Here is a 285,709-nt window from a genome sequence, read left to right on the forward strand (position 1 = left end):
TGCTCCAAGGCTGCGGGGCCCTGGCGCCGGGGCTCCGGGGGGCTCCGGGGCGCCGAAGGGGGTCTGGGGCAGCCTCCAGGCGTAAACACCCAGCAACGTGACCGGAACTGGCGAAGGAGCCGTACGGGGGAGCTGAGGGGGCGGGAAAGATAAGGGGGGAGGGGAGGGACCTGGGACTGGCGGGGAGGGGCCGTGGGCGGGGCGGGGGGGGAAGGGAGGCTGCTGGCGCGCGGTCGGGGGAGGGGAGAGGGAACCCCAGGAGCCCGGGGAGCCGGGTCTAAGGACCCTCGCTGCCAACCGAAACTCCCCGAGCTGGCTTTGGCTGGGAGCTGGAAGGGAAACCTGGGGAACCCGCCAGCCGGTTGGCGAGCAGGGGCGCGGCGTGTGGGTCAGCACCGCGGACAGCGCCCAGGCCGTCAGGCCGCGATCTGCGCGGCTCCTCGGCCAGTCCCTGGCGTAGGAACCACAGACGGTGCCCACATTGGTCAGGGGACAGTTGGGTGGGGGTGAGCTGACCAGGGATCGGGAAGCCTGCCATGTGCCTATTTGGCAGCAAAGCTGCCCCAGACCGCTCACTAGCCGTATGACCTTGGGTGAATCTCATTACCTCTCTGGGCCCCAGTTGATAAGACACCTTTCCCTCTAAGTCAAGGTCTCAAGAGCCAAGAGATGATTCTTTAAAAACTCCAAAGTCCAGATCATTGGTGTCAATCTTTTTTCACTGCACATGGAAGGCTTCTGATGCCAGGCTGTTTGGTTTCTAATCTTGACTCTATCAATACTTTCCTTCTTTCTGGGCCTCAGTCTCCTTATCCATAAAATGGGATAATGATGGTTTATGCAACATAAGATCTTTATGTTCTTTTGAGGATTAAATAAATTTATATCTGTAAAGTGCTTGAAACAGTACCGAGTTGTCATTAGGCATTTATGCTCATGATGGCAAGGGACCAGGTGACATCGTGTGAGTGGCTGGTGGCTCACAGCTCCCTCTGGGTAAGTCCTTTCCACCCCACCTTCCAGGGAAAGCACCATCCACTCCGTGGACAGGATCTCTGTGAGAGTGTCAGGAAGTCAGAATGAAAGGATTTCATACAGGGCATTTGAATGGGGTTGTTATGACCAAGCCCTGTATGTTGTTTTCCTTGATCTGTTATCAAGATGGGTTCTGGAGCTCTGGCTTTTCACCAGCTGATGCAAAGAATTCCAGGTGCCTGTCTGAGGGGTGGCCCTGCCTATTCCTGGTGGGGTCAGCTTTGTCCCACAAAGTGCTTCCGGTCGGAACGAATGGCCTGGCCTCCAGGGCTGTCTTCAGGACTCTTGCAATGTCTTTGGCTGAAAAATACTCACAGGTGAAAGGATACAAGATGTGCACAAAGCGCCATTGAACAACTGAGGCACCTAGAGATTTAAGTGATGAGTTGGCAGAGCTGAGAGACAGCCAGGTGAAGGCAGAGCTGGGGAAGGAACTTGGGGGTCAGGGAACTAAAGGGCACATCCTTGGTGGAGTTGACAGTCAGTCAGTCAATACAAGGAGCAATACCAAACAAGGCTGGTTGCATGGAACTCTTCCTGGAGTTGTGGGGAGACCCGGGGACACATTGTAAAGGACAGAGATGATGATGATAGTGATTAGCCTTTATGATATACTTTCTATGTACCAGGCACCTACTAACTACTGTTTAAAAGTCATTTTTCTGTTTTCATCATTAAACTTGTAACAAAGCCAATGCAAACGAAAGTGTGTAAAAAGTACATGAGTACATCTCGCCTCAGACATAACCATTGTTTTGAGTTGAGCACTTTACCCACTTAATCTCATTGAAACGTCAGAGGAATCCTATTGGAAATTTAACACCACCCAGTTTGTAAGTAGTGGGGCCAGAATTCAAATTCCAGTCCAGCCAAAGCCAGAGGCAACCTTCCTCCTGTCCCTCAGTGAAGAGATGGACCCACTTGTGCAGAAAGCTTTAGGGAAGGTAAGAGCCTTGAATGCCAGTTGAAAGGGAGAGTTTGGGTGACAGGGAAGGCCTGCAGGCTCCCTCCATCTCTTCATGACAGCTCGGAATACTGACTTTTTGAGTTCTGTTTGGGTAACAACTCTGCATGGGTCAGTGTGCTGGCAGGGAACAGATGGTACATTTGAAATGGACCATTTGTTTAAAAAAATGAAGAAAACTAAAAAAAGGATCATTTGTGGGGCAGAGTTTAAGGACATGGATAGGCAGAGCTGTTATCAACCCTAGGCCTGGAGGGACGAGAGAAGAAGTAGTAGTTATTGGTCCTCAGAGAGGATAGATTTTGGGGGAGGGCTGTGGTTTTCCCTCAGGGAAGTAACTGATCCACAGGGAGCTGTCAGGCAGGGAGCTGAGGAATCAATAACCAGACCTTGCTGGCCTCCTGTCTCCCAATTTGCTACAGGTGCCTCCTCCAGTCAATCTCTGTCAAACCAGAAGTGATGGGAGCCCGTTGACATTGTATAGGTTGATTTCCCAGGACATGACCGAATGGACCAAGGTGAAGTTTCTGGAAAGTGTCAGGAGGAATGAGGTATCCGGTACAACCTTCCTTGCCTGCTTGGGCTCAACTTGCTGCTCTCCCCCGGACTGCTGCACACTGAGTGCTCCAGCATTGGTGGCCACCAAGGCCCCTTCTCAATGCAGGAAAGAGGCAGGTGACAGTGTTACAGTGGTAGCCTCTTTTGTCAAAGATTCTGGTCATGCTGTCCTGGCCTCTCAGTCCAGCTTGGGTCCCCAGGAGACCACCCAGTCTTAGTTCCTTGGGGTTCTGTGGCTAGAGGGATGGTGTGTTGGGGACTCTGGGACTGGAGAGCCAACCAGAGGTCACTGTGGATAAGCTTTGGATAAGCTTCTTAGCCAGTATACTTTCTGTGTCTGATTTAGACAAAATGGCCCCTAAAATCTCAGCTCTGACTTTCAGAGTTTCTGATTACTCTTAGACCACTGGCATGGCAACAGGAATGAGCTGTTGTGTGGAGTGTGTGTGTGTGTGTGTGTGTGTCGGGTCACAGTTTGACCTTAGACACATCCCCTCTGCCTCAACCTTGCTCACATCCTCCTCCATCTACCCATCTAGAGGGCAGAGCTCAGGGGCTCACCTGACAGGCATCATTGAAGGCACCACTGCCTGTGCCCTAAATCCCTCCATGTCAGATCACTGTCCATGGTCTTGGGCAATCAACTCCCACAACCTTTGGTGATCTGCTACAACTGCGGCCCCATTTTTTCTTTTATTTTCCCCTTAGCTTTGCCAGATATGATGCTCCACATTTTACCTTAAATGTACCACTTCCTATAGCCAGTTCTTGTTAACATTATGTTTCATTAGAGAAGTATTAGAATTGCTCTTTGGTAAGGTTGAGAAATGCAATAAAAGAAGATATATCTATAACCCTACTGCCCTAATGCAACTAGTATTATTTCTGTGAATTGTTTTCTAACTCATGATGATTTACATAGTTGTTTCTATGGCAAAACTCTCTGATTTGGTTCACCCACATTGTATCATAACTTTTTAATGTTTCTATATAGTTTTCACCATTTTTGCCATCTCCTAAAGATGATTGGCTATTTGTGATCGGTTTTTGTCTTTTATTATTTGAAATACATTATTATTTTAAATAATGTGAAAATTTTCTAATGAAGAGTCTACAATCTCACCATCCAGGTAATATAGATTTATATACATTATTATCCAGGGAATTCCTTAAAACACTTTATAAAGTAGTACATGCTGATGCTTAAAAGTTAAACCCTACTCATCCTCCATCCTCAACTTTTCTGCCCAGTTTTCGGCCATGAACAAATTCTATGCACACGTGCACACACACAGTTGTTCATTACTGAGGCACTGGCAGGACCGCGCAGCACCACACCCTGCCCTGCCTTGTGCTTTTCCTGCTTGTATCTTGGAGACACTCCTAAAGATCATTTTATGTTTTCACTTGCTAATCAATACCTATGTCTTAAACATTATTTTTCTCCTTATTTAGTGTAGAAAAACCAGGAATTCTAGACAAGTAAAGATAGGAAAACGAAATTGCCCATTTATACCTCCCAGTCATAACAACCCCTGACGTTTTGCAAAGAGCCCCTTTTCCTTGTCCACGTACTGTCATGCATGGTTTACACATCTTACTTTGCTGTTCTCCTTTTAACTGGCAGCGCAGGTGGAGCATTCGTCTCCTGTGCACGGTGCCGTCCCACCGCGTGGGCGAACTCCAGTGCGCCAAGCCTGTCTGTCCCCTGTTGTTTAAATGCCCAGTCATTTCTGCATTTTAGTGTTATAAATAGTGACATGATCACCCTGGGAGCTGAATTATTAAAAAAGCAACCTTTATTGCATTTTTTCTTAGTGCACATGTCACATGTTTATTTAGAAAAAGTAGATTATATATGTAAGAAAAAATAAAATAGAAATTACTGTAACTTTATCCACCCAGAGATAAATCACTTTTTATAATTCCTGTAGTTCTTCCAGATTTTTCTTTTTTTGAATTTGTTTATTTTTTATTATTTTTTAATTGTAATTATTGTTCAAGTACAGTTTTCTGTCTTTTCTTCCAGATTTTTCAATGAATATAATAATATGCTAGTTCTGTTTGGTAACTTTTTTTTACTTTGAAATATATCTTTTTAAAAAAAGTTGAGATACAGTTTCCATATAACATTGTATTTGTTTCAAGTGTATATCATAATGACTCAATATATTTATACATTGTGAAATGACCACTGCAGTAAGTCTAGTGAACATCCATTGCCACACATAATTATAATTTTTCTTGTGATCTACTCTCTTAACAACTTTCAAGTGTATCATATGGTATTATTAACTGGTGTCACCATGCACAAGGACTGGGCCAATTTGTACTTCAGACTCAGTCAAGGTCAGGAATGTCCACTTTCCTTCTCTATACAAACCCTGTGTGGCATAATTAAAAACCAATCAACAGTTCCAAATTTGACAAGTAAAAAAAAATGATATCACATTTAGCCCTGGCTGGTGTAGCTCAGTGGATTGAGCACAGGCCTGCAAACCAGACGATCACAGTTCGATTCCCAGTCAGGGCATATTCCTGGATTGCAGACCGGTTCCCTGCAGGCCAGTTCCCAGCAGGGGATGCACGAAAGGCAACCATACATTGATGTTTCTCTCCCTCTCTCCTTCCCCTCTAAAGATAAATAAATAAAATCTTTAAAAAATGATATCACATTTAACTTTTCGAGTGCTTAATTTCTAACAAGATTGAATTTATAAAGTGTGTGTATTTGCCATTTATATTTCTTTTGCAAATTGTTCATCTACTCATTTTTCTACTGGAGTGTTCATCATTTTTCATTCCTTTACAAGAAAACTTTCAATATTTATAGTCAAATATACATGTCATAAAATTTACTGTTTTTACTATTTTAAAAAGAAATTTATTGGTGAGAGAGAGAGAGAGAAACATTGGTTTATTATTCCACTTAGATATTCATTCATGGGTTGCTTCTTATATGTGCCCCGACTGGGGATCAGACCCACAACCTTGGTGTATTGGAACAATGCCTTTTTTCAGACGTTGGTAACCACCATTCTACTTTCTGTCTCTATGAATTTGACCACCGTAGATACCTTATATAAGTGGGATCATACATTATCCTTTTGTGTAAGGCTTCTCTCACTTAGCATAATGCCCTGAAGGTTCATCCGTGTTGTAGCATGAGCCAGGACTTCCCTGCTTTTTAAGGCAGAACAATATTCCACTGTATGTATATAGCAGCTTTTCTTTATTCATTCATCTGCCTGTGGACACTTCGGTGGCTTTCTCCTCAGCTATTGTGAACAATGCTGCTGTGAACATGGGTATATAAACATAGACACACATTGTCAAAAACTAGTTTCACGTTTGCTTTTTAATTTTGCTTATTGTGTTTTTGTGATGTACTAAGGTTAAATATTTTTATTTTAGTCAAATCCATTAATTTCTTCTTTATGGCTTCTGCCTTTGATGTCAAGCTTAAAAAAAATCTATCTCCACTTTAATATAATGTCAATGCTTACCTATATATTTTTCTAGTTTTTAATATATGTCTGCATGCACTTATATTTATAATTCCTCTGAAATGTATTTTGTGGTGTGAAATAGAGACCTTGCTTCCTCCCATAAATAGTTAACTGATTGTCCCATTACCATTTCCCCCACTAACTGGGAACACATGACACACACACTGACCTTGGGGGACGATTTTGGAACTTTTATTCTGTTTTCTTGGTCTCCATGTTAACTATGTGGGGGAAGCTTAAAGCAAAGATGCTAAAAAAAAAAAAAAAAAGAGGCTCAAAGGCAGTTGCTAGCCTCCCGCCAGACACTGCACTCGGAGGTCGAGGGCAAGCCGACAACCTCCCTCCTCCCATCCCCTTCCCGGCTTTCTTTGACAGAATGCCTTTGTGTGGGTCACAGTCTTCACGAGCCTGTTGTGTTCTGTCACTTCTTTAGTTGGGACATAGTGGCAAACACAGGTGAGGATTCTTAGGATTTATGCACTTTGGATTTTTGTTGAACAGTGGGGAAGGCACCTATGGATATAATGACAAACGTCATTTCGATTCCTCTGCACACTTCTCTGGTGCTCCTGGCGGGGACCCCCAGCCCCCAGGTGGAAGGTACCCAGCCCCCCCGGGTCTTCATGTTGGAGCCAGGTTCTTCTCCTCTCAGCATAAGTTTCCCCGTTGCAAAGGACGTGTGTTGTCCTTTTAATGGAAGCAGGTGAATTGGAAGGGCAATGTGCGGACAGACTTTTATACTTCCCAACATTTCTGAAACTCGGCTCCTTCAAACCAGGCTTGCCATGCATGGTCCCACGGCGCTACGGGCCAGGCTGGTCTCTGCTGAGCTGCAGAAGTGAGCGGATTCCTGGGGTGAAGTGGGCTGAAGTCTTGGGAGGAGCTGGTCCTAGGGCTGGGCAGCGTGCCCCGCCAATGCCTTTCTGTTTTAATTGTAGCCTTAGAATATCTTTAATGACCCGTTGAGCACATTAGCATTTCTTTTAAGCATTTAGAGTTTATCTTTTAGTGCATAACTTTCTTGGTAGGTAGAACAGGTGCCACAGGGAGAGAGGCACAGATGGATCAATCAGATCGCCTCTGGTCGCGGAGCAAATCAGGTTCCCCTCCCAGGGGAACTTGGAGAACTTGACTCCTCGCCCAGTGCTCCGAAGGCACCGACTCCTGTGCACCGCTCAGAGAGCGGGTGAGGGAAGAAGGCGGTGAGGGGATAGGGTGTGGTCTTTCCGGCAGCAGCTGAGCAGTGCGGGGACCGGCCGAGGCCCGCTGCAGGGACAGGGCGCGCGGCCCTCTGGCGCAGTGAGGAGTAGAGCGTGGCTGGGACGCTCTGCCCCGGCTCCCAGCGCAGCGCCTCGCGCCTCCAGCCCGGCCCGGCCCGCCCCGCCCCGGACTGCGAGCGCGCCCTCGGCTCTGGCCTGCGGCAGCGGAATCGCCTCCGCGGCGGCAGGGACAGGGCGGCCGGCCCGCGAGGCATGGCGGGCCGCGGGGCGCCGGGGGAGAAGCGCTGGGAGCTGGTGCGCTGGTGAGTGGGCACCGGGGGTCGGGGGCTTGGACGGGTGCCGAAAGGAGCGGGGCCATTGGCCCAAAGTTTCTTTTCGAGCTGAGGCTTCGGGGCTGGGTTTAAGGAGAGGCGGCGGGCTGCCTGTTCGCCACCGCCCCGCATCCCCGCGCCCGCTCTTTGTGGCTCTCCAGGGAGACAGGCGCTGGCACCCAGGACCCAGTCCTTGACTTCAAGCTTTGGAGGGACTCGGGTGCTCCTTCTACAGGCTAGTCGGCAGGGCTTCCCTCCTTACCCCCCCCCCCCAATCTTCTCTATTTTTGCAATGGGGGTCCCCAGCCTACCTCCATTCCTTCTGCTGCTCGGGGTCGGGCCAAGGACTCGGGCCTGGAGAAGGCACAGCCGCAGCCCTCAGCCCTGCTGTTGAAGGAGACGCCCTCGTCCTCCTAAGCAGGAGAACCCCTGCGGTGGGCACTTTGGGGATGGGGGCTTGGAGAAGGAGGCGCAGTTTCACTGTGGGGGTCGGGGCGACCGTGGGGGCTGTTTGCCCCGACCCCCACCGCAGCCTGGCCGGGCTGGGAAATCAGAGTCTGCCGGTGTCAGGTTGCGGGACTGCTGGCCGGGAGGTTTCGGACGCAGCACATAGCCCCGTCACCTGGTCCGGCTCCTGTCCCTGGGGTCCGAACGTCCAGGCGGCATCAGCCAGGGACCCGATCTCTGTGGGGCGGGGCCTAGAATGCTGGACACCCTGCTCCGCTCCCCGCGGCCCTGGGAGGCCCCCGGGAGTCCGAGGAGCAAATCTGGCCGGGACCTCTCCGCAGCCCACATCGTCCCACCCACACCAGGGCCAGGGGCATCTCTGAAGTAGCACATCAGGCACACGTCCCCAGGTACGTCTGTAGCCTAAATACAAGTAACAACAGCAACATTATCATCAATAATGGTTAACAGGGCTTCCTGAGCACTTCCTACTGGTTCCACCATAATCGGGGTCCAGGCATCCACTCAGTTACTCTTCACAGTGAGACTCAGAGGAAGAAGGTATAGCATCTCTATTTTACAAAAAGGGAAACTGAGGCTCAGAGAAGGAAACCGGTTAGTCAAGGTCACCCAGCAAGCGAGTGGCAGAGTCGGGGGTTGAACCCTGGTCTTGCATAAGTGATCCTCTGTTCTGCTTTGCCCAATGCAGCCTGGCCACACATTCAAGTTGCTAATTGGAAAACCCCAGCATGTCAGAGCAGGAGGTGTCACGGGGGGTTCGGAGCCTGCCCACCTACCCCACCCTGGGAGGATTCCAAGAATCAAAGTCCAGATAGTCAAAATTATTATTTAGCAGTTGAACCACTCTCCAAATGAAGCCCCAGATGCACAAGTCAGATAAAGGCAGAGATAATCTCTTGAAGGAGCTGGCAGGGAGCTGGTGGTTACTTAGTGTCCTCTCCCCATACAGGAAGTGTTACCCCAGGACCCCAGGACCCCAGGACTTCCCAGATTAAAGGCAGTTTGCTTAGTTTAATTCCCTCCCTCACTTCTCTGAGGAGGACGCAGGCAGTTTTAAAGGGGCAGAGCCCAGGTTTCTGCTCTGACTCCCTCTCTCTGCCCTGGTGCTGACTGGCTGGGCTGGGTCTTGGGGCGGACCTGTTGACGCATGAATCATTGTTAGTGCCTCTAATTAGGTTTTGGGTCGCCTTTCACCCCCAGATTAAAGCCCATTGCTTTGGGAAGGCCCTGAAGACGTGACTTGAGTTGTGAGGCAGCCTGTCGGGGAGCTCTCCTGAGGGCAGGGGACCCTCTGAACCCCATGGTGTGCTCCCAACAGGGCCAGCCTTGGCCCCTTGTTTCAGGATTTCAGATCGAGTCAGTTTGTTCAACTCAAACTGGCTTAAGAGAAAAAGGGAATTTACTGGTTTATAGAACTGAAAACTCCAGTTCTCTCCGTGTTTCAGGCACCGCTGCATTCAGGTGCTCAGATAATGACACCAGACAATAGTCTACTCTCTCTGTCCCTCTGCTTCCTTCTGTTCCTCTTTTGTTTCCTTGTGGAGGCAGGGTGGCTGTCAGCTGTTGGCAGCTCTCGAGAGCAGCGACCATCCTGGAAAGAGAGCTTTTCTTCCTCAGTGGTTCCAGCCCAAGTCTCGGCATGCATTTCATTGGCATAATTTGGGTCACATGAACATCCCTGAGCCAATCACTGTGGTCAGGGAGATGGACTGCTCAGACCGGCCAAGCTCATGTGCCCACCCATGGAGCTGGGCTGGGGTCAGCTCCATCCAAAGCCATAGATCTTGCAAGTGGGAGTGAGGGTGATGAACAGTGACTTGTGGGGAAACAAAAACAAGTCATGCAAACCTTCAATAAAGTTAAAAGATAACAGTATTTCCATGTAGTAGGTTAAATGTTAATATGCCAAATATAAGAAGCACTCTTATAAGTAAATTTTAAAAAGTACCTTAGACTGGGGGGCTTAAACAACAGAAATTTATCTTCTCATGGTTCTGGAGGCTCAGGGTGCCAAGACCAGGGTGTCAGCGTGGTTGGGTTCTGGTGAGAACCAGAGGCAAGTTGCAGTTTTCTCTGGGGTTTTGGAGAATTCAAAAGCAAGCTATTAAGCCTTATAATAATAGACTTTGAGAGGGAGAGAGCATTCAGGCAATTAATTAGAAAAAAAGAGATGACTAGATTCACACCATAAGCTGTTGGTAGGGCATACTAGTTTCACAGGAAATGAATTCATGTGCATAGCTGTTAGGCTCCTTGGTATTAAAAGTTCTTTAGCTGTTCAGATTGGCTAACCTTTTTATATATTCATGGTGCATAAGAGCATAGGCACACCTAAGTAGCCACAGAATATGGGGAAAGACTTCAGTGGTTTTCTCACAAAAGAAAATGCTTCACATGCTTTTTAAAAGGGAAAACCCAAGGCAGAACCTTTGCTTAAGGTCTAAGTATGGTAAATTAGCATGTTTGAATTTGTGGGAGAATTGGGATCTTTTAAAAGACATATCAACAATCTGTTGAACTGTTTGCTTTTTAAAAAAGTAGTGGTTTAAAATAACAGTGAGATACTGCTGCATGCCCGTTGGGATGACCAAGTTCTGGAGAACTGATGACACCAGGCACTGGCAAGAATGTGGGGCGACAGGAGCTCTCCAACATTGTTGGGGGGAACGCAATATGGTGCTGTCCCTTCGGAAGACAGGCTGATGGTTTCTTACAAAACTAAATATACTCTGACCATATGACCCCACAATTAATTACCCAAGGGAGTTGAAAACTTATATCGACACACAAAAAACAGTGCATGGATGTTAACAGAATCTTAATTCATAATTGCCCAGACTTGGAAGCAACCAAGGCATCCTTCAGTAGGTGAATGGACAAATAAATTAGTGTGTCCAAACAATGTAATATTATTCAGCACTAAAAAGAAATGAGGACTTCTGGCCAAGATGGAGGAATAGGTGGGAATACTGTGCCTCCTCGCACAATCAATATTAAGGACAACGAAGATTTAGGAACAAAAACAAAACCAGAACAGACGGAAAATTGAACTGTACGGAAGTCTGACAACCATTCGTCCAGACTGGTAAGAGGGGCAGATTTGGCGGCTGGCAGAGAAGGGTCTTGGCAGGAAAAAGCAGTGGTTGGCAGACCTGGGTACACAAGCAGTGCAGGTCTGACCTCAGTCACACATTTGCATGCAGATAAACTAGGTAAAAACAGGCAGCGAGACAGACCACGTAACCCAGGGCCCCAGCAACAGGAAATAAAGCCTAAAAGCACTGATTGAAAACACTTGTGGGGGTTGAGGTGCCAGGAGAGACTCCCAGCCTCATAGGAGAGTTCGTTGGAGGGGACCCACAGGGTCCTAGAATGTACACAAGCCCACCCACATGGGAATCAGGACCAGAAGGGCCCAGTTTGCTTGTGGAAAGTGGCAGAGGGGACCAAATTCTGAGAGAGCAGAACAAATGCCATTGTTCCCTCTCTGACCCTGCCCCCACATACAGTGTCAGAGCCCAGCCACTGGGTTGCCCTGCCCTTGTGAACACCTAAGTCTCTGCCCCTCATTATATATGAGGTGCAAACAGAACAACAACAAAAGGCCCAAATGGAAGAACAAATCAAAGCCCCAGAGTCAATGCTTTTTAAGCGACCAAGAGATATCCAACCTATCAGATGCACAGTTCAAAGCACTGGTGATCAGGATGCTCACAGAACTGGCTGATTTTGGTCGCAAATTAGATGAACAAATGAAGGCTACACAAAGTGAAATGAAGTAAATGCACAGGGAACCAATAGTGATAGAACAAAAACTGGGACTCAAATCAAGGGAGTGGACCAGAAGGAAGAAAATTGACCAAACAGAAAAGGATGAAGAAACAAGAATTTTTTTAAATGAGGAGAGGCTTAGGAACCTCCAGGACATCTCTAAACGCTCCAACATCCGAATTATAGGGGTACCAGAATGGGGAAGAGGAACAGCCACAAGTGGAAAACTCACAATAATAAAACTCCCTTATTATTATTTGAACAAATAATAAAGGAGAACTTCCCCAATCTGGCAAAGGAAATAGACTTCCAGGAAGTCCAGGAAACTCAGAGAGTCCCAAAGAAGATGGACCCAAGAAGGAACACATCAAGGCACATCATAATTACATTACCCAAAATTAAAATGAAGGAGAGAATCCTAGAAGCAGCAAGAGATAAGGGGACAGTCACCTACAAAGGACTTCCTACCAGACTGTCAGCTGATGTCTCAAAAGAGACCTTACAGGCAAGAAGGGGCTGGAAAGAAGTATTCCAAGTCATGAAATCCAAAGACCTACATCCAAGACTGCTCTATCCAGCAAATCTTTCAATTAGAATGGAAGGACAGATAAAGAGCTTCCCAGATAAGGTCAAATTCAAAGAGTTCATTATCACCAAGCCCTTATTATATGAAATGTTAAAGGGACTTACTTAAGAAAAAGAAGATAAAAAAGATGAACAGTGAAAGGACAGCACACTCACAGTTATTAAGAACCGCACCTAAAACAAAAGGAAACTAAGAGGATAGCTAGATCAGGAGCAGAACCATAGAAATGAAGGTCACATGGAGGGTTAGCAACAGGGGAGTGGGAGAAGGAGAAGAGGGGAGAAGGTAGAGAAAATAAGTAGCATAGACGGTAGGTAGAAAATAGGGGGAGGGCAAGAATAGTATGGGAAATATAGAATCTAAAGAACTTGAGACACATGGTCATAAACTAAAGGGGGGAATGGCAGGGGTGGGGGTGCAGGGTGGAGGGGAATGAAGGGGGGAAATAGAACAACCGTAATGGCATAATCAATAAGATATATTTAAAAAAAGAAAAAAAATGAGCCATTAAGCTGTAAAAAACATGGAGGACCTTAATTGTGTATCACTAAGTGAAAAAATGCCAATCTGGAAAAGCTATGTGCTGTATGATTGCAACTATATGACATTCTGGAAAAGGCAAAACTAAGAAGACTAAAAAGACCAGGGGTTGCCAGGCTTGAGTGTGTGTGTGGGGGGCAGTGTGAGGGGACAGATGAACAGACAGACCACAGAGGACTTTTAGGGCAGTGAAAATAAGCAATTATAATGATGGACACATTAAAAAAAAACCTACAAACAAACAGCAACTCATGTCCACTTGTTTTTCCAGAATAGCCCTCTTCCTTCAGACTCTCCTTCTCTGAAACATAAAGTACCAAAAATTAAATTAGAATTTTATCGGGTTCATCAGTTCAAGATATTAAATTGTATGGTTTTCAGCATTCTTACTGTCCCTGAGGCCTGTGCTGAGCCCTGCCTAATTTCTGATGGTTGGCCATAGAGTCTGGGACAGGGAGCTGACAGAGACTAGGAGCCAAGGCTGTGTGAGTGGTTCAAACACGGTACAGAGCCCTGGCTGGTGGCTCAGTTGGTTAGAGCATCGTCCCATACGCCAAGGTCGTGGGTTTGATTCCCGGCCAGGGCACATACAAAAAGCAACCAATGAATGCATAAATAAGTGGAACAGCATATTGATCTTTCTCTTTAATAATAATAATAGTAATAGTAATAATAATAATAATAACAGTGCAGAGTGTTTTGGCAGTGTTTTTTTTATTGGCTGCATAGTATTCTATTGTGAGTTGGACGGTGATTTCTTCTCCTAGCCTCTATTGATGACCTTTTAGGGTTTTGAATATTTCGATACCACGAACAATGCTGCAGTGAACATCTCTGAACCTGTTGCATGCAAACATGCAGAGAGAGAATGGTTGGATATGGTCTTCAAAGTGAAACAGCAGAGAAAAGGCATGAGCACATTGTAAAAGATGCTGCCAACCTGACGTCCAAAGAAACTGTACCATTTTCTGTTATCTCCAATGACCCGTGAGGTGCCACTCCTCCCCCCCCCCCCGTTTGCTCACACTGGGAATTAACAAACTTCACTCTTGGCCAGTCTCACCAGTGAAAAATGGCCTCTCATTGTGTTTTAATTTTCATTTTGTTACTTAAAGTTGCATTTTTTAAAATTTTACTTAGTTATTTTTCAAGTACAGTTTTTTGTCTATTTCTCCCATCCCAGCCCCCTAAAGTTGCATTTTTAAAATACTTATTGGTGTTTTCTGCTTCTATTTTTGTAAACTATGCACTAATTTCCTTTACTCTTATTTCTTTGTTGGTTTGCTTATTACATATTTTTTCATATTCATTTGTGAAAGCTCTTTGCTTATAATGGGACTCAGTCTTTCTCATTTTTATTTTTTTAATTATTATTTTTTAACCCTCACCTGAAGATATGTTTATTGATTTTGGAGAGAGAGAAAGGGAGAGAGGAAAGAGAGAGAGAGAGAAACTTCATTGTGAGAGAGAGACATCGATGGGCCACCTCCCATCTGTGCTCCCACCACCCCGGCCCCGCCTCCAATTGGGGACCAAACCCACAACCATTCGGTGCACCAACCAACTGAGCCACCTCACCAGGACAGTCTTAAATTTTTTTTAGTAAGTTTTATATTTCAGAACAGTTTTAGATTTACAGAAAAATGAGATGATAGTACGGAGAGTCCCCTATGCCCCATCCCAGTGTCCCCCTCATTAGTGCCCTACAGAGAATGGTGCACGTGTTGCACTCACGAGCCCACAGTGGCATGTTATTATTAGCTGAAATCCACAGCGTATTTAGATTTCCTTAGTTGTCCCCTAATGTCTTTTTTGTTGTTGTTGTTCTGGGGTCCTATCCAGATTCTGCATCCCATTAAGTTGTCATGCCTCCTGAGGCTCCTCTCAGCGGTGATAGGTTCTCAGACTTTCCTTGTTTTTGACGACCTTGCCAGTTTTGAGGAGCACTGGCTCTCTTTTGTAGAATGTCCCTTACATGGAGTGTTTTTCTCATAGTTAGTCTGGAACTAGGAGTTTGGGGAGGAGGACCACAGGGAGACGGTGCCACTTCCATCACATCGCATCAAAAGGACATGCTGTCAATCCGACTTGTCGCCTCGGCTGAGGTGACACTTTGTCATGTGGACCTTGGTCACCTGACTGAGGTTGTGTTTGTCAGGCGCCTGCACTGTGCACGGTCCCCCCTGCCCATTCCCACAGTGTGCTCTTTGGAAGGAGGCGGCTATGTGAAGCCCCCATTTAAGGGGAGTGGGGCTGGGAGCTGCCCCCTCGAGGGTGCAGAAGTCACAGATACAGTTTGGAATCCTTCTGGTGAGAGGTTTGTCCCTTCTCCACCATTCATATGTTTTTCAGTCATTTATTTCAGTACGTGCTATGGATATTGATTTATATTTTATAACAACTTTATTTACTTTTTTTAATTTATATTTTTTAATTGATTATGCTGTTACAGTTCAATTCCCCCCTTCATTCCCCTCCACCCTACCCCCCATCCCCACCATTACCCCCCTTTAGTTTATGACCATGTGTCTCCAGTCCTTTAGATTCTATATTTCCCATACTATTCTTGCCCCCCCATCTATTTTCTTTCTACTGTCTATGCTACTTATTTTCTGTACCTTCTCCCCCCATCTCCTCCTCCCACTCCCCTGTTGCTAACCCTCCTTGAGATCTTCATTTCTATGTCTCCACTCCTGATCTAGCTGTCCTTTTAGTTTGCTTTCATTTTAGGTGTGGTTGTTAATAACTGTGAGTTTGCTGTCCTTTCACTGTTCATGTTTCTTTAACTTCTTTTTCTTCGATAAGTCCCTTTAACATTTCATATAATAAGGGCTTGGTGATGATGAACTCCTTGAATTTGATCTTATCTGAGAAGCACCTTATCTGTCCTTCCATTCTAAATGAAAGTTTTGCTGGATAGAGCAATCTTGGTTGTAGGTCTTTGGATTTCATGACTTGGAATACCTCTTTCCAGCCCCTTCTTGCCTGTAAGGTCTGTTTTGAGAAATCCGCTGACAGTCTGATGGGGACTCCTTTGTAGGTGACTGTCCCTTTAGCTCTTGCTGCTTCTAGGATTCTCTCCTTCATTTTAATCTTGGCTAATGTAATTATGATGTGCCTTGGTGTGTTCCTTCTTGGGTCCAACTTCTTTGGTACTCTCTGAGCTTCCTGGATTTCCTGGAAGTCTATTTCCTTTGCCAAACTGGGGAAATTTTTCTTTATTATTTGTGCAAATAAGTTTTCCACTGGTGGCTGTGCCTTTCCCCTTTCTGGTACCCCTATAATTAGGATATTGGAGCGTTTAAAGATGTCCTGGAGGTTCCTAAGACTCTCTTCATTTCTTTGAATTCTTGCTTCTTGACTCTTTTCTGTTTGGCCATTATTTGCTTTCTTCTGGTCCACTCCATTGATTTGAGTCCCAGTTTCCTTTTCATCGCTATTGGTTTCCTGTGCAATTCCGTTCATTTCAATTAGTTTCGCCTTCATATGTTTCTCTAATTTGTGGCTATAATTGACCAGTTCTGTGAGGATCCTGACGACCAGTGTTTTAAACTGTGCGTCTGAGAGTTTTGCTATTTCTTCATCGCTTAGGTCTATGGCCTCAGGGACTGTGAGAATTTGTGACATTTTTGGTCTGTTCTGGCCCTTTAAGTGTGAGAAGCGGCGCCTTGGACTCCCAGGTCGCTGGGTTGTGAAGCTGTATGTGGGGGCGTGGTCAGAGTGGGGAAATGGCAGCGCCCTCTACTGCAGCTTGCCGGGGGGGACACCGGGCCCCGGTCCAACCGCCCACTCCCTCGCCTGTCCGCTCTCGCACAAATAGGCGACCCCAGTCAACACGCAGCACTGCTTCCCCGCTGTCTCCTCCCCGGTCGCTCGCCTGGTCACTCTCTCGGTTGCTCACTAGGTCCAACCCTGCGCCTGGATTCCGTGCGTCTGGATTCCGCGCCTGAGCCCGTCTGACCGAGTCCTCCTGTGCAATCCTGCTCCACCACCCACTGGTTTCGCCCCTTACCGGTCAGGCTGCAGAATTTGTTGTTAACGGACTTCCGAAAAGTTCAATTTTCCGTGTTCTGGCTGTGTTTTGTGTTGCTAATATTTAGTTGTCCCTAAACTTGGTTGTGTGAGAAGGCACGGCACGTCCACCTATACCTCCATCTTGGCGGAAGTCTATTTACTTTTTATAACAGCATATATCACACAACTCACGGATTTAAAGTGCAAAAATTAAGTGGTTCATGGTACATCTGCTGAATTGTGCAACCATCACCATAATCAATTTTAGAACATTTCATTGGCCTCCGAAGAAACCCCATGACCTTTAGCAGTCCTGCTTCTCCACTGCCTCCCAAACCCCTCTCCCCCCAGGCTGAAGCAACCACTAATCCACTTTCTGTCTCTATGGATCTGCCAATCCTGGACATTTTGTATAAATGGAATCATAGAGTGTGTGGTCTTCTGTGACTGGCGTCTTCCACTTAGCATCATGTTGTCAAGGTTCAGGTTTCAGTGACTGCCTGATCTCTCCAGTGTTCAGCCTGAAAAACAGGTGCAGCCTCTGAAGGGCCAGACCCTTCTCTCCGTGGTGACGGGTGGCATACTCCTGGGGTGTCACCCAGCCCTATACCTGGGACCTGTCTATGAGCAGCTCCTGCCCTTCCTCTTCTCTGCTCATTCCCTTTAGCGTGTTCCTGCCAATGCCCAGGTCCCTGCACTTCTCCTCCCCCAAGGAGAATCTGAGAAGCTGGTTTTTGCTAAAGTTTTAGTAGCTGATACTGGTTTCCAAGGCTAACCCTCTACTGTATTTAATCTTCAACGTACTGATCAACAGAATTTCAGGGATGTGGCAGGTTAACAAGAGACATATTTTGGGATGGGAGGTGTTCTATTTTTCCTCATATTCAATGTGGTCCAATTCAGCAAATACAATCGGACTCATTAATGGAGATAACTCGAGCTTCCTGAGGGTGTTGTGAGTCGATGACCACTCATCGACTGTTGTGATTTCTACTGAAGGCTGGCTCAGTTGGCCAGAGAGCTGCGTGGGTTTTCAGAGATAGTCAGACATCGTCTCGCACTCCAGCAGGGAGACAGGCTCATAAATAACTCACAGGCGAGCAGAGAGCAACATTGTGAACAAGGTTGAGCAAAGCATCTTGGGAACCTTGGAGCCAGCTTGGATTCTGGCCGGGGTTTGGGCTTAGTGGCTGTGTGGGTTGAGCCACTGGGGCAGGGTGGGCAGGTCCGGGGCAGAGACGGAAGATGAGCAGTTTAGGTCAGAGCACAGGCTGAGTAAAAGCTCCAAGATAAGAAAAGGCAGAGCATGTTTCAAGAAGGGCAGGCAGCCGGGGATAGAGGGATTGGTACATGTAAATGTGGAGGGAGTGAGGTGTAATGGCGGGAAAGGCTGGAAGGGAGCAAAGTGGGGAAGGATGTCTCAGGTGAGCGGTTTGGATGATACTTGGTATGCAGTGGAAAGACACTAACCCTCTGGGTCAGGGGAGGAGCTGGACAAGACGGTTGGGGACAGGGGCTGGTGCGGAGGAAGGAGAGGATGTGTATTTGGAGCAGACCCATTAGAAAGAAACTGGATACCACGGGCAAAAGGTGCAAGAAAGGCCGGCTTCTGCTGCTTCCTGTGTGAGTGACCTTGGATGAATTCATTTTCTTCCCCCGAGCCTCTTCTACCTCATCTCCAAAATGGGACCGGCACGTCCCGAGGAGTGTGATATGAGGCTTATGGGAAAGAATTTAGGGAGTGGGTTTGTCTGTCATTGGTGAAGCATGTAAGGCCTGTGGACTAGTGAAGGGCCAGGGAGGATGGTGAGGAGGGAAGGTGACAATGATGACCATGTAGCAAAGAGCATCCCCTTATATTATCTCATTTAATCCTTGCAACAACCCTTCAAAGTGGGCGTTATTATTACTCCCATTTGACAGATGAGGAATCTGGGGCTCACAATGGAAAAAGCACTCACCTATAGCTAATACTAGTAAGTGGAACCAGGTCAGGGTGTCTGCAAATAGTGAAGGACAGTCCCTTCCTCCTGTCTCTGGGAGAGGGGTGGGGAAGGGTGGCTGGTTGTTGGCTGGGGCAAGGAGATAGAGGTGGTGCTTGTGTCTGAGGCTGTTTGCACTCCCCTGTCAGTGGGGGTGTGGACAGGGTTTGGGTGGGGATGTTTCCTGAGTGGGCCTATTCCTCTTTCAGCCTAGATACCTGTGGGGGCCTCGTGGGGTCAAGGTGTATCAGCCCGCGAGTGAGGAAATACCACTGTTTGGTCTTGGCTCTTGCTTGTTTGTCCTCATCTGTAAAATAAAGCTGTTGGACCCATAAGTGACCTGTTTTTTTTTTTTTCCTAATGACCTAAGACTTCATAATCAGCAGAGTTCTCAAATGAAAAAGACATTGAAAACATATTATATTCCCATGGTTCAAATTCAAAAAGCATTAAAGCAGTTTCAGTGCTCACCAGCCACTCAGTCCTCTACTTCGGAGGCAGTCGGGGTTATTAGTTGCTCCCACGGAGACGGCCAGAGTGAGTCATTCAAGGCTGAGTCCTGTGAGCCCAAGGACAGGAAAAGGCGTGGCAACCTCATCAGATAGGATGGCATTAATCAGGGTGGGCTTCCTGGAGGAGCCTAGTTTTGAGCCGGGTTTTACAAGAGGAGTGTCACCTTGGGGCAAGGAACAGGCCACAGAGGAGAGTCAATTCTCAAATTAAAATCAAGACGCTTCCCCAAACCTGTCCTAGCCCAGCCACCTGCACGAACCAGGAACTTGGGAACAACTTTGTGCCTGTCCCCTCCTCACCTGTGTCCAGCCCACTGCCGGGTCTCGCCCGCACCGCCTCCTTAGCTCGCTTGAGAGTCCTCCCTGACAGGCTTCCCTCCATCTCCAGCACTGTCCGCCTTCACAAGCCACCGCTGTCCCACCTGGACACCTACAGCAGCATCTAACCTGGCTGCCTTGCTCTTTCCACCCAGCAGCCCGGATGATCTCCCCCAAATGCCTAGCAGATCATGTGAAGGAGAGTGAAGGGAAACAGGTGGGCCCACTGCTCTGAGACCGGAGGCCTGGGGACCCTGGGGAGCAAGGAAAGCCCTCTCTTCTCCGGCAAGTCTGCCCCCTGGGGACCTCCCACTCCAGCAAGTAGGCTGAGCCCACGGGGCAGGGGCAGGGCAGCTGCGAAAGTCTTTTTCATAGCAATGTATGCAGTTTGCAAACACACACACACACACACACACACACACACACAGAGTAAACATTTGGGATAGGTAATACCTCTCCTGTGTGAAAAGATTCATTGTCAAAAAGTCACTCTCCTACACCCCCAGTCACCCAGTCCCCCGCTTCTCCCCACCCAAATAACTACATTACCTCTTGTGTCTCCAGAATTTTTGCATATAAAGATAAGAAAATACGAATTCGTACTTTATTCCTTCCCCTTTTGACATAAATTACACATACTGCTCTTCCTGCATCTGATTTTTTAAAATCTTAAGAATGTGTCTTGGAGATCCCTGCATGCAGCACACAGAGAAGACTCTCACTGGAAGCACTTGTAAACCAATGGCCGCGCACCGGCTTACTCCACGGGTGCACCGTCACTTACGTTCTGCAGCCGGCCCCTGCTGACCAGCGCTTGGGTGATGTTCCAGCCTTTTGTTGTTGTAAACAGCGCCACAGGTCACCTTGTCCACGTGCTGGAGTCTGTAGATTAATTCTCCAAACGGGGGTTGTCAGGCTACTGGGAAGTGTAATCGTAACTTAGACACATTGTCCGGTTGTCCTGCAGAAGGGTTGTACCGCTGACACCCCCACTGGTAACGTAGAAAGGGGCTCCTTTGTACTGATATGCTTGTTCTTGTTGTTCCCACAAAACTGTAAACTCCAGGAGAGCAGGGATTAAGTCTCTGGTTTATCATCATAGGCACCCAGTTAAATGTTGAGTTAATTAGTGGAGGCACAATTCTGCCAGGAGAAGGTGGCCAGTGGGAGAGAGCCTTCTGTGTTCACCTTGGGCAGCCCAGCTTCCCCCATCCCTGCTGCAGGCGGACTGTCTGTCTGGAAGGTGGTTGGGACCCTTGACCTGCTGAAGACCTAAGCCTGATGTTTGACCCATGACTCACCCCGCCTTGTCCTGCCGTAAAACCAGGAAGTCCAGTGTCTCATTACTGTAGGGGGCTTGGAGAATGGACCCTTATCTGGTGCTTCAATGCCCCTGCCTACCCTCTGCTTACATACCCCCAGTGACAAAGGACTCACTCCTTCCAAGTGCTTCCTTTCAACTTCAAACGATCAACTTTTAAAACGCTTTTCCGTTGACTGAAACCTGCTTCCTGTCATGGCCTCCTCTTCAGGGAATTTTCACTGTGGCCCCTGGAAACAAGGCTCTCCGGCAGATAAGCGAGGGGGTGGTATTTGGGACAGGTACCTCACATCCATGTTTTGGCAGCAAGCCAGGCCATTTCCCCAGAAGAGCTCTGCGGCGCCCTGCCTGCCTCCCTCCTCACTGTCTCCTGTCCCGCAGGTACGTACAGGAAGGGCGTTTCCGCATCGAGGAGAGGACGCTGACAGCCTTCCAGTGGCTCTACAGCCCACAGCACCATCGCATCCTCAGCCGTGCTGACCTTGAGTCTCCTTCCAGGTAAACTGATCTACGGCTCTAAATTTCACTTTTCGGCCAGACTCCAGGCCCCCACAGGTGGCATTTATGTAGCCACATTGGTCCCTAAAACTGCATCGGGGAACACTTGCCCTCATTCGTGGAGAGGCCTCATGGGTTCTGGAAAGAGTTTGTCCAGCCTAGAATGCACTGAATGATTAGAGGCAGCTCGCTGCCTCTGCTTTCCCCTCTGTAAAATGGGCATGACCATAGTCTTCTGTCTATGAGGAAGATCGTGAGTCTGGAGTGAAGGGCTGCCTGCAGAGAGTCCCAAAGCCAGGAAATCCACTGGTTCCTCTTCAAGTGGGAAAATAGCAGCCAGATTTGCTGGGCAGCCCCTGCTTTGACCTGGGTGGAGGCAGCCCAGCCTTTCTTGTGATGAGCTGGGAGATGACGGCTTTTCCTGGCCTAGATTCCTGTTCCCAGGCTCCTGCCCAGTTTTTAAAAAATCCTTACCTGAGGATATGTTTTTTGATTTTATAGAGAGGAAGGGAGAGAGAGAAATATTGATTGGTTGCTTCCCATAGGTGCCCAGACCAGGAATCAAACCCCCAACCTTTTGGCATAAGGAGTGATGTTCCGACCAGCTGAGCCCCCCGGCCAGGGCCCTGCCCACTTTTTGCTCATAGTGTACACAGGTGTGACCAGTGTTACTGGCCTCTACAGAGATCTCCCGGGTGGCTCTGCTGCCGCCACATCCCTTCCCAAGGCTTTGGCCAGACCGAACCCTGGATCTTCCTTATCACTTTCCCCATCAAAACTTCTTTGTATCATATTTTAAATGAGCAGAACTCTTGACACCAAGGACGAACAGGTCTCTCCTCCAGGGGTGGTTGAAGGGAAGAGGATGGACGTGATGTCAATGGGTGGTGCATCATGGCGCCGTGGGCAGCCGGAGAGCAGGATGGTGCCTGTGCCACAGCTTCCCACACTCGCTGCGGGGATGCAGTGTAGATGTGACGGAAGGCTTCACCTCACCAGACAGCTGCCCGGAACCTCAGTTGCCTGAGAGCAGTGCATCTGCTCCCTGTGACCTCACTGATGATTTCAGAAGGTCCAGGAAGCAGGGAGATGAGTGGTACTCTGGATCCAACTCTGCCCAAAGAGGAAAAAATCATTAGATGGTGATGTGGAGATGACAGGAACCTTGGGAAAGGTGACTCAGGCCGCCTGAGAACACTTGGTGTTGAGGGAATGGGTGCCCTGGATTCCAGAGGTGGATTTCAAAGAATGTAGAGAAAAGATGGGTATTGGAGTAGGAGTTGTGAGTTCCAGCGATAAATGGTTCTTTTCTTCCCACAAAGCCTTGCAGGTGACACAGGAACATGAGCTGGGAGATGACACGGACAGGGAGGTTGACCAGTGAGCTGCCACTGGCTGAGTCCTGCTCAGCATGTCTGTGAGTGGTGTGGTGCGGAAGGATGTGGAGAGCATGCTGGTGCCTTTGCTGATGGCAGGAACTTGGCACCATCACAACAGCTGAGATGTCAGAACTGGGACCCACACTGCCCTGGGGGCTGGATTCCAGGTCCTGCCAGGTGTAGGAGGTACCATTTAGCAGGGACGGGGGAGAAGTCTGTTTTGGCCTCCAATCCTGTCTGCACCTGGGCAGCAGGGCGAGGGATCAGAGCTGCCCGAGGGGTCCAGTGGACCAGACGCTTGGGTATGGCCCCATGACTTAGGTTTTAAGAAAATGCTCGCATGCGGAGCTGCAAGAGCTCAGGGCAGAGTGCAGAGCGAGGGCGGGAAGGACCTGCTGCTCTGCTCTGAGTCTCTGACTTTCAGTGGAATGTTCCTTTGATTTCCGTTCATTTATTGGTGGATGGGAATTGCACACATTTCCTCTGCCAATACTGTGCCAGATGTTACCCTTGAACGGCTGAGCAGATTGCCTTTCGGGGCGATGGACCAGACTGCTGAAGGGACTCAGACTGTGGGCTGGCCACCCCACCTCCTTTCTTCCTTCCACCTGCTGCAGGTCGGGCCCTGGGGTTATAGTGCCTTTTGTTTCCAGGCAGACAAGGACCTGCCTCCACGGGGCACACTTTCTAGTGGGAGGGACAGACTGTAGCCGCAGGGACAAGGACATTTCAGAGTGAACTTTTCAGAGCGAGGAAGAAACTAAAACAGGGCACCAAGATAAAGAATGACCAGTGGGCATGTGGAGCTTCGGGAGAGGTGGAAGTTCTCTCTGAGAAAGTGACGTGCAAGCTGAGTCCTGAAGGACACAGCGGGGTGGCCACGTGGAAAAGGTGCTGGTTGAATGGATGGTGGGGAAAGGGCTCAGGAAATGGGGTGGAAGAGGATCCCTGCGGGAGGAACAGCTAGTACAAGGCCCTAGAAGCAGAACTCAGTTGTGGCCAGAGTGAGGCCTGGCCGGCAGACAGAAGCAGGGCCGACTTGCGGTGGTGAAAGGCAGGGCTTTCTAGCTCGGAGCGCTGCCTGAGGTCAGGTAGGTAGCCCCCTGAGGGAGTGAGTGTCCCATCACTGGGGCGCGCACCCCATATTCAGAGGCTGCCCTCCCGGAGGTTACGGAGGAAGAGACTTGGGCAACCCAAAGGCTGCCTAGAAGATTCTTCGTCCCTTCAGCCCCTTCAAATTCATGAGTATGCCTTGGTTTGGACGAAGCTGAGGAGATTTGTGTGGAGTGAGTGAATGAAAGCTCCAGGCTGCCAGGTCCAAGGCAGGGGCAGTTTCAGAGTTCTGGCATCCTTGACTCTTCCCACTTCCAAGTGCAGACAGCACCGTCCCCCCTCCCAGGTCCCACCCTTCTGAGAGCTGGGGATGGCCCTAGAACGTCTTCAATAGACCAGGAACCCATGGATCCGCCTGCGCCTCGGTTGCCCACTGTCCTGCCTCGGGGTTCCGTCCTCCGGGAACTTCTCTGGGCAGGTGGGCCATTCCCGCCGTTCTCCCTTGGGTCCCTCGGTCGCGCCGGCCCCGGCCGCGCCTTTGTTCCCGAGGAGCCGCCTTGGGCAGTCCGGATGGTGTTCGCTGCGCTCAGGATCCGCGGTATCCCCCCCTCCCATCCCCGGTGTCCTCGTCTGCCCCGGCGTCCGCCCTCCCACTCCCTCTCCGGCAGCTGCGCGGCGGCCGGCCCGGGCGGCGGTGTCTCGGGGACCGGAGAGCGAGGTGGGCGCGGCCCGCAGTCAGCCGGCGGCGGCTGGAGCGACTCAGCTGGCGGCCGGGCACAAACTGGCGGGCGGCGGGCCCCCCAGGTGCGCCGCAGCTGCAGGCGAGAGCTGCTTGGGGCGTGCGGAGCCGCAGCGGGCTGTGCGCGTGTGCGCGCCGCGGTGACGGGGCACGCGCGGGGCGGGCGGCGAGAGCGGCCCGCCGCGGGGGAGGAGGAGGGGGCCTGGGTCCGGATGGAGACCGCGGACGTCGCTGTGGCGGGCGCACAGGCGGAGACAACCGCCGCGACTGGCTGTTGACATTCGGTCCGCATCTCGGAGTGAACCTGGGCGGCGGCGTCACAGAAGGTCAGTAGGTCCAGGGCTGGGCGTGAATCCCATAGTCAGCCTGGAGCAGGACGCGAGTCCTGGGTGTGACTGAACGTGGGGTTGGGGTGTATGTTGTGAGTGTAAATGCGTGTGTTTGCAAAGAGAAACCCAGTCCATATCGGCGTGTGGGAGCTCCGTGCTGCGACTCGACACAGCGCTTTGGCGTAACAGGCTGTGTCTGGGAGGTGGGGTGGCTGTCCTCAGAACGCACGCCGGCGGGGCACTGCGCACGCACACCGGGGAGAGGGCTGAGCGTGCCTGCCTGAATGTCGCTCAGCGCCTGTCAAAGTCTCTGGCCAGAGAAGCTGCCTGAGGCGGACGTCAGAGGTGGGTGTTCACAGGTGGTGGTAGAAGGAAAAAGCCAGGGACCTCAGGAGGACCCTGTGGCTGGGCTGGGTTGTTTTGTTCCCCTCCCTTCCCCGCCCAAAGGTCACAAATGCCACCCCATCTTTTTTCCAACTTGTGCCTGTCACAGGGAGGGGAGTCAGGATGGTGGGGTGCTGACCGAGAGGCCTTCGTGGACCCTTGGGGCAGGGCCAGCCTCCAGTAGATGCTCAGCCCTAGGGAGAGACCCGGTGGTGGGTGTGGGGGAGCCAGCTGGGCTCGGTCCGGGGCAGATGTGTTCAGGGGATCTCGGAACTGGGTAGAATCAACTTGTCTTTGCCACCGCCAGACGTGAGCGTCTGTCTGGACCTGCAGCGGGGACATCCTGCTTTCCCCTGTTTCTATAGCTCCCTCTACACCCTTCCTAACAAGCTGAAGGGCATTGACACGCAAGCGGGGTTTGGGCTCCAAATTAAGGCTCTGCCTCTGAGCGGCCTCTGTCAGAGCGGCTTCACAGGGAATAATGGGGTTGTCCTGGGCTGGGCACCAGGACTCGCTAGTTTTTTCCCTGCTTTGTGACCCTGGGGCTGCCCCTTTAGCCCCACCGGCCTCAGTTTCCCATTGAGGGGGGAAGGCCCCCTCCCCCCAATTTTCCTGGGGCCGTGAGGTATAAACAGAAAGCTCACCCAGCTGGGGCTGGGAGGTCGAAAGACATCATCTCCCCCAGCAAAGTCCCATCTCTGCAACTTGGGCAGGAGTCCAGGGAGGCTCTGCCCTCCCCTCCACGCCTGCCCTGAGTTTTCTGAGTCCAAAGGTGGGTCAAGGTGGGTGGCTGCTAGATCTGGCCACTCAGGCTTTAAAAATCTACCTCAAGTCCCCCCTCTCTTCCAAGATGTTGGGGGCGGGGTGGGGTGGTGTCTGGGGGGCTTGGTTGGGCCTGGGATGGGGACTGCAGGTGAAGAGCTACAGAAGTTTCTGGGCAGAGGCAGATGCTAAACTTGGGTAGAGCCGGGCTCCATGTAGCTGGGACTGCTGCTCAGCCCAGGGTGGTGAGACAGTTTGGCGGGAGGTGGCCTCAGTTCCAGAGAAGAGGACTCTTCTGCTGCGGGCACCCCCACACCTTCACCTCCCTCTTTCCCTCAACCCTGTCTGGATGAAATGTGGCTGAACTCCAGTGGTTCAGAATGACTTGAACTTGAGGGGAAGGGACCCTAGTCAGATGGTGGTGGCAATGGCACAGCGCAGTGGTTGAGCATAATGGCTGTTGTCACTCAGACCTGGGTCCACATCCCAGCGTGCCACCCCCCCCCCCCATTCCCACGCTCCCTGCTGTAATTCACCTGTGTTCTGCCAAAGCAGAACCCAAGAAGTAGACTTGGGAAGTGGTCCTAGGGGATTAGGTGGGGCGAGAGGTACGGAGGAGAGACAGGGAAAGCAGCATGGGGACGCATTTGTTTTATTATCGCCACCGCCCTGCCCCGAGCTGCCCTCTCAAGGAGCCTGTGGAATGCGTTTCCTGTCGGAGAGAAAAACAGGGGAGCGGTCATCCACTAGCTCAGTCCCTCAGTGGACAAGGATACCCCCATGGACATGAACTCCTGTGAGATTCCAGACACTCGGGTGTGAGGCCCCACACTGCGGCTTCGGAGAAGGCCCGCGTGGCCCTGAATGAAGCTTTGCTATGTGGCAGCGGAGGCTGTGGCTGGAAGCCAGCGGGGAACTCAGCGGTGGTTGCCGAAGAGGCTGGAGTGAGAGCTGGGGCCCAGAGGGTTTGAAGTGGCACACTGAGGTGTCCAGCACACTGCGTGACCTTGGGCAAATCACCTAATTTCTCTGAACCTCTGTTTCCATATTTGGGGGTTGTGAGCATTAAAATAAGATATTTGTTAAATTTTGAACATGATGATGGGTCCCTAGCAAGAGCTCCATGAACGGAGCCTTTCTGTGTATTTGGGAAGACAACGTGTTATGGGTGGTGGCTCAGGTACCGGTTTGTTCAAGTGGCAGAGGAGGCTGGCTGAGGTGACCACTGAAGGCCTTGCTCCTGCTCGTGAAATCTGGGGCTCCAGCCCCAGACAGCCGACCTGGTCAGTTCCTCCTGGGGCTGTGGCCTTGTCTCCCAGGCCCCCTGGAAGGGTCTGTTTAACAGTCTGTGAATGGGAGCTAGCAGTGCCCCGCCCCTGGGCAGGCTCCTCGACATGCCTCTTGCCAGGGTCTGTCCCCGGAGGACGTGGGGCCCAGGAGCAGGCAGAGGGGACCAGCAGGCTGCTCAGCAGCAGGTGCTTGAGGGAGGCGTGGAGGGAGAATGGATGCTGGCGTTTGGAGCTGGCAGATGGCCGTGGGCACCCGTCTGGGCCACAGTCAGTGGGAGGTAGGGCAGGGGTATGGGACAGAGGGCGAGAAAAGATGGGAGGCAGGAGGGGAGGGGAGAAAGGACCGGCAGCGGGTGGCCGAGAACGATGGAGGAAACAGCACTGTGGGGTGAGCTGGGCAGCCTTGGTGCAAGGACTAGGGGTGTCTGGGACGGTGGGGTCAGGCTGGGCCTGCGGGGGAGTGATGATGGGGTGGCATGAAGGAGGGGAGGCAGTGGCTGAGAATTAGTTGGGGGGTTGCTCGGGCATAAGCCAGAGAGAGTAGGCTTCATATTTCAGGGTACGGTACCTGTAAGCCTCCTCGTTCTCCTCCCCGAGGTGTCTGCCTGTCCCTCCCAGGCCACCATCCTCTTTGGCAGGGGAAGTGCTGTCTGCAAACACTTAGGTTCTGTTGTGAGAGGTGATTGGAGAAGGCGTGGACGAGTCTCTGCCAAGGCCTGTTGCCATGGTACCATGGTGGCCCTTGTCTCCCTACCCTCTCCCATCTCTGAGCAACGTGCCACCCCCTCGGGGAGAGGCTGAGCAGTGGGAGGGTGTCCAGCTGCCTCTCGCTCATGCACAGGCGGCTCAGGCTGGCACACAAAGGCCACTGCGTCCATCCTTGGCCTACAGGCAAGATCGCACCTGGGCTAGAAAGTGCAGCAGCCACTGTCTTTATTGTCATTTAAAGACTCCTCTTGACCCCTGCAATTTGGGCCTCATTTCATTTTTAGTAAAAAACAAAAACAGCAATCTACCCATCCACCTTCTCCTCTTTTCAAGAGGGCATCTTCGTGGAGCCAGATGGCATGCTCTTCTTGCTCACACCTTCCTCAAAGCTTTGGTGTTTCTCTAGTGGGAAGTTCTGCCTCGAGTCTGACCTCAGCCTGCCATGCTTCACTTTTTCCCCTGAGGTTTGCCACAACCCACTGGGGCTTTCGAATAGTCATAAGGGGATTCCTCTTCATCTGCTCAGGATGTGAGGCAGTGCCCTGGTCAGGTGGCTCAGTTGGTTGGAGAGTTTTCCCAGACACCAAAATGTGGCTGGTTCAATTCCTGGTCAGGGCACACACCTAGGTTGCAGGTTTGATCCCTGGTCTGAACATGTCGATGTTTTTCTCACATCAATGTCTCTCTCTCTCTCTCCCCTTCCCTCTCTGTAAAATCAATAAAAACATATTCTTTTTTTAAAAATTAATTTTATTTAGTTATTTTTCAAGTACAGTTTTTTGTCTATTTTTCCCATCCCAGCCTCCCCCGCCCCTTGCTCCCCACCTCCCTCCCATTTCCACCCCCCTTAGTTCTCGTCCCTGTGTCCTTCCTATTTGTTCCTTCAAATCCCTCCCCCTTCTTCCCCTTAACTTCCCTTCCTTCTCCCCTCTGGTCACTGTCCCCTTGTTCTCTATTTCAGTGTCTTTGTTTTTGTTTTTGTTTTCCTGCTTGCTTGTTTGTTTTGTTGTTTAGCTTCCTGTTAAAGGTGAGATCATATGGTATTTGTCTTTCAGCACCTGGCCTATTTCACTCAGCATAATGCTTTCCAGTTCCATCCATGTTGTTGCAAAAGGTAGTAGCTCCTTCTTTCTCTCTGCAGCATAGAATTCCATTGTGTATATGTACCACAATTTTTTGATCCATTCATTTACTGATGGGCACCTAGGTTGCTTCCAACTCTTGGCTATTGTAAATTGTGCTGCTATGAACATTGTGGTGCATAGGTTCTTTGATATTGATGTTTTAGGATTCTTAGGATATAATCCTAGCAGTGGAATTGCTGGGTCAAAAGGTAGGTCAATTTTTATTTTTCTGAGAAAATTCCATACTGTTTTCCATAATGGTGGTACCAGTCTGCAATCCCACCAACAGTGGACTAAGGACCCCTTTTCCCCACAACCTCTCCAACAATAAAAACATATTCTTGAGCGAGGATTAAAATAATTAAAAACAAAGATGTGCCAGTTGTAGGGGCTTCCCGAGGTGAGTGGGTTGCTGAGGCAAGGCCCATGCTCTGGGGGACCTGGCCCTAGACAAGGCTGTTCTGAGCTCTCCCCACCCCCAACCTTGCCCACTCGTGGGTTCTGGACTTGCACCTTGCTCTCAGGGCTGGCTGGTGTCCCACCCTCTTCCTAGTTCAAGTCCAAGGCTGTCAGACTTCTTCCTGGACCCTGCTGGGCATGCTGGCTGGGCCCTGCCAGGTCTGGGTTAACAGATGGCATCAGGTACAGGCACTGGGGGGCCTGCCGATCAGATGACTGGTAGTGAGCAATAGCAGAAGGGAGGACAGGCTGTCAGGCACAGTGAGGTGTGCCTGTGTGTGCACAGCTGTGCACCTGTGTCCCTGCAGGCCCTGCTGCTGGGTGGCTGTGTGTGCCTCTGTGTGGGTCCTCGAGCATGTCTCCATGTGCACTGTTGGGTGCTCCGGCTTGTTCTTGTTTTCTCTGGGTGTGTGTGTGGCACCAGGCTCTCTCCAGAGTCCTTGAGGGTGTGCCTGTTTGATGGCAGGTGATACTTTAACCCAGAGGGATTTTCTGGCCCCCCCCACCCCGACACCCTGGGTCCTATGCCCTGCCTGGTTCTGCCCTCTCTCCAGGCTTCCTGTCCCTGTCCCTGCCTCTGCCTTAAGGAAGCTGCTTCTCCCCCATGGGTGCCCACTGCTGTTGGGGCAGGGCATGGAAGGGACAGCCAGTCCAACCTCCAGCTGCATCCTTGGAGCTCGGAGCTAAGGGGGCGGGTGGGTGAGCCCTGGGTTGAGGAGATGAGTCAGGATGGCTGCAGGGGTGGGTGGAAGCTAGGCTGTGTGTCAGCATGCTCCAGGACACGTGCACCCTCCCCCTGCAACCCTCTCTCAGAAGCTCGGGCACCAGTGTAGCAGTGTGAAGGCTCTCCCAGCCCTGCTGTCCATGGCCTCTGCCCTGTGGCTGGGGGAGTGTCTGGCGGGGGCAGAGTGGTCTCTGGGTGTCCCCCTGGGGGCCGGGCCTCCACATACTCCTTGTTGCTATAGTCGTGGGCATTTATGGGGCTCTTCCTGTGCCCGGCCCTGGACCGCACAGTGCACGTGTATTAGCTCACTGGCTCCTCACAACAATCCTGCGAGGTGGGTTCTGGAAGCATCTCCATCCTATGGGAAGTGGAGGCTCAGAGACGCTGGGTTACTTCTACGAGGTCACACAGCTAGTGAGTGAACCCAGGTTTATTCTTGACACTCACTGCTGTTTCCTCCACTCTCTCTCTTTTTAAGTCCTCACTGGAGGATATGTTGGTTGATTTTTAGAAAGAGAGGAAGGGGTGGGGGAAGAGAGAGATTGATGGCAGAGAGAAACATCGATGTGAGAGGGAAACGTTGATCGGTTGGCCCCCATCCTGGCCCTGACCTTTCTGTGTATAGGGCGATGCTCCGACCGACTGAGCCGCCCAACCAGGGATCTTCCCCCCACTCCACAAAGTCGGATCCATCTCATCCTTTCATTCTCTCCTTCAGAGAGGCTGTCCCAGCTCCTCTCTGTAAACAGGGCTCCTCACCGCCGGTCCCTTTTGATAATGTCACCGTATGGTAAACACCTGTGTAGCGTTGGCCCTCTTTCGTTTTCCACCTGCCCACCCCCTAAGTCCTCCAGGGCAGGGAACTGTCCATCTGGTTGACCGAAATAGCCTCTGCCTCAGTAGAGAGCCTGGAAGGCAGGAGGGATACAACAGACAATTGATGAAAGAATGAATGAACACGGGAAGGTACGTCTGACGCCCTCCCCTCCACTGTCCCTCGCACAGGAGGGGCCACCGCAGAGTGGCAGGGAGCACAGGCCCTGCAGCCAGGCAATTGGATTTACGTGTCGACTCTTCCACTGTTCTGGTATCTCATGCTGCATAGTAACCACCCAGAAGGTTTTGGTCTAGAATGATGGTGGCATTTATTCAGCCCAGGAACCCACAATTTGGGCAGGGCTAGGTGGGTACACGTGTTTCTTCTCGGCCACTGTCATCAGGGTGGCTTGAAGTCTAGGGGCTGCAGTCGTCTGCAGGCTCAGTCACTCTCGTGTCTGGCGTTTGATCCTGGCTGCTGGCTTGAGGCCTCAGTTCGCTGCCACACAGGCGTCTCCCTGGGTTCTGTCTGGGATTTCTCACGGCACAGTGGCTGGTTAAAGAGCAAGAATCCCAAGAAAGAGCCGGGCGGAAGCTATTTCACCTTTTCTTTCCTGGTCGTAGGAATGAGGCGGCACCACTTCTGCTGGGTCCACACAGATCCACACTGCACCTCTTTTTTAAAATCTTCACCTGAGGATATGTTTTATTGGTTTTAGAGAGGATGGGGTGGGGGGAGGGAGAGAGAAGGAGGAAGTAGGTGGAGGGAGAGGGAGAGAGAGAGACAGAGAGAGAGAGAAACATCCATGTGAGAAAGTAACAGTGGGTGCTTCCTGTATACGCCCCAACCGGGGAATCAAACCCACAGCCTAGGTATGTGCCTCGACCAGGGATCCAACCCACAGCTTTTTGTTGTATGTGATGATGCTCCAGCCAACTGAGCCACCTGGCCAGGGCAATCCCCCACCTCTTAACGGAGGGGTATCAATGTCACATGATGGGAAGAGCACGTGATATGGGGGACATATTGTGGGATGGTGTGGCCACTTGGGGAAATGCAACCCACCACAGCTGCTTACTAGGAGTGTGACCTTGAACAAATTACTTAGTCTCTTTGTTCCCCAATTTCCCCATCTCTGAAGTGGGGGACACCATCAGTATGTACCGTGAGGGTATTCCTTTAGTAGTGCTCTCACTCCCACCCACGGATGCCTTGGCACAGGTGAGGTCTAGGTTCGGATTTTCACCAAAGGACAGGGTCCAGCCCCAGTTCCCCACCCTCTCTCATGTCATACAGGAGGTGCCTTATTGTGCAGAGCCCTTCTGGGGGGTAGTAATGGGGAGAAACAAGGGCACCGTGAGTACAAAAGACCTTTTCTGTCTCAATTTACTGTGTCATTTGGAGTCAGCCCTTCTGAGGGACAAGTTTGATAGAGACACCATGATGCTGGGGCCCCAGCAGGATTTCTCTGGGCCTGGGGGGGTTTGGGGGAGACCCTGCTAGAATCCCCATCTTTATCCAGGAAAATTTGGATAAATGAATCATGAACATGCTGTGTTTGAGCTGCAGGCCTTTTACAAAACCGTGTCTAAGGGATCTCCCTGCCTTTCCTGTGTCCCCCCCACCTGCCTCCACCTGAGTCACCGCTCATCTGCCAGAAGTATGACTCCCCATCCCAGGCTGCACACGTGGGGGAGGGATCTCAGGGTTTGCTCATCCTGGCCCAGGTTGGGGCTGCCCCTCAGCTGGGCGTTGGCAGGAGGCCCAGGAAGAATCACGGGGTTTGCGCCAGCCCAGCCTGGTGTTGCCTCACGTCTAGCACTGCCCTCTTCGAAGCCTGCTCTGCACTGAGCCTCCCCTGTGAGAATGCAATGTGGCTGGAGGCAGGGCTTCTGGGTTTCAGTTCTGTTGCCACCACCTACCAGCTCTGTGACACTGGGTGGGTTTCAGCCTCTCTGAGGCTTTATTTTCTCTCCAGGAAGAAGGACATGGTTGAGGTAAGGACTAAAAGAAATAAAAATTATAGTATATCTGGGTAATGGGAGATTCTCCTGAAATGATCAGTTATTCTTTACAGATGAAACAAGTGAGGCGGAGGGAGTTTAAGTGGTTTCCCTACAACTACATTAAGCGTCAGACCCAGAGCTGGAACGCAGGTGTTCTGATACCAAGTGGTTGTTACTCATCTCCTGCAACACAGAGAATTACCCCCATCCCTCAATCCCTTTTGCCAGAGGGCAATGTGGCTGCCATCCTAAGAAATACCAGCAGGAGGACTCACTCCCCCTTTACCTCTTTGCACTACCAAACTTACCTGTAGAGGGCGCCGATGTCCACCTTCTGGCCCATCCTGATGCTGAAAGTATGCAGGTGAGAGTCTGCAGTGATAGGGGAGGGTTGGAGCCATCCAATTGGATGGAGGGAGAGCGAAGAGTTGGCTTTGTGGTCGCTTTTAGTAAGGATCCCCTTTAGATAGCAGCTAGTGCCCAAGACTTCCTACAGAAGACTCTAGGGCTACCAGTGATAGTGGCAGTATTGTAGTAGACTTCATTCCAGTATTTCTCCCTGGATCAGAATCATCTGGGGAGTTTGTTAAAGACACAGATTTCCTGGCCCCACCCCAGGGCGATGGAATCAGAACTGGAGCAGCCGCACTAGGTAACACGACTACAGGTCTGAGCCAGGCCCAGCTCTGAAGGCTTAACATGTGTTAACTCACTGTCCCCTCCAGCCCTATGAGGTCGGTACTGTCAACATCCCCATCTGTAGATGGGGAGTCTGGTCTGAGGCACAGAGACATTAAGTAACTTGCCTAAAGTCACACTGTTGGCACGCAGCAGGGCTGGGTTGGACCCCATGCTATGTAAGACCCAGGTGGTTCTCATGCCCAGTGCATTTAGAACCACACATTTTTTTCTTTTAATCCTCATCTGAGGACATGCTTATTGATTTTAGAGAGAGGGGAAGGTAGAGAAAGAGGGAAAGAAACATTAATGTGAGAGAGAAACATCAGTTGGTTGCTTCTCACACATGCCCTGACCGGCTGCACAGGCATGTGCCTTGATCAAGGATCAAGCCCCTGACCTTTTGGTTTATGGGGCAACAGGCCAACCTTTGGAGCCGCACCCACCAGGGTAGAACCGCTATTTTAGAACTCCAGGCCCTCCCCTTTTTTATCTCTTTTTGTTTCCTTTTATTTGTCATTTTAAATGGTGTCTGTGGCCTTTTTTTTTTTTAAAGAAAACTTATAAAATTCAGAAAAGCAGAAAGAAGAAAAAAAGTCATGATCCTTAATGTTGTGCCCTGAACAGTATGGCCCTGAGCACATTAGCCAGCCTGTTTCATTTCATTCTGAGATTTTCTGTAAGTCTTTCCCCATTACCTGAGCTTCCACACCCACTTTGTACTGGCTGAGAGGTGGTTGGGTGATGCTGTCTTTCTTTAACCTGCCCCCTCCTGTTGCGTACGTGGGTGGTCCCCAGTGTTTCATAATTATCACAATAATGTGGTAGAGACGCTTGAAAGTACAGCTTGGCTCACATCTGTGAGTTTTTTCCTGTGGGATGGTGTGGAATTGGAAATGGAGTTGCCAGGTCAAAAGGCATGCATATTAAAATAACCCTTTCAAAGCATACTATCCATACAGAGAAGGGCACAGATTGTGAGCATTCAGGTTGATGAATTCCCACAAACTTGACACACACGTGTAACACCAACACTCACATCCAGAAATGGGCCAAGATCTGTATTCTAGGAGCCCGGCTGGCATGCATGTAAGGATTCTATTTTGTATTGCCAAATTTCCTCCAGCAAACTTGTATATTGCTCTCGTTTGAGGTTTTTTTAAGATTGAAGCACAAGCTTTGTTTCAAAAGCAGAGTGGATGGCAACACCATTTGGAGTCAGGCCGTGAGGAAGAGATGCTGGTCCTCCCTTTCCGGCATAAGAAGAGGTGGTCCCAGGACTGGGATCAGGGGTCAGTTTGAGCTCCAAATAGGTTTTAAAGAAGCTTTTTAAAGAAATGAGCCTTTGTAGCTTTTCCCCCTCTTTTCCCCCTCCTTTCAGAGCAAACCATCCATATAATTAACTCTTTTAAAAAATATTTTCATTTATTTATTAATTTAATTTTAGAGAGAGAAAAAAAAGGAGGGAGAGAAACATCGACGTGTGGTTGCCTCTTGTGCGCCCCACACTGGGGGCCTGGCCTGAAACCCCCAGGCATGTGTCCTGACTGGGAATCAAACTGGTGACTGTTTGGTTCACAGGCCGGCGCTCAATTCACTGAGCCACACTAGCCAGGGCATAATTAACACTTTTTAATCTCTAAATTATAACATGTTCATGGTAAAAAACAAGTAGCACAGAAGGACATAGAGTAAAAAGTCCCTCCCCTGAGATTTCCAGTTCCAGCCCCATCTTCAGAGGTGACCTGCAATCTCAGACCATCGCTTGCATTTCCTTCTGGAAATTGTCTAGGCAAGTATGAGAATTTAGATATTCATCTAAACTCATGGGATTCTACTCTGTGAGCTGTTCTACATCTCGTTTTCAAGAGTCTTTAGGGCATCGCTATGTAATAGCATATATGAATTCTACCTCCCTCTTTCCAGTGGCCACGTAGAGTTCTACTGAGCTCATACGCTTGTTCCACGGCGGGGGTGGGGGAGTGTTACATGGCAGTCTCTCAGGTTACTTTTTTGTATTCTGCTGTTACAAACAGTGATATGATCAACACTCGTGTGCAGAGATCTTATCACCTTGTACGAGTTTACCTGTGGAATAAGTTTCTAAAAACAAAAACATTGGCATGAGGCGTATGCGCACTGAAATTTTTGAAAGATGTTGCCAAATGTCAGCGAACGAGTGGCAGCCGCACCGGTTTCCTGACATCTTCATGCCATTAGCACTTTTTTTTAACCTTTACTATCTGATGGGCAAAAGCGATACCTTATTATTGCATAACATTTACAGAATTACGGTACATTTTGTAGCTTCTCTTGTCCGCCGCCATGCATTGCTAGTAGCCCTCCGGCAGGCCGGCACTGTCGGATGGAGCGGAATGGGTTGTGCGACCCCGTGTTGGGTCCTGCTCCGGGAACCCAGTTTCCACAAGCACTTGTCCTGCAGGGTTTTTTTTTCTTCTTTTTTGGTCAGCATCTTGCATTTTAGAACTTGCACAGTAGGAAAGTCAGCCTAGTCATTGAGATAGTGAGCCTGGGGGAGCAATCTGTCATTTTATCTCCATCCCGAGGTGTGAATTCCTAATTTTTGTGGGTTTGCTGGCTCTAAGTGCCACTGCGCCCTGTTTTTCTGGTGATCAGAGTGTCCTTCTCTGCCACTGTCCCGAGTCCTCACCTGGCTTGTAAAGGAAGCAGAGGCTAATCTAGCCTCTTCTTTGAGGAAAGCTCAGCTGAAACCCTCCAAAGAGTACAGGACCTGCTCAAGGTGATTCAGTGGTCGAGCTGTGAGCAGAGCCGAGCCCCATCTGGGTGGCACTGGTGCCAACTGATGCTGCCCGGAGTGGAGAGGACCTAGGCCAGATGATAGAGCGCCTGCCTCTCTCGGGGCATCTGTTTCCTGAGTTCCAGTAACTGCCTCAGCCCCCCGCCTGGGAAGGGAGCTTGTCTGTCTCATCTTTCAGCTCCCTGGGGTGGCTGTGAGGACAGAGCTGCCCCAGCAGAGGAAACCACACTGTCTCCCCCTTCCCTCCTGCCCTCAAAGGCCCACAGACACGATGGAGGGGCTCCTGGCAGGGGCCTGGCTGCCTTGCCTCCTCTGATCCCAGCCAGCTTTCTCGGCTCCACATTCCTCTAGAGCCCAGAGAGCCAGGTGGGTCTCCTGGAGCTCTGCCCTGGGGTTGGGACTCTGGCTGAGACTTACCCCTTCAAGTGGCACTAGGAATACCCACAGGCCTCCACCAGAGAAGCTAGAGCCTTGTGACTTGTGTTTCAGAGTAGGTTCTGCGGAAGCGTTGAGGAGCAACCTTGGGAGGGAAGGAGCCTGTCTGGCCAGGTGTTGGGAGGACTTGGCACCGGCTCTTTGCCATTTCATCCTTGTTCTCTTCCAGTGGCTGAGCTGAACTTTACCCTTTCAGGGCCTCAGTTCTTCCATCTGTGCACGGGCACTGCCTCCGCTGTGCATTTCTGTAGGTTTCAGAGTCAGTGGCACCTGCTGACGCTGCTCATCGTACAGAGCAGTGGCTGAGAACCCGGGCTCTGGTGTCAGACCTAGCTGTGTCACCATTGTGCCCGCTAAATTTTGTGAAGGTCCTCTCTGAGCAACACCGTCCCCCTTTGTAAAGTGGGATAACAGTGCTAGCATCTCAGAGGGCTTGGGAGATTGTAAAGAGTAGGCTATTAGCTTGGGGCTGGTCCACAGTAAACTCCCAGAGACAGGCATTGGCCCTGGCTCCCCTGTTCCCACAGCTTGTCCTCACGTCCGCTCTGCCCTCCGGCCTCGCTGAGTCAGCGGAGGTCTGGGAGGAAGCTGGGCTGTGCTTGACGGGAGCCGGAGGGCCTGGCTCAGAGTGCTTCTCTTTTCTCTTGGCTCACAGTCTCTCCCAGAGAGCCCGTGGACCCCCTGCTACCCACCCCACACAGAGGCGGGGTCAGAGCAAGGGTGGCAGGGAGCTGAGCAGGGAGGGGCCGGGACTGTAACAGATAGTAATTGTAACGGCTCCCATAACAGTGTGGGAGCCCTGCGAGAAGTGTTTACGTTCATTTATGATCTTGTGAGGTTCACGGCAGCCACCCACGTCATGCAGGAGATGGTGAGGGAACTGCTGGAGGTCACGCGGCTCTGAAACTTGGGGGCCTCACCCCCTCCAGAACTTACAGAATAAAACTGAAAAGCCCTTTGGGGCTCTCCCTTCTCTCCAGGCCCTAACTCTGGGGAGCAAGGAGGGAATGGTCCCTCCTGGGCTCTCTAAAGTTTCCAAATCGCAGTGGCCTCAGGGAAGTCCAAGGCACTGTGAATTCTGTGCCCTTCCCTGCCAACGCAGCCAGGCCACTGCTGCTCCTCAGCCAGGTGTCTGAGTCTCATGGCTCAGTGTCTTTTGTGGCTGCTGTGCCAGGGACCAGAGCCCCCGGCCGAGAATCTGGCCTCGGTAGCAGCAGCTGAAGCCTTGCTCCTCCTCTCCCTGCCTGGTCGCTCCCTGGGCCCGGGCCTGCATCATTCCCGGTGTGTGCGCACGGGATCTCTGTAGGCTGGGAGGGCTTCTACAAGAGCATCTCTCAATTGTGTCTTCCCCTAGAACACACGTGATGGACACTGGGCATGCACGGTCACATGTGTGTAGAGATAAGATGGAAGTCCAGAAAACCCACCTCTTTCTCTCATGTGAAAGCACATCAAAATACATTCCAATATTGGGCTTGCTGTGAATGCTCTCTAACTGATAAAAAGGAAGGTGATTTGCAAAAGGAACTTTGTTATTAGTAACCCATGGGGCCCCTGGGTGGAGACTGAGTGTTGTGTCTGGCTCACCCTGGTGCCTGGGCGCAGGGTGCAGTGTTTGGCCAGGGGTCAGTGTCGGCCTTCCCGAGGGGGCTCAGCCTCCAGCTGCTGCTGGGCTGCTCGTTCTCGCCCCAGTTCTTTCACGAGTCAAGCTTCTTATCTTAGTCAGGACTTCCTCAATGGAGAGGGAGAGAAATCCACCTCCTGCTGGTGTTAGGAGCAGAGGGACCCAGGGTTCCGCCCTGCCTCTCAGCACAGCTGGATCCTGCAGCTCAGATGCTGTCCTCAAACCCTGACCTTTGTCACGTTCCTGTCTGCGTCAGTCCTCCCCCCACCCCTGCCTCCTCTGTGCTCTCCACCCTGTGGTTTAGCAGCCCTAGGGGCGAGAGTGGGGGGAATGTGTTGGGAGTGAGTCCTGCTGGGTCTGCCTAGGTCTCCTGCCCACTCCTGAACCAGGCTCTGGGGCCAGGAGGGCGGATGTCCTGGTTGGCCAGGGCTGGCCAGGTGCCCCTGCCCCCAGGGCGGATGGAGCACAGAGCTGTTTTGCTCATGGAGAGGCCAAGTGGCTGCAGGGCAGTCAGGACCCAAGGTATCCAGGGTGCCGGGGTGTGGGCGGCAGTGGGGGTGAGAGGTCTGGGTGTGGAGTGGACATCCAGCAGGGAGCTGGGGGTCTGATGCAAACCCGGAGGGTGAGCCACATGATCCTTTCCTTCCAGGTGGGTGGGGTTGGAGGGTGTGGCCTGAGCTGAGAACCACTGGGCTCCTGCTAAGAGGCCCGCTGTCTTGGAGGAAAGGACCCCACACTTACCCCCCACAGCCCTGACCTGGGTCAGGACCTCGAAGCTGCTCCCATAGCCCACAGAGCTCCCCACCGCAGAGGAGTCAAGAAAATAGAAATGTCTGTGCCATTTGTCCACAACCTGGGGTGGCCCTCTGGCACCACCGCAAGGATCTGACTCCCCGAGTGGCAGCGGGCCCCAAACAGGAAACTGCAGGGAGGGTGGGCCTGGGAGAGAGGCCGATGTGGTAGCCACAGCGGCTTCATTTCCTTTTCCCACTGAGAGGGTGCGAGAGGGGCCTGGCACTCCCATGGGTCCGCCTGCCCTAGTCTGCCTCGGCGTGTGCGCCACAGCCCTCTCTGGGCTGTTTCGGTGAGTGCCTACTGTGCGCCTGGGGTGGCCAGCACCGGTGCACGCAGAGGCGCCAGTGCAAGGACAAACACACACATACGCAGGCGCCACCTCCCACACTGCTGGCATGAAGTGTCACTGCTGACTTCTGTCTAGATCTTGGGGGTGGTCTGGGCAGTGCAATCCGTGCCCGTGTCTGGTACACGAGAATGTACCTTGTAGACATGCGTGTAGCCTGAGTGCGTGCCTGAGTTGTACATGTATGTTGATGTGCACACATGCAGGCACATGCGTCTGCATCCACGTGTGAGCCTGTGTCTGATGGGGAGTTGCATGTGTACATGGTATGTATGTGCAGGTGTCTCAGGTGTCTGGTAATGTCTGTATGAACCTGAATGCGAGCACACAGTACCTGTGCATGTGCGTAGCTAATGACACACACATGTGAGTATGCACACACCTATGTGTACCTGCAAAACCTGCACACAGGTGTGTGCACACACATGTGCCCCTGTGCCACACATGTGCAGGCGTCACTGCACTAGTGGGGCTGGTTTTTCTGGTGTGTGCTGAGCCATGTGGAGCAGGAAGGCAGTGGGTGTGAGGGGCCCAGTCTGCAGGACTCCCTGCGCCTCCCAGCCAGGCCCAGTGCAGGGATCCTCAGCCCTCCTCTGGGTTCTGTTTGGGGCTGAGCTGCCAACTTGGGCTGTGGTGTAATCTGCTGGCAGATCCCCTTCCGGAGCTGTGGGTTCCTCTGGGCGTGGGGAAGCTGTCCTCTTCAACGTCCCCTGCCTGTCTTGGTGCCTCCCGGAACGTAGGACACACCTCCTAGCCCTGTGGCCTCATGCACAGGAAGTATAGGTTGAGGGGGCAGGCCTTGGAGGAGGTGCTGTGCTGGGCACCCCGCCCTACATCGGTGGCCCGCTGACCCCGCTGCTGCTGCTGCACTGAGGCCACTTTGCCAACAGCCCCAGGGACATTGCTGGGACCTGGGGCCCTGTGGCCACAACCATGTTTGGCAGGAAGCGCAGCGTGTCTTTTGGGGGCTTCGGATGGTGGGTGACAGGTCGGGGGGCGGTGGTTGCAGGGGTGGGGGCTACTTAGGTGTGCAGTCTCACTGAGCACTGCCAATACCTTGGGAAGAGGGAGCTCAGGTTGTCCCCGAACCCCGGGTCAGCAGGGGCACTTTCAGATGCCCAGCTGATGGAGAGGGAGGGTCTTGGGAGGGGCATCAGACACTGTGAGCCCCTGAGGGGCTGTCCGCTGGGTGCAGCCTTCTAGGGAATTCAGAAGGTCAGAGCTGAAGCGGTGTGAGTGTGGCGGTGGGTGGCGGGTTGAGTGTGTGTGTCTGTCATGTGCTCCCATACATGTGTAGGTGACTCTGTGATGACGGTGCGTGTGTGTGTCCAAGATTGTGTGGTGTGCATGCCTGCAGCTACTGGTCTGTGGGTCCACAGGTGAGGTGTGTGCCTGGCTGGGTGGGCGTTTCTCTGCGTGTGACCATGTGTGCACACTCTGTTTCTGAGCAGGTGCCAGTCTCTACCCCTGGTCGTCTGTCCCCGTGTGTGCTCTTCTCTGTGCAGGTGTGTTGTGCTGCTCCCGTCTGTACCATCTTTGTGACTTGGTGGCAGGAGGAGTCTGTGGCCTGAGGACCTTTGGAGCTGCCTCCTCTCTGCAAGGGGTGAGCTGTGAGAGGAGGGGGCAGGCCTGTCCCTAGAGGCCCCTCCCCTCTGGCCCCCCACCCAGGGCAGTCAGCCCTGGCTCTGTCCCAGCCTGAGCTGCAGGGTCTGGGCTACAGTCTCTTGCCTGGCCCTCTGGACCACCTTTTGCCACTAAGCTACTGTCTGGGACGAGGAACAAATGTTTCCTTCACGAGGGGGCCAGAACACTGAGGTCAGAGCTTGTCTCTGGTTACCAGCTGCTGACAGCTTCTCCTCAGCTGGGGAACAGGGTCTAGTGGTTTTCATTATCGGTTTCCTTTCAGCTTCTGGGCCTGGGGCGTTGTCAAACACAGGTTCACACTTTTGCAGAGAGGGTGGCTGGGGGCTGTGCTGGTGTAGGCGCTGGTGGGCTAATGGGCAGCACGAGAAGCCAGGGAGACGGGGAAGGAGGCACGGGGGGGGGGGGCTGGGAAGAGGCGGGCTCTGTGCCTGAGGCTGAGTCCTCCATCCCGTGTGTGTGCAGCTTTTCGTTTCCCCTTTTCTCCTCTCCGAAAGCACTTTGCCACCATCCTCTGGTAGGCAGGGCCTCTGGGTGCTCCACATCTGGCAGAGGAGGACAGAGAGGGTGAGACAATGCCAGGGGTGGCACCGTGTGGCCTTGTGTGTGCTCATAGGCGCTTCCCGATGATCAGGCCAAGGGGCTGCTGCCCTGAGGGTGGGGGTTTGGATTTGAATCACCTAGTTTGCTTCCTGGTTGGGGACAGTATGTGAGGCTGGGCTTGGATGTGTGTAGGGCAGGGCCCACGCTGTGACATGGTGTCCTTAGAGGCCCACCCTTCTGTGAGGGGTGTGGAGCCGAAAAAGGGAGGCTGTGCTTGGCACATTGCATGTGCTCAGTAGGTGCTTATGGAATGACTGAGGTGTTTTGTCCACGGCAGGGATGAAGGTGGGGGCTCAGTGAGCTCAAGGGAATGGCAGGGCTTCCTAGAAGGGTCGGAAGGTTAGGATGGGGGTCATCTGGGGATGGCTGTCAGCTGGCATGGCATATCAGTTGCTTGGGGACTAAATTATGGCTTTCTGGAGCCCTGGTCCACTGCAGGCAGTGAGCAGAATCTTGTGAATGGTTATTTTAAATCCCCATTGGAGGCCAGGGAGACACAAGCTGACGGGGTGGGGAGGGGAGGAAAAGGAGGAGAGGAGGTGCCAGGGAGAACCTGGGGTCTTTGGAACACAGAAAGGGAAAGGTTCAGTGTCACAGCCACTGCCCTATCTTCTGTCCTCAGCCCTGCCCAGGCCATAGGCCCCGCCCTCCCAGGGCCACACCCCCACCTGTAAACCCTGCTTGTGAAGGACTGCGGGGCAGCTGTGGATGTGAGGGACGTGAGCACTGGGGTGGGTTGCTGTGGCCCAGAGTGCTGGGGAGCGGCGTGGGGGCGGGGTCAGGAGGGGGCCACACCAGGAGCCTGGGTTCCAGTGCTGACTCCACCCTGACTCACTGAGGAACTCAGATGGGACACTTCCCCTCTCTGGGTCTCAGTTTCTCCAAGTGTAAGTGGGGGGTTTCTGCCTTGCTTACAACACAGGATGCTGTAAGAATTAAAACAGATCCTTTGAGAAAATTTAAAATGTAAGGGCTTATAGTTTGGGGTTATAATTAGGTTGCTCTGGGTTATAAATATTACAGCAGAATGTGAGGCTCTGACTCTTGGGTCCAACCTACCTTCATAGGGTGTGTTAACTGGGAGAGGAGGAGGGTCTGCATTGCAGAGGGGTTTGGGGGCCAGCGAGACCCTTTGGGACCAGGTGTGGAAGCCCCAAGGATGGGATCCAGGAGGCAGGAGAAGATGCTGGGAGGGCCCCGGACTGGGAGCCTTGGGTGTGGGTTGTTTTGCTGTTGGGAACTGATATCTGAAGGTGCTAGAAAAACAGATCTTTTGAGGTATTCAGGGGTCCTTACAGAACACCCCAAAGTTATTCTCAGGTCAAGACTCGAATTTATCATTTAAATTTTGGGAAGTTTGTCAAACTGTAACAAGAGGTTTGGACATTTGACTAAAGAGGATCATAAGTCAGTATGAAGCAATACTTAATTATCCATTTAACCAAAGTGGCAATGAAAGATTTCAAAGAAAATACAGAAGTTTATATAATTGTTAGCAAAACGTAGTTCTTATTATTGAGATTCTGTTTTCTTAAATAATCAAGTACCTGATTAAGACATCAAAAAACTAACTATTTTAATAAAACATTTTTTTTTTTGCTCTTTGGGCAGAAGACTTTTCCACAAAATCAGTAGCAGACCATTAGTCCTTTCAGCAGAGAGAGAAAACCAAACTCTCATTTTGCTTTGGCTTACTTCTTTTTTTCTTTAATATATTTTATTGATTATGCTATTACGGTTGTTCTATTTCCCCCTTCATTCCCCTCCACCCTGCACACCCCCTCCCCCACATTCCCCCCCTTTAGTTTATGACCATGTGTCTCAAGTTCTTTAGATTCTATATTTCCCCTACCATTCTTGCCCTCCCCCTGTCTATTTTCTACCTGCCATCTATGCTACTTATTTTCTGTACCTTCTCCCCCCTTCTCCTCCTCCCACTCCCCTGTTATTAGTCCTCCATGTGATCTCCATTTCTGTGGTTCAGCTAGACCACTCCTGATCTAGCTGTCCTCTTAGTTTGCTTTTGTTTTAGGTGTGGTTGTTAATAACTGTGAGTTTACTGTCCTTTCACTGTTCATATTTCTTATCTTTTTTTCTTAGATAAGTCCCTTTAACATTTCATATAATAAGGGCTTGGTGATGATGAACTCCTTGAATTTGATCTTATCTGAGAAGCACTTTATCTGTCCTTCCATTCTAAATGAAAGCTTTGCTGGATAGAGCAATCTTGGCTGTAGGTCTTTGGATTTCATGACTTGGAATACCTCTTTCCAGCCCCTTCTTGCCTGTAAGGTCTCTTTTGAGAAATCAGCTGACAGTCTGATAGGAAGTCCTTTGTAGGTGACTGTCCCCTTATCTCTTGCTGCTTCTAGGATTCTCTCCTTCATTTTAATCTTGGCTAATGTAATTATGATGTGCCTTGGTATGTTCCTCCTTGGGTCCACCTTCTTTGGGACTCTCTGAGTTTCCTGGATTTCCTGGAAGTCTATTTCCTTTGCCAGTTTGGGGAAGTTCTCCTTTATTATTTGTTCAAATAAGTTTTCCACTGGTGGCTGTTCCTCTTCCCCATTCTGGTACCCCTATAATTCGGATGTTGGAGCGTTTAGAGATGTCCTGGAGGTTCCTAAGCCTCTCCTCATTTTTGAATTCTTGTTTCTTCATATTTTTCTGTTTGGTCATTTTTTTCTTCCTTTTGGTCCCAGTTTCTTGATTTGAGTTCCAGTTTCCTTTCCATCACTATTGGTTTCCTGTGCATTTCCCTTCATTTCTATTAGTTTAGCCTTCATTTGTTCCTCTAATTTGTGACTAAAATGAACCAGTTCTGCGAGCATCCTGATCACCAGTGTTTTGAGCTGTGCATCTGAAAGGTTGGCTATTTCTTGGTCGCTTAGAGTTATCGGTTCTGGGGTTTTGAGTTCTTCTTGAGCTATGTTTTGGTTTGTTTGCTCCTGTTATGCATAGGAGGGGGAACCTTAGGTGTTCACCAGGGCGGGGCCACCCAGATTGCTGGGTTGTGACACTGTATGTGGGGGTGGGGTCAGAGAGGGGCAATAGCAATCCCCTCTGCTGCTTCCCGCCGCTGGGACCTGTGCGGTCTGTCTCATTGCTCACTCCTTTGCTGGTTTATCTCTGCGTAAATGTGTGAGCAAGGTCACCCTGCCACCTTGCGCCCTCACTGGGTCTACCCGTTGCTACCCCACGCCTGGGATCCGCCAACCACTGCCCGCACCTGGGTCGGGGGATCTTTCTGGCCGACCCTGCTCTGCTGCTGGCTTTGCCCCTCTTACTGGTCTGGCTGAGTGGTTCGTTGTCGGACTTCCGTATAGTTCAATTTTCTGTGTTTTGGCTGCGTTTTGTTGCTAAAACTTTGTTGTTTTTAAACTTGCTTGTGTGAGAAGGCACAGTGTTTCCACCCACACCTCCATCTTGGCGGAAGTCCCCTGATTCAGCTTACTTCTGATGCCTCGCTAACCTCGGTTTGCAGTGTTCTTTTCAGGTAAAGAACAAAGAGCACTCACTGGGAAATGCAAAGAGAGAACCTCAGGGTATATTGGGGTCCTTGAGGAGGGAGGAATTAACTCCAGCTCTGTAGTTGTTGCAGGCAAAGTCTTACGGCAAGTACGCAGCTCGGTTCCTTAGCCTCAAGAGGACTTTAAGTTTCCATCTGAAGATTCCTCACGAAAAATTCCAACAAAGCAGATTTTAAAGAGCCTATGGGGTTGACTATTCTTGCTGGACTTATAGGAATAATCAGGCCAAGTTTATTGAAACTAGAGTTATTTTGCAAATAACTTAGTCTTTATATGGCTATCTTTGATAAAAATGAGCGTCATTTTAGAGAGAAGGTTGTTTCAGTAGAAGTTATAATACTCCTTTGTGCGTATTAGTTTCTAGTGCTGTTCATTGTCGTTTTGGTTAAATTTTTTCTGCCTATAAACTGGACTAGAGCCTGAATTTTTCTAGTTGGCTAAACTATTGTGTTCAGCTATGGCCCTCCAAACGGATACTTTCACCTTCCCATCCATTGACTTGGAATCACTGGGGACTAAGACTGCCTGTTTCTGAAGGCCGTGCAGGCTAAAGTGGGACGACTTGACGTAGACTTCGGAGAAATCGCCACAACAGCTCCTCTGTGGTCAGTCTGTTCCTGCTGCAGAAAGATCGCCGGGGACATTCCAACCGTAGACGGGGAGAATCTGTCAGACTGCCGCTGCCGGCCTTCACTCCACGTGGAGATGAGTAGGGACGGACATCTCGAAGTCTTGACCGCCTGTCTTCAGAGCGCGGGAACTGAGATCACAGTCTGCTCCTGTCCTTTGTTTTTTTGTTCCCATAGAAATGCCTCTTACTAAATACCTGATCACTTGGGGGGAGAAAAGTTGCTGGGAGTTTACTCAGAGTGGACTGCGTGGACTCAGAGTGGGAGAGGATCCCACTCTGCTGGGGCTGACTTGTAACTGCTGGAGCGGCTCCACATGGTCACCACGTGCCTCCTGGTCCCACTCCCGACCCCTGATGGCCCCGGCAGTCAGGTGTAAGGGAGAGGAGCTGGATGGACAAAGGTGGCTGAAAGAACTTTTCATGGTTTCAAGCATCCTGGAGGTGGTAGTGATTCTGGTGGCACTGATGGTGATGCAGACAAAGGGATGGTGGTGACACTGATGGTGACGGTGGCACTGATGGTGACAGTGACATTGATGGGTGGTAACACTTGTGATAGTGACACTGGTGGTGATGGTGACGTGAGACTGTGGTGACACTGACAACAGTGCTGACACTGGTGGTAATTATGACACTGGTGGTGATGGTCACAATGGTAGTAGTAGTGATACTGATGGTAATGGTGACACTGGTGGTGACACTGGCGATCGTGACCCCTAAACAAGAGGAGACACCAATGGTGGGAAGGTTGCCTACCTTTCTGTCTCTGGGGAGAGAAAGGCGCCTCTTTTGCCAGCCACAAGGGCTGACATGTGCAGAGAGTAAAAATAGAAGCTTGGCAGAGCTGCTTTGTCTTCCAGTGAGGTGCAGGCTGGGGTGGAGGAGCTGGCTGCTGGGACAGTCTGCCGCAGACGTGATCTCCCCTGTGCTGAGCTCCTGGGCCTGACGGGCCCCACCCGCCTGGGAACCCCAGAGCCTGCTGTCAGGTGCTATCCCAGGAGTGAGGTCTGCCTCCTTGGCTAGAATGCCAGCTCACAGAATGGGGATGTCTTTGGTGCTGGGAGTGCTGGCATCTTTTCAGAGCAGAATCTCGGGAAGTGTCGCTGTGTTGAATGTCCAGCTGCCAGTGACTGAGGAATCTGGGTTTCCCAGTCTTCTTGTGGAATGGGGGTAACGAAGGGAGAGGCTACCCACAAAGTGCTTAAGATCCCTGGGTGTGGAGTCAGATACCCAGATTCAGACTGGGCCAGTGATTTCACCCTTCTGAACCTCAGTTTCCTCACTTCTAAAACGTGAAGAATCCCCCTGACCAGTGTGGCTCAGTTGGTAGGGTGTTGTTCTGCAAAGCAAAAGGCCACCACCAGTTCAATTCCCGGTCAGGGCACATGCCTTGGTTGCCGGTTAGTCCCCAGCTGGAGTGTGAACAAGAGGCAATTGATCGATTTTTCTCTCTCACATCAATGTTTCTGTCTCTCTCTTTCTCCTCCTTTCCCCTCTCTCTGAAAATAAATAAATAAAATCTTAAGAAATAAATTTAAATTAAAAAAGGGGGAGAATAACTGTACCCGCCTCAGGGTTAGCTGTGGCTCCAGACCTCCCAGAGCTCACTGCCCTCCCTTCCTGGGCTGGAGGAGAACTCCCCGAGCAGCAGCTGCCCCTGCAGCCCCCGGTCGGTCTGGTGGTCTGGACTGGCCCAGGGACCTCTCCCCTGCAGGTGCTGGTTGGGTGCCTTCAGCCCTGGCTCTGACCATAGCCCTTGCTTTTCTCTTGGCAGGATCGACAAGACCATGCTGGCAAGCCTGAAGGTCAAGTGAGTAGCCACTTCCTGTTATGTAGAGGTCAGAGATGATGGCAGACTGACTAAAGCTCTTTGCCGCACCCCACTCCCCCATTTCCCTTGAAGTTCTGGGAAACATGGGTGGGGCTGTTGCATTTGTCATTCTCAATCTGGGGGGCTTCGGGATTGGAGGAGGCTGGATCAGGCTCTTGATTCCTGGAGTCTTTGGGGAAAGCAGGTGCTGGACGGAAGCAGCAGGAGCCAGAATGGTGGGAAAACGGCGTGACTTTTAGGCTGCATCTTAGGGGTGTAAGAAAGATACATGCATTTTCTACCTCCTACATTTTTATATGGAGCCCTAGTCCCATGGGCTGTCTTTCTGACACTCTCACTTACCTAAACATTGTGCTATATAATTCTAGGACATTACAAAACACTCCAGTATGTGTGTGTGATCAGTAGGTTATTGAGTCGTCTGTTACCAGACATACGTCTTGCTGGTCGGCCTGGCCCTGGGGCTCTTGGAGACTTCCAACAGCAGATTCAGGGACTGGGAATTATGTGCTCGGTTTACCATGTGTCTTCTTGTTTGTCTGGGAAGCCCTGAGCAGACACACCTCTCTCCTAGAACCTTTCCTCTCCCCTCTATATTTCTGGCCATACAGTCGTGTCTGCATCCTGATGCCCTTTCCCTCTTGAACTTAACAAAAGTCAACTTCCATCTGCACCCCTCCTTTAGGCAATGAGTACTGGCCAATCATCTATGCCAATGGAGTGAATTGAAAATGAGGGAAGTTCTGGGAGAAAAAAATAGCATAGGTCACTAGCTCAAAACATTATCCTGCCACATATTAATTAGCTCGTGCATGGAAAATTCCTCCTTCAGAGTTGGCTTCTTCTGCCTCTAACTTCCCCATCTCAGCCGAGAGGCTTTCCAGGTCATTCTCTCTCTGCCACACCACTCAGTTGCCAGCACTGAATGAATTTCCCCCGGGTACAGGTTGCTGGGCAAAACACAGCCAGTCTTGAGAGTTGGCATGTAAGGTGGTCAAAATAAGAGCCTCCCCACTCTGGTTTGTTTTACCCAGAAGGGTGAGGGTGGGCAGTCGGCGGGGCAGGGATGCGTGGCAAACTGTTCCTGCTCTCAGAGCTTTTATTTTAGTTTATTCATAGAGTCAACGTCAGAGGTGCCGTGGGGGCAGTAACTGATAGAAGGAGGTGGCTTCTAAAGCAACTCTTAGAGACAAGGTGGGACAATGGGCCCACCTGAGTCTGTACATGGGGTGCGCATCCGCACAGCCCAGTGTCATGGGGAGTCACTATCGGGCACGGCACTTCACTTCTGTGCGCTTCAGTTTCTGCGTCTTTGTCCAGCGTGCACGGCAGTGTTTGGCCTAGAGCTTCTTATCTGCATGCTGAGTGAGGCATGGAGCAGAGATGCCAAGGGGTGTGGAGGGGTGCGAGTCTGCATGTGGTGCTGTCTTGGGACATCTGGTTCAGTTTAATGTAACAAGGGCCTGTTAGTTTGCACTGGTAGAGAGGGCATATGTAACCTGGAAAGGGAGTAGGTACAAAACACAGTGAGGGCTGGGGTCATGGGGTGACGGCGTGGCTGGGACTGCGGTGGGGTCTTCGGGTGCTCGGGGGACGGTCTGATGGCATAGGTCCTGGGAAGATGGCGTTGAGGTGGTTGTTTGAGACACTCTGTAGGACCATGTTTCTACGCTATTTGGTTAGGATTCTTTTGATTGCAAGAAACAAAACCCAGTTTAATATGTTAAACAAAAGACAGAGTTTATGGGAAAAATCCCACGCTGCCCCAGGAAACCCAAGGGGAAGAAGAGGCAGAGCAGAGCTCAGGAAGCGGGAACAGGAACCGGAAACCCACCCCCATTAAAACCTCAGCTGGCTTCTCTGCAGAAGCTGATAAACTGATCCTAAAATTCATAGGGAAATTCAAGGACAATCTTGAAAAAGAATGTGATTTCAAAATTTGCTGCAAAGCTACAGTAAACAGGACAGTTTGGTACTGGCATAAGAATAGACATACAGATCAATGGAATAGGATTCCAAGTCCAGAAATAAACCCTCACATTCGTGGCCCATTGATTTTCATGAGTGTGTCATGACATTCAGTGGAGAAAAATAGTCTCTCGACAAGGGTGGTGGGGTAACTGACAGCACATGCAGTCGTATGGAATCTAACCCCTCTCTCACACCATACGCAGAAATTAACTCAAATGTAGGAGCTAGCACCAGAAGCTCTTAGAAGACACATGGATAGTAATCTCTGTGATCTGAGATAAGGCAGAGGTTTTTCAGGTGTGACATCTGAAGCTCAGAACTTCTCAAAATAAAAGAACCACTTGTGTTACAAAGGACACCATGAAGAAAGTGAAAAGACAACCTACAGATGGAGAGAAAATATTTGCATATAACATACAGGAACTCATATCTAAAAATATAAAGAACACATAACTCAATAACACAAAGATACAACACAATTAAAAGATGGGCACAGGATCTGAGTAGACATTGTTCCAAAGAAGATGCACAAATAGACAATAAGCACATGGAAAGATGTTCAACCTCATTAGCCATCAGGGACAGGCCCGTCAAAGCTACAGGGAGATACCACTTCACTCCCTCTCAAATGACTATAATCAAGGAGGCATAATTACAAGTGTTGGTGAGGAAGTGGGGAAATTGGAACCCTCATACATTCATTGCTGGTGGGGATATAAAATGGTACAGCTGTTCTGGAAAACAAGAAGACAGTTTCTCAAAAGGTTAAATGTAGAAGTGTCACAAGACCAGCAATTTCATTTTTAAATATTTATCGAAGAGAAATGAAAGAGGATGTTCATGTAGAAACTTGTACATGAATGCTCATGGCAGCATTCTTAATGGCCTGAAGTGAAAAGAGCCCGAATGTGTATCAGCAGGTGAACGGATGAACATAACCATATCTGTACAGTTATCTGGCATGTTATCTGGCCATAAACAGGAATGAGTTACTTGTAATATTAGAACATAGAGGAACCTTGAAGATATTATGCTGAATGAAGGTCAGTCACAGAAAAACACCTGTTTGATTCCATTTACATAAAATGTCTGGAATAAGCAAACCCATAGTGACAGAGAATAGATTAGTGGTTTCCTGGGGCTGGGGCAGTTGTTGGGGACGCAAGGGGAGTGGATGCTAAGGGTTAGAGCTTTCTTCTGGGGGTGAGGAGAATGTGCTGGCACTACATAGCGGGACAGTGTCTGCACAGCCTTACGACTGTACTCAAAACCGTTAAAATGGTGTGATTTGTATGGTATAAGCAACAAAGCTGTTCAAAGAAAGAGAATCTGATTGCCTCCGCCTGGGTGAGTTGTGTACCACTGGGCCAACCAGCTTAGCTGGACAGATGGAGTTTTGTGGCTGTTGAGGCCACCTCTGTATGTGGGAAGGGTTAGTTCACAGAGAGGAAAGGTGGATTGCGGGCTGGGCAGATACTGTGGGAGGTTTTATTCAGCCGTCTCCACTATCCTTGGGACAGAAAGGAGGATCCGTGCCAGCTCCCCCTCCCTCCCCTCCCCCACTGGCAGTACCTAATGTGGAATTCTCTCCTGGTGCCCAGGACAGGTCTCTGCTCACTGACAGGTCCACGCAGTGGCCAACTGCTCGTGTTAGGGCTCTGCCCGGCACTGCGGTGCCTCCTGCTTTCTGCCTCTGCCAGGTGAGACACCTTCCTCTTTAGTGATGCCCCACTGACTACTCCACTGAGCACCAGATAGCCCTGGGCTGTGGCCCGTGCTTCCAGTGGACTCAGCTCCTTCTGCAGGGCCCTGGTGTCCTCGACGTGAAGTCAGCCGAGCAGCTCCTGGAGGTGTCGCTGAGCCACACACCTCTGAAGAAGGGGGTTCCAGCCCCGCTGCTACTGAGCGCTTGCTATGTGCTAAGTTTTCATTGCACAGTTCCCCTGAGGTTTCACAACCACCTCATGAAGCAGCTGCCACTGCTCCCCACAGCTTATAGACGAGAAAGTGGAGGCTCAGAGGGCTCAGAAAACTTGATCACGGTCATCAGCGAGCCAGTCATGGGGTTAGGGTTGGAATCCAGGTGTGTTTTTCACGGCTGGTTCAGTCCAGGCTGGAGCTGAGTAGTTCTCAGTACCTACCCTGCCCTCCTTTCCGACCTTTTTGTGCCCGTTGTTTATGGAGACTCTGTGTGACTTGGTCACAGAATGCACCTGCCCCCACAATGTTGTGGGCGAGAGGACCCGTCCCTCTGCAGGAGGCCTGAGTTCAGAGGGTCTTTGGTGCCTGAATGACAGCACCCTCAGAGGCAGGGGTGCAGGGGGGTGGAGCCACGCAGGAACACTGAAGAGCCTGGTGGCAGCACAGTCCAGTACATGCAGGAGAAAGAGCTGGGAGGGTCAGGTCAAACCCCCAGGCTAACAAATGGCCAGCTCATCCCCATCTGTAAAATGGGAGGGTTGGACTAGTGTCTAACCTGCTGTCTTCTAGCTCTGACGTTCTGGAAGTTGACCTTGATGACTTGGGTCCTTTTGCATTTCTCTCAGGACCTTGAGGATGGCAGGTGCTCACTGTTGAGTAAGTGAGTGCACGCATGCACAAATGTCTTTGAGAACAGGGACTCTGCACACCTCATCACTGGCTCCCAGGGATCTAACATCATGGCACGTAGCAGGCTCTCGGTCTGTATTTGCTGAGTGAATCACGGGTCATGTAGTTAGCCCATTACATGCAGGTGGAGGGATGGAAAGAAAGAGGCAGGGTCAGCAGGTGGGGCTCCCCCTTCTCCAGCCTGCTCTGGGGCCAGCTTAGGACAAGGTCCCTGTCTGCAGCAGTTGAGCTGTAGTCAAACTAGATGCCCCCAGGTGAGGGCCCAGCTTGGCAAGACCAGGTGTCTGGGGTTTGCTCAGGAAGCCGCATCCAGAAGGTGAGGACCTGAGCTGGGAGCTTCAGGTACTTCCCTCCATCGCTTTTTGCTGCCCCCGGCTTCTTTGCTGAAGAAAGAAATATGTGGGTGTCTGTCCATTTACTGCAATGGCCGGTAAGCCGTGCCCCCACCGACCGAGATGACCATCACCCAGGGACTAGCCATTGTGGGGCAGGGTGAGCATGGGGTCGGTTCAGTGCAGCCTGTCCCCGCTGCTGGGGGCACAGCGTCATGCACACCCCCCAACAGTGGGAAGTCTAGAACCTATGGCCTTGTAGAAAAAAGAATCCAACTTTCAGTCATTAGAAATGACATCTCTGAATAGAGGGAGAGCTTGTGATGGAGCCTGGAGGAGACTGTGTCCTCTTACTCCTTCCTCAGGAGAGGGATGAGGGGGCCTGGAGGAGCCGTCTGCCCAGCAGCCTGGCTGGGCAGCATTCAGCTGTCCTGTGGTTTGGCCAGAAGACACCACACAGTCACCCCTCCTCTAGGTTTCAGATTTCGCCAGCTAAGAATTTAAAATCCTGTTAGAAGTGAGGTGACTACACAGGCAGGAGCAGACACAGCGTGTCTCAGCTTAGCCTCCCTTGGCCCCTGGGGTCCCTGATGGCAGCTGCTGGGGCCACTGCCTGTGCGGGATTGGCACGGGGCCTTGTTGCATCTCGAAGGATCTAATTTCCTGCCCCTTTACACCCAGGGCTTTCATTCCCATTCTGTGAGAATCATGCACAGATTCTGGATGATCACCCTTAGGAACGTCTGCTTCCCTGACTCTCTCGCTCATCTCGGCGGGATGGGCCCAGGTGTCGGTGCACTGCGTCTCTGCATCCAGTTTTCCAGCCTTCCTTCCAGAAAGCCCGCCCTCCACAGTCCACCCCTTGATTCTGACTTAATGGCTTTTTTCGTGTGTTGCTCTCGGGCCACAATCGCCGGTCCACTCACTCGGCTTCCACCAGGTCTTTGTTTATTGTGGATTACAAGAATCCTTGTGGCACCACCAAGGCATTGTAGAACTTTCTTTGGCTGCTTCATTTTACTCAACTCCTCTTTCACACACCTGGGACATCTGCTGAAAGTTTGCTGGGGTTGTTAAGAATGGGGAAACTTGATTTTCTTTGCGGGGGGCTGTGAGAAGGTTGAATCAGTTCAGTTCCCATTTACCGGGCACTTACATTCCAAGCCCAGTGGTAGATCCCAGGGGTTGCGGGGAAGCAAAGATGAGGAAGACCATCTGCTCTGAAAGCTCGCAGCTCCACGGGGAGACAGACATGCAGACAATCGCAATGAGATGCGACAGGTGCTAACAGATGTTTCAGAGGAGGGAGGAGGGCGTCCTGGAGCGTCGGTGACGCCTGAGCCATCTACAAGGGTGAGTGAGGTCAGGCTGTACTTGGGCAGCAGCGGTGCACACAGGCAGGGGCAGGGCGGGACTCGGGTGTGGTTGTTATCACCAGGCAGAAAACCAGTCCCAGCACTGGCCGGGCTATGTCTAGGAGTGTAGGGGGCTGCGTGGAGGGCTGGGCTGGCTTCTCTGGGTGACTGGGGGCGGTCGAAGGGGTTTGCACTGGAGAATCATGTGGCCGGGTTGGAGTCTCAGGGCTGCCTGAGCTCCCTCCACAGACTCATTGGAGTGGTTGGAGGCCGGGGTAGGGGCCTCGGGGTTGGGGAGAGCGGATTGCCGAGGGGCTACTGAGGTGGTGGACTCCCCGGCCTAGAGCTGATTTGGATCTAGGAGGTGAGGGCAGGGGAGGGGTCAAGGTGAAAACTGCCAGGTTTCCAGGTGAGCCCTTGGCCCCATCTGTGGAGACTGAATATATGAGCTCTGCCCGCTTTGTGCCACTGTCTCCTCCTGTGTGGCTGGCTTAGATCCTCACCCTTGTACCTACCTCCTCGCCACCTGCCCCACCAAAGAGGGGTACGGCAGAGGGGAGCAGCAGTTCGAGGGCTGCAAGAGTGGCTCTGTGGCCAGGGATCAGGCCAGGCAGTGCTCTCTCCCTGGCCTGGCAGGCAGAGCTGCGGGGGTCCTGGGCTCTGGCCCCCACTCTGCTTAGCTCCTCAAGTGCCTTTGGCAGGTGAGCTCCAGGTACATAGTGGTTTTCCTTGAAGTGACAGCTGGCCAGGCTGGGTGCTCAGGACCCACTTTCAGACACATTCCAGGTGGGGCCAAGGGGAAAGTCACTGTTTCTGTCTCAAGTAGCAGGTCCCGGTTCATTGATTTTCTAGGATGGGCCTTGAGCCCGAGAGCAGCGTCGGTGTGTGTAGGCCTGTGGCGTGCTTGCTTGTGCAGGTGGACATGAGCTCTGAGGGCCCATGTGGGTGACTGTGTGGTGCCTTTTTTTGGCTTTAGTGAGTTCCTATGGTAACCACGAACATGTCTGTTTTGGGATCTGGAGTCTCGGGGTGTGAGTGGCTACAGGGAGAAGCAAAGCGGGTGGGTGCTTAGGTGGCAATTGGGCTGTGGCCTGATTTCATTGCCAGGCACCCGGGGGTACCATTGCCAGGCAGCAAGCCCCAAACTCCAGGGACTTGTGTGCTGCTGGCTTGCTCCCAGCCAGTCCCCGACATGCCCAGGAAGCCCTGGTGAGTCCCCGTTCTGATTTCTTAATGGACAACAGCTCCCTGGGTCTTGACCAGGTCTGGTGGGTATCTGCTGGTGGGCAGGCAGGGAGCCAGCTGGCAGCGTGGTCATCAGGTGCTGGGGCATCGGGGCTCTTGGGAGACGGGTGTGGGAATGCGGGCGGGAGGGGCTCTGTTTGTCCTGCGGTCCCGTGGGAGTGCCTCCATGTGGCCGGCGCTTTGAATGGCACTCGTTGACCCCTGGGGACAGGGCTGGCTGTGTTACTGTGGGAAATGAAGGTGAGCGGAATGCAGATGGGGCAGCCTGTGGCCTGCCAGCCAAGAGTCAACTACCCCTCACCTCCTTCAGCTCTGCATGAACGAACCCCAGGTCCCTGGCCATGCAATCCCATTCTTCACAGGTCTCCCTAGGCCCAGGGGCCTGCCGGCCTTCTTGTGTGGGAAGACGCAGGGTCGGTCCCAGGGAGAAGAGGCTAGCGGGCCCAGCCTAGCTCACGGGAGCTGGATTTGGCCAGGGCTGGGAAGGAGCGCTCCCGCTGGGCTGAGGCGCTGGCTCCCCACACCTGCATCCCTTGTGTTCCTGTTCGCACAGTGCAGACTGCAGGGTGTGTCAGGACCCCCAGCCCTTTGGGGGAGGTTCGTGATGGACAGGAGCCCAGGCAGCACTCAGAGGTGTCTGGGAGTGTGTGGGGGGTGGTGCTGGCTTTTATTCCCCTTTTCCTGCTGGGTCCTCTGGGGCTCTGAGCAGGGAGTGGGGCGGGGAGTGTCAGGAGGGAATGTAGATAACGCCCCCCCACCCCACCTCTGCCCAGGAGTGAGCTGCTCCATCTGCCTCTGGGGCCCTGGGAGAGGCTGTGCTGGGACCAGCGTTGGAGGGGGGGTGGTGCTGGGGGGACAGAGAGGGACAGCATGGCTTACTGGGTCTGGCAAGCCCAGTGGACATGAGGATGGGCAGCTAGAGGTCATGGGCCTCAACCTCCTTGTTTGCAGCTCAGTCCACGGGGAGCCCAGGCGGGGACTTGCCAACTTGAGGTGGTGCAGTGCGCAGGTGCTGGATGTGGGGTCGGGATGTGAGAGGTTGGTGGTCAGTCTCGGTGCCGCGCCAGGCCCCGTCCTGCTCCTCCATTAAGCCTTCCATCTTCCCAGCTTTCGGGCTGCGGACCTCATTTCTTCTTCTGAGGATGGGCCTGATGTCTGCAGGGGTCTGTCAGGCCAGGGTGCCACTGCAGTGAGGGGCCTGGGGGCTCGGGTGAGCTGCATCTGCGCTCTGCCAGGACGTTGCCCGTCTCACCAGATCCTCCATTTATAAGAGAAGTGGAAAATTTGGGGCGCCAGGCCACATCTTGACAACTAACTCAAGAATTAAAAAACAAGACCATCTGTGTCCTGTCCTGTAGGCCAGATTCAGTCCATGGGGTCACCAGCGTGCCACCTTGGCTCTGGTGTGTCATGACTTTCGGTCTCAAGTCCTGTCTACCCCAGGGATACCCCTTCCCACAGCAGCTGGCTGGTCCTTGCCTGCCCTGCCCCCAGATCTGACTCGCTCTCAGTTAACCTGTTCTCTCTTCCACCCTAGCTCTTCCCCTGTCACCGTGGTGATGGGGTTGGGGGGGGGGCCTCTCCCGCCCTCCTCCTGCTTCAGGCCCATTATCTCCTGCCCAGACGGTGACAAAGGCTGTCTAATTAACCTCCTCCTCCGGGCTCTGCCAGCCCAGACTAATCCATCATCCCCAAAGCCAGCTCTGGCTCTGATCCTCCCTGCTCTGAGGAGGCTGGGGCGGCTGCGCAGGTGGCAGACCTCGTTAGGGCTGATACCGCACAGGCTTCTCCCGCAGGCCCTGGAGGGCCGATGGCCCACTCCCGGGGGGTGGGGCTGGGCAGTCTTCGGTGGTGTTGAATCCCTGCTGACTCCTCTTTCTGGCATTAGCACCCACTCACTGTCTTTGATCCACACCGGGCAGTGTGAACCTCTCGCTCTTCCCCAAGCAGCGCTTTCCAAACCTTTCTGCACCCGCTATCACTGGGAGGCTTTAAAAGTTCTGATGTCCAGATCGCACCCAGTTCCAGGACTGGAAAGCAGACTTTCTGGGGTAGGGCCCAGCGTCAGTACTGTTCAAAGATCCCCTCTGCCCACGAGATGAGCAACCTCCCCACAGTGGTGATCATCAAAACTGCCTCCAGACACCGCTGAGTTCCCTGGGGCAAGTGTAAAGCTTCCCCACCCGGCTGAGAACTGCTGCTGCAAGCCCAGCGGGTCCACCCTGACAGTGTTCTCAAACACGCACGGGAGAAAAGTCTACCCACTGTGAACCCTGTCTTAGCAGTCAGTTCATGGGCTTTGGAGTCAGGCAGCCTATGTTTGAATCCTGACTTTACCCGCTGGGTGACCTTGGGCAAGTTGCTTGACCTCTCTGTGCCTCTGTCCATCTCTCACCTTTTCTCTCTCTTTTTTTCAAGGCTTTATTTATTTATTTTTAGAGAGAGGGGAAGGGAGGGAGAAAAGAAGCGAGGGAAACATTGGTGCAAGAGATAAACACCGATCAGCTGGCCCCCTGGGGGGGTGACCCACTGAGCCACACCGCCCAGGACTCTCTCTCTCTTTTTCTTATAAGTGTATCCCCTCTTAACCTCCAGCTCTAGCTAGATGAGGGGACTGCTTTCTGGTACTTTTCAGTCTGGAAGTCTTTGCTTATGCTGTCCCCCGGCATGGAACGCCTTGACTTCTTCCTCCTCCGCTGGCACCGTCGTGCCGGTCCTTCCGGCGCCGGGCTTAGAAGCTGCCTCCCTGTGAACAAACACCTCCTTTCTGTGTGAACAAAGAGCTTTCTCCCTCCTGCTCCTGGAGCAGCTCCAACCTCAGGGGTCCTAACAGCTCTTCCTGCCATGTGGTGGTCCGTGGTTTCTGCTCGTGACCTCCTCCCCTTGAGGTCAGAGGGTGGGTGGGAGCCTGTCGGTGCCCAGTCCAGGCTGCAGCTCTGGGTTGTCGTCCTGGGGAGGTGGCTGACCACTCCCTGCCTTGGGCTGCGCTGTGCACTGGCAGGTTACCGCAGTGTCACCTTCACCCCACACCCAGCTCCTGCTGAGAGGGCGGAGGGGCGGAAATCCGCGCCCTGCAGGCCACAAAGCCACACAACTGACGTTTGGAGCCCTGCCCTAGATTGGGGGGGGGGCAGTGTGACACAGCAGCCATCGCCACTTTCTTTGTTGTCTTGCCACTAGCAGGTGCCATCTGGAATTGAGGACCTTGGGGCTCTAGACTTTGCAGGACCATTTCTGGGCCCAGGAACAGGACTCCTGGGGACAGCCCCTGTGCACACCCCGACACACCCTGCCAGCCAGCTCACTCTAGGCTGGCCCAGTGACTGACCAGCCGCCTGCCGTGCGGACCCAGGCTGGGGACTCGGCTTCCTGAGGCCTGGGTGGGGCCAGGAAGCCTGTGTGTTACCAGGGCAGAGGTGGTACCTGCGAGGCAGCTGGGCTTGCCGCTGTTTGGAAAGCAGTGACATTTAAAGCTCTCACTCCCCACAGTAGAGGTTCAGTGGTTAGGTTTATGTGGTTTGGGTGACCTTGGGCATGTTACACAACCTCTCCGTGCCTTCGTGTTTCTGTCTGAGGGTAACAATAGCACCTGCACGTAGACTGTGTGAGGTTTAACCGAGGGAATCCGGGTGAAGCGTGGGGTGCAGTGTCAGGTACGTAGCGCTGGGTGGATGTCCCCTGCTTTAATGTCTCTGATACTAGCAGTGATGGTCTTGGGCTGTGTGGACACAAGTAACCAGGTGACATGGCCACTGGCACACAGGAGCGAAGTGCACCCAGACCCAGGCCTGCTCCTGAGGACAGACCTGTGCAGGTGGTGGTCACATCCTAGGCACACCTGTGAACACACGGTCACTCCAGAAATGTATCAGCGGGGCAGGTGTGTGTGTGTGTACAAGAAGCCTGGATGACAGGGGCTTTTATTTAATTCACACTCTTGACATCATTATTCCTGGAGTTAGCAGCACCTGGGCTGAGCTCTGGGAGCCCAAGATGCCCCTTGTTTCTATAGCAACCACAATGCGGTAAAAATAGGAGGCAGAGGGAGGAGATGGAAACGGCCTGGGCCGGGAGGGGCGCCCTGCCTGCCGCGGGCCCTGTTGCTGCATCCTTGGCTGCATCCTTGGCTGCCCGGGCTCTCCTTCTGTTTGGCTTTTACAGTGAATGACACAGCAAACCCCTGAGCCCTGATGAGTCAGAACTGAAGGCTGTTAACATTCAGCTGCACTTTCGTCAAACCTTTTTAAAAATTGTAAAATATGCATAACTCAAAACTTTCTTTTTTAACCATTTTTCATAACGCTCACCATTTAGTGGCATTAAGTGTGTTCATGATGTTGCACAAGAGTTACCGCTGTTTGTTTTTAGAACTTCTTTACTCCCGAGTCCGTCCCCATTACATGCCAGCCCCCACGCCCCCCACCCCGTCCCCTGGCAGCCGGTGTTCCGTCTCCTGTTCTGTGACGGCGACTCCAGGAACCTCCGATAAGTGGGGTCTGCCCTCTCGTGGCCGACTTCTTTCACTTGGCATTGTGTCAAGGTTCATCTGTGCTGTAGCCTGTGTCAGAACGCCCCTCCTTTTTCTTTGTTTTATTTTTAAATACTTGAGCATATGCTTATTGATTTTAGGGAAAGACAGAGAAATGTCCATCTATTGTCTCCCATATGTGCCCGACCAGGGATTGAACCCACAACCAAGGCATGTGCCCGGCCTGGGATCAGTCCCGCAACCTTTTGGTGCACGGGACGATGCTCCGACCCACTGAGTGGAGTGCTCTTTCTTCTTAAGGCCGACTGCTGTTCCACTGCATGGACGTGCCGCATTTTGTTTGCCCACTGTTCGGCGGACACTCCATCTGCTTCCGCTTGGCTGCTGTGAACACGAGTGCACAGGGGCCTGTTCCAGTCCCTGCCCTCGGTCCTTTGAGGTGTCTACTCAGAAGCCGAATTACTGGGTCATAAGGGAATTCTAGATTTAACTTTTTGAGCTTTGTTTTTAAATAAAAGAGAAATAAAACATCATAAATTTAAGTTCCTGCAGTCACTCCTTTTTGGCACCATTACCCTGTTACCTCTGTCCATGGAGGTGCAGAGGAACTTGGTGTGTTTTCTCTGTCCGTGTTCTTAGTGCTTTCTCATCTCCAGCGGTGTCTGGAAACACTACCAGCTTTGGGGGTGTTTTTAAAATCCACATGCTGCCCTGGCCAGGTGGCTCTGATGGTTGGGCGTCATCCTGTGCACCAAAAGTTTGTGGGTTTGATCCCTGGTCAGGGCGGCTATGGGAAGCAACTGATCAATGTTTCTCTCTCTCTCTCTCCCTTCCCCTGTCTCTAAAATCAATAAATAGCCGTGGCTGGAGTAGCTCAGTGGGCTGAGCATCGGCCGAGAACTGAAAGGCCTCTGGTTCGATTCCCAGTCAGGGCACCTGCCTGGGTTGTGGGCCAGGTGCCCAGTTGGGGGCGTGTGAGAGGCAACCAGTCAGTGTTTCTCTCACACACCGATGTTTCTCTCCCTCCCTCCCTCCCCTCTCTCTAAAAATAAATAAATAAAATCTTTAAAATCAATAAACATACCCTCAGGAGAGGATTAAACCCCCACGTGCACAATGCCCTGTTGAGTCTGTGAGTGAGTGCTGTTCTGGCATCAGCCTGCCAGGGCTTAGGCCTGGGTTCTTCCCCTCGCCAGCCATGAGGCCTCGGGCAGGTCACTTAATTTCTCTGTGCCTCAATTTAGTCATCTGTAAAGTGGGGATACTAGTGAAACCTGAAGCCTTCTCGCGGGGTTACTTTGGGGCTCATGTAAGCTTGTGAACGTCAGGGGTTCGGAACAGGGCGGAGTAGAGAGTGTACCGGCTGTGATGGTCGATGCCCTCACAGCTTGGCGTTGGTGCCCCGCTGCTTGGACCTCGGAATCCATCCTCAGTGTTGAGTTCCTACTTTTTAATTGCCATGTAGTATTTATTTATACAAACACATCACATTTTGTCACATTTTTTCCTGTTATTCTGTCTCCTGTTGACGGAATCTTAGGTGGTTCCCATTTTCTTAAATGTCACCCAGTGCTGTAGTGAGTGCCCTCTCCTGTGGCCCTCAGCGCATTTGCCTGAGAGGTCAGCTGGGGAGGGACCAGGACGGGGTGGGGGGGCTCTTGGGTGGCAGCTCTGCCAGATGTAGCCAGATTGCCCACAAGAGACATTTGACCATTTTCAGTCCACCCGGGGGTGTGTCGGGTTCTGCTGGAGTCCTCATCCTCATGTCTTCACTGGTACCGTTTTTACGCTGATTTGACTGACCACAGCACACGCTGTCTTATTTTTTACTCTCATCATTAATGTAACTCTGAGTAAGCGAATGCAAATCCTCGTGACCCTTGGGAGTCTCTCGCCCTAGGCCCAGGGGATGCGCCTGTTCTCCTTTTCTCTGTGAGTATCATATGTGGTTCCCCATATTGGTGCAGTCTTTTCCCTCCTTTTAAATAACAGCTTTTTTTTTCCTGATTATAAAAACAGTGCATGGCCTCTGTGGAAGAGTTAGAAAATATGTACAAATATTGAGATGAAAAATAAAAAACCATGACTCACCACCCAAACTATCATCATTTTGATGTGTTTCTTTATAACTCTTATTGCGCTTTTTAGTTTCTTCTTAAAATTTATTATATAATTGACATGTTCAACACCATTCAATATTCTTTAAAAATGCGATTAAAAATATTGCACACCATCTTATCATTACGATGTTCCATAATTTGTTTGCCCATTGCTTTTAAAAAATATTAAGGTTGTTTTCACTTTTAAACTATTAATAAATAATGCTGCAATATAAACATCCTTGAATATAAATTGTTGTATGCATCTTTGATTATTCCCTTTAGCTGCCACCAAAGATAAAATGCTTTCACACATTTATTTTTACGTATTTTGGGGAAAATATTTCTTAATGACTCACCTTAATGACTCATTCCTGTTGGGATGTTCATATTTTTCTTTTTGATTCATTAAGACTCTGAATCAAAGCTGTGACCCCTTTGTCATTTATCTTTTTATTTCCAAGTAATCTTTTTTCTTTATCCTTTGCCAATAAATTTGACTCTTTTTTTTCAGTGTAAAAGTTTTAAGTTGTTTTCTTTTTTATTGATTGTGCAATTACAGTTGTCCTATTCCCCCCTTCATTCCCCTCCACCCTGCACACCCCTCCCCCACCATTTCCCCCCTTTCGTTTATGTCCACGTGTCACAAGTTCTTTAGATTCTATATTTCCCATACTATTCTTGCCCTCCCCCTGTCTATTTTCTACCTACCATCTATGCTACTTATTTTCTGTATCTTCTCCCCCCTTCTCCTCCTCCCACTCCCCTGTTGCTAACCCTCCATGTGATCTCCATTTCTATAGTTCTCCTGATCTAGCTGTCCTCTTAGTTTGCTTTTGTTTTAGGTGTGGTTGTTAATAACTGAGTTTGCTGTCCTTTCACTGTTCATATTTCTTATCTTTTTTTCTTAGATAAGTCCCTTTAACATTTCATATAATAAGGGCTTGGTGATGATGAACTCCTTGAGTTTGACCTTATCTGAAAAGCACTTTATCTGTCCTTCCATTCTAAATGAAAGCTTTGCTAGATAGAGCAATCTTGGATGTAGGTCCTTGCATTTCATGACTTGGAACACTTCTTTCCAGCCCCTTCTGGACTGGAAGGTCTCTTTTGAGAAATCCGCTGACAGTCTGACGGGAAGTCCTTTGTAGGTGACTGTCCCCTTATCTCTTGCTGCTTCTAGGATTCTCTCCTTCATTTTAATCTTGGCTAATGTAATTATGACGTGCCTTGGTGTGTTCCTCCTTGGGTCCACCTTCTTTGGGACTCTCTGAGTTTCCTGGATTTCCTGGAAGTCTATTTCCTTTGCCAGTTTGGGGAAGTTCTCCTTTATTATTTGTTCAAATAAGTTTTCCACTTGTGGCTGTTCCCCTTCCCCTTCTGGTACTCCTATAATTTGGATGTTGGAATGTTTAAAGATGTCCTGGAGGATCCTAAGCCTTTGCTCACTTTTTTTTTATTCTTGTTTCTCCATTCTTTTCTGCTTGGTCATTTTTTTCTTCCTTCTGGTCCACTCCCTTGATTTGAGTCCGAGTTTCCTTTCCATCATCATTGGTTTCCTGTGCCTTTCCCTTCATTTCAATTAGTTTAGCCTTCATTTGTTCCTCTAATTTGTGACTAAAATTCACCAGTTCTGTGAGCATCCTGATCACCAGTGTTTTGAACTGTGCACCTGAAAGTTTGGCTATCTCTTTGTCACTCAGAATTATTGGCTCTGGGGCTTTGAGCTGTTCTTGAGCCATAATGTTTTGATGTGTTCAGCCCTGTTTGTATGAGGAGTGGAGGCTTAGGTGTTTACCAGGGCAAGGCTACCCAGGTCGCTGGGTTGTGACGTTGTATGTGGGGGTGGGGTCAGAGAGGGGTAATGGCATTTGTTCTGCTCTCTCTCAGATTTCTGTCCCCTCTGCTGCTTCCTACAAGCAAATTGGGTCATTCTGGTGCTGGTTCCCAGGTGGGTGAGCTTGTGTACCATCCAGGACCCTGTGGGTCTCTCCAATGAACTCTCCAGGCACCTCGACCCTGAAAGTCTTTCCAGTTGGTGCTTTCAGGCTCTAATTCCTGTCACCCGGGCCCTGGCCTAAGAGGTCTGTCTCACTGCTTGCTCCTTTGCTTGGCTTATCTGCGCTTGAATGTGTGACTTCGGTCAGCCAGCCACCCTGCACCCTCACTGGGTCTACCCGTTGCCACCCCACACCTGGGATTTGCTAACCGCCCTTGCCCCTGGGTTGTCAGGCCAATCTTTCCTGTCTTACCCCACTCTGCCGCTGAGTCTGCCCCTCTTACTGGTCTGGCTGAACGGTTCATTGTTGTCAGACTTCCATACAGTTCAATTTTATGTGTTTTGGCTGTGTTTTTGATATTAAAACTTTGTTGTCTTTAAACTTGGTTGTGTAAGGACGCACAATGTTTCCACCTACACCTCCATCTTGGCCTGAAGTTCAAAATTTTAAGTTTTAAGATAGTAAAATTTGTCAGTGTTTTCTTTGTGACTTTTGTTACTTTTATGCTTAGGAAAGTCCTTTTCTGTCCAGAAAGTTGGTGGTTTCCTACATATTCTTTTATGTATTTTTTAACATTTTTTCATTTCCTTTTCACATTTAACTGTTTAATCCATTTGGAATTTTTGGTTTGGAGTAAGATGAGAGATGAAATTATAATTAAAAAAAGGTTTTATTCATTTATTTTTAGAGAGAGAGGAAGGGAGGGAGAGAGGGAGAGAAACATTGATGTGCAAGAGAAACACTGATTGGTCGCCTCTCATGCGCCCCCTACTGGGGGCCTGGCCCACAAAACAGGCACGTGCCTTGACTGGGAATTGAACTGGCAACCTTTTGGTTCACAAGCTGGCACTTAATCCACTGTGCAGAATGCTCTTATATACATTACCTTGATCCCCACCTAGTCCCGGTGAGATATGCACTCTGAGTCCTATTTCATAGCTGTGGAAAATTAGCCTCAGAGAGTCGAGGCAGTTGGCCATCTGGGAACTGCCCCAGTTTATCTGTCTCTAAACCCATGCTTGTGTCTGCAGGACAGAGACGCAGGAAGGCCCTGGATAGCTCTTCAGTAACGTGGCACCCCAGCTCCTCCAGATTTGGGGTGTGCAGCATCCTATAAGTGTGCCCGGGACCCCTTAGCAACTCCAGGGTCCTGGAGTCTCTCATCTGCAGCAGCAGGTGTGCCTTTACTTCCTAGCGCCTCCTCTGAGTTTTGTGTTCAGTTGCCCTAGAAGGGGATCCGATGAGCCAGTTGGTCATCATCTGATAGGGCTCTGTGGAAGTGGCCAGGACCCAGGTCAAACCAGCGGGCCTAAAAAGTGTCTTGGTTCTTTAACTGACAGGCCCAGAGAGTTGGTCTGTGTGGCTGAGGCACGGCTGGATCCCAGGACTCAAACAGTTCTTCACACCAGTGCTGTTCAATATGCTCACATGTATCAATTTAAATTAAGTACAACTTAAAATTCCGTTCCCCATTTGCATTAGCCACATTTCAAGTGCTTCATAGTCATGTGTGGCTAGTGGCTACTGTATTGGATAGCATAGATACAGAACATTTTCATCACCAGAGGAAATTCTGGTGGACAGTGCTGGTCAAGATCTAGTGCCAGACACTCACTCCTGGCTATCTTCTAAGGGCTGAATAAGCCAAGAGATTCTTCCTAGTCTGACAAGCTGCAGAAACCTTCCAGGTCAGATGATGTCTGAGCTGCACAAATCTGGTGCCACTAGGTGGCGCTGAGGAGGCAGCCACGAGCGGTATCTGGCAGCGGGCTCTCACAGCAACCTGGGCCTGTGAACAGAGGCAGAGAGAACTGGTGGACATCCGGTTTAAGTGTACAAAGTCGTGGGCTTCTCCTAATGGGAAATAGTGTGTTTGGTCACAAGTTGTTGACTGAGCAAAAGTAAGGGGGCTTGGCTATGAAGAACAAAAGGAGGTGGGGGGAGATGCCTGTGGCCATTCTGAAAGGAACACCTGAAATCTGTGAAGGATGCCTCTGCCCAGTGTCCAGTTTCACCTAAAAACTTGTCATGCCCTGCTCCATTTATTTGTTTATTTATTATCCTCACCTGAAGACATTTTTCATGGCTTCCAGAGGTGGGGGCAGGGGTGGGGAGAGAGACAAATAGAGAGAGGGAGACAGAGAGAGAGAGAGAGAGAGAGAGAACGCGAGCACCACCAATATGACAGGGAAACATCCATGTGAGAGAGAAACATCGATCGGTTGCCTTCTTGTAAGTTACCCAACCAGGGATCAAACTCTAACCTGGGTGTGTGCCCTGATCTGGAATCAAACCCGAGACCTTTCTGCCTACGGGATGACACTCCAACCAACTGTGCCTCACTGGTTGGGGTGCCCCAACCCTTTTAAACATAGGTTTATCACTAGTGTTTCACCTCTCGGAACAGGGCCATCTTGAACTCACAGTTGGGACGGGAGGGAGAGGAAGAGAGAAGACACTTTGCAGATATAACTGGGTTGGAACTGGAACAGAGAAAGCAAGGACACAGGATGTTCATCTCTTTGAGCTCCGATGCAAGAGAAATGAAGGTGTTTGTTTAACTAATGAATATTCATTTGGCACCAGCGTTTGCCAGGCACTGACTGTTGTAGGTGTTGGGGATCCTGGCTCTGCCACACACTACTGTTTCTTGGACAAACCCCCGAACCTCTCTGAGCTTCTGTTCTACCATCTGGAAAGTGAAGATGATGTGAATCCTCACCTTGTAGGGGTGTTTGGGGGTTAAATGAGCTCACGCACAAAACACACTCGGCGCAGTCCTCAGTGCTCACCACGGTAGCTGTTACTGCAGATGCTGAGGGTCGGTAGGTGACTCAGGGCCTGATTCCTGCGCCCAGAGAACTGAGTCTCTGGAGGAGACAGACATTTCATAGACAATTCCAGTAGAGATATGGGGTGAGCCATGAATTCTTCCTGTTGCAATCAGGGAAGGCTTCCTGAAAGAGGCCTTTGAAGGCTGAAAAGAAATCCCCTAGGAGGGGAGGGCTGTAGGTGGCATTTCAGCCTGAGGAAATGGCAGGGGCAAAGGCACGGTAAGAAAAAGGCAAAGGTAAGAAAACGTATGGAGCTGTTTAAGGAACAGTGAGTCAGGTATTAAGGCAAGCGTGGGTCTGGTCAGGGAGTCTCGAATGTGGTGCTGAGGAGGCGAGGGGTGCCTTGGGAGGGTGGGGTGGGAACCCTCTGTCTCCAGGGCACTTTGGGAGTTCTGGGGTGGATTAGGGAGATGAAGACGCTGTTGCTGCCGAGGAACCTGAAGGTGGGCACGGGCCAGGGCTATGTGGGGTTGGAATCCTCAGATGTGGTGTCTGATCCACAGGGGGAGCTTGAAAGGAGCCCTGTAGAAACTGGTCTTTGTGCCCAGAGGGTGTGAAAAGTTGTCACGTGGGTCACTGGGGGGTTTGGGAGGAAGACAGTCTGCAGGGGAAGATAATGACTCTGGCCTCGAACAAGGTGAGTTTGAAGGGCTTGCGGGTTGTACCTGTGGAGTCTGAAGTTGTATTCTTGAGCTCAGAAGAGCTCAACTGAATGCATGTGGAACAATTTATTCAATGGTGCTCATTGCCAACGCCTGTTCTGAGTTTGAAGGGCTTGCAGGTTGTACCTGTGGAGTCTGAAGTTGGATTCTTGAGCTCAGAAGAGCTCAACTGAATGCATGTGGAACAATTTATTCAATGGTGCTCATTGCCAACGCCTGTTCTGAGTGGACCACTTAGGCCCGGTAGGGCCTTTTGGTTCTTTCTAATGGGGGAGGTGGACAGGAATGGAATGAAGAACCCAGATGATCTCAGATAATGCCCACTCCTATGATGGAAACAGACCAGTGAGGTGATGGGGGCAGGGTACTGGGGGCGCTTTAGTTGGGTGATCAAGAACAGCTTCTCCATAGAGGTGACATTTGAAAGAAGACATTTGAAAGGAAGAGAAGGAGCCAACCATGAGGCTACAAAAGCCTAGAGGCAGGAGCACACTTGGCAGGTGTGAAGTTGAGGAAGACATAATGGCAGGAGATGGGATGGAAAATTAGTAATGGCAAGATGGGAACATGGACAGTTCTCCCCTTGGCCAGAAGGTGGCGCTCTTAGCCCAGAGTTGCGTGCTCTGGGGCTCTGGGGGTTTCAGGATGTGGTCAGGTAGGTGGTGGAGAGTAGTTGCCTTGACTTCAGGTTTGTTAAGGAGGGGATGTGTTCTACTGCCCTCTGGGGAGATGGGATCAGTGCACGTGGGATCCCTGGCCAGGGCCAGAAGACAAGGTGGCTTCCTCTGCTGTGTCGTTTTGAGTTTCTTTGCTCATCCGACCTCTAGCGGTGATTCTTCCCTCCCCCGTTACCGGGTATATGCATCGTTCCCCTCTGCTGCTCTGCCTTGGTCTGTCTCAGTCTCCCCCCTTCCCTCTCCTTTTGCTCCCTGGTGCAGCTGCTTCCTGTCTCAAAGATTAATTACTCGCTTTCCTGATGAAGCTCAGATGGAAGGCAGGGTGAGTTAGGGTCAGGAAGATACTGTTTCTTATCTCTCTTGCCTACTCCTCCTTCCTGGGGTTCCTGTCTGAAAGGCCCGTGTTCTCACAGTGACCCCAGTCAGCAGCGGATACTGCTGGGCACCCCTCACTCCCTGGCCCCGTGGGTCTGCCTCCCAGTGCCACACCTTGCTCACCTCCAGCCCCTCCTGGCTTCCTGTCATCCCTGACAGCAGTGACTCGGGCTTTAACTGTGAGGGGAGAGCTGGGCAGCAATGCACGTGGCAGGAAACAGCAGAAGCGTTCACTGTAGGGAAAGTTATGGAAGGGTCATTTTTGTGTCATAGAGGAAGACGCATCTACCCCACCCCACGTGTAGGACATGCCTTTGAGTGATTTCTCAGTGGAGACCGAGCTGGCCGCAGCCTGGCGTCGACCCCCAGCTGTCACCTGTCGGGGGAAGGCTGTCGGTTGAGCACACTGGTTAGGAGCTTGGTCTCTTAAATCCTCCTGCCGGGTGGGAAGTCTCCTGTTGCCAGCCATGCTTCTCGTCCTCCCCAGAGTGACCACTATGTAGTCTTTGGTACATATTTTTCAAGATATTTAAAAAATATTTTTACATGCATCCTAAGTAACCAGCGATGTCCACACATATAGACTCGCTCATTCCTTCCAACCATTGTATAGTATCTAGCTTACGAATGTATCCCTTCTGCTTATGTTTCCCCTCTAAATGTTTGTGTCTGATATTTTTTTACTCTTGCAGAAAGTGCCTCTGTGAATATCCACGTACTTATCTCTACACATATGCATGCGTCTTTCTAGACTTGAGTAAATCTTAGAAGTGATATTGCTGGGTGTTAGGGTAGGTGACTTTTTATTTTGATGGTACTGCGAAATTGCCCTCTGGTCTCTACACCCACCGCTGGCGCCGCAGGCACTTTGCCTTTGTTGGGGGAAACATCCTGTCTCTTTGCTGTGATTTCGCCTCCCTGGTTTCTCAGCTTCTGGGTTTCTGCGGCTGCTCCCTGGCTGCACAGCCTCTGCCCATGCCGGTGCAGTCCCTGATGTCAGCGGCCTGCTGCTCCCTGAAGTTCTGCACTTGCCTGGGACCTCGGCAGGATGTCTTTTCCTGAGAACATCTTCCACCTCTCCCTTTGCAGGAGCCCCAGGAGTCCAGAGAGCTTTACTGACTAGAGGGCTGGCCAGTGAGTTGATTATGAGACAGAACGCACTGATTTCTCCAGCCAAGTTCAGAGTGGCTGACCTTGGCTTTTCATCCTTTCACAGTTACTAAGTCACAGTCTCTGCCCCGAGAGTTCCTTGGGGAAGCCACAGCTTAGAGCCTAGATGCGTTTCATTTGCTGATTGAATGGGGAGGCTGATTCTCATTGGTCTAATCCAGGAGTGCTGCCTTCCAGTTTCAAACCCAAGGTCAACTTCTAAGGCACAGGTGGCAAACACAAGGCCTGTGGGCCAAATCTGGCCCTCCACCTTGTTTTATCTGGCCCGGCATCTCGTTTCTACCTGGTGGCAGTGCCAAGCTCTCACTTAACTGTTAAGGAGTAGTTACATTTATACAGTCCTAAAATTACATTCGGCCCTTTGAAGACAACCTTGAGGCTGCTGTGGCCCCCAATGAAAATGAGTTTGACACCCCGGTTCTAAGGACTTGGTTCCCTGAGAGGCTTAGAACTGGGCAGTTAGGTAGGTAAGGAGTGATCCTGGAGACAGTTTCTGTCACTTAAACCCAGCTCCTCAGAAAGGACCTTAAGATAGAAAGGACCGTGTCTTCTAAGCTGCTGCCCTCAGTTCCTAACCCCTTCACTGTACTGTTCCAGCCACCTAAATGCCCACAGTGCACCTCATGGTGCAAGTAGATGCTTCAGCCCTCATTTCACAGCCAAGGAAGCAGACTTGGGAAGGGGCGTACAGGTAGAGGACAGATCTGCTCCTGGGCTGGTTCTTCTGACACTGGCCCAGTGCTGTTTGTACACCAGTCACTGGGGCGCAGAATGCACGCATGCATGCAGGTACACACATGCTCACCACACACATGCACGCATGCTCACTGCACGCACACTCACTGCACACACACGTACTGCACACACACACACTCACTGCACATGCACACACTCACTGCATGGGTACACACATGCTCACTGCACACACTGTACACACACTGCACACGCACACACTCACTGCACAGATACACACATGCTCACCACACACATGCACACATGCTCACTGTACACACACTGCACACGCACATACATGTTCACTGCACACCATACAATGCACAGGTACGCACCTGCTCACTACGCACATGCTCACTGCACAGGCACACACACGCTCACTGCACACCCACACACTACACAGACACATACATGTGCTCACCTCACAGGTATACATGTTCACTGCATACATGTACTCATATGTGCAGAATTAAGAATGGGTATAGCCAAGGGTGATGTGTTCTTTTCTTTTCAATTTTTTGTTTTGAAAATTACAAATCTATGCAAAAATGAGAAGAATAGTACAATGAACATCTCTATTCACCCAGATTCTCCACTTAGGAAGATTTGCCACAGTCATTCTTGCTGTTTGTATACTGATAGTAAAATAGAGAAGGTACATTGCAGACATTGTGACACTTCATACCTAAGTACTTCAGCAGGTTCCTGTCAAAATATTTATTTATTTATTTTTAGTGAGAGGGGAAGTGAGGGAGAAAGAGCGGGAGAGAAACACCAATGTGTGGTTGCCTCTCACACACCCCCTACTGGGGACCTGGCCTGCAACCCAGGCCTGTGCCCGGGCTGGGAGTTGAACCAGTGGCTCTTTGGTTCACAGGTAGGTCTCAATCCATTGAGCCACACCAGCCAGGATTCTTTAGTCTCTTTTTATGTAAGATGTTATTTATTTTCTTTTTAGAGAAAGGAGAGGATAGGGAGAAAGGGAGGCAGAGAAACATGAATGTGTGGAAAACATTGGTTGGTTGCCTCTCGCACGTGCCCCAGCCGGAGACCAGGCCTGCAACCCAGGCATGTTCCCTGACTGGGAATCTAAGGGGCAACCTTTTGGTTTGCGGGATGGCCACCAATCAACTGAGCCAAGTCGGCCAGGGCTCTTTAGTCTCTTAAAATACAGAACAGCAGAGCTGGCAAAACTGTTCTGTAGAACGCCCCACATTTGGGGTTGTCTGAATGTTCCTTTTCTTTTCAGCATTTTTCTTGAATAGCCCTTGATTTTACCGAAGGACAATGAAATGAGTGACCCACATGCTGCAGCAGAGAGGAAGGGAGAAATTCCTGGTCTCTCTGCAGGGCCGTTCTGCCACCCTGCCTGCCCTGGAGCAGGGTCGAGAGGATGGCTCCCGGCCGCTCACGGGGTGGGCTGATGCAGCTGAGTCTTTTCAGTGTTGGGGAAGTGGCTCCAGGCACTCTTCCTGGGGAGCCTTCTCCCAGTCCCCTTCAGAGGCCCCTCGGCTGAAGGAGTGAGCGGTGTGGCCTTTTGACGTGCCTCAAGTTGCTATTTTGTTCTTTCACGTGTTTTCTTGCCCACTGGGTAGAAATCTGGTGTGTTCATTAACTGGACTATTTGTGACAGAAATCTAACTCAAAAGGCTTAAGAAAAATAAAAGACCCCACAAGAAAAAACAAGTCCAAGAAAACACTGATACATTTAAGAAAGTGGCTTCAGGAATGGCTGGATCGAGGTGGTTCAGAAAATATCAGCAGACACTGTCCTGACGTTTTGGCTCTGCTTTCCTCTGTGTTCACTTCATTCCCAGGCAGCTCTCCTCTCATAAGACGGCCACTGACTGTGGAAACACGAGGGAGGAAGCTTCTTTCAGCAGTGCCAACAAAAATTCAGGCGTTCATTCTCTTTCGACTAACTAGGTGCATGCACCCATCCCTGAAGCAATCACTGTAACCCGCCCCCCCCAAGCTCGAATGGGTAGGCTGAGAGAGGGACAGTCCCACCTGAACCACAAAACCCAGCAGTGGTATCAGGGTATTCCCCAAGGGAGAATCGAGCTCTGTCAGCCAGAAGAAGGGGCCCGAGTACTGAGAAAAGTAGACTCCACCTCATCCGGTGACAGGCACAGTGAGCCTCTGATTGGGTGAGTCATCTCCGAATCCCCCGGGGTCTCCAGCCCTCTTCATTTTGGATTTTGTAGGAGTTGCGTGTCTGGGTCCTGGCTCTGCTTCTTGGTAGCTGTGTGATCCTTGGGAGAAGAGTTAACTTTCTTGTGTCTCAGTTTACTCATCTAGCAAATGGGATTGCTATTTACATTCCTTCCTTACAGAGCTGTGAGTTTCCAGTGGAGTAATAGGTGTGAAGGTGCTTGCAACTGTAAAAATGTCGTACCAGGGGTGGTTCTTATTACCCTGTGAGCGGTTCTTCTGCCCTCGGAGCTGCTCCTTCAACAGGTGAGATGGTGACCCGCACCAGGCATTGGACTCCTCAGAAAGGGGATGTTGGTTCCTCCACGGGTGACCATTGACTGGGGCAGAGCACTCCCACAAGGGGACCGTCTGAGCCCTTGCTCATTCTCTGGGCTTCAGATGAGGAAGGGAAGAAGGTGGAAGAACATGGGCTGGCACAGTCATCCCCATATCGGAACTGGGAAGGTGACATTACAAGGGCACCACATTGCCTGACACTGATCACCAGAGAAAAAGGCATTCATTCCCTTCTCAGTTCTCTTTCAATGCTCCTCGCAACCTCAGGGAGCCCGTCCCAGTTAGGGGTTACTGTGTCTTCATTACCTCTGGAACAGTGGCTAAGAGTCCTTAGTAATAGAGAGAGGGTCCCAGGCTCTGGGCCTCGGGCAGGCAAGTGTCTAGATAGCTGGGATATAATATCATTGTTTCATTTTCATTGTATTTACTTTTATTTATTTTTAGACAGAGAGGAATGGAGGGAGAAAGAGAGGGAGAGAAACACGGGTGTGTGGTTGCCTCTCAGGCGCCCCCTACTGGGGACCTGGCCTGCAACCCAGGCATGTGCCCTGACTGGGAATGGAGCCGGCAACCCTTCAGTTCGCAGGCCAGCCCTCAACCCATTGAGCCACACCAGCCAGGGCTCATTATATTTACTTTTTACAAAGTAGACAGTTGTTTAGGGATGGTTTTAGACCTGCAGAAGAATTGAGACGATAGTAACAGGAAGTTCCCATATAACTCAGTTTTCCTTATTAGCAACATCTTGGATTAGTGTGGTGCATTGGCTGTAACTGATGAGCCAATATTGATATTATTAACTACAGTTTGTGTTTTTTCAGGTTTTAGTTTCCCCCCTAATGTCCTTTTTCTGTCCTAGGATCCCTCCTGGACACCACACATTTAGTTTTCACATCTCCTTAGGTTCTTCTCAGCCCCGGTAGTTGCTCAGACTTGGCTCGATCTTGGTGACAGTGGCAGTTTTGGGGTGTGCTGGTCGGGCGATGGGAGGATGCTTCTCAAGGGGGCTTTGTCTGAGGTTCCCTTCACAAGTGGACCATGGTTACGGGGTTTGGGGAAGAAGGCCACAGAGGTGAAGTGCCATTGTCATCACGCAGCTTCAACAGCACACGCCGTCCGTATGACCTACCACTGTCCGTGTTGGTCTTGACCGCCTGGCTGGGGCAGCGCTGGCCGAGTTCTCCACTGTATAGCCACTTTATCCCCCTGGTTCATGCTGTGCCCGTGGGAAGGAAGCCGTGGTACCTGGCCCACACCTGGGGAGTAGGGCATTCGTTATGTTTAGCTTTATAGTCTCCTTATTTTGGGGAAACAATGACATCCATTTATGGTATTAATACAAAGTATTTTAAAAAGTGAGTTGATTTATAGAAAAATATTAAGTAGCTAAAGGTTAGTACTATTCAGTAGATAAGTAAATTAGGTACATAGATAAAGCAGACATTCCCTTTGCCCTGGCTGGTGTGATGCGGTGGGTTGGAGCACCGCCCCACAATTGAGAGGTTGCACCGTCCCTGGTCCTGGCACGTACGATCCCCTGTCCGGGCAAGTGGGGCAGGCGGCCAGGTGATGCTTCTCTCTCACATCGTGTTTCTCCATCTCCCTCTCTCTCTGAAAGCTATGAAAACATGTCTTCAGGTGAAGTTAAAAAAATAAAAAATAGACATTTCAAAAATCAGGAAAGCCATCCTTGAATGGTAGATGTTAGAGAAACTCTGGAGGTAGTCGGTATTGAGAATATGGGCTGGGAAAACGCAGAGTCCCCAGGCCCACTTCTGGCTTGTCCCTGAAGTCCCCCAAAGACAGAGAACAGGCAGCAGGTGTGTATTCGTAGGCAGCGGACAGATGTGGCCCCTGGGGAGTTCCAAACAGCCTGGAAGAGCTGCAGCCACCCAGGGCTGGGCCTGATTGTTACCGAACAGAGGTCCAAGGGGGGCAATATTCAGCCCACTCAGGGATGCCAAAAACTGCTACAGAACAACAGGGCCCCCACCAAGGACAGTTTACTAATACCATCTGGACCACCTACTGGGCTTGTCTGTCCACCACCAGAAGAAAGACATCTCTCAATGCCAGAGACTTGTGAAAAGGAAAGGAAAGGTTTATTTAAAGCTATACAGACTTAAAGTAGTGACCCAATGTCCCCCATTAAAATATCAAAGTCCTTTAGGATAACTACAGACACACACAGTGCTTCCTTCTCCTCCTGCCCTAGTTCAGGAAAAGAAGCACACGTCCATGTTTCAGGCCACTGGCACCATCAGCTGTGTCGCCGTCCAGGCAGGATCTCTAATTACTCCAAAGCCATGTGGCACCTTCTCATGGCCTACTGGCAAGAATTCTTTCACCCTTCTTCCAGGCAAAGTTTTTTCTTTCCTTCACCAGAGCTGCAGAGAGGGTAGGGTCGCCACCCTGGCAAAACTGCATGTTTTTTCCTTCATGTGGCTGCAGGGGTCCCCACTCTGCCAGAAGCATGTGGCTTTCTCTCTGCACTGCCACAGCTCTGTGGTTCCCTCTCCTTCTCGCATGGCTGCGGGAGTCCCCACTCTGGCAAAGCCACGTGGTTCTCCACCAATGGCTGCCCTGTCTGGGTTTAAATCCCTGCACCAGTCCTCCTTTGCAGCCCCATTTCTGCCTCCTCCCACAATCAGTTATACCTGCCAGTATTCCTGTATTATTCCAAGTTTACTGGGCTGCCACTGTGAGGCTGGGCAGGTGTGCCCCATGTCCTGGAGCCAATCATCTCCAAGCTCTCACTCAGGTGCTGTAACTCAGGGGATCTGCCCCCAGTCTTGGGTGGAAGTCACTTCCATCCCCCCTGGCTCAGAGCATGGCCACAGCTATTTAACGTATCTATGCAGCCAGTTAAAGGTTATAAATATGTTAAATGACCATGCCAGAGGTTAGCTGCAAAGCCTTTGCTGTACAAAACAGCTCTCAATGGCTGCTCCATTTGTCCCTTCCCCCCCCTCCCCACTCACACCTGTGGGGGGGAGGGGTGAGGACATCTTCATATTTCCTGGACCCCTTGAGTTCTGGACCCCATTCCAAATCCCTTTTTGGGGTCCCCTCTTGGCTGCACCCTGTTACATGATGACTCCCCAGGCGTGACCTTTCCTCTCCCCACCCCTGGCCTTCCCAGTCCCTGAGCATTTCTAACGGGCCCGCTTGGGGACCCGGGGGGCCTGTGGCAGTGCCCTGTGCAGATGGCCTCTGGAGAACAGGTCCAGGTCTCCAACCTCTCTACACGCTCAAGGTCCTTCACGACTGTTTACCCCACAGCCCAGGGGGTCTTAGTGTCCTTGTCCTCTTTACAGGTGGGGGTGGGGACCTGTCTGGGCCAGTCGCCGGTCAGACCCAGCCTGACTCTGGCGTCCACGCTTGAGGAACAGGTAGGGATTGCCCACCCACCCCTGGGAGCAAAATAAGTTATACTCCTTCATTTTTCTCAAAATAGTTTAAAAACTTCCTCTAGGGTTGGCAGGAAATATAGTCATTTTGGAGGCTACTCTCCCTAGGGCTGTCTCATAGCTGGGGGTACTTCCAGGGGTCCTGGGAGAGACCTTTGGAGCTGGAGATGTTGTTTCGAAGTTTCTCCTGGCCCGGCTCATAGGGCTGTGCCAGCTTGGTGTGGGGCTTCCTTCAGCCACCTCGTCTGGGTGCTGGCCCTGTGGGAGGGTGGGTTTCCGTCTCTGGGGCAGTGATGCCCCCTGGCCAACCCAATTCTGTCCAGGCAAGAGCCCAGCCAGGATTTCCTGGAGCCAAGTAAGCTCAGACTCCAGCACATATGACCCTCCAGGGGACAGGGGGTACCCGTCCTTACGTCCTTCTCTCTCTGTCCTGGCATTGATCCTCACTTCCAGCAATATATACTGAGGGCTAGACTGTGTCAGATGCCACTGTGGTACTCCTCCCTGCCCCCTGTAGTGTGTGTGTGTGGGGCGGGGACTTCTGAGACACACATGGTGTCTGCCCCCAGGAGGTTTACATTCTCCTGGGACAAAGAGACCACAAAGCCCAAGCAAACACAGATCAATAACCAACCAACCAACCCTCCTCACCCTGCCCTCCAGACTAGAATAATTGTCACGAAGGAGGCAAACCACGGGCCAGGTATGGAATAGCCAAGGGGAGATGCTCTAGGTGAGTGGTCAAGGAAGGCCTCTCTGGGAGGGGACCTTCTTCAGGAACAGGTCAGCCGCTGAGAAAGTAGGTCAGCTAATTTCCCCATTGGACATTGGTTCCCTGTCTGTTTGTACTTCTGTCCAGCATTCCACTGCCCGTTGGGGCGGGTGGGCCCAGCACAGTAAGAGAAAGCATTCTCGTAACTGACACACGGCTGCTCCAAGGTCGCTGCTGGCTGGCCTTGCCTGGCTGGAGACAGTCTCATGACACCTCCACAGTGCTATGACAGGCTTGATGGGTGGTCACACACAGTCGGCTGCTGAGCCCAGCTCTCCATAATCTTGAAACTGCCCTCATGTATTAAGAAGAAGGAAATAATTGGGAAACTCCAGTCCTCTGGTTATTGGCCGCGACTCATGCTGCTTGTATCCTGCTCTGTGGCTGTGAGTGAGGGAAGCGGGGGCAGGACAGTCTGGGTGGAAGCAAAGCGTTTGGAGCCTTAGGCAGTTTCTGAAGCTGTTTTGGGACTTGGGGTTCTGAGTTGCTCGCCCAAAGAGAGCTTAGATTACAGCAAGAGTGATGCAGGCTAGATAGCTGGAAGAAGTTTTCCCCATTGAAGGGGTGGAAAGGCCCCAGAAAGCAGACCTGGTGAAAAGCTTGCAAATTGCAGACACACAGCTGCTCAGAAGGAGGCTCAGAGCTGGGAGCCTGGTGTCCACACGGTAGATGAGCTTTGTGTTTGCCTTGGAGTCTGAAGGACTTAATGTCAGGGTGGGAAAGAGCCATTAATACATCAGTGAATTGAGTCCATAGTGAAGGAAACTCCTTGTGGCTAAGCAGAAAGGCTTTGATTCCACCCACCAATGGGAGCAATTTCCTCTGGAAAGGAGTATCGGGCCCAGAGTTCTTCAGGGACCCAGAGAAGCAAGAGATCAGTTCCTAACAAGGTGGGGGTGGGCTGGGGAGAGAATGATCAGGAATCAGGTAGATAGGGCTCTAGGTTTTGAATATTCTGGTTGAGTAGGCTTATGAGTGATGTGCTTTGCTTGTTTACTCTCTCTCTCTCTCTCTCACACACACACACACACACACACACACACACACACACACACACGCACCTGAGTGTGCTGGGAACAAGACTGAGATGCACTGGCCACCAAAACCTGAGATCACACCGTGGGTGTCGGGGTGTCAGTAAACAATTCATGCACAGCAGGCCCTCAGTCTTTCTCAAAACTCTTTAAAAAACTTTTTAAGGAGAATGTGGAATGTATTAGATATAGGATACAAAATAAAACCCAGCCAGAGCTCCGTTTATCCTACAGGTTTTCCCACCCCAAACCTCCTAGAATCATTTCACATCACAAAATGGCTGGCAAAGAAGACAAAGATGCCAGCTCCCAAAGTGATGGATGCTCAGCTTGAGGGTGATGACAGGGTCAGCAGAGCCTGCTTCCGGAGGAGCCTGCTGTTTGTTACCAGGGCCAGTCAGCGCTACAGCCTTCTGGACAGGAGGCTGACCGCAGGGGCCCCGAGCACGTGATTGGCGGGAGCTGCTGGGGGGCAGACCACTTACTGCTTCTCTCCATCCTTCACGCGCTTCTCTCCCAGGTCCTGCTTCTGCTCCGCTAGCTCCTGAAAGAACCGACAGGGCGCCTTTTAGGCGGGGGGGGGGGTGTTATCGGAAAAGGCGGCGCCAGGCATGTTCCTTACACGTGTAGGACTTGTCTGCCCAGGAGATGAAGCAGCAGCTCCTCTTCAGTTGTGCGTGGGTCCAGGTACTTTCACGCCGACCCAGACTCAGTGGCCGGAGCCACGACTGGGAAAAGGATCTTCAGTGCCTCCTACTTGCAGTGATGGACCCGTGAACTGCCTGCTCAGAGCTCTTGTGTGCAGCACACGGAGGCAAGTCAGAAGGAATGATGGAGCGCCAAAGGGTGGCTCTGAAGTTGCGGTCAGAAAGCCCCTGAGCTGCTCTGTATTTTGTCAAACTCCGTTATTTGGTTCCCAGGGAACTGTCACTGTGAGCAAGGACTCCAAACAGCACAGCGAGAAAGGCCACGAAAAGGGGACCTGCCAGGTGTCTTCACGGGCATTCTCATTTACTTAATGACAGTGTCCACCTTTTTACTTGTTTATAAAGTTAATGGGTAGTCCTTACAAATTTGTAAATGGCAGAAAAACACAAAGAACAATAGAAATTGTAATTCCAGAGGAAATCCCTATGGACTTTCCCCCACTGTGAACATTTTCCTTCACCGTTCGTTCTGGGAAATGTCCAGCATGCACAAAACAAATGGAACAGCATAATGACCCCCTCCCCACCCCCTGCAATGACCAACATTCCGTTTCTTATTTCCTCTGTGCCCACTCACATCCCATTCTATTATCATTACTATTAGTAATTCCAGATGTTTTTTGAGGAAAAATTTACATATGTTGAAATGCACAAATCTTAATTATACATTTTGGACAAATAGATGGCACCGCCCTGTCCTGATGTGGAACATTTCCACCCACTTCTCCAGAAAGTCCAGCACCCCCAGAGACTACCGTCGTTCTCACTTTTTGTACCTTAGATGGTCTGCTTTATTTTTTTATTTTTTATTTTAAAGATTTTATTTATTTATCTTTGGAGGGGAAGGGAAGGAGAAAGGGAGAGAAACATCAATGTATGGTTGCCTTTCGCGCATCCCCTGCAGGGAACCTGCCTGCAACCCCAGTATGTGCCCTGACTGGGATCGAACTGCGATTGTCTGGTTCGCAGGCCCGCGCTCAATCCACTGAGCTACACCAGCCAGCGCTTAGATGGTCTGCTTTAGAACTTGGTGTAAGTAGAATCATACAGTGAGTATATTTTGCATCCGGCTTCTTTCATTAGGCATACTGTTTTTGAACTTTAGCCGTGTTGTTGCAAGTGTCAGTATTTTGTCCCTTTTTATGGCAGAGTGGCAGTACCCGGTGTGGGTAGACCCCTGTTTGCCGATGGGCTGTCTCTTGGATACATCTATGAACATTTTCCTACAAGTCTTTGCGTGGCCCACGCATGCTCACTCAATCCTTGCAAGAACCCTGGAAAGGTGGCACTGTTGTCACCCCTGTTTCGTAGATGACAAAACTGAGGCTCAGAGAGGTTACATTTCTAGCCCAAGACCACACAGGCAGGAAAAGCCGGAGATGGAGTTCTCACCCAGGTGTGTCCGACTGCAGGGCCTTTTAGCTTTTATTCTCTCACCGGCATCTTTGTGCCACAGCTGATGGAGGCCATTCCATTGTGACAGGGACAAATGGGTCCTCACCTTAATGGCCTGTTAGTGCATAACTGGGTTTTAGCTCACTCAGTACAGTAGATGGTATTGGTAATAATGGCTCGGAATCACGAGGAACAGGTTACATTAAACCTGTCTTTATAAAGGACAGAAATATAGAAGGCATTTTAGAGAAACATGTAGCCAAGGTCATCGCAATAAAAGCAAGCAAACAAGCAGAAGTTGGCCACTTAACGCTCTGTCGTCTGGAACTGTTGCTTAGCTGTGGCACGTCATCCTTCCAGGAAGCCAGGTGTGCAGGCGCAGAAGGCGTTACTGGGCATATAGTGTATCAATAGTACATGTATGAGAAACCACTCTGTGTTTTTGGTAGAGCCAAACAGAGTGGATTTGGGGAGAGTCTGCTGGTTCTTGCTTTGAAAGTTGTTGCTAAGCAATGTTGCTAATATTATGGAAAGACAGTTTCCCTCCCCACTTTTCCAGCCAGCCCCAGAAACCCTAGAGCTGGAAGCGGCTTCGGTGGCGGCAGTAGCTGGGGCGGTTTGGGACTCAGTGCGGTGGGGGCCCGGGGACCCTGGGTACGAGAGGCCTGCTTGTGGTCACCCAGCCCCGTGCCTCCTGATTCCCTGCAGTGACCCCTGGGAAGCCTCCATGCAAAACTCACTTCTTCGTGTTCATCAGAAATTTCACACCTGGAAAAATGCTTTTGAATATTCCTCCTATGGTAAAAATTATAGTCATGCTGCTTAGATTCATGAATTCAACATGCCATCAATTAACCAAAAAGAAATACTTTAAATACCTTCAGTAACCCGAGAAATAGACAACGAACTCCCTTCTTCCTCCCTCAGCCTCCTGTTTGTAACCCTGCTTCGGCCTGACGTGCGTTGCAGGCTCAGGGTACTCAGGGTACCAAAGCAAACGCAGTCGACAGGCTGGATGCCTGCCATCGAGTGGGATCTGTGGGTTTCCTCGGGGCAGGGCTTCCTTTCCCCGGAGCTCGGAAATGCCACGCAAGTCACCGAGATCTGTTTCCAAAATCTGAGCCAGTTTCTCGCCAGGATTTACTGGTGTGATGTGTGTGACTCCAGGAAAGCACAGTTGAACTGTGGTTCCTGAGCTTGGCTGTCAGGCCTCTCAGCCCGGCCTGGCCATGGCCTGTTGTCGTCATTGAAGGACCCAGTTACAATGGGATGCACCCCTTGGTGGGTGGTCATGGGCTCTGAGAGAAGGTTAGGAGCTGGGAGGAGAGTCAACATGTTGGCAAAGACTCCTGTCTCTCTCTCCTTCCAAAATAGAAACTGCTTCCCTACCTCAAATGACCTTCTCAGTCTTTCCTTTACCCACCCCCTTCCTGTCTCTCTCTGTCCCTCCCTCCTTTCTCTCTCTGCCCTCCCTCTCCCCTTTCCCTCTTATGGTGGTACTCTAGAAGTGCAACTGTAATGTGGCCCGGCAGGGGGCGCTGATGTACCAGCCAAGCCTGAAGGGCAGTCCTAGCAGCACAGGTGTGAGTGCTCTGCAGGAGTAAGAGGTGAGGGCGACTTCTCAGTGATTTCTCCCAGTTGGTGTGTGTATGGGTGGGCCTCCAAAGGCATAAGAGAGCTGGGGTGGCAGCCTGTCCTGAGCAGGTCTAATGTGTGTTTATAACTCTTGAATTGCTCCAAAGTTTGAGTGATTTATGGATGGCTGCAGGCTTTCTCCCTGCAGAAGGGAAGGAGGAAGGCATCTGAAGATACCTGGTTTCCTAAAAGGCCTGCCCCATGGCTCCAAAGCCCCTTTGGCCCCACCTGTCCTCCCAAGTCATTTTGTGGGGTGGTAGAGGCCCTGGGAGTCAGAGGTGGTGTGGGGCAGGGAGGGAGCACTGGCCCCAGCTCTGTCTGAGACTTAGGCTTCAGCACCGGGGCTGATTCTGGGTTTCACACAAATGTGTCTCCTGGAGCTGGCTCCCAGGCACAGAAGGCCCTTTTCTTCAGGCCCGAGCATGCGTGTCTGCCTGCCTCACCCCACCGGCCCCTGAGGATGAGGCTATGCAGCTGGGCCCAGTGTTCATGATGAACTTCCCCGGCCCCTCCACCTCCCCTCCCAACCCAGGCGCCCTGAGCCTTTGGGTTTCCCAGATCGGGGCAGAGACCCAGGCTGGCAGCAGCCTGGCACTTTGTTCTCAGGGCCTGTGGGCCTGGGGGAGGAGGGCTCGCTCGGGCCTTTGAGGTCCTGTGATCTGGACAGTGCTGGGGACCAGCTGTGCCGGGTGGGTTGGGATCTGAGAGAAGACCTCTTCTCAGACTACTGCAGCCCTCACTGCCCCGCTCCCCGTGGACTGCGTGTGCCCAGCCTTCTCGGTCCACCCCGAAGTGACCCTTGGACAGTGTTTTGTTTCTGTTTGGTGGCAAGTGTGTGGCTAACACCGAACACTTGGCTATTTTTCTGTTTTAACGAAGGTACTTCAGGCTCAGAGCCTTCAGTACTGAGCTAAAGTTTAAGATATTTGCATTTGTTTTCATGGCGGGAATAACAAGTGATAATGGAGTTTTCATTTAGGGTAATAACAATGTTTTCTTTGAAAACTAAGTAAAGAATGCATTGATTTAATTAAATAAAAAGAATGAGTGTGCCCTGGCTGGTGTGGCTCCATGGGTTGAGCACTGGGTTTGATTCCCGGTCAGGGCACAGGCCAGGGTTGCAGGCCAGGTCCCCGTTTGGGGGTGTGAGAGAGGCAACCGATTGATGTTTCTCTGGTACATTGATGTTTCTCTCCCTCCCTTCCCCTCTCTCTAGAAATGAATAAATAAAATCCTAAAAAAGGGTGATTAAATAACCAAGTTGTACGGTGGGAAGGTGGTATGTGAATGGCCTAGATCTGGGGCACAGTGGTCGGGTCACAACGCACAGGCAAGTGGGAGTGGGATGGTTTGTGGTTCTGTGTGTCGGGCCCTGTTTGTTCTGGGCAAGGGTGGTCTTCCATTTCTCTCGTACCCTGGTCTCTTGCGCAAAGCGGGACGCATCCTGATTGTTTAATGAACGCTGGTGGAATGGTGTTCCATTTAGCACAGACGGCCACTGCATCTGCTGCTGTACACGGGCTCCCTCATGCTGTGGGGTGTGGGCAGAAGGAAGGGCTCCCCCACCCCCTTGACACCTCTCAGGGATCAGATCAGGTTATGGTTTTGGGGGGACAACCTTGTGTTTTTAGCCTCACTAGGGCTGGAAACAGTTGTGGTTGTTGAGGAATTTGAGGGGGCCTGGGACCCCAGAACCACAATGAATCGAGTTACTTGCTTGGTGGAAAATTTTTTCACTTTCATCCCACGACCCTGTTGTCCACTGATGCACTTGACCTAAAATATCTCCCAGACAGTGGGGGATGGGAAGGGCTACCCACACGCACCCACCTGGGAGGGAGTTAGGCCCTGCCCTGAGACAACAGCCTACCCCTGTGTGTGAAGAAAATACACCACGGGCTGGGGCTAGACCTGTGGCCAGTGCCCCCAGCATCCTCCCTGCTGTCTGACTGAGGCGGCCCATCACTATCCTGTCAGTTCTGTATATCGCTGGAGGCAGGACAAGCCCTGGGCTTCCTGTGCTGGGCTCTGCCCTCTTCCCCACTGAGGACATTCATTTCCCCATTCTTTTTTCTAGACAGATTCTCAGGTCGCTGCTGGTGTAGTCCTGGCAGCTAGTCTAGCTGCAGTCCCAGGGGTGGGGCCTGGGTCACTCACACTCTGGCTATAAATAGATGCCCCTGGCAATATCGGTGACCCCCACCATCCAGGCAGGTTTGGAGAACTGAGGCCACTGTTAATGGCTGCTTCATAAATAAACCAGGCACATCTGGGCACCAGCCTGGTGCCTACTCTCCTCCACTCCCACTGCCATGCCAGCAAGAAGCTGTGCCCACAGGAGAGGTGGGGTTGAGGCCTTGGCCCTTGGATTTTTCTGTGGTCCTGGTCTGGATTTTCAGTGCTTGCTTGAACACCAGACTATTTAAAAAAGGAGGCAAATTGCCTCAGGGACCTCTTTGGCCCCAGCCGGGCTGTTGTGAAAGATGGACCAGTTGGCTTGTTTTAATTCCCTCCAGCCCTCTTGCTGATGGTCTTTCCTAGGGGCTGGAGGGAGAAGCCCTCAGGGTGGTGGGTGGTGAGAGGGCGTTAGACTTCCCGGCAGGAACTGGAAGTGGCGCTTAGGAGCACCCTGCGCCCACCGCAGGGACCAGGCCGGGGCCCCTTTCCCCACGAGCTGGCATGCCTTTTGTGAAGATGACGCTTGCACGCGTGGTGCGGGGGAGGGGGGGCAGGAGAAAACCGTGCGGAGTGTGCGGTGGTCAGCGCTGGAGCCGGGATGCCGGTGGGGTGGGATGTTTCCCTGTCCCACCCCCTGCATCTCCCTGGCAACCTGGGATGCCAGGCCAAATTGTAGTTGCGGAGAAAAGGACCGTTGACCTTAGGTTGTGCCTAACTTCTGGGTCCAGGAAAATAGATGTTAACCGGGGCACTGACCTCAGCCCACTCAGGCGCCCACGCTGGAGTGAACCGCCCTCACTCCACACCACAATCCTTTCCTGGACTTGGGGACAGGGGAGAGGTAGCCTCCGATTGAGTCCAAACGCCAGGGAGCCTCCGGTGGGGAGGGCGGGCGCTTGGCGCCCTGTGCCCCTCTCACACCACCGGGCAGTGCGGGTCTTGGGTGGGGAGGCCCGCTGCCCGCTGGCAAAGGCAGTTTCACTTGGACTGAGGGCGCGCGTTTCTGTGCACGGTTTTTCTCCCTGTTTTTAAAGACAGTGACAGCATCGGAGAAGTATCCCGGAGGGCCGGGCTGCGAAGACGCGTCAGCCGCCTTTGCCTGGGGAGGGAGCCCTGCCGGCCAGCGGGGGCGGAGGACGTGGGGGGGGGGTGCAGAGGCGGGACCAAGAGGGAGAAGCGAGAGAAGGGCAGGAGCGGGGCACGCGGGGCAGTGGGCGAACGCGGGCAGCGAGACCCTCGAGAGCGCCGAGCGCGAGCGGACCGCCCATCTCCCCGTGCAGGCGGCGGGCTGCGGGATCGGCTCGGTGCCCGGGCGCCCCGGGCCAAGCACGGGGGGCGGGGCCCGGGCGGGCGCGTCTGAGCAGGAGCCCCACAGCCGCCCCACCGGGCCGCGCCCGAGCGAACCTTAGAAATGCCCGCACTGGGGGAGCCCGCGCCTGCTGCTCCGCGGGCCAGGAGGAGACGCTGAAGGTCGCCGGGAAGTGAGCGCCCAGTCACCTGACCCCCGGGGCGCACCTAGGCGGGGCAGGATCCATGCGAGGCTGGAGGCTGGCGGCCCGGGGCCGGGAGCAGGAGGCGCGGAGCGCGCGGAGCCGGGCCGGCGGGGGCGCGCGGCGGACGGGCGAGGGCGCGGCCGGGCACCCGCGGCAGCCTCGCCATGTCCCAGCCGGCGGGGAGGATGCATTGCCGAAAGGCGGGGATCCGCGCCGCTGTGGTGCTCATCGGACTCCTGCACAAATCCCGAAAACAGAATAAAGAGAAAAGGTAAAGCCTGACATTGCTACCTCCCCTTTCCCTCCGCTCTCATGCCAAAATCCTATTTTCTTTGGGACTGACTTTTCCAAAAGGGCATTAGGCTCTGAGTTGGTTGGGAAATGCCTTTACTCCAGGCGCCGTCGGGGGAGCGAGTTTGGAGCTTGGCCCCAGAGACTAGCTGTGAGGAGAAAGCCCAGGCAGGGCATTGGCTGGTCGGCAGGCACCTGGAAGGCCCCTTAGGGCTTCATCTTCAACAGACCAGCACCAAGTGCACCAAGTGCACTAAGTGCACCAAGTCCTAAGCCCCCAGTCCCGACATTTGCGGATCTCGGCGCCCTTGCTGAACCCTGCAGGGCGGGTAGCATTGATCCGACCCAGGTAACAGAGTCTCCGGCTGTGCCCAAGTGACTCAATGCGCTGGGGATGCCATTTGCTTCTCTGCAACTTGGCTGAACCGGCGAGGCGCCCGCCAGTCCACGATCTGCTTGCTTTGAGTTCAGTTTCTGCAGCCAAGGGGCAAGTTTAGAGGTTACTTCAACCCCTCTCTCCCCACAACCCTCCCACCCCCCACCCCATGCCTTTTGTTTTTTGGTTTCTCTGGCTTTAATGCTTCACTTTTCTTGGGGTTACTCTCCTAATTGTTTGTTCCTGGGTATTAAAAAAGTCGTGTTCCCAGCTTATTTTAGAGATATAGCTGGATGACCTATGGGATGAGGTGTGGGTTTCTGGTGGGCATAGGAGCTTCTGGGGGCAGCTTCCTGGGTTCCTGCCCCCCCCCCCTTGCAGGCTTGATGTTCACCCCATGGAGCTGCCCACAGGCTGGCACAGCCTCCTCCCCCTGCTAGGGTACAGCAACCAAAGGGCATGGGAGCTGGCTGTGCACAGATATGTTTTGTGGAGTCGAAGCGACCTCCCGTGGCCTTGCTGGATCCTAACTAACAGAGTTTTGGAGTGCTCTGATCTGCATTAGACAAGGGCTAAGACAAGGACAGAGGACTCAGAGACACTTGGGTGGTGACCGGTGGCCCTTGGACTTGCCCAGAAGCTGTGTGTGCCTGGGGAAGGTCGCAGGCAGTGGGCCGGAGTCCTGAGAGAACCGGGCGCCGGTGGCCCTGTGGTTGTCTCCTGTCCCTCCCCAATGGATCCCTCCTATGTGTGGTCTCATGCAATGTATCCGACAGGACAGGATGGCTCTCCAGTGAAACCACTTCAGGTGATTAAGCAGGAAATAACATTGAGTCACGTAGTGAGAAAGTTCTTCCCTTTCCAGTTCTCTATGAATCCTTGTGATTTCTTCAAGGGGAAAGCTTCTAGTTGGTGCTAGTCTTGGCTTTAACACTTTTAAACACTTGCTTATCTCCCTTTTATAACAAAGAGCAGACCTCTGGCTCAGGGCCTTTACATGGGGAACAGTGCCTCCCTACAACACAGGCTGTGCTCGCACTATTTATTGTTAGGGTTTTCCCCTAGTTATGCTGGGGATGCTGATTTTCCCCTTTGTGGTGGTGATAGAAAGCATCAACCTAAGTTGAATGCGTAAGTCAAAAGAATGAGTTTTTTTCATAGAACTAGTAGTAATAGTCTGAATGGAACAGAAAATGGCAGAAATCCTGCAGGTGACCCAGGAATGGCTGATGTTGGGGACACACATGGCAAGCAGAAAAAGCTGCCGGCAAGACTCTGGAGTCCAGTGTTCCAGGCCTAGAACCCATTCTTCCCTAGACTTTGATTCTTTTCTATTCCTTACCCTTCGGCTTTTTATCTGCAGAGGTGGGGTGAGCCAGCCAACCCTCTGAAGTCAGGAGGGCATGGGATGGCTTGCTCTGAGGAGTGAGGAGGAGGATATACTTTACAGAAGGCAGATGCACCGGACCACCACCTGCCTCTGAGTATAGGATGTATGGTTGGGGGCAGAGGGATGGGGGGGGGGCGTCCCTGAACTGGGAGCTACAGGTGCTAGTCCCGTGATGTGATGGATAGACTTCATCTTCCTGAGCCTGAGTTCCTGCATCCACACAATGGGCTTTACAGGCTCAGGTGGGAAAATGGGGTGGGGGGTACATGCAGCTGAAAGGTGGGAAGTGCTGTGTGAGGGTGGGGGGTTCTGTCAAAGCTGTTCCCATTCTCCTCTCCCTGGGCCTGGGCCTTAGAAGCCACATTAGGATGCCTGATGGGGGCAGCCCCACTAGTAGCCACGACCAACCAGCCGTGGCCCTGGGAGGCAGCCGGGCGGGCACGGCCCCGGTGGGGAGGGCAGTGAGGCACTGGGAAGGGCCTGGACAGGAAGGGACTGGGCTGAGCAAGGATGCACCAGGCTCATGGCATGTTGTCCTCCTGGATGCACTGGGCTCTTTCCTGCAATGCAGCAGATGTTGGTGACCCTCCCAGCCCCTGCCTTCATCCCGTTCCGCTGCTGCTTCTGTCAGTCTGACAGCTTTGGCCATGGACTTAACCTACCCAAGGAGAGAATGATTGATTGCATGTTGTTGTTAAATGACCTTTGCTTCCCTCACTGTAATCTGCAGTTTCTGTTTCTTAAGCACCTGGAATCAGTTCGGTGCCCACTAGGGACCCTTCCACTGCCGGCGCTGGCCATGGGGGGCCTGGAGCAGGCTGCAGCTGCCAGCCTCTCTGAAGCACTCCCCATACTGCAGGCTGGGTGTGAAATTTGCTGAGTTCCTCCTTCTCCTCCTGTCCTTGCAGGGTCAGGTCAGACTCAGGCCCCTTCTTCATTTTTCCCAGCAGGCTTCATCATCCATCGATCTTCACAGCACCTCTGATTGACAGGCTTGTGCAGATAACGCTGTGGGCCAGAAGGCATGGCTTGCAGTGATGGCCCCCAGTCCTTGCCATCTTCCTGCTCTCCCCAGGCTGCCTAAAAACATTGCATAGTAGAGCAGGTAGCAGTGCCTGGGGGGACGGTAATGACACAGGTATCCCATATGGGCCCAGAACCAGGGTGCTCCCAGGCACCGTTGGTCCACGGGTCTGGAGAACGGTGCTCCGGGCTGCAGCCTCAGTTGGCCTCCTGGAGAAACCGGTGTCGTGTGCATCAGCCTTGGCACAACGACTCTGTACGGGCTTGGAGGCTCTGCTTCTTTCTGTTCTCCAGGGATGCCGTCACCTGGGACACTGCCAAAGCAGTGGTGTGTCTGAGACGGCACTGGGTTTGAGCCTGGTTCTGAGGAGGCGCTCACCTGTGCAGAGAGCACCTTTGGAGCTTTGCTTTCCAGAGTGTGCTTTCCTGTGGACAGGGCGGATCAGGCCACAGCCCCACGTGAGGAATGACAGAAGTGGGTGCTGGGGTGCATGGTGCCCTCTGCGGGGGAGGCGGGCACTCGTGTCAGGAAGGACCGAGGTGGGAACACGGGGAAATGTGTGTGTTCTGAGAGGTGTGGATCAGGTCAGTGTGGCCTCGAGTGTGGCATTCTGGACTGGGGAGAGGTCAGTTAGCATAAATGGAAGAGAGCTCTGGTTCTTACTGGGGGTAGTTATTTGGAACAACTGCCACCATGGGGTTTATGAGGAGGGAAGGATGAATTCACCGATCAGTCAGCAGATCACTAAAGCTCTGAAGGGCAGAGCAGTGCGTCCGGTGAATCTGATTCCTCTGTTGTGGGGTATCATGTCCGGCGGGGTTTTCCTGGGTAGGTCATCAGGAAAAGCCCATTCCTAGATTAAAGAAAAAAAAAACAAACCAAACTTTTATTGCAGAAGTTTTCAAGTGCACAGGGAAGAGGGCATAGTGTAATACAATCCCCAGTTTGAAGTGAATCCCAGACATTATATCATTTTATTCTGAAATATTTCAGTATGCATTTCAAAGATAAAGTCCTTCTAAAAAATATAACACAGCCCTTGCCATACACCCTAAACTAACCCTGACTTCTTACCGTCATGTTTACTGTTCCGATTTCCCCAGCTGTGTCACAGAAGTTTGATTGGCTCTCTTTCTCTCTAAGTTTGCTCCCCTAACTCTTTTTCTTCTTTTCCTTACAGTTGTTGAAGCAACTGAGTTGTTTGTCTTAGGGAGTTTCCCACAGTCAGGATTTTGCGGATGGTGTCTCCGGTATCGTTTCGCATGCTCTGCCGTCCTTGAAGTGACCTTAAATTGGTGTTCAGTTTAGAGGGTCTGTGAGATCCATCCCTCCCTGTCACACCCGTGTTGCTGGAGGTGGTCTAGTTGCCTGTTTTTGTGATGTTGGCAGCCGTTGCTTGTTTTGTCCTTAGGGTTGGAAGGCTTGTGTCTGGGAGGATACTGTGCTCTCCCACTGGGAGAGCCGGAGACAGCCCCGAGAGCTGGCTGCAGAGGGGGTCTGAGCCGGCTGGGTGTCCAGGAGCTCTGGCCTTGTGGTCCTAGAGTCTCGGGGCTGGAAGGGGCACAAGGCGGGAGCTGCTCCACTCTCTGGCCCCAGAACAGATGGCCACTTGTTCTGTTCCTAGGAGGAGGCTGGGCCCTGCCCTGTGTGGAAGGGCCTGTCACTCACCCTCTTTTGTGTGCTATTTGAATGCCACCTGGTTGGCTGTCGTTGCTTTAAAGAACAAACATCTTACTTTGACCAGCTTCCCATTTTTGACCTCACAGAGTGTCTGAGGAGGTAGACTCTTAGAGTTGAGGGACAGAGTTTATTTGACTCCCCTTGAGCTGTTTGGTGTCTTTGCTTTTTGTCCCCCTTATCTATTTTCCTTATGGCGGCCAGAGTGGAGTTTTAAAAATTCGAGTCAGATCCAGTCTCTCTGCCGCACAAAGTTCTGCACAGGCTTTCCATCGTCCTGACCCCCCTGCTGGTCCCCCCCCCCAACCTTGCCTCCCAGCAGGTGTCCTCTCACTCACCGTGACCTCTGTACTCCTGAAGCTGCAAAGGCCTGCTTTCTGTTTCTGGAACACTGCAACCTTGTTCCTGCCCCAGGCCCTTTACACATGCTATTTACAGTGACTTAACTGACTGCTTCCTCCTCATTGAGCTTTCAAGTCAAATATCATCTCCTCCAAGAGGGCTGCTCTGACTGTCCAACCCGAGCAGTTCTCTCCAGCCCTTATTACCTCCCCCTGATTTCCTTCCAACATGGCACTTATTAACTGGTGTTATCTAGCTTACATAATAAACAATGTATTGACTGTTCTGTCCCCTAGAATGTGAGCTTTCTGAGAGCAGGGACTTTGCCTTTTCACTTCTGGGTCCCTGTTGCCCAGGATGGGAAATGCTCAGTAAATATTTGCTGGATGCATGGATGGGTGCTCATGAGACTCGCTGGCTCCCCCGGCGAGTTGTGCCTGTTGCCTGTTACCCTGAGGCAATCCTTTTAATAGTGCAGTGTCCTCTGACACCGGATTCAAGGTGCTCTTTTCTTGTCTGAGATGGGAGAGATTTTCCCTTCCCTCTCCTTCCTTTCTGGAAGATATTTTGCAAAGAAATGCAACTGACCACTTGCACATATGTCGTCCCATTGTTATTCATCTAGCTCCTTCCCTGCCTCCCTGTGGTTTGGGGACCCATAGGTGTGAGGGTTTGGGCTCAGCCCTACCCATCCTGGAGCAGGGGCTGGGCACCTGACTCTGGGTTCCTGGGTCTCGGCTCCTTGGGCTGCTATCAAACAGGCAGAGGTAGAGTGCCATCTTTCTGTCAAACAGGGACCAGTGGGGGTCTGCATTAGTGAGCAGTTGCCATTAGTGAATAAATATATATATATCTTTTTTATAATAATTTTTTTAGATTTATTTATTTTTAGAGAGGGGGAAGAGAGGGAGAAAAAGAGGGAGAGAAACATCCCTGTGTGAGAGAGACATCGATCAGTTGCCTCTCTCATGCCCCCAGCTGGGGACCAGGGCTGTCTACTTTTCTGAATGCAGCCTTGTCTTTCCCTGGCTGGTGTGGCTCGGTGAACTGAGTGCTGGTCTGTGAACCAAATGGTCTGTGGTTCAATTCCAGATCTGGGTCGCGGACCAGATCCCCGGTTAGGAGCGTGTAAGAGGCAACCGATCGATGTTTCTCTTCCTCTCCTACTTTCTCCCTTCCCCTCTTTCTAAAAATAAATAAATAAAATCTAAAAAAGAAATAAATGCAGTTTTATCTCCGTGGAGCCCGCATGGTGCACAGATGGCTGGTTACCAGGACGTTGCCAAAAAGAGGGCTTGCCAGGCCTGCTTGGTTCACCTCTGTGCAAACAGGCCTGCTGAAGGGGCACAGGAAGTTTCTTCGTCACTGTGGGCAGACGATGCCCCACCCCACACACGGAGTTTCATTGCCTCCCAAATCCATAAAACGAGTCAGGCAAGATGCTTTCAGGTGGATAAGTGCTTTTTATTTTAATAGCTATTTTAAAAAAACGAATCCTGGCAAGTGATACTGATTTCCCATATATGACAGTTACATAACATTTTTAAAAAGTAAATTTGTTGAAGGCAAAGATTGCGAGTCAATTTAAAGAAAAGTGTTAAGAAAAGTAATAGGTGGTACATGGATTTGGGGAAAACTGGGAAGACTGTGTGGAGATGCTTGTGGTTTAGGGACCTTGGTTGGAACCAAGGGGGTGCATTTCTCACCTGTGCAGATGGACCCGGTAACACAAATGCCTAGAGTTGTTGATGAACGGTTGTAACGAGCTAACAGCTTTTGAGGCTTACTCTTTGCTGGGCCCTGTGCTAAGGGCTTGCATGCACATGTGTCTTAATTCTGCCAGTTGTTATCTTTGTTTTTCAGCTGAGGGACAGAGGCTGGAAGGCCAAGGAGTGGGCTGGGGGCAGAATCAGAAGTGGAAGACCAGGTATTTTTAACCTGCTCTGTTGAGCTCCAGAGGTCATGCCCCGAACTGTTATATTATTTGGATATGCAGTGCCTGGCTTCTGAGAAGTGCTTGACACATGCTGCTGCTTCTGTTTTTATGAATGTATTAAAGTGCGACTTACATAGAGTTAAGTTTGCAAGGAAGGGGACAGCTAGTGCATTTCTACACACACATCATCCACCTGGTAGACACCACCCAGCTCAAGAGAGAACGATGCAGGGCCCGGCCGGCTCCCTCATGCCTGCCCACAGACTGGCTGTAATCACAGTGGAGTTCAGTCCATCGCCTTGTATCAGTCTATCACCGGGTGGCACCTGGCCCCTGACACCTGTGATAAAGGGAAGAGTATGCCTGGGATTTCTGAGTGGGACGTTCGGTTCAGCCCCAAGAGGCTGGTGTCAAAGAGTCCACGCCGATTTCTAGCTCAGTTTCACCTTCCCTTCTCCTTCCAGACATGCTCAGTGGGAACTTGGAGCCGACGCTGTGTTTATTCACTGCCCTTGGAGCAAGGGTGGGTTGAAAAATTGTCACTTGCTTTTAAGCTTATCAGTTCTGAACACTGTTTTCGTGCAGGCTGGAACTCCAGCCAAGCCCTTCTCAGAGCCTTCTGGGGGTGGGCCGACCCTGCCGGGTCTCCCTGTTAGTCTGCTGCTCCAGAGGCGGGAGTGAGTGGGCCCATTGATTAGAGCTGCCCCTCACTGTCCTTCCCTTCTCCCCCTTTTTCTGTTTCTTTCCTGTGGAGATTTTTACCACCACACTGAATCACTGAATGTGAGTGGCAGAATAAGGGCGTTGTGATTGTCCTAAGTGCTTACAACTCATAGACTCATAACAGGGCCCTCCCTCTCCACCCTCCCACCCAGCAAAGCACGGCTTGCACCTGGTTTACAGGACAGACCCCTAGCAGGGGTGGAGGTGGAACCCCCATCCCCATTTGTCACCGTCATGTGTACAATGTCACACTGTCCTGTCTACAGAGAGTGGGCACAGCAGCACCCTGGCACCTGGGAGTTTGCAGTCGGAAATGGACCCCTGCAGATTCTTCAGATCTTTCTGAAGCCTCTGCTCTGTGCCCGACACCGGTCTAGGCCCTGGGGATACAGCAGGGAACAGCCCAGAAGCCAAGCCCTGCCCACCCTCCGGGGCTCTGCTAGATCCACGAACAGTGTTTTCCTGTTACACTGATACTTTAAAACGAAAAGGTTCCATGTTATAAATACGTATTTCAGTCTTCTGTTGAGAAGTCAGAAGCTGTGGCAACACTGACTGGGCTTGCCTTACGGCAGGAGACTGGTGCCCACCTGCCCACCTCAGCATCCATACCTGGCCACACCTGTGCCACCTGCCCTGCCCCTGAGGCATTGGATGTACAGTGTGAGAGGCAGGAGTCTTGGGGCTGGGGAGCTGTAGGTGTAACTCGCTGAACAGGGAGGCTGGAGGTCAGGCCCCAGCCCCGCGTGCCCTTTGGGTTTCCTTGGTTGGGGGCAGGTCCACTGTGGTGGGGAACAGGGACTCAGGGCCATCTGCCTGGGGTCTCTGCAGGATCCGGGCTGCAGAAGGGCCACTGTTAATTTGCCTTTATTTATTTTTTTTTTAAAAAAAATTTATTTATTTTTTTGGAGAGGGGGAAGGGAGTAGAAAAGAGAGGGAGAGAAACATAGACATGCAGGAGATATATCCATTGGTTGCCTCTCACATGCCCCCCCAACCAGGGACCTGACCTCACACCCAGGCATGTGCCCTGACTGGGAATTGAGCTGGTGACCTTTTGGTTCGCAGGCTGGCACTCAATCCGCTGAGCCACACCAGTTAGGGCTAATTTGTCTTTAGATGTTCCTCCTTCTACATTCTCCTTAATTACCTGCAAATAACAGAAATTATGGGAGGCTGGATATTACGATACGAAAACTCAGGAATCCCAAATGAAGGGGCAGGGATGGGACTTGCACTGAGCTCCACTCTGGCACCGCACTGGGCTGGCACTTAAGCCTCACTTATCTCATTTCATTCTCTGCATGAGGCTTGTTATTGTCCTCTTCATCTTTCACAGAGGAGAAAGCTGAGATTCAAAAGGGGTGGCATATCAGTGTCACTCAGCTGGTACAGCCGAGCGGGGGTTCAAACCCAAATCTCTCTCTTCTTGTCTGTCTTGATGCCCGATTTCACGTCTTTTCTCCTGTTGCCCATCACATGGGGACCCTGGCTGAGTTACTTGACCCCTCTGCCCTTGACGTTCAGTACCTGTGAAGTGGGCTGTCGTGCAGGTCTGGAGCATGAAATCCATACCAGATGTATGAATAGCTTCAAAACATTAAGAACTGTGGCATCTTGGCATATTCTCATTATTTTTTAAAGAAGGGACTGGATGGGTCCCTTGGGTTCCTTTGAACACTAGGCCTGAACTGCAGGGTTGCGTGGAGACGGGGGAGCCTGGATGGGGTGGGGTGGGGGGAAGGGTCTGCCCTACCAGGCCGCACGTGAGCTGAAAGGCCTCCTGGCTGCAGCACTCACTAATTAGAACAGAGATTCCCGCTTCTCAATGAGAATGGGGAGCTCTGGGCCGGAGTTACCGTGCCATCTGTATTTTAATAGAGCATTTATTTTAATAAGATATCTCGTCTGAGATGCACAGGCAGAAACTGTGTGTAAATCAAGAGGTCACGGAAACAGGCCGTGTGAAAACTAGATCCACAAATGTGCCAGGAAGGACTTTTGCGTGTGGCAGCAGGAGAGGCTAGTTGCTGAGAGCTGGGAAGGTCCCCCAAGGGCACAGCTGCTGATGCAGGCGCTGGCTCCAGTAATGGGAGCAGGGACACCTGGCTTCCACATCTTGGTTCCTCTCCCCTCCCCACCCCCCAGTTTCTGGAAGCGGCAGCCCCTCTGCCCCCAGCACGTGCCCTCTCTTTCTCCTCTATAAATGCAAATGCAGGCAGCAGTTGTGTTCCAAATGCTCATTCGTGCTGTTTCAATTCGATCCCATCAGTGTTCGTGGAGTGCCAGATGTGTACCGGGCACCCGGTGGCAGGGTCCGGGAGGAAAACACGTGCTCTCTGCCCCATGCAGCCTGTGCTCCAGCAGGGGCGACGAGACAGAGAACAGTGGGTACTGGAGGAGAGGGGCCAGGGGCCCCAGATACCAAAGGGAGGGGGGACCACTCAAAGGTCCCCTTTTCCTGAGTCCATCCTGAAGGTTGAGGCAGTCAGACAGGTGACTTTGCTGGGCTTCATCTGGGGGGACAGGCTGGCCTTGCTCAGGATTGGCCCTCAGCCCTGGGGCTGGAGGATGCTTCCCCAACCGCTTCTATGGATGCTCAGGGGGCCCAGTTGCCAGTAACCCTGAAAGTCTGGATTTCTTACTACAGGTTACTGGAGTAAGTAATCTTACTCAGCAATTTCACTCCCAGGAATGTATCCCAAAGAACTGAAAGCAGGGACTTGAACAGGTATCTGAACACCCATGTCCATAGCAGCACGGTTCCCAACAGCCCAAAGTGGAAGCAACCCAAGTGTTCCTGGGCAGATGAATGGATAAACAAAATGTGGTGTGCGTACAATGGGATACTACTCAGCCATAAAATGGAACAGAATTCTGATACAACAAGGACAAGCCTTGGAAACATTGTGCTATGTGAATTGAGCTGGACGTGAAGGACAGATACTGTACGATTCCAGGTAAATTAAGGTGCTAAAATATGTAAAGTAGATAAGAGAGTTTTTCTCTGGTTGAGCATGGGATGGGCAGGCGGGGATGACTCTAGTCTGGTCCCCGTGAAAAAACGAGGTGTTTTTGAAGCCATAGTGCCTTGGGATGCCAGGGAAGCACATGTCCTCCCTAACAGCCCATGTGCTGAAGTTGAAGGTCCCCAAGGCCCCAGTCCTGCCCAAATTCACTTCCCCCTTCGAGTGTCCTGTGCTGCTGATGAGGTCAGCCTAGGTAGCAGGTGTTGGAGGATGGGGCCACCTCAGGTGAGCTCACCTTTTATGCTGACATTTTCCTTTCCTGCAGTGTGCCAAGGCCTAACGGGGCTCTTCTAGGAGGCCCAGGGGACTGCTGGTGGGGGAAGACTTTGGTGGGAGGAGGTTCCATGTGGGCTCCAGTTGGTTCCGGGAGGAGTGTGCAAGGACGCCTTGGCTCTGTGCCCATCCGGGGACACAGACGGGAGCCCGTGGCCACGTGACAGGGGCTTGCATTTCTTGCATATAGTGTGGATGTGCCAGTGACCTGCCCACTGTCCCTGGGATGAGCGCAGCCACCCCAGGGTGTGTGGACCGTGCAGAGCGGGTTTCAGGGGCAGGCATCTCCGTGGTCCTTGACCATGGCCTGGGCTCTGAACCTTCCTCTGAGCATTCTCTGGGCTGCTTCTCACCAATCTGATTTTTAAGAGACATGTTTGTTATATTAAAAAAATCTATGTTCCTTGCAGAAAATTTGGAAAACACAGAAAAGTACAAAGACTAAAATAAAAATCATCTGCAATCCCAGATGGGGATTGCAGAGATAATCACTATTAACATTTAATATATTTTCTTCTGGCTTTTTTTCCTACTCAAATACATACTTTCCCATACAATATATTTACATCTGTTTCTCATAACAAAATTGGGATTATTATATATATATATATAAAATAATATTGTATATATATATTGTATACACACATACGCAGTGTATTAGTCAGGACTCTTGGGGACAAGTGACAGAAGCCCAGGTGAATTAGCCAAATGAAACGGGGGGAGGGGGGACCTGTTCACTGGCTGGCACAACACATCTGCGGGGAGGGCCAGGCCTCAGGCACGCCCGCTCCAGACCACCAGCAGTCCTCTTCCTCCCTGTCTGCTCGTCTGCCTCTATTCCTATTGTGTTCATCCCCTTGGGTCATCTCTCACCATGATGTTGCAATCCTGGTTGTAACATTTTAACCCCTTTTCCTCCAGAGAGGGTGAAAAAAGCTCCTTTCCACCAGCTCTAGTTAGAGCCTAAGGAGGAGTTCTGACGGGCCTGGATCACACGCTCATTGCTGCATGAAGCCCTGTGTGTGGGGGCGGCCGGGAACTGGATTGGCCCAGCCTGAGTCAGGGGTCTATTCTGGTGGCCACTGTAGCTATGGCGGGGGAGTATTATTACCAGAGGAAGGGGTGAAAGTGAGTTGGGCAGGAAAAAACCACAGACAAAAGCTGCTTTGGCATTGTGTCCAGCCATGGGTGGCTAGCACAGAGTGTCGGGTGGGCACGTGGGTCCTCATTCTTGTACCAATTTAATGGGAGATCAGTTGGTACCATCCCATAAACAGTACAATCTGGCAACACCTGTCACCATTATGCACGTCGCCTTTGACCCAGTGAACCACTTTAGGGATTATCCAGCATGTATATATATTTCTACACGCGTGGAATGGTGTAGGTCAAGGTCATTCACTGCAATATTATTTGAAATAGCAAAACATTGGAGATGACCAAATGCCTATCAACAGAGAACTGGGCACCTACATTATTTAACATGCCTGCTCTGGACTGTGAACTGTGTTACTAAAGGAAGGACGGTGAACGTTCTAAGTACTGAAAGAAAGTTCTCCCAAGATATTTTGGGTAAAGAAAGCTAGGTACAGAACAGAATGTAAAATATACTACCTTTTGTGATAAAAACGGGAAAAAAGGACTCCATCTTTGTATTGGCTTATATTTGCATAAAGGAGGTGCAGAAGGATATGTAGAAACCATTACATGGCCAGCTGGGAACTGAACAGGTTGGGACAAGGATAGGACGAAGCCTGTCACTGTATACCTTCTGATAACTTTTGGCTTTTGGAATACAAGTATTACTCATTAAAAAGCCAACTGATCCGTTTTTTTGGGGGGTGATGAAAAAGTTCTGGGATTAGAACTTTGGTGGTGGTTGTACAACATTAAAAAAATCTGTTTTTCAACGAGTTCACATTCGGTATGTTGTACCAGTTTCAGGTGTACGTTGTAGTGGTTAGATAGTCATGTACTTTACAAAGTGTTTCCCGTGGTATTTCTAATACCCACCTAGTGCCATGCAGAGTTATTACAGTGTCCCTGACTGTATTCCCTATGCTGTACTTTACTTCCCCATGATTATCCTGTAACTACCAATTTGTACTTCTTAATCCCGTCACCTTTTTAAAAGTATATTTTATTGATTATGCTATTACAGTTGTCCTAATTTTTTCCCTTTGTCCCCCTCTGCTCAGTACCCCCTCCTACCAGCAGTTGCCTCCCTTGGTTCATGTCCATGGGTTGTGCATGCAGGTCCTTTGCCTTCTCCTTTTCCTCCACTGTTCCTACCATCCCCGTCTGTTCTGTCCCTACCAATTAAGCTTCTTAATTCCTGTACCTTCCCCCCTTTTCTGCCTTCCCCCACCCCACTGATAACCCTCTAAATGAACTCCATACCTATGATTCTGTTCCTGTTCTGGTTGTTTGCTTGGTTTGTTTTTGTGTTTTAGGTTCAGTTGTTTAAAATTATGAGTTCGTTGTCATTTTAATGCTCAGAGTTTTGATCTTCTTTTTCTTAAATAAGTCCCTTTTACATTTCATATAATAAGGGCTTGGTGGTGATGAACTCCTTTAGCTTTACCTTGTCTGGGAAGACACTTTATCTGCCCTCACATTCGAAATGAAAGCTTTGTTCAATAGAGTAATCACGGTTGTAGGTCCTTGTCTTTCATGACTTTGAACACTTCTTGCTAGTCCCTTCTTGCCTGCAGATTCTTTTGAGAAATCAGCTGACAGTTTTATGTGAACTGCTTTGTAGGTAACTCTCTGCTTTTCTTGTACTGCTTTTAAGATTCTCTCTTTATTTTTAACTTTTGGCATTTTAATTATGATGGGTCTTGGTGTGGCTCTCTTTGGGTCCAACTTGTTTGGGACTCTCTGTGCTTCTTGGATTTGTATGTCTATTTCCTTTGCCAAATTAGGAAAGTTTCTTTCATTAGTTTTTCAAATAAGCTTTCAATTTCTTGCTCTTCCTCTTCTCCTTCTGGTATCCCTGTGATGTGGATGTTGGCACTTTTGGAGATGTCCCAGAGTCTTCTTATTCTCTCTCTCTCTCTTTTTTTTTTGAATTCTTATTTCTTCATTCTGTTCTGGTTGATTGTTTATTCCCTCCTTTTGTTTCAGATCGTTGATTTGAACTCTGGTTTCCTTAGCTTCACTGTTGATTCCCTGTGGATTTTTCTTTATTTCACTTAGTGTAACCTTCGTTTCTTCCCTTATGCTTTACGCTATATTCAGTGAGTTCTCTGAGCATCCTGATCACCAGTGTTTTGAACTCTGCATCTGATAAGTTGGCTATCTCTATTTCACTTAGTGCTTTTTCTGGGGTTTTGTTCTGTTCTTTAATTTTTGTCTTCTTGATTTGGCAGCCTCCCTGTGTTTATTTCTGTGTATTAGGTACAGCTGCTTTGACTTCCTGTCTTGGTGTACCTGTTAATTTGTATGGGGCAGAGCCTTAGGTGTTTGCCAGGGTGGGGCTACCCACTTCACAGCTTTGTGGTCTATATGTGGGGGAGGGTTTGGAGAGGGGACAATGCCCCTGAGGCTTGCTCAGCACTTGCTCCATTTCCAGTCACTTCAGTGCCTTCCCATATGTGACTGGAACCCCTCTAGCTGCTGCACCAGTGGTGGTTCCCAGGGTGGGTGCATTTGCATTTGTTCTAGGACCTTGTGGGCCCTTTAAATGGCCTCTCTCAAGAGACTGGAAGTTTTTTCTCCTGTCCCAACCCCCACTGGTTTTTACAGTCAGAAGTTATGAGTCTTCATTTTTTTGCATTGGAACCCCTGGGTTGTGTTGTCTGGCCTGGGGCTGGGATTGCTTCTTCCCAAGGTATCTGTCCTGATTTTTATCTACCACACATGATTGTGGGGCTGTCCATTCAGCCAGCTGGTTGCCACTGCTGCCTCACAGCCCTATACTGTGTCCTTTCTGCCCCAGCTCCCCGTCTCTCCTCCTCCTACCCATCTGGATGAAAAGCTCTTCTTTAAATTCTTGGTTGTCAGACTTCCATACAGTTCTGGGTAGTTTTTGTTTTGAATTTAACTGTGATCTTTCTTATGGTTGTGCAAGGAGGCAGAGCATGTCTACCTATGCCTTTGTCTTGACCAGAAGTCCTCAAATAGGTTTTTAATCCTTTGCTCTCTCTCTTCTACTTCTTCTGGTAACCCTATGATGCAGATGTTGTTATGCTTGATGTTGTCTCAGAGGCCCCTTAACTTATCCCCATTTTTAAAATACTTTTTTCTTTTTGTTGCTCTGATTGGCTATTTTTTGCTACCTTGTATTCCAAATTATTGATTTGATTCTCTGCTTTAGCCCACTGTTGATTTCTTCTAGTGTGTTCTTCATTTCAGATACTATATTCTTCATCTGACTATTTTGTTTTTATGGTTTCTGTGTCCTTTCTATGCTCACTGTCTCTTTAAGTTCTCATTGAGTTCATCCTTTCTTCCTCTAGCTTCCTTATAACCATTATTAAGACATTTTTTAAATCCTTATCTAAGGATATGTTCCTTAATTGATTTTAGAGAGAGAGAAAGGGAGGGAGAGAGAGGCATTGATGTCTGAGAGAAACTGATTGGTTGCCTCCTATATGTACCTCGACTGGGGATTGAACCTACAACCTAAGTATGTGTCCTGGTGGGGAATTGAACCCATAACCTTTTAGGTTCAGTGCAATGCTCCAACCAACTGAGCCACCTGGCCAGGGCTATAACCATCGTTTTGAACTCTGTATCCGGTAGACTACTTGCCTTCCTTTCATTTAGTTTTTTTTTTTCCTGGGGATTTCTCCTGTTCTTTCATTTGGGGGCACATTCCTTTGTCTTCCTATTTGGCTGCCTCTCTGTATTTGCTTCTGTGTATTAGGAAGATCTGCTATGTCTCTTAGTGTTGATAGAGTCTCTTTATTTAGGAGGTGTCCTGTGAGGCTCAGTTGGTGTAGTCTCTCTGATCAGCTGAGCTAGGTGCTCCCTGAAAGCTCTTGTGTGGGCTATGTGAGCCCTCCTGTTGTAGTTGAGTCTTGATTGCTCTTGGCCCATCCGTAGGTGGGGTTGACTCCAGGCTGGCTGGCTGTGAGGACTGACCCGACCACAGTGTACAAGCTGCTGTGTAGGGGCTGATCCCACGAAATGGTATTTGCCTCAGAAGGGTCTGGTGCCTACTGAGATCTCCTTTTGGGTATGTGGCTTGTGGAGCTAATTAGGTTGTGTTCTGTTGTGGTCTGAAACCTGCCACCAGGTATGTTGGTTTTGGGGCTCTTGGGAGGGACTCAGGTGCAGATCAATGTCAGACACTGCCTATGACCAGCCCTGCGGTACCTGTTTGGAGCTAGAAAGTGATCCACAGTTCGGCTGCCTCTGTTGGGGCCGGGTGTGTGTGGGAGGGGCCAAGCTGCAACCAAGAGTGTCTTCCCTCAGCACTGAGCCTAAGGCAGGTCAGCAAAAGGCCCAAGGTACCCTTGCCTGTCTGTTGCCTGTTAGGCTCAGTCTCTGAAAGAGCCTCTGGCAGTATATGCAAGTTCCTTGAGGTAGGTTCTCAGTGAGTCCCCAGGCTGGCATGAGTAGTGTTCACCAGGTTGATACAGATTCAAACTTGACTCCAGTGCTGGGTCTGAGGCCCAGCAAAAGCCTTAGGATACACTAAATCCAGCTGCCATCTGCTGGGTGCTTGCAATCCTTTGTGGTGGGGCGGGGTCTCGGGGAATCATTAGGGTGAGGCCAGCAGATTTATCAGGCCTGAACAGACTGAGATTTGGCCATGCAAAGTGAGGGCTCTGCGTAGGAATGATGGCTCTGGTTGGGCGTGCGAGAGAAAAATGGCACCTGCCCAGAGCCTTACCACTCAGTCTCTCTGTGAGTCTGTTTGGACCTCCTTGAGAGCCTTCCAAGAAAGTCTGCACTGCGGGCCCAGGCTGATGGTGGCCTGCTGACTCCTCTGCAGGGTGTGAGCTCAGCAGGATGGGGCAACAGGGAGTTGGGGCAGGTTGCTGGTGCAGTCCCCCAGGCCGCACTATGCTTTATGGAGGGGACTTTCCAACCCACGAAATATGGCATATGAGGGTAGTGTGGGAGAGGGACTCAGCAGAGGGACCCTGGTGGCTCTCCCTTCATCTCTCTCCCTAGAGCCACACAACTCAGCCTTTCCTTGCATGACCCCAATCTGCTCCGAGCTGCCCTCCCTCAGGGGGAGCCCAGGGTGAGTGAGTGGTCATGACTGAGATTTTGTTTACTGGCCCTTTAAGAGGACACCTTGGTTTCTAGCAGACTCCTTTCTCTCCCTGGTGGACAGCATCACTGCTGATTTTCACAGTCAGATGTTATGTGGGCTCTTTTTACTGGCTGTGGTGCTCTGGTCTTGGGGAGCTCAGCGTGGACTTGAGACCCCCACACCCCTCATGGGGGACTTTTGCAGCTGAGATATCCCCTCAGATTCTCAACCACTGCACGTGGGTGCAGAGTCAGCCCCTTTTGCATCTCTGTTCTTCCTACCAGTCTCATCAGTGTGGCTTCTATAAACCCCTGGCTATGACACTTCTGTTCAGCCAGCCTGCAGTTGGTTATCCAGGCTGATGTTTCTGTGTTTTAGTTGTAACTCCGCTTTGGTTTTGGGAGGAGGTGAGTGTAGGTTCCACCCACTCCTCCACTGTCTTGGGCCCTTGTACGACATTTTGAATGTACTTAGAAGCATTGATGTTTACACCTTAAAATGGTCAAGATGGTAAATTTTGTTGTGTATATTTACCACAATTTTTAAAAAGTGAAAAAGTTAATAGGCCCCTCCAAAAAAGTGAAAGAACCTGAAACAGACACAGCGTGTGAGCCCCGGAGTCAGACGGCCTGGTTTCAGGTCCCGGTGCTGCCGCATTCTAGCTCTAGGACTGTGGATAAGTTACTTAATTTCTTGAACAATCAGTTTAGTTAAAGTACAGATAATAAAACAACCGTGTTTTGAAGACCGAATGGGAAGTAAAGGGTTCAGCTTGGAGTCTGGGGTGCAGTGGGCCTCCCTGTGGGTCAGCCATGGAGGAAGATTACGAGATGAGGATTATCAATCTGTCGTCTGCCTCTGTGAGTTTTTTGTTCATTTTTTAAAATATTCAATATATGAGTGAAATTGTATGGTATTTCTCTCTTTCCATTTGACTTATTTCATTTAGCACAATACCCTCAAGTTCCATCCATGTTCTTGCAAATGGCAGGATTCCACCTATCGGACGGCCGAGTAGCATTCCATTATATGCTATATATGCCACATCTTCTTTATCAAATCTTACCCCCATGGACTCTTTCCACATCTTGGCTATCATAAATAATGCTGCAGTGAACATAGGTGTGCATCTGTCTTTATTATTTATTTATTTCTAGAGAGAGGGGAAGGGAGGGGGAGAGAGGGACAGAGACATCAATGTGAGAGAGAAACATCTATTGGTTGCCTCTCATACACCTGCTTTCTAGAGATGGAACCCAAACCTAGGCATGTGCCCTGACCGGAAATTGGACCAGTGACCTTTCTCTTTGTGGGACGATGCCCAACTGAACCACGTCGGTCAGGGCTGGTGTGCGTGCATGGTTTCCAGCTAGTATTTTTGTGTTTTTTGGGTATCAGTGGTTACCAGAGAGGAAGGGGGTGGAGGGAGGGCAAAACAGTTAAATTTATCGGGGTGACATTGATTAATAAGATTTCATTGTGTTGATGGATAGAAACTAGACTTGGTGGTAAGCATGCTATAGTGTATACAAATGTCGAATTACTTCATAATGTTATAAACCAATGTTTTCTCAATTTAAAAAAAATGAGGGTTACCAAGGCTGCCCAAGTCAGGCTCTCTCTCCTCTGGCTGGCTGGGGCATTTGCATTTTAATGGAAAGTCTTGAAGACTAAAAACATTGAAGACTCAAAGGAGGAATGGTTGGAATTTCAGAAAAATGTGTAGCTCCACCTGGGGAAAATGAGGTCTTGACTTTTCTTGGGGAGAGTTAAACTTTTACCTTGTCTTCACCTGTGGCTCTAGATGGTTGTGTTGCAAGCATAAGAGATGGGGTGGACTAGGAGGAGGGAGGGGTCCTCATCTGAAGGTTTCGGTCTAGAGAAAATGAGTCAGCCTTTGAAAACAAACAAGCTATTGACCAGCCAAGAAATGACCTGACCCACCTACCCCTGCTTCCCTCAACCTCATGTCCACCTCCAGCCACTGCTCTTTCTGCCCTCCTTTACAGTGGAACTTCTAGAAGACTGCCCCAGCTTTGCTCCCCTCCATGCCACGGTGGCTGCCTGGTTACCAAATCTAGTGGTTACCTTTTCTGCCCACAGCTTAGTGTCCTTTGACACAGCTTAATACTCCCTTCTTCCTAAAGCACTTTTTTGTTTTGCTCATGAAGGCTCATCATCGCACCAGCTTTTCCTCCATCTCCTGGCTAGTCTGCCCCCCTCTTACCACCTTCTCTGATTTTGGTGAATTGTGTCTGGTTGCTTCCTCTTCTCTATCTCCCTCAGTGAACTCTGCTTCTGAGGTGGAATTCTTGGGCTCTATCCCTCTCCCCTTCACAGTCCCCAGACTCATCCCTCCTGTAGTTTTTCCCATCTCAGTTGCTTAGGTCTAAGTTCTTAGGATCATCCCTGACTTCTCTATTTCTTACTGACTGCATCCAATCTGTCAGCAAAGTCTGTTGGCTCTACCTTCATACTGCATCTGGAGTTGGACCACTTCTCACCATCCCCACAACTGTCAATCAAGTCCATTCCATCTTTAACTCTCATCTGGGTCATTGAGGTTGTAACCTTTTAAATAGCCTCCCTGCTGCCACTCTTTGCCTGCTTACAATCTGTCCTCAATATTGCAGCCAGAACCATCCCCTGAATCCATAATCACATCTGTGCTCTGCTTACAATCTTTCCTGCTGTGGCTTCCCCTTTCCTGCAGGAAAAGACAATGTTCTTACCATCACCCTAGACTCTACATGATCTGCCCCCTCCCTGTGGTTTCTCTGCCTTCAGCTCTGATTCTGTACCGTTTGCTCACTCTGCACCAGCCACACCTTTGCCATTTGTTGCCCAGCTGAGCTGTGCTCCTACGTCAGGACCTTGACACTTGCTGTTCCTTCTGCCTGGAATGCTTTTCCCCCCAGAAACCCCCATCACTTGCTTCTTTGCTACGTTCAGTTCTTCCTTCAAATGCCACTTTCTCATTGAGGTCTTTTCAGATGAATTTTTTTTAAATTGCAACTTTTTTCCCACTTTATTTTTCTTCAGAGCATTTGTTACTGCTTGATACACCTTTAAATATACCAAGTTTTAATGTTATTTTTACAATTATTTAAAGCTTTTTATGTAAATTTTTAATATTATCAGGTGTTAACTATCTCTCTTCCCCATTGGAATACTCCTTGAGGATAGGGGTTTGTTTGTTTCATTCCCCTTCACCCCTGTGGTCCAGAACAGTGCCTGGCAGGGAGACACTGCTTAGTAAACTGTCCTGAATGAACGCGTGAAATTCAGTCTTTATAGTGAAGGCGACGGGAGGTCACTGCAGGGCCTTATGTAGGGGGCTCGTTTGGTCAGATCTGCATTTCGAAGGGTCACTTTAGCTCCTGGGGGAGAAGGTACTGGAGTGGGACAAGAGTGGGATTATGGCAATTGGTTAGGAAGATGTTGGAGGGGGATGGAAGGGGGTGGGGATACCTGAGAGAAATGTAGCAGGTGTGTGTAGGGGGAAGCATTGCTGATTATTAGAGCTGTGCTTCTCACACTTGGCTGTGTGCACTGGTCACCTGGGCATCTTGTCCAAAGGCAGGGTGCCATGGGCGGGTCTGGGGCGGGCTGAGAATTGCATCTTAAGTGAGCTTCCAGGTGACACCCCTGCTGCTGGGCCATGGACACACCTTGGGGCTGGCTGTCAAGCATAAGGCAGAAAGAAGGGCCAGGAGAGCTTGATGCCTTTAACCGAGAGGCAGGATCTGGGAGGAGGAACAGGGTGGAGGGAACGATGAGGTTACTTTTGGGCATGCTGAGTTTGAGGTGTGGCCTAAGCCCAAGTGGCGATGTCTGGTTGGCAGGGGAGTCTGAGGCTCAGAGGAGAGGCCCGAGCTGAAGAGAGAAACTGGGGAACCCTCATGGGATGGCAAGGGCAGCTCTGGCATGGGGGAGCTGAGTGGGGAGAAGGCATATCACTCCCCGGGGAGGGAGGCCCTGGCTGTGAGGGCCACCTGTCCCTCTGGAAGCTGCATTACTGCCATGACAGAGCCACTGCCAGGGAGGGATGTTTGTTCATCCTCAGCAGCACGTGGGGCAGGTTTTTTCCTCACCAGGCTCATTCAGTGTGGCTATGGCCTTACTGCTTTGAACAGCCTTGGAGAGTAGATGGAGGGGAGCAGTGAATGGCTGTGGGTTGGGACAGTGGCACCATTGGCCAGGTGAGAGGGTGGGGTGACACTCGAAGTGGGGTGGAGAGAACAGAATCCTTTGGGAGGAGGTGAGGACTCCATGATGCACTGGAGGCCTGTGTGAGGGAGCGGGGGTTTGGGCAGCACTTATCCCCAGCAGATCCCTAGCAGCTGGCCTTGTGTGGGGACCTAGTGGGTGCTTTATGAGTGCTCACTGGCTGATGTCAGGTCCCTGCTGAGGGGAAGAGTAGGCTGTGCAGCTCTTTAGGTTCTACCTGTGACTGCTTTCTAATAGTGCCCTTGGTCTGGGAGGGGTGGGGTAAGGAGAGGCCTTGGGCAGTCCCGCTTCTGAGGGAGGCTGCAGGTTACTCAGTGGGGATATGGAAAGGTGGGGGTCTGCTGCTCTGGACCACCTCCATTCTCTCCATTTCAAGGTCACCATGTGGATGGGACTAGGGAGTTGGGGAGAATGGCATTTTGGATGAGGATCTGAACCCGGGTTGAGAGGGGGAGCGGGAGGGGGAAAGTCAGGACCTCAGGCCTGGGGTGAAAGCACTTTCTGTCTCAGCATTGTGCTGGCAAGCCTCTAGGGGACCCCCAGGGAGCACTCAGAGGTTTCCTCCACTCTGGACAATTCAGAAGGACCAGAAAGACCTGGCTCAGCCCTTTGTGTGATCCCACTGCTGTTCCTGCCCCGGGCCTTGGCTGGGGCTTCTTCGGCTCATTAACCTTTTAACTGATGGATTTTGGCTTTGATGGGGAGCAAATTGTCTTCGATCTAAAAGCTCCCAAAAGCTTTCATTTTCTCTCTTCTTCTTCTCTCCTCTCCACCCCGTCTGCCGTTCCTGACTTTTCTCTTTCCCTTTTCCTCCTCTGCCCCTCTGCCCGTTTTCTCCTCTGTCCCTTCCTTTCTGTAAATCTATAAAACAAACATATTAAAAATATTATTTATCTATTCCATCTGCAGACAGGATAAAGTGGCTGTCTCCCCTGGGAGCTGGCTTTGAGCTTTGGGCTTCAGTCAGCCCTGTTTCCCTCGGCAAGTGGCCGAGAGTCCCGCGGCACTGCCGTGTGGCCTGGGGCCTCGTCAGCCTGGCCTCAGAGGCTCTGGCCCAGATAGGCAGGTGGTAGCTCTTGTTCTCTGCTCTGGCTCACCTTTTCATCTGGGGAGGGACTGGAAAGGACAGGCAGGAGACTTGCCCGGTCTTTGAGTGATAGCAAAGCTAGACAGGCCATTGAAGTCATCTCTGTCTGTGTGGGCTTCAGGGCACACTCGACCTCTGCCTGCTCCCCTCTCCCCAGGGAGAGAGCAGGGACTGCAGGGAAGATTTGCTGGAGGCCACATCTGCTCTCAGGCTTGTGTTCCTGGGCTAAGCAAGGTGAGCCGTGCAGCACCATGAGGTGCTACACCAGCAAGATCGCCTCTGTGTCTTTTGCTCAGCCAGACAGGAATTTATTGCTCAGCGCTGCTGGAGGTGTGGGGTGGGGGATATAAGGAACACGGGCAGTGGTCCTGGAAAGCTTGGAGTTTGCACTGTAAGTGAGAACCATCCTCATGTGGCAGGATCCTGATTGCACTTAGGAAAACTAAGTGCAGTGAACTCCATGCTTCGTGTGGGGTGGAGGGAATGTGTGTTGTGGGAAGGCAGGGTGGGCGAGATCGAGGGCTGCAGCCATCCTTTCATTCATTCTTTCCTTCCTTTGTCTACTCCTTCCTCCATTCATGAACAGGAGGGCTTGGACCAAAGATCTTGTGTTCACAATTCTCAGGTTTGAGTTCTAGTTCCTCCAGCCCTGCTGCCTTTGGCAAATCATTCAGCCTTCCCCAAGCCTCCACTCGCTCACCTACATGTAAGATAAAAGCATCACCTCTGGACCTGCTCATCTTTGCAAAGCTGTGGTTGGCAGTGAAGTTGACAATAAACGTTTTTAGTGCAGATTGTTATACAATATAAAGTCTCAGCCTTGACGGACGGTTTGGAGGGCCTGTGGTGTGTGCATGCCGCCCTGGGCCCCGAGCGGCAGGGAGATGGCTGAGGCAGCCCCTGCTTCAGAGTGCTCGCAGCCTGGCCTGTGCATAGACACCTTTCTTTGAGAATCTGTCTGGAAGGTTTTCATCGTGCTTTCTCTTGGGGCACTGGCCCACTATAGCCACTAGCCTCTTCAATTCATTCAACAAATAGTAACCTAGTGCCCACAGGAGCCTGGCTATGTGTGGGGGCCACTTGGAGGCCAGCGGAGGGCCCAGGTACCCCACTGAGTTGTGACGCTGTGCTTGGCTCCCCTTGCAGAAAGGCTTTGTGTCCACTCGTCCCACCACATCCACTGAGTTCTGAGGCCAGGGCCTCCAGCAGTGCCTATTGATTGGCTGATTTTCTGGCTGGCCTAGGAGTGGCCTCTTCCTGACTCTTTGGTCTGGCCAGCTGGGTCAGGAAGTGGATATAGGAGGGGATGACAGAAGTCCGGGCAGGGACCCTTAATTCTTTGTGGCCCCAGCTGCCTGCAGAGACTGACTTCCTCATGCCTCCTGGGGAGAGTAATGCAGTGTCCATGGACAGACCCTTCTAGCGTTACTGACATTGATGCATCATCTTGTCACTTAGCTGACCAGGGCAGCTGGAAATGATTCAGCAAGAAGGCCAAAACAGCAGCCTTTTCTAAGCCCTGGTTCCCTCTGGCAGGTGCTGCGCCTGCTCCCTTGGGCCTTGTGTGCTCTGTTTTGATGGGTTGCATCAGAAGAGCAGAAAGCAGATGTGGCAGGGCACCCGCCCCCCTCCCTGTACCAGTGCACTCGACTAGATGCCTCTGGGTTCTCTGTATTTTTTAACTACTGAGTATGCATTAATATTTACAATGAAAATGTAAAAACCAGAAATCAAATGATGGTATCTTACTCAGTGTATCTTTTGAAACAATCCAGAATGGGTTATTTGTATTTAAAAGGATATTATGTAGGCATTTATCAAATGGAAAAAACTTTATCTAAAAAAAAAACCAGACCACAAACAACAACAATAACAAAAAACTTACCTTAGGCTCTTTCCCAAGCAGCATTGCTTTTGGGCCTCAGGTTGGTCTAGGAGGGCACCCCCAGGCCTTTGAACTTCACTTTTTCCAAAATAAGACTTAATAAATGATGCCCGTGACTCAGCTACCAGCTCTCAGAGACCAGGCCCACTGGGGGCTGGAGGTGGGGAGTGGGGCCGATGCTGAGGCCCCAAAGCAGGAGTGCAACAGAGAGGAGCCATCCAGAATCTCCCCTCCATTGCTCCCTAGAGTCCCAGCTTTGAGACTTACCTGCTGTGGGACCTTCCACAAGTCATGTAACCTCTCTGAGCCTCAGTTTCTTCATCTGTAAAATGGGAGAATAATTCTGTATTATAGGGTTGTTGAGAAGATTAAATGAAATAATGCATGTGAAGAGGTTCACATAGTGCTAAATAAGGATTAGCTGGTACAGTGATGATAATGATGAAAGACCATTCTTTTATCTCTACTGTCCAAGTCCAGAGGAGTAGTGCAGGGTCAAGAACAGAATCAGTTACCAGGGAATGACATGAGTTGAGTAACAGATCAAACTGCTGCAGAATGGGTTAACTCTGTCTCAGACACTTGAGCAGGGAGTTGAGGTCATTCAGAGCCAACAACTGAGAATAGACCAAATTGCCATGGTGTTAAGGGCCTGCCCCATACTGCTCTAACTTAGACCCCTAGCTTTGGGGGTTTATGAGCTCCTTGTCTGCTTGTTCATTCTTCAGTCCATTCAGTGTCAGCCACTGTGCTGGGAGCTGGGCCTGTGGGCAGGGGGCCCATTAGGGACTAGCTCATCAAGGCACTCTGTTCTCACTGAGTCAGGACATGGGCCTGGCCAGGGGAGTTGGTTTCCACTCATCACTTGGAGATCTTGGTTATCCAGGGGTGTTCCAGGCTGCTGAGCCCTTTTCCTGAACTTTCCAGCCATAGAATATACTGCAAGGTCATGCTTACATTCCAGTGTGTCCCTGGAAGCTCTCACAGTTATCCTGTGTTCCTTTTCCTAATGTCCCCAAGAAAGTAGCTGGTGCTGGGAGGAGGCAAGAGGTTTGATGTCACTGGGTTTGATTCATTTCGGTTCTATAGGCTGTGTTAGAGTGCACTGTTGGTAAGACAAGATTGCAGCCCCGGTTCTTGGGGGCTGAGTCAGCTACCGTTGGACACCCATGCCTGGACATTTCTCTCCCAGCGATGCAAGAATGAAGGTGGGCCCTGTGCCCTGTCTCAATACTGGAGAGCAGCTCCAAGTATTCGTCTCTCTAAGGACTGAAACAGATAGGGAATAGCATTATTACTTGAATAGCCCAGACACTATTAATTGAAAAGACCAGACATATTTGCCCTGAAATGCTATGGTCTGAGTCCACAGAGAATGTCATTTAGTTTGAACTAATGATGAAAATCTCTAATATGGTATGTCAGCAAATAATAAGTTATTCAGAAGAGTTAAGAGGCAGAGTCTTGGAGTAGAGGGGAGTGACAGCTTAGCTGGGAGGCCGGTTTGCTCTGTGAAAGGGTGACTCCCAATGCCAACAGGCTTGGGTGGTTTCTTAGCAGGGATGGCTTCACACCCGTTCGTTGTGCTGGACACTGTGAGGTGGGGCTCCTTCTCCCCTAGGACTTACTAGGAATTCAGCCAAGACCTGGGACCACTTAGTAAGCTGTGTGTTCTCCATTTCTTGGTTTGAATCAATAGTCAATGTTTATTTCTTATGACTGTGTAAATATTGCTCATTGTCGAGCCCAGGAGGGTGCTATAAATTAGGTTTTATTTCTTGTCTTTTATCTTTCCTGGAGTTAATGATTAACACACAATCTTCCCATTAGCATAGTTTTCTATATGCCTATATTTTTCTGTTTTACCATTTTATTTATTCTGCCTTAATTCTTTAAGTTTTTTTCTACCCAAAGCTTGAACCCACTAGATAGATGGTCAATTCCATTTTTTCCATCAGGAGACCTCACTTTCAGAGCCCTTTCTCCTCTATGGGACTGTTGCTTCTGAACTCAAGAAAGGGTGCAGGGAGTACATTTTTTTGAGCTTTTGCATATTCCAGAAAGTCTTTATTCTACTCTCATGCTTGGTTGATAGTTTGCCTGGGTATAAAATGATAGGTTGAAAATAATTTTCTTTCAGAATTTTGAAGGTATTATATCTTTGCCTACCAGGTTCTAGAGCTGCTGTTGAAAGTCTAATAACATGATTATTTATTTTCCTTTGCACATGGCATGTATTTATAATTTCTCTCCAGAGTTGTTGAGGATTTTTCATTTACCCAGGTGCTCTGAAATTTCCTGACAACATTTGGGATGAATCTTTTATCATTCGTGTGCTGTGTACTTGGTAGACTCAGACTCAGGTCTTTCAGTTCTGGGAAATGTTTTTGTACTGATTCTCTGTTAATGTGCTCCTATTATGGTGAAACAACCACCATTTTATTGGTTGCCTTGGCAACAGATGGCTCCTCTCTGCTTTATAATGTCTGAGACCACATCTCAGGGGCTTGTATGGAGATGGCTGAAATGCTCAGCTGGGGCTATGTGTCTGGGGCATTGGCTCTGGCTTAGTTCTTTTCCTCATGACATCTGCTAAAATGTCCGAGATGATTTCCTCACCTGCATGGACTGGGGTGTCTGAAATATCTGGGAATTGGCTGGGTGGCCTTCCATGCAGGCTGTTCACATTGCAGCCGCAGCATGGCACTCTCAGGATAGTCAGTTCTTACATGCTGGCTTGCTTTTCCTAGAGCAAATGTTCCTAGAGATTGAGGTAGAAGATTTAAGGGTTTCCTATGACTCAGTCTTAGAAATTAAATAATGTTACTGTGTCTCATTCTGTTAGTCAAAATTGAGTCACAGGGCCAGTCCAGATTCAAGGCAAGGCGGGTCCAAGGGTATTGATACCAAGAGATAAGTTTATTGGGAAGCCAACTTGGAGACTAGCTACTGCAACTCCCTTCTCCTCTATTACTTCTTCCCACAACCTTTATTCATCAGATATCGGATCCACTGATGTTTTTATTATTTCTTTTTCTTCATCTTTGTTTTTTGTTCTTTTTGGAAGACTTCCTCAACTTAGTCTTCCAATCATGTTTCTGTTTTCTAAGATCTGTCTCTTTCCTGATCATTCCCTTTTTACAAAATATATTTTATTGATTATGCTATTATAGTTGTTCCATTTTTTCTCCCCTGTATTCCCCTTCACCCTGTCCACACCCGCAGCAGTCCCTGACCTTAGTTCCTGTCCATGGGTTGTACATATAATTTCTTTGCCCTTTCGTCTATTTTTGTAGCTACCATTTATGCTTCTTGTTCCCTGTACCTTTTCCCCCATCCCTGCTGATAACCTTCCATGTGATCTCCATTTTTGTGATTTTGTTCCTGTTCCAGTTGTTTGCTTAGGTTTTTTTTTTAGGTTCAGTTGTTAATAGTTGAAAGAATAGTTTCTTATTATTTTACTCTTCATAGTTTTCATTATTTTTTCTTAGATAAGTCCCTTTAACATTTCATATAATAAGGGCTTGGTAATGATGAACTCCTTTAGCTTGATCTTTTCTAGGAAGCACATTATGTACCCTTCCATTCTAAATGAAAGCTTTGCTGGTTAGAGTCATTTTGGACGTAGGTCCTGGCCTTTCATGACTTTGTATACTTCTTTCTAGTCCCTTCTTGCCTGCAAGGTTTCTTTTGAGAAATCAGCTAATAGTCTTACGGGAACTCCTTTGTAGATAACTGTCTCCTTTTCTCTTGTTGTTTTAAAGATCCTCTCCTCTTTAATCTTGGGAAATGTAATCATGATGTGCCTTGGTGTGTGCTTCTTTGGGTCCAACTTGTTTGGGACTCTCTGAGCTTCCTGGACTTCCTGGAAATCTATTGCCTTTGCCAGATTGGGGAAGTGCTCCTTCATTATGTTTTCAAATAAGTTTCCAGTTTCTTGCTCTTCCTCTTCTCCTTCTCCATTTGTTTGGAACATTTCAAGTTGTCCAAGAGGTGCCTTAGCCTCTCCTCATTTTTTTGAATTCTTGTTTCTTCATTCTGTTTCTGGTTGAATGTTTACTTCTTATTTCTGGTTCAAATCGTTTATTTGAGTCCTGGTTTCCTTCCCTTCACTGTAGATTCCTTGTATATTTTTCTTTATTTCACTTTGCATAGCCTTCATTTTTTCCTCTATTTTGTGACCATACTCAACCATTTCTGTGAGCATCCTCATTACCAGTGTCTTGAACTCTACGTCTGATAGATTGGCTATCTCTTTATCACTCAGTTCTAATTTCGGATCTTTGATCTGTTCTTTCATTTGGGTAATATATATTTTTTGTCTTTGCCTGTTATGTAGTAAGGGGTGGAGCCTTAGGCATTTGCAAAGGGGAGCAACCCAGGTCTCTGCGTTGTGGCTATGTCTGTGTGGGAGGGGTCTGAGAGGGAACAAATGCCACTTACTCAGCTCTTGGCTGGCTTTTAGTCAATTCCTACACTACCCACAAGCAAATTGGGCCCTCCTGGTGCTGATTCCCAGGTGGGTGAGTTTGTGTATGTTCTACAACCCTGTGGGTCTCTCCAGTGAACTCTTCTGTGAGGGTGGGAGTTTCTCCTGCCACAGATTCTTACAGCCAGAGGTTCTGAGGCTTTCTTTTCCTGCACTGGAACTCTGGGTTACGTGTTCTGTCTCACTCCCCAGTTGTTCCTCCTGGTTTATCTGCATGCAAATGTGGCATCACCCAGATCTCCAGCCGCTGCCTTGCTGTGTGTCCTCTCTGTCACAGCTCCCTGTCTCTGTCCCTCCTACCCATCTGAATGAATGTTTCTTCTTTAACTCCTTGGTTGTTGGACTTCCATACAGTTAGATTTTCTGGCAGTTCTAGGTTTTTTGTTTTTAAATTTGTTGTCCTTCTTTTGGTTTTGTGAGGAGGCAAAGTGTTTCTACGTATGCCTCCATCTTGGCCGGAAGTCTTATCATTCCATTTTTATAGCATTCTCTCTTTGTGTCATGGATACAAAAAAACTTATCTGAGTATATTATAGTATTTTTTGAAGTTCCTATTGGTTTCTTGCATTACGTGTTTACTTCAGGTACTCTTGATGTCTGGCCACCCTTGGTTGTCTCTCTGTGCCCCCCAAGAGCAAGGCACTAGGAAGGACTGTGGGGGCTCTGTGTACTTGGGCTGGTATGTCACTTGGGGGCTTCCATGAGGGTGATGATTGGGTAGCAAGCTGCGGTTTCCATTGGAGGAACCAAGTTGTTGTCTTTCTGAGGGACTGTTCTCAGAAAGACAGTTTCTCATGGTGGTGAGCATTGGAAAAGTCATCTGGCTGGTTAGGGAGTGATGGGGCGGAGGTGGGGGTTTAAAGGCCCAGTGTCTCAAGTATCCAGCATTCCCACAGGTCATCCATCCTCATCCATCTTCCAGGTGTCTGTGATCTCTTGTAGGCTGAATTTTTCTTTCCATTATTTGCTTTTGTCAGTTCACACTTTTCATTTTATTTAGAAAAGTAACCTATTTTCTTAAGGGGCCTCAGTGAAACATAATAAATGCATATGGTCAGTCTGATATGTTCATCATGGAAGTCTCAACAGGCTTGAGGCTATATCTATTTCTGTCCCTATATTTCTATCCTTATCCAGATGCACATCCATATTTATATCTCTGTCTCCTAACAAAGAGAGGGGGAATGACTTAAAATTATTTTTTATTGTGATATATACATCATACATCCAAATGTAAAATAAGCACCCATGTGCTTGCCATGCTGGTCAAGAAATACTAACAGGGTGGGAAGATGCTGCTAGTCTGTGCTTTCGTGTCTGCCTGGTTTTGTGACTTTGATTCTGAAGCTGTCTGAGGCCTTGACCTTGTGAGCTGGCCGTCTTTGCTGTGACCATGATGTAGCTCCCTCAACTGAAGCCAGGCAGTGCCAAGCAGAACCACTGGCCCTGTGAAGGAACCTGCTCATGTGGCAGTTTCCAAGGCAGTGTGTTAAGGGCTGGAGGAGGTGCACACAGTAGGTTAGCAATTTCCTCGGTGCTGGGGAAACAGTCTCTTATGCAATGCAGTGACTCGCTCACCACGCCCTCCTTGGCACTCCCCCTTCCCTTGCTTCTGCTTTCCTGTCCCTACTAAACACTCCTGTTCCTTTCTGCCCTACCTATTCTCCCAAGGGGCCTCTCCTCCTGTGGGGCCTCAACCTCCACCTTTGCTCTCCTTACACCTGTTTCTCTGTTCAGGCTGCAGTTCTTTTCCGTTCCCACCTGGGTGTCCCAGGGGCCTTGCAGTGTGTCCAGAATGAACGAGTTAGTATCTGCCTCTTGCAAACCCATTTCTTCTTTGAATCATGGTTGAAAGCTTGGTCGTTCAATTTTCTGAAATCTTTCCATGTGTTCAGTGCTCTCTTCCTCTTTTACCCTCAGTCACCAAGTGCTCTTCAGTGTGCCTCTGAGATGCCTTATGGATCTGGCCCTCTTGTTTCATTTCTACAGCCATAAGCACCGGGCAGCCCCTCCCATTCATTCCTCCCTCTGCCTCCTGCCCTCTCAGTCCCTCTGTCCTCCTCTCCGCTACAAAGCCCTGTAGGTCAGCCTGTCCTACCTTTGAAACCTGCTGCCTCCCTTTGCCTACAAGAGTGCAGCTTGTTTAGTGCCTGTTCCCCAGATTTCAGCCGTCCCCAAACCACCTTCACCGTGTCTGTCGCCTCTGTGTGCCACCTCTGTTAATTACTTAATAGTTTCCTTTAACTTGCTCAGTTTTTAAAATGAATAAGCTCATTTTAGAAGGTAATGTCATCACCATAAAAGGAAAATCAAGGTGGTCTTGTCACAAATGGAAAGTCACTGTAAAAGATCAATAAGCGACTGTTACAACCAAGACCTCCCCAGAGCACCCCAGTGGGGAGGCATGCGCCCCACTCTGGGTGAGTGTCATGTGGACGACCCTCTCAGGTGGGCTTCTGTCCTTCCCCACGGGCTCTGTGCACAGTGATCAACATCGTGGACTATGGAGCCAGGCTGCCTGGGTCCCAGCCTTGTTCCCTCCTTTCCATCTGCAGGGACAGGGGCAAGTTCTGAGCCTCAGTTTCCCCATCTGTAAAAGTGGTTAGTGATACTTCCTGCCAAACGTTGTCGTGAGTATTAAGTGAGATAGGACCTGGGGATCACTTCAAACAGTATCTAGGACATGATAAGCCCTGAGGACTGTTTGCTGGTTTTCGCTTCTCCTTTCTGAGGGCCTGCCCCTGTCTCAGCCACACCAGCACCACAGACGGCCCCCGACGGCCCCCCACAGGACTCTCTCCTGCCTGCAGGCCTCTGCTGCTGTGCCTTCCCTTTCCCCGCAGGTCTGGCCCAGCTGTCGCGTCCTCTGTGCACCTCACAGGTCTCCCAGAGAGACCCGGCCCTGCCTCCCCCGTGTGCTCCCTGCACTCTGTTCTGTACCTCTTTCAACCCATAACCCACAGTTATTATTCGGGAGGAGGGTTTTCTTCACGTGGGGGTGCAGTGCCTTCAGGGTGGCGTCTGCATTGTCACGTCTCCTGCCTGGGTTGCCTTCTCAGGTGCTTGTAACTAACACAGGGGTCACCGCCCACGCTGGGACACAGAGCCCACCAGGAACTCAAGCTTAAAGGACTTGAGAAGGTGGTTCTCGGTGTCCTGTCTTCATACCCTGCTGTGGCACTCGGGCCAGGCAGAGCTGGCGTTGCTGTTGTGACGTGGAGGAGCCGTGGAACTGGAGTCGGGCATCTCAGGGCTCGAGGACCAACTCTAGAATTTCCTGCCTTTGTGACCCTCAGGCCCACACTGAACCCCTCAGAGTCTCCGCTTACTCATGTGTACAGCATCAGTCAGTTCTAAATGTTGCCAGAAAAGGCTTATTTTCTTAGGAGTGTGGAGATCTGTCTGCCTGTGGGTGTAGACTGGTCCATCAGCTCTGAGACAGGATGCAGAAGCAGGCTGGGACTCCAGCGCTCGGTCACCTTGCCGTATCCTGGCTTCCCCTTGGTACCTGCCCTTCCTTCAACCCCCAGCCCAGTTTAGGGATTCGGGGTCATCCAGGGAAGGGCAGTGTCGTCCTCACCCATGACACCCAGAGGTGAAACCAGCATGTCCTCTGAAGCCGCTGGAATGAGCATCACCCAGGCCCCCTCGGTCCCTCGTGCAGCCACATCGCGATGCCCAGGCTGTGGCCTGTGGTGGTCACACCTGCAGTACTTCCTGTGCAGCCCTAGCCTCTGCCTTCAGTCCACTCCTTCCAGGGCACCCATAGACCCCTTGGGCCTCTGCCCTTTCTCTCCCCTTACACGGGGCCCCGGCAGTCACTCTTTGTTTAGAAACCAGCTATGCTTTCCAATATGTGACCTGCTCACTTCGCACACTTGTGCCTCGGTGGCTTGGGAGCTGTGCCTCTCTCCTGGATTTGCCTGCTGAGTTTTCGAGTTCGTCCACATCGCAGCATGTGTCATTATTTCCTTCCTTTTTATGGCTGTGTAATATTCCACCATGCAGACAGACCACATTTTGTTTATCCACCCATTGGTTAATGGCACTTGGGTTATTTCTACCCTTTGGCTATTGTGAGTAACGTTTTTCATTCCTGTTGGTTCGGTTTTTCTGAGTAGCTCTTTGGAGTGGTGAGCTGTCCACATTTCTACAGCTTGGCTGTTTGGAGAGCAAGGAAAGCAGAGCCGAGCGTGGTGGTCAGCTGGGGACTGGTGTGCTACGAGGTGCAGATGCAGACCAGGGTGGTGTGAAGGTTGGGGAGAAGGCTCTGCCAGAGGGAGGGGCTTACATCTGGCTCCAGAGCCATCTGGTGATCGGAGGGTATTTTCCCTGTTGATTATTAACTGATGGTTTTGATCTTGAGAGTAGATCCCTGGGGCTGAAACTAGTGCTTAGCTGAGATGCCATAAGTATTTTCAGAGTCATTTAAATAGCCCTCAATCCTCGATTCTCTCTCTCTCTACCTGGAGACCACACGACCATTTTATGAGTTATGATAATAAAAAAGATGATGATGATAATAATGATAATGGTCTACATTTGTGTAGGGCCTTCCATTTTATTTCGGAGACATAACTTATAATTCCTTAGAAATTATCACTCCCATCTCTGCAAGTGAAGGACACAGAGAGGTGAGGTGACTTAACCAAGCTCGCACAGTGGGGTAGTGAGTAGAGCTGAACTGGACCCCAGGGATCTCTCTGTTCTTAGTGTAGGGCATTTTCATAGGAATGTGCGATGGTCTCAGGGGGTCCGAGGCAGAGCCAGCTCAGGCCGGAGGCAAGGATGCTGGATGCCTGCGTGCCAGAAGCTGGGTGCTCCGCCCCGGGGCCCGTTGTCCAGTTCCCTACAAACAGCCCCATTTGGGTGAATTGCTCCCTTGTTTTTCCAGCTTCCACTCCAGGCTCTTTGACCATTTCCTCTTGAGATTTGCATTAGGACAAAGCTGGCTGGAACCTCATTTGGCTGAAGCCAGTTAGGACCTCTCCTGGCCTCCCTGAGCGCCCCCAGCCACCTCAGGATCACCAGGCTCTGGGGAAAGACTCCCAGAGTAGAGGCCCTCAGCGCCGCATGGGTCTGGGGCAGGGGGATGCTGAGGAGGTAGGAGGAGGAGGGTTCCTGGCCTGTCCACTCGCGCCTGCTCTTACCCCCCTTCTCTTAGCTGAGTGAATGATCTCCTGCCTGCCCCCCTCTGCCTTCCTCTGTCCTCCTCCTCCCGTCACCACCCCCTCCTCTTGTGCGTCCCTGTGTGAGTCTGGGCCCCTGGTCCATAGAGCTGGGGGAGTGCCATTTGGCTGGCTTGGTGGGGGGGCAGTTTTCAGTCTCAGTGAGCTGACACACGTCAAGATCACGGTGGATTCCTAGAGATGTGCTATAAAGAGCACTGAGGGTCCTGCCTCTGCTGATAATTTACCTTTTGCTTACAACAAATTAGGGCAGATTCAAGGTCACCCCTTGACAGAATCATGTCACTGTCACCTACTCACGTGTGGCATGTTGTCCTGAGACAGGGCTGGCATTGCACTGGGCGCTGTAGTTCTTACTCTGTCTTATCTCAGCCAGTGGTCAGGCCTGGCTGTCCTTGGGAGGGTGGCTCACACTCAAATGTCATTGGTCATGAGGGCTGGGACAGGACCGGGTGGGGCCAGCTGGCCGCAGCAGGGAGGTGAGGCAGGAGCAGGGATTCCGCCCTCCTTTCTGTGGTCTTCCAGGGACGATGCCGAGGCTGGAACCTGCGACTTGGGTGGTGTCTCTGTTTCCTAGGGCTGCTTGTAACCAAGAGCCACAAATGTAACCGAGTGTCTCAAACAGGGTGGGTGGCTTGAAATAGCAGTATTTATTTGGAGGCTTGGTTCTGGAGGCTGGACATAGAAAATCAGAATGTCGGCAGGGCCGGGCTCCTTCTGAAGGCTCCAGGGAAGGACCCTTCCTTGTCTTGTGTGGCTCCCGGCTCCCTCATCCTGAGGCGTTCTTCCCATGTGTCTGTCTACACCTGGCCACCTTTTCCTCTTATAAGCAGACCAATCACGTTGAAGTAGGAGGCCAACCTAATGACTTCATCTTAACTTGATTATATCTACAGAGACCTTATTTCCAGTGAGGTGACATTGAGGGGTCCTGGAGGTTAGGACTTTAGCATATCTCTGGGTGTCGGAGCAGAATTCGATTCATAGTGGGAAGTTAGCTCTGAAATAAGTGTCTTTGGCTCCTAGGAGTGGGGGTGGAGTCGAGAGGCGGGGTGGCTCAGCGTGGTGCATCCCCCACCCCCCCAGGGGCCGCTCTGAGCCATCTCTACCCAGTCAGAGTAGATTCTAATCTGTAGCCAGGGCTGCTGCGCGCTGCGTTCTGATCTTTCCGAGGGCCAGTCACACCTTTGCCCACCCTGGTGTCCCCTCTGGAATCTCAGACAGAACCCTGGAGCTGGTGTGAGGCTGGTCTTTCCTGCTCTTGCACCTTCCAGGCCCCAAACATCATTTGGGAAATCCTTCTTGTGGGAGATGCCCTGTGCTCCCACCTGGCAGTCCTCACCACTCCTTGGAGACTGGTCCTTGGAGGTTAGTCCCCCATCTGGGGAGAGCAGGCTGGCTCAGAGGAGAGGGGCTCAGACCAGGGCAGGTTACGAGGGCCATTTGTTTGGGACGCAGGGACCTTGGATAAGAATCACATCTGCTCTGGTCTCATGGGAATGAGCAGCTTGTTGCCTCATGGGGAGAACCAGACTGTGTATGAGCCACTCGTGACCACTGATACTAGAACCTGCCGGTATTGCTCTCCCCTGGGGTTTGTGTTATTGGCAACCAAGGGCAGCTATGGGTCAAGTTTGCCCACAAGCTGTCTCCAGGGGAGTAGGCCGGAAGTCCTCAGCTCACCCCCAGCAGTCCTAGAGTCTCTGGTTGGGGAGCTTGCCCACCCCTCCCGCATGCTTTTTTTTTTTTTTTTACCAGACTCCCAGTCCCCCAGGGACAGCTCCCTGTCCCTGCCTTTGCCTGTCCTCACCTCAGGGGAGCATCCTTGATCATGCTTCCTTCCTTCCCTTTCCCCCACCACGGCCTTCAGGGGCGTAGGCCATAGAGGAGGAACAGTGGCTGCTTGGAGGAGGGCAGAGGGGCAGGACCCAGCCCTGTCAGGCCCGCAGGTGGAGAGGGCCTGAGCCCGCCATGGAGGGAGGCCAGCGGCTCTGGCTGAGAGCTTGAAGGAGCACATTCATGTCTGTGTGAATGTGTGTGCACATGTGCCAGGTCTTGGCCCTGCTGGTTTCTGAGCTAGTTACAGTCTGGATCAGGAGGAGGAGACCCCTCTCCAGCCGTCAGAGTGAGGGCAAGCCCAAGAAGAATGGAGTGGGAAGGGGCAGCAGAGAGGGGGAATGGGCAGGGTTGAGGTTAATGGGGTCACGTGGGTCCTCCCCAAGCCAGATGTTCACGTAGCCTCCTTAGGGTGCTTCCCAGGGGACCGGTGGCAGGGCCCACAGGGTGGTGTCAGGGTAGACAGGTCCCTGTGGCACTGGGCCTGGTTTTTCTTAGACTAGGCCTGTCGGGTTGTGGGGGCCCTGGACTGGGTAGCGGCCAGGCCACAGGGCAAGGGCTTGCCCTGGAAAGGCAGGGAGCTGGGCTCTGCAGGAAGCTAGCTTCTCTCATGAACGAGGTTGGGGTGGGGCTGTTAGTCCCTTTGGCAGTACATGGGCTGGAAAGTAGTACAGAAATATTCTCTCGAGTTGGCAGAAGAGGTGCTTTGGTCACTTAAGCGGGACCAGGTGCTGGGCTAACAGCTGCTTCAGGCTGGGAAACAGTTACAAAACTGGAGCTCGGGTGGCTCATCCTGGTCCTCTTAGACTGTTACTGCTCTTATTCTGCCTTTCCTCCTGTCCCAGGAGATAACTAGGGCATGTCCAGGACACCAGAGTCCCTCATCCGTCTGGGGACTCCCCCAGGTTCTTCCCAGCTGGCCCTGTTGCGTAACCGTTGTTCTAAAGCCTTTTCCTGCTGCAAACATTCTGCCCGGTGCTCAGGCTGCAAACTAGCACTGCCTGGCCACCAGCAAGGGCCAGATGGAAAGTGGGGAGCGTGTGAGAGCAGGGAACTTGTTGCAGTCATGTTGTCATGGTGACCCAACTCTGTTTAGCTGTCTCTCCATGGTCCTAGCCCACATGGACTAAAATAAGTCTTACCTGCAGCTTATACCCCAGGCAGCTCATCCTCCCAAGGTCTGCTGTCTGGCCAGTGTGTATGTGTGTGGCGGGGGTGGGGGGACACGACAAAGGGGCCCCAGGGAGGGTGAATTGAAAATGTTTACCCCTTTCCCCTTCTTTTCCCACCCCGCCCCCAGACCTGGATCTCTTTAGCTCTGTGGTCTCCGGCTTCAGTGTGCATCAAAACCACCTGGAGAGATTGTTAAAATACAGATTCCTGGGCCCTGTCACTGGAGAGTCTGGGTACACCCAAGAATTTGCATTACTTTTTAAAAAAGAGTTAAAAATGTTTTATTTATTAATTTTTAGAGAGAGGGGAAGGGAGGGAGAAAGAGAGGGAGAGAAACCTCAATGTGTGGTTGCCTCTTGCGTGCTGCCAACTGGGGACCTGGCCCACAACCCAGGCATGTGCCCTTACTGGGAATCGAACTAATGACTGTTTGGTTTGCCGGCTGGCACTCAATCCATTGAGCCATACCAGCCAGGACAGAATTTGTATTCTCACAGTGCCCGGGTGATGCTGATCTGCTGGATCAGAGGCCACACTTGAAACAGCCTGGCTTTAGATTTTTCTACATCCCAGCAAAGAAGAAATGCACCCCACTCTAGTGTCGAGTGGTGTGTGTTAGACCGTCTCCAAGGCCTGACACTTTAGAGGAGTGAGGGGATGGTACAGAAAGGCCCTTACTCACCTCTTCTGTGTTCTGTGCTCCTTACAGGAAGCAGGAGCTGGCCAACAGCTCAGATGTGACTCTCCCAGACCGGTCTCTGTCCCCTCCTCTCACTGCACCTCCCACCATGAAGGTAAGAGGCTTAGAGCTGGTAAGTGGGGGAGGCCGTGGGCGGCAGGGGGGAGGGTAAATCTCAAGGCTACGCTTTGTTGTGGCAGCACAGCAGGCCCCGCTGTGTCTGTCCCCGTGGGGCTGTGGAGGCCCGGACACCTCTAGAAGCAGCACTCACTTGAGCTTAGCAGTTCAGGAGGCGGGTGTGAGTGTGAGACGCAGGGGTGTTAGGGCACGGTGAGGAAATGAAATAGACCTACCGGGGCTGAGTGGGTTTGGTGGGGTGCTTGGCAGTTAGTGAGAGGCCTTGTGGAGCTGTGGGGTTCTGGAACTAGGGGCCCAGGCAGGAGTAAGTGGGAGGCTTAGAAAGCAGCTGCAGGCTAGTGGTGCCTTAAGGGGCTACTGCCCAGAAGGGCTACCAGGGCCTGGGGGCTGGGACCCTCATGGCTCTTGAACAGAACTTGCATGTTGGTCTCCCTGCCTCTGACTGGCCTTCTTCGGTGGGCCCTGTCCCACCAGCCCCTGTGGGACAGTTGCCTTAGAGGTTCTGGGGAGCCAGTAATTCTTTTCCAATTAATACTTTATTCACAAGTCTCTCATGGGAGAGCACATCTTAGGACCCCAGGCCCAGGCTCCTCTCATTCCTGCCCAGGAGCTGAGGGGCAGTGCCCTCCCCCCACTGTGCCCTCCCCTGTTTACCCTTCGGTCCCCCATGTTCGAATGGCCACACACTCCTGACGTGCCCTCAGAGAGGACTTGGTTCAGGCAGTGTGCCTGCCTGGGCAGCAGTGGGCCTCCCTCCCTTACATTCTGCCAGGTGAGGACTAGCTCTGAAGAAGTCACCTGCCTCCTGAGCCATCTGAAGGGACATCGAGGCCAGCCTCCATCTCTGTCCTGGAGCTCTGCTGTGAGGTGACTCACAGGCAAATAATTAGGGCTCTTCCCTTTTGCTCTCTGTTGTAACCCTCTTCTATAACCTAATCCATTACAAAGTGGTACCCCCAAGGGAAGTGGATAAAAACCATCTTTCCGTGATCATCCCATATTGAATGCCTCCCGTGCAGAGCTGTGTGGTATGCACCGAGGGGTGATACCAGTGAGTGGCAGCCAGAGCCTGCCCATGTTGCATTAGGATTCAGGGATGGGTGGGGAGTAGGCTGGCTGAAGACAGCCCTGCTCTCCTCCTGGTGGGGTACCTGGGGGCACTGAAAGCCCAGCTGCCTTCGTCAGCCTAGTCACAGTGCTGGCACCTGAGCCAGGTGCTGCAGTGGCTTGTGTGCGCCGGGTAGTGCTGAGGAGCATGTCACCAATGTATGTTTCTGCACGTTGGTCTGCAAAATGGGGTGTGGGATGCTTGTCTGTGCTCATGGATGGCGGGAGTGTGCAGGGAGGACTCTGAAAGTGTCCTGGGAGGAGTCACTGAGTTCTTGGCAGTTTTTAATTACTCACATACTCATTTAATTCATTCAACACCCAATATTTATTTGATGTTCTATTAGTCAAGACTCTTGATTTCAAGGGACAGAAACATAACTCACTTTGGCTTAAGCATCAAAGGGACTTTATTGCCTTTGTAATGGCAAGTATAGACTCCAGGCATGGCTGCATCCATGAAATCTGTCTTTTTCCACCTCTCTTCTGTATTGGTTTCATTCTTTGTCAGACTCTGTCTCTGTGATGACAGAAATGTGACAGCTGCTCCCGCTTGCTAAGTAATTCCAGCGAAGAGTCTCTTTTCCCTAGTAATTCTATCAGAAGTCCCAGGGAGAAGCTCACTGGCCTTTCTGAGGTCACATGTCTATCTCTGAACCAATCATCACAACCAGAGAGATGGAAGGCTCTGATTGGCCAGACTTGGGTCTCATGTCCTCTACCTAAACCCATACCTAACTCATACCTAAGAGCCCTCGGTGGGAGAAGGGTAGCTCTTCAAAGGAAAATTGAGGGTTCACTGTGAGAAGAAGAGAAAGTGGGTGCAGGCAGGCAAGACCAATAGCTTTTTACTACAAATGCTGACGATATGCTGAAGGCTGGGGACTTAAAGGTGAATAAGACATTGTGGTGGTCCTGGTTCTGGAGCTTGTAGTCTAGCTTGGGAGATGAGAGTTGAAAAAATAATTTTAAGAACGAGGGATGAACAGTTCGGCACGATGACTGTTACAAAGGAGAAGCACAGCCTACCTGGGGGCCAATATAAGGTCTGTGGATGGAGAGGGTCAGGTAGGGCTTCTTTGAGGGAATGATGTTTAAGCTGAACCTGGAGAGCTGAGTAGGACTTAGGCAAAGGTGCTGTCAGGCCGAGAGACCACTAACACCTGCATGATTTGGGAGCTCCTGAGAAATGCAGAGGCCCCACTCCAGACTGCAGAATCAGAGTCTGCATTTTACCAACGTTCCCATTCATACCCACTCTACAGGAAGCACTGCTGCAGGCTCTGACGTGCTGTCAGGCGGGACAGAGAGTTTCTCCAATCATGAGGCCAGGATGTCCAGAACACCCACAGTTAGGGACAAAGGGTCAGACCCTCGGAAGGTTTATTAAAGATTTTGGGCTTTCATCTGACTAAACGCAATGGCATTATTGAAGATTTTAGTCAGAGGAGTAAGGTGATGGGACTTTTGAACAAGCCACCTTGGCCGTTGTGTGGAGAGTGTGTAGGAAGGAGCAGAGTGGGGTGTGGGGGTGAGTTTCGGGCCCTCCGCAGGGGTCCGGTGAGGAGAGGGTGCAGGCCTGACCCTGAAGGTCCTGTGCGTCATTTGGAAGTGGTCTGGCTTCAGATTTCCTGGGAGGTAGATGGATGAGATATGAGGATTTGGGGGAGGTGGGAGGCAAGAGTGGCCCCAGGTTTGGAGCAACTAAATAAATGTTACAGCCATTCTCTGAGAGGGAATGACCCAGAAGGGACCATGAGGGCCTGGCTTCTGTGCCCTTTGGCAGTGCAGGTAGGGGCAGGGGGAGCAGGCGTACCCCTTAGGTATTGATCCCCTCAGAAATCACAGAATGTCAGAGGTGGACGATCCATTTCCTTTACAGACAAATTGGATGGCAAGTGACTCGCCTAAGGTCCCACTGGAGATAATTGTGTTCCTACTGTTGTCAGCAGATTTAGTTAAATTCGAAGACCCAAGCTAATTTTGGTGAAGCACTCTTCTCGTCCCACCCCAGCATGCAGGGGTAGCCCTTTGAGTCGCTTCTCCCATTGGGGAGGGCTTGCTGGGGGAGTGGCTGGCCTGAGAAGCTTGTTCTACCCCCAGTGCCACTGTCCCCCACTGCCATGCCTGCTGCAACTGGTCCTCCTCCCCCTCCCCACCTCTTTGCTGTTTGTGTTTTTGAAGGTTTTTTTTTTTTCTAATATGAAACTGAGAAAAAGCAACCAAAGAGATGTTGAGCAGATGGGCTGAATGAGAGCGCAGTTCCCAGCCAGAACTCAAGTTGTGTGGATGGTGCCGGCTGGGCTGGGAGAGGGGTAGGGGTTTAGGGCTCTCTCCCTGGGATTGTTTCCAGGCCCACATCTTTTATGATCTGGTTTTCCTGCCCAAATGGATCAACAGACATTTAGGGAGGGCTGGCTTTGTGTGCCCAGCATTTTGCTGGGCCCCGTGGGGTCAAACCCAGGCCGCAGTCTTCACCCTTCAAAGAACCTGCTGTCTACAGGGAGCCCTAATGGAGCAGAAGAAACCATATGGCTCAGCATGTGACAAACTCTAGTGTGTCATGTGGCTATTCGGTGGGGTGGAGAGGAGTGAGGACAGCTTGGTGGGGAGGCTGGTGGGGAGCAGGAAGGGGACCTAATGCGAGCAGTGGGGCTGGGCTGACCCCCGTGGGACCAACCATGCTCAACAACTCTCCCAGGCTTGGGGAAGTAAAGGGGCTGGGGCTGACCCCCTCATTGTCCTCCAGCTCATAGTGATTGTGCAGAGTGTTTCTTGGAGGTGGCAATGCTGGAACTTGATGTGACCTTGATCTGAATCACCACTCTGGCCCCTGGAGCTCCACTAGGTCTGAGCTGGCCAGGTCAGTCTAGAGGTGACCCTTGCTCTGTCTTTTCCATACCACTTTGTGTGGGTCTGAGGGCAGCCCCTGCCATAGACCTTCTCCTTTCCAGGAGGGGAAAAGGAGGCCTGGTGTTTTTTCTGCAGGGATGGGCAGAAGATCTTGTTCCTACTCTCCTTCCTTGGTCCTTTGTTTTTCATGACTCATGAATGCCTCCAAAACCTTCAGAGGAGGTTCAGGCAGGGATGCAAGTGCTTGGGTGCTAGGGAGGATAACGGAGGTTGGGGGAGCTTTCTCTCATTCCCTCCAGGCAGAGCTGGGCTATTCTCCTCCTCCTGCCCTCCCCAGCTCACCAGTTGCCCACCAGCCAGACTCTATCTCTGGGCATGGGCTGGGGTTTCCTTTCCAGCTTGTGGCACAGCCCCAGGCCCAGTGCTATCTCTTCTGTCCACTCTGGGAAGGGTTGAGTGAGGGATGTCAGCCCCTCTTAGATCTACCAGTTTTGTAGGGACAAGGTGAGGAGGTATTTATGTAAAGGATGCTGGGGAGCCTTCTAGGGTGGGGGCAGGAAGGGCTCAAGGACCCCAGCAAGGAGGTTTGGATCCCAATCCCCTGGAAGGGGACCTCAGAGGACAAACATTTGCTCCATCCATTACCACCAATGCAGGGGGTTTAGTTGGTTCTCTTGTTGATGCTCTGTGGGCCCCAGGAGAGCTGTCTCTGGTCTCCATACAGACCCCGTTTATGTTGCCTGTCCTGAGGCCACCTCCTCAGGAGCCACTGCCCAGGAGCTCTTTGAAGTTGTAGAGGCCAGAGGACAGGGCAGCCTAAGGCAGTGCAGATGTGAGAAAGCTTACCTGGTCTGCACCCGTGGGGCTGTGCCTTGGAGGCGCCAGGGCCACAGAGATGCCTGTGTGCACACCACCTGCATGGACCCACCCCTCATGCATGTACATCTGCACATGTATATAGTGTCCCTGATTTTGTTCATGTTTTAAGGCCAACTAGCCTACACTTCAGGCAAATTATTTTAGATGTAACCAGATTTAAAAAAAATTGATATACATTGAAATGCATAAATCTTAACAGTGTGCTTTTGTTAAAAGATAACCCCATGTGACTCATACTCTGATTTAGCTCAGATATAGGACACTGCTGCCACCCACGTGTCATATATATATATGTACATATATATATATATACACACACATGCACGTGTCTATAAAGTTCCTTATGGCCCTTCATAGACAATTCCTTCCAAGCAACCAGAGTTCTGATTTTTTTCTCACTACAAATTAGGTTTGCCTGTTTTGGAACTTAATTTGAAAGGAATCATGAAAAAAAAAGAAATAGAGGCACTTCCAGCCAAGGTGTAGGCATAGGTAGATACACTTTGCCTCTTTGCACAACCAAAAGAAGTACAATAAAAAATTAAAAAACAAAAAACAACCAGACTGCCAGAAAATCAAACTGTATGGAAGTCTGACAACCAAGAAATGAAAGAAGAAACATTCATCCAGACCCGTAGGGCGCAGACCGGCAGCTGGGGTGGAGAGATCTCCTGGCAAGTCAGTGGCTGGAGGACTGGGTGAGGTGGTGGCTGGTGGACTGGCCAGTTCCACATTTGCATGCAGGTAAATTGGGGGCAAGAACTGGGGAGTGAGACAGACTGTGCAAGCCAGGGTCCCGGCATGGGGAAATAAAGGCTCAAAACCTTTGACAGTAAAAAACTGTGGGGGTTGCGGCAGCGGGAGAAACTCCCAACCTCATAGGAGAGTTCGTTGGAGAGACCCACAGAGTCCTGGAATGCACACAAACCCACCCACCCGGGAATCAGCACCGAAGGGCCCAATTTGCTTGTGGGTAGTGTCGAAAGTGACTGAAAGCTGGTGGAGAGCTGAACAAGTGGCATTGTTCTCTCTCAGACCCTGCCCCCACATACAGCATCACAACACAGCGAGGTGGGTTGCCCCGCCCTTACAACACAGCAGGCTCACTGAGACAAAAAAATATGGTCCAAATGAGAGAACAGATCAAAGATCCAAAAATAGAACTAAGCAATGAAGAGATAGCCAACCTATTAGATACACAGTTCAAAACACTGGTAATCAGGATGCTCACAGAAATGGTTGAGAATGGTCACAAAACAGAGGAAGAAGTGAAGGCTATGACAAGTAAAAATAAAGAAAAATGTACAGGGAACCTACAGTAATGGGAAGGAAACCAGGACTCAAATCAATGATTTAGAACAGAAGGGAGAAATGAATATTCAACTAGAACAGAATAAAGAAACAAGAATTCAAAGAAATGGGGAGAGGCTTAGGAATCTCTAGGATAATTTTAAACATTCCAACATCCAAATCATAGGGGTGCCAGAAGAAGAAGAGGAAGAGCAAGAAATTGAAAACTTATTTGAAAATATAATGAAGGAGAACTTCCCCAATCTGGCAAAGGAAATAGACTTCCAGGAAGTCCAGGAAGCTCAGAGTCCTAAAGGAGTTGGACTCAAGGAAGCACACACCAGGGCACATCATAATTACATTACCAAAGGTTAAAGATAAGGAGAGAATGTTAAAAGCAGCAAGAGAAAGCAGACAGTTACCTTTGTGTTCCCATAAGGCTGTCAGCTGATTTCTCAGAAGAAACATTGAAGGCAAGAAGGGGCTGGAAAGAAGTGTTCAAAGACATGAAAGGCAACGACCTATATCCAAGATTACTCTCTTCAGCAAAGCTTTCATTTAGAATGGAAGGGCAGATAAAGTGCTTCTCAGATAAGGTCAAGTTAAAGGAGTTCATCATCACCAAGCCCTTATTATATGAAATGTTCAAGGGACTTATCTAAGAAAAAGAAGATGATCAAAAATATGAACAGTGAAATGACCACAGACTCACAACTATCAACAAGTGAACCTAAAAACAAACTAAGCAAACAGCTAGAACAGGAACAGAGCCACAGAAATGGAGATCACATGGAGGGTTATGAGCAGGGAGAAGGAGAGGGGAGGATGGAGGAAAAGGTACAGGGGATAAGAAGCATAAATGGTAGGTACAAGGGTAGGTTAAGGATAGCATAGGAAATGGAGAAGCCAAAGAAGTTAAATGTATGACCCATGGACAGGAACTAAGGTGGGGGAATGCTGGTGGGAGGCAGGGTGCAGGATGGAGGGGAATAAAGGGGAGAAAAAAATGGGACCACTGTAATAGCATAATCAGTAAAATATATTTTAAAAAGAAGTAGAAACCATACTTTAAAATAAATTAATATAGAAAAAATAAAACTTTAAAAAGTAAAAAAAGGAATCATATAGCATGTACGCCATTGTGTTCAGCTCGGCAAAAATGCTGCGAGAGTCGCGTGCTGCTGAGTGTGTCCTCTGTGTGGACACAGCACAGTTTGCTTATTCTCCCATTGAGGGATATTTGGGTTGTTTCCAGTTAGGGCTGTAAGACATAACCAAATACTATGAGCATTCTGGTTAGGTTTTATTGTTTGTTTAGGACATGTATTTTTATTTCTCTTAGGTAAATACCAAAAGTGAAATGGCTGGGTCACATGCTAGGGGAATGTTTAACTATCAATATATGAAGAAACCACCACGTGTTTTGCCAGATGGCGGTACTATTTTACATTCCTACTGGGCGGGGCTGTGAGAGTTCTGACTGCTCCACATCCTCACCGACATTTGCCATTGTCAGTTTATTTAATTTTAGCCACTTGAGTGGGTGTGGAGGGATATTTCCCTGTGGTTTTAATTTGGATTTTCTGATGACTGAAATGTTGAACATGTCTTCAGGTGCTTGTCCATCATTCTTATGGCTCCCGTTGCTCCTCATCCACCTTGAAAACTGTCTCCCAGTAGGGCTGTTTGTCTCCTAGTAGGGGTGTTTGTCTCCTAGTAGGAGTGTTTGTCTCCTTGTAGGAGTGTTTGTCTCCTTGTAGACATTCTTTACATATTCTGGATGCAAGTGTACTTCTTTTCTTAACAGTGTCTTCCATGAGCAGAAGTTTTGGATGATGTCTAGTTTATGGATTTTTTCATTTTATTTCTATAGACTTCTGTTTCCTAAGAAATCTTTTTTTATTCCATATCACAAATATTTCCTTCCATGTTTTCTTCTAGAAGCTTTATAATTTTAGCCATAGGTCTAAGATCCAAGTCCACTTAATTTAATCGTGTATAGCATGATATAGGGGTCTAGGTCCGTTTGTTCCCACGTGGATATCCAGTTGTCAAAAAGACATTGAGTTGCTTTGGTACGTAAGTCAAGAATCCGCTGGCTGTGCAAGTGCAGCCATGTATTTGTATGGCTGTCTCTGTGAGTCAGGGTGGCAAATAGGTGGCACTGGTGCTGTCTCTCCAGCCTTCTGCCCCTGTGACAGCTGTTAGTAATTGATCACAACACTCTTTCCCATTAGTTCAGATGTGGGTCAGAATCCTCTCCACCAAAGCACTGCAGGCAGCCAGGGCCAGCCACTTGGAGTTGACATTTGAGTTGCATCACTTCTGGCATCTCTGATTGAAATCGTCAGAAGAGGTTGTTTGCTCCAGACCCCACAGCCGGTGAGTGCAGAGCCAGGATTTGGAGTCAGGGCTGTCCGTGCGCCTCCGAAGCCTGTGCTGTCTTATCCACTCCTCCAGAGCCCCACTGGAGCTGCTGCTTACTCTTCTTGACCTTTAGTTCCTCACCTGTGGAATAGGGACAGTGGCCACCTAGAGGAGTAGGTGTCAGGACTAACGAGGTAATCCATGAAGTAGCTGGTGGAGTTAGTACACATAGTAGGTGCTCGGATAAGTGGTTATGATAATAATGACAATTGTGATGATGATAATGACGATGATGATGGGGATGTGGATGTGGTTTTTGTACACTTTTCCTTAGGGAACTGGGAACCACCAGCACTTGTGGGTCTCTTGCCTGCTCCCATGTAACCTTGGGCCCGGGACTTTGGAGCCAGGGGCCTCACAGGAGAGCCTAGAAATTGCTAAGGGAGCCGGAGCACAGACCTAGGCCTCTGGGCCATCTAGGCCTTATTTCTTCTCCCCTTTGTGTGAGAGAACAAGCCAGCTGGGCTTTCAGAATGTTCTCTCTGGGAACCCTCTTCTCCTGTCCTTTGATTCTCCAGCCCATCTCCTTTTCCTCCTGATGGGCCCCATGGTCTCGCCTCACCATGGAGACTAATCCAGTTCCTCTGACCTGGATCCAGATCCCTTTGAGGTTCTCTCTCAAAAAGGTGAAGCGATGTCGGTTAGTAGTTAAGAACACAATTCCTGGAGCCAGTCTGCCTGGGCTTTGCAGCTGTGTAACTTCTCTCTGCCTCAGTTTCTTTGTTTGGAGAATAGACATATAAGAGAACCTGCCTCGTGTGCTTGCAGTGGCACTGGTTGAAGTGATGTAACTTTGTCACTCAGAGCAGAGGCACATAGCGTGTGCAGAAGTTTTCGTCATTATTCCTCCAGAGAACAGCAACGCCGAGAGGGAAAAGTTTGGAAGAAAGTAGTACACCGATTTTTCTGCTGTTAATACAGTTTCTTCCCAGGACTTACTGATATCCAGCCCTACCATGTTCCCATGGCTGAGGTGCCTCTGCATGGCCAGTGCATAAAAACTAAAATTGCCTTTTGTGTGATCGGCCACCTGACCCCTGTGGACTAGACCCAAAACTGCCTGGGACATACCTGGCACATACAGGTGTTGTACAGGGTCTGGCACACATACACCCCTTTTTGAAACAAAATCATAAGCATGTAATTCATGTAACCATACAACATTTTAGGTGAAATGTTCAAATTAAAACTGTAAGTTATTATATCCATATTATTACCCTACCAACCACACTCGGGCAGGTGTTGCTCCTGCCGCACCCTGTGTGCTGGTGGCTGTGATCCTGGCCATGAGCTGTGTGCTTATGGGGGGGTTTCACTGATCATCTCGCTCTGCTGTTCCAGGTGCCATAGATACTTCCTCCCTGAGACTGGTTTTGGGGGGGGTACCGCCAGACTCTGCCCCACCCTCATGCATATGTGGGATTTACCTGACACTTAAGCCCAGGGTATTTGGTGCTTTAGGGGAGAGTGGGTGGGGGTATCTGTGTTCACTCCTGTAGGGGTGCTGAGCCCCAGTAGATGCTGCCGGTGTGTCCCCCTCCTGTTGGCTTTTTCCCTTGGGCCCCTGGCCAGCTCCCTCCAGAGTGTGGAGATAGAGTTTCAGGCCTTGGGGTGTCTCTTTATTTCCTGGGGCTGCTGTAACAAATGACTGCAAACTCGGTCTCCTGCAGCAACAGAGGTTTATTCTCTCACAGTGCCGGAGGCTGGAAGTCCAAAACCGAACTGTTGCCAGGGCCCGCCCCCTCCTTAGGTGCTGGAGGGGGGACCCTTGCTTGTCCTCCCAGCATTTGGTGGCTCCGGCACTTCTTCAGCTTGGAGGCCCCATACTCTGCCTCTGCCTTCACACGGCCGTCCCTTCTCCCTGGCTGTCTCTGCTCTCTGGGTCTCATATAATAGTTTAAGGCCCACCTGGGTCCACCTGGATGTCATCTCAAGATTCTTCATTATATCTGCAAAGACCCTTTTTCCCAATCAGGTTACACTTGAAGGTTCCTGGACATGGACATGTTTTGCGGGGACGGGGGGCACCATTTAACCCAGGATAGGAGTGGGCTGCCCCCTCTCAGGAGCTCCTGCTGGGAGCTCGGTGAGGCCCAGGAGCTGTGCCAGCACCTTCTTCTCACCTTTGTGTAGTTGGATGCCATTCAAGTGAGAGTGTGTGATGGGCCAGGGCCCCACAGGGGCGGGGCTGGGAGGGTCTGGCCCTGCACATCCCCAGCTTGTGTCCTAAGGGGACAGGGTGCATTCTTCCTGCCCTTGCTGGCACAGGGCCTGGCGCAAAAGGGGCCCACAGTTGATGCTGCGTAAACACTTAGTGGTTGGTGTTTAATAAATAACAGGTGATTGGTGAATCCTCGTTGATGGACACATCCTTGAGAATGTGCCATTGAAGAAAAAGCCCAGCGTTTTCTTAGAGAAATTAAAAAAAATTTTTATTTTATTTCTATTTACTTTTAGAGAGATGGGAAAGGAGGAAGAGAGGGAGGGAAATATTGATTTGTGAGAGAAATGGCAACAATTGCTGCACGCCCCCAACTGGGCACCTGGCCTGCGACCCGGGCGTGTGCCCTGACTGGGAATTGACCCAATGACCCTTTGGTTCGCAGGCTGGCACTCAATCCACTGAGCCACACCAGCCAGGGCTTCTCAGAGAATTTTTGTAGACTGTTTTTTGCAAATGAACAGCAACCCCTCACCTGATTTTCAAAGTAATATATTACTTATTATAAAAATTAAACAATTGTAAAGTACAGAGAAGGGAAACAAAAACCCAATAATAATTCTACCCCCCAGACCCATTCATCCTTACTGTTTGCTGAGTGTCCAGATGGGTTAGCAGCATACGCAGATAGAGGGATCACACTGTTTGTGTGCTTTGGTAATAAAAGTCAGTTCCATTTTACTTGCATTTAACCACTGAAAAAAACTGTTGGTGGCTCAGAAGGAATTGCTGAAGTTTAGATAAATGTTTCCTTTCTATAAGTCAGTGATTCCTGTTCTCTGGAGATGAGGTGAAAGATTAAACAACACCTTCGAAGGTGGAGACATAATTTTTTTGTTTGTTTACTAAAAGCTGTTTCAACTTTATCCATAGTGACTGGCTCCCTGATTTGAAATAATGAGGCCCAGGTGGTTCTGAAGGGGGCCGGTGCGCGTGTGAACAGTGTGCGGCTGCTGCTTTAGGGGCACACTGCCACACCCTCACCGGGAGGCTGGGTGTCGAATGTTCCAGAATGTTCCAGGGCCTGGGCTCAGCTGGGAGGAAATCAAGCCGAGCTGTGTTGGGGGAGGGAATTGGTTTTGTTAGCAAATAACACGGGCTGAGCTGCTCTGATTTGGCAGCAGGACCAAGAAGTATCGGAAATGTCAGATGTGAACGCGATGGCTGGTTGGCTGTCAATGGGAAGCCAGAAGTGAGGGGTGGGTGAGGCCAGGAGAGGGAAGAAGGGAAAGAATAGGAGGGAGGGGGAAGAAGGAAGGACAAGGCGTGAGAGAGGTGAGGTGGAGGAGTTGGTTGTGCTTCATCGAGGATCACTAGCCGGTGGCCTGGGCTCCGTTTGTCCCCAGATGCACCTTGTTTGAGCAACGTCATATTCAAAAATTCATTTCAGTACTATGGGGGGAGGGTGCGCTCTCTCCAACTCCTACTTTGCCTCAAGTCCTTCCTGACTGCTGGAGGAGTCTGTGTTCAGGACCTTTGCCTGGTGCCCACTCGTGCCCTTTGCCTGCTGTGGTGGGTGGCCCGAGCTCACAGGAGAGCAGAATTGCATCTCTCCCCAGAGAGGTGGTGGAGGTCAGGATGATGCTGAGCCTCTGACTAGATTCCCTCACAGCTCCCTGGTCTCACCCTTCTGTGGACATCAAGATAGGGTTCAGGACATTTGAGTGTCTCTTTGGGGTGCTTATTTCATGGGATGCTTATTCCTGGGCTGTGGGAGACAGGAGGCAGGATCTATGCCTTATTTATTTTCTTCTCCTCATGCTCGGTGACCAGGAAGCTATGATCTCTACTCTTGGAGGGCAGGATGGCTCTCTCGAGAGTGAGTGACCCACAACAGCACATGGCCTCCACGGAGGGCTCCGGCAGTCCCTGCTTGGGTGTGGAGCAGGGCTCACCTGGGTAAGTGCAGAAAGCCGGGAAATCCATGCAAGGTGCTTTTCCTGTCACTTTCCCATAAGGGGATGGATCTTGGGGTCTGAGTGCCCTGAAGTTGGTTCCTCTAACACCAGAATAGTGAAGCAGGAAGCAGGTCCGGAACCAATGTCAGATTTGAAGAGCAGGAAGATGGGTCTTCAAAGTCTGGGAGGGTCCAGCAAGTGTCAGGGCTGGGCCTTGGCACCTGGAGAGCAGGGGCTGGAAGCTGAGGTGGGATCGAGGAAGCCAGGCCTCTCAGGGCATCAGTCCTGCCTGAGTCGTCATGGCCAGGCCATGTCCCAAGTCCTGTTTGCACAGTGTGGTCCTGTTCTACCTGGGTGGGCTGCCGTTTTCCTTGCTGCATGAATCCTGGGCCCACTGCAGACCAGGAATTCCTGAAGATTAGTAAAGAGCTTTAAGACAGTTATCCAAAGGTCAAAATGAAGTGCACCCCAGGCTACGAGTATGCGCCAGGGCGTTTCAATTCTGGGAACGACGAAAGGTTGCCCAGTCAGAGGCACGGAGCTCAAGTGTCACATGCCTTCCTCCCACAGTCTTGTTAGACTCGTACCTGTCAGGAGGTCTGTCTCGTTTCTTACGTTTGCTGAAACAGATGACCACAGACTCAGTGGCTTAAGACAATAGACTTATCTTACAGTTCTGGAAGGAGGCCAGAAATCTGAAGTGGGTCTCACAGGGAGAATCCATTTCCAGGCCTCTTCCAGCTCCTGGGCCCACCTGCATTCCTTGGCTCGTGGCCTCATTCCTCTGACTCAAAGGCAGTAACTGCTGAGCCAGCCCCTCACACCGCCATCTCTCTGGTTCTCTTCTGCTTCCTGTTATAGGACTCTTGTGATCACAGAGGTCCACTTGGATAATCCAGGCTCCTCCTCTCATCTCAAGATCAGCTGATTGGCAGCCTTAAAGCTCTTTTGCTGCCATAAAGCCTTACATATTCACAGGCTGTGAGGATTAGGATGAGAGCATGTGGAGGGGGACATTCTTCAGCCTATGATGAAGTCAGGACACCTTCATGGTTCAGTGGGAGGGGCTGGGCTTCGTTAGACCCAGGTTCCTCATCTGTGAAATGGGGGGGTTTTAAACCCACTTCCTGCAGAAACCCTTCTGTGGGGTCCCATGGTTCTGTCCCTGATTCTCTGTCAGCCTTATTTTATTCCCTTGTGAGCCTGTGACCAATTATCAGATTCCAAAGGGGTCTGGACCACGGGGTTTAAATGATAGGCATGCTGAATGTTCCTGAGCTTTTCCACGGGGAAAAGAAGGCCACACAACACCCACGCTGTCCATCTAGAGCTGAGATTTGGCCTCAGTTTTATCACCTTTGGTCAGCAGCTTGCCGATCCCCCGTCCAGATGGAAAGATAACCCCTCACTGGGGAAAAGTAGTGACATACATGAGCTTTTCCCAGCCCCGATATGAACTTTTCTGATCTCTTCTCGAAAGGATTTGCCACTGACTGCCTCCAGTCAGTCACCCATTGTCATCTTCCCGTCTAACCTGAATCTTTCTTGGGGCAATTTGAGCCTCCTGGCTCTCAGTTTGGCCGGCAGGGAAACAGCAGAGCTGCCCACCAGTTCAACAGTGACACTGAATCCCACTGATCTGTTCTAACTGCGCCACCACTTCCATCCTCAGGACCACCTTCTGCTTCTTCCTGGCAGAGTGCACTGTCTGTCCAGTGGGTCCAGGGTCATTGCAGGGCGAGGATGGGAAGGCCTGTGGGAGGGGAGGGAGGCACCTCATTATGCTGAGATAACCCTCCCCAGGTGACCTGCCTGGCACAGGAAGTCCCCCTCCTGGCCCCTGAGGTCAGATAGCGTTGCCTGGCTGCGAGGCAGCCCGTGAGGCTCTGGCAGGGAAAGTAAACAGGCACACATGTTTACAATTCAATATTACCGGGTAGGCAAACACCAGCAGGGCCTGCCAGCCCACCGGTAATCTGCAATTCTCCTCGCTCCATGCGTGTGGGGGGCCCTGCACCGAGACCCAGATGGCCTCTTCTGGGAATTGGCCATCAGCTTTGCGAGGGATGGGGGAAGGGGTGAGTTACAGCTTCAGTCTCCATGGGCACTGTCACCATGGTCCCCTGGGCAAGGCTCCTGAGACACCCTGAGACTGGCCTGTACCCCTCAGCTGGTGGAACTTTGAGGGCACTGGGCTGGTACAGCTTACCCCGGTTTTGCCCTGGCTGCAAAGAGACCTGTGCTGGAAAAGGTGTGCGCCAAACGGGGCACCCAGCACGGGGGATGAGAGGGGCTGGAACTGGCAGTTTGCTGGCCAGCCAGGTGTCCTGTGAGGGACTACATCTGACCAGAGGAAAGGATGCCTTTCCCAGTTGATCTGCTGGAGAGGTACCCATTTCAGATTCACAGAAAGGCATTTTGTAGGCTAGCCTTGGTTCTGCTAAAGGGACATTCATTATGTTGGCTGAGTCCCACAGTCCCCATGTGGGTGCTGAGTATCATCCTTAGGCAGCCTCTTTGGGTCCTGAGGTGGAGCTGGGGTCCCAGTAGCTGTGTGGGGTGGGAAAGTGGGACAGTGCCCTCTTAGCTGTCCCACTAATCTGAGGGTGCACAGATGGCTCCCTGGGGCATCGCCCGGCACTTGGCAGGGGAGGCGATGGCACGGTAGCTCAGTAAGACCACTCCTGGCCGGGATCATTTGACAGTAATGGCTGGTTCACAGCCGCCGAGGGTGACGACTCTTTCCTGCACGTGCTTTGTGCTCAGGTTTATTCTTCTCCCCCGAACCTGCAGCCTCCCTCCTTCTTTCCAAAGCTCCTCACTCAGAGGCCCAGCTGGGGTGCCACCTGCCCCAAGCAGCCTTCCCTGAACTCCTCCAGCAGGAGTTTGCATTGCTTGTTCTCTTGTGTGAGTACACCCTCCACATTGAAGTGCCAGTGAGATCCTTTCATTCACTTTGCAAATGTACACTGAACACCTGCCATCGAGTACGGACCACTTTAGGGCTCGGGGATACGGAAGACTCGATTCCTGTCCTATGGAGCTTCCCCGCCCTGTGGAGGAGGTGGGCTATGGATATATGAAAGTGATCCACAGCAACAGCTTCTGAACTTCGCACAGCTGTGCCGTTTGGGTGCTCATCTTTTCAGGGGTGCTATTTGAGAACATCAGGGTCTGTGGGAGGGGGAAAAGGCTTTCCTGGGGGGCTCCAGGAAGGCCTCTAGAGGAGGTGACTTCGAGGCTGAGCCCTGAAGGATGGGAGGATGGCTGTGTGGAGAACTGGGGGTGTGTCTGGGTGCCGAACTGACAAGTGCACTGGCACCAAGGAAGAGGCTGCACTTTTGAGGAACAGAAAGGAGGCCTGTGTGGCTGGTAGCACGTGAACAAGGGGAGGTGGCAGAGGGGCCGAGCTCGCTGGCCCTGTGGGCCTTGGGCGGGGTTTAGATCTTCATCAGCACAGTGATGTGGTTTCAGCCTGGCTGCTCTGTGGAGAATGGATCAGCAAAACGGAAGGAGGGAGGCCAAATTGGAGACCATTGCTCTAGTCTGGACAAATTGTGGAGGGGACTTGGACCGGGGAGGTTGGCAGTGGAGATGGACAGAAGTAGATGGATCCAAGCTGTATTGAAGAAGCTGAGACAGCAGATGTGCTGATGGGTTGGGCATGGGAAGTGAGGGAAAGGGAGGAATCTAGGTGTCTAGTTGTTGTAGATGAGGCTTGAGCAGTGGATGGGTTTCAGTTCCATTTTTCTGAGATGGAGAAGCCCGCGAATGTTTGGGGAGGAAGATCAGAGCTCTTATTTTAGACACACCGAGTTTGAGTAAGTCCTGAGACAGTGAAGTAGAAAAATCAGATACGCAGCTGGAGATGCTGATGTGGAGGTCCAAGGAGAGGCCAAGGTTGGGGGTATTCTTGTGGGGGAATCAGCATAGCAATGGTATGAAGTGTGGGGGATGGATGGACAGCATGGGGGGACAGCTGAGACAGAGCTGAGAGTGGGCCCTCCAGAGGGGGCGGAGCCTAGGAGGAGGGCCAGAGACCCAGGAGAGCAAGGCTGCTGCTGAATCCAGAGGAGGGAACACTGCAAGAAGGAGGGAGTGGTGCTGAGAGGGGAAGTGCAGGGCAGAAGTCCTTCTTGCATTTGGCGACTTGGAGGTCATTGGTGACTTTGGCAAGAGCATTTCAGGGGAGCTGTGGGGCCAGATTGATGGGCTGGTGGAGGCAGGGAGACTGTCGCTGGGGAATTCCACAGCACTGACCCGAGCGGCCAAGTGTAGGAAGGAAGACTGGTACCCAGCCACTCCAGCTGGGGGTGGGGTCTCCCGTGTGTGAGGCGAAGCTGCCCTCCTGCCGGCCAGGACCCCATGACTGCTCTGCCTCGCAAAGCCAGTGGGCTCCTTTTGCAATCTAGGTGCACTGTTTCCCCAGGCGGGGCAGCTGGTTCCAGGCGAGGGTGGTTACCAGGGCGAGAGCCCAGCTGTGCCTCATAGGTTCAGCCCAAATCAGGATGCACCTTCCTTCTCTAGGAGACATGTTCTGCCCTTTAGGCCTGAAAGAGCAGGGCTTGGATTTCACTCCCTGGTGGCCTTTTCGGACTGGTCACTCCCAGGGCTCCTGTTTACCCTTCCCTTTGGACAGCCATGTGGCCAAAGGAACTCCCAGTTTAGTGAGCATGGGGCTGTGCCCTGGATCAGGGCATCTTACCTCACCTGTTCAGTGGGGCCTGGAGTGTGTGTGGGACAGTAAGAAGTCAGAGCTCTCTTCAGATAGAACTGCTCTGCACTCACCTGTCTTGGCTCCACTTATCCACGCTGCAGGAGATGGCATGGAGCCCCAGCTGTGCGTCTGCACCTTCCTTGTGGCTCACTAGGCCCCCTTGTGGCCGATACAGTCAACACCAGATGGTCAGCTGGCAGGGGCAGGAAGTAGGGAACCAGAGACCAACCAACAGCTGCTGGCTAAGTCAGGTTGCCAGGAGCTGGTGCCCCACCCCTGTGTCCACTGCTAACCTCACCATGCAGGTACCCCTGGAGACCTCCTTAGTTCTCCTGAGGCCAGGTTGCACATGCCCAGCATGACAGGCTCATCTGCCGTTCCCATCCTGCCCGGGGTCAGTGTGAAGCCTGGAGGCGGCACCAGCCCTCTGAGCCAGGCTCCTGCACTGCTTCCAGCACATCCACTGGACGCACGGATCCATGGTGGAAAAGGAAGAGAATTGTGAGGAGGAGGCTGAGCTCTCTAGCTTCGTCTCCCTTCCCTCTGTGTGCCTCCTTTGCCTCTTTTGAAGAGGGGGCCACTGGGCAGGCAAATTGCAAACAGCAACGGGCCACTACTATTTAGAGCAGGAGGGTGTGCACAGCTGGGCCTTGGGGGCCCATCAGCCTCCTGGAAGCCCGGGCATGTGTGTTTGCCCGAGTGAGTGCTTGTGTGTGGGGGTGAATGTGCGTATTTGGGGAGCTCTCCCCTGTGCCACCGGTGTGCTTTGGTTGTTAGTGTGGGGGTGGGTGCTGCGGAACTCTGCATTGGTGTGAATGCATTTGCAGCCAGAGGCTCCCCTCAGCCCGAACAGCTGGGCCTGGGATGGGCAGCCCGAGGGCCCTACCCCAAACCTTGTCAGGGCCTGCGTTTGCCCCAGCGCCCCATTCATCAGCCCCAGCTGGCAAAAGGGGGTGGGGCAATCGTGTTATTTGACATACGGTTTATGGGGAAGAGAGCCGTTCATTGTCAGCGTTCCCACGTGGTGGCACCTATGTAATTAGGCTGTTGGAGTGTGGGGACGGACCGATAGAGTCACAGGGGACCAAAGCGTTTATTTAGGTAACTATTAGCTGGGAGATGGGGACGGCAGAGGACATGCCATGGGTAGGCACCCAGCCCCCTCCTGCAGGTCAGCCCGAAATGAAAGGCCCTGCAGCCTTCCTGCTGCCGTCTCTCTGGGGAGGGGAAGGTCGGGGTCTTTCAGGGGCTGCCAGAGCCGGGGTGGGCTGGTGTCCATCAGGGCCGCAGGGAGCACGGGCCCCCAAAGTGACCAGTTCTGCGGTACTTTCTTGCCCCTTTGCTCAGCCAATCCCTACGACACAAACCCTGTATGGACTGATTGATTCTGTTCCCAGTCCAGTGCACCTGACGAGAACTTGCTATGTGGCCGGTAAGGGATGGGCTCCAGTGAAGTCCCAGTCATTTGTTGTCCTGGGTGCCGGAGGCGTTACCAGGAAGAGCCCAGATAACCGAAATTCTGGCTTAGATCGCCTCCACACCTTGCTTTTGTCACTCACTCACCGTGCTGGTGTGGGCAGGGTGGGGGGGGGGTTCATTTCCTTCTCCACCTCAGAGCAGACACTGTGCCACTGGAGGCAGGAGGGAGCGGGGGCTGGAGCAACCAAGTGCTGGGAGTCAGCAGCCGTGGCTGGTCACAGGGCACCCAGTGGTCTGTCTGGGGTGGCAGCTCAGCCCCAGTGGAGGGGAAGGCGGAGCAGCCACCTGCATTCCCTATAATGAGTGTGGAAACTGAGGCACAGACGTAGGAGAGGCCCATCGAGAAGGTGTTTTGGTATGTGGCGTCTACCTTGTGTATGGTGCCTCCTACTTTAGAAGTAGTGTGAAGTTGCGTCCTTCCACTTGGGACTGAGTTGTCCCCGGAGGGCGCTGGGGAGTGAGAACGGCTTGGGCCTTTATTTTGGACATTGGTGAGCTGAGCTCTGGTCATAACCTAGTGACTGGCAGCATGAGGACATCCTCTCAGGTGGGAGCTGGGCCTGTTCTTGGTTCCCTGAGATGATGCTAAACGTTACCTGGGGCAGGGACACCCCCAAGGGCAGGGGGAGATGGCAGGAGCAAGGGCGCTGGCGCGGGCACAGGTTCCACCGCTGCTCTGGTGGGTTCTGTCTCGAGGGAGCATCTTCGGCCTCTCTTCTCTCACCCAGGCTAGAGTCAAAGCCAGGGTGGGGGGGGAGGCTGATTGGTACCAGGGTCCACAGTGCCTGCTCCTAACACGGACGTGGTGGAGGGCGAGGTGGTGGAAAGGTGGTGGCTCGGCTCTGAAGGCTTCTGCTGCCCCAGCTGCAAGCCCAGATTCCAGGCTGCTGTGCCTGGCTGCAGTCTCCCCTCAGGCAGCCAGCAGGAAGGTGGGCAGGGTGCGGGGAGGAGAGAAGGGAGAGGGGAGGGCGTGTACGGGGGGAGGTTAACTTGGACTGTGCCCTCATTTGTGCAGAAACCTCATCTGGGGAACAAAGACCACCCAGGTGACTGAAGGAAGGCACCATGCCTCTGACACTCTGCTGGACCCCCACCTGCCAGCACCACTGAGGAGAGAGGACAGTTACAGAGCACATAACTGCATTTCAGGGACGAGGAGGCTCAGAGGGAAGCAGGTTTCCTGGAGGTTAACACTACCATTAGCTTCTCTGCCTCAGGACAGACACTGGGGGCAGGGGCGGGGGGCGGGGTGGGTCCTGGGCCTCTTGCCTGGGCCATGAGCACGAGCACTGGTGAGACTAAAGCCAGACAGGCCCCTCTGCACTCCCCTGCCTCCGAGCCTCTGTCTAGGCTGGTGCTCTCCTGAGCGCCTGAACCAGTTCCCCCGGCTGCAGGCCTGTTGGCTTGTTTCAATAACCTGATGAGATTTACAGAGCTATTTTATGGTCCCTCCACACCGTGAGCTTCAGACCTGAAGCCGAGCCCGGCTTTGGTGGGGAGACTGGAAGTTTCAGGCCTCAAAGGGGATCAGAACCAGAAGCTCTGCCAACTGGCACCCCAAAGCCTGGCTTGGAGAGCCTCCATGGTGTAGACACCACGATTCCTTAACCAGTGCTGGGCTAGGGACAAGCGTCACACACACCCTTGTTCTAAGGAAGGGACAGCTTGGAAGCAGGAACCCCAGTTGTTCCCTAGAACTTGGGGCTGGATTGCAACCCCCACAGGGTCTCCTGGCCTCACCCAGGACCTCTCATGGTGTCCATCGTTCAATGTCACCTTCATCCTGTTTGTAATTCAGGTTGGTCCAGTGTTCTACACTTTATAAAAAACACTTTCTTGAGCTCTTGTGGTTCTCGCAGCCAACCTGGAAGAGAAGAATTACTTTCCCACTTTATAGATGAGAAAATTGAGTCTTAGGTAAATGTAGTCCTCCCCTGAGCCAGCTGGTAAGACACAGACTAGAGGCTTGTGATGTCAAGTTCAACATTCTTTCTACTACTCCAGGAAATAATTACCGAGTACAAATAATTACAGAGTATCTACTCCTGGTTCTCCTGGCTTGTAATACACTTTCTTCCTTCTCATTTAACATCTCTGAAGTCAGGTTGCATTCCCCTAGCAATTGCTTGCCATAGTTTGTAATTGATGGTGTTTTTGCTCTGTTAGTGGTATCTCACATAGTGTGTATCTCGCAATGGGTACCCTTTAAGACTGGATGAAATTCAGTGTGTGAACAACTCAGGCGTGTGCAGACGCCGCTTCTGCCTGCCAGGAGTTTTCAGTCTAGAGGAGAGATCAGGCAGTCCTAGCCATTGACCCAACACGGACTGTGTTGTGTACACAAACCAAGTCAAGTGCCATGGGGACTCGGGGGAGGGCTTTTGGGACACTGGGGGCATGGGTGGGATTTGGGCCCTGAGCATACTGCTTCGTGTGTGCCAGCCAGCTGATCGGAAGGGCAGACCCAGCTCCCATTAGTGTGCTTGTTCAAAATATGGACGTTGGAAGTGGACTGTTGGCATCTCTGATGCCCTCTGCTGACCTAGTTCTCTCATGCCCAGCCTCGGCTTCCACAGCTGCGGAGTGGGGAGGACAGTGGAGACTGCCTCAAAGGTGGTTGTGAGGAGGAGGTAAAGGAGCACATGCGGCCAAGCACGGAGCCAAGGGCCCAGCACTGTAGGCAGAGCGCGGTCAGCGCGTTACCCCACCGTGACATTCCACATATTCCACAGCAGAGTCCACGGACCTTTGTCATCAACCGCTGTCCTGTGCTAGGTGCATCTTCGTTTGTCATCTCACTTCATGGTCAGTAGCACCTGGGAAGGTGAGGAATTGTCATCGTAAATTTACAGGCGCCTTCACAGGGGCCAGTGGCCGGGCTGGGACTGCAGCCTGTCTGACTCCCTGTCCATCCGGCGTTTTTTTTCACTGGGGCGCAGCTGCTGCTGGAAAATTGCAGGCAAGGAAGGAAACCCTGCTGATCCTGGGCACTCTCTTCAGGCAGCGGATTTTATAATCCAATTATTGCCTTTGAACGGTCTTAATATTGGGTTTCTGGTGGAGGAGGAGGAGAGGTCTCATTCTGAGGCACAGAGGCTAATTTGTCGGAGGGGAGATCTGCTCAGACTCCAGCCCGGCAGCACCATCCCCACTGCCGGTGGGAAGCCGGCAGTTCCTTTGTCTCCCCGGGCCTTGCTCCTTCTTTTGTGCTCGGCTGTCTGGGGGCTCACACTCCCCAGCCTGTGGGCTTCCCTGCTCCCCCTGAGGGCGCCGCTCTGCGGATCTGCTACCACTGCTGCTGGTGCCCCTGCCAGGGCCCGTGGGTCTCCCCGCGTGTGTCCTTCCTGCCCTCCGAGTTTAACGCAGGCGAGCGCCATCTTCTCCCCCCACCCTTTCCCCTGTACCCTCCATTCTCTCTGACTCATCCTCTTTTGCACCTAGAACACTTGTGACCTTAAGCAGGCCACTTGTACCAGCCTCATTCCCCTCCTCCTCCCCAACTGGATCCTCCTCAGGGTCCAGCGGGAAGTACTGGGAAAGCCTCCTGGGCCCAGACACTGACTTTGCTTTACCACCCTCTCCTTCCAGCAGGGCTGGATTGTCTTGTGCCCTCTGTGGCCTGATCTGCAAAATGGGGAGAGTAATCCTCTTCCGGAAAGTCCTCCTTTGCAGCACAGCAGTTGCCTGACTCCTCCGTGTGTCTCTGCAGGTGCTGGCCTACTCCCGTTATAGCTCCTCTTTATTGGGTTGTAATTATTTAGTTCCCTGATTGTCTTAGTCACTAGATGCCAGTCAGTTCCTTTGCTCAGTTATTCATTCAGCAAGTACTTACTGAGTCCCTATGCGCCAGGAGCTGAGGTGACAGATAAGTGGGGGAAATAGACAAATGAGAAATGGCAATGTAAAGAGACACATGATTTGACAGGGCATGTACTGGATGCTATGGGAGTGCCACCTGGGAGGAGGGGTGGAGGCCAGGAAGGCTTCCCAGAGGAGGTGATCTCCAAGCTAAGGCCTACAGGAGTCAACCAAATAAAGGGGAGTGGGAAGCAGGAGGGGGCCTGAGACTGGTCTTTCTTGGGGCCCCAGCCCCAAGCCAGTGCCTCGCCCAGAGTGGGTTGGGAAGTTGGTTTCTGGTCTCTTTCTCTCCTCACTGCCTCTGAGTGCATCCTGCACAGAGGCAGGCGCTTGGACCACAAGGTTTCCTGGGCCCTGGGGCGCTGTGGCCAAGAGGGTTGCAGAAGTACTCTGGATGTGGCGTGTCCTTGGGAGCAGGCTGTGGGAGTGGGCGTGGCAGGCGTGAAGGGGGCTCTGCCAAATGACTGGCTGGCCGGGAGCAGGCTTGCAGGTGAGCCAGAGCAGGCGCGGGCAGGGTCAGGGAGGGTGCTGAGGATGCAGGAGCCTTATCCCGAGAGGAGGGCTCATTCAGGACATGCCCTCGCCTTGACCGACTGCCTGCCCTTTACCGCATCCCTTCTCCCAATGTGGTCTTTCCTCCTGGAATGTGAAGAGTTGGCAGGGACGTTGCTAGGCTTCTCTGAAGCCATCCTTCTAGCTTGCGGCCCCTCCAAGTGTGTGAGACGGCCCAGTTTGCATCCTAGAGCTCTGCCCCTTCCTTCCTCAACTCCTCTGACCTCCAGTGACACTTGGAGCCCCCAAGGATGGGCCCATGACAAATCCTCTGACTTAGTTGGGATGTGCCCTGCCCCGTGGATGGGGACATTGCCTGCCCTCTCTGTTTTCCCAAGGATGCTGTCAGAGTTTCTGGAACTTGAGCAGGAGCAGGACAGGGCCGTGTGGAGAGGGAAGTGGGCTGTGTGAGGTGGCAGGCTGGGCCAGAGGAGGAACAGCAGAGGCAAGGTGGGCTTCCTGGGTGGCACGGCACTTGTCTCACTGTCGAGGGCCAGGGCGGGAAGGGCCAGTTTGGAGCTGGGGCTGGAAGGGGGCAGTGATAGTCACCACAGTTGCCATCGACTGGGGGCATTTGTGTCTCGCCCTCCACTGGACACACCGTATAACCACATCCTGATCTACCGCTACCTTGCAACATGGGTCAGGTCTCCCATTTTTCAGGGGTGAAAACTAAGGCTCAGAGGCTGTGTCACCAGCCTGCACAGCTGGTTACTGCGGGTTGCAGCTGGGAGGCAGCAGAGCCATCAGTTAAAACTGCGTTTGCCCCACGTGAAGCTGGGGCTTTTTCTGCCCCACCATGCTGCCTTTTTTTTCTTTTTGAGATATTTAAAAGTTCATTTGTTTTTCCTTCCAAGTCTGGTATATTGTTCTTGTACCAAAGCTGGAACGGGACTGAGAGCGCATGACGTGTTCATTCATGGTGGAAGGAGTCCCTGAGGCCCAGGGCCGGGCCCCTCACTCTCCACACTCCACTCAGTGTGTCTCCAGTGCCTTCGGCCCCGAGCTGGAGGTGCTGTATGAGCCAGGCCATTCACTTTGCTGATTTTTAATTTTTCTTGTGGGATGGCCACAGGGCATGAGGACTGCCCTCCTTTATAACGCACATTAAACAAAGTCAGACCAAAGTAATACATGCAATGATCAGAAAACAACACCCAGGTGGTTTGTGAAAGAAACAGCTTGTTGCAGCTCTGTCCCGGCCCCCTCCCCACGCTTTACCTGCAAAGGAGTCACTTCGTACTCTTGGCTGTTTCTCCGAACCTTTGAGTAGGGTGTTAGGGTCTGCGAGGTTCACGTGAGTGTCTTTAAAGATGCAGGACCTGGCTTTTCTCCTTTTGGTAATTTGTTTTTACCTTCCTTACATGCAGGGCGTCCCTGTTCACAGGTGGGAAACAGAGGCCCCAAGCAGGTGGGGCCTGCAGTGAGGCCCACAGCGTGCGGGACACTGGGTCTCCTCCAGCCTTGTGCTGTCACTGCTGTCACGTGGCCCAGGCCCGCCTCCCTGCACATCACAGGAACTCATTCAAGACAAGGATGGAGGGCAGGAATGGTGTCTGCACCCTGGCTTTCCTCTGCTCCCAGAGGAGTCTCCTCTTACCACCTGCTGGCACGGTGCTTCTTCCCATGAGGGACCTTTTGCCTTATAACATACGATGTGTGGTGACTCCACCAGCCCTGGGCTCCCCAGAAAAACACTGGCCAAGGAAGAGTCAAAGGTCAGGGCTTGTCAATGTGGCATAACAGCTCCGGGCGGACACCCAAATCCTACAGTTCCTTGTTTGATCTTAAGGAAGTTGTTCAACGTCAGCAGCGACAGCAGCTGGGGTGGTAGCAGCCACACCTACGGTGGTGCTCAGGCAGGCGGCAGGGCCCCCCGGCTCCCTGGAGACAGGTGCTGGTGGAAGATGATGGATTTCTTAAAGAACCTTTTGGTGAGTGTCTCAGGCTGTGGAGGAGTACCTGTCTGGGGGTGAGGGGTGCGTGGGGGTGGGGCCAGAGCCCCTCCTGTGCCCCTGGCAGGGAGGCCCTGGTGGCTGTTGGCTTGCCATGGGGCATGGAGGCTGCCTGTCACTCAGGGAAGGAGGAGCAGACATCAGGTACAGGGAGCCTGTGTGTGGAGGGGCCGAGGGAGGCCGTGGCACAGAGTCTGGGGCCAGGGCCTTTCCTCCCTGGTCTGGAGGGCCAAGGGCGGGGTCCCGGGACAGAACTGGGTGGGGTTCACCCCTGCGCTCCTCTGACAAGGCTTCCTGGTACTGTGCCAGGACCTGAGGGGACCCGACGCCAGGTGCTGGCTGTGCCACAGGTGGGGGTGCCAGGGAGAGAGTGGGAGGGACTCCATAGCTGGGCTTCCTGCCGTCTGGCTGTAAACACTTGGAGCTGGTCAGGCCACCCTGTGGTGCCAGCCCCTCTCCCCTTTGTGCCAGAAATGCATGTTGCCCGGGTGGCCCTGTCAGGGGACCCTGTGTCCTGTCTCAGAGCCTCAGAGCTGTGTGGTTAGTGTGACACTTGGAGGTGATATGTGTGGTGTTCCTGGCTGGCCTGGAGTGTCAACGTCCTTTTTTGCTGAGTAAGATTGTGCCAGGAGGCTCTGTGGTCCCTTGTTTCAGCTCCTCTGGCCCCTTTGTGCCCCTCCCGGTGACCCTGGGGGCCCAGACTGACCAGGCTCGTCCCCATTTACGGACCAACCTGCCGCAGCCGGCGGTGGGCTGTGTCCTTTCCTCTCTTCCCTGCTGTGGCTGTGTTCTCCTTTCTCTAGGGGAGCTGATAATGACAGGCGAGGAGTGAATGGGGATATGACGTGGCACTTATTTGTGGGGTGGGCCAAGGGGTCCCTCAATCTCAGGCTGTGTCACCACTGGCTGAAGGCCAGGGGAGAGCCTGGCGTCCCTGTTACCAAACAGAGTGGCCTGAACCCTCTGGACCTTGGCAGAGGTGTGGAGTGGCATGCTGGGGGGTTTTAAGCTGGGGACCGATGTCACTTGGTTGATCTTCCGTAAAGACCACATGGCTGTTGTACGGGTAGTTGATTGGGGAGGTGCTAGTGTGGAGGCCGGGAGCCCAGAGCCGGGGCTGCCATATGGTCCCCATGAGGGACAGTGGGGGCTGGTGGGGGCAGGGGAGCTGCTGAGAAGGGCTCACACTTAGGACATATGTAGACTTGCAGGTGGGCTGGATGTGGGGAATGAGGGATGAAGATATCAATGACGACCCCTGGGGCTTTGTCCTGAGTGGCAGGGTGGGTGGAGGATGGGGAGACAGGCTGAGGTGGAGGAAGGTGTTTGAGAGAAAAAGTTAGGGAGCATTCTGTTGGGCGGCATTAAATCTGAGATGCCTATCAGAGGTGCATGCGAGGTGTGGAGTTGGCACACTCAGACTTGGGCTCGAATCTAGCTTCTGCCTTCACTGTGTTCACTTTGGGCAAGTTGCTCTCTACCCCCCTTTGGGCTCTTGGGGGGCTTATGTATGGGGAGGCATTGGTGAAGTGCCCGACTCAATGCCCAGAGCCTGGCACACCATGGTACCCAACAGAGGATACCTTGGGGCTTTCTAAAGCTTTTCCTCTGTCATTCCATGTTCTAGCTCAGGAACATTCAATGGCTCCCTATTGAAAAGAGTTGAGCTTGGAACCTGCGTCTTTGGGCTGATTTGGCTCAGATGTATTTCGCTGGGTCCACATAGAGATCTCTATAAAAACTTGCATTGGTTATTGATGTATAAGAATTGGGAGAGTTCACACTCAAATTTGGATTTCTCGCTTATCTGGAGAAGGTGGGCCCTGGCTGGTGTAGCTCAGTGGATTGGAGAAGGTGAAACTCTGTTCTGCTGGCAGCCTGGCCTCAGAGAACAGCGGCCGCCCTTCGGAAGGGGCCGTGCTCTTCCGTTTACCATTGTTCCCCCCCCTTTTCTGTTGTTGGGGTGAAATTTACAGAACATAAAAATAATCGTTTTAAAGTGAACAATTTAGTGGCATCTAGTGCATTTACAATTTGCACAGCCATCACTTCTATCTAGTTCAAAAATATTTTTACTCCCTTTCAGTAAAGCCCCGTTAAGCAGTTGCTCTTCATTCTCCCCTCCTTCCAGCTGCTGGCAGCCAGTGACCTGCCTTCTCTGTCTGTGGATTTCCCTAGTCAGGATTTTTATAGAAATGGAACCATACTATACAGGGTTGAGGAAAGTACTGTATTTTGCTGGGTATAATGCAAACTTTTTTTTTCCCCAAATTTTTGAGGGAAAAATAAGAATGCCCCTTGCACATTGGTGGTACTAATTCTGTATCTGTATAAATGTTTTAAATTCTTTCTTATGCTTATGTGTTAAAAGTGTAACTCCAGAAAGCAATAACAACAGGTGCATGCAAAATAACACCCTGGAGTATGATCATTGACTTTGTTTCTAAGTATAAATAAATAAAAAATTGAATTAAAAAAATTAAAGGAAAGATTTTTTTCCTGAAAGTTTGGGCCAAAAAGTGGGTGCTCATTATACATGGCAAAATGTGGTAGGTTTATAGTTGTGAGTATGCAAAGCACAGAGTTTATTTCCATATTATTATGTATTAACTATTGTATTATTTTCCATATGAGTAACTGTAAACCTGCTTTTGCCCCACCCTCTTTATAATCTTTTGGTATCTTTTACTTCAGCATGATGTTTTTTTTAAAGATTTTATGTATTCCTTTTTAGATGGAAAGGGAGGGAGAAAGAAAGGGAGAGAAACATCAATGTGTGGTTGCCTTTCCAGTGTCCCCCTACTGGGGACCTAGCCCAGAACCCAGGTATGTGCCCTGACTGGGAATCGAACTGGTGACCCTTTGATTTGCAGGCCAGTGCTCAATCCACTGAGCCACACCAGCCAGGGCCAGCATGATGTTTTTGAGGCCCATTCACGTTTAGTGTGTATCAGGACTCCATCCTTTTATATGACTGAATGATACTCTGTTTTGTGGCTATGCCACAGTTTATCCACCTGTTGATGGACTTTGGCTGTGTCTCCACCTTCTGGCTGTTGTGCATGGTGCTGCTTCCCAGTGTACAAGTGGACAACATTTTTGTGCAGGTGTTTGATGGAGCACCAGTTTTCGGTTCTTTGGGGTATTTACCCGGGAGTGGAGTTACTGGGTGATGTGGGAACTCTGTGTTAAACGTACTGAGGGACCGAGTTGTTTTCCACGTCAGCCGCGCCATTTTACATTCTCACCAGCAGCGCACGGGGTTCCTCTTTTTCCACATTCACAGCAACACCTGTTATAGCACAAAAGTTTTAATTTTTGATGAAGTCCAATTTAGTTATTATTTTTGTTTCCTGTGCTGTCATATCTAGGAATCCATTGCCAAATCTAAGGTCGTGAAGATTTACCCCTGTTGTCTTCTAAGAGTTTTACACTTTTAGCTCTTAGTGTTAGGTTGTTGCTTCACTTTAAGGTACTTTCTGCACGTGGTGGGAAGTCTAGGGGGCCAGCTTCGTTCTTCTGCACGCGGATACCCAGTTTTTCCAGGACACTTTGTTGTTAGGAGGTTTTTGATAATTGTAGTAATCTTTTTACTTGTTATTCCTTCATTCTTTTATGTTATTTGCCTGGTATCTGTAGTAATTTGCATTTTAGAATCCTGTCTTAAAGATTGAAACAGAAGTCTGCCTAATTTTTAAGATGTCTCATAAAAGCCCAGTCATCCTTCCATTCTTCCTCCTGCTGTTCCATCTCTGCTCTGGCCTGATCGGTCCCTTGCACACACCACCTGCACACTAAACACAGTTCCGTAGGTCAGTGGTCCTCAACGTGTGGTCCCTGGACCAGGAGTATCAGCGCCTCCAGAACCTGTGCTTTAATAAGCCCTGTAGGTGATCCTGTTGTGTTACCATTGCCACAGGTAACAGAGAACCTCGCAGGCTCCTGGCCCAACTCGATGTCACTGGAGCAGTGCCTCTGAAGGCCTCTGGCTGCAGAGGAGCTGTGTTCGGTGTGAGCTGGTGGGAGGGGAGCCCGAGGGAGGGGAAAAGGAGCATGAAGTCAGGACAGGAGAGATGGGGAGAGAGGCTGGGTTGGAACAGGTCTGTGTCTGAATACAGCTCATCATTGGAGCACTCACTGGGCATAGGGCTGGCTGTCCAGGCTGAGGGGGACAGTCTGTTCCCAGGGAGCAGACACTGCATACCAGCAGGGACACAGGCGCTCAGCCGACTCTCAGGCCTAGGACTCAGCCTCCACTGCCTGCTTCATCCCTGTTTTGCTGGGCAGAGTTTTCACTCATTCATTAAGCAAACATTTCTTGAGCATCTACTATATACCACATGGTTCTAGGCCCAGGGATACAGCAGTGAGCAAAATAAAGAGCTGTGCCCCTGAGGACCTTGTGTTCCAGTGAACAGCTCTGATCTCTTCCGAGGGCCTGGGCAGCTGCTGACCGGTGGCCAGTGCTCCCGTCCTGCCGTCCTGAGGATGCAGTTCTGCGTCAGCATTGGAGCCAGGGAGCGTGGTGTGCCCCGGGTTAGGCAGCCGTGGGACATTCAGATGTGGCTCCCGACAGGGAATGTGTTGCGTCTTGCTCCCCCAACTTTCCAAAGCTCTCTTTACAAAACTCTCCAGCAATCCTTTTTTTTTCCCCCACAATGTCATCCTTCCCCGAGGGGATGAGAAACTTGCTCCTACCCCCGTTTGTCCCCCACCGCCGGTGCTGTGCAGCCCACACTTCCATCCCGTTTTCCTGAGGCTGCTTGGGGTGGGAAACACCTTGTCCTCCATCCTGGTCTGTTTTAGTGTTTCTCGTTGCTGCTGATGTGCCTTTGCCCCTCCCTCCGCGTGTCCTGGATCCAGGTGGGCAGCGACAGAAGGCCCTCACTGCTGTGTGTGAGTGTGCTCTGTGTTGGGTGCCATACCAGGCTCTGCAGACTGGCTCACGGTATCGTACCGGCCCTGTTGGCCCTGCTCCAAGGCGCAGTTGCTCAGACAACATTGTCCTGTGCTGTGAGCAGTGGGTGTGTGGCACCCATGGGCAGGGGGTGTCACACATAAACACTCCCCTGCCTCCAGGAGGGGAGGAGAGGAGCCCAGAGCTAGGGCAGGTTCCCTGGCAGTAACCTGGTGGATGGTGGGTGGGTAGCAGTTGGGCGTCACTTCAATTAGGGTCAGAGAGGAAGAGAGGGGAGTGAGGCATGAGCTGTTGGGGGCCTTTTGGGCTGGGTGGAGAAGGAGGAAAGAACAGGTGGCGGTGGTCTGCAGGGCGTGTCCATGGGATGAGCTGCTGCGGACCCGAGGGAGGCAGGCAAGGCAGCTCCTGCCACGGGAAGGGCACAGGGTGGTGAGAGGGGTGGTGGTGGCCTCCTCTACTGCAGTGTGCCATTGCTGCCACTTCTTCACTGTCTGGGCAGGGGGCCAGTGCCAGCGAGAGCAAGGAGGGGCACTGGGAGGAGTTCTTAAGACTGGCCTTACAGTTCCTGTTCACTTCTGCTCCCTTGGACCTCCTTCAGCATTCTCCCCCCGCCGAGGACTTGCTTTGCCCTTCCCAGGGAAGACCAGGCAGTTTCTATATTGGGAGGTGAGGAGTATAGGGGTTGAATCCGAACCGAACCCTGGGGCCCAGTCTGCAATTTCCCTGCCTGAGTGCTGTAGTGCTCTGTGTGAATATTTCACAGCCTGCTTGGCTGGCTGTTGGAGCAATGCCCGTGGGGCAATGCTGGCCGTGGCTCTGACTTGCGTGGCAACAGCTGCTGCTAATAATAAATTAGACAGCTGAGTGGAGGCCACTATTGACGGGGAGGCCGGATTACATTTCTCTGTGACAATCCAGTACCTGGCTTCTTCATGGAGGGGAATCCCCTTCCTAAGGGTGCCCCCGGCAGGGCTTCACTGTGTCCTAACGGGCCTGTGGGACAAACACCAGTGAGTCAGTGAGCACTTATTGAGTGCTTGCTGTGTGCCCTTGGCTGTGGGCAGCAATTTCAGGGGGTGTGGACCAGGGTGGGTCCGAGTGGCTGGAGCCGCTGTTCCAGGCTGGCCTGAGTCACCCTGCTGCTAGGTGGAGGAGACTCACTCTTTGCCAGGGCTGGAACTGTCCCCTTGGAAATTCCAGCCAGTCACCAAGGAGCGGAGCCAGCCCTGCTGAGGCCTGGCTGCCGGTCCCTGCTCCTGGGCACTGTCCCTGCAGGAATCGGCCACGCAGCGGGTCGCATAGGGCCAGGCTGGATCGCGGCTCTTTCCCTGTCATCTCGCCCCCTGTGCCAGCCCTGAGGCCCTGGAGCGTCATCGTTCAGGACACGTGATTGGTTGCCTCCTGTGTGCGCCCTGACCGGGAATCGAACCTGAAACCTTTTTGGTGTGTGGGACGATGCTCCAACCAACCGAGCCACCCGGCCAGGGCTGAGTTGTAAGAATTTTTTATATGTTCTAGATACAAGTCCCTTATCAGATATATGGTTTGCAAATATTTTCTCCTATTCTGTAGGTTGTCTTTTCACTTTCTTAATGGTGGTTATTGAAGTACAAATGTTTTTAATTTTGGCCAAGTCTAATTCACTTTTTTTCTTTTATTGCTTGTGTTTTGGGTATCATAGCAAAGAGTCCATGGCCAAATGCAAGGTCACAAAGATTTACTCCTGTTTTCTTCTAAGAGTTTTTATAATTCTACCTCTTAACATATTTGCTTAATTTTTGTATGTGATGTGACTCTCCAGTTTTTGCAGCACAATTTACTGAAAAGACCCCTTTGAGCAGTCTTGTCACCCTCGTTGAAAATTGATTGTCATAAATATATGGATTTATTTCTGGACTCCAACTACTATTCCATTGATCTCCATGTCTATTCTTATGTTAGTATCACACTATCTTGATTAATTTTGCTTCGTAGTAAGCTTCCAAATTGGGAAGTGAAAGCACTCCACATTTGTTTTTCCTTTTCAGTAAAGGTTGGATATTCTGGGCTCTGGGAGTGTCCACATCAGTTTTGGGGCCACCTTCCCCCTTCCTGGAAAGGACCTGGCTGGGGTCGCGCTAGAGGCCATGTTGACCCTGTAGGTTTGTTGGAGAGTGTGCCACCTCTGTCTACTAACTTTCTAATTGAGATCGCGGCATTTGTTTCTGTTTATTTAGAACCTGGTTAATTTCTCTCATCCATGCTCTGTACTTTTCAGAGTTTTACAGTTCATTTGTTAAATTTACACCCATGTGTTTTATTCTCTTTGATGCTATTGTAATTGTAATGGGATTGTTCATTAACAGTGTATAAGAATGCAGTTGATTATTATATCATGCAACCTTGCTGAACTCATTTATATTGGTCCTAAATGTTTTTTTTTTAGTGAATTCTTTAGGATTTTTTCTGTATACAAGACCATATCATCTGTAAATAGAAATGGTTTCGTAACCAAAAGCAGGTCCGACTGCCTGCTGCTATGAAAGCCAATACTTAGGAGGCAGGCACTGATGGAAAGTCGTTCATTTTCAGGTGCCGACCACCTGGAAGATGGGGGACTCACGTCCCAAAACCCATCTCCACTTCTCACTGGAGGCAGAGGGCAACAGACCAAAGAGATGAAGGGGGGGTGTTGAAAAGTTGTCTACGTGCACACTAGGCCAGTCCATAAGGCAGGTCATGGTCAGGTGTGTGTCATCCTGGCTTCACGTCACTGTGGCTTCACGTCACTGTGGCTCTATGGCTCTACTCCACAGTTGAAGGTCAGCAAAGCTCCCAGAGCTGGGATGCCTGAAGGTCAGAATCTGTATCTTTTAAAGTTAGTTCCTAGGATTACTATACAAACGTGTGCTGATTATCTACAAGGTACTCATTAGTCAGAGTCCACACCAACAGAATCACTATCGAAAGAGATGTGAGTGGGTTACAGTTGTTCTCTGTTACCATTTTCCACTGTTACAGTTATAGTTTCACCTTTCCTTTCCAATTTGGGATGCTTTTCATATAGTTTTCTTGCATAATTACTCTGGTCACAACATCAAGTGCAATGTTAAATAAAAGTGGGGTGAATGGATATTCTTGTCTGGTTCCTTACTTTGTGGACATAGTACTCAGTGTTTCATTATTAAGTGTGGTGTTAGCTGTGCGGTTTTTTGTAGGTGTACTTTATCATGTTGTGGAACTTCCCTTCTGTTCCTAGTTTGTTGAGTGTTCTTTTCTTTTTTTTAATCAAGGAAGGGTTTTGGATTTTGTCAAATGCTTTCTCTATGTCTATTGAAATGATAATGTGGTTTTTATTTTTATTCTGTTCTGTGGTATATTACATTCATTCGCTTTTGTTTGTTAAACCAACCTAGCATTACTGGGATAAATCCCAGCTGGTCATGATGCATAATTGTTTTTTATATGTTACTGAATTCCACTTGCTAGTATTTTGTTGAGAATTTTTGCATCTATATTCACAAGTCATATTGGTCTGTAGGTTTCTTTACTTGTGATGGTTTTGGTGTCAGGGTAAACCAGCATCATAGAATAAGTTGGGAGGCATTTTCCCTTCTACTTGGGGGAAAGTTTGTGAGGAATTAGCATTAACTCTTCTTTAAATGGTAGAATTCACAACTGAAACCATCAGGACTGGGCTTTTCTTTGTGGTCATTTTTTATTACTAACTGAATCTCTCTTTTTAATTTTTTATTTATTATTTTATTTATTTATCTTTAGAGGGGAAGGGAAGGAGAGAAGGAGAGAAATATCAATGTATGGTTGCCTCTCATGAGTCCCCTGCTGGGAACTGGCCTGCAACCCAGGCATGTGCCCTGACTGGGAATCGAACAGCGACCGTGTGGTTTGCAGGCCCGCACTCAATCCACTGAGCTACACCAGCCAGGGCTCTCTCTCTCTTTTTTTTAAATTGTACATCTTTTTAGATTTTCTATTTCTTCCTGAGTCAGTTTTGTGTATTGCTGAGAATTGTCCAATTCATTTAAGTTATCTAATTTATTGACACGTAGTTGCTCATAGCATTTGTATTTTATTCTAACCAGTTTCCTGCAGATTGACAGTTAAATTGTTTCTGTTTCTTGCTGTTACAGACAGTGCTACAAAGAACATGTATTGTATCTACCTTTGCATATATGTGTAACTGTGTTTATAGCATAGACTCCCAGAAGTGGAATTGCTGGGGCCGAGGTCTGTGTACTTAAAATGTTGATGTTTCTGCTCCTTATTCTCTTTCTATTACTCTTTCTATCCTTACTGATTGATGTAGGTTCTGTATGCCTTGTCAGCTTGGTCTCTTGGAGACTGGAATCGGTAGGAATGGCCAGAGCCTGTGGGAAGGACACATTTGGGAGCTGGGTGTTCTGTGGCTGCTTCTGGTCAAGGACACTGTGCAGGTGCCCCTCGCTTGTCAGTCCTATATGTTCACACGTGGGGGTTCCGACCCTGGGACCTGACCTGCTGGTGGGTCAGCATCAGCCCGGGAGCGGTCACGTGGAGCCAGCAGCGGGGCTGGGTCTCACCCCAGGGGTCCCCACCACAGAGGTTCTTTTCTGAGGATTCTGAGGGCGGCAGGGGCTCCAGGTGGCTCGGACGTTGGTGCAGGGGAAGGCATTTGGACACTCTCCCTCTGCGTGAAGAAGTGACAAGGGCATATACTTGGTCCTCCTTATCTCTGCTTTCTAGTCTTTCCTATTTTTCCTGGTGACTGTTTGTTCTGGGCACACAGTCACTCACAGCTTACCAGGGCCCAGAGGTGGGCCGTGAAGGTGTGGCTGTTACCACCGAGTGGGAAGCAGGGAAACTTCGGAGGGAGCCATGGAGCTCTCAGCCCCTCACCCCTTCATGCCACTTCTTTTCCCCCCTTTTCGTCTTCCCTGGAGTTTATAAAGGTGGCACCAAAGTAGGTTAAAGATTTGGATTTACGTAGTTTTAGATTTTTAAGGTAACCCATTGAGGCCCTGGGAGGCTGCTGCTCAGTGGCTCCAGACTTGGCTTCACGCGCTCAGCGCCCGATAGGGGCAGGCGGGGACGGCACGTGCAGGGCTCCAGCCCCGCCGCTGCCCTGGCCAGAGTGGCGCTGCTTTAATTTTATCTCTCTATCCACCCTCACCCAGGGACGTGCTTCCACTGACTTTAGAGAGAGGGGGAGGGGGAGAGAGACGTTGGTATGAGAGAGAAATAAGTAGGGATTGGCTGCCTCCTCTGAGCATCCTGACCAGGGAACGAACCTGCAGCCCTTCAGCGAAGAGAATGACACTTTAACTGCCTGAGCCCCGGGCCCGGGCTCATTGTTTTTATACGTTAGAGACCTAAGTGAGATTTCGTACGAGGAGATGGAGGGCTCTGTTGGCAAAGCAGTTAGAAAAGCAAGCGCCTGGGGTGGACATCTTGAACCCCGTCGGGTTGAAAACATCCCAAACACCGTCCTGCTGGGGGCCAGCTGCCAGGACTGGCAGGTGTTTGGGGGAACTTGGATTTTCAGAGGCCCCACAGGGTCCTCTGTCCTGATGGAGAGGAGCACTGCTCTGAGTGGGGTCACTCGCCAGTCCACTGTCTTATTTTCTCTTTTGTTGCCTGGGGTGTTCTGGCCCTCCAGCTCTGCGAAGGTGAGATCAACGACCTTCTCTCCTGGTCCCAATATGTTTTGTCTCTGGGGAAACCCCGGGTTGTGTACGCTTGCAGACCTGCGGGCTGACGCCCCATATTCTCTTCCTTTTGTGTCTTTCAGTCGGCGGAGTTCTTCGAGATGTTGGAGAAAATGCAGGTGAGCATCCCCAAAGTGGGGAAGCCGCACCCTGGGGTGGGGAGGACACCACCCCGGCCGAACCCACAGGCAGAACGTGGGGACCTGGGGGGGGGGGCAGAGGAGAGAGGACTCACAGTGCCCTCGGCCCGGACGACCTGAGGCAGTTTCCGTGCTGAATGGCACCAAGGGTCCTGGGGTGGCTCCAGCCTGAAGAACAGGGAGAAGAGAAACAGCAAAACCCCCAGCAGAGCAGATGGATGCTGTGAACCCCACAAACGTGGGGAAGGTTTGAGTGACATTCCTAGAATGGGTTGGGAAGAAGGCCTGGAAAAAAGCCCCTTCTTGGGAGACTCATCTTGTGTCTGGGAGTCAGAGCTGTGGGTGAGGCAGACCTGCGTTCACATTCTGCATCTAACACCAGCTTGCCAAATTCCTTCCGCTCTTTGAGCCTCTCGCTCCTGTGTTTTGTCTGCTCACAACACTAGTCTCACCTTACTCTGACGCCAAACGAGTGGCTGTTTTTCCCCACCCCACAAAACAATTCTGCGACACCAGCTGGGTGTCCGACCATTCCCCTCAACTCCGAGGACACCTTCTACCTGGAGTTAGTGTCCAGTCCCACAGGGTGAGGGCGCTGCCCGCAGGCTGCCCCGCTTCAGATGCTGGTCGCACGTCCAGGTTGTCACCTGTGCTTCTGACCCACCGGCTATAAACTGGAGGTTCCCACGACCCCCCTTCTCCTGTTCAATTAATTTGCTAGAGTGACTGAGAGAACTCAGGGGAACACTTTGCTTACTAGATTACTGGTGTATTATAAAAGGATATAACTCAGGGATAGACAGACGGGAGAGATGCAGAGGGCGGGGGGTGGGAGGGCTCAGAGCTCCACCGCCCTCTGAGTGCACCGCTCTCCCCAAACCTCCCTGTGGCTCACCAACACCAGAAGCTCTCCAAACCCCATCCTTTTGGATTTTATGGAGGCTTCATTACTTAGGCACGACTGACTGATTGATTGATTCAACCTTTGGCTTCTCTCCCCTCCCAGAGGTTGGGGGTGGGCAGGACTGAAAGTTCCAGCCCTTTGGTTGTGGTTGGTTCCCCTGAACCTGCTCCCATCCTCAGGAAAGTCCCCAAAGTCACCTCATTAACACAAACTCACTAATAACAATCCTTTCACCTTTATGGCTCAGGGGCTGTTGCAGGAACGAAAGGCCAAATATTATAATAGAAGTGCTGCCAAATGCCCTCATCGAACTTATCGCTCAGGGAATTCCCCGGGTTGCTGGGGGTCTGTGCCAGGAATGGGATGAAGACCAACATATGTATTTCTTAGGACAAATCCCAGTATCTGGCTTCTATAAATAAATAAGAATAACAGTACCCCCTTGTTGCTCGGATGAAGTGAGATGACAATATGTGTGTGAATACTTGGCAGGCACTGCTTAGAAATCAGTGTTCAGGGTGGATTTGGGGGGCCTTTGTAATTCCTCATCACCAAGGGGTCAGGAGGGCTCACAGGTAAGACCTGGCAATGCGCTAGGGGGTAAGGGGAGAAGACCAGAAGGTTTCACTGGTGCAGGTAGAAGAGTGGGAAGAGCATACTGGTAATAGCACATGTATTTTAAGCACTCGTCTGGGGTCAGAGATTGACGGATGTCATCTCGTTTCTTCTTGACAAGGCTCCCAGGAAGTAGGTACACTGTTGTTGTCGTCATCATCCCCATTTCACAGGTGAGGAAACTGAGGCACGGAGATATTAAATACTCGAGGGCTCATGACTGCTGAGAAGCCTCAGAGCCAGAAGGCTTAGTCATTATATCATGCCTTTTACCCAGAGCAGATGCTCCAGGCCCAAGGAAGGAGGGTTCTTTCTACAGGAATTGGCCCGGAAGGTCTAGGAAGTGAGGCGGGTAGGGCAGCCACTGCTGTCTTGAGATGCAGGTGGAGCTCCTGAGGGGCTGCTGCTGTGAGCGAGGTCCTCGCTGGAAAGGCAGGTCTCCCTAAGGACGTGGAAGGGGAGGGACCATTTAGGGGGAAAGTATTATTAGTGATTGTGTCGTTATTGTGAGCAAGTCACTAAGATCCTCCTTTGTGCCCAGCAGAGTGTGGACGACAGACTAACCTCACGTGTATCTGTAGGCGCTCAGGGAACTTACAGCCAAGTTGTGGAGACAAGCACGGCATTCACCTTGACAGCGAGCAGCCAGAAACTGGGGTGAATGAAGTGCTCTTCCCCAGAGCAAAGCTGGGATTTCTCACCCCAGCCCATGGAATCCTGGCACTAGCTAGCAGGGGTTTGGCAGCTCACCCCGCCTCCTCCCTGGTTTCTCCCACTGCCACCCATCCCTTGCCACCCCTCCCCCAGTGGAGCGCCCTGTTTCTCTGTTTCAGCACGTAATTCAGCCCTCTTTGACCAGCCTTGTGTTATTCTGTTGTTTTGAGGCTGCTCGGCTTGACTTCCTAAAGCAGACTGGGAGCCCCTGCAGGGCAGGAGTCTGGCGTTTTGCTCCCTCTGGCTCTTCACGGCCACTGACAGCCTGGGTGGTTCACCGTTTCGTGTCCGCTGAGGCTGCTGGGAGTTAAATCGGACTTCCCAGTGTTCAGGTCCCTACTGTGTCGCAGCCTCGGAGGGGCCCATGGCTCCCAACTCCTGTGTTTAGGGAGCTCATACATGGGGAACCGGTGGAGACAGAGCTGGTGGCACAGACCGATTCTGTCCTTACGTGTGGGCGCCCTCCGTCCTCATGCTGCTGTTGTGGAGACCGAGGCCCAAAGCGCTTTGTGAATTGTGAGGAGCTGAAGCTGAGGTGCGGGACTCCTGACCCAGCCCTTTGAAGAAGGGCGCAGTCTTTGCGAAGCAACAGAGGCCAGGGTCACCCTTCCTTTCTGGGTTCTGACCCTGACACTCTCTAGCTGAGTGACCTTGGTCAAGTCCTTCTACCTCTCTGAGCCTCAGTTTCTTCATGGCTGGGGGGGAGGAGAGATGATGACAGTGCCTGTTGCAAAGGATGACAGACCGAGTAGGGGAGAGGGCCCAGGTGGTGGGGTGGCGGCCCTGTCACAGGGGAGGGGCGGGGACGGGAGGCTGTAGTTTTCCTGCCCAGGGGCTGTTCCCAGGCTGGAACAGCTAATGCAGGACAAACAAAACAAACTTCTGACGTCACCCCCTTCCCCATCTGCTCAGTTTGCCTGCCTGGACAGAGTCTGCTGGCCCACCCGGGTGGCTTTCTCCCTGTGGGGAGAGGAGCACCTTTCCAGTGGGAGAGACCCTCCCACGCCCACCTGACCAGCGCTGTGGGGTGACTCAGCTCAGAGAAGTCCTGAGAAGCCGAGGTCTAGGTCCACTGAGGGAGCAGGAGCCCTGCGCTCCACCAGCTGTGGGATTTGGTCATGCACTTGGGGGTCAGGTGGCCTGACTTCACAGCCAGGCTCTGCCATTTGCTAGCCGTGTGACATTAGGCGAGCAAATTCCTCCCTGGGCCTCAGTTTTCTCATTCCTGGAGAGGTGCCAAGGGCTTCAAAGGAGACAACAAAGGGGTGGGCGTGGCAGGTTCAAGTCCCCTGTGTTATATGGTTAGGCAGGGGCTGCTCCGGAACTCTCCTCCCCAGAGGGGACCAGTTTCTCCCAGTTGTCCCACCAGCTCATACCCTTATGGGATTTATAAATTAACACACAGTTGTGGGAACACCGTGTCCTCTCCACCCACAAAACCCAGTTAAGTCGGAGCCCGACTGCAGGCCGAGGCCCTGTTCCCCAGCACGGAGTCCTCCTGACGCCTGAAGCCTGCGGGAGCCCGTCTGGTCCAGGCTCCGCATGGAGTGCGGTCTTTCAGCCACACGACGGCAGGTGGGAGGACGGGCGTTAGAGCCCTCATTTCACAATGGAGCTGTGAAGGCCGCACAAGGCTCAACGCTGTCCAGGGTCACCAATAGCAAGACAGTGGCGGAATGAGGACCAGGCCACCCGTCTGCCACCTGTGGCACCTCCCACTGGGGGTGGGGGTGGAGCTGGTGTGGTGTGGGGTCCGGAGTGCTGGCTCTGACCCCCGCAGACGTGGTTCTCATTTTGCTTCCCGCCTCACCCTCAGAGTCTGGGGAGCCATTGTAGCACCACGGTGAGAACACAGCCGGCCTGGTGACAATAATAAGTCACAGCTTTTACTACATTCTAGTCACTCTTTCAGGGGCTTACTTAACGTGTTATCTACATTGAACCTTCACCACCATAGTAGGTGCCTTTATTGTTCACATTTTACAGATGGGAGCACTGAGCCACAGGGGGGTTTTGTGACTTGCCCAGGATCATATGGTCCTAAGTGACAGTATTGGGATTTGAACTCTGGGGTCTGGCTGAGTCCATCTCTTACCCCCCTGACCTGCTGCCTCACCTGGGCCGCTGTGAGGTCTGAGAGTGACAAGGTGTGTAACGTGTAAGGGCCCCGTGCATGGCAGCCATTGCTGTTGTTATTACTAACCGCCAGCTAAGGCAAGTGCTTCTAAGGAACTCTCTTTGTTTGGTCTTTGTTCTGTGGCCCTTGCTTTTCTATGGATCCTCTTTTCCTTGTTTCTGCAGGGGATCAAGCTTGAAGAGCAGAAGCCGGGACCCCCGAAGAACAAGGTGGGCTGGGTGGGTGAGGTGGCAGCCAGGCGGGCCCGGCGAGGGGGCCGTGTGAGAGGAAGGCAGGGGGACGGCCTGCATGCTGGGGTCTCTGTCTTACACCATCCAACTCCAGTTTTTGCCGAGAGCCACTCAAGTGGCCGCAGCTTTGTTGCTGAGGGCACGGTGGGCCGCTTCAGAGCAGGCCAGGGTGGAGGCCTCGGGGAGGCCGAAGGGCTGGCTCCTCCACTCCGCTCCCGTGAGAGGAACCACACGCGGCGTTTAGGGCCCAGGCTCCAGCAGTGTCGGCTCTCAGCTCAGGTTCCATGTCTGGGGCTCAGGGGTGCAGTGTTTCACTTGGAGGTCAGCCCCCTCTCCTGGAGGGGGTGCTGGGTGGGCCACGGCCGGCTCCCTGTGGCAGCCTCCTAGGGTGAGAAGCTAGGAGGGTGGGGGGGGGGTGAAGTTCAGCGTCTCCGTGTGCTGCATCTTCCTGCTCCGTGTGCTGCATCTTCCTGCTCCGCGTGCTGCATCTTCCTTCTCTGTGTGCTGCATTTTTTTGCCAGCCGCTTTGCACTCAGGTTCTGCCAGTTTGGGGACAACCTCATGAGAAAGCCCGAGCCCAGAGCTGCCTCTGGGCTGTTCATCCATCTGGTGTTCTTCCCGCTGCTGCTCCCAAAGCCCTCGTGTGCCTGCCAGGCACCCCCAGCACACCTGCTCCCCGGACCTGGGGCGCCGATAGAAACAGTGGTCACACTTGCTGGGCACTGTGGCACTAACAGTGGCACGTTTGTCTTGTAGGATGACTATATCCCGTACCCCAGCATTGACGAGGTAGGAGCCCCCTGGATCCTGTCTCCGGGGCAGGGTTGGGGGCGCTGATGGTGATGATGGGGTCCCTGTCCCACCCCATGGGGCGAGAGCCTTGGGACTGCGACCTGCAGCCTGAGGCCTGAGGCCTTGCCCCTGTGTGACTTCAGCTTTTTCTCTGGGTGACATTGGGAGTGCTGAGGTTGGAGCTGTTGTGGGGCTCGCAGGAGGGGTTCATAGGATTGCCTTTGGCCTCATGTGTGGGGGTGCCCTCCATGGAGAGGTTCAGAGGTGGGGGCACCCCACCCCTGGGGCCCCTCCTCTGCCCCTGAAGACCCAGGGCAGGCTGCAGTGCCAGACACTCCCTTTACCTCCAGATTGTGGGGAAGGGAGGCCCATATCCCCTGGTCGTCCTGCCCCAGTTTGGGGGCTACTGGATCGAGGACCCAGAGAACGTGGGCACGCCGACCTCCCTGGGCAGCAGCGTCTGCGAGGAGGAGGATGAAGACAGCCTCAGCCCCAGCACCTTCGGCTACAAGCTCGAGTGCAAGAGTGAAGCCAGGGCCTACCGCAGGCACTTCCTAGGGCAGGTGAGGCTGAGGGGCCCCGGGGAAGCACCACTGCCAGAGGGGGTCTGTGTGGGGAGCCCAGTGTCCCTCTCCAGTGTCACCTGCCCCTCTCTGCACCCTTTCCATGCTGCCAGTCTCTGTCCACCCTGGGGAGGCCTGACTGGCCCTGCTCCCGGTTTGCAGAAGTCTGGAAGGCACAGTGTGATGGGCCCTTGTGGGGACCACCTCCAGCAAATGTTCTCGGAGATGGAATGGGTAGTGTTTGGGGGGTGAAGGAGGGTGGAAGGAAAAAATATGTTCTCACACCTTGAAGTGTCTGTTTCCATCTAAACAGTACAAATCTCTCACACATTCAAGCTGGTCCCTGGGTGCTTGTACTGGATGATATGCTGTGAGCCTCCAATTGCTTAGCAGTGACAGTTTCATTTCTTCAAATATATTCTGCCCTTCAGACCTGCCAGGTTCCAGAAGTTCTGAGGGCAGATTTTGGAAGTCTCCAGCCTAAGTCAGCTTTCCTGGGTCTCATAGGATGGAGATGGAGCGGGGCCCACCCTCCCCTCCTGCTGCCCCCCTGCTGCCCCCTGCCTTGTTAAAATGCCAGCCTGATATAGCAGTTCTGGGTGGGCCCCCTGAGCCAGGGGGAGCCCCACTGTCCAGAGATCTCCTTGCTCCACGTGGGCAGAGGCACCAGGGTTCCTCCTAGTTTTATTCTCACTGACAGTCCGAACTGGAGGGGCCGCCCCCTGGGAGCGTTGGAGTGGACTCAGTGCACTGTGTGAAGAACTTGAGCTTCAGTCAAGACGGGTGTGGGTTTGAATCCTGTACCAGCAATGTGACCCTGGATAGTTACTTAACCTCCCCGAACATGTTTTCTCCATCTGTGAAGCGGGGGTGGTGGTGCTTTCTCCCCCATGAAGTTCTGGTCTGGGTTAAAGGAGACAACGGCCCTTAGCTCAGTGCCTGGCACAGACGGCCCGTGCACTTGGTGGTGGGGGTTCTCCTCTCTCCCTTCTTCCGCCTCTCCCTCCTCATCTGTAGCAGCCACTGCTGTGGCATCCTTCTCTTCCTACGTGCTATGGGCTTCTCACTCCTGGTAAAGGAGGTGATTTGGGGGGATGGTCCCTAGAAGGTCCCCCTCCTTCCTGCTAACACCACCTGATTTCTGTTTGCAGGATCATCTAAACTTTTACTGCACCGGCAGCAGTTTGGGGAACCTGCTCCTGTCCATCAAGTGCGAGGAGGCGGAGGGCATTGAGTACCTTCGGATTATTCTCAGGTGGGGCTGCTGCGCTGTGCAGGCCACACCCCTCGTGGCGGACACCCAGAAACACCAGTCTGACCAGTCCTGTTTGGGCGTGCAGGGGGCAACTGACGGGCAGTGTTGGAGTTGCCAGGCAGGGGGACCGGGTATTTATGCCAGCTGGCTGATACAGTCTCAAGGTTCCATAGAGTGCACCCTCACCTGCCTGTCTCTGGCGGTAAGGAAGATGGGAAGAAAAAATAGGGACGGCTCATTATGTGGAGACACAATGCCAGATCCTCCTGGGAGAGGGTTTGCCAGAACACTGCCCATGGTGTGCGTCCAGACAGGAAATATAAATCCCAAAGCAGCTGTGTTTCTCAAGACAGAATGATGGCCACAGCAGGTGCACTGATTTACAGCTAAGCCGGGGACCTCTCTGGGTGATGACATCCTCATGGGCGGGAACTGGAACTGGTCTCTGTTTGGTTCGACTCACTTGTCTTGTGGAACCAACCTCTTTGCACCAGGAACTGTGCTAGCTGCCTGGGCTGCAGGGATGGCTGAGCCGTGTGGTCCCTCTCCTCTACCAGCTTACGGTCTAGTGGGAGAGGAAAACAGGATTTCAGTGTGTGTCACAGGTATTATTTTGGTGCTGGCACGGGATGCTGTGGGAGCACAGAGCCAGTGTGCTATTCCCGCCTGTCCCCAGTGGGCTGGCGGACAAGCCAGGGCAGCCAAGTGTCAGGGCCAAGTGCTGGAGCTTAGCAGAGGGCTGTGAACCACTCCAGCTCCCAGTCCCTATTGGCTGAATTGAATTGAAAGTCCTTGAAGGTATTTGGAAAAGAACATAACATTTTTTTTTCTGCCCAAATTTTGAGATAACTATGGGAAGAGAGAGGGACACAGCCCTGCTATGGGAGAAGTGAGTTGGTACCAGAAAGTTGGTGGCACCCATTTGGTCTTGATTTAAAAAGGAAGCGATTTAGTTCTGGGCTGGTGGCTGTAGGAGGAGCCAGCCCCCATTTTGGACAGAGCTTCTCCTTTGGCAAGTCCCACAGAATTGGGAAGGAGGGCACCCTGGTGGCCCCAGGCACGTGCCACCTCTTCCCTCGCCTCTTGTTCCAAGATTCCTGGGGTCAGGTGGCAGGGAGAAAAGTGATTAAACATAGGCTGAGGAGATCTTCAGAAGCTGAGAGGCAAAATGTCATCACATGCTTTCTCTGTGCAAACTCGCTGAGAGGAGCATGAGAAGAAGCACCCAGATGCTTCAGGCAGCTTCTCCGAGTTCCTGAGAAGTCCTCAGAGAGATGGAGCAGCATGTCTGCTGAAGAGAAGAGAAATCCGGATATGTGGCAAGGGCAGACAAGGCCCCCTGTGAAAGAGAAGTGAAGACTAATATCCCTCCTGAAGGGGAAACGAGAGAGCAGTTGAAGGATCCCGGAGCACCCAAGAGGCCTCCTCCAGCCTTCTTGTTTTGTTCGTCTCCTTGGTTCGTCCAAAAATCAAAGGACCCCGTCCCAGCCCATCCACGAGTGGTGCTGTGGAGCAGCTGGGAGAGACAGGGAATCAGGGCTGTGGGGCGAGCAGCCTGGGGAAGGGGAGGCGGCTCCGCTGCAGGAGGAATCCGTGAAGGGTGTTGCTGCAGGCTGAGCCGAAGGAAAGCCTGATGTGGCAAAGGAGGCAGCCGACAAGGCTGAAATAAGCAGGAAAAAGAAGAAAGAGAAGGAAGATGAGGAAGATGAAGATGATGAATAAGTTGCTTCTAGTGCAGTTTTTTTCTTGTCTATAAAGCATTTAACCCCCTGTATAGAACTCACTCCTTTTAAAGAAAAAAATGGAAATGTAAGGCTGGGTAAGAGTGTTTTTAAACTGCACAGTGTCTGTTTTTGCAGAGTTAATGCATTAACGAGTGTGTGTTCAGATAGCCCTGTCCTGCTGGCCTACCAGCCACGAGCCTGGCCTGGTACAGGCTGTGCCTTGGCGGGGAGGGTTAAAGCAGGCTCTTGTTGGTGCTCTGCACGGATTAGTTGTTCATGGAGAACGTGATTTTCATCTTCAGGTGTCTCTGATGCAGCTTATATGAAATCAATGTTGTTCTGTTAACCGAATACCAATCTAATGGCAAAAAAGGTTGTAGCTGTTTTGTCGGCATTCCGAATGCTTCTAATAAAATTTGTTAATTAAAAATTGAAGCAGTTTTTTTTAAACTGAGGTTCACCTGCCTAAAAATCATATTGGCAAGGCAAGGACGAATCCATTAAACCACCAGAGCCAGTTTTCTGAGGGAGCCTTACCTGCACCCTCATGTCCAAACAGGACTTTGAGCTAGGTGAACCTCTGTAAAGAGAGTTATCTTTTTTCTTAATAAAAATCTGACCCAGGTTGGGTAGGGTTTCTGAGTCAGACGACAGGTAAACGTCAGGATCTAACCTTTTTTTCTCATACTGTTTCCTATCTGAAATGCTGCATCAGGCCTGAAAATGAGAGAAAGATGCCAGGAATGTGGTAACACGCTGATTTTTTTGGTGACCTAATGGGCAGTTAGGACTAAAATGTAGGGATGTTGAAAGTTGAATTCCAGTTCCCCTTCCTGAGAAAGCAGTGGCATGTGGGAATATAGGAGATTGGAGATTTGGGGGGAGTCCTGTGCTCTTCAGAAGTGAAGGAGCACCCTGGAATAGTCAGTGTCTTTCTACATGGAATCACTGGTTGTTTTGAGCCAACAGTGTTTGAAATCATTGCCACGGGGAGCCCAAGGGCAAGCTCAAATGTGGCTCTCGCAGATAGAAAGCCTGTGGATAGGGTGGCGGAGAGAAGCCAATACACCAGCTAGCAAGTTGGACAGACCCATCATGCCCTCGGAGTGGTGGCCAGGCCAAAGTGAAAACCAGGCATAAAAGAAGCTGGCCCTGCTTTACCAGACACAGAGAAGGGATTATGCGGAGGTGAAACTTCCTGCTGGCGGTGACTCCTTGTCCCCTGTCTGAGCTTCTTCCTCCTTCCTCATAGGCTTCTGATTATTTGATCGATGTCTCTCGACAACCAGCTCTTCAGCCTAAAACCTGAGAAGACTGTTTTAACAGCCTGTGTGTGCCATTGAGAGTAGCCCAGAAAAACTGACACACAATTTGGAAACAAATAACAAGCCTGAATAGATTTCTTCCTTTTCAAATTTAAACATGGGGAAGAAGAACAAGAACCTCACGAATCAGTGAAAGAAAAGATTCTGCATCTAAAAAAGCATAGCCTAGCATTTAAAAGGCGGGGAAATAATCCTTTTGAAAAGGATTTACTATAGAAAGTCAAGTAAAATTTAACTGTCTAGTAACTTTGTATTTTCGACAAACTTCTGGAAAAAAACCTGTATGAAAGAAAAGACAAAATAAGGCAACAGAATTAGATGAAAAATTTGCTGGTTACATTAAGGAAACAGCCCTGACTGGTGTGGCTCAGTTGTTGGTTGAGTGTCATCCCACAAAGTGAAGAGTCGCTGGTTGGATTCCCAGGCAGGGCACATGCCTGGGCTGTGGGCCAGTCCTGGTCGGGGCGCATGTGTGAGGCAGGCGATTGATTTCTCACATCAGTGTTTCTCTCCCTTTCTTTCTCACTCCCTCTCTTCTTCTTTCTCAAGAATAAATAAATAAAATCTCTAAAGAAATTAGGAAAATCACGTAAGAAAACTAAAAAAGGCCCAAAAGAAATTTATTTTATTTTATTATTTAAAAAATTTTTTTAAATTGATTATGCCATTACATTTGCTCTATTCCCCCCTCCGTTCCCCTGCACCCTGCATACCCCTCCCCCACCATTCCCCCCTTTAGTTCATGAACATGTGTCTCAAGTTCTTTAGATTCTATATTTCCCATACTATTCTTACCCTCCCCCCTATCTATTTTCTACCTACCGTCTATGCTACTTATTCTCTGTACCTTCTCCCCCCTTCTCCTTCTCCCACTACCCTGTTGCTAACCCTCCATGTGATCTTCATTTCTATGGTTCACTCCTGATCTAGCTGTCCTCTTAGTTTGCTTTTGTCTTAGGTGTGGTTGTTAATAACTGAGTTTGCTGTCCTTTCACTGTTCATCTTTTTTATCTTCTTTTTCTTAGGTAAGTTCCTTTAACATTTCATATAATAAGGGCTTGGTGATGATGAACTCCTTGAATTTGATCTTATCTGAGAAGCACTTTATCTGTCCTTCCATTTTAAATGAAAACTTTGCTGGATAGAGCAATCTTGGTTATAGGTCTTTGGTTTTCATGACTTGGTATACTTCTTTTCAGCCCCTTCTTGCCTGTAAGGTCTCTTTTGAGAAATCCGCTGACAGTCTGATGGGAACTTCTTTGTAGGTGACAGTCCCCTTATCTCTTGCTGCTTCTAGGATTCTCTCCTTCATTTTAATCTTGGCTAATGTAATGATGATGTGCCTTGGTGTGTTTCTTCTTGGGTCCAACTTCTTTGGGACTCTCTGAGCTTCCTGGATTTCCTGGAAGTCTATTTCCTTTGCCAGAATGGGGAAGTTCTCTTTTATTATTTGTTCAAATAAGGTTTCCACTGGTGACTATTCCTCTTCCCCTTCTGGTACCCCTATAATTCGGATGTTGGAATGTTTAAAGATGTCCTGGAGGTTCCTAAGCCTTTGCTCATTTTTTTTGAATTCTTGTTTCTTCATATTTTTCTGTTTGGTCATTTTTTCCTTCCTTCTGGTCTGCTCCCTTGATTTGAGTCCCAGTTTCCTTTCCATTACTGTTGGTTTCCTGTGCATTTTCATTCATTTCAATTAGTTTAGCTTTCATATGTTCCTCTAATTTGTGACTAAAATCAACCAGTTCTGTGAGCATCCTGATCACCAGTGTTTTGAACTGTGCATCTGAAAGTTTAGCTGTTTCTTCATCGCTTAGATTTATTGGGTCTGGGGCTCTGAGTTGTTCTTGAGACATGTTTTGATCTGTTTGTGCCTGTTACATATGAGGAGAGGAGTCTTAGGTGTTCACCAGGGCGGGGCCACTCAGATTGCTGGTCTGTGACACTGTATGTGGGGGCGGGGTCAGAGAGGGAGCAATGGCCATCCTCTCTGCTCCACCGGTCCATCTCACCACTTGCCCCAGCCTGTCTATCTGAGCACAAATGTTCGAGCCCGCCACCCTGTGCCAGGACCTGCTCAGTCTGTGTCAATGCACATCTCTTCACTGGTTTATCTGCGTGCAAATGCGCGACCTCAGACAGCCAGCTGCGCCTTCTCATAGCTACCCCCGCACCTGGGATCTGCACCCTTGGCTGCTTGCATGCCGCCTGGGCCGGGGGGATTGTTTTTGCCTGACCTGCTCCGCTGCTGGCTTCGCCCCTCTTACCGGTTTAGCTGAGTGGTTTGTTGTTTTCAAACTCTGTATTGTTCGATTTTCTGTGATTTGGTTGCGTTTATTGTTGTTAAAACTTTGTTGTTTTTAGATTTGGCTGTGCGAGGAAGCAAAGTGTTTCCACCTATGCATCCATCTTGGCGGAATTCCGGCCCAAAAGAATTTTAAATGGCATTAGAGGCGGTAAAGAGTGAAATCTACTGTGGAAATCCCAGTTAGTAACATTGAGAACATACTTAAGAGGCTCTCACCTAATTCAAAGGGAAACATAACAGACTTCAAATGATGAGAGCAGAATCATAATGACTGTGTAGGATGGTGAGCAGGTTATGTTAATATTTGATTTTTTAAAGCTGTTGAGTACTTAAATCTGCAGATAAAAGTGACTCACTCTGTATTAGACAAAATCAATGAAAGACAACTAGTAACTGGACATATTTTAATGAAAATTTAGTATTCTATGGATAGAAAATCATGGGTAGAATGAGAACATTTCAAATAAAGGCAAAGAAAACATACAGACATAGAAAAAGATAGAGTATAAAGGAATCATAAATGAATACATATAATAGAAGTCTGAATACATAAATGATGTACAAAATATAAGTGAGTTAAATTACATCATTAAACAGTAAAGATTATTTTTGCCTGTTTCTCCTATATTTTTAAATTTAATTTTTATTGTATTTTTCCCCATTACCATTTAGTCCCCTTATATTCCCTCCTACCAGCCCCCCAGCAATTACCATCCTGTTGTCCATGTTCATGAGTCCTTTTTCCTTTTTTTTTTTTTTTTAAGATTTTATTTATCTTTAGAGGGGAAGGGAAGAGAGAGGCAGAGGAATGTCAATGTATGGTTGCCTCTCGTGTGTCCCCTGCTGGGAACTGGCCTGCAACCAGGCATGTGCCCTGACTGGGAATCAAACTGCGATCCTTTAGTTCGTAGGTCCGCGCTCAATCCACTGAGCTACGCCAGCCACAGCAGTCCTTTTTCCTTTTTCCTCAATTCCTCCACTTCCTAGACCCCACCCTCTACTAGTTGTCATCTGTTCTCCATCTATGAGTCTGTCTCTGTTTTGCTTGTTAGTTCAGTTTGTTCATTAGATTCCACATGTGAGTAAAATCATATGGTAATTGTCTGACTGGCTTATTTCACTTAGCATAATGTGCTCCAGGTCCATCCATAGTGTTTATTAGCAAAGTGTAAAATTTTCTTTTTTATAGCCGAGTAGAATTTCATTGTGTAAATGTCCCATAGTTGTTTTACCCACTCATTTATTGGAACAGTAACGATTCTAAGTTGGGTCATCCCTTCCCCTAACCCCCTCCCCACAGATCAATCAACCAGTTAGTCAACCAGTCTATATTTTATTAGAGAAAGTAGCTCAGCATATTTTAAAAAAAACTGTTGATAAAAAGTTATAACAATCAAATACAAAAAGAAAGCACAGTTGGCAGTATTAATATGGGAAAATAGAATTCAAGGTGAAAAAGCAATCAGTGAGAAAGGCTGCTATTGTCTAGTCATGAAGGATGAGGTCCACAGTGAAGGTATCTGATGGGCTTTTTATTGTTCCATTGTGTAGTATAACAGTGTGTATATAATGATACATAGATATTATTGTATATGCACATGTATATAGTATACATGTATGTATTATATATAATATGTATATATAATGATTAGAATATGGAGAAATTTCACAGGATATAATTGTAGTGGTAGATTATAACACTTCTTTGTTTTTTAAAATACATTTTATTGATTATGCCTTTACAGTTGTCCCATTTCCCCCTTCATTCCCCTCCACCCTGCACACCCCCTCCCCACACATTTCTCCCCTTTAGTTCATGTCCATGTGTCACAAGTTCTTTAGCTTCTATACTTCCTATGCTACTCTTGCCCTCCCCTATTTTCTACCTACTGTCTATGCTACTTATTCTCTGTACCTTTTTTCCCCTTCTCCTCCTCCCACTTCCCTGTTGCTAACACTCCATGTGATCTTCATTTCTGTGGCTCTGCTCCTGATCTAGCTGTCCTCTTAGTTTGCTTTTGTTTTAGGTGTGGTTGTTAATAACTGTGAGTTTGCTGTCTTTTCACTGTTCATATTTCTTATCTTCTTTTTCTTAGATAAGTCCCTTTAACATTTCATATAATAAGGGCTTGGTGATGATGAACTCTTTGAACTTGACCTTATCTGAGAAGCACTTTATCTGCCCTTCCATTCTAAATAAGAGCTTTGCTTGATAGAGCAATCTTGGTTGTAGGTCTTTGGATTTCATGACTTGGATACTTCTTTCCAGCCCCTTCTTGCCTATAAGGTCTCTTTGAGAAATCAGCTGACAGTCTGATGGGAACTCCTTTGTAGGTAACTCTTTTTTCTCCTGCTGCTTTTGAGATTCTTTTTCATTTTAATCTTGGCTAATGTAATTATGATGTGCTTTGGTGTGTTCCTCCTTGGGTCCAACTTCTTTGGCACTCTCTGAGCTTCCTGGATTTCCTGGAAGTCTATTTCCTTTGCCAGAATGGGGAAGTTCTCCTTTATTATTTGTTCAAATAAGTTTTCCACTTGTGGCTGTTCCTCTTCCCCTTCTGGTAGCCCTATAATTTGGATTTTGGAACCTTTAAAGATGTCCTGGAGGTTCCTAAGCCTCTGCTCATTTTTTTGAATTCTTGCTTCTTCATTCTTTTCTGTTTGGTCATTTCTTCCTTCCTTCTGGTCCACTCCATTGATTTGAGTCCCAGTTTTGTTTTCATCACTATTGGTTCCCTGTGCATTTTCCTTCATTTCACATAGTGTATCCTTCATTTTTTCATTTAGTTTGTGACTAAAATCAATCAGTTCTGTGAGCATCTTGATCACCAGTGTTTTGAACTATGCATCTGATAGTTTGGCTATCTCTTGGTCACTTAGAAGTATTGACTCTGGGGCTTTGAGCTGTTCTTCTTCTTGAGCTATAATGTTTTGGTCTATTTGCACCTGTTATGTATGAGGGGTGGAGGCTTATGTGTTTACCAGGGCGGGTCTATTTCAGTCACTGGGTTGTGACTAGGGTCAGAGAGGGAGCAATGATGTTTGTTCTGCTCTTTCTTAGATTTCAGTCTCCTCTGGCACTTCCCACAAGCAAACTGGGCCCTTCAGGTGCTGGTTCCTGGGTGGGAGGGCTTGTGTATGTTCTAGGACCCTGTGGATCTCTCCAACAAACTCTCCTGTGAGGCTGAGAGCCTCTCCCGGCACCTCAACCCCCAAAAGTTTTTTCAATCGGTGCTTTTAGGCTTTATTTCCTGTCTCTGGGGCCCTGGGTTGCATGGTCTGTATCACTGATCATTTTTAATCTGCCTGGTTTATCTGCACATGAATGTGTGACCACAGTCAGCCAGCACCTTGCGAGCCTTACTGGGTTTGCATCCCACACCTACCTGGTCTGCTAATCACCCCCTTTTCTGGCCAGGACCCCTCTGCTGGCCACCAACTCTGCCCCTCTCACTGGTCTGGATGAATGGTTTGTTGTTGTCGGACTTCAGTACAGTTCAATTTTCTGTCTGTTTTGGTTGTGTTTTTGTTTCTAAATCTTTGTTGTCCTTAAATCTGGTTGTGCGAGGATGTGTAGTATTTCCACCCACACCTCCATCTTGGCTGGAAGTCCGACTATAACACACTTCTTATCACTTACAGATCAATGAGGATAGGAGTGAGAGGATAATCTCAGTATTATTTATGTGAATTATATATATATATATATAGATAGATAGATAGATAGATAGGTAGATCTTTATTGTATCTATCTCTACTTAGCCTTCAACTTTTGACCCTGTAAGGGAGATTTCTGCTTCTGTGCCTGTGGGACATTTACAGGGGTTGGTTGTGAGGAGGTCAGTGGCTCTGTGCATGTGCCATGGCAGAACCATCTTGGTGCCGTGGCAGAACCATCCTGGAGCAGAGCCAAGCAGCAAACCAACCCAGATGTCTAGGCTCCAACCATTTAAAAGACAATAAAAGTTAAACATGCACATATACCATGTTTGATTATAAATATGTAAGATATGTAAAGACAAATGATAATATATATTCCTATTTCCTCCATATTTCTGGTCTCATTCTGTAGTACATTTTGTTAAACACAGTGTTTTGGAACTTGCTTCTCTTAACAATATACCTATAGTTCTTCCCATATTGGCACGTGAAGAGCTGCTTAATTCCTTTTACTGCTGCATAGTATTCCATTACATGGATATAAAGTAATTTGTTTAATAGATCCCCCATTCATGGCCACTGTCAGTATTTGGTAGCACAAATAATGCTGCAATGAATAATTGTGTACAAATGTCAGTGTGTATGGGTTAAAATAATAATGTCTCAGAAGTGAGATGGCTGGTTCAAAACATGAATGCATTCATATTTTAATAGATATTGTCAAATTGCCTCCTGTAGGAACTCTATAAATTTGAACTTTACCAGTAATGTATCCAGAGTACTTATTTTCCCAAAGTCTCTCCAGCAGACTATTTTGTCAAATACTTGGGATTTTTGCCAATCTGATAGGTGAGAATGGTATTTTCATGTAGTTTAAATTTACCATAATTTTATTGAGATCTGTTGAGCATATGTTTAAGGAGCACATGTATTTATTTTCTGTGAACTGTCTGTTCATAAGCCTTGCTTCTTTTTTTAAATTGGATTGTTAGTCCAAATTTCTATTTTTAAAAATTTTGCAGATAATTCTTGATATTAGATAGATTTAAGAACCAGTCTTTTGAGGCACAAAGTAAATCTATATAAATTTCAAAAAGCAGGTATTTTGCCAAATATATTTGCTGTACTTAGATGCAAATTGTCTTAAATAGCTTCTCATTAAATATGAAAGAATATATTTTCAAGTGGTTGGTGTTGTTAGTAGTCTCTCCATGCCTTTGCTTTATAGTTTCTTTGTCTATAAAGCGAATGTGGTAGTACCCACCTTAAAATACCCACCTTAAAATTATTGAATGCTTATATATGCCAGAGCCTGATACTCTGTAGCTACTCAAAAGTGGTCGCTACTCTTATTATCAATATTATTACCTAAAGAGAACAAGAAGAAGAAATTAACAAAGATTAAGGCCAATACAAATAAATTAGAAATAAAATGAACACAAAACTTGATAAAGCAGCTTAGCAATAACCCATAACCTTTGGACCAACCTAAAACTTGATAAATCAACCAAGGCTACAGATTTCTAAAGAGCATAGAAAAAGATATTCATTTGGAAGAAAAAAACAAAATGTGTAACTAGCTAGTCAAATATAAGTAAATGTGATACAAAACAAAATTGGGCATTAGAAAAGGCATATAGCCACAGATATGAAGAAAACTGAATACTTACTAATAGATGTTATATTCAATCCACATTATTATATTGGAATTTTTATTTGAAACAGGTGCCTTTCTAGGAAACCACACTGATTTAATACGAGACTAGAAACCTGACCAGATCAATAAGTATGTAATAAATTGGAAAGTTTCCAAATAATTCTCTGTCCAAAAGTTTCTAGGTCTAGATGGTTTGCAGGTAGTTATTTTAAACTCATAAGGAATAGATTTCATGCTGTTTAAACTGTTCAAGAGAAAAAAATATGGAAAGCTTCCCAATTAGTTAAACAGTGTTTAAAAGATTCTCATGAAAGATATTAGACCAATGAAATGAAAAAAGAAAAATATGGGCCAGCCCTGGCCAGGTGGCTCAGTTGGTTGGAGCAGTGTCCTCTACGCCAAGTGGTTGCAGGTTTGATCCTTTGTCAGGGCACATACCTAGGTTGTGGGTTTGACCCCTGGTTGGGGTGCATAGCGGAGGCAGTGAAACAATGTTTCTCTCTCACATCAATGTGTCTCTCTCTCTTCCTGTCTCTTGGGTGAGGATTATAAAAAGACAAAGAAAAAATAGGAGCCAATATTCCTTATGAATGTAGAAGTAAAGATTCTAAACAAAATACCAATTCCAGCAATTCAAATACAAGCAGTCAACTAACAGAATAATATACTATAACCAAGAAAGAGTTATTGTAATTTAAACACTTAAAAAAAGAGTTAGTGTAGTTTAAATAAGTATAAACTGATGAAAGTAGCCTATGAAATTATATGCTTATTAGATAGGACTAAAAACAAAGCTATATTCTGCTTAGTAAAAGACCTACCTACAGAAAAATAACGTGAAACTCTTTAAGATGAAATGAAAAGACATGCTAGGAAAATACCAACCAAAAAAGCTGGTGTAACAATATTACTATCGGACAAAATAGAATTCCAGGAAAGAAGCATTAGTAGGGGTAAAAGGAGCACTCCTTTGTAACTTGGGAATACTCCTTCCTGTCTCGATGTTTCCTGCTGTGTGGAGGGAACACTTCTGTGTAACACCCCTGGCTCTCTCTGCACTCTCTAGTAGGTGAATTTGGGAGCAAGATCTTGGCCTGTGTAGCTGTGTTGCCATCAGGGCTCCCTTCTACTCCTTGGTACCACAAGTCCCAGCTGAGCAGACCCCACGAGAGGAGGCTTGCCCCTGCTCAGCACTGCCTGGGCCTGGGTGGGTAATTCTGGAATTGAATTAGAAGATTCGTTTCATCTTCACGTTAACCTGTGTGCTTTCTCTTGGTCTTTAGCAATAACAAAGGAGTTATTTTGACTTCCAACTGCATTACTCTTAATTTTTTTTTGTTTCTGAGTTTGTTCATAACCTTGGCAAGGAAAGATGCCCTTTACGGGACCCCTCTGAGTCCCCAGCCTACAAGATGATAAAGAGAGCAGTCCACCAGGAGATCGAAGAGTCCTGAACTTATAAGCTTGTACTTAGTAACAGAGTCTTGAGTTTAAAAAGGCAAAAACTCTTAGGGATGTAAGAAGTAGACAAATCCTCAGTTATAATGGAATTTCAATAACATCTCTTGTATACCAGTGGGCCAAGCAAACAAAAAAATTGTGAGGATATAAAAGATTTGAACAGTGCAATGAACGAATTTGATCTCGTAACATACTTTCCTGAACTCAACAAAAGAAAAATGTACATTCTTTTTAAGCCCACATAGAACATGAAAATAAAAGTCTATGTATTAAGTCAATAAATTTCAAATAATATCATACAGATTATGTTCCATGAATAAAAGAAAATTAAATTAAATCAACAAATTAAAATACTGAGAAAAAACATCATACATTTGTAGAGTTAAAAAAAAACCCTTTAAAATAACTCATGGGCTAATGGGGAAATCTAAAAAAAAATGACAAAATATTCAGAACTAAATGACAATGAAAATAAAAAAATTGTATTATTTATGCTATTACAGTTGCCCCCACTTTTTCTCCTCTTGCCCACCTTTACTGAGCACCCCAGTTCCTCAGGCAATCCCTGCACCATGGTCTGTGTCCATGGGTCACACATACATGTTCTTTGGCTAATTTTTCACCTTTTTTCCAGAAAGATGTATAGTTTTAAATGCATTCATGAAAAAGAAGAAAGATTAGATATGTAAGCACATGGGTCAAGAAGTTAGAAAAAGAATAGGAAAAAACCCAAAGTAAACAGAAGGAAGGAAAATAAAAAGGACAAGAACAAGCTGGTGAAGTAGAAAGCAAAAATAACAAATAGAGACAATCAACAAAACCAAAAGCTGTCTATCTGAAAGGATGAGATAAACCCCTAGCGAGGGCTGATTAAGGAAAACAGAAAAAAATACAGATGGTATTACAGCAGTAAAGGAAAGGCTAGAGCTGGGGACAGAAATGGAGTCCTAAGTGAATTCCAAAACAGCTTTATATCGATACATTTGATGGATACTTTTATAGAAAAATATAAATTACCAAAATGTACTCAGTAAGGAGCAGGCAACCTAACTATTCAGCGGTAAATAACTGCATTGGTAGCCAAGGTACCCTCCCACAAAAACAAAAAGAATAGGCCCAGAGGTTTCACAGGTGAGTTTTAACAAACCTTTAAGAAACAGAAAATCCCTGTGGTATACAGACTCTCCCAGAGAATGAGGAACTCCCAGCAGTTTTATGAGGCTGGAGCAGCACGCTGATACCAAAACCCAACAAGGGAAGCACAAGAAAACAAAAAGGCCAGTGTTGCTATTGAACATAGATGTGAAACTCTAAATAAAATATTAACCAGTGGAAGTCAGCAGGGTATAAAAAATCATACGTAAGAAGTCAGTCTGATCCATGGACTGAGGAGATGGCTCAACAGAAGTGTAAATCCACCAGGTTTACAGATGAAAGACCCATGATTGTCTCAGCAAATGCAGAAAAGTGTTCAGTAAAATCCAGCGCTTTCATAATGTGCTAAATGAATCAGGGGAACAAGATAAATTTAGAGTCTTATGGTAAATCCCTTTATAAAGCAACTTTTATCCCACTTATATTTTGAGTAAATCCAGATTTTCATATATTAGAATTTCTTTTCACAAAGGCTTAGTTGCATGTGAGAACCCAAATATATCCAGAAGCTGTGCCTGGTTCTTTGGGAGAACACAAAAACCCACAAAGAAACCAAAAAGTAATGGTGAACTTTGAAGGTGACTCTTGCTTTTCCCACAGTTTGGTTTTGGGCAACCTCACCAGGCAGGTTGTTTAAGTATCCACCTCCCATGAGGTACCTGGGTAGGATTTCCTTTTCCCACTGTTTGAGTGTGGTGCCCAGCACACGGGTTGGGTAAAATGAGGCACATCTGACCTCAAGGAAACATGAAGCAAGTGTCCCTGCCTTGTGTTCTGGCAGGATCTCAGCCACCTTCCTCATTGACTCGGTTTCTTGGGGATATGTCTCTCTTTGCAGGTCCAAAGTGAAGACAGTGCATGAACGGATCCCCTTGGCAGGTCTGAGCAAGCTGCCCAGCATCCCTCAGATTGCGAAGGTAAAAGCCGACCCCTGAGAGAAGGAGACTTCTTCCCTTAGCCCAGGGCTGGCCTCTGGACTGGGTGGGAGTGCAGGCTTCTCCTGGGTGGGCTTTGGCCCTTAACTGCATGCATAGGGGTGCGAGAGGGCTACCGGCAGACATCTGTCTTCCTGTCACCCTCCCTATCTCATCCTTGTGGCTGAGGCTACTCAGTATAATCCATGGTCTCTGCCCCCAAGTTCATGACTAGTTCAGGAGACAAGAGACTTGGAAAGACAGAGCTTAATATGGAGAGTAGGACTTCAGAGGAGGACTGGGAGGGAGCGGCCAGGGAGCCTTCACAGCAGAGGAGGGTTGGGCTTAGGGATGGCCATGCTGTTGGTCCAGATGGAGGATGCCATCCCCTCACCCCACCCCCTACCCCCAGGTCAGGAGCCATCAGCTAGTAGAGGGGCCTGTGTCACTGCTCTGGAGAAACTTGGGAACTGAGTCAGCCAGGTGGGATGAGAAGGATGGTCATCTGGGTTGAGTTGGGCCCACACTTTGGGGGCGGGAATGCTGGGCAGAATTGTGCGCAATCCCTTTGGTGACCTCACTTCATCAGGAAAGTAGGTTGACTTTCCTGGCCCCTCGCAGAGCAGCAGTGCCAGGCCTCCCAGTCTGCAGGTCCTGGCCCTGCCCCGCCGTGTTCTTTCTTTGATGGGCAGAGGAGCCCAGGTGCCATCTGGGATGTGGCCCCTGAGCTGTGTATTTCTCTTTCCCTGCCTAGGCTTTCTGTGATGATGCAGTGGGACTGAAATTCAGCCCTGTCCTGTACCCCAAGGTGAGACCTTTGTCCCTCCCCTTACCCTGGACTCTGCTCTTACCCTGGGCTTGGCATGGATTTGTTCACTGGCGGCTCTGTGGGAAGTTCTCTGCATCTTGGTGGGGTTTTGTGGGGTCTCTGTGATACACCTCATGTCTCCCTCTCGCTGCCCACCCCTTCACAAACTGGTCTTCTGGAAAGCATCCTGGGCCACACCTGGGTCTCCGGCCTGCCCAGGTTGGTCCCCAGCTGTGTGGAGGTGAAGGAGGTATAGTAGCTTCTCCATCTCACTCTGGCCCTCCAGCCCTGAGGCCAGTGCTGGGGTGGGGAGTGTTCTACCTCTAGCTGGGGGCCTGGGGGCTGGGGGCTGGGGCAGACCTGGTCAGCCATCATGGAGGAGGGAGCGGGGCAGAAGGCAGAACTCCACTAAAAAATGAAAGGCGGGCTGCGCTCCTCATTGCCAATGCTGTGCCGCTCTGAGCCCCTGCTCGGTCCTTGTTAATGAACTGGCTGCCTTTCTGCCATCAGTTTTCTTAGGACTGTCCTAATCTTGACCCCATTTCTGATGTGGGCGTGGGAGTGGGGAGAGGAACAATAATAACAAAACCAAACAACAGCCCACTCAAGAACAACTACGGCATAACAGGACTTAATCACCCACAGACAGTGAGTTGCTTTAGATCTAGGAAGAGCCCCTGTGCACACGCGGATTCCTCATGAGCCAGCGGGGTCAGGAGAGAGGAGATGGGTGTGGAGCTGTGCTTCTGTGCCTGCCCCATGGGCCAGCACTGTGGCTGCCCAGGCTTGAGGGGGCTGGCTCAGTCTTTCCCCTGGTACTCTTCTGACAACCAGGAACCACAAGGTGAAATGTTTGGTGGGGAAGAGAGGCCCTATCCTGGCTGGACATCCAGAACCCTGGAACAAACACCTTCAATGTTCACGATTTGGGCAGGACACTATGTATCCCTACGCAGTGGCCGAGCTAATGCAGGGTCTTCTGCACAGCTCATGCGCCAAACCCCTCTCCCAGGCACCTCTTTCCAGCCCTCTTAGCATCTGCAGGCACTTACCAGTAATAAGCTGCACTCCACTGAACATTTTCTCTCATTCCAACTGCCCTTCTCTTTATAATTAAAGCTGAATTAGTGAGGTTTAACCACACATTAAAACCTCATCATAAAGGCCTCACTTAACTACAAGTTTGGCAAATTTTGTTGTCAAATCATATCCACCGAGAGAACCTAATGACGCTCATTTGCATAGTTCTCTCCATCACTCGGAAAGCCTCCTGCTCTGGTAACGATGGAGGAGCAGCTGTATTTTCATGTTTGCTGCATTTGAAGGACTCCTCAGTCCGGCTGGCTGTTCATCTGGCTGGGATGTTGTGTGTGTGCATTTTCAGAATTCACAGAGTTTAGAATGTTCCTTGGCAGGTTTCCATGGCTGGGCGCCTCTTCCTTGGCAGGGCAGCTGCTGCGCTCCTTCGGCTCATCCTGGGAGGGAGTGGGTGGCTCGCTCCGGGTCGGCCAGCAGTTCCGGGGGGAGCTCACGAGTGTCCATTTCCTCAGGCAGATGAACGCCTCCCAGACCTAACACGGCCCATGTAATCCGGCCAACAAACAAGTCGTGCCTGGTTTGTTTTTTCCTGTAGCATAACAGGAGGTTTGGTCCCTTCTTTTTACCGAAAAGGGTGTCATGGTAGCATCCAAATCTTCTCTTTCCCACTGAGCTGGTTCCGCTGTAATCTTTCTGGGGGGTTACATAGATGGTGATGATGGTGATGGTGGCGGTGATGGTTGTAGCTGCTTGGTGCTCTGCACCTTATGCGCCCGATCTCACTGAATCTTCACAACTGCACAGTCCTATTTCACAAATGAGGAAACTGAGGCCCAGAGAAGTTAAGTGGCTTACTTGAAGCTATACAGGTAAAAACAGCAGATTCAAAATTAGAGTTTAGTGTTCCTGACCCTCAGATACCAATTCTTTGCAGCATGATAGAACATTAGGCAGAACCAGTGGTTAGCTCCCCCCATATTGTATTAGGGTACGCTCCTCCTAACAGCAGTCTCCTTTTAGGTCTCTCAGTTATAGAGAAGGCAGATTAAAGTCCGGCAGGAGCAGTGCCTTGTCAAAATCACATTGCTGATTATAGGTGGAATGAGAGCTAGTATCTCCCTTGCTTACCAGTTTGGGAGGCCTGGTTTCACAGGTAAAATACTGGGGTGAAGTCAGTTCCCTGAGTCCTGCCGGACTCCCCATGTGCCCAAGCCTTGGCCGGCACATCTGGATGGGAATGAGTGATGCAGGGGTCCGGCCACTGCTGGAGGGCGCTCCAGTGTCGAGGCCTCGCTGAGACCTTTGGAGCTGCATCCTGACCATCGACTTCGGCCTTCGCCCTTTCTCTTCTAATACACATGTGGATGTCTCATGTCCGGCGGGCAGGCTCTCCACCGAAACGGGTGCTTCCCCTTCTGTTTCCCTCCAAGTTGACAAACCATCTGATTTTTTTCATCCCACATTTTCCAGGCCTCCCAAATGATTGTGTCCTATGATGAGCATGATGTCAAGAACACTTTCAAATTTGGAGTCATTTATCAGAAAGCCAGGCAGGTAAGCACCACAAATCCATACTGGCCACTATATCCTCTGGTTTCTTCCTGGGTACTCTTATGTTCCTCCCCAAGCACAGTACTAGGTTCTTAAATATGCTGATTTCAAGTGTGAATTAGACTGGAGGTGGCTATATTGTCAAGCCATTCCTCACACCCAGGCCTGCAAAGCCTTTATGGTAATGTGATTTTCCAAATGGTAACTTCTGATTCTTCCTGGTGGCTACTCCTGCTTTTCATTATCTCTAGGCTGTGGGTTATAAGACAAATCAGACTGGCTGGAGAGAACGGATTAGCCCAAGCTGCTCTCTGCCCACAATCCTCCCAGCTGGGAATAGCTTTTTCTCCCCATACTTCAGTAGTGTGGCAGCCAGTCATGTGCATTTCTTCCCAAATCTGTGTTCCATGACATCATGTTTGAAGCTTGAATTCAGCCACGGTGGAGTATTTACACCATGGAAATTGGCAAACACCAGGGCTTCTGTCGCCCAGTGTGGAGAGCTGGGTGTTAAAAACTCACCAGTGCCCCACTGCTCCCCCTGCTCTGCCTGTTTCAGCTCTGACATGCTTTGCAGTTAGTTGGATGAATAATGTTTCTCAATGTGTGAAGTACTCTGTGAAGGAGTGACTTGGACAGGGTTTGGGCGCATAGAAACATTTTAAAGCCTCTAAGAACGCCCAAGGTAAAGAACTCTTTATAACTTTGTTGAATATTTATTAACAGCCTGATGAGTAGCCTGCTGAGCACACTGATGTTTCCTCAGCCAGGTTTTATGAAAGAAGGTTTCACACTCTTTTCATCTTTGTATGATCCAGGATCCTAGCATGGTGACTTTGTATAACTGCAGTCATAGTTTTCTGGTATGTGAATTAATGAATGAATAAAAGTTTTGGCCCTGCTGATAGTAGGTCAATAGTACCTTTTACCATTATCTGTGGGTTTGTTTGTCTTTGCATGCCTGAGTCTTTCTTGGCTACCTAATACCTGACTTCCTTGTCTGGAGATATTAGACCACCAGAAACCTGTGTTCACTTAAAAACACTCTAAGTGAGGAGTTTAAGAACTGAAAGAGTAGCATGGATAAATCATATAATTTAAGGGAGATTATTCAGAGGTGCTATGATTATTTTTACATATTGCATTTTTATTTTGTACAGCTCTGCTAATTTAACTCACCTAATTAACGTTCTTTGCTTGTGAAATTTAACCAAAGCAGATCTCATAAGGTGATTATTATCCAATGTTCCAGCAAAGTTATAATTACCGAACATTAACCATCCACCTCTGAGGAGTCCGTGTGTTGTTTATGTACCTGATACTGCTGAGGCAAGGTGGGGGTGTGGGAGGAGACATCTTTTAAAAAAAAACTCAGGAGATTGTTGTTTCACAAACCTAGAGATGGGGGTCATTTGATAGGAGCATTGGTTGCATGAAAGCACAATATCCTACACTTATTATTATTTCAGAATATAAATCAGCCCCATCTAACTCTTCTGTTTGTCCAGCACTGTGCTGAGCATTGAGGGGGATATAGGTAATGACTAAGACACCCTCCCTGAGCGCATGGTCAAGCTCAAGGCCAGTACAAAAATAAAGATAATGCTAATACCAGGCCAGTGTACACCTGGAGAGAGCATGAGCCAAAATATTTTCCCAGCAGAAGATGTACGTTGCCTGGAGGTGGCTGTTCTCCCACATTCTGGCCTTGTGACCTGGGGCACATGGGGTGCTGGCCTGGGGGTGGGATGCCTTCCTGGAATGCTACAGAGCTTTTTATGTGAGGGGGCTCTATGGTCAAATATTTTAGACTTCATGGGCTGTACTGTCTCTGTTGCAATCACTCAACACTGCCTTTGTAGTCCAAAAGCAGCCAAAGACAATCTGTAAATGAGTTGGCCTGATTGTGTTCCAGTAGAACTTAATGTATGTAAATAGGCCATGGTTTGTAGACCTCTGCTCGGGAGCGGCATGTCCCGAACTTCAGACATTCACAAACTGTACTCAGTCTCTGTACCGTATTGTTTGTTCCACTGTATGGCACTGTTACAGTTTTTATCCCACCTCTACTATAAAGTACTAGATTTTTTAAAAGTTTTTTTAAACTAAATACATTTATTTTTAAAGGAAATTTCATATCAATACTCTAATTGGAAAATGGGTATTGTTTGCATGAAATGAAGGTAATTCTAAACAGAAATGCTAGAAAAAAAAAGAGTTACTGAAATCTTACTAGATTCTGTCACCCATCGAAGGCATGGAGCGACAGGTGTGCCCTTTTTTTGTTTTAATGTAGGTGGCAAGGGGGCATAAAGGCACCACGTGTGGGAGGCTTTCCCCTGAAAGGGATTGTGTGGACTGGAGTGTCTCTGTGTCCTGGAGCTGCTCGCTGCACCTCTGGATGTTTGCAGAGCCGGAGGCTGTCTGCCGGCCCTGCCACCTTGGGCAGAGCCTGGTGATAAGGCAGGGCCACCGGGTGCTAGAAGCCTGTCATGACTGGAGAGCGCACTGCTCATTTCGGCTTTGCTTTCTATCTAAAAAAAGTACTAAACTTTAAATTTTTAGTTATCTATACCTAAAAATTACATGCAGTGGTAAGAAGTAATACAGAGAGAAGTGTGTACCCTTTACCCAGTTTCCCACGTAGGTCTTGTCTTCTGAAACTGCAGTGTGACCTCACAGCCAAGCAGTCCATGGGGCTTGTTCCGATTTCCCCAGTTTTGTATGTACGTATCTGGGGCGTGTGGGTGTGCGTATTTTGTTGTATATAATTTTATCACATGGTGAGGTCACACAGTCAAGAAACAAAATTCCATCACCCTTTTCACTTTTAGGATATCTTGTGTTGCCTTTTTATAACCATGGCCATCTTCCTCCTGCCTCTGTGCTCCCTTCGCCCTCCTGTCCTTGACCCTTGGCAACTACTGATCTGTTCTTGAATGTCTAAAACTTTCTCATTTCAAAAATATTTTCTAAATTGCATCATACAGTATATAAGATGTTGGGATTGGCTTTTTCCCAGGTAGCGAAATTCATCTGAGTGCTGCAGAGTACCAGTGCATACTTTTGAGGGCTGAGTAGTATTCCACAGGATGGTGCATCAGAGTCTGTAGAGCCTTTCACCCGCTGTTGGAAAGCTGGGTTGTTTCCAGGTTTTGGCTATAATGAATAAAGCTGCTTTGAACATTTCTAGACAGGTTTTTGTGTGAATATAAGTGTTTATTTCTGTGGGATTAATGCCCAGGGGTACAATTGCTGGGTTATATGGCAATCATATGTTCAGGTCTGTAAGAAATTAACAAACTGTTTTTTAGAGTGTTTCCATTTTACATTCCTACCAGCAATTTTTGATTGACCTGTGGTCTCCACATCCTTGCCAGCATTTGGTGTTTTACTATTTTTATTTTAGCAATTCTGATAGATGTATAGTGATATCATTATTTTTATATCTTATTATTTAAGTTTGCATTTCTGTAATGGCTAATGATGTTGAACATCTTTGCATGTGCTTATTTGCCATCTGTATATCCTCTTGGGTGAAATGATCGTTCGAGTCTTTTGACTATTTTTTTCCTTTTTCATTAATATCATAATAGGAACTTTAAAATGAAGATTAATCACAATAGATTCTAATCCGTAAAATAGAAAGCATAAGCAGAAGAGGATGCTATTTACAACCACAGTCTTCTGCATCTTTCAACACAGAAATATTGTAAGAGAGAAACTAGATTTAGATGGCTGATTGTTGGCTATTTTCTAATTGCATTATTTTTAACTGTTAGGTTACAAAATTATAACAGCTTTATTGAGGTATAATTCACATATCATTGTGAATTGTATGGCATGTGAGTTACGCCTCAATAAAGCACACAAGTCAGTGGCTTGTTGTGTGTTCCCAGAGTTCTACACAATCACCACTAACTCCGGAGCGTGTTTATCATCCGCAGAAGAAACTCTGTATTAATTAGCAGTCACTGTCCACCACCACTCTTTCTGGCTCCTGTTTCTAGCTTCTAACCACAGATCGACTTTGTGTCTCATGGAGTTTCCTGGGGTGGACATTTCACAGCGATGGAATGATATTCTGTGGCCTTTTGTGTCTGGCGTTCTTCACCTATAAACTGTTTTCAACATTCATCTGTGTTGTAGTGGGTATTGGCTCCTCATTCCTTTCTATAGCTGAAGGATATTCCATTGTATGGATCTCACATTTTTTTTATTCACTTGTCAGTTGATAGACATTTTGGTTGTTTCCATCTTGGGGTTTTTACGAAGAATGCTGCTATTAAAATTAGGGTGGGCTTATGTTTTTATTTCTCTTGGATATATTCTTAGAGTGGAATTCTGGGTCTTATGGTAAGTAACCCTATGTGTGGCCTTTCGAGGAACTGCCAGACTTTTCCAGAATTTTCCAGACTTTTCCAGACTTTACCATTTTGCGTTCCCACCAGCAGCCTAAGTGGATCCTGATTTTTCTACACTGTCACTTGTTGTCTGTCTTTTTGATTCTAGCCATTAGTGCGTGTAAAGTGGTATTTCATCGTGGTTTTGATTACTATTGAGTTTTAAGAGTTTTTAAAAATATCTTTTAGATAGGAGTCCTTTGTCAGAATTCCAACTATCAGTTTTTCATTTATGGATTGCTTTTTGGTATCAGGCCTAAGAACTCTTTGCTTCAGCTTTGTTTTTTATACTGACCAGCAGCTTTCATTTGAAGAGAAAGTCCTCATTAATCAGCTCCCCAAATCCAGGTCTGCCTCAGTCCTTCTTCCAGTCAAGGACAGAGCTGCTGGATGGTGACTGTGGTGGGGGGTGGGGAGAACGACAGAAAGAGACCAGGAGTTCGGACACCCACACTCCTTCCTGTGGCACCGAGAAGGCTTCTCTGACTCCTGCCCCGGCCTGTTTCTCTTCCAGACCCTGGAGGAGGAGCTGTTTGGGAACAATGAGGAGAGCCCAGCTTTCAAGGAGTTTTTGGAACTGCTGGGGGACACGATCACCCTGCAGGACTTTAAAGGGTAGGTTTCAGCCACGTGATACCTCCGGCCCCATGGACAGGACCTGGGAGGAAGGGTGAAGGGAGATAGCTGAGTTTCAGGGAGGGCGTATGACAGTTCAAAACACACCCAAGAACCATGAGATTGTTTCTCAGCAAATGATCAACACTCCCTCTGAAGGAGACCGTGGTCCGGGGGTCAGCCAGCACGGCAGGGCATCTGAAAGGCAGTGATGTCTGGCCTTGGGTGCACGGTGAAACTGCTCCACATCTGCTTTGCCTTCCGCATCACATTTGGCTCAGACTGAGAGTGAAATGAATCTACCTTCCCTATCACTCACCTGCCGGGCATCCAGGAAAGATGGCCCCGTGCTGTTGGGGGGAAATGACCCATTTTAGATGATATGCGAAAAGAAGGGATAATTAAGAGTTGGTAGAAATATAATAAACACCCTGGCAGGAATCTATGCAACAGTCTATGGTTCTCTAAGTGGACAGAAAGAATCTTAGACCCAATCCTTGGAAAACTCTGACCTCTGATATTCCTTGGCAAAGGCAGCATTTGGGAGGGGCTTGCCCCCTGGGCCAGACTGCTGTGCTTCATGGCTAGAACAGGACAGAGCCCTCCACCCCCACTCCAGCAGCCAAGTTAATAGGATCTCCCGGTGTGTGTGCAGACACACAGCTCCATGCCTGTCAGGTAGTAGATGTTCAGTGATCACTTCCTTCACCTGCGTCCTTTTCTTCCTCTGTCTTCCTTCCCTTCATGGTCATCACTGCTGCCTAGAGTCTGTCACACATGGAGTTCCCCCTCCACCACCTGTTAGCTCTATGACTTTGGGCAAGTGACTTAACCTCTGCAAGCCTTAGTCTCCTCATGTCTGAAAAGGGAGGTAAAGGTAGCAGTGGCCCCATAGGTTGTTGGTGTTAAACTAGGTAATGCTTGTGAAGCACTTAAGTGAGTGCTGAGCACAGAGGAAGCACTGGGCGTCATTACTGTTAGTTATTATACCACCTTCCCTAAACTCTGAGATGCCATCTTTGTGAGATGCATCCTGTTTCATGGGTATTAAAGTGTGAAAAAAATGTGTCTTAGAACAGATGAAATGATGAAAACCAGGAAGGGCCCTGGCTGGTGTGGCTCAGTTGGTTGGAGCATTGTCCCCTAGCTGAAGGGTTGTGGGTTCGACTCCTAGTCAGGGTGTGTGTCTTGGTTGCAGGTTTGATCCCCAGTCCAGGCACATATGGGAGGCAGCCAATCAATGCTTCTCTCTCTCCTTTCTTCTCTCTCTCTCTCTTTAAAAAAATAAGGCGATGAAAAAAAATGACCTTGGGTGAGAATTAAAAAAAAAACAAGCAAAAAACAACAGCAGGGAGGACTTCAGAGATCATATCATCCTATCCCTTTATTTCACAGAGAGAGGAAACTGAGGCCTGGGGAGATTGAGTTGATATGCCCAAAGTCATGTGCTGACTTAGGGGTAGAAGCAGGTCTAGAACCTGGAGCTCCTGCCTCCCAGCCAAGTGTACTTTCTGCCACACCGGGCTGAGCACATTTTCTGGATCGGTGTAGTACAGTGTTTGGGGAGGCTGATGTCCAGGGTCTATTTTATTCCATTTTCTTAAAGGCACCTACATCCTCCTCTTCATGCTGAAAAATATGATCCATGGCTAGCAGCCCTATTTCCATAGAGAACAAAGGGGCAGCTCCCAGAACCCCACCGAGTTCCTTAGTTTCCTTCCTGCCTGCGAGGAGATAGCCAGGGAAGGGACTCTGTGGACATCTCTGGGGTTGGGTCTCCACATCAGGCACTGGCTGGGCAGAAGTCAAGCATCTGTCACCCCTTCAGGCTGATTTTGGATGCTTCTGGGGGGCTCACCATCATCCAACAGGATGGCTGGTTGTCCTGGCCCTGGGCAGAGGATTTGGACATGACCTTGCAGAGAGCAAAGGTTTGTGCCCAGCCTTGGGAGCCACTGGCACTGGGGACAGCATTTGTCCAGAGTCGTGGGTAGATGATCTCCTTTCCCACATGACCCTTGGAATAGAGATTCTGCCTTTGTCTTTTAAATGTGGGTTTACCAGGGCTTGTCTGCTCAGAAAAGCAGGTCTACCAGCACTCCCTCCCCCCATCCCCGTCTCAGCCCTCAGAGCTCCACATCCCTTCCTTCCTTCACCTGTCCCCATGTTCTCAGGGCAGGGTAAGCCAGGTTGCCCACTCACCCTCACTCTTTCTCTCTGTGGTGCTTGCCCTGTTTTTTTACTGACAGTTTCCGAGGAGGCCTGGATGTGACCCACGGACAGACGGGGGCGGAGTCAGTGTACACGATATTTCGGGACAGGGAGATCATGTTTCACGTCTCCACAAAGCTGCCCTTTACCGAGGGAGACGCCCAGCAGGTAACCTGGGCTGGGAGGGCTCTGGGAGCCTGGGGCGTGCGAGGTGAAAGCCTGCTTCTGGTCCCTGGGCCGACCTACCTGAAGGACTGCGCCGCCCCTTTGCCCTTCTCCCTTTCATAATCAAGAGGCCAGTCTGTTCACTGTGCTCTCGTCTGACCCTGTTCTATCGCGTTATCTCATCTCACCCAGGCCGCGCGTCAGTGCTGCTGACGTTTGCCGGGACAGCGGGGCTCGTGGTTACGCGTATGCTTTGGCCACGGGGAAGCTGCAGCTTGGCGTGGTGAAAAGACTGTTTCCCAGCTGAATGGGGCAGAGCTGGGAGCAGAGCCCAGGTGCCCTGGTCACGTGGGATGTGGTGAAGCGCGCGGGATGGGTCTGCAGATGGCAGCTTGATGCCAGCCCTGCACTTTAGGAGCATGAGATTCTGGGCAAGAATCTTGTGGCCTCTTTTTTCTCATCTGCAAGGTGGGGATAGCGCCGTGTATGTCAGTGTGTTGTTGTGGACATCACCCATGGTGCCCATGAATGTAGGGCTTGGTGTGATGCCTGGCTGTGGCAGCCCTCCTGTCTAACAGCTGTGCACTATCCAGGCCACTAGGCTTTTGCCCTCCTTCCTGCCCCAGTGATGTGAAGCTGGTTATTTCAGGAGCCAGCCCTCACATCCCAGCTTTTCTTGTCTCCCAGCCTCCTCTCTCACTGCACGCTCCCATGGGCAGGAATCCAGCCTCTCTGCCTCAGCCGGGGAAACCTAGATGAGACCTCCATTTCCAGGGTTCTCCCGCTCACCCTCTTATCTGCTGCTTCTAATGGGTGCATGTCCCCAGGAAGGGCCTGGCTTTGTTCTTGCTGAGCCCTGAAGCCAGCAGCTGGCCCCTGACTGCCATACCATTTGTCCCATCCTGCTCTTTTCCCCCTTTCGGTCTCTAGGAAGATGAGAAGGGAAGGTGGGCCTTTCACCAGATGTTGACCCATCCGTTTCTGATCAGGGAACTGGGGAGGGAGCACAGATGTAATATTATAAACAGGGCTTGGCTTCTTTGGGGAAAAAAGAAAATTGGCAAATGGGACTGTGATTTGGCTCTAAAATAACTACTGAATGTTCTAGAAACAAATGGGAGCAGGATTCCTTTTGTATCCAAAGTAGGTTTTCTCTCAGTGTTTCACCTGCAGTCCCGTCCCCTCACGGCCCCCTCGCCCCCTGCCCAGCCCGGGGCTGAGGGCTGTCGTCTGCCTGGCTCTCTTTCAGTCTCACCTGTGCGAAGTGGGAAGTATATTGAGATTGGCTCTTGGCAAGAACTGAATAAATATTAATTTTCTCTTCCCAATAAATGGGATGATGTGTCTGGAATACATGAGACAATTTGTGTGAAGGGCACAGCACCGGGCTCTGTATATAGCAGGCGCTCAGTCAGTGAGGAACTCAAAGTGAAGCATAGGGTCTGCATGCAGTGGTGCTTAATAAAGGAACAAAAGCGTAAATGAGTGCCCACCCAGAACTTGGTGTGCGGGAGGGCCTTGACATTTGAAATCATTCATGTGAATAGCCCAGTGTGGCCCTGACACGCAGTAGGTGCTTGCTGATTGAAATCACCTGTGGAAGCACCTGGCACAGTTTGGGGCACTGAATCGGGGTTGGGTCTCTTCCTCCCCCATGACCTCGGCCGAGCCATGTTGCCCGTGTTTCTCTAAGCACGGCTCCTCTCCCCATTGATGTAGAATGATCGGCACCCCCATCCCTGCTTGTCCATATTTCATCAGGTGTCCCCCTCCATCTCTTCTTCCAGGAAGCTTTCTCAGATTACCGTCAGGCCTCTGACTTTGCCCTCTTCCCTCCCCTCTGCACCCCCCAGTGGCAGGCATTGTGTGTGAGGGGCTTTATTCCTGTTCTCAGGTGCCTTCGCCTGTGTTTGTGTTCTCCTGGATCAATCACAGGGTCCACTAGGACAAAACCTGGGCCTCAACTTTTAACCCTTCTCCCTGGGTCCCGAGTCAGAGCTCTGTACGCTGTAGAGCTCAGTGAGATGCTTGCCAGCCTCTCCCCAACAACTTGGGCAACTCCCCCATTTTTATTCTTTTTGATGGCTTCTAAAGATTAAAATAAAAAGCTCCCTGGAGGGTTAGGTCTCCAAGTGCCAGGGTTTATGTATAAAGATAGAATAATGAGGAATTTCCTGTATAGATCTATTCTGCTTTCAGGATGTTCCCAACTGGCTCATAACAATGAAACACTTTTTGTTTAGCTCCAGAGAAAGAGACACATTGGCAATGACATTGTGGCCATCATCTTCCAAGAAGAAAACACACCGTTTGTCCCAGACATGATTGCCTCCAACTTTTTACATGCCTACATCGTAGTGCAGGCTGAGAGCCCGGGCACGGAGACCCCGAACTACAAGGTAAGGGGACAGTCTCACTGGAGGAAGCGGCGACCTAGGCACCTCACGGCGCTTTATGGATTAAGTGATATCAGGAAGCGTGAGTTCTCAATGTTTCCTTGGGCCATTCTCCACGATGTCACTTCTAGGTTTGGTGTGATTGATTTTCCGTGGTTCTCAGGTTTCTGGGCTTTGGGGGCTGGACTCCTGATGGAGAGCACCCCCTGAGGGCCATCTCATCCATTGGGTCCCTCACCGCTTGACAGCGTCTGTCTGAAGGGTTGAGAAGCCCAGGTGCTCCTGTTTGGGATCTGGTAATGCCCCTTGCTAGAGTGAGGCAAAACCAGGGGGAAGGAAGGAAAAGTAGAGAGGACTGTCCGGGAAGGGAAAGAAAGGAGGGTGGTAACAAAGGAGAAAAAGAAACATTGGTGTTTATGGTGAAAAGCAGGGAGAGTAGGGTCCTGGTAGGCTCTGACCACGGGGTAGCCCCTCTGGTTCAGCTGTTCTGGAATAAACAGGCGATGTTAATTTGAAGACTTCCCGGGAGTGGGACCGTGGGTCTCAGCCCCCTGACCAACAAGCAGTCTTTCAGACAGGCTCAAAATCCTCAGCAATGCTGGGGAGCCCATCGTCCTCAGGAGCCTGCACCCCGCCCATCCTGATGGCTTGTCACCAACTCTCCCCTCCTCTTCTCCATGAGAAGTAATGCCAGCCTCTTGGGCAACAGTTTCTCTGCATCACAAATAGGCTGAAGCAGGGTTCCTAAGGTGGATGTTATATGGTCTTTGTACCCCTTGCAGATACATGTTGCGTTTATGTGCTTCTTTGCGTGTTCTAGGGGGAGAGGCCGTAGCTGAGGCTCTCGGAGGGCCGCCTGCTCCCCACAGTGTTAGGGACCACTGTTAGAGGGAGAGCAGGACCAGCCCGTCATGGCTGATGGGAAACTCAGGCCTGAAAACGTTTCCTGTGTGATAACGGGCCAGCGGTGGTTCTGGGGCTTACGGAGCCCTGGCGCTTCATGGCCATCTGCATCAAGTATCTGTTTGGCCTGAAGGTTTTGGGAAAGGAAATGATGTCATATAATTTTCATAGCTGTACAAACTCAGATATATTAAGTGCAAAGTTCACATCAACTTTAAATCCAAGTATGAGGCTTCAAAAAAAAATAAAAAGAAACAAAAACACACCCCACACCTCTCTCCTGTTTTTATGAAAGAGAGCTTATTTCTTTCTGTGCCCATGTTCATATTTATGTTTCTCTGTCACTGAGCAGTTTTAGCTGAAAAGTTAAGGGGAGCATTTCCTTGGCATTTTTCCTAGAGCATGGTTTGGGCATTTCCTTGAAGGCTACGGGCTCACCTGCTTTGACCAGAGCTGGCATTCATTTCAAACAGCTGTTGGGCTTGTTGGTAGAAGCATTTTGTTCATTCAGTGCCTCCTATGTGCCAGGGATGGGGCCCGTGGAAGTGACACAGGGAACCAGCCTGCAGGGAAGAGACCAAAGAGCCAGTGAGTGCAGTTCAGCCTCTGGGCCACCGAGGCAGCCAGCTGGTTCTTCCAACAGCCAGGAGAGGCAGAGAGCTATTGATCAGGACCCCCAAAGTAAATCGGTGTAATGGGGGGCCCCCTGACCCGGCCAGGCAGTCACGTACATGTGTGTGGCTTGTCTGCTGGGCCTCTGCTGGCAGAATGGGGCCTTTTGTGGATATTTAGCATTAGCTTTTAGTTTCTGATAGGGAATGGAGCTCAGCTAACTGGCTTCTCCACTTTCCCAGGAGCTTAGCAGTGTGGGACTATACAGGGAAAAATGAGAGGCGGACAAATCAGCACCCCACCTCCCGCTTTGATGTTAGAAGTCTTTACCGAGTCTTCCCAGCCACAGCATATGGTCCAGGTGAAAGCACTCTCCTGAGAGGTGTTGGAAAGCAGAGAAGTGGACGCCCAGAAAGAGCCAGGCTGTCCCTGGGATGTGGGACCTTGGGCTCCACCTGTCAGGAAAACATTGAGGTTGGAGGTTGAATGGGGACCAGGGAGGCAGGGGGCAGGGAGGGAGCCCAGTCTTCCAAGGTCTCCCCAAACCTATTCATCCACACCCCCAGCAGTAACTCTGGTGACCCAGGGGGACCTAGTTAGATCCCTCAGGGGGCCCAGGGTGAAAGAAGACCTTAGCTGACCCTCATAGGCTTAGAGGCTATGGAAAAGGAGGGTGGGGGAGGTTTCCCAGGGGGTCAGCAATGCCCTGGGAAGCCCCCACTGGGGAGGACAAACAATAGGAAAGGGAAGAGAAGGAAGGGAAGGGAAGGGAAGGGAAGGGAAGGGAAGGGAAGGGAAGGGAAGGGAAGGGAAGGGAAGGGAAGGGAAGGGAAGGGAAGGGAAGGGAAGGGAAGGGAAGGGAAGGGAAGGGAAGGGAAGGGAAGGGAAGGGAAGGGAAGGGAAGGGAAGGGAAGGGAAGGGAAGGGAAGGGAAGGGAAGGGAAGGGAAGGGAAGGGAAGGAGGGGTATAGGAAAGGGCCCTAGACCTAAAGTCTTGAGAACCCAGGGGTCTAGTTCTTGGCCTGCCTCTGACTGCTGTGTGTCCTTGGGCTAGTTTCTTCTCCCTCTGGGCTCCTGATTCTATTTGTGTGAGGTGAGGGAGCAGGACTAGACAGCCTCTGAGTTTCTTCCTGCCCTAAGATGTTGGGGAGCGGATGGAGGGGGAGTTGAGTGTGTGTGTGTGTGTGTGTGTGTGTATGTGCATGTGTGTGAGAGAGAGAGAGAGAGATGAAGATGTGGCTTGGGGGAACGCTGTAGTATTCCAGGTGTCCTTTATTGGGTGTATATTAGTAGAGAAAGTAAAAAAAAAAAAAAGCCCTGGGTGACAGTGGTTGCCCCTCCCTGGGCGCTGGCTCCATACCAGGCACTGTGTTAGGCCCTTAAAAACACAGTCTTTTTCAATCTTCACAAGCTCCTGGCCAGGCAGGGCCTTTCTTTAGCACTGGTTTAGGCAGAGAAATTCAGGACATTGAGGCAGAGAGCTCACGTCACTTAAGGCCTGAGGCCACAAAAGCGGTAGAGCTGGTGTCCTCGTTCAGATCTGCCTGTGGTGTCTGAGCCCTCACCAGGACTCCCTCCTCTCTCTGCCTGAGGTCACCCTGTCCCTGACCCTGACCCCTGAAGTCCTGCGAAGGTCTCAGGAGTCTTTTGTGAAGCAGATCAGAGGAGAGGGGCCCTGGCTCTGTCCCTCATCCCCTCACTGCTTATCCGTTGCTTGAGCAGCCTCTGTGGGTCTGTGAGGCTTCCAGGTCACACTGGCTTTGGGGGTCCTGCGAGGTTCCCCGTGTCCTGGTGCCTCCTCCTCATTACTCACATGCCCCCAGCCTCCTTCTTCTTTCCAGCCTCGAGTCTCTTCCCTGGTGATCTGCTGCCTCTCAGCCCTGCTCTGGCCCCTGCTGGGCGGCCTGTGCTGAGTTTAGAAAACAGGAAGGCCAGGCTGTGTCCAGGCAGCTTCTGCTTTCAGCCCAGCAACCCAACCATCCCCAAGAGGAGGGAACAACAAAGGCTCCGTGCTTTGCTGGAAAGGGGTCAGCAGAGGGAACACAATGGGGATAGAAGATGAATGGGGCTGTCACAAGAAAGGATCCTGTCCCCTGCTTGCGTGACTGCTGGGGTGGACGTGTCTGTCTGGGGCACTCGGTGGATTTAGAACATAGACAGACACTTCAGTCAGCACCGCCCACTGTGGTGCAGGCCGAGATGGGGGTGTCACGGTGGGAAGAGGGGAGGGCCGGGCCTGGCCTCTGGCCTTGTCCCAGACGGCAGCCGGTCTGGGGCCTTCCCGCCACCTTCTCCCCAGATGCTGGCTGTGGGTGGAATTCTTGAATGGTGCTATGGGTGCATGGTGGGTGGGGGTGGGGACCTGTATTTGATTGCTGGAACCAGCCAGAAATCACAGCAGCCAAACCTACCCTGGTTCCTGACTGTGGTCACTGCAGTCTGGGCCCTGCAGTCAGCTCATGCTCAGGCAGAGAGAGCCTTGAGCTGGGTATTGATCAGTCCTTTCCCCCTCCCTTCACCTCCAGATCCTGGCAGGGCCTTTCCTTGGCCTGGCTCTGAGCTGCCTGCTCACCCGTTCTGGCTGACTCTCAGCATCTGCCCTACTTCACAGGCCATGCAGCTGGCGGTGTGCCAGGGCCAGGCTCACGTCAGCGGCTGCCCGCCTGGGGAAGGGGGAGAGAGGGCAGAGTCCCCAGAGAGGCCTGCGGCCTCATGGGTTGAGAATGGTGAAACCAGGGCATCTGCATGCGGAGGGGAGATGGGGTGTGGGGCCTATCCCGGGCCAGGGAGACCTCACGCAGAACACCTTGGGGCTCTCACTCCATTCTTTCATGCCTCCACAGGCTGGCCAGAGGTGCACACGTTCCTCGCCCTCACCCCCCCCCCCCCAGCCTGGTACACCCCTCTGCAGCACACAGCACACCTCGACGTCCTCCACCCCCAATTGCCCGCCTGGGCCCTGCACTGTTAGTTCAAGCCTCACCCAGAGTGACTGACCCTGTGTGTGGGGTCAGGGCTTCCAAACACTAGTCCGCCCACTGCGCAGAAGCTCTCAGGCCCATTTAACAGCTGCAGATTCCTGGCTCTGCCTCAGAGCTGCGGATTCAGGAGGCTTGGGGTGGAGCCCATGCAGTTGGCATTTGTTTGGGAGTCAGTGTCGTGGGGAGGAACCCAAGAGCAGCGTCTGGATTCTCTGTTCATCTGTGTGGCTAATCACCTGGGTGCTTTGGGGACCACTTCAAGGCTCTGGGCATCTGTTTCCTGATCAGTGAAGCAGGGCTAATAATTCTCACTGTGCCTTCTCCGGAGGCTGAGCATCCCAATCCACTGCGATCACGAGATAATCCACTTGTACTTCGCTAGAGTTAGGGTCCCAGGCTGCTCCTCAGCCTGTTAGTCATCTTGTCAGACTTGCTTCTGGCCTCCAGCGGTACAGATGGGAGCATGGGGACAGTCCCATGCCACCCAGCCTCACTTCTGGGAACTCCGCAATGCTGGTGAGGGCTCACAGGGGCAAGTGGGGAGGGAGGAGAGGAGATCTGTCACGGGAAGCAGGGCTCCCCTAGGGTCAGGGCAGGGCACACGTGGAGTGCATGATAGCCCTTGGGTTGGGTCTCTTCCCTCCTCACCCACACGGAGACCCTGTTTCAGGTCTCGGTCACTGCGCGGGAAGATGTGCCTGCCTTCGGTCCACCTCTGCCCAGCCCTCCTGTTTTCCAGAAGGTAAGACGCTCTCCTTCCTGCTCCTCTCATGTCCAAGACTCTGGGTTCCCACCCCTGAATGGCAGTGGGAGAAGTGGGGCTGAGTCTGGGCAGGGAACATGAGCAGGGCCTTTGTCAGCAGGGGTGGAGATCTCCTTACATGGGGTCTCTCCTCACCTCTCCTCCTGCTGCCAGCCTGGCTTTGCACAGGGTCTCCGGTCAGGGTGCTTGAATTTCTGCTGAAAGAAGCATTTTTATATCATGCTAAAGTCCTGGGAGCTTTGGGCAAAAATTGCCTCCAGTCGTGGGAATGGCACCGTGGGTGTGGAGGGTCGATTTCCCAGGATCAGGGAAGCTGGCTTCCATGTTGGTATCTTAGTAGGTGGGTGTGGCCTGGGCTAAAAATGATCAAATGTCAGAGGGACTTTTCAGGGGCCCTCCTGGATCCCCTGTCCTGCCTTCCCATTACAAGGCTGAGAGAATTCTGGGCTTCTGGTCTGTTCCAGGGCCCGGAGTTCAGGGAGTTTCTGCTCACCAAGCTCACCAATGCAGAGAATGCTTGCTGCAAGTCGGACAAGTTTGCAAAGCTGGAGGTGAGAGCACGGTTTCCTCCCTCTGTCCTTCTGCTAGCCAGCTGCTGCCGGGGTCTCTGTTCCTGAGGCTGTTCAAAGCAGGGATCACTGTCTTTGCCCCTCTAAGCCTTAGTCCTGTGCTGATGTAGTAACTCAATTCTTGTGGAAACTAAGTACAAACGTCAGGTCTAGTCAACTATTCACCAATTGTTAATTGAGCACGTACTATGTGCCAGCCTCCCTTCTATTTCCTGGGTATAAATGAGAACTGGCTTCTGTCCTTAGAGAGCTCACAGGCTAGTGGGAGGAGCCATTAGCAGACAGGTACGATAAGTTTCCCAGCACTGGGCTGTGATGGAGGCCAGCAGGTGCTGTGACTGCCTGGGCCTATGGGGGACTAGGGTGGGTTCAGGGAAGGCTTCTTGGAGGAGGTGGCCCTTCCACTGCCAAACCTGGATATCTGATGAGCCTTTTGCCAGGAGGGAAGGGAAGGTGGTGTTATTTCGGGCATGGGAAACAGCAAGAGCAAAGAATCGGAGCAGATCAGAGCATGGCTCTGTGAGGGAGCTCCAGAGGGTTTGATGTGGCCTGAGAGAGGGTCTTATGGGGAATGGATGGTGGGGAGGGTGATGTTTGATGTGCACATTAGATGATTACTCTGCCAGTGGTGGGGAGGACACGGTGAAAGGTGGGGGCAGGAAGGGTGGCCACTTAGAAGCTATTACAGGAGTCCAAGGGACATGGCAACTTGCTTACACCAGGTGTGGGAGGAAATGATTTGGGGTCCATTAGGAAGACTTGATGGACTTCTATATAAAGGGAAGGTGGAAGTGGAATTGTGGGGTGGCATTTAGGCCTTCAGCTTGGGCTCTCTGCTGACATGGGGACCACTGGGAGATGAGCGGTCCGGACCTGCTGATCTGGAGGTGCCTGCAAAGACCCAGTTGCTGAAAGGGCTAGTTCTTGTCTGGGTGAATGGCGCCCCCTGGAGGTCGCATGTATTGCTCTGGAGGGACAAGGGGATGGAGAGTAGCAGTGGGCCATTGGGTGCATGGATGGGGAACTTGTGGTAGAGATAGGGACTGTGAGTCAGCAGGGTAGAGCTGGGAGGGTGGGATGGCCTGGGGAGAAGGAGCAGAGGGAAGAGAGCAGAGGGCTGGGTGTGTTGCAATATTCGTGAGGGTGGATCCCAGCCTGGCCCTAGGCCCTCACCATCACCAAGCTGCAGTTGGCCAGAATAGCAGCCCTCAGGCCAGGTGTCTGGAGCCCCCAGGGAGTGGGCACATCTCTGTTGTCAGTGCCAGCTCCACGACTCCACCCTCTTCCCTTGCAGGACCGGACGAGGGCTGCCCTCTTGGATAACCTTCATGATGAGCTTCATGCACGCACACAGGCCATGCTGGGACTGGGCCCAGAAGAGGACAAGTTTGAGAATGGGGGCCATGGGGGATTCCTGGAGTCTTTTAAGGTATGGACACAAGAGTGGCTGAGGATTGCTGTGGCAGGGAGGGTCTGGATGAACAAGGGAATAGGTCCCAGGTCCACATGACCCTAACCCAGGGCCTGAGTGCCAGCCAGAGGTGGCAGGACCAGCAGGGGCAGTGCAGGTGTTTGCAGAGGGCAGGGGCATCAGGAAGTGTGAGTGGCGGGAGCAGCCAACAGCGTCTGCTGCATCCTACACATTCTTCCATGATCTGAGTTATCTCTTCTTGGCCAGGAGGCTGACAAGTAGGGACGGGGAAAGAGCAGAGAGGAGCCAGTGCAAACCAAGTGCATTACTGCTTCTGTCTGCCTCCCTCTGTGGTCAGGGTGCCTGAGACAGAATGACAGGAGCAAGGACACAAGTCCTGGGTTTCTTCTGCAGCCAGTGTGGGGTACCGCAAGGATGTTTCCCAGCTGGCAGGGCACTGGAGGACCTGGTCAGGGCCAGTGTGATGGAGTTAGAGGCAAGTGCCCATGAACCTTGCAAAGGGGAGAACTTCCTAAGCAGAACGAGCTACTAAAAGAAGTAGTGAGCTCCCTGTCCCTGGAAGTATTCAAGCAGAGCTGGGACAGGCATGTCACTTGCATGGTATAAAAAGGCTCACTGTCACATGCTTGCCAAGTGCTTGCTGGTCCAGACAGCACTTACCTCCAGCATCTGATCTGAGTCTGGCTGTCACCCTGCAGCTGGCGCAATGGGTCTTGTTATTTCCACTCACACACAAGGGGTCAGGACAAGAGACCTCAGGACTGCTCAAAGCCTTGTACCTACTCAGAGGTAAAGCCTTGTTTTGGACCCAGGTTTTCTGGTCCATTGGTCAATGTTCTGCTGAATTGCCCTTTGCAGAATGATTTATAAAGCTCCCATTCTAGGGATAGCGTAGGGGGTGAAGGTTTGACCTGCCTATGTTAGAATCCCAGCTGTGTGATTCTGGGCACGGTCTTGAACATCTCGAAGCTTCAATTTTCTCATCAATGATGCATGGATGATAATGGGACCTCTGTCCTAGGGTTGTTGGGAGGATTCAGTGAAGTAGCCTGGAGGAGGCATGAGGCCCGGGACAACTAAATGCTCAGGGAAGGTGCTCACTGCTGTTACTGTCTTGTAGAGTGAACACTTAACATTCTTCTGTCCTCTGTGCCCCGTGGGTAAGGCTATTATTATGGGTATGGTTGTTTTGGTGTGATAATTCATACCCAGTTTTACTAATTATGAACATAATTTTACATGTGAGAAAACTGAGACTCAAAGAGACACAGCAATTTTTCCCAAGTCACCCAACAGATACCGGAGACAAGTCTGTGGCTGCCGCATTCCGAAGCCTGTGTTCCTAAGGACCACACGACACAGCCTCCGGGTTCCTGACTCAATTAAGATTCCACCCGGGCAAGCCTGGGGTCTGTCCCTTGCTGCCAGGCCAGACGCAGAGGGCAGGGCAGGGCCCCGCTGGCCCTGAGGGCCAGCTGCCAGGATTCCTCATGAGGGTGTGGACAGGAGCCGAGCTGCTTGTCCAGGCTGGTGGGAGATTCCTGGGGCATCTATTTCTGTCCTGATGGACAGTGGTGGCCAGGGTGAAACAGGAGAAATTGAGAGGTCAAAAGGCAAGGGGGCCAAGGGAGAAGAGGGCAGGGGAAGAGAGAGGGAGCCCGGCAGGGGATGGGGTGAAAGTGAGACCAGGTAAATAGGAAAACTGCTGGAGGCTCCATACCACATCACAAGCAAGCCTGTGGAGTGCTCCCTGGTCCCACGGTAAATGTGACTTATGTGCGATGTGAGCTATAGTGGACTGCAGACGTCTAAGGAAACAGTGGTTGCATTCAGTTTTGTAGGTTGCTTTCTGTACTTTGGAGTTAACAATTTTGTGTTTTCACGTTTACAATATTTTTACAACCTGAAAAAGCTTGCAGACTCTGGACACTTGGCCCATGGTGCCCTGTGGATAAAACGGCCCAGCATCTCCCTCCAGTTGTGGGTCCAAAGGGGAGTGACCCGAGGCCGAGTTCCAGTCCCTGCCCCTGGACCGACTCCAGCGTGTCTGACTGGAGTAGTTGCCAAAAGAGGGAGATGCTTCAGGACTTTGTCATTACTTGTCTTTGACCCGGTAATCCAGGCTGTTTTTCTTTTCAACCCTGAGCCCTTCCAGCTGTAGGCTGAAGACACCTGCTTCTACATTTGGCTTCCATGCCTGTGTCCCAGGGGACGCTATGGGGCAAGGGACGGGACTGCCCTGGTCTGTGGGGTTTATCGCACAGAGCAAACCTTCAGAGCTCTGTGGTCATGAGCAGCTCTTTCCCTCCCCGCTGAGGAACCGAGCTCTCTTGCCCCTTCCATTCCATTGTTGCCTTCAGGTGTCCCAGGCAGTGGAGGTGGGGCCGGAGGCTGGGATTCTGGTGTTTGGGCTGTGCCGGGGCCTGGGGTCTGCCCCGACTCAGGAAACTGTCTCCAGTTTTGGTATTTCTTCCTAGGCACCTTGGGTGGTGCTGTGGTATCAGAATTATTGACATTCCTCTTGGGGTTTCTTATCCAGACTTCCACAAAATCCTTCTTACAAGAAGTGGTGCTTGAAATGACTCCAGGAAGAAAATTTGCATGTTTTCTCTTCTTCCTGTCCCGGTTCTCATCTCACAGGTGCATGGGAACATACCTGAGGGTTCCCAGGGCTTAAAGCACTCTCAGCTGTCCTCCCCCACCCTGCAGTGCAGGGACCCTTTGCCCCCCTGCTGGGAAGCAGCCCCTCACGGCCCCAGCCTGTGCTCCTGTCTCCTCCCACCACTGGGAATAGCTCTTCTCCCCATATGGCTTCCGTTCCCCTGGCTGTTCCATTCCCCAGCATTTCTTCATGAGAAACAGAACAGTTGGTTTATGCACAACTGGACCTGCTTCTGAGCAGGTGCTTGGTGGTATTCTCAAGAACCTGCCAGTTCTACACTTTTAAGTTTTGCATTTTTACTTAGTGGGTGACATAAAAAATATATTTCCAGTCTTAGAGACTAAACTTCTGCAGTGAAACTCACAATTGAAATACATGAGTAAGTAGGCAGGTTGCATTGGGGTCGGGGGGCGTCTATGGACATATTTCTGGAGTCTTGCCAGAATATTTTTCTTTATAAGGGATCTATATATTACTCACATTGGAAAAATACTGATCTCTAGACTGTTGTTCTTAAATGCTACTCTCAGCCACTGCCAGCTGTTGAAGCTTTTGTTGGTCCCTCATGAAATGAACAGAAAAAGTGATGCTGCTTGAGGTTCCAACATAAAGCCCGTGTGAGGCACATTTTGAGAAGCTCTGAGCTAGCCCAGCTCTCTGTTCAACTCATCACGCAGTGGGGCACTAGTGGGCCTGGGAGGTGAAGGTCACCCAGCAGCTTGCGAACTTGGACCACCTAAAGCAGGGAGCTGTCAGGTGAATTTCTCCCAGCCTTTGTGGGCTGTGGATGTTGATGTGTGGGTCTGCCCTGACCCCTAGTGGCAGGAGAGGAGCACCAGGCTGCAGCTATCTGGGCAGAGTACCTGCAGGCAGGCCTGGGTGCTGGGAACAATGGTCTTGTTACAGAACAGAGGTCCGAGGGGCAATATTTGACCCACACAGGGATGCCAAAAACTGTTACAGAACAAGCAGGGGCCAAGGTTCATTATGTCCACTGCCAGAGGAAAGATGTCTCTCAATGCCAGAGATTTGTGGAAAGGAAAGGTTTATTTAAAGCTGTACAGACTTAAAGTAGTGACCCAATGTCCCCATTAAAACATCAAAGTCTTTTTGGATACCCACAGACGCCTCCAGTGCCTCCTTTTCCCCCTGCCCTAATTCAGGAAAAGAAGCACACATCCGTGTTTCTGGTTGCTGGCGCCGTCAGCTGTGTCGCCGTCCAGGCAGGATCTCTAATTACTCCAAAGCCATGTGGCACCTTCTCATGGTCTACTGGCAAGAGTTCTTTCACCCTTCTTCCAGACAGAGTCTCTCCTGCTTTCCAGGCCACAGGGCCAAAGGGAGCTTTCCGAAGCTGCATGGTCTTCTTCTACCAGAGCTGCAGAGGTCTGCACTCTGGCCAAAAAACCACATGGTTCTTTACTCCACCAGAGCTATGGGGCGCAGGGCGCCACTCTGCCAAAGCCAAGTGATTCTCTGCTAAAGCCACATGGTGGTCCCTCCTACTAAAGCTGCAGAGGTCCCCACTCTGGCAAAGCTGTGTGGCTCTCTCTCCTTCACATGGCTGCAGGGGTCCCCACTCTGGCCAAAAGCATGTGGCATTCTCTCCTGCACTGCCACAGCCGCGTGGTTCCCTCTCTTTTAATGGCTACCGTGTCTGGGTTTTAAATCCCTGTGCTAGTCCCCCCCTTTGCAGCCCCATTTCTGACTCCTCCTACAATTGGCTCCACTTGCCAGCACTCCCATATCCTTCCAACTTTACTGGGCTGCCATAGTGAGTCTGGGCAGGTGTGCCCCATGTCCTGGAGCCAATCATCTCTAAGCTCTCACGCAGGTGCTGTAATTCAGAGAACCTGCCCCCAGTTACATCTTGAGTGGAAGTGACTTCCATTCCCCTGGCTCAGAGCAGGGCCACAGCTATTTAACATATCTATGCAACCGGTTAAAGGTTATAGATATGTTAAATGACCATGGCAGAGGTTAGCTGCAAAGCTGTTGCTGTACAAAACAGCTCTCAATGGCTGCTCCATTTGTCCCTTCCTCAACTCACACCTGTGGGGTGGGGGGAAGAGGTGAGGACATCTTAATATTTCCTGGACACCTTGAGTTCTGAGCCTCATTCCAAATCCCTTTTTGGGGCCCCCCTCTTTGCTGCGTCCTGTCACAGTCTGAGTTGGCTTCCCTCCTGTATTTGTGCTGTTAGTGGGAAAGAAGACCCCGGTTTGGACCTCAGAGAACTTACTGATTAGGCCCATCACATCCGGCAAGAAATTAGCATCTTTCTCTCCCAGGGCCCCCTGCCTCTATGCCCCAGGGGTGTCTGTGAATGTGGCCCAACACAAAATAGTACATTTACATAAAACATTATGAGATTTTTTTGGTGATTACATGTTGCAATGTATTTAATGTGTGGCCCAAGACAACTCTTCTTCTTCCAGTGTGGCCCAGAGATGCCAGAGGGCTGGACAGCCCTGCTAGGGCTTCCTTACCTGGTCCAGACAGGCACATGTCCCCCTCGGTGATCATCCTCATGCACTGGGTCCCTCGAGTTGAATCTGCTAAATTGAAACAGCTCACGAAACCCATTTGTAAGGAAGCGAGGTTTGTGTTGGCCCGGAGGACACGTGCTCCTTTCATGACACCAGTTGGTCCTCATACCCCGGCTGAAATGAGGTGGCTTCAAGCCCTCCATGAGAAAGTGCTCCGCCCCTTTTCCTTGTTCCCCCAGAGGAGAGCGCACTCATGGGTAAGCTGCGAGGTGCGCCGAGGGCTGGGACGCCACGGTGGCCGAGGGTGGGTGACAGAGCCAGAGTTGATTAGCCAGGAGGCGAGCAGACTCTAAGGACAGACGCGGGCAGTTGCGTGCAGCGTGGAGTGAACGGGTCTAAGACGCCAGCCCTAGAAATGGTGGGATTTCCTCTCAGGGCACAGAAGACCTTTTCAGGAGCCTGACTCTTCCCCATTGGACAGGAAGCCTTGAAAGCAGTGAGCAACCTGTCCCTGGGACATGCAAGTGGAGAGGATGTGCTGTGGCCTGGATGCACGGGGGCTGAGTGGGGGAGGGCCAGGTGGTCCCTGGCAAAGGCTCCGTGTGCCCGTCCGCTTCTCTCCTACCCCCTTCTTTCCACATCGCCGCCCTCGTTCTCTTCTCCGCCTGGTACCTGACTCTTGGGCCCAACTTGAGAAGGCTGGTGTGCCCAGCTCTGCCCCAGATGGAATATGCAACACGTCAGACCACATCACTGGGTCATTTTGTCCAAGTGGAGCATCATTACTTTAGGGTTTCCAGGTAGCCATCCCTGCTCTCTTTTTCCATCCCTCATAGTGGGGAGAGAGAGGACCTTGGGCAAGCAGGCGTCATGCCAGGTATTTGTCACCCTCACACAGGGAGTGTCGTCATGTTGTACAGATGAGGAAACTGTGTCTCGGAGAGGTTCACACACTGTGCTGGGAGCAAGCAGGGTTCGGCCCTACACACTCCTGAGTTCCCTGTCAGCCCACTGCCTCATTCACTCAACAGCACCAAGGGCACATGAGGAGAACACTCCTCCCGGACATCAGTCTAGTTTCTTTCAAAGGGAGGCTGGGGCCCCATGGTTTCTAGTTACCTTCAGTCCATCAACCAGTTGAAATATGTGTTTGATCTGGACTCATTTTTGGGTTACTGGGACCCTTTCATCAAGAACCCAGGGTGCTGGGTTTGGGTCCTGGGTCCATCTCTTAGCTTTGGTGTGACCTCGGTCCATCACTTACCTTTCAGGACCTTGCTTCTCAGCGTTGGTCCTCTGTGCATCTGAGTTGGGAGGTCTCAGTGGGATCATGCATGTGAAGCTCAGCAGACCAGACACCAGCACACGGGGCTCATTCCACCTGTTTAGTTTTTCCTAGAAAAAGACAGATCACATCTGAACATACATGATTCATAGCCGTGGCACAGTTGATGACAATGGTGGTGACACACACGAGGGCCCCAGGGACTTATTGAGCTTGATGGAGCACTGGACTCATTTAAGGAAACTGGGCGTTTACCCAAGGACACCTCAGCACGGTGCCACACCTTTCCCGCCCTCGGCTTTGCCAGGCCTCTGTGGTGTTCGGGTGGCGGCGTGAACACGGCGTGCCGGCTGTTCCAACCACATGGTGGGAGACCGTCGCTAGGACACTCTCTTCTGTGGTCTAGAAAGAGAGTTGATGCCCCGGAGCGGGCGTCTTTGGCTCAGACAGGCCAGGCCAGAGGAGTGACAAGGCCGGTGGGCTCCGTGCCTCATTCAAGGGGAGCTTGTTTCCAGCACAGTCAGATTTACAAGCGGCCCTCCTTCCTGAGCCAGCTCCCCTCTTCGGGGCAGAAAGGCAGGCAAGGTGTGGTCCTTGGCCATTCCTGAACTTGGAGGATTCAGGACCTGCTGTTTGGGTTGGGGCAGCGTTCTTGCCGATTTCTTGGGACTATCTTTTTGTAGGCCAGGCCAGGCCCTTCCCTCGATGCTTCAAGGGAGGGAAGGGCAGCATCCCCCATGGGACCATCTGTAGCCTGACACGTGGAGTGTGCATGCAGACGCATGTGTGTTCACGTGTGGGTGTGAGCCAAGTGAGGATGGGAGCCGTGCCCACACGTTTGTCCCTCTGCATCTGTTTTCTGAAGCTGCGGTTCTAAGAACGCTCTGCCTCAAGCGGCTCATGCAGTGAGGGAAATCTGTCAGCTCGCCTGACCAGAAGGCCCCAGGGGACTCGCGGCCCAGCCTGGTCATGGGCAGGCAGGTCCCTGTGAGTTCCCCTCTGCCATCCCCCAGAGGACTAAACTAACTAAACTAACGAAACTAACTAAATTGTTAGTTTCGTCCTCAGGCTTCATCCCTCACTGCTCAAGGTGGTAGCTGCGGCTCTAGGTACAGACATATCATATCTCTTTAGGGAAACACTGGGGAACTTTCCTCAAAGCTGCCAGCAGGTGTCCCTTCATGTTCCGCTGGCATGGATTACGTGACTGCCATAGAAGGTCATGGTTGACTCCTTTGTTCTGTGGAGGAAGAGGGGCCACTGGACCAGACAGAGGCTCTGGTAGCCAGCAAGGAACAGGATGGGATGGCACTTGTTTGCAGGCAACTAGTAATATTTGCATCCAAGAGTCCCTGCGTGTGGCTCTGAGGCCCAGGGGCCCTGGACAGTGAGTTAACACAGCGGGAGCACCCCAGGGGCCCGGGCCCTTTACCGCTGCGTACTTTTAGGAATGTCCTGTTTCCCCCGCTGATGTGCATACTCCTGGGAGGCAGGGCTGTGTCTCACACCCCTCTGACTCCCCTCCTGCAGTTCTCCCAGCGTGTGGCATGGTGCTGAGCACACGGGAAGCACATGGCAAGTGCTTGTTATTAACAGTAAGAGTAGCCACAACTATTGGGTACGTAGGGTGTGCTGGGCTCTCAGCTTTGTATGCATGGCCGCCTGCCCGTATTATTGAGTGACTGAGTGAGTGACCAGAGGGAAGCGATGTGGGGTTTGGGGGTTCCTGGAGAGAAACTTCCCTTCCTAGAACTCTCGTGTCATCTTTGAACGCCTTCCGAACCGGGAGCATTGTCCTTGTGGTCGGTGGAATCCTCTAGGGCTTCCGGCGTTGGAAAGCCCTCCCTCAGCCCCAGCTGAGATCTGCCTACCTCACTCCACCCGCTCTCCTTGGGTCGGGTTCCAGGGCGAGGCAGGAGGCCCGCAGGGCAGCGTGAGAGCTGCCGTCACCCCCCAGGTCTGTCCCTGCTGTGGGCGCAGCAGTCTTCACTGTAACTGTCCCTCCTGTCCTTGCATGCACAGGGACAAGCCCCTGACTGTGCTGGTTGTCTTTTCTGGGACACTCCACTTTGTGCCCTATGCTCTTTGGTGGCCCTAAGTGGGCACAGGGCTCCGCGTGCCCTGAGCAGCTCTGGGCCCTCTGAGGCTCCAGCCTCGTGTCTGAGTGCGCACGACCTGTGTCGGCAGCTGAACCAGGTGGCAGGCTCATGTCGACAGTGCCCTTAGCCCCTGCGAGTGTGGGCGGTGGCTCAGGGCACGGATTGGGAGGAGCTCCAGCCACAGCTCACTGAGTTGTGCAAGGCACACTTTGGGGTGACAGCAGAAGGGATGCCCAGTGTTCAGATACAGGACGCCTGGTTTTCTGGAGACGAGTCGAGTTGGGGTGAAGGGTGTGGCTGCACGATGCTGCTTGGGCCTCATGGTTTCTGAGTTACAGCAAGGGAGCTGCAGCCCAGAGAGCCAGACCGGGTCGTGCCGCTTGGTGAGCTGTTCCAGCCACTTTCCTCCCTGTAATAAATAACCTTTGTCCACCTCGCAGGGGACCTGGGGCACTGACTGCTCAGACTCCCCTGGCTAGTGTCCCCCTTCACCTCTGCCTGCAGAGAGCCGCCCCTGCCCAGAGCAGGTGAAAATCCTCTGCAGATTCCAGGGATTAGAGTGGGGGCCGCTGAGGGAAAGAGGGTGTGTGTGCACAAGTGCACCCGTGCCCAGGGCTGTGTCTGCAGGGCCCCCTGAGAGGGCGGGGCGTTTGGAGGGGTCTAGCTCCCGCTCTCAGGCCCCGCCCCCTGTCTTCCCCACAGAGGGCCATCCGCGTGCGCAGCCACTCCATGGAGACTATGGTGAGCAGCCAGAAGAAGCCGCATGGCGGGGGTCTCCCCGGCAGCCTCAGCGGGGGCATCTCCCACAACAGCACGGAGGTCACCAAGACCACCTTCTCGGTGAGTGCCTGCACGCCCCAGGGTCCTCCGGGACGTGGTTGGGGAGGGGTGTGTTCGCCAGGCTTGGGCCAGGCGACTAGAGCAGGGTGAGTGTGATGATGGAGGGAAACCCAGGTGGACTGGGGGGCGGCCCCCTCTGAAATCAGAGCCTCTTCCTGGTCGGCACCTGGGCTGACCAGGACCAGAGTCCTGTGGTCCTGCTCCCTGGGTTCCTGACACCCAGGCCTCCCCCTCCCGGGCAGCCTGGCAAAGTGGTCCTAGGGTGCGTTTCTCCACCCGGGGCTCGGGACCGTGACTGAGAGAGAGGCATTCGTTGTTTGTTATTATCCAGGGTAGGAGTGGCTGCCCCTGCTTGCTGTGTGCTGGGCACTGAGCTGAGTAATTGGTGGACCCCAGTCCCAGCTGCCTGAGGCAGGAACGGCTGTGCTCCCCAGTTTATGTTTGAGCAAGAGAAGGCCCAGAGGGGTTAGGTAACTTGCTAGAGGTTGCCTGGCTCAGTTGAAGAACCGGGATTTGGATGCAAGTCGCCCAGATCCCAAGTCTTTGCTTTAAATCGCTGTGTGTACAGTTTCGAGAAAAAAGAGCCTGTGGGTCTGGGGGTTTGGGCCTAGTCAGCTTGCACCAGGAGTGGTGCATGTTAGGGTTTGGGTCAGTGCATGTTCGGCCTTTCTTTTTCTTTTCTGTAATAGCAGAACATACCTACCACAACACCAACAATTCCTATTATAAATGGCCTTGTGTCATTCATTTCATGTGCCAAATAGTATTTTCATAGCTATGACCTTGTTTTTCCCAGAAGGTCTGTGAGGTGAGTGGTCAGGGCAATGATCTTCAATCTGTGGATGACACTGAGGCCCGGAAACTTTCTCCCCTCGTCCAAGGTTGCACAGCATGCAAATGGCAAAAACTGGGGCCTGGGTTAGAGGCCTGGCAGGGCCTAAAGATGGGCCACAGGCCCCCCCCCTCCCCCTGCTCAGTCCTGCCTCCATCAGCCGCTGCACGTGGCAGAAGCAGAGCCATGTTCTTGGCAGGCCCCTTCTGCTGTGAGTGCGTGTGGACCTGACCCTGCCACTCTTGTTCTGTCTTGTTATTGTGACACCCAGCTTGGACCCATCTGTTTGCAAGCAGTGGCTAGAGAGTCAGGGGCTCTGAGTCCTTCTGCTTGTCCTGCCAGTGATTTGCTCTATGACCTTGACCAAATTCCCTGCCCTTCCACTCCGCAGCTTCCTCATCAGTAGAGCTAGGTAACTCCCCAGGCTCTCTCAGCTTTTCCCAGTCTGTGACCCCCGTGAATCATCCTGTCCTTCTCAATATGTGGGCTTCTCTTAGGGTGGCCCTGACCCCGAGTTACTCTAAGAATTCTGGTTGTTAGTGGATTGTTACCTGGGGCCATCAGTGTTGGGTTAAGAACACAGGAAAATGGGCTTTAAGTGGCATGAGCCTTGGGTTTCAGCTGCTGTTCCCTGGCTCCGGCCTTCCTGTCTGTTTCCTGGGGTCTCTCTAGACCAGTGGTGGGCAGGGTGCAGGGTGCAGGGGCCATTTGTAGACCAGAAAGGGGGATGCAGGGCAGGAGCTCTGGGTTTGGGGAGCGAGCACTCATTTTGGCGGTTTCATTGGCAGCCTCCAGTGGCAGTGGCGACTGCAAAGAACCAATCACGGAGCCCCATCAAGCGGCGGTCAGGCCTTTTCCCCCGTCTGCACACCGGCTCCGAAGGCCAAGGGGACAGCCGGACACGATGGTAACTGCCCAGTGTGGGTTTGGTCAGGTCCCTTGGGAGGGCCAGGTGCCGCTTTGGGAGATGGCGTCCTCCTGACCCTGGCCCCTCACCAGGTCCGGCATGCCCGCTGTCACTCACCAGCTCACCCACGGAGGCAACCCCTCGGTCCCAGTTGTTCTCATCGCATTTCACCCAAGCTGGGAATGTCACTTAGAGTGTTTGTTTCCCTTTTCAAAGCTTACTCAAACGTCCTTTTTATGGAAGCCTTCCCTGATTCTGCCAGACAGAGTTAATTGAACCTTCCTATGGGCTTCCAGCATGTTCTTCTTCTTCCTCCTCTTCCTTTTCCTCTTTCTTTTTTCATCTTCTTTTTTCTTCTTCTTTCTTTTAGCAACTCTCTCATATCATACTTATTCCATTCTTGCTAATTGCCTTTCTGATCCTTTAAATCGGTGAGCCCGTTTGCTGTTTGCATCAGCCAGCAGCATTCGGTGAGTGCCTGTCCCTTGGGGTGGGCTCTCTGCTTGGATCGGAGCTCCAGAAGCTTGTGGCCTTGTGCAGAAGGGAGGCACTTAGGTTGACTGCCAGTGTCCAAGTTGTCTGCCTGCAGCCCTGGAGGAGGCACCAGTCCTGAGCCTGGGCGTGCAGGATGAGGGGCAGGTCTGTGGAGGGGGACGGAGGGCTCTGCCTGGAACCTGTGCATGTGAGTGAGTCCTCATGGCCCACTCCGTGGAGAAATCCAGAACTCTCAGTGGTCAGAATCACTGTCTTGAGCTTGGGAGAGAGGCCATGGCTGGAGAAGGAGAGGTGGGAGTCACTGGCGTGGCAGTGGTAGTCCAGATGGGTCAATGAATCTGATTACCCAAGGGTGTGTGGAGAGGGCCTAGGAATACCAACACTTAAGGGCAAGTGGAGGAAGGAGAGAGAGAGCCAGTGAAAAAGACTGGCAGGGAAGGAATGTGGGAGAGGAGGAGGAGAGCCTGGGGAGGGGTGCGTGTCTCAGAAACTAGGGAGGAGCCGCTCCAGGAGGGAGGGTCAGCAGTTATCATTTGTGCAGAGAAGTCTGGCCCCGTGGCCCAAGCCCTTGCTTGGGTTGACAATGAGCAGTTCATTAGTGACCTCATTAGAAGTACATTGAGGCACCTCATGCCTCTAGGATGGTTATAATCAAAAAGACAAATCCTAAGTGTTGGCAAGGATGTCGAGAAATTGGCACCCTTGTGCATTGCCGGTGGGGCCGTAAACTAGCGCAGCTGCTTTGGGAACCAGTCTGGCAGATCCTCGGATCCAATGATCCTGCTTATGCAGCTACCGTAAGACCCAGCGATTCCGGTGCTCGGTGTTCACCCAAGGGGAAGAACACACATGTCTACACCAGCACCAGCACACGGGTGTCTGTAGCAGCATGGCTCATCATAGCCACAAGTGGGAACGGGCCCAATGCCGTCACTCAGTGAATGGATAAATAAAATGCGGTGCACCCCCAAATGGGATATTATCTTACAATAAAGAGGAACAGAGTATGGACTGATACAAGCTGCAGTGTGGACGAACCTTTAAACACTGTGCTCAGTGAAAGGAGCCACCGAAAAACAACCACACCATGTCATGTGATTCCATTTATACGAAACGTACAGAAGAGGCAAATCCATAGAAATAGAAAGCAGACTAGTGGTTGCCGGGAGCTGGCCAGGATTGTGTGTCTAGAATTTCTTTTGGGAGGATAGAAATGTTCTAAAATTAGATGGCAGTTGTAGTTGTGAATATACTAAAAAATCATTGACTGGTATGCTGTAAATGAGTGAATTGTATGTGGATTATATTGCCATGAATCTATTATAAGACTAAAAGTACTTTAAGGACAGGGCCGTCTTGTCCCCAACAGAGGGCGCAGAGCAAGTAGTGGGCAGTGGTACACGGTCGCCCTTAAACCGGAGGAGGAGGAAACCCTTGGGTGCCGGGCTGTGAGTAGCCCATTTACCCAGATGCCCTTCCCAGCCCTGAGGGCAGCCTCAGCCTGAGTGTCCAGGGAGCTTGTTCTGTAGTCTGTGTGAAGGGTGTGCCCGGAAGTTACTCGGCTGTGGCCCTGTCCGCACCCCGAGGGGCCCAGGTGCACTGGGTTGGTTCCTGACTGTGGTGGTGGATGTCCCAGACCCCACTCCATTCCCTCTGTGACGTAGAGCTCTGCCAGCTGGGTGCCCTGCCTGGGTGGGGGGTGGGCTCGGTGGCCTCAGGCCAGGACTCCTGCCTGGTAGCTTGTGACTCTCCCCCAGCAGCTTGCTGTAGCCCTCGCAGAGCAGAAAACCCCGCTGTCTGTCCCCCCCAGTCTCTGAGGGGCGCTTGGGTGGGAATGGAGATCCTGGTGGCCATGCTCTGTCAGGGAGTGCTGTGACCCCCACAGGTACCTCCATGGTACTGAGAGGGGGCTCTGTCTCGGGCCTGGGGGTGAGGTGGGGGTTGGGGGCCTCCCCCCTGACCTCACTCCTCTTCATCTTCATTTCCTCAGTGACAGTGCATCCAACAACCCCAAGGCTCTGGATGGCGGGCACTCTTCTCAGGAGATAAAGTCTGAGACCTCGTCCAATCCCAGCTCTCCAGAAATCTGCCCCAATAAGGAGAAGTAAGAGTGAGGGTCGGGGAGGGCAGCTGGTTTCAGCCCCTTGGAGCCCTGCGGTATGTCTCTGCTCCAGGCATCTCTCGCTCTGGGAACTCCTTGGAACACCAAAGCCAACAGCCAGGGCTGTGGGGGGCCACACGTGGGCACGCTCAGTCTGTGGGAGGCCTGCCTTGCCTGGAGTCCTGGCCTGTGACCAGGGCTTCCTTCCTGTCCCCTGCAGGTCCTTCATAAAGTTGAAGGAGAACGGCCGTGCCAACATCTCCCGCTCTTCCTCCAGTACCAGCAGCTTCAGCAGCACGGCAGGGGAGGGCGAGGCCTTGGAGGAGTGCGACAGTGGGGTAGGTGGGGCCCTGTCCAGCCCTGGGGGTGGGGAGTGCTGCAGTAGCTCCTGTGGGCAGAGCCCGGCCATCCTCTGGGGAAAAGGGGAAGTGTAGAAACAAGTGGTGGCCCGCGCAGCCTCTCCACCCTCTGGGAGCAGCGGTGCAGGGCGTCTCCCTGGAGTGACACAGGAGCAGCAGCAGAGGCTCAGAGGCCAGGCTGAGTGGTGTCCCGGCCATGGGGTTCTTGGCTGGGGAGGAGTGGGGTCAGTGCTCCATGGGCAGGGGTCTGGGCTCTTCCTGGTGGGCAGAGGGGAACCAGGGTTGGAGGCAGCAGCAGGGAAGAGCACGTCCCAGCAGGGAGCTGGGGGCAGGGGGCAGGGGGCAGGGGCAGCCCTGGGTCACTGGCCTCACTCACCTGGCCTCTCTCCCCAGAGCAGCCAGCCGTCCACCACCTCTCCCTTCAAGCAGGAGGTGTTTGTCTACAGCCCGTCCCCCAGCAGCGAGAGTCCCAGCCTGGGGACAGTCACCACTCCCATCATCATGAGCCGGAGTCCTACAGGTTGGTGGCATCTGATGGTGGCATCACGTGGTCAGGGCAGGGGGACTGTGCCTGACCCGTTTGTGGAACATGAGCCTCAGGCATATTGAACCGGCCAGTTTCTGCCCCGATCCGTGGGGTGCGGCCCAGAGCCCTGCCAGCTCCCTGCACCTGTTCCTCAGCCTAGAGAACCCGTGTGCTGTCCTCTCCTCACACACAGGGAGGCTGAAGCTCAGAAAGCTCAGTGATTTGCTGGAGGAGCTGGGATTGTGGGAGTCGAAAGCTGAGGTTCTTTCCACTGACCTCTCACTCCACCTCATCACTGACTCGGGGCCCCTCTGTGACAGTGGTGGTCCTCAGAATGCACAGGTGTGAGGTAGGGAGAGTGTTGCAGGTGGAGGGAACAGCACATGGAAAGTCCTGGTGAGACTGAGAGTCTGTGATCTGGAATTACACGTGGGTCAGTGTGGCTGGAGTTCAGCAAGGTGACAGGGGACAGATGAGAGGAGATCGTGGTTAGGAGACAAGACGGGGGCTGCCACAGAGCTCTGGTGAGCATTTGGACCTTATCCTGCAGGCAGTGGAAGCCATTGGGAAGACTTAAGACTTTGAAGGTTCTTAAGTAGAGAAATACCATGTGGAGTAGAGAAAGGCCACTTTGGTGGGTGCAGCTGGCTCAGTAGATAGGCTTGGTGGATGCAGGTTCGGGGAGAGAGATCAGCAAGGCTTACGGTGAGCGGTGAAGGGGATGGGCCATGGATCCGCTGGGTGCTGGAGCAATGGCAGGAACACGTGGATTCAGGAGATGCCAAGGAAGCAAAGACTTCCGGGCTTATAGTAGTGGGGTTTCAGGGAGAGCAAGGAGTCTGGGCTTTTTGGGCTTCTGTGATCCCTGCAGTTGGGCAGAGTAGGAGGAGCCAGCTCTGGGGATAGGGTGAAGGCTTGGCACCTGGGGGCATCACAGTGGGCGTGCACGGTAGGCACACTGGGTGCTGTGGGTGCTTAGAAATCAGAGCCTTGGGCCTGCCCCTGGGGAGGGCAGCGCAGTGTGGGGGCACAGGGCTCCAGAGCCTGGGTCTGCCACCTACTAGCAGCGTGACGTTGGTCAAGTTACTGAGCCTTTCTGTGCCTGTTTTCCCCACGCAAAAAAAAGGAGGGGGGGGGAATAGTTTCTACCTCATGGTTGTGTGAAGTGGAATGAGCTCACCTGTAAGAAACTTGCAGCTGTCAACCTACTTGTTTATGAAATAACAGGGACAGAGCACCAGTGTAATCAGGTCTCAGCAGGGAGTGGCCTTGCTCCCCAGGGCGCATCTGGCAGTGTCTGGACAAAATGTCTTTTCAGTGATCATGAGGACAGGAAAGGCTGCTGCTGAACCCTCATAGGCAGAGGGTGGAGACACTGCTCAGCGTCATACAGTGTACGGGACAGACCCCACAGCGAAGAGCTATCTGGCCCAAAAGGTCAATAGGCCGAGGTGAGGACACTCTGGACTAAGTGATGGAGACGTAGAAGCAGCCCGTGTGGGCGGTCCCTCTGGCCGGGCAGCTGCAGAGCTGGGCTGTCATCCTGGCTGCATGACTGATGCCCGCCTGTCTGAGCCTCCGGTCCTCACCTGTAAAGTGGGGCGGTCACGAAGATTCTCTGGTTTAAGAAAGTAAACCTAACTATTGAAGGAGAGAGGGAAAGAATACGTAACCAAGCTTGCCTCCTACTTGGCATTGTTAAAAGATTTTATGTATTTATTTTTAGAGAGAGGAAGGGAGGGAGAAAGAGAAGGAGCATCAGATTCTCACATGCCCCAACTGGGGGCCTGGCCTACAACCCAGGCATGTGCCCTGACTGGGAATTGAATCTGTGAGCTTTCATTTAGCAGGCTGGCTCTCAACCCACTGAACCACACCAGCCAGGGCCTACTTGGTATTAAATAAATATAAAAATAACCAAGGCTTTGAGTAAAGGGAAGTTTAGAGAGTATCTGTGACTTACTGAAGGCTACCCAGGGCAGAAGGGACATGGAACGGGCCCAGTAACCCCTGCCTGGTGTTTACTGAACCTCAGCCCCTCTCCCCACATAGTATGTCGCCCTGAGGGGTTGCCTTTCACCCTTGGCCCCAAGGAGTTCGTGCCAGGTACCTGCGGGCTCACTCTGGCCCTGCAGAGATCTGGAAACCTGTTTTAGGCTGTTCGGCTGCAACTGAGGAGAGACAGGGATAAGGAGAAGGAGGTGGCCTGAAAGGGCCTGAAATTCTTCCATAATCTCAGATGCCCTGACCGTTGGGCATTTCATGCCTGGGCTCCCTGAGAGGGGGCTGGCGGGTCACACTGAGAGGCGCTCATGGTGCTGGGAGGACCCCTTAATTGAAGCACCAGGAGTAGCGCAGTGGCCTCCAGGTGCAGTGTGCTGAGCTGTAGGTTCTCTGCCTGGGCCAAGTGTCCACCCCCGCCCCGCCTGCCCGGGCTGTGCTCTCCCGCCACCGTTCGTCCTCCCCCAGAAACATCTGTATAGGGTAATTGTAAATTTTATTGATGTGAAGGGTTCGAAGCACAGAATTTATAAATAATGACAAAATATACACTATTCTTTGCTATAAATCCCATATAGCCAATGGATACTCACAAAAACACTTTTATTAATCATTCGCCTGACTTTATATCCATAGCCACCTCAAGGGTGCAAGTGAAGAGCAAGCGCAGTTCTGACGTGAATGGTGATTGGTGTCGTTTTTGTCGGCTATGTGAGCAACTTCTTTGCAGAATTAGACAGTGGTTTTCAAATGCTGGGAGAGTATTTGCTAAGTTTTTGTGCTAGTCACAATGCCTAAGACACAACACATTTTAAATTTGATCTCTATTACTAGTATTTTCCACATTAGTTTCTGAAGGCTATCCAGCAAAATAAATCGAGCTGATGAGTAGCTTTTGCTGATCTCAAGCAGCCAGTGTGACGTGGAGTTGGGAGGAGCTACCCTATAGCAAGGGATGTAAATAACCTTAAAGAACAGGCAGTAGTGAACTGTAGTGAAACAGTAAGGAAGTGATGATTTTTGAGTATTTATTACCTTTGATGAATATCATTTAATTATAAGCTTGTGTAATTAAAAAATGACTGTGTGTAACAGTCAGCTCAAAAAAATTTCTAAACAATTTACGAGTTGGCCCCTGTGACCTGGTGCGAGTCGGCTAGGGTGTCTTGTGGAGGGAGGGGGCCCCTCTGCTGCGCAGTTCCCTCCGACAGCCCGTGACCTGCTGCAGCCCCGCCCCCTCTCATGGGCCTTCTTTGTGTTTTGAAAGAGGAAGAACCACTTTCATTGATGTAATTTCATAACAATAACATGTTCAATAATGCAGTGTATAAAATTGTTGTAAGTGCACCAAAATCTTTATTTTTATTAAAAAATATTTTATTGTTTTTGCTATTATAGTGGTCCCAATTTTCCCCCTATTGCCCCTCATGGGCATTCTTCTTTGTCCTAGATGCCAAAAGCAGAAATTCCCCGAGGTCAAACCTGAAATTCCGCTTTGACAAGCTCAGCCACGGGAGCTCCAGCTCGGTAAGGATGCAGGGGTGTGGGAGTGGTGGGGGGGCCTCCCACAGCCCACCGGGCAGCCTCCTCCAAGAGGCGGCCTTCCTTCCTGGGGGCACATCACAGCGGGGGGAGGAAAGCTTTAGTCCCATCTGGGTGTGATGCAGTCGTTAGCTTGGAGGTCACCAGTCCCCTCCGCCACATGTCCTATGTTAGAGCCGCACCCCTGGACACACACAGGTGTGTTGGTTCCTGGGGCCCCCGGTCCCTTCCTGAGCTCACTGGGGAGTTGAGACCTGAGTGCACTGAGGTTGCAGTTGGTAGGGATGATGTCGTCTAGTTTTATAAAACTCTTGGATGGATTTCTCTTGAAACAGGGTCACTAATGAGAAAGAGGAGTCCTTTGCCTGTCAAAGGTAGGTCAAGCGTTTGTCCTGCGGTGGCCACGTGGCCTGGTAACCTGATAATGGCCTGGCACCTCTTCCCAAGCCTCTGTGGCAGAGCCCAGGGTGGGGAAGAAGGCAAGTGGTCTAGGGTATGGATGGGAAGGGCTGTTTGGTAATTTGGGCCAGACCCACTGAGGCGGCGTCCTTCCCCCACAGGAGCCCGGTTGAGGGGCAGTAGCCCAGAGCCTGCTTTCCTCTCCTGGAGCAGAGAGTCCTCAGTTTGCCCACTTGCCTTCTGCTCTCTGAAGCCTTTCCCTCCTGATCTTTGCCCACAGCTGGGATGAGGCTCTGCCTGAGTGTCCAGAGATGTCTCAGCGCTGTAATTGTTGTGCAGGGGACCCAAGGGAGGACCTCTGCTCCCAGCCACAGCGCAGGGAGCGTGTCATTTTTAGCAGATAAGGGCCTGGGTCCAGCTCGCCTCAAGGCCTGAACTTATACTAGTGAAGTTAGTAGAGGCCCTTCTGAATTCCCACCCTGCAGTGGGGCTGCAGGTGTGAGTCGTGGAGCCAAGGGGACGGACAGAGAAAAAACAGAGGAGGAAAAGGGCGTGCTGGTGCTCCCTCCCAGTTCAGATTCCTGGTTCACTAGATTCGTGTTATGCCCAGTGTCTAGGCCGTCACAGGCTGGCACCCTCCTGACCTGGCGTGTCCAGTGGTCTACGGCCATGGGTACTTGCCTTCTCCTTTCCTTTATCCCACATTTATCATCTTCCTCCTTCTTGTCTCCTCCAGGGAAGCCCCGATTCTGTCTCGGAGAAGGCTCCTGTCCTAGCAGTTTGGGGGTGCCATTCACTACTATGACTGTCACAGGCCTGTTGCCCTGCCTGCCCACCAGACCAGCTGTCTCTCCCAGTGTCCAGACCTGGCCACAGTGGCCCACCCCTTTGCCAGGACACCCTGCCAACGCCTCCCCTTCTCTGGACAAAGCCTCATTCCTCCAGTCTCCCCTGCTTCTGACCACCCCCTGTGCCGTGTATCTGGGGCATTTGTTGTCTTGTTTTTGCCTGCAGAGGCAAGTGTTGGGCAAGGGGGAACCTGGGTACTGGGGCCTTGGAGAGGCAGAGAGCACAGAGGGGTGGGGAGCGCAGGCCCACAGCAGGGCTGTGTCCTGGGCGCAGCAGGCACAGTGAGTGCGTTCTTGCTGGTGGAGGGCGCACTCTTCCAGGAGCCCATTTGTAGCCCCTCGGAGATGTCCCAATAGAAGTGGGCTCTGTTGCTCTCACGCCTCTGGAGCTCCCAGTGTCTGCTTGCTTCCCTGCCAGTCCCCCTCCTGCCGCCACAGGCCCAGGGCTGCCTCTGTCCCTGCTGCCAGCGCACGGCCAGGTGTGTATGGGAGCGGGCACCACGCCCGTCCTCTTGGCTGATTTCACGCAGGCTCCTGATGGCGGCTGCTGGGGGAGAAGCCCTTTGTCGGTTGCTCCCCTCTGAGTGCGTATTTGTCCCATGAAGGGGAGGGCAGCCAGGACAGAGAAGGAATCGGGGAGAGAGCCAGTGAGCGCCTGGGCCTTGGCAGGCGAGGACCTCAGGTGCTAGGGCGAGGCCAGGACCCAGGTCACTGCTGTCCGTGGAGGTTCGTGGAGTTACCCCAACCTAGCTCTTATGTGGGGGGGAGAGGCGAGGTGGGGATGACTCGGCAGGTGTGGTCGGGGCGACTGTGGGTATAGAACTTAGGTGACAGGAAGGGGCAACCTCTGTCTGTTTCGTGTGGGGAGCTCAGCGCTGCCTGCGGGGCTCTTTCCAGCGACTATGCCCTTCGGCTTTGTCAGGGTGGGATCCCTTGCCCTCTTCCCCTTCCTGACCGACCTCCTGACCGCCTGTGGGCCTGTGGGCAGCTGTCACATTAGAGGCATTCCTGCATCCTGGGCCCCAGCTGGGTGCAGTTCAGACACCACCTGCTGTCCACCCCTCAGCCAGAGAGACCCACCTCCCCTGGGGTGGGACAGCCCCTCCCCGCTTCTCACCACCCGAGTCTGCAGGTGGTTTCTGCAGACCTGCCCTGGTGGGGTTTAAGGCCTGGTGTCCTCCAGGTGAAAACAGTCTGAAGAGCAGACCCTTGGAGGTGCTGCAATTTCAAGTGCGTGTGGGGCCTCTGGGACACAGGGCTGCACGCTGGCCGGGCTCCTGCCTTAATGGACAGGTGATAAGAGTTTCCGACTAAATGCTTTATTTGCATCGGATCTGGGCTTATTCCTAAAGTCGAGGCAGACAAACGTTACCCTTGTTTTTGACTGATGTGGCCATTTCCCCATTGCTTTTTCAATTAGAGCAAAACCTCAATCCTCTGCTGCCCTGCTCCTGTGGACTTGGTGGGGCCCGGTCTGCGGGCTGGTGGACCTCTCCCCTCACATTATTTGGGGAATGTGTTTACTTAAAGTACTAGTCCAGTAGAATTTATTCTAGTTAGAAGGTCAACAGATGTCTGTTTAGATTTTATGACCAATCACCATGGCAGCGCCCACTGCTGGAGTGAGGCCCGCGGATGTGGCAGCATTCTGCTGGCTGAGTTTCTGAAGGAACTTGGAAGGTCAAACTGCATTTCTTTAAAAACGGTTCCAGGGTTCTGGCTTGCTTCTCTGGATAGCTGGTACTCACAGCTGCTCTGTGGTTGTGCTGTGCTGTGTCATGGTCTGGGGGTCTTCTGGGGTTCCAGGTGGCCCCTGCTCCATCCTACTCGGGAACCTCAGAGCCCGCTCCATACCCTGTGCCCGCTGCAGCTCCCACCTGCTGGGAGGGCTTCACACCTGCCTCCGCCAGGGATTAGCTGGGCAGTGACCAGGGAGGCCGAGGGGTGCAGGTCTTCCCTGAGCTTCAAAGACCTGAGAGGGGGCGTCTACCCTCTGTTTGCTAATGGAGGTGCTCTGGGAAGGACCTGAACTGCCCCTCCCTCTGTGTACTGCTTGACCATCCCTAAAAAGTTCATCCTATGGCTTCCTGAATGTACATGCCCAGCCCCCCTGAGGTCCCAGGGCTGAGGGGGGAGAGGAGAACCAGGACCCGGCAGGCTCTGCTCCCCACTCTGGACCTGGGTGCTGCCTTCCCCACAACCCCCTTGTTTCTGCTCGGGCCCCAACTGTCTATCCTTTCATTGCTGTGCCCAGTCTTGGGGCTCGGAAATTTGCTGAAGCCTCCTTGGTCCTCATGGCCAGGCTCATCCCAACGGTGCTCATGCTGGCATTTGAGGCATCTTGCATCTGGTCTCCGGACCAGTCCCTGGCTCCGGGAACTGCCTGACTCACAGACGAAACCATGCTTGTCAGGCTCTCTGGGGCACCCCCACACCTCTGCTCAGGTGATGCTTAAACGCAGGTGCAGAAAGAGCCTGGAGAGGTTTCTGTCATGAATGGAAAATGGGGTTTCTTGAAAAATACCCCATGGTTTGGCCTTGTCAGTATCATCTTGATGTCCATGCCTTCTGGGCCCCTTGTAGTGTCTGATCCAACCACATCACCTTCCAGATCAGAACCTCAGCTCCAATGCAGGGAAAAAGAACTTGCTTGAGGTCACATAAGCAGCTAGTGGCAAAGCTGGGATTAGAACACACAGCCCAGGGCCCTTTCTTTGGCACCACCTACACGGTTGGTTCAGCAAGGGCTGCATTTCCTGGGGTCCTGGCTGGGAGGTGTCCACAGTCAGGGGTGCTGGTGGGGCCTCTGACTCTGTTCCTTTCATCGGGAGGGATACTGGGATTTTCAGTGACAGCCCCTGGGTTTGGATGCAGCTTGGGCAAAGAAAGCAAGGAGAGAAGGCGGTTTCAGTGGCTTGTTCCTGGGTGACGTCGACCCTTCAATCTGGTGTGCAAGGGGGTGGAGGCCAGGGCATAGACGCAGTTATCCAGCCCTTAGTTTCCCCTTTTTCAGTTAAGAAAAGTGTAAATGAGAAGTCTTTGATTCTCCCTGGTCCTTAAACAAAGGGGACAGTAAAAATACAGACTCCAGTGGCGAGGCGGGATGAGAGCCTGTTTGTTTCTTACCCTGACTGTTCAAGGTGCCAATGCAAACACTACCTTCCTCCTTCCACTGAGAGTCAGCAGAGGCGGGTTTGTCGTGGGGGGGAGTGGGCAGGGTTCCAGCAGAGCCTAGGGCTGCGGGCGGCTGGCAGGGACCTGGCCATGCAGCTGTACTCAGGACCACTCAGCTCCTCTCCCAGCCTGTGGCTGCCCCTTTCTCGAGGGCCAAGGGTGGGAGGCAGTGGAGTTTGCCTAGGTTGTCCCCGGCTGGGGGCTGGGTGGGGCATTCTTCTGCAAACTCTGATATCTGTTTTACCACTAGCTCCTTGTCCTACCCACCCCATGTCTCCCTCCTTTTAGCTGGGCCATGTGCCCCTTTGGTGGGAAGGAGACAACCCCACTAGGGCCAGGGACAGGGGAGCCCTGCCTAGAGCAAGGCTGCTGGGGCAGTGGCTCTGTTCTGTGCCTTACCTGCCCTGGGGAGAGGGTGCATGGCTGGACGACTGGAATTTAAATGCTGTTGTCTTTGATTCTGTGACGTTTCCGCTTGGAAGGGTCAGTCCCCCGTTCCTGCTCCTTAGCATGTGTGCCCACTCTCCCCTGTCATGGCGTTCCCCTTCCGCACTCCAGCCGGGGAATGCTGACGTGGCAGCGTGCAGAGATCCCTCGTTGTGACTGAACCTTAGAGCTGCAGCTTGGAGATGCTGATCACGTGGTGATGACTTTCCTTCCTCTCCTCTTCGAGGGGAGGGATTCGTAGACCCTGACTGCCTATGTAATGTAAATAGTGTACATTTAATTTATTGCTATGGTAGCACATTGTATTTGTTAATGTATAAAACAAATTCTAAAAGGTTGAGAAATGTATATTTTGTTGCTTAAATGTGTCTTTGCAGAAATTGACAATAAATAACATATTTTGTGTCCATCAGTGTTTGGACTTCCTTGCCTGGGGCTCCTCTCCTGAACCTTTTAGTTCACAGAGGTTGAGTACTGGCAGGCAGCCCGTGGGCCTGTCGATTTGGTAACTAAAAAGTGGTTGAAAATTTTCCAACTACTTACCGATGTTAAAAAAAAAATGACCACAATTAAAAGTTTTTTGAAAACCTAGACACTTCACAGAAAATCTGAATTTTCCGCTTCTGTTGAAAATCCGATGCTGGGTCCACTCCTTCTGAGTGGCACTCACTGGGATGGTGCCATAGTGCCCTCCGGTCCCACTGCTGACACCTGACACCCGGAGCACCTCACTCTTTCCTGTCTTCTCCTCCTGTAAACGCTCTGAGTTTGAGGTCCCTGCTGTTCACTGAATGTCTTCGGCCTGGGATCTCCTTTGTGCCTGCTTTCTTTCCAGATTCCCAGTTTGCTTCTTCAAGGATTCTTTCATGATTAAATGCCCTCCCTCCTATCTTCTTTGACTCCTGGGTGGCCACACTTACATACATATACTTTGCTTTCCAGTATTTGGATGTGCAAACTTTACAAAGTTTAGAAGTAATACATGTATTTATTTTTCCTTTAAGAAATTTGAAGGCAAGAAATGGGCCTTTTTTTTGCTGGGACTTAATTGGGTGGTCTTGGGCAGATTACTTAACTTTTTGAATTTGCATTTTCTTTTATGTATAATTGGGAATATAATCCACAAGTAAAGCATGAGGCTCAAAGTGAATTTATAATCAGGAAAAAGCTTTGAAAGAAAATAAGTGTTATTCAAGCACCAGGGCTTCAAAAATAAGTGTTGTTATGATAACAATAAGAGCAGCCGACACTTATTGAATGCTTACCAGGAGCTGAAGTGTTTTACATGCTTAGTTCTGCTGTGACCTGACGTTCTGGCCCCTAAGAAGTCACAACACTATGCAAAACTGTACAAAGGGGAAGATTGGGGCTGGGAACATAACATGTAACAGTGACACATAAAAATAAAAATTCATTCACTACTCAGTGAAAATGGTAGCAGTTTTACACGTGTTGAGTGATTGAGAAATACATAAATGCTGCAGTAAATACGGTGTTTCTTGAAATAGCCCTGAAGTTTGACTGTGGATGTGGGTGTGGAAGGGCTGCCACGGGCGAGCTGCTAAGAAGCAGAATGAGAAGCTCCCCACTCCGGAGGCCAGCAGCTGCCCCACATACGGCGTGTGTGGCTCCTCACACGTGCGTCACGGAAGCTGGTGGAGGTTTGGGGTGTGGACGTGGAGGTTTTGCGTGTGCCTACGCAGCTCGATTCAGCGGGGTGCAGTTTTCTGCGTTCACGTGGTGTTTCTCGTGGGAGAGCTGCACCCTCAAACGTGCATTTATGTTCTACTCATATTTTCTTCTAATATATCAATTGCATTGGACCAACTTACCATTTTCAAAATGAGTATTTCCGTAGAACTGATTGTATTACCTCAGTCATCCAAGCAACCTATTAAAGCATGTGTTATCGTCTCTCTTTCATTTAAAGAATCAGAATCAAGTTTCAGTTTGGAATCTAAGTTGGATGTAGGGTCACATGGACATGCTGACCTCAGCGTGAAGGTGCGGTTCGGACTGTGGGGCCCCAGGTGCACAGGGATGGACCAGGGAGAGTGCATTCCACCCCTTCGGTTTCCCTGCGCAGCTTGGAGCCGCAGTGCTGTGCTGTCCCCGGCCGCTCTCCTCACACCCAGGCCACGTGGCAGCGCACCCGAGCCCATGGTGTCAGGCTTCCTGTCTCTCCAAGGTTTACATTCTCTCTGTTGAGTCCTCATGGCTGCAAGTGAAGCTGCGTCTTTTACACAAACACCCACCCGTTGCCCGTCTGCACCTCAGGGGTTGTCTGCTTCCTGGGTTCAAGCCTTCCTCCCAGAAGCTGGGGGGTCCCTGACTCTGTGGAGCCTTTGTGGAGGTCAGATGTGGGAAAGTGCACAGGTGACCATCAGCTGGGCCAGTTCCAGTCCCTCTAAACCTTCAGATTCTCAGCAGGCTCACCTTTCAGCCTAGGTCTGTGTTCAGAAGTCCTCCACTAGATGGGGTGCTCTGTCAAGCTAGGGGCGCCTTCAAACTCCAGTAACCTGTTCCCCCACCCTCAGTGTCCAGCAGCTCACAGGAGTCAGCAGACATCTCGGGGCCATTATTCTGCCTGCCACATGGGAAAGGCCTTCCCAAGCAGCGGCTGGGGCCCTGCTCAGTTTTCCCCTCCATCTCACTCCCCCAGAGCCTGCTGTGTCCAGCGGTGCTACCAGCTGTGCTCCAACCAACCCTTCCTTGCTGTCTGGGTAGCTGCCAGTAACAATGCGATAGCAGTCCCGTTCTCTAACTTCACAGTAGCCATCAGTTACTAAGACAGTGTCATTTTGGTGCAGACTCAGTCCCCTTTGTTTTACCTTCAATTTACATTCAATTCTAGCACTGCCCACCGTGCCCTGGGGAAGGTTAGCCTGCTGGGCCCAATGCCTTGTGTGTGGAGAGGACCCCCCTCCTTGACCTAATCTCTGAGCCCTCTTCAACGAGGTGTCACCTTTGGCCTGTGCTTGGCCTGCCCAGCCCAGTTTCAGCAAAGTATCCTACTAAACTGGTTTATCAAGAGTCTTCCCCACTTGTCACCTTTGATACTCAATCAAGTTGCTCTCCCCCACCCTTGATACCTAACCAAGTTCCTCTAGTAATTTTCCATCTAATTCTTCACCTTGCCTGGTGGCTAGAGATCCCCACTTGTCCCTGTTGTGTTTGGAGTTGAGGCCAATCTCTCTCCCCTGTCACAACAGTGTTCAATGGAGCCTTCCTTGCCTGCTGGACTCACCTGGTGCAGCTTTTCTTTGAGAGATGGCTGGCCCGCCCTCATGCCCAAGTTCCTCCTCCTCCTCTGCACCTCCACGCTGATGCTGGGGTGGGGAAGAGGGAGGCAGAAGAGGCCTCTCATTTTGAGACAGCCCCTGAAAGAGTTAGTGAGGTACTATGAGGAGCAGATGACAAGGCAGAAATAAGGAATTTATTGGAGGCAAGACCTGTGTGTGAGAGAGGACGTGGGGACAGAGCTGGAGAAGGCGGGCGAGCTCCCAGACTGTGATGCCGTCTGCCCGGTGGAGGCGAGCTGGGTGGAGGCGAGCTGGGAGGACCTGGGAGGGTGGGTTTCCCTTTGATAGCAGTCCAGTGCTAAGAAAATCCTGCAGGGCTGCTGGGGGGTCCCCTTGCCGAAGACGCCCACCAGAGAAGCCCCGCATATCACAGGAATGAGCCTAAAATTGCTCTGTCTGCCACACCCAGTCCCTGGGAGAGAGCAGCCCACAGGAAACCTGGCTTGGGTGCAAACTGTGACTGATTTCTAAGGGCAGCAACTGGGGCCGGTGCAGGTCCCTGCAGTTGGAGACCTGACAGGCACCTTCTCATGGTCGTCTTGGACTGTCCGGATTTCGGTTGTTTGGAATTCCCTCTCAATGTCAGAGAGGCCCTCGGTAGTGCAGGGGAGGCTGAGACCTCCTTTCTCCTGGTTCTCTTTGCCTCTCTGTCTCACACCAACCCTCTGTTGGTCCCTTTTGCTTGGCGGGCATTCAGAGATGCTGCTGTCTTGTCACAAGTCCCCTGCCATGCAGAGATGGGGCTCAGGCTGGACCCATTTATCCTCTTCCTTGCCTCCTGCCCTAAGAAATCTACCTTTCAGCCTTTGGATAAAGGTGTAAACTTCAAGCCCAGCTTCCTCCTTGGTATCCCTCCACTCAACTCTCAGGACATTTCCTATCCCCCACCTTCCCCCCTTACGGAGAGCTATGCCTGCTGCTCTGTGCCATGTCCCAGCATTTTTTCTCTCCACCCCGCGTCTATCTCCTCCTTTCTCCACAGGTGGTCTTGGCGGTGTTAAGACACTCACCATACCATGACCCCTTGGGGGTGTGTTTGGAGGACCCACGACCTTGTAGGAATAGAGAAACGTGTCAAATGCCCTCCCTCCTTCTTGGAACCAGTCTTCCTTGTTTGTCTACTGTCTCTCGAATGAAGTGGGGGTGTTGGTTTTATTGCTGGTTCTAATGAAATGGTGGCTCTCTGCATGCCTGGTGGGGCGCGCTGGATGGCTTCTGGGACTCCGCTGGTTCCCCGAATTTGAAATGTGAATTTGGTGGGTTCCTGCTGCAGCCTGTTCACACATCTGCCCTCACACATTTCATGGGTTTCCCACGGTGAACACTGCTTATGGGAGCCAAGGTTGTGCTCCAGAGAGGACCTCTGAGACATAGTTATGAACACCTAACGGCAGTGACCCCCAGAAGGGGACCTGTGGTCTCCATTTATTCAGGCAGAGATAATGTCTGCTGGAAACACCAGGGTCATCGGTCTGCAGTCTCTGTCAGTCTCGCTCCTGTTACAGTCGGCTGGGGTCCAAGTGAGAGAGTGACGGGGAAAGCGAGGGGGTGGGGGCGAAAGATGCCTGTCCACCACCTAAGGTATTGTCATCATCATTATCACACATATGAGAGCAATGTCTCTCCCAGCAAGACACAAGATCTTGCAGGAAAACAAAAGGGAATCACTAGAGAGAAGAGAATAGAGAAATATACAGCAAACAGAAAGCCAGTAAGGAGCAGTTTAAGATGCGAATGGATTATGGCTGCGTGAACCGCAAGGGCATTCTGTAACAGAAACACTGGGAGACAAGGTGAGCGTCGTGCATGCGACAGAAGGAGTCTAGTGAGAAGGAAAGTCAGACACTGAGAGAAGCGAAATGAAATTAAAATTGAAACTTGAAATACAGCTGGAGCCTCTTTCTTCAAATTAAAACAGGCGATCAGATGAAAGACGACCGATGATGAGCCTGCAGAATCCTCCCTGCGGCCCAGGAACGAAGCAGAGCCGCCAGGAGCGGAGGAGGACCCCCCAGGGTGAAGTGTGCTCTGCTGCTAATGATGTTAAAGGCAAAACTACCTGGTAACTGCAGCAGGTGTGGTCGATGAATTGACTCCATCAAGTGGAATAATAACATGAAACAGCCCATAGAAAAGGTCTCATGAAAAAGCTGCAGCATAAATGGCTCCACACGAAAACACACAAATGAAGGACGACATAGAACACAGCGAGGCTGCACTATGGAAATGGGTGTTTACGGGGAAGGGGGTAGGGAATTTGCTCAAATTATTAGATCAGATGAATTTGACTAATCCCCTGCAAGACATTACATCAGAAAATTGAAACATAAGACTAACAAGGAAGTCTTTATAGCCTCGCTCTAACACATCGGTTGGTAGGTTTTGCAAGAGCTTATCGCTAGTGAGGAATCTGAGGGCAAGTCCAGGGGAAAAAGGACAACAAGGCCCAGATGAAATCCAGCTACACCATTAGAGTGCAGTAGAGAGTATAATGGAAGAGGATTTTAACTTTTTTAGTTGTAGAATTTTCCACTAAGGAAGAAAGTTGCCAAAAACTGGAAAGGTTAAAATTCCAGCAGATACAAACAATTGTAAGCTAATACCAGGCTTCTGCAATGATAAAATTATCTAAGATTTTAATTCAGTGACTTATGGCCAGCTTGTATTGATTAGGGTGACATTTTTACCTTTGTATTATTAGGGTGGTTTATTTAACTTGTATTGATTAGGGTGGCTTGTTTCAGGCTTCAGTCCAGCTTGAGCTGACACAAAAAGGAGGTATTTATTAAAAAGAGACAGGAAGATCTTCCAGAATCAAAGTGCAGGGATGCAGCTGAGCCCCTGGAAAGGCTGCTAAGGTCCTCAGGCCTCTTGCCTATCTCGCCTCTGCTCTCTGCTTTTCTCTGTATTTCTTTCCTTTCTTTTGGGTGGTTGGTCTTTTCCTTATGAATTTGTGATAACTTTTTGTTTAGCTTCATTCTTGCCCTGAAGACCACCAGCTGAGCTGGTCTCACCGAGTTTTCCCTTCGTTGCCTAGACTGGGGAGTGGATCTAGTCCTTTAAACGTTTCTGTTGTCAGCTGGCACCATGTTAAGCTTTGCCAGTAGAAGGTGCAAGAGAGACGTTGCTGTAGAAGAGGTTTGTTTTCTGATTCTGGGCTTGCTCCGAAAACTCTTGCAGCACAGGTGCGTGCCTGGGCCTCAGGCCTGGCTCCAGGGGCGCGGGCAGCTCATGCAGCCCCGGATACCTGCAGCTTCTTCAGTGTCCAGCTCCTGCAGTGCACGACAGCCAGCAACACCTACGGGCCAGCACCCTGTTCTTAAACCCTGTTGGTCAGTAAGCTTGGGAGTTCACTGGGTGAAACCTGAAATTGGTTCCCAGTATATGGAGGCCGAGGAGAGAATGAAGAGGGCAGAGCAAACCTCTCCAGATTGGTAGGTGGCAGTTTTAATAAGCAAGAGGATGTACTTACAAGGCGAGTAGCTCTCCACACCCACCTGCCAGAATCTTAAGTTACTCTAAAGGCCTTACCTGGGTTTAGTTATGCATTCAGCCCAGATGGTCTCGACCACACAGTATGGTCTCAAGACTGGGTCTTTGGGGTAGCTTCTAGTGTGGGGAGGGCAGGCAAACGCCCTGTCCAAGGACAAGGGGGGTGGGCTGGAGCTTCTGATTGGCCAGCTCCAGCTCCAGGATCAGCTCTCTAGGTCATGCCCTCTAGATGACCCTCTCCAACACTTTACCCCACTGCCCAGCTCTTACAACCTCACAGCCCCCTTTCGTAACGTGTGCTGAACTCTCAGCAAGGGGTTTCACTAGCATGGAGGTGCGATCCGTCTGCACTGGAAGCGACAGTATAGGCACGTTCAAGAGAAAACACAGATTAAAATGATGATTTCCAACATAAGTAATAAGATTTTCGATTAAGAGTGTCATGATCTGAACCACTGATTTATTAAGTCCCAAAGTTTGGGGGTCAAATCACGTGGGGTACTTATATCTTTACGTGATTTAACAGGGATGATTCATTTTCAGACTTACCAGGTATGAACAAAAGCCTCCTGGGTAATGACACAGGTGCCCCCTTTTGAGGCAGTAATGATGTCCCAAGCCTCCTGTTTTGAAGGACAGCTTCTTTCATGAGAGATACTTTGGTGTTCACTAAAGACAGTCTTTGGGGGCTGTCCTGTGAGGCCTGCTGGGGGAATTTGGTAAGGACCTCTACGTGTGCTAAAATGTCCCCAAGCCAGTGGAAGCAACATGATGGCAGCTGAATGACCTGAACAGTGGAAAGCAGCACGTGTCCATCTGGCCTTGGCGAGAGGGAGGCGGGCAGGGCTGTTACCATGGGGTTGACTCTCCTTTGTGCCCAGGGAAAACCAGGATGCAGGAGCCCAGCCACCCAGGTGGAAGCCAAGGCCAAATATATATATTTAAAAGATTTTATTTATTTACTTTTAGAGAGAGGAGAAGGGAGGGAGAAGGAGAAGGAGAGAAACATCAATCGGTTGCCTCTTGCATGCACCCCAACTGGGGACTGAGCCCACAGCCCAGGCATGTGCCCTGACTGAGAATCGAACCTGTGATGTTTCATCCTGCAGGATGATACCCAAACAACTGAGCCACATTGGCCAGGACCATGGCCACAGCCAAATATTTGTGACACATACCCATTGGATCCCATTGGGGCTACCCGATATATACCTGGGTGATGTGACCAGTCAGTGTCAAACTAGTTGCTGTTCTTGAGTGTGACAGAATGACTGCATAGTTCCGGTGATATGCTTCCCATATTTCTGGTACAACTGGGTTGGTTCTGTTTAGAGTGACTTTTCTATTCCCACTGTAGGGTTACCCAGGGGGCTCGAATGTCCATAACCATAGAGAGCTGCATGAATCTAGCCCCAGTCTGAACTTAGTCACTCATGGGTCTATTGTGGTATTTTTAGGACCCTTTGGGCCAGCAGTTTGATGGGCTGCCTGTGTAGTTTGATTGACAGAAAAAGTATACCCCTGCCCACTGTAATTAATAATGTGTGTGTGTGTCAGACACCAGGTTTATGGGTTAGTGTTATTAATATCAGATGAATTATGAGTACTAGTCCATCCTGTCCAGATACCTCAGTTGGTTAGAGTATCGTCCTGATAGGCCAAGGTTGCAGGTTTGACCCCTGGTCAGGGCACATCATCAGTGTTTCTCTGTCCTTCTATTCCCCCCCCCAAAATCAATAAATAAAACAATTAGCCATGGCTGGTGTGGCTCAGTGGATTGAGTGCGAACCTGCAAACCAAACGGTTGCCAGTTCAATTCCGAGTCAGGGCATATGCCTGGGTTGCAGGCCAGGTCCCCAGTAGTGGGTGTGTGAGAGGCCACCACACACTGATGTTTTTTTCCTCTCTTTCTCCCCCCTTCCCTTCTCTCTAAAAATAAATAAACAAAATCTTTAAAATAACTATTAAAAAAGAGTAATTGTTTCAGCTTGTTCTTAATGTGTTGCCTAAGGACCTTCCAGTCCCCTCTGGAGCAGTGATACCCACCATGGTAATCCTGCAGTTGCCTACACATTGGACAGTTGGATGGATTCCTTTGTCAGGCATAGAAGTGGGCGCACTGTAGAAAGGTGTTTCCATCAGGTGTCTACTCTGATATTGGACATCCTGGGAGTAGCAGAAGTCTTTTTTTTTTTGCTCAGTCTGTCTGTCCCCCAACCTACCCCTCCAATTCACTCCCCTGACAGCTGTCACCCTGCTCTCTGTCGATGAGTCTATTTGTCTATAAGTCTTCGAGTATCATAGGCTACTTGTTCTCTGACTGGCGTGTTTCACTTATCCATCCATTCTGTTGCAAAAGGTAAGATTTCCTTCTTTTTTATGTCTAAGTAGTATTCAATGGTATAAATGTATCACACCACAATGTCACCTCACACCTGTCAGAATGGCTGTCATCAATAAATCAATAAACAATAAGAACTGTGAGGATGTGAAAAAAGAGAACTGCTCATGCACTGTTGGTGGGAATGCAGACTGGTACAGCCGCTGTGGAAAGCAGTATGGAGTTGCCTCAAAAAATTAAAAATGGAACTGCCTTAGGACCCAGCTATTCCACTCCTGGGAATTTATCTGAAGAAACCCAAAACACTAATTTGCAAGAATATATGCATCCCTATGTTTATTGCAGTGTTATTTTCAATAACCAAGATTTGGAAGCAGCCCAACTGTCTTATCAATGAATGAGTAGATAAAAAAAGCTATAGAGAATTTTTATGAGTTTATTTGAGCCAAACTGAAGACAGTTGCCAGGAAGCAACATTCCAATGGATTGAGAAAAATGCTCTGGAGAATGGCAGGTTTACCACTTATTTTATGCATCAAAATCAAAGAGGAAGATGTAAGGGGGTTACATGAAATTCACTAGTGATAGATTAGGGAGGTGGAAGAAAGCAAAGTGGGGAAATCTCTGAGAATGGATAAAAAGTAAAGTGAATAGACACATATTTTTAAAAAGAAACATACAGCCTTGAAAAAGATTTTATTAATTTTATTTTTTAGACAGAGGAGAAGGGAGGGAGAGAAACATTAGTGTGTGGTTACTTCTCATATGCACTGCCCCCTGCTGGGCACCTGGCACACAACCCAGGTGTGTGTCCCGACTGGGAATCGAATTGGCTACCTGGTGGTTTGTAGGCTGGCATTCAATGCACTGATCCACAATGGCCAGTGGATACTCCTTCTTTTACATGTACCAGGGTAGGATGTTAACAGTCACAATTAACATGATAACAACGAGGGGATCTCTACTCTGGTGCCCTTGTGCCCTGAAGGGTCAGGTGGGGAGTGGAGGAGGAAATTACCTTGACATCGCAAAGACAATAGATAAGCTCAGTTAAGGCAAAGACTGACCTTTGTCAGGGACCTGCCTAGGACCTGACTACCTGCCATGACCTGCTTTGAGTTAGAAAGTTTTGACTTCAGACCATCCTCTGTGGTTACTTCTGGCCTCTGAGTTTGTAAGTGCACCATGCAGGCCTCCTCAGAGCCTGTCCAGGGTTATTATGTTGCTCCTCCTTTCTTTTTCTGGTCCACATTCTCCATTTCTAATGATACCCATTTCACCAAATTATTAAGATCTGTGATTCAGAGTAGAGATTTCTCAAATCAGAGTGACAGGTGGAGAAAGTATTTATGGTGAAAAACTTGAAGATGAAAAAATTTCTATTGTGAGCATGATCAAGAGGGTTTATTGAGCGTGGCCAATGCAGGCTGCAGCACAAGTGGTTCTCAGTTCTTTATCACAGCAATTTCAACTCCGCATTTGGTTGGGAAACATGTGGCATTTAGCTACATAGTTAAAGGAATGGGTACGGCAAAAATTCTGGAGAATATAGAAGTGAAAGGTGAAAAACCTGTCAAACTGTGCATTGGTGCAGAATGCAGAGAACTGAAAGAGGGGATGATTGGGGAATACTCCCGAAAGGTGGTCAGGGGACAGTCCTTCAGCTTTCCCCGAGGATGCAGATATGGATTTCAAAGATGGAGATAAAATATTATTAATAACAGAAGACTTAAAGAACATAGGAAATACTTTTTTCAAATCCCAGGACTGGAAGACGGCCATTAACGATACACAAAGGTTTTGAGATGGGCAGAAGGTTCAAAAGCTGTTACTGAGAAAGCAGATACATTGAAGTTGCAACCTGTAGCTTAAAGCTGCATTCTGGATATTGACTGGTGGGTGTAAATGGAAGATGTCAAATTGGCAGGGATCGATGGGCAGTTGTTTGGAAGTTTTTGAAATAGACCCACCAAATACCAAAGCACTGGACTGTTGAGCTCAAGGATGGTAAAATGAAAAGAGGATGATCAAGAACGGAAACTTGACATGAGTGGTGAACACACAATACGATACACAGATGATGTATTATAGGATTGTACTTCTGAAACCTATGTAATTTTATTAACCAGTATCACCCCAATAAATTCAATAAAAAAGAATTTGATCAAGCATTGGCTGATCTTTAAGAAACTTGGGAGACAGCATTGGAAGATAAAGCTATTCAGGCATAATTGCTGAGAGTGAAAGAAAAGATAAAACCATAGAAAGATAAAGAGAAGGCAATGTGTGCAAAAATGTTCGCTTAATAGGAAATTCAGTTTTGCTTAAGTATTATGCATTGATGTCCAAAGACAATAAGAAAATTTAAGGAATTTTGTCTATTATATATAATCCTTAATGTGTTTCCTTTGATACTCAAGATCCCCATTGTTTATAATTTAGGAATATAAGAGCGGTTCACTCTTAATAGAAGTGTTGCAAAGTTAAAAAAAATCAAGCAAACCAAAACCAAAGAAACACTTTGAGACCTCCAGTTAATCTATGACAAGGGAGGCAAGAATATACAATGGGGAAATGATAGTCCCTTCAATAGTTGGTGTTGGGTAAACTGGATAGATAGAGAAACGCGGGAAAAAAAATGAACCACATTCTTGTACCAAATACAAAAATTAGCTTATATGGATTGAAGACTTAAATGTAAGGCCTGAAACCATAAAACTCCTAGAAGCAAATGTAAACAGTGAACTCTTTTTTTAAAACTATATTTTGTTGATTATGCTATTAAAGTTGTCCCATTTCCCCCTTCATTCCCCTCCAACCTGCACACCCTCTCCCACACATATTCCCCCCTTTAGTTCATGTCCATGTGTCATAAGTTCTTTAGCTTCTATATTTCCCATATTATTCTTGCCTTCCCCCTGTCTATTTTCTACCTACCATCTATGCTACTTATTCTCTGTATCTTCTCCCCCTTTCTCCTCCTCCCACTCCCATTACTAACCCTCCATGTGATCTCCATTTCTGTGGCTCTGCTCCTGTTCCAGCTGTCTGCTTAGTTTGCTTTTGTTTTAGGTGTGGTTGTTAATAACTGTGAGTTTATTGTCCTTTCACTGTTCATGTTTCTTTAACTTCTTTTTCTTAGATAAGTCCCTTTAACATTTCATATAATAAGGGCTTGGTGATGATGAACTCCTTGAATTTGGTCTTATCTGAGAAGCACCTTATCTGTCCTTCCATTCTAAATGAAAGCTTTGCTGGATAGAGCAATCTTGGTTGTAGGTCTTTGGATTTCATGACTTGGAATACTTCTTTCCAGCCCCTTCTTGCCTGTAAGGTCTCTTTTGAGAAATCCGCTGACAGTCTGATGGGAACTCCTTTGTAGATGACAGTCCCCTTATCTCTTGCTGCTTCTAGGATTCTCTCCTTCATTTTAATCTTGGGTAATGTAATTATGATGTGCCTTGGTATGTTCCTTTTTGGGTTCAACTTCTTTGGGACTCTCTGAGCTTTCTGGATTTCCTGGAAGTCTATTTCCTTGGCCAGAATGGGGAAGTTCTCTTTTATTGTTTGTTCAAATAAGGTTTCCACTCATGACTGTTCCTCTTCCCCTTCTGGTACCCCCATAATTCCAATGTCGGAGTGTTTAAAGATGTCCTGGAGGTTCCTAAGCCTTTCCTCATTTTTTTGAATGCTTGTTTCTTCATTCTTTTCTGTTTGGTCATTTTTTCCTTCTTTCTGGTCTACTCCCTTGATTTGAGTCCTAGTCTCCTTTCCATTACTGTTGGGTTTCCTATGCATTACCATTCATTTCAATTAGTTTAGCTTTCATATGTTTCTCTAATTTGTGACTAAAATCAACCAGTTCTGTGAGGATCCTGATCACCAGTGTTTTGAACTGTGCATCTGAAAGTTTGGCTATTTCTTCATCACTTAGATTTATCGGCTCTGGGGCTCTGAGTTGTTCTTGAGCCGTTTTTGGTCTGTTTGTGCCCCTTAAGTATGAGGAGCGGAGCCTTAGTTGTTTACCAGGGCGGGGCCACTCAGGTCGCTGGTTTGTGATGCTGTATGTGGGGGCAGGGTCAGAGAGGGAGCAATGTCAGTCCTCTCTGCTCACCAGTCCCTCCCACTGCCCCGGCCTGTTTATCCAAGCGGAAATGTGTGAGCCCGCTGCCCTGGGCTGTGCAGTCTCAATGCTCGCCTCTTCACTGGTTTATTTGCTCTCAAATGCTTGACTGACCACAGCCAGCCAGCCACGCCTCTTCCCTGTGTCCGCCCGTAGGTAGCCTGCACCTGGGATCTGCGCCTCCGGCTGCTTGCACACCACCCGGTAGGGGATCTTTTTTGCCAACCCACTCCGCTGCTGGCTTCACTCCTCTTACCAGTTTAGCTGAGCATTTTGTTGTTTTCGGACTCTGTATTGTCGATTTTCTGTGTGGTTTGGTTGTGTTTATTGTTGTTAAAACTTTATTTTTAGATTTGGTTGTGCGCGGACGCAAGGTGTTTCCACCTACGCCTCCATCTTGGCGGCGGTCCAGATGTTTTTTCTTTAACTCCTTGGTTGTTGGACTTCCATACAGTTTGATTTTCCATCATTTCTGGTTGTTTTTAAATTGTCATCCTTGTTTTGGTTGTGCAAGGAGGAACAGTATGTCTACCCACACCTGCATCTTGGCTGGAAGTCTGCCCTTGTAGTATAGTTTGATATTAGGTAGCATCATTCCTCCAATTTTGTTCTTCTTTTTCAGGATTACTGTTGCTATGTGGGAGGGCCACACATTTAATCAAACATTCACAATGATGAATTTTAAAAAAATTGTTGCATGATGTGAGTAACTCATATTCTTTAAACATGTCCAAAGCCTTTTTTGTCCCATGCCTGACCTCCATGGAGTACTGAAAGCCACATCATGTTTATCCAAGTGATGAGGCAGAAATTGAATGACTGTTTCAATTTTGGGGAATACATTTGGTTCATGATATTAATCACTACTTTATGATGAGTTATATTTTTAGTTTTTTAGCATTAAAATCTTATAATACATGAAAGTACATTTGGTGTTCATGCAAAATATTGCCACTTTGTGTTTAATTTTTTTTAAACAAATTTGAGAGGAGGATTCAGGATGGTGACAAAGTAGGTTGAAGTTACACTGACCCCCTCTAAGGACCAAACTGGAATTACACCTAAAATCTAGAAAAATCAGCCTTAATAACCAACTGAAGACTGGCTAAGCAGAAGTCTTATAACCAAAGATTTGCTGAAGAAGCCACACTGAGACTGGTAGGAAGGGCAGAGATGTGAAAAGGACCAGCCCCACACCCACATGTAGCAGTTGAGAATCCAGAGGGACATCTCAGCTGCAAAGGTTCCCCCTGAGGAGTGAGGAGTCTGAATACTACATTGGGCTCCCAAGCCCAGAGCACCAGAGTTGGGAAGAGGCACCCATATAACATCTGGCTATGAAAATCAGTGGGGATTCTGACTGCCAATGACAGATGAGAGACTTCTAGACACAAAACTCTCTTAAAGAAGTAGTGTGCAAAATTTCATTTGCAGCCACTCACCCTCAGCTCTGGTGGAGAAAGGGTGGAAAGGATGAGAGTTGTGTGAGGAGAGACTAGAATTTGTGGTTCTGGGAGAGAGCTGAAGACATCAACCAGCATCTCTGTGCTGAGTCCCTCTCCCATACCACAGGTGCACCTTTCTTGGGTGGAGCACTCCCCTCCATATGGAATCAACCTGGGGGAATGTAATAGCTTTACTCTTTAGACCTGTCACCTCACCCTGTGAAGCTCATGCCCTGCTGAGGAGTCAGCTGCTTGGGCTGGGGTGTGAAAGTTCGAGCAGACTTTGGGGGTGTCAGTGACTGAGTTGCATGGCTCTGAGGTGAAGGCCATTCCCCCTACTTTAGCCTAAGCCTGACTGGTGCCTCCCCTTCATGGGAGATCCACTAGCTCCATCCTCCAGATACCTGGCATCCTGCCATGCTCACCTCAGATTCTTCAGCAGGTCCAGGCAGAATCTGGGATAGACTGAGTTCTGTGGTTCTAGGATGTGGGCCATTTTTTCCTTACATGCCCAATTACTACAGAGCCCTCACTTTTGGGCCACATGGACAAATCTTGGCCTGTCTCAGCCTGATAATCACTGCTGGCTGGTCTCACTCTGATGACTCCCAGAGACCCTGCCACACCACAAAGATCTGCAGGCACCTGGCAGGTGGCAGCTAGCCTTGGTGCACCTAAAGACTTTTGCTGAGTGGCCTCAGACTCATCAGTGACACTAAATTTAAACCTATACCAAACTGGTGAACACCACTTACCCCTGCCTGCTGTCTCACTGAGAACCTATCTTAGGCAACTTGATACTACCAGAGGCTCTCTCAGTGACTGAGCACAACAGGAAGCCAGCAGGTGGAAGTGGATCTCTGGGTGCCTTGGGCCTTTTGCTGACTTGCCCCTAGGCTCAGTGCTGGTAGGAGTAAGTCTTGAGCACAACTTGTTTTTTTCCATGTATACCCAAGTTCAGAAGATGCAGCCACAAAATGTGGATTGCTTTGTAGCCCCAAACAGATTGCCTAGGTTCAGCCATGGTTTGTGTCTGGCATTGACTTGCACCAAGACCAAACACCCAGTGAAGAGCTTCAGACAACATCAGAGCAGGATACAATTAGTTTCACAAGCAACACCTCCAATGACAGGTAAATTCTACTTCATTTGGTCAGCACCCACACAGCAGCTCATACACTGTGGTCAGGGTTGGCCCTTGGAGTCAGCTAGCCTGATGGTTGACCTAACCCTTGTAAACATTTATGCACCCAACATAGGAGCACCTAAATATATAAAGCAAATCTTTATGGACATAAAGACAGATTTTGAGAGTAATACTGTCACAGTAGGGCATTTTAATGAGATCAATGGATAAATTTTCTAGAGAGAAAATCAACAAGAAAGCAGCAACCTTAAATAACACACTAGATCAGATCAATGTAATTGATATCTTCAGAGCATTTCACTCATAAGCATTCTCATATACATTCTCTTTCACTCATATACATTCTCTTCAAGTGCACATGGAACATTTTCTAGGACAGACCACATGTTAGAACATAAAACAAGTCTCATTAAATTTAAGAAGATTGAAATCACATCAAACATCATCTCTGATCATAATGGTATGAAACTAGAAATCAATCACAAGAAAAAAACTGAAAAACACACAAATGCATGGAGGCTGACTAACATGTTACTGAACAATGAATGAGTTAATAATGAAATCAAAGAAGAAATCAAAAGATACCTTGAAACAAATGAAAATGAAAACACAACAACCCAAAGTATATGGGACACAGGAAAAGCAGTCCTAACAGAGAAATTTACAGCATTGAAGGCCTACATCAAGAAACAAACAAAAAAACAACCTCAAATAAACAATCTAACATCATATTTAAAGAAAGTAAAAAAAACTCAACAAACAAAGCCCAAAGTGAGTAAAGAAATAATAAAGATTAAAGCAGAAATAAACAAAATAGTAACTAAAAAACAATATAAAAGATCAATGAAAACAAGAGCTGGTTCTTTGGAAAGACAAAATTGATAAATTTGTAATCAGACTCATCAAGAAAAAGGAGAATTAATTAAATATAATCAGAAATAATAGAGAAGTAACAACTGACATCACAGAAATGTGTTTGACAAAACAAAAAGTTTTAAGGAAATATTGTGAACAACTATATGCCAACAAATTGGACAATCTGGAAGAAATGAATAAAATCCTAGAAACATACAATCTCCCAAAATTCAATCAGCAAGAAACACAAAATCTGAACAGATCAATTACAAGAAATAAAATTGAAGCAGTAATTAAAAAAAATACCAACAAACAAAAGTCTTGGACTGGATGGCTTCACAGGTGAATTTTACCAAACATTCTAAGAAGATCTAACATCTATCCTTCTTAAACTATTCCAAAAAATTTGAAAGGTAGGAAGACTCTCAAAGTTATTTTATAAGCCAGCATTATTCTCACTTTAAAATCAGATAAAAACACTACAAAGAAAGAAAATCATAGGCTGAAAATCATGATGAACATCAATACTAAAATTCTCAACAAAATATTAGCAAACCAAATCCAACAATGTTAAAACAATCATACACCACAATCAAGTGGGATTTATTTCTGAGATGCAAGTTTGATACAATATCTGCCAATCAATTAATGGGTTATGCCACATAAATGAAATGAAGGATGAAATCATATGATCATATCAATAGATGAAACAAAAGTGTTTGGCAAAATCCAGCACCCATTTATGATAAAAACTCTCAGCAAGGTAGAAATAGAGGGAACATATCTCAACACAATAAATGCCATGTATGACAAAAGCACAACTATCATCTTACTCAATGGGGAAAAAACTGAAAGAATTTTCCTTAAGATCAGGATCAAGACAGTGATGTCCTTTTCACCACTCTTATCTAACATAGTACTGGGAGTCCTAGCCACAACAATCAGACAAGAAGAAGAAATAAAAAGCATCCAAATTGGAAAGGAAGAAGTAAAAGTGTCATTATTTGCAAGTGATGTGATACTACCTATAGAGAACCATAAAGATCCCCCACAAAATACTAAAATTTACTGATAAGTAAATTTAGTAAAGTAACAGGGTACAAAATAAATCTTCAGAAATTGATTATATTTTAAAAATTAATTCAATTATTTTAATTAATTAATTAATTGCCATTTTCATAATGTATTTTAATTTTTATTTTAATTACTGTTCAAGTAAAGTTTTATGCCTTATACTCCCATTGCAGCCCACCCCCAAGTGCTCCCTACCTCTCTCCCATTTCCACCCCCCTTAGTTTTTGTCCATGTGTCCTCCATACTCATTCCTGCAAACCCTTCCCTTTTTCTCCTGAAATTCCCTCCCCTCTCCCCTCTGGTCCTGTCATCCTGTTCTCTATTTCAGTGTGTTTTGTTATATTTTGCTTGCTTCTTTGTTTTGTTGTTTAGCTTCCTGTTAAAGGTGAGATCATATGGTATTTGTCTTTTACCACCTGGCTTATTTCACTCAGCCTAAAGCTTTCCAGTTCCATCCATGCTGTTGCAAAGGGTAGGAGCTCATTCTTTCTTTCTGCTTCATAGAATTCCATTGTGTAAATGTACCATAGTTTTTGGATTCATTCACTTACTGATGGGCACCCAGGTTGCTTCCAACTCTTGGCTATTGTAAATTGTGCTGCTATGAACATTGGGGTGCATAGGTTCTTTTGAATTGGTGTTTCAGGGTTCTTATGATATAATCCTAGCAGTGAAATTGCTGGGTCAAAAGGCAGATCTATTTTCAGTTTTCTTAGAGAATTCCATACTGTTTTACATAGTGGTTGTACCCGTCTGCAATCCCACTAACAGTGAACTAGGGTCCCCTTTTTCCCACAACCTCTCCAACACTTGTTTGTTGCTTTGTTTATGATGGCCATTCTACACTGGCCTGTGAACCAATGATTACATTTTTATACATCAATAATAAACTACCAGGCCAAGATGAAGGCATTAGGTGGAAATACTGTGCCTCCTTGCACAACCAAATTTGAAGACAACAAAGATTAAGAAACAAAAACACAACCAGAATAGACAGAAAACTGAACTGTACTGAAGTCTGACAACAATGAAACATTCATCCAGACTGGTAAGAGGGGTGGAGTCAGTGGCGAGTGGAGAGGGGTCCTGGCAGGAAGAAGCAATGGTTAGCAGAACTGAGTGCAAGGCTGAGGACACACAGTCATGTGCAGATAAACCAGGCCAAAAAAAGGGCAATGAGACAGACTGTGCAACCCAGGTACCCAGTGATGGAAAATAAAGCCTAAAAGCACTGATGGGAAAAACTCACAGGGTTAAGGTGCCAGGAGAGACTCCCAGCCTTACAGGAGCGTTTGTTGGAGAGACCCACAGAGTCCTTGAATGTATACAAGTCCACCCACCTGGGAAACAGCACCAGAAGGGTCCAATTTGCTTGTGGGAAGCGTCAGAGGGGAACAAAATCCAAGATAGAGTGGAACAAGCACCATTGCTCCCTCTCTGACCCTACCTCCACATACAGGGTCACAACCCAGCCACTGGGTTGACCCACCCTGGTGAACATCTAAGGCTCCACCCCTCACTATGCAACAGTGCAACCAGACAAAAAAATTATGGTGAAAATGGAAGAACAAATCAAAGCCCCAGAGCCAATACTTTCAAGTGACCAAGAAATAGCCAACCTATCAAATGCACAGTTCAAAGCACTGGTGATCAGGATGCTCACAGAAGTGGTTGACTTTGGTCGCAAATTAGATGAAAAAATGAAGGCTACACTAAGTGAAATGAAGGAAAATGCACAGGAAACCAATAGTGATGGAAACAAAACTGGGACTCAAATCAATGGAGTGGATGAGAAGAAAGAAAAAAACAACCAAACAGAAAAGAATGAAGAAACAAAAATTCAAAACAATGAGGAGAGGTTTAGGAACCTCCAGGACATCTTGAAACATCCCAACATTCAAATTATATGGGTACCAGAAGGGGAAGAGAAAAAGCAACAAGTGAAAAACTTATTTGAACAAATAATAAAGGAGAACCTCCTCAATCTGGCCAAGGAAATAGACTTCCGGGAAGTCCTGGAAGCTCAGAGAGTCTCAAAGAAGTTGGACCCGAGGAGGAACACACCAAGGCACATTATAATTACATTACCCAAGATTAAAATGAAAGAGAGAATTCCAGAAGCAGCAAGAGATAAGGGGACAGTCACCTACAAAGGAGTTCCCATCACACTGTCAGCTGATTTCTCAAAAGACACCTTACAGGCAAGAAGGGGCTGGAAAGAAGTATGCTAAGTCATGAAAGGCAAGGACCTACATCCAAGATTGCTCTATCCAGCAAAGCTTTCATTTAGAATGGAAGGGCACTGTTTTCTTTAGCCATGCAGAAGCTTTTTATTTTGATGAGATCCCATTTGTTTATTCTTTCCTTTATATTCCTTGCTCTAGGGGACATATCGGTAAAAATGTTGCTGCGTGGAATATCTGAGATTTTCTTGCCAATGGCTAAAGAAAACAGTACTAAATTAAAAAGACAACCAAGTGTATGGGAAAACATATTTGCCAATGATACCTCAGACAAAAGTTTAATCTCCAAAATATACAAAGAACTTACACAACTCCACTCTAAGAAGACACCCAACCCAATTAAAAAATGGGAAAAGGACTTGAACAGACACTTCTCCAAGGAGGACATACAGAATATCCAGAGACACATGAAGAGATGCTCAATATCATTAGCTATCAGAGAGATGCAAATTAAAACCACAATGAGATACCACTTTACACCAGTCAGGATGGCTATCATAAACAAAGCAACAAACAACAAATGTTGGAGAGGTTGTGGGGAAAAGGGGTCCTTAGTTCACTGTGGGTGGGATTGCAGACTGGTACAACCATTATGGAAAACAGTATGGAATTTTCTCAGAAAAAAAATTGACCTGCCTTTTGACCCAGCAATTCCACTGCTAGGATTATACCCCAAGAATCCTAAAACATCAATATCAAAGAACCTATGCACCACAATGTTTATAGCAGCACAATTTACAATAGCCAAGAGTTGGAAGCAACCTAAGTGCCCATCAGTAAATGAATGGATCAAAAAATTGTGGTACATATACACAATGGAATTCTATGCAGCAGAGAGAAAGGAGCTACTACCCTTTGCAACAACATGGATGGAACTGGAAAGCATTATGCTGAGTGAAATAGGCCAGGCATTGAAGGACAAATACCATAGGATCTCACCTTTGACAGGAAGCTAAAGAATAAAACAAACAAGCAAACAGAATAAAAACAAAGACACTGAAATAGAGAACAAGTGGGCAGTGACCAGAGGGGAGAGGGAAGGGAATTTAAGGGGAAAAAATGGGAGGGATTTTGAGGAACAAGTATGAAAGACACAGGGATGAGGACTGGGGGGGAGGAAATGGGAGTGAGGTGGGGAGACGGGGCAGGGGGGGGCTGGGATGGGAGAAATAGACAAAAAACTGTACTTGAAAAATAACTAAATAAAATTTAAAAAAGAATGGAAGGGCAGATAAAGTGCTTTTCAGATAATGTCAAGTTCAAGGAGTTCATCATCACCAAGCCCTTATTATATGAAATGTTAAAAGAACTTATCTAAGAAAAAGAAGATAAAAATATGAACAGTGAAAGGGACAGCCAACTCATAGTTATTAACAACCACACCTAAAACAAAAGCAAACTAAGCAGACAGCTGGAACAGGAGTAGAGCCACAGAAATGGAGGTCACATGGAGGGTTAGTAATGGGAGTGGGAGGAGCAGAGCAGGGGAAAAGGTACAGAGAATAAGTAGCATAGATGGTGGGGAGAAAATAGACAGGGGGAGGGCAAGAGTAGTGTGGGAAATGTAGAAGCTAAAGAACTTATGACACATGGACATGAACTAAAAGGGGAGAATGTGGGTGGAAGGTGGTGTGCAGGGTGGAGGGGAATGAAGGGAGGAAAATGGGACAAATGTAATGGCATAATCAATAAATATATTTAAAAAATAAATTAAAAAAAGAAAAGCCAAAAAAAAAACCCCTACCAGAAAGAGAAACCAAGAAAATAACTCATTTACAATTGTATCAAAAAAATACTGAAGAATAATTTTAACCAAGGTGGTGTAAGATGTATACTCATAAAAATATAAGACATTGAAGAAAGAAACTGAAGAAGATATAAATTATTGGAAATATATACCATGTTCACAGATAGGAAGAATTACCATTGTTAAAATGTTCATACTACCCAAAGCAATCTGTAGATTCAATTCCTGTCAAAATACCAATGGTGCATTTCACAGAACTAGAACAAATAATCCAAAAATTTATATGGAACCACAAAGACCCTGAATAGCCACAGCAGTCTTGAGAAAGAAGAACAAAGTTGAAGCAATCACTCTACCTGATATCAAACTATACAATAAGGCCATAATAATCAACACAGCATTTTACTAGTGTGAAAACAGACATATAGATCAATGGAACAGAATAGAAAATGCAGAAATAAACCCACACCTACATGGCCAACTAATGTTTGACAAAGGAAGCAAGAACAAACAATGGGGTAAAGAAAGTCTATTGAATAAATGGTGTTGAGAAAATTGGACAGACATGTGCTAATGAATGAAATTAGACAACCGTCTTAGGCCATATACAAAAACTTCAAAATGGATTAAATACTTAAATGTAAGACTCAATACCAAGAAATTTTAGGAGAAAATAGGCAGTAAAATCTTGGACATTTTTTGTGCAATATTTTTTGGTGATATGTCCTCTTACGCGAGGAAAACAAAGGAAAAAAATGGGACCACATAAATCTAAAAAAGGTTTTGCTCAGCAAAGGAAATCATCAACAAAATGAAAAGACAACCCACTGAATGAGAGAACATATTTGTCAGTGATACATCTGATAAAGAGTTAATATCTAAAATTTATAAAGAACATGTACAACTCAACACCCAAAAACAAATCATCCAATTGAAAATTTGGCGAAGGACCTCAATAGACACTTCTCTAAAGAGGACATACAGATGGCTAACAAACATATGAAAAGATGTTGAATGTCACTAATTGTCAGAGAAATGTGTTTAAACCACACCTATCAGAATGTTGGCAAGGATATGGAGACAATGGAACCTTGTGTGCTCTTGGTGGGAATGCAGACTGGTGCAGCTGCTGTGGAAAACAGTATGGGAGTCCTTAAAATTAAAAAAAAAAATTACACTGCTTTTTGGCACATTGATTCCACATATCTGAAGAATCCTGAAACACCAATTTGGAAGATTATATGCAGCCCTATGTTTATTGAGGCACTATTATTATAGCTAAAATTTGGAAGCATTTCAAGTGCCCATCAGTATATGAGCAGATAAAAAAAAGCCATGGTACAGTTTACACAATAAAATACTACTTGGCTGTAAAAAAAGAAGTCTTATCTTTCAGGACAGCATGGATAGACCTGGAGAACATTTTGCTAAGTGAAATAAACCAGTCAGAGAAAGACAAATGCCATATGATTTCGCTTATATTTGGAATCTAATGAACAAAATAAACTAACAAAATAAAATGGAAACAGACTCCTAGATACAGAGAACAGACTGACAGATATGAGGGGAGAGCGGTTTGGAAACTGGGTAAAATAGGAGAAGGGATTAAGCAAAAACAAACAAACAAACAAACAAACAAACAAACTGACAAACAAATTTACAGGCGCAGACAACAGCACAGGATTGCCAGCAGGAAAGGGGGTTGGAGGAGGTAGAAGACAGTAAAGGGGGGACACACAGTGATGGAAGGAGACTTGACTTGGGGTAACTAACATACAACACAATATACAAAAGGTGTGTTATAGAATTGTAGACTTGAAACATATATAATTTTATTAACCAATGTCACTCCAATAAATTCAATAAAATTAAAAATAAAAGAATCTTGACATTACTACCAATATTCTTGAGTGGAGTTTATAGTCAGATTTACTAACTTAACTAGCTAACATTAAATTTTTAATTTTTCTTCCAACAGAAGCATAATTAATATCTTACAATTTTGCTTATTAGGAGAATCTGATCCAAAATTTTTTGGAAGGATTAAAATTTTCATCAACATCACAAATAACTATGCTAAATTGAGTGGTATTATTTATGTTTTTATTCTCATGTGACAAAAACACATGAATGCTAGTTTCTGTTGGAAGCACATAATTTTTGCTAACATTAAAGACTATTATTTACATCCTCAAAATCTCTAAAAATTGTACTGATTAATTATTTCACTTAATACAGCAACAGTTTACCATATTAGTTTACATTTATAATGATATTAAAAAATAAACTGTGTAAAACTTTCAGTCTAATTTTCTGTTTGTTAAATTTTTTATGATATAACTTTTCTTTACACTGAACATTTCCCCCCCACCACCCACAACCCCCCTCCTTTTTTCCCCACACTTTTTTTTTTTATCTTTTTTTTTTAAAATATTTTTCTTTCTTATACACAATATAACCCATTTTTTTTTAATGAAAAAGCACAGGAAATTTTAAAGAAGCCACCAAAACCACAGTGTAACATTTGTTTAATGTAAAATGATTTTAGGTTACGAGCAAAGACACCAGTGCACTTTGCTTGTTTATTAAAACATGTTGGAATACTGTATATTTCCAGAAAGAAACATTCTTTCCCAACTTTTCCTGATAAACATAATTGTTTTTATTTTTCTGTTTTATGCATATACATGAATTCATTAAATATTATTCTGAGAAAAATAATAGCAAAAGGGCAATGATAAATGCTAGAGACTGGTGAATGGGAGAGTTTATGCTCTGAACCAAGGGTCAGGTTGCTACTCAGCCAGAAGTTTGTTCCCGTGTGGGGATGTGTGCCTATATCACAGCATCGCTCAGATATTTGGTCCCATGTCTGACCTCCATCAGCACAGATGGCAACAATCTTGTGTGTCCACTTTCCCAAACAAAACTACAAATGACAGGTTTAATTCTTGGGAGCACATTTTGTTATATGATTAGATTAAATTATAATCATTAAACTATATGTTTGGATTTTTATAATAATCTTTTCATTTTTAGTATTCACAGCAATTAATATCAAAGTTAATACTCCAGGTCAAATAAAACATGACTGCACACGGGATTCAGCCTTTGACAAAACTGCCCTTAATCCTGGGCAAGAAGGAAGGACCTCTTCCCACCTCTGCCACCTGCTCCACTTTGGCACCACTGACATCTCGGGCTGCATAATTCTGTGTGGTGAGGAGGTGTCGCAGGCACTGGAGGACTTTTAATAATATCTCTGGCCTCCACCTACTTCATGTCCATAGCATACTCCCTCATACCACCTGTGACAGTGTCTTTACTTTGCCAAATGGCCTTGAATAGAGTGGGTGCATAGTCACCCCCAGTTGAGAACACTGATCAGAGAGCTCTTGCAGATTACAAACATTGGTGCCTCTTTCACTGGGGATCTGGAGGTCATCTCTGGCACAGTATGATTCATAACTGGAGATGCCATTCTTGCAATTTAACAGCATTCAATCCCTGGGAAAGACTTAATCACTTTGCCCAATATCTTTGGAACAAAAGGCAACTACAGCTTAGTGTTGCAAGGTCCAGTGGAATATGCCTGTGCAAATGTTGGTGATAAATGTGGCTTACAGTGTGGAGAGGGTTGGAGCAGCAGATGCTCTTAGGTAAGTGAAAGGACAAATGAAAAAACTTGTCAAATTCTCCCTTTCATTTGGCTTGTACACTGTATGTGTATAGGAGTATACTTGCATGAATGAAGTGTTTTGTACAGTACTGAGCATCCCTGTTTGTTCCAGTTCAGTATCCATAACAGTTGTATGTGGCCATTGAGACACATTTTAAACTATTAAATAATTTATATTATTCTATACAGTATTATTACTGTATTTAATGGAACATGTATGAGATATAATTCTCACATTTTACATTGGCAACTGCTATATGTAAAACATGCTATATTTGAAAACAAATTTACTTTTGTAATAACATATAATAAAATTTAATTAAAACTTTTAAGAAATCAGAAAATATCAGCTTTAAAGCTGTTGCTTGTTTGATAGGATTTAGGAGCCAAGACCAGCCATTCACATGGAAAAGCACCATGTGTGGACCCATAAGTTGCATTGGGTAGAGCCTCTGTGTATCTCCAGGATGGGTCACACAGTGTTACCCAGGTTGGTGGAGTCTCAGATACAGCACCAGCCTACTGGGGGGAGGGCTCAGCAAAGGGACAATAACCTCTGCTTGCCCTGACACCAGACACTTCAGTCTCTCCCTGTATACCACTGGTGCCCTTCAAGCTGACACCCCAGTACTGGAGCTCAGAGAGAGAGTCTGAGTAGGTGAGTATGTGTGTGGTTCCCCAAGAGGAACATCTTAGGGCTCCAGCAGTCTCCTCCACTGACTCACTCCCCACTGATTTTCGCAGCTAGAAGTTGTGAGGACTTATCTTCCTGGCAGTGGAATCCTGGGCTAGTGTCTTGGTATGGGTCTGGGAACTCCTCACTCTCAAAATATCCCTTTTGAAGTTTTATCTATGTGAGTGTGGGGCCAGACCATTTCATAACCATGCCCCTCCTACCAGTCTGGATGGATGTGGTTCCTTCAATTCCGTAGTTGACAGACTTCCATGCAACTCGATTTCTGATGTTTCTGAGTGATGATTGTGCTATATTTTAGTTGCAATTTTGATGTGGTTGTGTGAAGAGGAGAGCCATGTCCGCCTATATTGCCATCTAGTGTATAATTCCCATTTACATTTTTAATGAAATCTCACACTTGGACACAATTATATTTTATTTAATTTTCAAAATCCATTTTTTAAATCTTTAGAGGGGAAGGGAAGGAGAGAGGGAAAGAAATATCAATGTATGGTTGCCTCTCATGCATCCCCTGCTGGGAACTGGCCTGCAAGCCAGGCATGTGCCCTGATGGGTAATCGATCCACGATCTTTTGGTTCTCAGACCCATGCTCAATCCACTGAGCTATACCAGCCAGGGCTTCAAAATCCATTTTTTTGAGATGTGCTTGACATGTAAGAAGCTATGCATATTTAGTATATACAATTTGATGAGTATGAGGATAAGTATGTACCCATGAAGCCATTACCAGTATAGACATATCCATGGACAAGGATTTTACCCTGAACAAAGCCATAGGCATAACAATCACCTCCTAGTTTCCTCCTGCCCACCACCACCATCATCATCATCATTATTATTATTAATACTTCACATACCATTTCCTTTTTTGAAAATTTTAAGAATGAAAAACAGTATTATTAGCTACAGGTACTATGCTATATAGTAGATCTCCAGAACTTATTTATTTTGTATAAGTAAAACTTTGAACATCACTTCTCCATTTTCCCAATGCTTTATCCTCTATAACCATTCTTCTAGTCTCTGCTTCTATGAGTTTAACTATTTTAGACTCTGCATGTAAGTGAGATTATACTGTATTTGTCTTTCTGTGTTTGGCTTATTTTACTTGGCAGCATGTTCTTCCAAGCCATCCATGTTGTTGCAGATGGCAAAATTCTTACTTTTTTAAGGGTCAGTGATATTCCATTATATGTATATATCATATTTTCTTCATTCATCTGTGGATGGACATCTAGACTGTTTCTATATATTTTTTATATTGCAAATAGTGCCATGATGAAAATAGGAGTGCAGGTGTCACTTCATGATCCCGACTTCAATTCATTTGAGCATATACAGAAATGAGATTGCTGAATCATAAGGTAGTTCCACTTTTAATATTTTTAGGAAACTCCATAGTGTTTTCGATAATGGCCTTGCTAGTTTATATACCCACCAATAGTGTAAAAGCTTTCCCTTTTCTATATATTCTTGCTAACACGTATCTTTGACTTTTGATAATAGCCATCCTAACAGGTGTGAGGTGATAGTTCATTGTGTTTTTATTTGCATTTCCTGATGATTAGTGATGTTGAGCATCTTTTTATATACTTGCTGGCCATTTGTATGTCCTCTTTGGAGAAATGCCTATTCAGGTCCAATTTTTTAATTGGGTTACTTTTTTTTTGTGCTACTGAGTTATAAAAATTTCTTTTGTATTTTGGATATTAATCCTTTATTAGATATAAGGTTTGTAGATAAAAGACATAGGTTGCCTTTTCATTTTATCAATGGTTTCTTTTGTTATGAACAAGCTTTTTATTTTGATGTAATTCCACTTTTTTGTGTGTTTTTGGTGCCATAGCCAAGAAATCATTGCCAAGACCAGTGTCAAGGACCCTTTTCCCTATATTTTCTTAGAATTTTATGGTTTGAAGTTTTATATTTAAATATTTATTTATTTTAAGTAGATTTTTAATATAGTATAAGATACAGTTAAATTTTCTTTTTTGGGGTATGTGGATATCCAGTTTGTCCTAATATCAAAAATTGAAGAGACTATCTTTCCCCCATTTTGTATTCTTGGTTCTTTGTCAAAGAGTAGTTAATTGATGATATATGTATAGGATTATTTCTGGGGTCTGTATTCTGTTACAAAGGTCTATATGTCTGTTTTTATGTCCATACTATATTATTTTGATTACTGTAGCTTTGTAATATAATCTGAAATCAGGATGTGTGGTGCCTTTAGCTTTGTTCTTGCTCAAGATTGATTTAGCTGTTCAGGGTCTTCTGTGGTTTCATATAAGTTTCGGATTGTCTTTTCTATTTCTATTTTTCTAAAAATGCTATTGGAATTAAAAAAAATTAAATGACTATATTTTGAGCAGTTTTAAATCCACAGCAAAATTAGGGGAAGGTACAGAGATTTCCCATATACCCCTGGGCTCTATACATGCATAACACCTCCCATTATCAACATCCTCAACCAGAGTGGCACATTTGTTGCAAGGGATAAGTTTATCCTGTCACATCATTATAACCTACAGTCTGTAATTCACATTAAAGTCCATTTGATGATATGTACATTATATGGGTTTGGACAATGTTTAATGACATGTATTCATCATTATGGCATCATACAGAATATTTTCACTGCTCTAAAAATCCTGTGTTTCACCCCCTCCCTGCTCCCTCCAAACTCCTTGAAACTATTGGTGTTTTTATTGTCTCTATAGTTTGCCTTTTCCAGAATGTTATATAGTTGGAATCATACAGTGTGTAGCCTTTTTGGATTGGTTTCTTTCAGTTAGTTAAGTTCTTCTATGTCATTTTATGAATAACAGTCATTTATTTTCTGTGCTGAATAACATTCCATTTTCTGGATGTACCACAATTTATATATACTCATTCACCGGAAGGACATTTTGATTGCTCCCCTGTTTGGCAATTATGAAATCAGCTGTTATAAAAGATCTGTTTGCAGGTTTTTGTTTGGACTCAAATTTTTAGCTCCTTCAAGTAAACACCCAGGAGCATGATTGCTGGATTATACGGTAAAAATATATTAGTTTTGTACAAAACCACAAACTTTCTTCTGAAGAGGCTATACCATTTTGCTTTCTTAGCAGCAGTGAATTAGATTTCTTGTTGCTCCAAATCCTCATCAGCATTTAGGGTTTTCAGTGTTGTAGGTTTTGGCCAATCTAATAGGTATATAGTGGTATCTTGTTTTAATTTGCATTTCCCCGGTGACATATTATGTGAGCATCTTTTCAGATATATATTTGCCATCTGTATATCCTCCTTGGTGAGCTGTTATGGCCTTTGGCCCATTTTTAAATTGGCTTGTTTTTGAAATTTTATTTTTTATTGCTGTGCAATTATATTTGTCTCCTTCCACCCCACCCCGTTACTTGTTGAGTTTTAAGTTTCATTTGTATATTTTAGATAACAGTCCTTTATTAAATGTGTCTTTTGTAAAATTTTCTTCCAGTCTGTGGCTTGTCTTTTCTCTTTTGACATTGCCTTTCATGGAGCAGAAGTATTTAATTTTAATGAAATCCAGTTTATCAAAGATTTTTTCCCCTGGATTATGCCTTTGATGATATATCTAGAAAGTTATCACCCAAGGTCATTTAGGTTTATTTTATTTTATTTTTTCAAAGGAAATCCAATTTTTAATAATATTCCCTTATACAGTCAGTTTCTCAAGTTATATCACATTTGGCCAGGGTGTACGGATACAGAGGATGGAAACCATTTACAGGTCAAATTGAAACAGACAATTGTGATCATCAAAGGAGATTATTAAAGATTCGCCAGTTGTCAATCTAGCATTGGAAACAACTTTGATCTCCAACAGCTTTTCTGACTTTGGGAAGGGCTTCTATAAAACAGAGACCTCAATAAGTTACAGACCTTATCATTTTACCCAAGCTTTCCCTCCCGGCAACATTAATGATTTGAGTCTGAAAGCTGCCAAAGTGTGCATGTGTGTGTATGTTTTAAAGAAAATAGCTTTTGATGGGGTTCATGACTACCTGTAAGAAAATTTACAAAAAAGGTTGTGAGATGAAGCAGAATTTGTAGCTGAAGGTAGTATTTTGGGTAAGATTTTAATTTTAGTTTATTTTCTGGACTTCTCTTAGAAGTGAATTTTTTTAAATTATTTTTAAAAAATTTTTTAAAAATTGATTATGCTGTTACAGTTGTTCTATTCCCCCCTTCATTCCCCTCCACCCTGCCCCCCCATCCCCACCATTACCCCCCTTTAGTTTATGTCCATGTGTCCCAAGTCCTTTAGGTTCTATATTTCCCATGCTATTCTTGCCCCCCCATCTATTTTCTATCTACTGTCTATGCTACTTATTTTCTGTACCTTCTCCCCCCATCTCCTCCTCCCACTCCCCTGTTGCTAACCCTCCTTGAGATCTTCATTTCTATGTTTCCACTCCTGATCTAGCTGTTCTTTTAGTTTGCTTTCGTTTTAGGTGTGGTTGTTAATAACCGTGAGCTTATTGTTCTTTCACTGTTCATGTTTCTTTAACTTCTTTTTCTTAGATAAGTCCCTTTAACATTTCATATAATAAGGGCTTGGTGATGATGAACTCCTTGAATTTGATCTTATCTGAGAAGCACCTTATCTGTCCTTCCATTCTAAATGAAAGTTTTGCTGGATAGAGCAATCTTGGTTGTAGGTCTTTAGATTTCATGACTTGGAATATTTCTTTCCAGCCCCTTCTTGCCTGTAAGGTCTCTTTTGAGAAATCTGCTGACAGTCTGATGGGGACTCCTTTGTAGGTGATTGTCCCCTTAGCTCTTGCTGCTTCTAGGATTCTCTCCTTCATTTTAATTTTGGCTAATGTAATTATGATATGCCTTGGTGTGTTTCTTCTTGAGTCCAACTTTTTTGGTACTCTCTGAACTTCTTGGATTTCTTGGAAGTCTATTTCCTTTGCCAGATTGGGGAAATTTTCTTTTATTATTTGTTCAAATAATTTTTCCACTGGTGGTTGTGTCTTTCCCCCTTCTGGTACCCCTATAATTCGGATATTGGAGCGTTTAAAGATGTCCTGGAGGTTCCTAAGACTCTCCTCATTTCTTTGAATTCTTGCTCCTTGACTCTTTTCTGTTTGGCCATTATTTGCTTTCTTCTGGGCCACTTCATTGATTTGAGTCCCAGTTTCCTTTTCATCTCTATGGGTTTTCTGTGGAATTCCATTCATTTCCCTTAGTTTAGCCTTCATATGTTTCTCTAATTTGTGGCTATAATCCACCAGATCTGTTAGGAACCTGATGACCAGTGTTTTAAACTGTGCGTCTGAGAGTTTTGCTATTTCTTCGTCGCTTAGATTTATCTCTGGGGCTCTGAGGTCTTCCTGCGACATTTTTGGTCTGTTCTGGCCCTTTAAATGTGAGAAGCGGCGCTTTGGACTCCCAGGTCGCTGGGATGTGACGCTGTATGTGGGGGCGTGGTCAGAGCGGGGATGTGGTGGCGCCCTCTACTGCCACAAGCCACGGGGACCGCCGGGCCTGGTCCAAGCGCCCACTGCCTCGCCTGTCCGCTCGCCCACAGATAGGCAACCGCAGTCAACACGCAGCACCGCCTCCCCACTGTCTCCTCAGCAGTCGCTCACCCGGTGGGTTGCTCGGTCGCTCACTAGGTCCAATCCTGGGTTTGGAACCTGTGCGTCTGGATTCGCGCATCTGGATTCCGTGCCTGGGTCCGTCCGACTGGAGTCCTGTGCAACCCCTCACGAGATGCCGGTTTCGCCCCTTACTGGTCGGGCTGAAGAATTTGTTGTTACCGGACTTCCAAAAAGTTCAATTTTCCGTGTTCTGGTTGTGTTTTCTGATGCTCATATTTAGTTGTCCCTAAACTTGGTTGTGTGAGAAGGCACAGCACATCCACCTATACCTCCATCTTGGCGGAAGTCTATAGAAGTGAATTTAAAAAAAAATATGATCTATGCAAAATTTTATGTGTTTTTGTATTTTTCTGGAGAAAGGGTTCAATTTCTTCATGACCCACAATTTAAAGCACACTGGCTTAGGGTATATAGATTATAGAGATGAAAAATCTACCAATTATTACTATTGTCAACAGATTAAGGTCAGTGTGGTACAGAATTTTCAAGACAGAACAGAATAATCTATTTTAATTTTTACACAATTGCCACCATTTAATAATATAAAGACAGTGATCACATTGATAAGGGGTTATAAAGCTGAAGCTTTTAGAAAAACCGTTTCATAAGGATAGAGCATATCCTGAGTTATTTTAACTGTGATTCTTGGTCTTTAAGTCAATTGTTATACAACTATACTTTGGATAGTTCTACCTTAATCACTTCTAGAATTTATAAGTTATTCCAAATAGCAAGATCTTAGTTTGACTTGTCCATAAAGCTGTTCTCTTACTTTGTATTTAACAATTCTTTTCAACTTGGATTGCAAAGGACAGGAACTAAGTTTATAAAACCACTTATTATTCAGAACATTTCCTTTATTCCCAGTGATTTGGGGATGTGAAAGCTTGGGTGTGTCCCTTTCTCTATGACTGACTGCTGTAGCCCCAGTGAAAGCTTATAGTACCAAGCTTATTTTGATAGAAAGTGCTCAGTTTCTCCTTTTCCCCACAAATCACATCCTAAATCTATCTAGCATTCAACAATAATTTCCTTTAAATAACTCTGTTTCTTTCCAAGAACATGATGCTCTTCATCTTATCTTATCATGAAGAACAGTTTTATAATCATTTGGATGAAATTGTTTTTTACCAGCCTACCACATGGGTTCTCTAAACTGGTAAATGCTACTTGTTAATAGGAAAATTTTGCTGAGATGAGAGCACAACCCAGACGGGTCTGGTACTGTTGGCTTTCAGACCATAACTGAGATGAAAAATTATACATATGGATATATATATATATATATATATATATATATATATATATCCATATGTATATGGCCTCTTAACCATGATAGAGGCAAAACAATAGGGTTTAATAATAGAACAGTTCACTTCAATTGCCTAGCTTTTAGCAAAACAAATGTATTTTGAGTTTCACTCTACCTACTGAGAATACCCAAACAGCATGCCAGGTTGGGAAACCTTATAAAGCAGTTTAAATTTATTTATTTATTTATTTTTATGAATTAGTTTGTTAATTGTTTTGTGTTGTTTTAAATTTAGAAAGTCAAAATTTCAATGCGTATTAAATCCACGGTCATTTCTACTTCTGCTGAAGAGTTTCATTGATTTAGCCTCAGTTCTCCTCTGCATGAGCCTCAGGGTCACAAAAGGCACAAGGCTAAAAATATTCACTTTGATTATCCTGGTGGGTCCACTGCTCCACAGGATCGAAGACATAACCATGTATGTCAATAAGGAGCATAGGAGTCATTTTGCAGCTTATAAGTTAGTTGTTAGCCTGTATATTTTATACATGGGGAAAGGTATAAACTTGGTTTTCACAACATTGTTTGCTTGTCTTTTTTAGTCTATGAGGTAAAATTTAGGCTGAAAATCCTCAGTTGAAAGAAACCTTCCTAAGCAAACCCATTCCCTCCGAAGAGGGCAAGTAATGGTCAGGTCTGATCAAGGAAGGGTTTTGAGCCTCTAGAGATGAATTCAGAAGACTGACCTCTCTAGGCTGTAAGAGCAGCTCCTTTTCATAAGCAGTGTGCCAATTGCTGCCATCACTTGGTATCAGCCCTCCAGTTATAGGTAATGTAAAGTCAACAAACCACCAAATCTCAAGTCCTCCCAGCATCAATAGCTTCACTACTGCTTTTCCAGTGTGTCCCAGACAGAAACAATCCACCCCAAAGCATCCCAGGAAGAAAGGGTAGAGTAGAGTGGTTATAAAGGAGTGTCTGGCACACTTTATACAAGGTTTATCCTCTCATGGGGAGGTCCCTGGAGTGGCACCCTCAATTCTATTCAGGGCCCGGCACTGGACTGATGCATGTTCCACATCACTGTAGGCCAGAACTTGAGACACCATAACCAAGTTCCTGGCGTGTTGCATTTCCAACATGATCCACTGGAGCTTCACATTCTATGAATTCATCAGTCCAGGCAACCACCCTGCACCATCTTCCCAGGCCCAGTGGCATAGACTAGGCTTCCTCAACCATGAACCCTGGAAAGCACCCTGCTTTCTCATGTTATCTTGTAGGTGTTTTATGGTTTTGCATTTAATGTTTAGATTTATAATACATTTTCAATTAATTTTTGTGAAGGATGTACGGTCTGTGACTAGATTCCCCCCCTTTTTTTTGACATGTGAATATCCAGTTGTCCCAGAACCATTTGTTGAAAAGGCTCTTTGCTTTATTGTATTGCCTTTGCTTTTTTGTTAAAGATCAGTGGACTATATTTATATGGATTCATGTCTGGATCCATATTTACCTACCAGTTATAGGTAATGTAAGGTCAACAAACCACCAAATCCCAAGTCCTCCCAGCATCAGTAGCTTCACTGGGTCATAAGTTCTTTAGCTTCTACATTTCCCACACTACTCTTTCCCTCCCGCTGTCTATTTTCTATTTTTTATATGGATCCATGTCTGGGCTCTGTGTCCTATTCCATTGATATTTTTGTCCATTCTTTCTCCAATATAATAGTTTGATCACAGTAACTTTATAGTAAGTCTTTTTTTTACTCAATACTCACTTGAGGACATGCTTATTGATTTTAGAGAGAAGGGAAGGGAAGGAGAAGGAGAAGGAGAAGGAGAGGGAGAGGGAGAAGGGGAAGGGGAAGGGGAAGGGGAAGGGGAAGGGGAAGGGGAAGGGGAAGGGGAAGGGGAAGGGGAAGGGGAAGGGGAAGGAGAGAAACATCAATGTGAAAGAGGAACATCAATTGGTTGCCTCCCATACATGCTCCAACTGGGTAGGGACCAAACCCACAGTCTAAGCATGTACCCTTACTGGAACCAAACCTGCAATCTTTTGGTTTATGGGATGACGCTCCAACCAACTGAACCACGCTGGCCAGGGCTGTAGTAAGTCTTGGAGTTGCATAGTGTCAGCTTTTTTTCTACTTCAATATTGTGTTGACTCTTTTGAGTCTTCTACCTCACTCTATAAATGTTAAACTATTTTTAATTAAAAAATTTAAAAGATTTTATTTATTTTTTAGAGAGAGGGGAAGAGAGGGAGAAAGAGAGCTTGCCCCTCATCTGGCCCCAACTGGGGACCTGGCCCACAACCCAGGCATGTGGCCTGACTGGGAATCAAACCAGTGACCCTTCAGTTTGCAGACCAGTGCTCAAACAACATATGAATATTAGAGTCTATTCATTACTATCCAAAAAGTAACTTTCTCAGATTTTAATTGGGATTACATTTAATTGATAGATCAAATTTGGAAAAACTGAGATCTTGACAATATTGAGTATTTGTATCTATTAACATGTCTGTGACATGGTTATTTTTAATATGTTTGTATATATATAATCTTCTTCTCATTTCTGGTACAGAATTCCTAAACTTTTAGAGTTTCCTAAGTGATAAGAATGTAGTGGTGTCTTTTAAAAAATTATATATTTTATTGATTATGCCATTACAGTTGTCCCATTCCCCCCCCTTTATTCCCCTCCATTCTGCACACCCCCTCCCACCCACATTCCCTCCCTTTCATTCATGTCCATGGGTCATAAGTTCTTTAGCTTCTACATTTCCCACACTACTCTTGCCCTCCCCCTGTCTATTTTCTCCCCACCATCTATGCTACTTATTCTCTGTATCTTCTCCCCCCTTCTCCTCCTCCCACTTCCCTGTTACTAACCCTCTATGTGATCTCCATTTCTGTGGCTCTGCTCCTGTTCCAGCTGTCTGCTTAGTTTGCTTTTGTTTTAGGTGCGGTTGTTAATAACTATGAGCTTGCTGGCTTGCTGTCCTTTCACTGTTCCCCTTTTTTATCTTCTTTTCTTAGATAAGTCTCTTTAACATTTCATATAATAAGGGCTTGGTGATGATGAACTCCTTGAACTTGACCTTATCTGAAAAGCACTTTATCTGCCCTTCCATTCTAAATGAAAGCTTTGCTGGACAGATCAATCTTGGATGTAGGTTCTTGCCTTTCGTGACTTGGCATACTTTTTTCCAGTCTCTTCTTGCCTGCAAGGTCTCTTTTGAGAAATCAGCTGACAGTCTGATGGGAACTCCTTTCTAAGTGACTGTCCCCTTATCTCTTGCTGCTTCTGGAATTCTCTTCTTCATTTTAATCTTGGGTAATGTAATTATAATGTGCCTTGGTGTGTTCCTCCTTGGGTTGAACTTCTTTGGGACTCTCTGAGCTTTTTGGACTTCCTGGAAGTCTATTTCCTTAGCCAGATTGGGGAGGTTCTTCTTTATTATTTGTTCAAATAAGTTTTTCACTTGTTGCTCTTCCTCTTCCCCTTCTGGTGCCCCTATAATTCAAATGTTGGAACGTTTCAAGATGTCCTGGAGGTTCCTAAGCCTCTCCTCATTGTTTTGAATTTTTGTTTCTTCATTCTTTTCTGTTTGGTTGTTTCTTTCTCTCTTCTCATCCACTCCATTGATTTGAGTCCCAGTTTTGTTTCCATCGCTATTGGTTTCCTGTGAATTTTCCTTCATTTCACTTAGTGTAGCCTTCATTTCTTCATCTAATTTGCGACCAAAATCAACCAGTTCTGTGAGCATCCTGATCACCAGTGCTTTGAACTGTGCATCTGATAGGTTGGCTATCTCTTGGTCACTTGAAAGTATTGGCTCTGGGGCTTTGATTTGTTCTTCCATTTTCACCATAATTTTTTTGTCTGGTTGCACCTGTTGCATAGTGAAGGGTGGAGCCTTAGATGTTCACCAGGGCAGGTCAACCCAGTGGCTGACCCGCTCTTTCCTGTACACCTTGCTCTATGCATCTTTTTCATCTGGCTGTTCCCGAGTTATATCTTTTTATAGCAAACTGGTAATCTACTAAGTAAAATATTTATCTAAGTTCTATAAGTCACTCTAGAAAATTAATTGAACTCATGGAGGGGATTGTTGGAAACTTTGATCCATAACTATTCTTTCAAAAGCATAGATGACAACCTGGACTTGTGATCTGTGTCTGAAGTGAAGTCTTGTAGGACTGAGCCCTTAACTTATGGGATCTGATATTACCTCCAGGTAGATAATATCAGAATTGAGTTGAATTATAGGCCATCCAGTTGATGTCAGAGAATTGCTTGGTGGTGTGGAGAAAAACACACACATCAGAATTGGTGTCAGAATTGTAGAAACTAAGTAGAGATTGGGTTTCACAGTTACCTTCTTCCATCCTATTATTGCCTTCATTACCATGCCTGTTCATAAGCATGAGTTTATATGCTTGAAAATTCTTTTTAGAAGAAATGGAGAAGATATGGAGAAGAGGAGCCACAGAAATAAAGGAAAGGATAGATGTCACAAAGATAAAGTCTGACTTCAATCAGAGAAAAGGAATGCAGGAAAAAGGCAAGAGAGATAATATTATTTTGAAGACCAAAGGACAAAAATCTTCCCAGAGCAGAGAAGAGAAATCTCTTGCTTTTCTTCCTGAACATCAGGGCTGTGTCCAGAGGGACTTTGAGTCAGAACTGAAGCAGTGGGAGTGGGGCCCAACAGAGCATTAGGAAAGGGGAAACTTCACTCAGCGATTCTGCAGTGGGAGTAGTGCAAGATGTCTTTCATAAATGGCTTGCTGGCAACTGTCCCCTTAGAATAGTCCAGAACAGAAAAATATTGGAGGTGTGTGTGGCTAAAGAACATGAGAGACCTGCTAGGACATAACTAGATACATGTCAGTAAGACTGGGACCATGGTCCTGTGTCAGGCCAGTTGAAGGCTTTAATCCTGCAAACTTCTAACATTAGTGTTATGTGACCTTATTTATTGCCAGGGCTGATGATGTCTGAGGGGCATCGGGTTACATATATAAGTATTTTTCATCACAGATATTAAACTCATTCTAAGGTGGAGCTCTGTCCTAATCACTCCTGTATCCTCCATAGGATAATGCTTTGTATGTGGTGGAGGAAATTCTTAGTCTTTGCTTTAATGTCATGGTCAAAATTACCCTCATGTGAACCTCTGGAAGGCTTTTCCTAGGAATAGTCTTCCCAGAGCCCCATGCATGTCCTTGTTTCTCAAGCTGTAGATGAAAGGGTTCATCATGGGAGTGACCACAGCATACATCACTGTGGCCACTGAGTCCTTCATGGAGTAGGTGTTGAGGGGCTTCAGATATACCATACAAAGTGTCCCGTAGAAGAGGGTGACCACAGCCAGATGGGAGGCACAAGTGGAGAAGGCTTTGTATTTGCTGGAGGCTGATGGTATTCGGAGGATGGCACTGACAATCCGGACATAGGACATGATCATGAAGCCAAAGGGCATAAGGAATATGAGGGATCCTGTGGCAATCAATACCATGTGATTGACTTGAGTATTGGAACATGCAATCCTCAGCAGGACGTACATCTCACAGAAAATGTAGTGGATCTTCCGAGACCCACAGAAAGTCACCCTGGTCATGAGGAGGGTGTGGATGAGGCCATAGAGAACAGAGAACACCCAACATAAGGTGAGGAACAAAATACAGAGCCCACGGCTCATAAGTGTGGTGTAGTGAAGGGGGCGGCAGATGGCCACATAGCGGTCATATGCCATTGTGGCCAGGATGAGGTTGTCCAGGGCTACCAAGGAGACCAGGAAGTAGAGCTGTGCTAGACATCCTGCATAGGAAATGGCTTTGTTCTGGGACTGAAGGTTCACCAGTGTGTTGGGGACTGTGTTGGTGACAAAGAAGAGGTCTGTGAAGGAGAGATTGGCCAGAAAAAAGTACATGGGAGTGTGCAGACGTGAGTCAGTACCTATGGCAAGGATGATGAGCAAATTTCCCACTACTGTGACCAGGTACATGAGCAGGAACATCCAGAACAGGACCTGTTGGTCTTCAGGATTCTCAGAGAGCCCCAGGAGTATGAAGTCTGAGACCCAACTCTGGTTGCCTCCATGCATTTCCCCACCTTTCTGCAATATCAGCATCAACAGATATTTACTATATGCCCTCAATCAAATGAGAACATTCAAATAATGAAAACCAATGGTTTTTGAGCATTAAAATATTTTAAGCTAGATTTTACATTTTTTTGAATAAGAAACAATGTGACAATAAACATAAAAACAGAACATGGAAAATCTCTATGTAATTTATTAATTCCAGCCATATCTAATATGGCATACTCACTATAATAGGAATAACATCAACTGTATTATTTTAAATAGTATCATCTTATAATTCTCTTAGAAGTGCTTACAGATTAGTATGTTATATTATGATATTGTGCACACTTACATGATATTTAAAACAGATGTATGCAGTATAATAAATTGATGTTATACAACTAGGCAAAGGGGAAAAGTAAAAATATTGAAAAGGAAATGGAAAAATTATCATTAATTGCTGATAGGATGATCTATCTGGGAAACCTAAACAATCAGCTGAAATGCAGTTAGAAATAAAAAGAAAGTTCAGAACACTTGAAAAGAAGTCTAGGCTCTGACACTTTCTAGCTGTAAATATTTAGGAAAGTTACACGTTCTTTGACTCCATTTCTTAATGTGAGAAAACAGGTCAAACAGAATAAAATTAAATAATAAAGTGCTTAATACAAGAAGTTAACTTCAGTGAGTACTCAAGAAATATTCACTATTGTTATTAAACTATAATCAGGAATAATAAGATTAAAATATGATGTTCAACAATTCCACCCACATTATCAACAAAGAAAGCTATGCATTAAGATGTTAATGAGAATCAGACAGGGTCTTCAAATTCTTCAGAGAGTCATAAAATAAAATATTAATAAATGGATAGATATACCAAGATTCCAGATAGGAAGCTGAACTATTGCAAAGGTACATACTCTATCAAATTAATGTAAAATTTAACTTATCCAAAATAAAAATTCTAACAGGGTTTTTAAGGAAACAGAACTCATCTAAATTTAATCTAAAAATAAGCATGAGGACTTCTGGTCAAGATGGCAGACCAGGCAAACATTGTGCTTACCTCCTTCTGCAGCCACATCAAAATTATAGGTAAATTATGGAATGACCTCATCTGAGAACTATATGAAGACTATCAGAACAGAACTTATATAATTAAGGATATAAAAAGAAGCCACGTTGAGATGGGAAAGAGGGGTGAAATGGGCTTGCCCCATCATGTGTGGTAGTTAAAGAGTTGGAAGAGATATCCTGGCTGTGGAGATCCCCCCTGAAGAGCAAGGAGTCCCAGCCCTGCATCAGATTACCCAAACCTGGAGCACCAGAGTGGCAGATAAGTTTTTACAACTTCTGGGTTTTAAAATTAGCAGGGACTTAGTCTGGATGACACAAAGGGCTACTGAAAACCTAGGCATCCTTTAAAGAGCCCGAGCATAGCTTCACTTGCCTTAAGTTCAGGAAAGGGGACAGCAGCCTGAAAGCACCAGGGTCATATGGGGAGGAGCTGAATTGTTTGGCTTCAGGGTGAAGGCTGTAGGGACAGTCCTCTTTGGGACTGAAGTATCATCAGGTGCCATTGTTCCTTTGTTGAACTCCCCCCCGGACATAACCCTTAGATGCAGGCAGAAGTGCTAGCAGGTGCCACTGTTCCTTTTTTTGAGCCCTTGCCTCACCCAGTGAGCAGAAGACACAGGCCAACACTGAATGTTAGTCTCCATTCACTTGGCTAACATTGCTCTCCACCTACTATGATGATTCTCTGGGATTTCATCCCAGTCAATTCACCTACCAGGCCTGAACTTCTTTCAGACGATAATCCACATAGGCAGCTGCACTGGGCTCATGCTGTGTACTATCCTAAAAATCTTCCAAAGGTCCCCAAACAAGCAGCAGCTGGCCTCTGCATGCCTTGTCTCCAAGCCAAGCACTAGTGGCAGCTGGTTTCTGTTCACAGCATAACCACCCCCAGGTGTCTCTTCTAAGATCAGCACAGGCAGCTACCAACCATGGGTCACTTTGTAGCTCCTATGAAGACACAGGCAGTGGTACACTTTGGCCTGTACCAATAGGCCCCAGAACCAAAACACCTGAACTTCAGAGTGTATCAGAACACCACCCAATGAGCAGCACAAATGACATACCCAAAAGGTGGACTCAGCAGGCACCAAAGTTCCACTAAAATGAATCCAGCTCTGTGGGCTTAGCTCCCACACAACAGCTTATATGCTGTAGTCATGGGCAGTTCTCACAGCCAGTCACAGGGCTAAATTCAACGACTGACGTGCCAACAACAATCAAAGCTCAACTCAAACAAAACAATACACACAACCACACAAAGGGCATCCCTGGGACACTAACTCAGGTGGACAGGGAGACTGTGCCACTGAGTCTGGCAGGAAACCTACTATATAAGGCCACTCTGCCAAGATTGGGAAATGTAGCTGTTCTACCTAATATGTAGAAACAAACACAGGGAGGCAGCCCAAGTGAGGAGACAAAGAGGCATGTCCCAAATGAAACAACAGAACAAAACTCCAGAAGGAGAACAAAGCAAAATGGAGACAAACAATCTACTAAATATAGAGTTCAAAACACTGGTTATAAGGAACTGGTCAAGGAACTGAGGGGAAGAATAGATTATTTCAGTGAGAACTTCAACAAAGAGAGGAAATATAAAAAAAGAGGTAGAAACAAAAAAGAACTAGTCATAAATGAGGAGGAATAATAACTGAAATGAAGAATATATTATAGGGAATCAACAGTGGATTAGATGAAGCAGAGGATCAAATCAGACAAGGTAGCAGAAAACATCCAATCAGAGCAGCAAAAAGACAAAAAGAATCTAAGAAATGAGGTTAGTTTAAGGAGCCTCTGGGACAACATCAAGCATATCAACATTCACATCATAGGGGTACCGGAAGGAAAAGAGAGAGAGCAAGTGATTAAAAACCTATTTGAAGAAATAATGACTGAGAACTTCTCTAATCTGCTAAAGGAAATAGACATATAAGTCCAGGAAGCAGAGAGAATATAAAATAAGATGAACTCAAAGAGGCCTACACCAAGACACATCATAATTAAAATGCCAAAGGTTAAAGACAAAGAGAGAATCATAACTGCAGCAACAGAAAAGCAGTTAGGCTCATGCAAAGAAGCCCCCATAAGACTGTCAGCTGATTTTTCAACAGAAACTTTACAGGCCAGAGGGGTTGGTATGAAATAATCCAAATGATGAAAAGCAAGGACCTGCAACTAAGATCCCTCTACCCAGCAAGACAATCATTTAGAATAGAAGGAAAAGCTCTCCAGACAAGAAAAATCTGGAGTTTATCACTACCAAAACAGTATTATAAGAAATGTTAAAGGGATTTATTTAAGAAGAAGGAGAAATAAATTAAACATATGAATAAGAAAATACTAAAAGAAAAAAGTTTTCACTGATGAAGGCAAACACATAATAAAAACAGCAAATCACCCAACAATAGCTAGTACAAAGGTTAAAAGGCAAAAGTAGGGTAATGTGTAACACTACAGTAACTTAAGAGACACACACAAACACAGAGAAAAGAAGTAAATAATGACAAATACATAAATGTGGAAGGAATGAATAAAAATGCTAGTGATTACATCATAGAATGTGTTCAAACTAAAGTGACCATCAACTTAAAATAGATAGCTATAAACCTAGCTTGGTATACGTGAAGTGCATCTGCCTGGCAGGAGAGAAGGTAGGAGACAGGTTAAGAGGGCTGTGCAAAGCCAGAGGACATCCGGAGGAATTGGTTCCTCTGCTTTCCAGGCCTCAAGTCAGGCATCTTCCTCACTTTAGTGTACATTAAAATCACCTGGGATGCTTTAAAACAAAAAGCCTTTGTTCTTGTCCCCTTCCATCCTTCCTTCAGTATTGAGAGCCAAGTTTTTTTTTCTTTCATTTTTTAATCACCTGGAGATTGTGAGTGTACACTTTGGGAAACACTGTTTCTAGCTTGTAGGAGTCACTGGATTCTGAACATCTGTTGTCAGTTGTTTTTACTGCTCTCTGCAGTGTGGCTGGGTGGAGAGAGGAAAGAGTGTGGGGTGGCATGGAAAAGGGCTCTAAACTCAACATTGGACAGCTTTCCTTTTGTACTCCTGAGTTTCTCTCTAGCTGCATGACCTTGAGGAGGGCACACAATCTCCTTGAGCCTCCTCATCCTACCCATAAGCTTTTCTTGAAAGTTTGAGAACCACACACAACACTGTTTGGTTCTATAGTTTTCAAATTGCTTTTTGACAGAAGTTTGAAAACTACAGAATGAAAAAAAAAGATTGGAGAGATTGTTATATTACTTTTAAAAATTAAGAAGGTAGATTATATGAAGATATTCAAAGTATATATTTTTGCGAGATAGAGAAAATGGAGAAGAGAGAAGATAAGAAGGGGAGAAAGGGTGGGGGTGGAAGAGAGAGAGAGTGAGAGAGAGAGAGATGGGAGGGGAGAGGAGAATCTCTGAGATGTCCAGACCTTACCCCCTCTGTCTGTGCTGCTCTCAAAGTTGCCTAGTTCTGCTGTTTCCACTTTCCTTCTGTAAAGGATGAAAATTTGTCAGGACATAAAGGATTGTAAGGTGTTGTTTCTGAATGGGATTTGGTGATTCATTCTATTGGCTGAAGCTGGGAAGGAGGAATTAGTTCCTGGATTTTCAGTGCCTGCATAAAAGGAGGAAAATGTAAGGCTGTGAACGCTCTGATGATCCTTGGGAATCTGAGAACTGACCCCTTGATACCAGGCTCATGAGGAAAGGGACTGAGCTGGAGCCATATCAGGCCTATTTGTCAGTTTTGAAGAGGCCTCAGGGACGACAGTCCCAAGATGGCTTGTTGAGATGAACTTGGATAATTGCTCCAGTGTTAGTATCTATAAACAAAAGCCTTGGGAAATGAGTTGTTTATGAGGAGTAAACCAATTCCATATTGGGCAGCAATTCTAAAGGGCACCCTAGGTGTAAGAATAAGCCATAAGTAAAGAAGACCTCCTGGTCTGGAGTCTTTGGAGGACTGGAAAAATCTCAAGCTCTGTATTTGGATTAGGATAATTCCAGATTGCTAGTAACCCTGAGTACTAAGGAAAAGCAATGGAAAAACATAATATTTGGAGGGGAATAATGTTATCTTAGACCTCCAATGATTTCTCTTAACAGTTTTTTAAACACAATATTCAGCACAAACCCAGAGAAGCAGATAGGTAGAAAATAGGGTTCTAAAAGCAAGAACAATAGATGAAAACATAACACAGGGGCTCCAGATAATGCAATAATCAGACATTGATTGAAAACAAAGATGTTTACCAGGGTGTTTGAGATAGAGCCAAGCCAGAAAATTTTGACCAGACTCTTTACAAACTAAACAAACAAGAGCAACCAGCAGCTAGATGAACACATTCCCAACCCCGCAAAGATCTTTCATGTTCTCTTCTGGACACTGTTCCTACAAGGGCACTCACTCCCCTGACTTCTAATAGCGTCCATTAGCTTTGCTCATTTATATATTTTATTTAAACAGTTTACCTTTTATACTCTTTCTTGTTTGCTTCTTTCACTTGCTGTTTTATACATAAGGTTCATCTATATTGTTTTATGTGCTTGTAGATTGTTCATTTTCATTGCTGTATAGTGTATCTGCTGTGTGAATATACCATTAAAACCTATTCTATCATGGAGGGGCATGCTGTTTCCATCGGCTGTTAAGAACAGTGCAGCTACACATCACTCTTGGGCATCTCTCTGTAAGAGGGGAATTACTGGGTAATAGGGTAGGTCTATATCTAATTTTTATAGATCATGCTAAACAATCTTTTCATAATAATTTGAATGTGTATATATATGAATAAAGATTAATATCTAATTATTTCCATTAAAGAAGTACTTGTCCAACCCCTAGCATTTTATAAGAATTCTAGTTGCTCCACATTCTTACCATGATTTGGTATTTTTCCATTCTTTTCATTTGAGCTTTTATTGGGTGTATAGCTAGTAATATCTTATTGTGGTTTTACTTTTCATTTCCATTATGACAAATAGACCAAACATCTTTTCATATGGCTATTCTCCATAAGTATATCCTCTTATATAATATACCATTAAGTGCTTTCCCCATTTTTTATTGTGTTGTCTGTCTTTTTTGTGTTGATTTATAGTAATTCTTTGTATATCCAGGTATGAGTGCTTTGTCAGATGAATGTAGAAATATCTTCTTCAACTTTTTGGGTTGACCTTTATTCAATTAATAGTGTGTTCAGAAACAGATTTTAATTTTAGTATAGTCCAATACATTAATTTTCATTTTATAGTTTGTGCTTTTATAATCTTATTTAATAATCTTTGCTAAATCTTTGCTAATATTCTCCTATAAAAGATACAGTGTTTTGAATTTATTTTTCTTTTTGTTAAAAGTTTTATTTATTTTTAGAGAGAAGGGAAGGGAGAGAGAAAGAGAAGGAGAGAAACATCAGTGTGTGGTTCCCTCTTACATACTCCATACTGAGGATCTGGCCTGTAACCCTGAGTTACATGTGGCATGTAACTCAGGGTTACATGTGGCATGTGCCCTGAGTGGGAATGGGAACTGGTGATCTTTTGGTTCACAGGCCTGAGCTCAATCCACTGAGCTACGCCAGCCAGGGCAAAAGGTACATCATTGTATCTTTCATATTTAGATATGCTATCAATCTAGAATTGATTTTGGTATCAGGTGAGGGATAGATCAAGATACATTTTTCTCCCCAAAGCATGTATATTCAACTGACCCAGTCCTACTTACTGAAAAGACTGCCCTTTCCCCACTGCATTGCCATATGAATTTTACCATTGGTCAGATGACTATGCATATGTGAATCTGTTTCTAGGCTCTATTCCATTTGTCAGTTTGTCTGTACTTGAATCAATACTCTACTCATTAATTACTGTATTTTTGAATAGGATTGATATATGGTTAAATCCTTTGTTTTCTTCTCATTCAGTATTTCTTTGGCTATTTTTGGCTGAATTTTCATATAAATTTTAGAGTAAGCTTGTCAATTTCCTCAAAAAGACCTACTGGGATTTTGATTTCTATTATATTGAAATTAGGTTAATTTGAGGGTCTCATTATTAATCTTTGTAATAATGAGACTGCTAAATCATGAAATTGGTGTATTTTTCCAATGTTTCATTAAAATTATCTCAGTAACACTGTGTAGTCTTCAGTAGAGTTCTTTGACATCTTTTGCCGATTTATCTTTATATATTTAACTCTTTTAAGATGCTATGATAATTATATCCTAATAACCATGAAACACCAATCGAAAAGAACCCATGCACTCCAATGTTCATAGCAGCACAATTTACAATAGCCAAGTGCTGGAAGCAACCTAAGTGCCGATCGGTAAATGGGTGGATTAAAAAACTATGGTACATTTACATGATGGAATCCTACACAGCAGAAAGAAAGAAGGAGCTCCTATCCTTGGCAACAGTATGAATGGAACTGGAGAGTATTATGCTAAATGAAATAAGCCGGGTGGTGAGGGACAAATACCATATGATCTCACCTTTAAGTGGAACCTAATCAACAAAACAAGCAAGCAAGCAAAATATAACCAAAGACATTGAAATTAAGAACAATCTGACAGTAACCAGAGGGGAGGTGGGAGGGGATAATGGGGGGAAGGCTTTTCAGGAACCACCATAAAGGACACATGGACAAAACCAAGGGGGTGGGTAGAAGCAGGAGGGGAGGTGGGGATGGCTAGGGTTGCAGGGGAATGATGGGGGTAAATGCAGACAACTGTACTTGAACAACAAGAAAATGATTAAAGAATTAAAATGCTATGGTAATTGATGACATTTTAAAGATTTTGTTTTCTACTTGTTTGCTGCTCATATGTAGTGATACAATGGATTTTTCCTTATTGATGTTGTATCTGGTGATCTTGTTAGGGACACCAATGATTCCATTTGTTTGTAAATACTTTTGTATTTTTTATGTTTGTACTTAGGTTTTTGAATACTGACATTTTTTCTTACTTTCCAATCCCTATGGTGTTTTTGTTTAAATTTCTTTTTCTTGTCTTAGAGCAGGGGTGTCAAACTCATTTTCACCAGGGGCCACATTAGCTTTGTGGTTGCCTTCAAACGGCTGAATGTAATTTCAACTCCTTAACAGTCAAGGAGTAGTTACATTTATACAGTCCCAAAATTGTTTTGGCCCTTTGAAGGCAACTGTGAGCCTGATGTGGCCACTGGTGAAAATGTGTTAGACAGCCCTGTTATAGAGCATTAACTAGGTCAGTTAGTACAATGTTAAAAAAATTTGGTGATAAATGACTCTTGTTTCCTCACTGATCTTTAAGGAAAGCTTTAAATATTTCACAATTCTGTATGTTTCCTTTGGATTAGGGGGTCGACAAAGTACACATTGTGAGTCAAATCTAATCACTATTTGTTTTTGTAAATAAATTTGATTGGAACACAGCCTGGTCCCTTCATTTACATATGATTGCTTCTATGCTACAATGACAGTTGTACAAATGTGTATTTATTTACTTACATGTGTGCACCATCTTAATGATTTTTAGGTTCACAGTTCCATAGTATTAAATACATTCATAGTGTTGTGCAACCATCACCACAATCACCACCAGTAGCTCTTTTCCTCTTTTAAATCTGAAACTCTGTGTTAAGCAGTAATTCCCTATCCTCCCTGCCCCCAACCCCCTGGTAACCACCATTATACTTTCTGACTTCACGATTTCAAGCACTCAAGCACCTCATATAAGTGGAATCATGCAGTATTTATCTTTTTGTGACTGGCTTATTTCACTTAGCATATAGGATAATGTCCTCAAAGTTGGTCCATGTTGTAGAATATTGCAGAATTTACTTTCTTTAAAAGTAAAAAAAGGTTGTATAATAGCCCATTGTATGAATATACCACACTTTGGTAATTCTTTTGTTGGATGATTGACACTTGGGTTGCTTCCATGTTCTAGTTATTGTGAATAATGCTATGAACATAGGTATACAAATATTGCTTTGAGACCCTGATTTCAATTCCTTTGGGTGTATACCCAGAAGTGGCATTATGATGTCATATTATCAAATTTCCACACTATTTTCCACAGTGGCTATACCTTTTAAACTCTCAACAGTGCACAGGCTTCCAATTTCTCCATATCTTTACCCATACTTGGTGCTTTCTGTTTTGTTAATAATAGTCATCCCAACGAGAGTGAAGTGGTGTCTCATTGTAGCTTTGATTTACATTTCCCTAATGATTAACGATGTTGAACATCTTTTCATGCGTTTCTTGGCCATTTGTATGTCTTTGGATAAATGTTTTTTTCCCATTTTTGAATTAGGTTGTTTGTTTTTGTTGTGGAGTTTTAGGAGTTCTCTCTATATTCTGGATATTAATCCCTTATTAGAGAGATGATCTAAAAATATTTTCTCCTTTTATTTTTATGTTTTTGTATTTACTGTAGGTTTTTCTTTGTTGTGACTATGAGGCTTGGCTAAAACTTTTTATAGGTATAGTGTGTATTTTAAGCTGATGAAATATAACTTCAACCATATGCAATGACTCTCACTTTTACTCCCTCCCCACACTTTGTTACTGGTGTCAGAATTTACTTCTTTTTAAATGATGTAACCTCTAGCAAATTTTTGTAGTTATCCTTAATGCTTTTGTCTTTTAATTTGTATAGTATGGTTATATGTGATTTTGTATCACCATTAGAGTATTATATTATTTGGTATATGTTTACATATTTAACTTTAACAGTGAGATTTATAGTTTATATACTTTGGAGTGCTGTTTAATATCCTTATTTTTAACTTGAACTTCCTTAAGCATTTCTTGAAAAGCATGTCTAGTGGTGATTAACTTCCTCAGCTTTTGTTTGCCTGGGAAAGACTTTATTGATCCTTTCTTTTTTTTTTAATCCTCACCTGACAATTTGTTTATTGACTGAGAAAGATAAAGAGAGATTGATGTGAACAGGAAACATTGATCAATTGCCTCTGGTATGCATACCAACCAAAGATTGAACGCACAACCTAGGTATGTGCCCTGCCTGGGAATTGAACTTCGGGTGTATGGGACAATGCTCCAACCAACTGAGCCACCTGGTCAGGTGATCCTTCCTTTTTGAAAGAAAGTTTTGCTGGAAATAATGTTCTTGGCTGACAATATTTTTTCTTTGAGCACTTTAAATTAAATGTATCATCTTACTCTTCTCTGGCCTGTATGGCGACTTCTGAGAAATCATCTGGTAGTCCCACATCCTTTGTATGTAATGAATTACATTTTTCTTGCTGCTTTCAAAAGGAGCTCATTGCCTTTGACTTTGCAATATTATTATAATATGTCTTCGTGTAGACCTCTTTAGGTTGAAGCTATTTGGGATATTTGGGCTTCATAAATCTCGAAGTCCAGTTTTCTTTCCAGATTTGGGAAGTTTTCAGTTATGATTTCTTTAAGTATAGTCATGCATCACTTAACAATGGAGGTATGTTCTAAGAAATACATCATTAGGCAATTTAATTTGTATGAACATCACAGAGTGCACTTACATAAACCTAGCTGGTACAGCCTGCTGCTACACACCTAGGCTCTGTGGTCTAGCCTGTTGCTCCTGGTCTACAAACCTGTACAGCATATTACTCTGCTGAATACTGTAGGCAATTGAACATGGTAAGTCTTTGTGTACCTAAATGTAATAAACATAGAAAAGGTACAATAAAAATATGGTAAAAAGGCTTAAAAATGGTACACCTGTGTAGGGCACATTCCATCAACAGAGCTTGCAGGACTGAAGTTTCCCTGGGTGAGTAAGTGAGCAAGTGCAAAGAGCACGTGAAGGCCTGGGACATTAGTGTACATTACCATAGACTTTATAAACATTGTAAACTTAGGTTACACTAAATCTATATAAAATATTTTTCAGCTCCATATAATCTTATGGGACTACCATCATACACATGGTCTGTTGTTGAGATGACTGCAAGCATTCTCTTCTCTTCTTTTTCTCTTTCTTTTTCCTTTGGGACTTCATAATGAGTGTATTAATTTTTTTTACTGCTGTCTTGTAAGTCTTGTATTCTTTCTTCACTATTTTTAATTCTTTTTTTGTTGTTGTTTCTCTGCCTTGGTAATTTCAAAGAACCCATCTCAGCATTCAATAATTCGTTCTTCTGCATCATCAATTCATCCGTTGAAGCTGACGTTTTTAGTTTATCCATTGAATTCTTCAGCTCCAGATTAAAAAAAAAGATTTAATTTAAATGCGCGCCAAATCCACAGTACAGAAATTCTACTTTTAGTGGTTTCTATCTCTTTCTTGAACTTGTCTTTTTGTTCATATATTATTTCTAGATATTGTTTTGTGTTCTCTACAGCTCAGTGAGCTTATTAGAGAATGTAGTTTTGAAGTTTTGTCAGGCAGTTTGTATATCTATTTCTTTAGGGTTGGGCTTATAGTTTTATATTGCTTCTTTGTTGGTGACATAGTTCCCTGATTTTCTGTGATCCTGGTAGCCTTTCATTGTGTGTATGTGTGCCTGTGAGGAAGCAAGGACAACTACTCTTTTCAGACTGACTGTGTCAGGGAAAGCTCTTCTGCAGTCTCCCAGGCAAAAGATTCTGCATGGGCCACTTGGCAGAATAAGGGTGGCTCTGATGCTGGAGTCTGTGGGTGGGAAGGTCTGGGGCTGGTGTTCACTGGTTGGGAGGCATGGTGTTGGGCAATGTGGGCTGGTGAGCACACTGCTAGGCCTTGCAGGCCAGTGGGTATCACACTGGGGTCCATGAGTAGGTGGGCTCATTTCCAGGGTGTGCAGATGGGCAAGACTGTTGCCATGGACCACGGGTTTGTAGGCTTGCTGCCAGGCACTGTGGGTGGGCCTACTCCCAGGAGCTGCAGACTGTGTGTTGAGAACTTATGCTGCTTATCAAACACCCCTGCATCTTTGCTATTGTTCCAACCTACCTCCAGGCAATCAGGCCATGACTATTTTTCAGCCTTAAAAAAGAAGGAAATTCTGCCAGTTGTGACAACACGGATGGATGTGGAGGATATTATCCTAAGTAAAGTAAGCAAGACTGTGTGACCTTATCTATATGTGGGATCTTAGAAAGTTAAATTCACAGAAGCAGGCAGTAGAATGGTGGTTACCAGGGCAGGCAGGTGAGGGAAACAGGCAGATCGATATTGATCAAAGGTTTCAAAATTACAGCTTTGTAGGATAAATAAATTCTAGGGATCTAACATATAGCATGAGAACTGCAGTTAGTAATACTGTACTGAAAACTGGTAATTTGCTAAGAGACTAGATGTCACATGCCCACACCAGAGGAAAAAATTGGTAATTATGTGAGATTGATATGTTAATTAACTTCCCATGGTGATGATTTCACTTTGCCCATATCTATGAATCATCATGTTTTACACCTTAAGTAAATATAATTTTTTAAAAAAGAAACAATGATTCTTCAAATTTGAGATGAGGATACCATATACTTCATTTACACATGTCTCTATTTTTTTTTAAAGATTTTATTTATTTATCAATCCCTCTAATCATCTGGTGAGCACACCAGCAGTACAAAATAAATCCTCTGGTAAGTAATAATATAGAAAATTTTTTGTAACCCTAGTTGGTGGAAATAATTTTTAGTTTTTAATGCTAATGGCAAAATTATCACTCTTACCAATAATTACTTTGTGTTATTATATATTTATGAAGCAGGTATAGTAAAATGCTAGTAAGTTTGCTGCTAGTAAAGTGAATAACAAAATGAAACAGTAGTGATACAACCTTGGAGAGACAGTTACATTTTGATAACAATTTGGCAGAATAGAACACGAGCTTTAAACTCTCCATAAGTACATGTGACATATTTATTTTTAAGAATGTAGGCTAGGAGAACAAATCACATAAAAAGTCATGGTTGCTGGAATTGTGATTTTTCACATTCAAAAATTTGAATCAATCCTTAGGCAGTATGGTCAGTCAGTCTCTGACAAAACTATGAAGTAAGGGTGTGTTGGCACATCTCAGAAAGTATAATTCTGACAAATGTGCAAACTGCATCACTACAGGGACATTCATATATAAAACATAAATACTGTTTAAGTTAAAAAGTGTAACTAAAATGATTGGTGAATATTAACTTAAATAGTGAAAGATGCATGTGGAATGGTGCAAACCTGTGCATTTTAAAGTGAAGTGGATAATTTTTACTTTAAATTTAAGTATGCAGTAAGCATGGTTTCAGAGGTAGACTGAAATCTTCCCAGCACATGGATCCTGCTAAGTGAATGATCCTACATTAAACCCCACCATGTTCTCCAAAAGAATGATTTAAGCACAGGATCCCTTCTGGTTTCAGAATGCAGAAATAGGCAATTCCTTATTAGCAGTTTTGAGAGTAAAAGAACATTATCTGCTGCTGCTCACCTTTAAGTTTAACAGGTAATACTACAAAAGCTAACATTTATTGAAGGTATACTACATATTAGGAATAAACCATTTACCTGCTTACATGCATATTTAAATAATCACAACCATGTTCTACACATTTTATTCAAACTCAACGTCCTGATGACACAATAAGATGGGTTATACTTGCTTTGAAAGGTTAAGTAATTTCCCAGGATCATGCAGGTTACAAGTGGCAAAGCCAAGATTTGAACTTGCTTTAGCCTAACTCTAGAGCCAATGATGTCTACCGCTTTGCTACACTACTTGTTATTGTCAGAAGGAGTGTGTGAGCTTACTTTAAGGTAAGTAGGGAGCAGGTGAGCTGGCTATCCACAGCTGACTTTCCCTGGTGAGATATTATCTGCAGTAATCACAACCTATGTCACTGTAGTGTGCAACCAGATTCTTAAAGGGAAATGGACAAGAATGAAATTAATAGCCTTTTATTTTCTTACAGAATCTAATTGGTTGTGGTATATCTTATTGTTTACATATTTCCCCCAACTTTTACTGACTCATTTTTCTAACAACTTTTGCTGATGTTGTTTTTTGGTAACTGTCAATAATAATCAATGTATTATGAAAATATTGGCCTGGGTTGATCTTGGGAGGAATATAGAACAGAGTGGGCTCACTGTGGACATATAAGTTGTGAACTGGTGATGGTGACCTGAACAATAGGAAAAATAGTTTGAACTTTATTCTGCCAGTAGCAGAGAGCTACTAGAGCGTTCTAATAGGATGGGAGTCATAATACTATAAGCAACCATATTCTTTGGAGATCAGTATGATTGTGGTGTGCAGAAAGGTGGAGTGGGGAGAGACTGGGGACTGGAGAACATCTAGTAGGGGGTGTCAATGACTCTAGTAAGCAATTGAGAAGTATCCATAAAACCGTTCTTTCCTGGCCCCTAGCTGTATGATTACAATCATGCCAGTGGTATATAGAGCACATTAAGAGGACCAGGCATTATGCCAAGTGGTAATCATTGGGGCAGCTAAGGTAAAATTAACTTGGAAAGGTTTTCCCAAAAGTAAAAATGAAGATTTTCACATGACATTGAAGATGTTAGCAGTGATGAGATTCTAGAGTGATTGGTAAAATATGGCAGCAGGTCAATCTATATACTCCATCAAATTCTTCCCAGTCTTAGCTTCTGCTCTTTCAGGATTGGAGTTGCGTACACAGGGAGTCCCAGTGTAAAAGGCACTGTTGGTAGGCACCCAACGTATCCAGGTCACAATGATGAGGGAAAAAAAGCTGTCTTTCCCTGGAGTTGATTCTCAGCCACATACAACAGCACAATCATATACCCCTGGTGGTCATAAGTTGTTCCTTTTTCCTTCAAAGGTTTTCAAGCACATCTTTTATCACATTATGTACCAGTATGGCAATGAGTTTAAGACAGCATGGTTTTAAGAACTTTAGCTAAAAATATTGGTGTGAAAATGAGTTTGTTCTGATGCACTCTTATGGGTTAGGAATGAAAATTAAGTTCAGGTCACAGGTCCTGGAAGTAGATTTCTACTTCCTCTCCCTCTCTTGCTCTTCACTGCTTACTTGTGAGTACAACTGATGGGACACCCCCATACAGGATGTGAAGTCACTACCACTGAGGGGAATAAATTTTCCTCACCCAAATTAGCTTTCTCAGGGAAGATTTGATGTCTCTGTTCCTCAAGCTGTAGATAAAGGGGTTCAGCATTGGGGTTACTGCTGTGTACATCACTGATGCAACTGCACCATTTGGTGATGAGTGGGTTGAGGGGGGACTGAGATAAACAGAAGAGGCAGTCCCAAAGTATAGAGAGACCACAGAGAGGTGAGAGCTGCAGGTAGAAAGGGCTTTCTGCTTCCCCCGAGTGGAGGGGATCTTCCAGATTGTTGAGAAAACATATGCATAAGAGATAATAAGGCAAAGCACACACACCAGGACCGTGAGAATTCCAATGCTGATGATCACCAGCTCATTGATGATGGGGTCTGTGCAGGACAGTCTCAGAAGAGGGTTAATGTCACAAAAGAAGTGTGGGATCTTGTTCTCTGCACAGAAGGACAGGCTGTTCATCAACAGTGTGTGTATGAGGGAAGAGAGGCCACTCATGATCCAGGATGCAGACACTAGGAGGACACAGAGCCCAGGGCTCATGACCATGGTGTAATGGAGTGGGAGGCATATGGCTACATAGCGGTCATAGGCCATGACTGCTAAGAGGAATGCCTCTAGAAATCCAAACAGTATTAAAAAATATAGTTGTGATAGACACTCTGCATATGAGATGAGCTGATTCTGGATCCATATATTTGCCAGCATCTTGGGGACTATGCTGGACACAAGACCAGTGTCAGTGAGGGAGAGGTTGGCCAGGAAGAAGTACATGGGTGTGTGGAGTTGAGCGTCAGTGATGATGGCCAGGATGATGAGGAGGTTGCCTGCCACTGTGATCAGGTACATGGACAGAAAGAGCCCAAAGAGGACCTCCTGTTGCTCTGGCTGCTCTGAAAGCCCCAGCAGGAAAAATTCAGAGACACTGGTCAGGTTTTCCCATCCCATTTATCTGTAAGCAGAAAGGAGGAATAATTGAATGAGGTTGATAAGCCCTGGATTGTGGATTCTGAAACTTATTCAACATGCCAATGTTGATCTTCTTGTATGAGGTGGAATCATATGAAATATCCAACATTTAACTGCTTGGGAACTATAAAAATGGCAGTTTTGTGTAGTTTGACGGAATATTAGCAAGCGTCTGTTTTTGGTTCTGTGGGAAAACAAAAAATTTGTCTTTAACGGGAGAGCATTTGTTTGTTTGTTTTTTAACGTTATATAAGCATCAACCTAATGCACACATTTCAGGGCTAGGCTGGAGGTGTTTGTTGGCATAACTCTTGTAGTATTCATGTGGACCTTGTGATATTAATACACCCTAAGATTCTTCCCAACTTATTCCTTGGGCCTAAATATTCTTCCCTCTCTCATTTATCTGTCTAGCCAAACTTGAGACATCGGCTTAGATGCTACTTCTTCTAGGAAGCCTTCTCTGACTCATCTTCTTTCAAAAAACTCAGGTTCATGCCTCTCATGTCCCTGTGCCTTCCCCATCACAGAAGATTTTTCTCTGAATTGTGTTTATTGAGTTACTTGCCTGTGTCCTTCGCACTCTCACTGGAGTGAGCAGCTTGAGAGTAGGCAGAGAAGTGCCTTTCTTACTCATCTTTAAAATGTAGCATTAGCCATGAGCATGGTACGACATAGATACTCAGTGAGTGTCCAGCATGTGAATAAATAAACCCCATAGAATAGAAAAAAGAGAAAGTAAAGTTGGATAGTGGTAACATCAGGCATAGGAAACAGTCTGAATGTTTTTATTAGTAGGTCATATGTAGCTTTGATTTAATGGAGTCTTGGCCAAAACACCATTACAGAGACATAAAGATGTCAAACAAAGCAAATATATTCTTTCTCAGTGAAATTCTGGGACTGGAACAGTGTTTCAGTTGAGGAATTGACCCACAGGTTTAGTCCCCCACCCTTTGCTAATTGTTTTCTTCCAAAGTAAAATATGTCCTATGAATCTGTCAACCCTAGTAGCACTCACTGAAATAGCTACTCCTCAGGTGACAATGGCATCTTGTGTCCTATTCACTCACTGACCATGAGTATCTCTCACCAAACTGTCTTCATTTTGTCTGTAGATATCCCAGGGCATATTGCTTGCTGCTCTCCTCTCATTAAAATCTTCACCAGAAGGAGTTCAAGCCATGATGGAGGCATAGATAGAAACCCTTCACTTCCTCACAAAGCCAAAAAGAGAAAAACAACCAATCTAAAATCAAGAAACAACCAGAATTGCCAGAAAATCAAAATGCATGGAATATCCAAATTAGAGGTGTGCCAGAAGGTGCAGAACAACAGAAAGAAATTGAAAACTTATTTGAACAAATAATGAAGGAAAACTTCCCCAGTCTGGCAAAGGAAAAAGACTTTCAGGAAATCCAGGAAGACCAGAGAGTCCCAAAGAAATTGGACCCAAAGAGGAACACACCAAGGCACATCATCATTAAGTTACCCAAGAATAAAGACAAGAGACAATCTTAAAAGCAGCAAGAGGAAAGGAAGGAGTTACTTACAAAGGGTTGCCCATAAGGCTATTAGCTGATTTCTCAAAAGAAACCTTACAGGCAGGAAGGGGCTGGAAAGAAGTATTCCAAGTCATCAGACGCAGGGACCTACATCCAAAAATACTCTATCCAGCAAAGTTTTCATTTAGGATGCAAGGGCAGATAAAGTGCTTTCCAGATAAAATCAAGTTACAGGAGTTCATCATCACCAAGCCATAATTATATGAAATGTTGAAGGGATTTATCTAAGAAAAGGAAGATCAAAACTATGAACAGTAAAATCACAACAAACTCACAGCTATCACCAAAGAAACCTAAAAAAATAAAAGAAAGAAAAACAATGAAAACAAAAACGAAGTAAACAACTGGAACAGGAAACAGAATCAGAGAAATGAACATCACATGGAGGGTTTTTAGTGGGGAGGAGGAGGGGAAGAATAGGGTGGGAAATGTACAGGGAAGAAGAAGCATAATTGGTAAGCATTAAATAGACAGGGAGCGGTCAAAATGGTATGGGAAACAGAAGACTCAAAGAACTTATATGTACAACCCATGGACATGAACTAAGGGTAGGATGCTGGAGGGCTGGGGTATGCAGGGTAGAATGGGGATAAAGGGGGAGAAAATGGGAAAACCATAATAGCATAATCAATAAAATATACTTTAAAATGTTCTTCCACAGAGGCAAAAATAGGAAGCCCAGAAACAGAGCCCAATACACATCAGGTTTTGTTCTATTGAAGGCAGCATTGCCAAATGGCAGGAAAGGGGAGGTTGAACAAATGATGCTGGGAAAAGCTAGTTCACTCTCTGTGGAAAATTAATTTAGATTCACTTCTCACAGTGTTTGCTGAATGAATTTCAGGTAACTAAAACATTAGATTTACAGATATAACTGCAAAGCAATCAGAAGAAAATAAAGCACAATAGTTATTTAATAACAGGACAAGGGTGGCCTTTCTAATAAAAATGAATGGAAGGAACAATAATGGAAAGGAAAATTGGTTTCATCAAATTGAATTAAAATTTCCTCCTCTTAATGGGAAAAGTCACACACACAGTAAAAAGAAAGCAAGCAAAAAAGTGAAAAGCTGCAAAAAGTGAAAAGCTGATTTTGACATACATTATAGAAAGAATTAATATTCTTAAAGGAGTTATTAATAATTGTAAGTAAATATTAATTTATTATTAATTTAATAATTATAAGTAAAGAACATTACCCACAATAGAAAAATGGATGATCACATTCAACATGAACAGAACTGGATCTAGTCTCAGTCATATAGTTCCAAGAACCATGCTCTCCATCCTCTACATGGTCTCCATAAATTACCATGTCTTGTCTGCTAGCAGCTGAAATCCCCAAGATCATTCACTTGTGTGCAACTGGCCCAGATATGATCATAATAGATGGTGTTTCCCCCCATGTTCTCCCAAGGGTCTTCACACTATTCAGGGCCTGTGTTCATTAGATTTTGTATTCTCCATACCCCATAGAGCGAGCTCTAGGTGTAGTGGTTGGATTAGTGGGGTTCAGTACATGGCTGCATTGGTTGACCTCTCCCAATGGCCCTTATGAATACAATTACTTCTATAGTTTCCTGGCCTCGGTAGCTGTTACCTTTTCCACTGCCCAAAGCTGACCCTCACCTCTCCCTCACTCAGGACAGAAGGTCTATTGACTAAGGCAGATCAAAATGTTTCAGAATCTCCACTCTCCTCAACCTTGTCTCTTGACCACTTCTGGCTCAGCAGACACAGAAACCTCAGCCCTCATTCCCCTACCAGCTTTCGTCTTAGATCCCTGAATCACAGACCAGAAACCTCACGTCCTCCTTTCTTTCCTGTTTTCTACAGTTTAGTCCCAACTTTTAGGCCATGTTGCACATTATGAATACAAAGTACTTTATCAAAACATCAAACTCATTCAATGCAGTGTCCTTCCTTTTCCTATGGGGGCAGTGGGCATTTTCCAGGCTTGTCATAAACTATAACTCCTACCACTCAAAACAAATTTGTTCTTATGTTTTATATTAGCTGTGTGCTGTTTTAACACATAAATTTCTGTGGTCAGTAATGATTTTTGGTGAAATTCACCTGGATGTTTCCTCGACTCACATTCAGTTTGAAAATGGAAGTGCAATTTAGAGGACCTGTGTTTCCCACTGATGAGGAAAGAAACATCCAGACCAAAGGAGTGGAAGCAACCAGTGTAAAAACAGAGGCAAACAGTTGGTGGGGAACTGAATGATCAAAAAATTCCCATATTTGGGAATATTTGTTCCTGTTCCTGTTTCTATTCCCATGCTTATTCCAAACATAAACATTTTAATTCCACCTCCCAAACTAATATACATTTTGTTGATTAGTATGTTTGTTAAAAATTAGTCAAAGAACATATATGCAGGACCCACGAACATGGACAATGGCAAAAACATATGGCCGGACCGAACATGGACAATGGTGTGGCAATGGCCTAAGGTGGGGGGACAAAGAACTAAGTGGAGGTGGTCAACTAGGGGGAAAAGTAGAGGGACAACTTTGTAATAGCAAGAAAAAATTTTGAAACTAGGAAGCCTGTAACAGTGATTGCTTGTTAGATGTATGGCAACTGGGTGGATTGAGACCCAGCAGAGGAGGAGATTTTCAGTAGTTTTTAGTACATTTTTCTCACATTTTTTTTAAAGTAGAGTTGATATATATCATCTTATATTGTTTACATTAGTTTTAGGTGTACATGTGGTGAGAAGTTTAAGCCATGTGAATATACTTTTTTGAAAAATAAATCTAAACCTTGAAAAAAAAGACAATGCCAGATAAGCTAGGCTCTCTCTTCTGGATTCCATAAACAGCAGAAAAATTAGTTTAGCGTTGCAGTCACATCCAAGCAGTGTGAGGCCATGAGTGTGCTATTCCCCCTTTTGTGCATCTGGCTGTGGCGGGTGCTGTGTCTCTGCAAGGCTGGAGGGTTGAAACGAATCATTGTGGGAATTATTTGAGGAGAAGTCACTGTTGATTCTTGTGCTCTGTTCTCCTGATGCTGTGTCTCTTATTGTCGTAACAGAATTTAATGGACATGGAGCCTCTGCCTCTTTTGGTCCACTCAAGCAGGACAGTATGTAATTGTTTGGACTGGGACTTTTCGTGAAGAGAATGGCACCCAGTTGGCTATAGGGTGGGGTGGAAAGGGCAAAGGGAAGAAGAGGGAAAAAAAGAAGCATAATGGGTCATGTTATCCTTGTCCTAGTGCTTACCTGGTTGTTTTTTCCAGTTGCTGGTGTTTCTGTCTACTTCATCCACATCTCTCCTGGGGATGGCTAGAAAAAGGTGTCGGGAACTCTGTTGAAAGCCCCAAAAATATGCTCTGAATGTGTTTGAATAATGCCTCTTGCCATCACTGCACCTGTTCGTTTTTCCACCTTTTGCTGCATTTTAGACAGCTTTTATTTTTGTTCATTCTGAGAGAAAAAGGACAAGAACTGTGTTAGATTGTGATCATGCGAGTCTGTGTCAGTCTGGGAAGCTACATTCTGAACACCAAACAGAGCTAACACCCAACCAGAGTAGCATCCTTTTTCTTGTTTGTGTCAGAATATGCTGCTAGCATCTGCCTCTTTTATTTGCTCATACAACTCACGAGAAAGGCATTCATTAATTTCATCAATGTCCTGGGAATAAATATTCTGCTATTCTTAGCTGTAGGTTGGGCTATTCTCGAGATGTGTTAAATGAAAGATAATTAATATTCACCTGCGAAGTACCCAAAACCCAAAAGGGGACTGAGAGCACAGTGTCGTCCCTGATGTGAGCTGGTCAAGAGGAGGCTAATGGGTTAGGGACCAACTTCTCCCCGGTCCCGTGGGGATGTTACAGTTCTTCAGAACAGCTAACTTGTTTTGGTTGGTTTCTATTTGGCCTTGTGATTCTTTTTCCAGGTACTTTTCAGGGGAGGCACAGTGGGGCCTGAAGCACATAAAAAGGCCCAGATGGGGTGAGCCACTGGTGGCTCGAAGAGTTCTTACCATCTTGTCTTCGTCTTGACATAATGATCTAGTTCCGGTTGAAGCTTTGTTGGTGTAGCCCCCACTTATACAATATGTAGCCTTTTGGTCTGGCCAGACAGATCAGGGCTGGGGATCAGAAATTGTTCCTCATCATGGCAGGTGTCCAATAGCAAGCTGAATGTT

At 48.7% G+C, this 285,709-nt stretch overlaps 4 protein-coding genes and 1 pseudogene across 5 annotated transcripts in view; 2 read left to right on the forward strand and 3 right to left on the reverse strand.

Annotated features, from left to right (window-relative positions):
• Positions 1–92, reverse strand: part of CCDC92B (coiled-coil domain containing 92B) — an 18,973-nt gene extending 18,881 nt beyond the window's left edge. The window contains exon 1 of the mRNA XM_037153883.2: positions 1–92. This exon is cut by the window's left edge and continues 133 nt beyond it. The gene's annotated coding sequence lies outside the window, so the exon portion shown is untranslated.
• A 21,493-nt stretch (positions 93–21,585) lies between these two features.
• On the forward strand, positions 21,586–225,172 carry RAP1GAP2 (RAP1 GTPase activating protein 2). Of its 2 annotated transcripts, XM_053662728.1 has the most exons (24): positions 21,586–21,607; positions 48,217–48,252; positions 123,812–123,896; positions 159,841–159,876; positions 164,432–164,476; positions 165,254–165,286; positions 165,640–165,852; positions 167,004–167,107; positions 181,236–181,314; positions 182,066–182,119; positions 184,628–184,711; positions 189,626–189,726; positions 191,976–192,105; positions 194,346–194,501; positions 199,664–199,735; positions 200,221–200,307; positions 201,620–201,754; positions 210,995–211,132; positions 212,753–212,871; positions 215,357–215,470; positions 215,688–215,805; positions 216,220–216,346; positions 219,804–219,880; positions 221,031–225,172. In XM_053662728.1, exons 2-24 carry the CDS (start codon positions 48,230–48,232, stop codon positions 221,097–221,099), a joined length of 2,199 nt encoding a protein of 732 aa, XP_053518703.1. In that variant the 5' UTR covers positions 21,586–21,607; positions 48,217–48,229; the 3' UTR covers positions 221,100–225,172. The 2 variants fall into 2 exon arrangements, with proteins under 2 accessions (XP_053518703.1, XP_053518702.1); XM_053662727.1 differs by lacking the exons at positions 21,586–21,607; positions 48,217–48,252; positions 221,031–225,172 and adding an exon at positions 85,755–86,212 and having other exon boundaries at positions 216,225–216,346; positions 219,804–219,908.
• Positions 225,173–235,083: 9,911 nt separating this feature from the next.
• LOC119055641 (peptidyl-prolyl cis-trans isomerase D-like) lies at positions 235,084–236,204 on the forward strand (annotated as a pseudogene).
• A 26,766-nt stretch (positions 236,205–262,970) lies between these two features.
• Positions 262,971–263,927, reverse strand: LOC119055648 (olfactory receptor 1D2). The gene has a single exon (XM_037153897.2). It carries the CDS (start codon positions 263,910–263,912, stop codon positions 262,971–262,973), a length of 942 nt encoding a protein of 313 aa, XP_037009792.2. The 5' UTR covers positions 263,913–263,927.
• Positions 263,928–279,009: 15,082 nt separating this feature from the next.
• LOC119055644 (olfactory receptor 1G1) lies at positions 279,010–280,071 on the reverse strand. The gene is given in 1 exon segment (XM_053662695.1): positions 279,010–280,071. A coding segment is annotated over 1 exon segment (1,062 nt).
• Between the last annotated feature and the right edge of the window lie 5,638 nt (positions 280,072–285,709).

This window comes from Artibeus jamaicensis, unplaced genomic scaffold (genome assembly GCF_021234435.1).
Source record: "Artibeus jamaicensis isolate MK-2021 breed Jamaican fruit bat unplaced genomic scaffold, CSHL_Jam_final contig_2790, whole genome shotgun sequence".
NCBI lineage: Eukaryota > Metazoa > Chordata > Mammalia > Chiroptera > Phyllostomidae > Artibeus > Artibeus jamaicensis.

What these genes read in the sequence shown, in the direction of transcription:
- RAP1GAP2 (XM_053662728.1), top strand. Translation starts at nt 48,230, where the DNA reads ATGCTGGCAAGCCTGAAGGTCAA. An exon ending in ACCCTGCAGGACTTTAAAGG is followed by an intron (nt 189,727 to 191,975) that starts GTAGGTTTCAGC and finishes TTTTACTGACAG; the next exon opens with TTTCCGAGGAGGCCTGGATG. An exon ending in CATGAGCCGGAGTCCTACAG is followed by an intron (nt 216,347 to 219,803) that starts GTTGGTGGCATC and finishes TCTTTGTCCTAG; the next exon opens with ATGCCAAAAGCAGAAATTCC.
- LOC119055648 (XM_037153897.2), bottom strand. Translation starts at nt 263,912, where the DNA reads ATGCATGGAGGCAACCAGAGTTGGGTCTCAGACTTCATACTCCTGGGG.